The 288,358-nt window shown below is 33.5% G+C and overlaps 1 protein-coding gene and 1 pseudogene across 1 annotated transcript; both read left to right on the top strand.

Moving 5' to 3' along the window:
- The first annotated feature begins 48,179 nt into the window (after window positions 1–48,179).
- LOC139849938 (protein PECTIC ARABINOGALACTAN SYNTHESIS-RELATED-like) lies at window positions 48,180–158,550 on the top strand (annotated as a pseudogene).
- Window positions 158,551–218,588: 60,038 nt separating this feature from the next.
- Window positions 218,589–219,358, top strand: LOC139850734 (sufE-like protein 2, chloroplastic). Its single transcript, XM_071840288.1, has one exon. It carries the CDS (start codon window positions 218,638–218,640, stop codon window positions 219,268–219,270), a length of 633 nt encoding a protein of 210 aa, XP_071696389.1. The 5' UTR covers window positions 218,589–218,637; the 3' UTR covers window positions 219,271–219,358.
- Window positions 219,359–288,358: the final 69,000 nt, after the last annotated feature.

The following is a 288,358-nucleotide window of genomic DNA, read 5'->3' on the forward strand; positions in this document are numbered from 1 at the left end:
TCGAAATTTGTGCAAGAATGATATCAAGGTGTTAAGGAAACACCCAATCTTTCATGAGTTGCCTAATACTGAGCAGACAATTTAGTTTAATCATGCTTTTCGAACTTGCTATGCTTATGATATCCATGCTTAGTGTCTATCTTTCGTTGTTGAAATTCATAACCTGTGGAGTTGAACGTTTTTATTTTCTGGTTTATTTCGATTTGGTTGTAATAACTTGCTCTAAAACATCTTAATTCTCATGTTATTGAATATGTTTGATTGTGTGATTAGTTGTTTTTGCAGGGAAAGTATATTTTGTGATTTAAGATAATGAACTGAGACCAAGGGGGAGTTTGTTGATGCATATTTAGTCCCCGAGTTCATTAAGGTCATGTTAAAATGTTTTATCATTTAAACTTTCTCTATTGGATTGCAACCGCACGGTTGCAGGCATGCAACCGTACGGTTAGACAGGCGATCGCACAGTTGCAAGGAGCAACCGGTTGCACGTTCTGAGTGTATATAATGGGTATAATGAGTTCATTGTTAGGGTTACAAATCCTAATCAATTCTACGCGTACAATCCGATACCCTGGTGTTCTAGCATTCATATTAGTCGATCTTTAACATATCTAAGTCGATTTTGTCATTAAGATCAAAGGTTTTCATTGGATTTTGAGTATAAAACTCAATAACGAGATTTTCCGCACTCGTTATTGAATCTTAGATCGTTTAATCCGGTTTACACGATCCTACAAAAAGGTATAACCTTTCATACTATATATATATATATATATATATATATATATATATATATATATATATATATATATATATATATATATATATATATATATATATAAGACCATAGTTGTTGCCCGTTTGATGATTTCAAAGAAACTATTAAGACCACTGTTGTTTTTTTTAATCCAAATTAATCCTATAATAGGGACAATAGTAGTGTTCTTAGTCTCACGGCACGTCTTATTAATTATTGTTATGACAACTTGCCTAGCACACCCATACCAGCAGAAGCTAGGATATAATTTGTTTGAGACAAACTTGCGAGAAATAATAGAAAGCAAATAAAGTAACTGATTACACGACGATTTAACGTGGTTCGGCAAACCCTGCCTACGTCCACCCCAAGAGTCTCCTTTATTCTTATAATATAAAAGAACCTAGTACAAGAAAAAGTACACTATGAGTTAAACCCAAATCCAAGCCCCATAGATTTTAGTATAAAATTTAAGTTTCCCGTACACTCTTTTACACTCCTTACAAGAATAAAACTCTCAACCTCACAAATAAACACACTCCATTGATATTATCGATCAACTGTGTTTTCTCTCATTTGTGATACTTGATCCTCCCTTGGATCACTTGATCCCACTCTTGGATGATTTCAACAGCTAGATATCCTTGTATTTATAATGTTTCCTTCCTAATGTGAAAACCACATATGAAAACATTTCCAACAAATGTAGCCACACTAGCCTACCATTTTGACTTCACAATTGTCACATGTGAAAAAAAACTTCATCCTTATTTGACTTGTAAATGTGAGCCACAATTAAACATGTCAAAATTCATGTGGTTGGTAACCACCGTTGATAGTGCTCCAAATGAACATATATTTTGTAGCAATATCCTCCTAATATATAAATTATTTAGTTGTAATTGTCCTATTTTAAGTTGTAATCGTTTATATTAAATAAGTGCGAAGACAAAAGGCGAAAACGACGATTTGAAGACGCAAACGTCCAAAAAAGCTCAAATGTACAAGATACAATCCAAGTGGTTCAATTTATTGATAAGAAACGTCTAAAAATGACAAAAGTACAAGTTGCGGAACACAAAGTACAAGATATTAAATTATACGAAAGGACGTTCGAAAATCCGGAACCGGGACCAGAGTCAACTCTCAACGCTCGACGCAACGGACTAAAAATTACAAGTTAACTATGTATATAAATATAATATAATATATAATTAATTATATAAATTATATATATATATTTTATATTTATATATTAAAACCGTCGGCAGACTAGGATCCAAACTTGTGTGAGCTGGATTTACGAACTCCGCGACTCGCAGAGTTTGAAGGGTAAAAGTGCCGCAACTCGCGGAGTTTGAAATTTCAGAAATGTCCTATAAATATCAACGTTTTCTGCCGAGTTTTAATACACAAAAAAATAATAATAATAATAATACTCCCTATGTAATAATAATAATATATATAATATATATATAGTATAGGTTAGTTTTATATTAGATTAGTTTGGGTTAATGTAAAGGTTATTTTACGGGTTTTAAAGTTGGAGCTCTGTCCGTGTAACACTACGCGATAAATAATCAATGTAAGCTATGTTCTCCTTTTTAAATTAATGTCTCGTACTTAAGTTATTATTATGCTTATTTAAGACGAAGTAATCATGATGTTGGGCTAAAAATATTAAAATTGGGTAATTGGGCTTTGTACCATAATTCGGGTTTGGACAAAAGAACGACACGTGAAATTAGACTATGGGCTATTAATGGGCTTTATATTTGTTTAACTGAATGATAGTTTGTTAATTTTAATATAAAGATTTACAATTGGACGTCCCTATAAATAACCATATACACTCGATCGGACACGATGGGCGGGATATTTATATGTACGAATAATCGTTCATTTAACCGGACACGGGAATGGATTAATAGTCACTAGAATTATTAAAACATGGGTGAAATTATGTACAAGGACACTTGGCGTAATTGTTAACAAAGTATTAAACCTTGGATTACACGCAGTCGATATCCTGGTGTAATTATTAAACAAAGTATTAAAACCTTGTTACAGTTTAAGTCCACAATTAGTTGGAATATTTGACTTCGGATATAAGGATAATTTGACGAGGACACTCGCACTTTATATTTATGACTGATGGACTGTTATGGACAAAAACCAGACGGGCGTATTAAATAATCCAGGACAAAGAACAATTAACCCATGGGAATAAACTAAAAATCAACACATCAAACATCATGATTACGGAAGTTTAAATAAGCATAATTATTTTATTTTATATTTCATCGCACCTTTAATTATTCGTCATTTATATTTTTTGTTATTTATTTTATTTTGTTAATTAAATTTACTTTACGCTTCGCTTAAAATATAAAATCGACAAACCGGTCATTAAACGGTAAAACCCCCTTTTATATATTATTAATATAATATATTTTGTACGAATATAATTATTTAAAATATAGTGTGAAATAAGCCAGCTCCCTGTGGAACGAACCGGACTTACTAAAAACTACACTACTCTACGATTAGGTACACTGCCTATAGTGTTGTAGCAAGGTTTAGGTATATCCCATCTGTAAATAAATAAATAACTTGTGTAAAAATGTATCGTATTTAATAGTTTTTCCTAATAAAATATACACTATTTCGTACCCCCACGCTACGACATCAACCGTCCAACAATCTCCACCTTGGCGAACATTTATCTTCTTCGTCACCAAAAATACTAACACCTAGTATTTTCATCATTGGCCTCCGTTATCCCCGCTGCACACACCATGAATCACCTCGGTCCTGAACCTCGATTCAAATAAAACAGCCAATAATCATGTGCAACTAACCCTGTCAACTTACCTAGTTGACACCGAAGAGGAGTCTCGAATCACCTCTTCCACCACAGTAGGATTTTCCTTCTCACCATCGTCTACCTTGGTCAAACATGTTCCAACATGTTCCCGACCTGTTTCCCGCATGCACGCTTTCAAAACCTTCGAGACATGAGTACATCTTGTACTCGCCACCAGACGATATAAACCCTCATAATTCTCTCCCGTCATCAGGACCTCATCTTGAGCAGAAGTAGAACTTTTGGAGATTGTGAGAACATCTCCCACCGGTACATTAACTGCTACCGCAGTCGATGAACCCCCAGATTTACCTTCACCATTCCTCCAGAGTGAACAATACTTCCTGTAGTGACCCCAATCATTACATTTGAAGCACTGGATACCCTTCACGCCGTCTCCTGATCTAGACCTACTGTTATCACTAGATCTCTTCTCGGCAAACCTTCCCCTTCCATGACCAACCATAGCAAACCCATGCTTAAAATGGTCACTGGATCTTCGTCTCTTATCTTCTAATAAGATTGCTAGTACTACATCCACCATCTTTACATTAGCCTTACTATAAAGAACAGTAGTAACCACAATATCATACGAACTGGGAAGAGAGACAAGAAGAATAAGGGTCTTACTTCTTCCTCAATATAAAACTCAACTTTTTCAAGTTGATCCACCAGACCATTAAACACATTCATATGTTCAATAATATTTCAATCGTCACCCGCCATCTCAAATGGCTCCACCTTAAATTGCATACCACCGTTTCTCACCATCTCCAAACAAAAAACATTATCCGAAACACCTGGATGCTCTGATACCACTTGTTATGACAACTTGCCTAGCACACCCATACCAGCGGAAGCTAGGATATAATTTGTTTGAGGCAAACTTGCGAGAAATAATAGAAAGCAAATAAAGTAACTGATTACACGACGATTTAACGTGGTTCGGCAAACCCTGCCTACGTCCACCCCAAGTGTCTCCTTTATTCTTATAATATAAAAGAACCCAGTACAAGAAAAAGTACACTATGAGTTAAACCCAAATCCAAGCCCCTTAGATTTTAGTATAAAATCTAAGTTTCCCGTACACTCTTTTACACTCCTTATAAGAATAAAACTCTCAACCTCACAAATAAACACACTCCGTTGATATTATCGATGAACTGTGTTTTCTCTCATTTGTGATACTTGATTGATAATGCTAAAAACGAACATATATTTCATAGCATTATTCCCCAAGAAAGACAAGCTTTTAGTTGCAATTGTTCTATTTACAAGTGATATTCGTTTAAATATTAAAAGGTGAAGACAAAAGACAGATTCGACGAATTGAAGACGCAAACGACCAAAAAGCTCAAAAGTACAAAATACAATCAAAGAGGTTCCAATTATTGATAAGAAACGTCTCGAAATTACAAGAGTACAAGATTCAAAACGCAAAGTACAAGATATTAAATTGTACGCAAGGACGTTCGAAAATCTGGAACCGGGACATGAGTCAACTCTCAACGCTCGACGCAACGGACTAAAAATTACAAGTCAACTATGCACATAAATATAATATAATATTTAAATAATTCTTATAATTATATATATATTATATAATATATTATAAACCGTCGGCAAGAAAGACTCCAAACTTGTGTGAGCTGTAAAAGCAAACTCCGCGAGTTGCGGAGTTTGCAGTGCAAAAATTACGCGAGTCGCGGAGCCCCAAATTTAGAAACTGCCTATAAAGCTCGCGCATTCTGATCGTAAAAATATAACATATATATCCATCCATCTATCTAAACGTATATATTTATATTTATATTTTAATTTTAATTTTAATTTTAATTTTAATCCTAATAATAAGGGTATGTTAGCGAAAGTTGTAAGGGTGTAAGTCGAAATTCTGTCCGTGTAACGCTACGCTATTTTTAATCATTGTAAGTTATGTTCAACCTTTTTAATTTAATGTCTCGTAGCTAAGTTATTATTATGCTTATTTATACCGAAGTAATCATGATGTTGGGCTAATTACTAAAATTGGGTAATTGGGCTTTGTACCATAATTGGGGTTTGGACAAAAGAAGGACACTTGTGGAAATTAGACTATGGGCTATTAATGGGCTTTATATTTGTTTAACTAAATGATAGTTTGTTAATGTTAATATAAAGATTTACAATTGGGCGTCCCTATAAATTACCATATACACTCGATCGGACACGATGGGCGGGGTATTTATATGTACGAATAATCGTTCATTTAACCGGACACGGGAATGGATTAATAGCCACTAGAATAATTAAAACAGGGGTGAAATTATGTACAAGGACACTTGGTATAATTGATAACAAAATATTAAAACCTTGGGTTACACTCAGTCGACATCCTGGTGTAATTATTAAATAAAGTATTAAAATCTTGTTACAGTTTAAGTCCCCAATTAGTTGGAATATTTAACTTCGGGTATAAGGATAATTTGTCGAGGACACTCGCACTTTATATTTATGACTGATGGACTGTTATGGACAAAAACCAGACGGACATATTAAATAATCCATGATAAAGGACAATTAACCCATGGGCATAAAACTAAAATCCACACGTCAAACATCATGATTACGGAAGTTTAAATAAGCATAATTCTTTTATTTCATATTTAATTTCTTTTATTTTATATTTAATTGCATTTCTAATTATCGCATTTTTATTGTTATTATATTGCACTTTTAATTATCGTACTTTTTAATTATCGCAAGTTTATTTTATCGCACTTTTATTATTCGCAATTTCATTATCGTTATTTACTTTACGCTTTAAATTAAGTCTTGTATTTATTTATTATTTTACATTTGGTTTTAACTGCGACTAAAGTTTTAAAATCGACAAACCGATCATTAAACGGTAAAAACCCCCCTTTATAATAATAATATTACTTATATATATATTTGTATTTTTATAAATTTAAACTAATATAGCGTTAAGCTTTGTGAAAAAAGATTCCCTGTGGAACGAACCGGACTTACTAAAAACTACACTACTGTACGATTAGGTACACTGTCTATAAGTGTTGCAGCAAGGTTTAAGTATATCCATTCTATAAATAAATAAATATCTTGTGTAAAATTGTATCGTATTTAATAGTATTTTCTTGTAAAAGTTAATAGTATTTTATACCCCTTAGCTTTAAACATCAAGTTATTTTTGGCGCCGCTGCCGGGGAATTCTTAACGCCGGAAGCGCAACGCTAATAAAAAAAAAAGATTTTTAGTTTACTTTTATTAAAATTCGTTTTTATAAAAATACGTTTTAAATATTCGAAAATATAAAAAGAAAAACAAAAATATAAGTATTTTTAAGATTTTGTTAAATATTTAAGTTTTATAAAGTTTCTTTATTTTTATATAAGTTTTATTTAAGTATTTTGTTTTTATTTAAAACATAAAAAAAACTGAAAAAAAAATTAATATATATATAAATCTATTTTTAAGATTTTTATTTATTAAATTATAAAGTAGTTCTATTTTTATTCTAGTTTTTAAAATATAAGTTTTTATTATATAAATATTTTAGATTTTAAAACAAAAAAATATAAAACAGAAAATATAAAATAAAAAAAAACGCGTAAAATTTTAAACTGTACCTGAGTTGAAAATTGAAACCCCGCGACTCGCGGAGTTTACAGCTTCTATATACCGCAACTCGCGGAGACACTCTAACACCGACAGAAACCCTAATCTGCATTTAATTACGGAGTAATTATTAATTATTATTATTATTAACCCTAAATACTTATTATTATTATAATTAGTTTTATTTTAAGTTTCTTTTTATTTAATTTATATATTTAGTTAAATTAGTTTAATTAAAATATAAAATTAATAGTTTTATAAAATAAATAATATAAAAATAATATTTTTATAAAATTTGTACTTTTTACAACTTTTAGTATATTTTTATATTTTGTCCCTTTTTAATTGTTTTAGCGTAATATTTATATTTTTAGCTCATATTTAGTTTTAAACTTAGTTTTTGCCATAGTTATTTTTACTTCTTGATTTTTAGGCTTAGCCGTAGAATTCCTTAAGTGCTTTTTCTTTAGATTAAGATTTAGGTGCTTTAGAATTTTGCGACGCCTTTTTAAGTTTTAGTTTCATTTTAAGTTATTTCCATTTGGGATTTAGTTTTTCTTGTAAGCTTTAATATTTTTAGACGACTTTTACCTATGTATCAATTATCATTCCAATTAGTAATCTCAATTTGCGATTATAATTTTAAGTTAGTTGTAGTAATAAGGTTAGGTTAGTCAAGTGTTTTTAAGTTTTATAAGTTTCTTTTATTTTTCCGTCACCTTTTATTTTTCAACCATTTTTCTTTTTCGACCTTTTTCGACGAACCCTTTTTCATTCTTAGTTCTCGCTATTCTAGTTTTTAGGACATAGATTTTTATTCTACTTCTTATCTAAATTTCTTAAAATTACGAAAATTTATTTTAAGTGGTTAAATTGATAGACATCAAAATTTTCTGGTTCGTAGTAATAGTTGGATTTGTACGTGGACCGGGTTATTGGAGCCAAACAGTCCTCAATTATATTGAGACCAAACGAATCCTGCCCCTCTGCTGCATCTTTTGGCTATTCGAAACGTGGGCAAAATCAGAAAAGTCTATTGATTGGATAACTTATTATAATTTTTCTTTCCTTTTAAAAACTAATAGGATATTCAGTGAATGCACCGAGCAAGACGTTCACCACCTTTTGTACGTTCACCACTTGTAACTAGATCAAGACATTTAGCAAATATTACCGCCGTTGATTTTTCTTTAGAATCGTCATCCAGTCGACCAAGTACTCCAGTTCAAATTTCCGATAATCCATTTTTTGAACCCGACCTCACAATTGAGAATCCGTAGAATATTCAGGGACGATTCGTAGATCCTGAACCACTAAACTTTCCTCCGGAACCACCAATCATTCAAATAGAGATTGTTGAGGAACGAACCATTAAATCAGAATCCTCTAGTGATTCCGATTCAACAAATTCAATTATGGAGAATCTGGAACCATTAAGTATGGAAGACCAAATGAGAGCTAAACGCACTGGCCAAGGTCACGCAATTACTCATCCAGACATTAATGCGCCAGATTATGAAATCAAAGGACAAATTCTACACATGGTGACTAATCAATGCCAATTTAGTGGTGCGCCGAAGGAAGATCCAAATGAACATCTACGTACCTTTAATAGGATCTGCACACTATTTAAAATCCGAGAAGTGGAGGATGAACAGATATATCTCATGTTATTTCCCTGGACTTTAAAGGGAGAAGCCAAAGATTGGTTGGAATCGTTACCTGAAGGGGCGATTGATACATGGGACGTTTTAGTTGAAAAATTTCTTAAACAATTCTTTCCTGCATCTAAAGCCGTAAGACTTCAAGGAGAAATTGTTACGTTTACACAGAAGCTGAATGAAACTCTATATGAGGCGTGGACTAGATTTGGAAAGTTGTTAAGAGGATGTCCGTAACATGGTTTAGACACCTGTCAAATAGTACAAATATTCTACCAAGAATGCGACATCACTACAAGGAAAGAAATAGATATAGCAGCTGGCGGTTCTATTATGAAGAAAACTGAAACTGATGCTTACAAAATTATTGATAACACTGCTTCCCACTCACATGAGTGGCACCAAGAAAAAGATATCGTTAGATCATCTAAAGCAGCTAGAGCCGATTCTAGCCATGACTTAGATTCCATTTCCGCAAAGATAGATGCTGTCGAGAGACGAATGGAAAAGATGACTAAGGATATTCACTCAATACGAATTAGTTGTGAGCAGTGTGGAGGACCACATTTGACAAAAGATTGTCTCAGTATTGAATTAACAATGGAACAAAGAGAGAATATTTCATACATAAACCAAAGGCCTGGAAATAATTATCAACCGCCAAGACCGATTTACAATCAAAACCAGAAATATAACAGAAATATTCCATACAACAACCAACAAGGTCCTAGCAATCAAAAGTATCCAATAATACTTACAACCAGCAAAGACCTAATTTTCAAAACAAACCACCACAACAAACCGATGATCAAAAGCCGAATTTAGAAGATATGATGACAAAGCTAGTTGAAACTCAAACGCAGTTTTTCACATCTCAGAAACAAACTAATGAACAAAATGCTCAAGCATTTAGAAATCAACAAGCTTCTATTCAAAATCTGGAACAAGAAGTAAGTAACCTAGCAAGGTTAATAGGTGAAAAAAAATCGGGAAGTCTACCTAGTGATACAAATGCTAACCCCCGGAATGAAACAGCTAAAGCCATTACCACAAGAAGTGGTACAACACTTAAACTACCTGAAATACCTGTAACTTCTGATGAAGCTATTCCTACTCCACAAGAACCACAACCTGATCAAGATAAGGAAAAAGAACCGGTAGTTGAAAAGGTTAATGAAGATGATACAGTTAAGTCTAAACCTTATGTTAAACCATACCAACCACCACTTCCTTACCCGAGTAAAATGAAGAAAGAGAAACTTGAAGCCGAGCAATCCAAATTCTTGGATATGTTTAAACAGATAAATGTAAATCTTCCTTTCATTGATGTGATTTCAGGAATGCCTAGATATGCTAAATTCTTGAAAGATCTAATCTCAAATAGAAAGAAAATGGAAGAACTCTCGGCTGTTACCATGAATGCTAATTGTTCAGCAGTACTGTTGAATAAGATACCAGAAAAATTATCTGATCCAGGAAGTTTCACAATTCCATGTTTTCTGGGTAGTATTAGTTCAATAGAAGCATTGGCAGACTTAGGTGCTAGTATAAATCTAATGCCGTATTTACTATACACTAAACTAGACCTTGAAGAATTGAAACCAACCAGAATAAGCATACAACTAGCCGATAGATCAATAAAATATCCTAGAGGGATAATGGAGAACATGCTAGTTAAAGTTGGTACTTTAGTATTTCCAGTAGATTTTGTTGTTTTGGACATGGAAGAAGATTCTCAAGTTCCTCTCATATTAGGAAGACCATTCTTAAACACGGCTAAAGCAATGATAGACGTGTTCGGTAAGAAATTGACCCTAAGTATAGAGGATGAGAGTGTTACCTTTTTAGTTGATAGAGCAATGCAACAACCACAATCTGCAGATGATACATGTTATTATATTCAAACTATAGATGCACATGCAGAATTATTAGAAGAATTTCCAGAATTACAAGGAACAGGAGAATGTTCTTTAGGAGAAGGTAATGAACCAATTGATGAAGCTGAAATGTTAGCTACACTAATAGCTAATGGATATGAACCAACAACAGAAGAAATTCAAATGCTAAAAGAAGAAGACAGATATCTGAAATGTCCCGTTCTTATTGATTAAAAACGTTCCATATTAATTGATTTCGTTGCGAGGTTTTGACCTCTATATGAGACGTTTTTCAAAGACTGCATTCATTTTAAAACAAACCATAACCTTTATTTCATCAATAAAGGTTTAAAAAGCTTTACGTAGATTATCAAATAATGATAATCTAAAATATCCTGTTTACACACGACCATTACATAATGGTTTACAATACAAATATGTTACAACAAAATAAGTTTCTTGAATGCAGTTTTTACACAATATCATACAAGCATGGACTCCAAATCTTGTCCTTATTTTAGTATGCAACAGCGGAAGCTCTTAATATTCACCTGAGAATAAACATGCTTTAAACGTCAACAAAAATGTTGGTGAGTTATAGGTTTAACCTATATATATCAAATCGTAACAATAGACCACAAGATTTCATATTTCAATACACATCCCATACATAGAGATAAAAATCATTCATATGGTGAACACCTGGTAACCGACATTAACAAGATGCATATATAAGAATATCCCCATCATTCCGGGACACCCTTCGGATATGATATAAATTTCGAAGTACTAAAGCATCCGGTACTTTGGATGGGGTTTGTTAGGCCCAATAGATCTATCTTTAGGATTCGCGTCAATTAGGGTGTCTGTTCCCTAATTCTTAGATTACCAGACTTAATAAAAAGGGGCATATTCGATTTCGATAATTCAACCATAGAATGTAGTTTCACGTACTTGTGTCTATTTTGTAAATTATTTATAAAACCTGCATGTATTCTCATCCCAAAAATATTAGATTTTAAAAGTGGGACTATAACTCACTTTCACAGATTTTTACTTCGTCAGGAAGTAAGACTTGGCCACTGGTTGATTCACGAACCTATAACAATATATACATATATATCAAAATATGTTTAAAATATATTTACAACACTTTTAATATATTTTGATGTTTTAAGTTTATTAAGTCAGCTGTCCTCGTTAGTAACCTATAACTAGTTGTCCACAGTTAGATGTACAGAAATAAATCGATAAATATTATCTTGAATCAATCCACGACCCAGTGTATACGTATCTCAGTATTGATCACAACTCAAACTATATATATTTTGGAATCAACCTCAACCCTGTATAGCTAACTCCAACATTCACATATAGAGTGTCTATGGTTGTTCCGAAATATATATAGATGTGTCGACATGATAGGTCAAAACATTGTATACGTGTCTATGGTATCTCAAGATTACATAATATATAATACAAGTTGATTAAGTTATGGTTGGAATAGATTTGTTACCAATTTTCACGTAGCTAAAATGAGAAAAATTATCCAATCTTGTTTTACCCATAACTTCTTCATTTTAAATCCGTTTTGAGTGAATCAAATTGCTATGATTTCATATTGAACTCTATTTTATGAATCTAAACAAAAAAAGTATAGGTTTCTAGTCGGAAAAATAAGTTACAAGTCGTTTTTGTAAAGGTAGTCATTTCAGTCGAAAGAACGACGTCTAGATGACTATTTTAGAAAACATACTTCCACTTTGAGTTTAACCATAATTTTTGGATATAGTTTCATGTTCATAATAAAAATCATTTTCTCAGAATAACAACTTTTAAATCAAAGTTTATCATAGTTTTTAATTAACTAACCCAAAACAGCCCGCGGTGTTACTACGACGGCGTAAATCCGGTTTTACGGTGTTTTTCGTGTTTCCAGGTTTTAAATCATTAAGTTAGCATATCATATAGATATAGAACATGTGTTTAGTTGATTTTAAAAGTCAAGTTAGAAGGATTAACTTTTGTTTGCGAACAAGTTTAGAATTAACTAAACTATGTTCTAGTGATTACAAGTTTAAACCTTCGAATAAGATAGCTTTATATGTATGAATCGAATGATGTTATGAACATCATTACTACCTTATGTTCCTTGGATGAACCTACTGGAAAAGAGAAAAATGGATCTAGCTTCAATGGATCCTTGGATGGCTCAAAGTTCTTGAAGCAAAATCATGACACGAAAACAAGTTCAAGTAAGATCATCACTTGAAATAAGATTGTTATAGTTATAGAAATTGAACCAAAGTTTGGATATGATTATTACCTTGTATTAGAATGATAACCTACTGTAAGAAACAAAGATTTCTTGAGGTTGGATGATCACCTTACAAGATTGGAAGTGAGCTAGCAAACTTGAAAGTATTCTTGATTTTATGAAACTAGAACTTTTGGAATTTATGAAGAACACTTAGAACTTGAAGATAGAACTTGAGAGAGTTCAATTAGATGAAGAAAATTGAAGAATGAAAGTGTTTGTAGGTGTTTTTGGTCGTTGGTGTATGGATTAGATATAAAGGATATGTAATTTTGTTTTCATGTAAATAAGTCATGAATGATTACTCATATTTTTGTAATCTTATGAGATATTTCATGCTAGTTGCCAAATGATGGTTCCCACATGTGTTAGGTGACTCACATGGGCTGCTAAGAGCTGATCATTGGAGTGTATATACCAATAGTACATACATCTAAAAGCTGTGTATTGTACGAGTACGAATACGGGTGCATACGAGTAGAATTGTTGATGAAACTGAACGAGAATGTAATTGTAAGCATTTTTGTTAAGTAGAAGTATTTTGATAAGTGTATTGAAGTCTTTCAAAAGTGTATAAATACATATTAAAACACTACATGTATATACATTTTAACTGAGTCGTTAAGTCATCGTTAGTCGTTACATGTAAGTGTTGTTTTGAAACCTTTAGGTTAACGATCTTGTTAAATGTTGTTAACCCAATGTTTATAATAACAAAAGAGATTTTAAATTATTATATTATCATGATATTATGATGTACGAATATCTCTTAATATGATATATATACATTAAATGTCGTTACAACGATAAACGTTACATATATGTCTCGTTTCAAAATCATTAAGTTAGTAGTCTTGTTTTTACATATGTAGTTCATTGTTAATATAATTAATGATATGTTTACTTATCATAATATCATGTTAACTATATATATAACCATATATATGTCATCATATAGTTTTTTTACAAGTTTTAACGTTCGTGAATCACCGGTCAACTTGGGTGGTCAATTGTCTATATGAAACCTATTTCAATTAATCAAGTCTTAACAAGTTTGATTGCTTAACATGTTGGAAACATTTAATCATGTAAACATCAATCTCAATTAATATATATAAACATGGAAAAGTTCGGGTCACTACAATATCGATACAAATCATCGATAGAAGAACCTCCGAAATTAGAGTTAAAACCACTTCCAAACCATTTGGAATACGCTTATTTACATGGTGAATCTGAATTACCTGTAATAATATCGTCTTCTCTTACTGAAAATGAGAAATCACAACTCATTTCTGTGTTGAAAGCTCATAAACCAGCCATTGCATGGAAGATTCATGATATTAAAGGAATAAGTCCTTCGTATTGTACACATAAAATCCTTATGGAAGAAGGTCATAAAACGTATGTGCAACGTCAACGAAGACTAAATCCTAATATACAAGATGTAGTTAAGAAAGAGATTATTAAACTGCTAGATGCAGGTTTAATTTATCCAATTTCTGATAGTCCATGGGTAAGCCCAGTTCAATGCGTGCCTAAGAAGGGTGGCATGACTGTCATTACAAATGAGAAAAATGAGCTTATTCCTACTAGGACTGTAACATGATGGCGTGTGTGTATTGATTATAGAAAATTAAATGACGCCACCAGAAAAGATCACTTTCCCTTACTTTTTATAGATCAAATGTTGGAAAGATTAGCCGGAAATAGTTACTATTGTTTTCTAGATGGATTTTCCGGATATTTTCAAATTCCAATAGCACCCGAAGATCAAGAGAAAACCACATTCACGTGCCCTTATGGTACTTTTGCTTACAAACGCATGCCATTTGGACTTTGCAACGCCCCTGCAACCTTTCAAAGGTGTATGATGGCGATTTTTCACGACATGATAGAAGAATGCATGGAAGTTTTCATGTATGACTTTTCAGTCTTCGGTGATACATTTGAAACATGTCTAGCTAATCTTGAACGAATGCTGATTAGATGCGAACAATCAAATCTAGTTCTTAATTGGGAGAAATGCCATTTTATGGTTAAAGAAGGCATCGTTCTTGGTCATAAAATTTCAAAAGAAAGAATTGAAGTGGATAGAGCTAAAGTAGATGTAATTGCTAAACTTCCACATCCCACCAATGTTAGAGGAGTTAGGAGTTTTCTAGGGCATGCCGGTTTTTCCCGACGTTTCATAAAAGATTTTTCTAAAATTGCCACTCCTATGAATAAACTCCTAGAAAAGGATGCTCCATTCATCTTTTCAGATGAATGTATCAAATCTTTAAATATTCTTAAAGAGAAACTCACTAATGCGCCGATCATGATAACACCAAATTGGAATCTACCATTTGAACTAATGTGCGATGCAAGTGATTTTGCAATGGGAGCCGTTTTAGGACAAAGGATTGAAAAACGATTTCAACCTATATATTATGCTAGTAAGATGTTACAAGGAGCTCAAACGAACTATACAACTACTGAAAAAGAACTCCTTGCTATTGTCTTTGCTTTTGACAAATTTCAATCATATCTCGTTCTAGCAAAAACGGTGGTCTATACCGACCATTCTGCTCTTAGATACCTATTTTCGAAACAAGATGCCAAACCAAGACTAATCCGTTGGATCTTACTCTTACAAGAGTTTGATATTGAAATCCGAGATAAAAAGGGAGCAGAAAATCTCGCCGCTGATCATCTTTCTCGTCTTGAAAATCCCGAATTAGAAGTTCTAAATGAATCGGCCATACAAGACAACTTTCCTGATGAATATCTATTGAAGATAGATTATAATGAAATCCCATGGTTTGCAGACTATGTAAACTATTTAGTATGTGGATTCCTTGAAAAAGGATTATCGTACCAAAAACGAAAGAAATTCTTCAGTGATATAAAACACTATTTTTGAGAAGATCCACATCTGTTTAAAAGTTGTCCCGATGGAATAATACGCCGATGTGTATTCGGAGATGAAGCCAGTAAAATATTAAACAATTGTCACACAGGACCAACAGGAGGGCACTATGGGCCTCAACTAACAGCAAGAAAAGTTTATGATGCTGGATTCTATTGGCCTACAATTTACAAAGACTCACACCTTCTTTGCAAATCCTGTGATGCTTGTCAAAGGGCCGGAAAAATAAGTCAACATGATGAAATGCCACAAAATGTCATCCAAGTATGTGAAGTATTTGACATTTGGGGTATTGACTTTATGGGTCCATTTCCAAAATCTCATAATAATCTATATATACTCGTAGCCATTGATTATGTATCTAAATGGGCGGAAGCACAAGCTCTCCCAACTAACGATGCACGAGTTGTAGTCAACTTTTTAAAACGTCTTTTTGCAAGGTTTGGAACACCGAAAGCTTTAATAAGTGATCGGGGTACTCATTTCTGTAATAATCAACTTGAAAAAGTTCTTAAAAGATATGGAGTAACTCATAAAATCTCCACCGCATATCATCCACAAACAAGTGGACAAGTTAAAAATACAAACCGAGCTTTAAAACGTATTCTAGAGAAAACCGTAGGATCAAATCCGAAGGAATGGTCCATTAAATTGGAGGATGCACTCTGGACTTTTAGAACAGCCTACAAAACTCCAATTGGAACCACACCTTTTAGACTTGTTTATGGAAAAGCATGTCATCTTCCAGTAGAAATTGAACACAAAGCATTTTGGGCTTTGAAGACATGTAATCTTGATTTACATGAAGCTGGACGTCTACGATTAAGTCAACTAAATGAATTAGAAGAATTAAGACATGAAGCATACGATAATTCGTTAATCTATAAAGAAAGAACGAAGAAATGGCATGATAAAAGAATCAGAAGTTCAAAAGAATTTAAAGAAGGAGACAGAGTTCTTCTTTTCAATTCACGATTCAAGCTATTTCCTGGAAAATTGAAATCAAGATGGTCTGGACCATTCATAGTCAAAAGAGTTTTCCCATATGGAACGATAGAATTAATAAATTCAAATGGGATTGAATTTAAAGTTAATGGTCACAGAGTTAAACATTATATAGATAGTCCGATGGAAGTCGACAACGAAGTTAATCACAATTTCGACACAATAGCTAACTAAGTGTGGGGAGAATCAAGTCTTTAAATGATAATATGTATTTCTGTTAGAGTTAGATTGTCTGTTTTCGTGTAGTTCTCGAAAATGGAACCTGAATGGTCTTTTCCTAGCAGACCCTAAAGAACTAGTCTTCTCCCCCATTCTGAATTTTTATTTTTTTTTAGGTTTTTACAAAATGAAGACTGCCTGTGAACTAAACCATGGTCTAATGCTACACGCTTTGATCACTAAACGTAATAATGACACACTTCCGAGTGAAATAGTATCAGTAATCAGAGAAAGATTGGACGGAGTTAGAAAAGAATCCAGATGCGAAGATAATAAGTTACAATTTGGTAAAGGAAAATCAAAATCCGCAGCGAAAAGAAGAGCACGACACCTAGAAAGATGTCACAAATGCGGAAAATGGTCACATGGAGGTAAATGTTCAAATAATCAAACCTATTCAAACACCGAATTTGTTACTTTATGCAGAGACGGACCGTTCGTATGTTTAGAAAAAAAAACACTGAATGCTCGAGGTTATGCCTATGTAGCCATGGAAAACTAATTAAACCGACTATCTTATGAATGGGATTGATCATATAACTAAGAAATCTATTTCACAGGTATGTTTGTACAGTTTTAATTTTTTATTTTTATTTTTAACCTTTTGATAATAAACGCTAATTTGTTCGCTATAAAGTATTAAATTGGTATTGAATAAAATTAGGTTTGGCGACCGAAATTATTGATATCATTCAAAAATTTATTACATCACTGCGAAATTTAACGTTTATTCTTAAGGTATAAATATCTTTAATCAATCAACCCAAAATATTTCAAAAATTCGTCATGAGTTAAATTAGGTCTTGGAACCGAAATTACTTTACCGAAAAGAGGGGCGCATATTTTTGATAATATTTGATTGATTAAAGTGGGATAAAAAGCCAACAAGATTTTTAATTTTATTTTTACCATGTTTTTAAAATTAATATATAAATCTTAAATTAATATTGTAAACTTTGTAAAATCAATATATTTAAAATTGTAAATATTTGAAAAATTAATATAAGTTTGGTGTGAATTTATAATATGAAATTTTAAATTAAGTTTGGTGTGAATTTTTAATTTTTAAAATATGAATTTTTAATTTTATGCATTTCAAATTTTAAGTTTGGTGTAAATTTTTAATATTAATTTTGAATTTTATAAGTTGTGTGAATTTAAAAATAAAAAATTTACTTTATCTCATTAAGTTAAAAATATGATTTTTAAAATTCGTCGTAAGTTGAAGACTAGGTCGTTGAACCGAAATTGCTTTACCCGAGGAAGGGACGAGAACTTTTATTATCATTATTTTTAAGCTTATTGAATTAAAGTATGCCAAAAACATTAAAAAACCCCAAAAATCTTAGCTTTTAAAACAATCGCTACAAAAAGACAAATTTTAAAATTTTGTCGAAGGACGGACTAGGACATCGATCTGAAACGACCTCGTCCTAAATAACAAGGGAAACAAAATTTTAAAATTAATTACTTAATTGTTTTAATTAGTATAAGATGTTAAAAAAAAAAAAAAAAAACCGGAGTTTGAAGGTTTAAACCCCGCGACTCGCGGGAGGATCAAAATCCAGAAAAAAAATAAAAGCTGAACGAACAGCTCAGTCCACACAGTCCACACACCACAAAAACAAATACTGCGAAAATAAAACCCGAAAAAACCCGAAAAAGACCTCCCAAAATTACAATTTTTAACCGTTAATCATCAAATCTTTTACTAAAATCATGTTGAGAAGGATGCTATCAAGGAATTACTCAAGAAAAACGGTAAATTTCTACACCTAAACACCATTTAATCCGAAAATTAGTGTTCTCGAGCAATTTTATACTCAATTTGATTTTGATGCTTTTTAGTGTAATTATGCTTAAATTGTTTATGTATTATGCTTGTATAACCTAGATTGATGCTATTTAACATGATTAGAAGCCTTAAACTTCAAATTTTGAGTAATCTAGGGTTTGTGTTCTTGAGCAATTTGAGACTTTTTGATATAAACAGGTTATGGCCGATTTTTGTCATGAATTATTGCTAAATTAAGTAGTGTAACAAGTTTAGGTAGTTAAATGATCCAAACTTTGAGCCTAAACATGATTTTGAGAATTAAAGTGGACTTTTTCAAGTCTAAAAATTCATGAACTTGATTTTTGAGAGATAATGCCATTTGAAACTTGTTTAATTGCTAGTGATGATTATTTTGACATGTTATTTAAGTTGAATGCTTATGAACTTGGCGAACATTTTCGTATATGCTTATTTGAAAAAGTGTAGATTTGATGAAAATATGAAAATGAGCTTAAGTTTGATATAAATTGATCATGTCATTGTAATTATTTTGATTGATGATTTTGCTGACACTAATGCATATTTGGATGCACAAAAATTGTGTTTGATGTGTTTTGCAGACTGAAAGGGGTGAATCTTCATCCCAAGCTCGCAATGCTAGTGCTGAGAATGCGGAACAACAGGAGGTGGATAACTACTACAAACAAGATATACCTCATCCAGTCATGACATTTTCTGATATGCACTTGGAAGATTTGCACCCGAACCTGAGATTTGACAGACTTTGGATAGATTATCCAAAATACCAAAGGGGTTTGCATACTCTTCATTCTAAAGTTGTTGAGGTACCTAGGGTCATAGAATGGGGACCATTAGAAGCTGTAGAATTGGCAGGGCCAATTAGGGAATTACTTGCACATAGGTATGGTAATTCTACTTTTAACGACTGGGTACGTTTATTCACCATGCATAGACCTGTATATAAAGTATGGTGTGAAGAATTGTTGTGTAGTATAGAATTAAATGATCGGGTAGCTAGTTTAACCGATCGATCTTTTATTAGATTTTTGTTAGGAGGTTCGATGCGCCACATGTCTTTACTAGACATGGCTCAGGCTTTACGTATATATACGCCTGAGGAGTTAGCATCTGCCGATTGTAGAGGGTTGATACTAAATGGTAGAAAGATAGATGAAAATTTTGATACACATGGTGTATGGAGTCAAATGACAAGCCATCACCGATTCAAAGGGGGAAATTACTCTTATTTGGATATAGATAGAGCTGAATTAAGAGTAATTCATAGGTTTTTAGCTAATTCGATTACACAAAGAGGTAAGAACAAGGAAAAGGTAAATGAACAGGATTTGTTTTACCATATGTGTATTCGAGACCCACAAAGCGCTGTAAGTATACCTTATTGTGTGGGTTATTATTTATCAGCTATGGTTAGGGGGATGAGACCGCATAGCATAATAGGAGGTGGTATATTTATAACTTTGATTGCTGAATATCTCGGTGTGGATATAAGTCGGGGGCGATTATTAGTCGAAGAACCAGAACCCCGCGATACAATAGGTTTAAATGTATACCATGGTGCGAAAGTTTTGAAAAGGCGAAATAACGCCGCAGTACAATACCATGGTAGACATCCACAGGTTGAGAGAAACCAACAACAAGGTAATGTAGGAGGGGGAAATGAAATGTAAGAAATGCAAAGGTTTATAGCTTCACAGGAGTACGAAAATGGTAGACAGAGAGCATTTGAAGATTGGCAAGTTCATCAAAACCAAATCATAGCTTATTGCCAACATATAGGTAGAAACTATATTCCTACTCCAAAGCCCATATTCCCTCCCTGGTCTATAGAGATTCAACCATCGTATCCTACGTATAACCCAGCCGAAGCATTTTATAGCACCTATGGTTATGCATGGAACCCCTATTAGTATCAGTATCATCCCTAGTCTACTTAGTTTTATTTATTTTGTAATTTGTAATGTTGATAAGTTTAATACTTATGTTAATATTGTAATAGTTGTTATAATTTTCTAACTTTTATTCTTAGATTTTAATAATTTTTGAATGTGGGGTAATATACCAAACTTCAAAAATATGTATATATGTTTGCAGTTTATCTTATGTACACAACAAGGTAAAACAACGCATTTTCAAAGACTGGTATTAAGTTCAGCAAAAGCAACTAATTTTGACGACAAGATGCAAAATATATGTGAAATAACAACAAGACGGAATGAACAAATGATATGCACCATTTATCATTCAGCAAGCAAACACAAATATGTTTGGAAACTTTGGTAAAATTTAATCATTTTCACACAAATCACCCTCAATAATTTAAATTGTTACTGATTTCTTGCAAATGAGGGCATTGCAAGATCTTAAGTGTGGGAAGGGGTTAAATTCTTTCGGATTTTAAAATTTTTATCTTAAACACTTGGTTACCATTAAAAATACTAGTAACGTAGTAGTTGTATTAGAATCTAGTGCTCTCTGATAATAAAGAACAGCCCTAGTCTTATATACTGACTACCCAATTCTAGTAAAATTTTTCAAAATTTTCAACTAAATGAACTCAAAATCATGTTTATACATATTTATGAACGATAAAACTAGGTTTTAACACCGAAATTATTGTTACCTCAGAAAGGACATAAATTGAGAAACAAACCAAAATGTTAAAATTTATTTAAAATGGAATAGAGGACAATAAAAAGGAAAATAAAAGCCAAGTGTGGGAAAATTCTCCAAGTTATTCAAAACATATGTCACATATTTTTGTACAAATAATTGAAAATACTTTTGCTTTGGACCAAACTAAACTGTTTTACCCGATGAAAGAAAAGAAGAGATGGATCTACACGATGAATCAATTCCATCATTAAAAGGAAGTAAAGTCTTCCGAAAAAGAAACGCGCTTCTTGATTTAGGTCATGAAGTTGTCGTCCAGACCAGCTGTAGGTTGACGAAAAACCTAGAAAAGTCATCACTAAAATCAGCAGGAAATCCACGGACCTCAGCATTAAACAGGGTCGTCAAGTGGTCAGATTTATCCTAACCATGAGAAGGATTTATCTCGTACAATGGGGGGGCACCGTGCAAATCAGCTTGATAAAACTAATGAATCAGATTCCCAGAAAGGATAATCTCCTTAAAAGATCAAAAATCAGCTTTTAAGCCTGATATTACTCAATCCTTGAGATTGACCTTAAAGATTGAGAATTCAAACTCATGGAATTCAATGATATCTAAACTCGAGCTTGAACGAGAAAATATTTTGATCAAATTATAAACCGTTTTGTTTTCTGAAAACCCATTTTCAATGCATTCATTACCATTGAACGTAAAATCCTAGGAATTCACCTGGAATTCATTAGGTCACCTGAACTAAATCGGGTGTCAACCGTAAGAACGGTGGTTGCATAGCATGGTCAAAGACAGGACCTTGTGCCAGACCGACAAATTATAAGGGTGAGCTTTACTATTGCTCCTACCAAGGATAGTAATTGCGTCCGACACGTTATAGACCATAATTAAAAGCATGTCAGGGGACATTGCCTTAACAAGTTGCTTGTTCAACGCTTTCCTTTACAACCGGACGGTAGTTTACCGAAAGGTAATATACGGGACAAGTAAACTGGACGTGTTGCTTTCCAAATACAAGGTTAGCAAGTGGGTGACACAAAACCATAAGTTTTGAGCTAAAATTTTCAAATCTGAAACCCACCAAACCCACAAAAATATTTTGCAAACACCGGTGAAGGGTTATTCCGGAAAACTTATCTAGGGTAAAAGCTAGATTTAATTTTCAAAAGATCAAATATTTTCATAAAGATCCAATTTCCTTAATGGATCTAAATTTTATAGTCATGTGGGACTGTAAACCATATCGTTACTACCATTGTTTATACCGCCGTATAGAAATCACTGATGTACAAAGTGTAAAGAATAAAGAAGTGATTCTAGTATTTCAAGACGATATTGCTTGAGGACAAGCAACGCTCAAGTGTGGGAATATTTGATAATGCTAAAAACGAACATATATTTCATAGCATTATTCCCCAAGAAAGAAAAGCTTTTAGTTGCAATTGTTCTATTTACAAGTGATATTCGTTTAAATATTAAAAGGTGAAGACAAAAGACAGATTCGACGAATTGAAGACGCAAACGACCAAAAAGCTCAAAAGTACAAAATACAATTAAAGAGGTTCCAATTATTGATAAGAAACGTCTCGAAATTACAAGAGTACAAGATTCAAAACGCAAAGTACAAGATATTAAATTGTACGCAAGGACGTTCGAAAATCCGGAACCGGGACATGAGTCAACTCTCAACGCTCGACGCAACGGACTAAAAATTACAAGTCAACTATGCACATAAATATAATATAATATTTAAATAATTCTTATAATTATATATATATTATATAATATATTATAAACCGTCGGCAAGAAAGACTCCAAACTTGTGTGAGCTGTAAAAGCAAACTCCGCGAGTTGCGGAGTTTGCAGTGCAAAAATTACGCGAGTCGCGGAGCCCCAAATTTAGAAACTGCCTATAAAGCTCGCGCATTCTGATCGTAAAAATATAACATATATATCCATCCATCTATCTAAACGTATATATTTATATTTATATTTTAATTTTAATTTTAATTTTAATCCTAATAATAAGGGTATGTTAGCGAAAGTTGTAAGGGTGTAAGTCGAAATTCTGTCCGTGTAACGCTACGCTATTTTTAATCATTGTAAGTTATGTTCAACCTTTTTAATTTAATGTCTCGTAGCTAAGTTATTATTATGCTTATTTATACCGAAGTAATCATGATGTTGGGCTAATTACTAAAATTGGGTAATTGGGCTTTGTACCATAATTGGGGTTTGGACAAAAGAATGACACTTGTGGAAATTAGACTATGGGCTATTAATGGGCTTTATATTTGTTTAACTAAATGATAGTCTGTTAATGTTAATATAAAGATTTACAATTGGGCGTCCCTATAAATTACCATATACACTCGATCGGACACGATGGGCGGGGTATTTATATGTACGAATAATCGTTCATTTAACCGGACACGGGAATGGATTAATAGCCACTAGAATAATTAAAACAGGGGTGAAATTATGTACAAGGACACTTGGTATAATTGATAACAAAATATTAAAACCTTGGGTTACACTCAGTCGACATCCTGGTGTAATTATTAAACAAAGTATTAAAATCTTGTTACAGTTTAAGTCCCCAATTAGTTGGAATATTTAACTTCGGGTATAAGGATAATTTGACGAGGACACTCGCACTTTATATTTATGACTGATGGACTGTTATGGACAAAAACCAGACGGACATATTAAAAAATCCATGACAAAGGACAATTAACCCATGGGCATAAAACTAAAATCCACACGTCAAACATCATGATTACGGAAGTTTAAATAAGCATAATTCTTTTATTTCATATTTAATTTCTTTTATTTTATATTTAATTGCACTTCTAATTATCGCATTTTTATTGTTATTATATTGCACTTTTAATTATCGTACTTTTTAATTATCGCAAGTTTATTTTATCGCACTTTTATTATTCGCAATTTCATTATCGTTATTTACTTTACGCTTTAAATTAAGTCTTGTATTTATTTATTATTTTACATTTGGTTTTAACTGCGACTAAAGTTTTAAAATCGACAAACCGGTCATTAAACGGTAAAAACCCCCTTTATAATAATAATATTACTTATATATATATTTGTATTTTTATAAATTTAAACTAATATAGCGTTAAGCTTTGTGAAAAAAGATTCCCTGTGGAACGAACCGGACTTACTAAAAACTACACTACTGTACGATTAGGTACACTGCCTATAAGTGTTGCAGCAAGGTTTAAGTATATCCATTCTATAAATAAATAAATATCTTGTGTAAAATTGTATCGTATTTAATAGTATTTTCTTGTAAAAATTAATAGTATTTTATACCCCTTAGCTTTAAACATCATTGATCCTCCCTTGGATCACTTGATCCCACTCTTGGATGATTTCAACAAGCTAGATATCCTTGTATTTATAATGTTTCCTTCCTAATGTGAAAACCACGAATGAAAACATTTCCAACAAATATAGCCACACTAGCCTACCATTTTGACTTCACAATTGTCACATGTGAAAAACAACTTCATCCTTATTTGACTTGTAAATGTGAGCCACAATTAAACATGTCAAAATTCATGTGGTTGGTAACCACCGTCCAACAATCTCCACCTTGGCAAACATTTATCTTCTTCGTCACCAAAAATACTAACACCTAGTATTTTCATCATTGGCCTCCATTATCCCCGCTGCACACACCATGAATCACCTCGGTCCTGAACCTCGATTCAAATAAAACAGCCAATAATCATGTGCAACTAACCCTGTCAACTTACCTAGTTAACATCGAAGAGGAGTCTCGAATCACCTCTTCCACCACAGTAGGATTTTCCTTCTCACCATCGTCTACCTTGGTCAAACATGTTCCAACATGTTCCCGACCTGTTTCCCGCATGCACGCTTTCAAAACCTTCGAGACATGAGTACATCTTGTACTCGCCACCAGACGATATAAACCCTCATACTTCTCTCCCGTCATCAGGACCTTATCTTGAGCAGAAGTAGAACTTTTGGAGATTGTGAGAACATCTCCCACCGGTACATTAACTGCTACCGCAGTCGATGAACCCCCAGATTTACCTTCACCATTCCTCCAGAGTGAACAATACTTCCTGTAGTGACCCCACTCGTTACATTTGAAGCACTGGATACCCTTCACGCCGTCTCCTGATCTAGACATACTGTTATCACTAGATCTCTTCTCAGCAAACCTTCCCCTTCCATGACCAACCATAGCAAACCCATGCTTAAAACGGTCACTGGATCTTCGTCTCTTATCTTCTAATAAGATTGCTAGTACTACACCCACCATCTTTACAGTAGCCTTACTATAAAGAACAGTAGTAACCACAATATCATACGAACTGGGAAGAGAGACAAGAAGAATAAGGGTCTTCTCTTCTTCCTCAATATAAACCTCAACTTTTTCAAGTTGATCCACCAGACCATTAAACACATTCATATGTTCAATAATATTTCAATCGTCACCCGCCATCTCAAATGGCTCCACCTTAAATTGCATACCACCGTTTCTCGCCATCTCCAAACAAAAACATTATCCGAAACACCTGGATGCTCTGATACCACTTGTTATGACAACTTGCCTAGCACACCCATACCAGCAGAAGCTAGGATATAATTTGTTTGAGACAAACTTGTGAGAAATATTAGAAAGCAAATAAAGTAACTGATTACACGACGATTTAACGTGGTTCGGCAAACCCTGCCTACGTCCACCCCAAGAGTCTCCTTTATTCTCATAATATAAAAGAACCCAGTACAAGAAAAAGTACACTATGAGTTAAACCCAAATCCAAGCACCTTAGATTTTAGTATAAAATCTAAGTTTCCCGTACACTATTTTACACTCCTTACAAGAATAAAACTCTCAACCTTACAAATAAACACACTCCGTTGATATTATCGATCAACTGTGTTTTCTCTCATTTGTGATACTTGATCCTCCCTTGGATCACTTGATCCCACTCTTGGATGATTTCAACAAGCTAGATATCCTTGTATTTATAATGTTTCCTTCCTAATGTGAAAACCACATATGAAAACATTTCCAACAAATGTAGCCACACTAGCCTACCATTTAGACTTCACAATTGTCACATGTGAAAAACAACTTCATCCTTATTTGACTTGTAAATGTGAGCCACAATTAAACATGTCAAAATTCATGTGGTTGGTAACCACCGTCCAACAATCTCCACCTTGGCGAACATTTATCTTCTTCGTCACCGAAAATACTAACACCTAGTATTTTCATCATTGGCCTCCGTTATCCCCGCTGCACACACCATGAATCACCTCGGTCCTGAACCTCGATTCAAATAAAACAGCCAATAATCATGTGCAACTAACCCTGTCAACTTACCTAGTTGACACCGAAGAGGAGTCTCGAATCACCTCTTCCACCACAGTAGGATTTTCCTTCTCACCATCGTCTACCTTGGTCAAACATGTTCCAACATGTTCCCGAACTGTTTCCCGCATGCACGCTTTCAAAACCTTCGAGACATGAGTACATCTTGTACTCGCCACCAGACGATATAAACCCTCATACTTCTCTCCCGTCATCAGGACCTCATCTTGAGCAGAAGTAGAACTTTTGGAGATTGTGAGAACATCTCCCACCGGTACATTAACTGCTACCGCAGTCGATGAACCCCCAGATTTACCTTCACCATTCCTCCAGAGTGAACAATACTTCCTGTAGTGACCCCACTCATTACATTTGAAGCATTGGATACCCTTCACGCCGTCTCCTGATCTAGACCTACTGTTATCACTAGATCTCTTCTCGGCAAACCTTCCCCTTCCATGACCAACCATAGCAAACTCATGCTTAAAACGGTCACTGGATCTTCGTCTCTTATCTTCTAATAAGATTGCTAGTACTACATCCACCATCTTTACAGTAGCCTTACTATAAAGAAAAGTAGTAACCACAATATCATAGGAACTGGGAAAAGAGACAAGAAGAATAAGGGTCTTATCTTCTTCCTCAATATAAACCTCAACTTTTTCAAGTTGATCCACCAGACCATTAAACACATTCATATGTTCAATAATATTTCAATCGTCACCCGCCATCTCAAATGGCTCCACCTTAAATTGCATACCACTGTTTCTCGCCATCTCCAAACAAAAAACATTATCCGAAACACCTGGATGCTCTGATACCACTTGTTATGACAACTTGCCTAGCACACCCATACCAGCGGAAGCTAGGATATAATTTGTTTGAGACAAACTTGCGAGAAATAATAGAAAGCAAATAAAGTAACTGATTACACGATGATTTAACGTGGTTCGGCAAACCCTGCCTACGTCCACCCCAAGAGTCTCCTTTATTCTTATAATATAAAAGAACCCAGTACAAGAAAAAGTACACTATGAGTTAAACCCAAATCCAAGCCCCTTAGATTTTAGTATAAAATCTAAGTATCCCGTACACTCTTTTACACTCCTTACAAGAATAAAACTCTCAACCTCACAAATAAACACACTCCGTTGATATTATCGATCAACTGTGTTTTCTCTCATTTGTGATACTTGATCCTCCCTTGGATCACTTGATCCCACTCTTGGATGATTTCAACAAGCTAGATATCCTTGTATTTATAATGTTTCCTTCCTAATGTGAAAACCACATATGAAAACATTTCCAACAAATGTAGCCACACTAGCCTACCATTTTGACTTCACAATTGTCACATGTGAAAAACAACTTCATCCTTATTTGACTTGTAAATGTGAGCCACAATTAAACATGTCAAAATTCATGTGGTTGGTAACCACCGTCCAACAATCTCCACCTTGGCGAACATTTATCTTCTTCGTCACCGAAAATACTAACACCTAGTATTTTCATCATTGGCCTCTGTTATCCCCGCTGCACACACCATGAATCACCTCGGTCCTAAACCTCGATTCAAATAAAGCAGCCAATAATCATGTGCAACTAACCCTGTCAACTTACCTAGTTGACACCGAAGAGGAGTCTCGAATCACCTCTTCCACCACAGTAGGATTTTCCTTCTCACCATCGTCTACCTTGGTCAAACATGTTCCAACATGTTCCCGACCTGTTTCCCGCATGCACGCTTTCAAAACCTTCGAGACATGAGTACATCTTGTACTCGCCACCAGACGATATAAACCCTCATACTTCTCTCTCGTCATCAGGACCTCATCTTGAGCAGAAGTAGAACTTTTGGAGATTGTGAGAACATCTCCCACCGGTACATTAACTGCTACCGCAGTCGATGAACCCCCAGATTTACCTTCACCATTCCTCCAGAGTGAATAATACTTCCTGTAGTGACCCCACTCATTACATTTGAAGCATTGGATACCCTTCACGCCGTCTCCTGATCTAGACCTACTGTTATCACTAGATCTCTTCTCGACAAACCTTCCCCTTCCATGACCAACCATAGCAAACCGATGCTTAAAACGGTTACTGGATCTTCGTCTCCTATCTTCTAATAAGATTGCTAGTACTACATCCACCATCTTTACAGTAGCCTTACTATAAAGAACAGTAGTAACCACAATATCATACGAACTGGGAAGAGAGACAAGAAGAATAAGGGTCTTACCTTCTTCCTCAATATAAACCTCAACTTTTTCAAGTTGATCCACCAAACCATTAAACACATTCATATGTTCAATAATATTTCAATCGTCACCCGCCATCTCAAATGGCTCCACCTTAAATTGCATACCACCGTTTCTCGCCATCTCCAAACAAAAAACATTATCCGAAACACCTGGATGCTCTGATACCACTTGTTATGACAACTTGCCTAGCACACCCATACCAGCAGAAGCTAGGATATAATTTGTTTGAGACAAACTTGCGAGAAATATTAGAAAGCAAATAAAGTAACTGATTACACGACGATTTAACGTGGTTCGGCAAACCCTGCCTACGTCCACCCCAAGAGTCTCCTTTATTCTTATAATATAAAAGAACCCAGTACAAGAAAAAGTACACTATGAGTTAAACCCAAATCCAAGCACCTTAGATTTTAGTATAAAATCTAAGTTTCCCGTACACTCTTTTACACTCCTTACAAGAATAAAACTCTCAACCTTACAAATAAACACACTCCGTTGATATTATCGATCAACTGTGTTTTCTCTCATTTGTGATACTTGATCCTCCCTTGGATCACTTGATCCCACTCTTGGATGATTTCAACAAGCTAGATATCCTTGTATTTATAATGTTTCCTTCCTAATGTGAAAACCACATATGAAAACATTTCCAACAAATGTAGCCACACTAGCCTACCATTTTGACTTCACAATTGTCACATGTGAAAAACAACTTCATCCTTATTTCACTTGTAAATGTGAGCCAGAATTAAACATGTCAAAATTCATGTGGTTGGTAACCACCGTCCAACAATCTCCACCTTGGCGAACATTTATCTTCTTCGTCACCGAAAATACTAACACCTAGTATTTTCATCATTGGCCTCCGTTATCCCCGCTGCACACACCATGAATCACCTCGGTCCTGAACCTCGATTCAAATAAAACAGCCAATAATCATGTGCAACTAACCCTTTCAACTTACCTAGTTGACACCGAAGAGGAGTCTCGAATCACCTCTTCCACCACAGTAAGATTTTCCTTCTCACCATCGTCTACCTTGGTCAAACATGTTCCAACATGTTCCCGAACTGTTTCCCGCATGCACGCTTTCAAAACCTTCGAGACATGAGTACATCTTGTACTCACCACCAGACGATATAAACCCTCATACTTCTCTCCCGTCATCAGGACCTCATCTTGAGCAGAAGTAGAACTTTTGGAGATTGTGAGAACATCTCCCACCAGTACATTAACTGCTACCGCAGTCGATGAGCCCCCAGATTTACCTTCACCATTCCTCAAGAGTGAACAATGAAATGTCCCGTTCTTATTGATTAAAAACGTTCCATATTAATTGATTTCTTTGCGAGGTTTTGACCTCTATATGAGACGTTTTTCAAAGACTGCATTCATTTTAAAACAAACCATAACCTTTATTTCATCAATAAAGGTTTAAAAAGCTTTACGTAGATTATCAAATAATGATAATCTAAAATATCATGTTTACACACGACCATTACATAATGGTTTACAATACAAATATGTTACAACAAAATAAGTTTCTTGAATGCAGTTTTTACACAATATCATACAAGCATGGACTCCAAATCTCGTCCTTATTTAAGTATGCGACAGCGGAAGCTCTTAATAATCACCTGAGAATAAACATGCTTAAAACGTCAACAAAAATGTTGGTGAGTTATAGGTTTAACCTATATATATCAAATCATAATAATAGACCACAAGATTTCATATTTCAATACACATCCCATACATAGAGATAAAAATCATTCATATGGTGAACACCTGGTAACCGACATTAACAAGATGCATATATAAGAATATCCCCATCATTCCGGGACACCCTTCGGATATGATATAAATTTCGAAGTACTAAAGCATCCGGTACTTTGGATGGGGCTTGTTGGGCCCGATAGATCTATCTTTAGGATTCGCGTCAATTAGGGTGTCTGTTCCCTAATTCTTAGATTACCAGACTTAATAAAAAGGGGCATATTCGATTTCGATAATTCAACCATAGAATGTAGTTTCACGTACTTGTGTCTATTTTGTAAATCATTTATAAAACCTGCATGTATTCTCATCCCAAAAATATTAGATTTTAAAAGTGGGACTATAACTCACTTTCACAGATTTTTACTTCGTCGGGAAGTAAGACTTGGCCACTGGTTGATTACGAACCTATAATAATATATACATATATATCAAAGTATGTTCAAAATATATTTACAACACTTTTAATATATTTTGATGTTTTAAGTTTATTAAGTCAGTTGTCCTCGATAGTAATCTACAACTAGTTGTCCACAGTTAGATGTACAGAAATAAATCGATAAATATTATCTTGAATCAATCCACGACCCAGTGTATACGTATCTCAGTATTGATCACAACTCAAACTATATATATTTTGGAATCAACCTCAACCCTGTATAGCTAACTCCAACATTCACATATAGAGTGTCTATGGTTGTTCCGAAATATATATAGATGTGTCGACATGATAGGTCGAAACATTGTATACGTGTCTATGGTATCTCAAGATTACATAATATACAATACAAGTTGATTAAGTTATGGTTGGAATAGATTTGTTACCAATTTTCACGTAGCTAAAATGAGAAAAATTATTCAATCTTGTTTTACCCATAACTTCTTCATTTTAAATCCGTTTTGAGTGAATCAAATTGCTATGGTTTCATATTGAACTCTATTTTATGAATCTAAACAGAAAAAGTATAGGTTTATAGTAGGAAAAATAAGTTACAAGTCGTTTTTGTAAAGGTAGTCATTTCAGTCGAAAGAACGACGTCTAGATGACCATTTTAGAAAACATACTTCCACTTTGAGTTTAACCATAATTTTTGGATATAGTTTCATGTTCATAATAAAAATCATTTTCTCAGAATAACAACTTTTAAATCAAAGTTTATCATAGTTTTTAATTAACTAACCCAAAACAGCCCGCGGTGTTACTACGACGGCGTAAATCCGATTTTGCGGTGTTTTTCGTGTTTCCAGGTTTTAAATCATTAAGTTAGCATATCATATAGATATAGAACATGTGTTTAGTTGATTTTAAAATTCAAGTTAGAAGGATTAACTTTTGTTTGCGAACAAGTTTAGAATTAACTAAACTATGTTCTAGTGATTACAAGTTTAAACCTTCGAATAAGATAGCTTTATATGTATGAATCGAATGATGTTATGAACATCATTACTACCTTAAGTTCCTTGGATAAACCTACTGGAAAAGATAAAAATGGATCTAGCTTCAACGGATCCTTGGATGGCTCGAAGTTCTTGAAGCAGAATCATGACACGAAAACAAGTTCAAGTAAGATCATCACTTGAAATAAGATTGTTATAGTTATAGAAATTGAACCAAAGTTTGAATATGATTATTACCTTGTATTAGAATGATAACCTACTGTAATAAACAAAGATTTCTTGAGGTTGGATGATCACCTTACAAGATTGGAAGTGAGCTAGCAAACTTGAAAGTATTCTTGATTTATGTAACTAGAACTTGTAGAATTTATGAAGAACACTTAGAACTTGAAGATAGAACTTGAAGATAGAACTTGAGAGAGATCAATTAGATGAAGAAAATTGAAGAATTAAAGTGTTTGTAGGTGTTTTTGGTCGTTGGTGTATGGATTAGATATAAAGGATATGTAATTTTGTTTTCATGTAAATAAGTCATGAATGATTACTCATATTTTTGTAATCTTATGAGATATTTCATGCTAGTTTCCAAATGATGGTTTCCACATGTGTTAGGTGACTCACATGGGCTGCTAAGAGCTGATCATTGGAGTGTATATACCAATAGTACATACATCTAAAAGCTGTGTATTGTACGAGTACGAATACGGGTGCATACGAGTAGAATTGTTGATGAAACTGAACGAGGATGTAATTGTAAGCATTTTTGTTAAGTAGAAGTATTTTGATAAGTGTATTTAAGTCTTTCAAAAGTGTATAAATACATATTAAAACACTACATGTATATACATTTTAACTGAGTCGTTAAGTCATCGTTAGTCGTTACATGTAAGTGTTGTTTTGAAACCTTTAGGTTAACGATCTTGTTAAATGTTGTTAACCCAATGTTTATAATATCAAATGAGATTTTAAATTATTATATTATCATGATATTATCATGTATGAATATCTCTTAATATGATATATATACATTAAATGTCTTTACAACGATAATCGTTACATATATGTCTCGTTTAAAATTCATTAAGTTAGTAGTCTTGTTTTTACATATGTAGTTCATTGTTAATATACTTAATGATATGTTTACTTATCATAGTATCATGTTAAATATATATATATCCATATATATGTCATCATATAGCTTTTACAAGTTTTAACGTTCGTGAATCACCGGTCAACTTGGGTGGTCAATTGTCTATATGAAACATATTTCAATTAATCAAGTCTTAACAAGTTTGATTGCTTAACATGTTGGAAACATTTAATCATGTAAATATCAATCTCAATTAATATATATAAACATGGAAAAGTTCGGGTCACTACAGTACCTACCCGTTAAATAAATTTCGTCCCGAAATTTTAAGCTGTTGAAGGTGTTGACGAATCTTCTGGAAATAGATGCGGGTATTTCTTCTTCATCTGATCTTCACGCTCCCAGGTGAACTCGGGTCCTCTACAAGCATTCCATCGAACCTTAACAATTGGTATCTTGTTTTGCTTAAGTCTTTTAACCTCACGATCCATTATTTCGACGGGTTCTTCGATGAATTGAAGTTTTTCGTTGATTTGGATTTCATCTAACGGAATAGTGAGATCTTCTTTAGCAAAACATTTCTTCAAATTCGAGACGTGGAAAGTGTTATGTACAGCCGCGAGTTGTTGAGGTAACTCAAGTCGGTAAGCTACTGGTCCGACACGATCAATAATCTTGAATGGTCCAATATACCTTGGATTTAATTTCCCTCATTTACCAAATCGAACAACGCCTTTCCAAGGTGCAACTTTAAGCATGACCATCTCTCCAATTTCAAATTCTATATCTTTTCTTTTAATGTCAGCGTAGCTCTTTTGTCGACTTTGGGCGGTTTTCAACCGTTGTTGAATTTGGATGATCTTCTCGGTAGTTTCTTGTATTATCTCTGGACCCGTAATCTGTCTATCCCCCACTTCACTCCAACAAATCGGAGACCTGCACTTTCTACCATAAAGTGCTTCAAACGGCGCCATCTCAATGCTTGAATGGTAGCTGTTGTTGTAGGAAAATTCTGCTAACGGTAGATGTCGATCCCAACTGTTTCCGAAATCAATAACACATGCTCGTAGCATGTCTTCAAGTGTTTGTATCGTCCTTTCGCTCTGCCCATCAGTTTGTGGATGATAGGCAGTACTCATGTCTAGACGAGTTCCTAATGCTTGCTGTAATGTCTGCCAGAATCTTGAAATAAATCTGCCATCCCTATCAGAGATAATAGAGATTGGTATTCCATGTCTGGAGATGACTTCCTTCAAATACAGTCGTGCTAACTTCTCCATCTTGTCATCTTCTCTTATTGGCAGGAAGTGTGCTGATTTGGTGAGACGGTCAACTATTACCCAAATAGTATCAAAACCACTTGCAGTCCTTGGCAATTTAGTGATGAAATCCATGGTAATGTTTTCCCATTTCCATTCCGGGATTTCGGGTTGTTGAAGTAGACCTGATGGTTTCTGATGCTCAGCTTTGACCTTAGAACACGTCAAACATTCTCCTACGTATTTAGTAACATCGGCTTTCATACCCGGCCACCAAAAATGTTTCTTGAGATCCTTGTACATCTTCCCCGTTCCAGGATGTATTGAGTATCTAGCTTTATGAGCTTCTCTAAGTACCATTTCTCTCATATCTCCAAATTTTGGTACCCAAATTCTTTCAGCCCTATACCGGGTTCCGTCTTCCCGAATATTAAGATGCTTCTCCGATCCTTTGGGTATTTCATCCTTTAAATTTCCCTCTTTTAAAACTCCTTGTTGCGCCTCCTTTATTTGAGTAGTAAGGTTATTATGAATCATTATATTCATAGATTTTACTCGAATGGGTTCTCTGTCCTTCCTGCTCAAGGCATCGGCTACCACATTTGCCTTCCCCGGGTGGTAACGAATCTCAAAGTCGTAATCATTCAACAATTCAATCCACCTACGCTGCCTCATATTCAGTTGTTTCTGATTAAATATGTGTTGAAGACTTTTGTGGTCAGTATATATAATACTTTTGACCCCATATAAGTAGTGCCTCCAAGTCTTTAATGCAAAAACAACCGCGCCTAATTCCAAATCATGCGTCGTATAATTTTGCTCGTGAATCTTCAATTGTCTAGATGCATAAGCAATCACCTTCGTTCGTTGCATTAATATACAACCGAGACCTTACTTTGATGCATCACAATAAATCACAAAATCATCATTCCCTTCAGGCAATGACAATATAGGTGCCGTAGTTAGCTTTTTCTTCAATAACTGAAACGCTTTCTCTTGTTCATCATTCCATTCAAATTTCTTCCCTTTATGCGTTAATGCAGTCAAGGGTTTTGCTATTCTGGAAAAGTCTTGGACGAACCTTCTGTAGTAACCAGCTAGTCCTAAAAACTGGCATATGTGTTTCGGAGTTTTCGGAGTTTCCCACTTTTCAACAGTTTCTATCTTTCCCGGATCCACCTTAATACCTTCTTTGTTCACTATGTGACCGAGGAATTGAACTTCTTCCAACCAAAATGCACACTTTGAAAACTTAGCGTACAATTCTTCTTTCCTCAATACTTCTAACACCTTTCTCAAATGTTCACCGTGTTCTTGGTCATTCTTTGAGTAAATAAGTATGTCATCAATGAAAACAATGACAAACTTGTCAAGGTATGGTCCACACACTCGGTTCATAAGGTCCATGAACACAGCTGGTGCATTAGTTAAACCAAACGGCATGACCATAAACTCGTAATGACCATAACGTGTTCTGAAAGCAGTCTTTGGAATATCATCTTCTTTCACCCGCATTTGATGATACCCGGAACGTAAGTCAATCTTTGAATAAACAGACGAGCCTTGTAGTTGATCAAATAAGTCGTCGATTCTCGGTAGTGGGTAGCGGTTCTTGATGGTAAGTTTGTTCAACTCTCGGTAGTCGATACACAACCTGAATGTACCATCTTTCTTCTTGACAAACAAAACAGGAGCTCCTCACGGTGATGTGCTTGGTCGAATGAAACCACGCTCTAAAAGTTCTTGTAATTGGCTTTGCAGTTCTTTCATCTCGCTGGGTGCGAGTCTGTAAGGAGCACGAGCTATTGGTGCAGCTCCTGGTACAAGATCTATTTGAATTTCAACGGATCGATGTGGGGGTAATCCCGGTAATTCTTTCGGAAATACATCGGGAAATTCTTTTGCAATGGGAACATCATTGATGCTCTTTTCTTCAGTTTGTACTTTCTCGGTGTGTGCTAGAACAGCATAGCAACCTTTTCTTATTAGTTTTTGTGCCTTCAAATTACTAATAAGATGTAGCTTCGTGTTGCCCTTTTCTCCGTACACCATTAAGGGTTTTCCTTTTTCTCGTATAATGCGAATTGCATTTTTGTAACAAACGATCTCTGCTTTCACTTCTTTCAACCAGTCCATACCGATTATCACATCAAAACTCCCTAACTCTACTGGTATCAAATCAATCTTAAATGTTTCGCTAACCAGTTTAATTTCTCGATTCCGACATATATTATCTGCTGAAATTAATTTACCATTTGCTAATTCGAGTAAAAATTTACTATCCAAAGGCGTCAATGGACAACTTAATTTTGCACAAAAATCTCTACTCATATAGCTTCTATCCGCACCCGAATCAAATAAAACATAAGCAGATTTATTGTCAATAAGAAACGTACCCGTAACAAGCTCCGGGTCTTCCTGTGCCTCTGCTGCATTAATATTGAAAACTCTTCCGCGGCCTTGTCCATTCGTGTTCTCCTGGTTCGGGAAATTTCTAATAATGTGGCCCGGTTTTCCACATTTATAACAAACTACATTGGCATAACTTGCTCCGACACTACTTGCTCCGCCATTACTTGTTCCGACACCATTTGTTCCTTTCGTTCTATTAACCCCTGGTCCGTAGACCTCACACTTCGCCGCGCTATGACCATTTCTTTTACACTTGTTGCAAAATTTGGTGCAGAACCCCGAGTGATACTTTTCACACCTTTGGCATAGCTGCTTCTGATTGTTATTGTTGTTGCGGTTATTATTGTTGTTGGGATGATTGTTGTAGCTGCTGTTATTGTTGTTGTTGTTGTTGTTGTTGTTGTTGTTGTTGTTGGGCCGTTTGTTGTAGTTGCGATTGTTGGGATAATTGTTGCGATTATTGTTGTAATTACTGTTGTTGTTGTATTGGTGATTCTTATCACCGTTTTCCTCCCACTTTCTTTTGACTTGCTTCACATTGGCCTCTTCAGCAGTCTGTTCTTTAATTCTTTCTTCAATCTGGTTCACTAGTTTGTGAGCCATTCTACATGCCTGTTGTATGGAGGCGGGCTCGTGTGAACTTATATCTTCTTGGATTCTTTCCGGTAATCCTTTCACAAACGCGTCGATCTTCTCTTCCTCATCTTCGAATGCTCCCGGACACAATAGGCACAATTCTGTGAATCGTCTTTCGTACGTGGTAATATCAAATCCTTGGGTTCATAACCCTCTAAGTTCTGTCTTGAGCTTATTGACCTCGGTTCGGGACGGTACTTCTCGTTCATCAAGTGCTTGAATGCTGACCACGGTAGTGCGTACGCATCGTCTTGTCCCACTTGCTCTAGATAGGTATTCCACCATGTTAACGCAGAACCTGTGAAGGTATGCGTAGCGTACTTCACTTTATCCTCTTCAGTACACTTACTTATGGCAAACACCGATTCGACCTTCTCGGTCCACCGTTTCAACCCGATCGGTCCTTCGGTTCCATCAAATTCCAAAGGTTTGCAGGCAGTGAATTCTTTGTAGGTGCATCCTACACGATTTCCTGTACTGCTAGATCCAAGGTTATTGTTGGTATGTAGCGCAGCCTGTACTGCGGCTATGTTTGAAGCTAGAAAAGTACGGAATTCCTCTTCATTCATATTCACGGTGTGTCGAGTAGTCGGTGCCATTTCCTTCAAAATAGTCAAATGGAACAAGTTAATCATACAGAATATTAAGAGTAGTTAATAGTATTTCGTAGCATAATATGAACTCATTTATAAAAGCTTTTTCTTCATATTAGCGTTTTATAAGTTTAAATTCGGGTAGTACCTACCCGTTAAGTTCATACTTAGTAGCTAATATAAAATTCAACTACTACAATTCTATATGAAAAACTGATTATAATAATATTTCGCGTTCAAACTTTTATACAATATTTTACAAACTTACAATACCGCTTATTTTACATAAAGCATGAAATATAGCACACAATAACTTTGATACAAGATAGTTGTGAAGATAATTCTAGCTAGTACACAAGTCGTTCAGCAAAGGCAATAAAGACACGTAATTCATACGTCCAGAAACAAGTCATGCATTCTGGTTTTACTAGGACTACTTCCCATCCTTGGTCTTGTGGAACATAACCGTTATGGCCGTTGATAAGACAGCGTGTTGTAACGTCGTCAAAGGGACGAGGGTTACGTAATGTCCAACAGTCCCGTAACAATCTAAAAACCTCATTTCTTACCCCAATTACCAACTCCGTCACTTGTGAAAACGTTTTGTTTAATAGTTGTAGCCCGATGTTCTTGTTCTCACTTTGGTGAGAAGCGAACATTACTAATCCGTAAGCATAACATGCTTCTTTATGTTGCATGTTAGCCGCTTTTTCTAAATCACGAAGTCCAATATTCGGATATATTGAGTCAAAATAATTTCTTAACCCGTTGCGTAAAATAGCATTTGGGTTCCCCGCAATATATGCGTCAAAGTAAACACATCGTAACTTATGGGTTTCCCAATGTGATATCCCCCATCTTTCAAATGAAAGTCTCTTATAAACCAAGACATTCTTGGAACGTTCTTCGAATGTCTTACAAACTAATCTCGCCTTAAATAGTTGTACCGAAGAATTCTGACCGACTTTAGACAAGATTTCATCAATCATGTCTCCGGGTAGGTCTCTTAAAATATTGGGTTTTCTATCCATTTTGTGTTTTTATACTGTAAAATAGACAAGAGTTAGATTCATAAAAAAAATACTTATTAATACAAGCAATTTTTACATATATCATAAAGCATAAGCACACTATATTATATATATTACACCACACGAATACAACTATATTATTCCGACTCGCTTGTTTCTTCTTCTTCTGTTTTGGTTCGTTTTGCCAAGTTTCTAGGGATATATGATGTTCCCCTAATACGAGCCGTCGTTATCCACATTGGTTTAGAAAAACCTGGTGGTTTAGAGGTTCCCGGGTCATTGTTACAACTTAAGGACTTCGGGGGTTGACGATACATATAAAGTTCATCGGGGTTGGAATTAGATTTCTCTATTTTTATGCCCTTTCCCTTATTATTTTCTTTTGCCTTTTTAAATTCAGTTGGGGTAATTTCTATAACATCATCGGAATTCTCGTCAGAATCCGATTCATCGGAGAATTGGTAATCCTCCCAATATTTTGCTTCCTTAGCGGAAACACCATTGACCATAATTAACCTTGGTCGGTTGGTTGAGGATTTTCTTTTACTTAACCGTTTTATTATTTCCCCCACCGGTTCTATTTCCTCATCCGGTTCCGATTCTTCTTCCGGTTCCGATTCTTCTTCCGGTTCCGACTCTTCTTCTGGTTCCTCTTCGGGAACTTGTGAATCAGTCCACGAATCATTCCAATTTACATTTAACTCTTCATTATTATTAGGTGAGTCAATGGGACTTGTTCTAGAGGTAGACATCTATCACATAATATCAAACGCGTTAAGAGATTAATATATCACATAATATTCACATGTTAAAAATATATAGTTTCCAACAAAATTTGTTAAGCAATCATTTTTCAAGTAAACACGGTCGAAGTCCAGACTCACTAATGCATCCTAACAAACTCGATAAGACACACTAATGCAAAATTCTGGTTCTCTAAGACCAACGCTCGGATACCAACTGAAATGTCCCGTTCTTATTGATTAAAAACGTTCCATATTAATTGATTTCGTTGCGAGGTTTTGACCTCTATATGAGACATTTTTCAAAGACTGCATTCATTTTAAAACAAACCATAACCTTTATTTCATCAATAAAGGTTTAAAAAGCTTTACGTAGATTATCAAATAATGATAATCTAAAATATCCTGTTTACACACGACCATTACATAATGGTTTACAATACAAATATGTTACAACAAAATAAGTTTCTTGAATGCAGTTTTTACACAATATCATACAAGCATGGACTCCAAATCTCGTCCTTATTTAAGTATGCGACAGCGGAAGCTCTTAATAATCACCTGAGAATAAACATGCTTAAAACGTCAACAAAAATGTTGGTGAGTTATAGGTTTAACCTATATATATCAAATCATAATAATAGACCACAAGATTTCATATTTCAATACACATCCCATACATAGAGATAAAAATCATTCATATGGTAAACACCTGGTAACCGACATTAACAAGATGCATATATAAGAATATCCCCATCATTCCGGGACACCCTTCGGATATGATATAAATTTCGAAGTACTAAAGCATCCGGTACTTTGGATGGGGCTTGTTGGGCCCGATAGATCTATCTTTAGGATTCGCGTCAATTAGGGTGTCTGTTCCCTAATTCTTAGATTACCAGACTTAATAAAAAGGGGCATATTCGATTTCGATAATTCAACCATAGAATGTAGTTTCACGTACTTGTGTCTATTTTGTAAATCATTTATAAAACCTGCATGTATTCTCATCCCAAAAATATTAGATTTTAAAAGTGGGACTATAACTCACTTTCACAGATTTTTACTTCGTCGGGAAGTAAGACTTGGCCACTGGTTGATTACGAACCTATAACAATATATACATATATATCAAAGTATGTTCAAAATATATTTACAACACTTTTAATATATTTTGATGTTTTAAGTTTATTAAGTCAGTTGTCCTCGTTAGTAACCTACAACTAGTTGTCCACAGTTAGATGTACAGAAATAAATCGATAAATATTATCTTGAATCAATCCACGACCCAGTGTATACGTATCTCAGTATTGATCACAACTCAAACTATATATATTTTGGAATCAACCTCAACCCTGTATAGCTAACTCCAACATTCACATATAGAGTGTCTATGGTTGTTCCGAAATATATATAGATGTGTCGACATGATAGGTCGAAACATTGTATACGTGTCTATGGTATCTCAAGATTACATAATATACAATACAAGTTGATTAAGTTATGGTTGGAATAGATTTGTTACCAATTTTCACGTAGCTAAAATGAGAAAAATTATTCAATCTTGTTTTACCCATAACTTCTTCATTTTAAATCCGTTTTGAGTGAATCAAATTGCTATGGTTTCATATTGAACTCTATTTTATGAATCTAAACAGAAAAATTATAGGTTTATAGTCGGAAAAATAAGTTACAAGTTGTTTTTGTAAAGGTAGTCATTTCAGCCGAAAGAACGACGTCTAGATGACCATTTTAGAAAACATACTTCCACTTTGAGTTTAACCATAATTTTTGGATATAGTTTCATGTTCATAATAAAAATCATTTTCTCAGAATAACAACTTTTAAATCAAAGTTTATCATAGTTTTTAATTAACTAACCCAAAACAGCCCGCGGTGTTACTACGACGGCGTAAATCCGATTTTACGGTGTTTTTCGTGTTTCCAGGTTTTAAATCATTAAGTTAGCATATCATATAGATATAGAAAATGTGTTTAGTTGATTTTAAAATTCAAGTTAGAAGGATTAACTTTTGTTTGCGAACAAGTTTAGAATTAACTAAACTATGTTCTAGTGATTACAAGTTTAAACCTTCGAATAAGATAGCTTTATATGTATGAATCGAATGATGTTATGAACATCATTACTACCTTAAGTTCCTTGGATAAACCTACTGGAAAAGAGAAAAATGGATCTAGCTTCAACGGATCCTTGGATGGCTCGAAGTTCTTGAAGCAGAATCATGACACGAAAACAAGTTCAAGTAAGATCATCACTTGAAATAAGATTGTTATAGTTATAGAAATTGAACCAAATTTTGAATATGATTATTACCTTGTATTAGAATGATAACCTACTGTAAGAAACAAAGATTTCTTGAGGTTGGATGATCACCTTACAAGATTGGAAGTGAGCTAGCAAACTTGAAAGTATTCTTGATTTATGTAACTAGAACTTGTAGAATTTATGAAGAACACTTAGAACTTGAAGATAGAACTTGAGAGAGATCAATTAGATGAAGAAAATTGAAGAATGAAAGTGTTTGTAGGTGTTTTTGGTCGTTGGTGTATGGATTAGATATAAAGGATATGTAATTTTGTTTTCATGTAAATAAGTCATGAATGATTACTCATATTTTTGTAATCTTATGAGATATTTCATGCTAGTTGCCAAATGATGGTTCCCACATGTGTTAGGTGACTCACATGGGCTGCTAAGAGCTGATCATTGGAGTGTATATACCAATAGTACATACATCTAAAAGCTGTGTATTGTACGAGTACGAATACGGGTGCATACGAGTAGAATTGTTGATGAAACTGAACGAGGATGTAATTGTAAGCATTTTTGTTAAGTAGAAGTATTTTGATAAGTGTATTGAAGTCTTTCAAAAGTGTATAAATACATATTAAAACACTACATGTATATACATTTTAACTGAGTCGTTAAGTCATCGTTAGTCGTTACATGTAAGTGTTGTTTTGAAACCTTTAGGTTAACGATCTTGTTAAATGTTGTTAACCTAATGTTTATAATATCAAATGAGATTTTAAATTATTATATTATCATGATATTATCATGTATGAATATCTCTTAATATGATATATATACATTAAATGTCTTTACAACGATAATCGTTACATATATGTCTCGTTTAAAATTCATTAAGTTAGTAGTCTTGTTTTTACATATGTAGTTCATTGTTAATATACTTAATGATATGTTTACTTATCATAGTATCATGTTAACTATATATATATCCATATATATGTCATCATATAGTTTTTACAAGTTTTAACGTTCGTGAATCACCGGTCAACTTGGGTGGTCAATTGTCTATATGAAACATATTTCAATTAATCAAGTCTTAACAAGTTTGATTGCTTAACATGTTGGAAACATTTAATCATGTAAATATCAATCTCAATTAATATATATAAACATGGAAAAGTTCGGGTCACTACAAACAATACTTGCTGTAGTGACCCCACTCATTACATTTGAAGCACTGGATACCCTTCATGCCGTCTCCTGATCTAGACCTACTGTTATCACTAGATCTCTTCTCGGCAAACCTTCCCCTTCCATGACCAACCATAGCAAACCCATGCTTAAAACGGTCACTGGATCTTCGTCTCTTATCTTCTAATAAGATTGCTAGTACTACATTCACCATCTTTACAGTAGCCTTACTATAAAGAACAGTAGTAACCACAATATCATACGAACTGGGAAAAGAGACAAGAAGAATAAGGGTCTTATCTTCTTCCTCAATATAAACCTCAACTTTTTCAAGTTGATCCACCAGACCATTAAACACATTCATATGTTCAATAATATTTCAATGGTCACCCGCCATCTCAAATGGCTCCACCTTAAATTGCATACCACCGTTTCTCGCCATCTCCAAACAAAAAACATTATCCGAAACACCTGGATGCTCTGATACCACTTGTTATGACAACTTGTCAAGCACACCCATACCAGCGGAAGCTAGGATATAATTTGTTTGAGACAAACTTGCGAGAAATAATAGAAAGCAAATAAAGTAACTGATTACACGACGATTTAACGTGGTTCGGCAAACCCTGCCTACGTCCACCCCAAGAGTCTCCTTTATTCTTATAATATAAAAGAACCCAGTACAAGAAAAAGTACACTATGAGTTAAACCCAAATCCAAGCCCCTTAGATTTTAGTATAAAATCTAAGTTTCCCGTACACTCTTTTACACTCCTTACAAGAATAAAACTCTCAACCTCACAAATAAACACACTCCGTTGATATTATCGATCAACTGTGTTTTCTCTCATTTGTGATACTTGATCCTCCCTTGGATCACTTGATCCCACTCTTGGATGATTTCAACAAGCTAGATATCCTTGTATTTATAATGTTTCCTTCCTAATGTGAAAACCACATATGAAAATATTTTCCAACAAATGTAGCCACACTAGCCTACCATTTTGACTTCACAATTGTCACATGTGAAAAACAACTTCATCCTTATTTGACTTGTAAATGTGAGCCACAATTAAACATGTTAAAATTCATGTGGTTGGTAACCACCGTCCAACAATCTCCACCTTGGCGAACATTTATCTTCTTCGTCACCGAAAATACTAACACCTAGTATTTTCATCATTGGCCTCCGTTATCCCCGCTGCACACACCATGAATCACCTCGGTCCTAAACCTCGATTCAAATAAAGCAGCCAATAATCATGTGCAACTAACCCTGTCAACTTACCTAGTTGACACCGAAGAGGAGTCTCGAATCACCTCTTCCACCACAGTAGGATTTTCCTTCTCACCATCGTCTACCTTGGTCAAACATGTTCCAACATGTTCCCGACCTGTTTCCCGCATGCACACTTTCAAAACCTTCGAGACATGAGTACATCTTGTACTCGCCACCAGACGATATAAACCCTCATACTTCTCTCCCGTCATCAGGACCTCATCTTGAGCAGAAGTAGAACTTTTGGAGATTGTGAGAACATCTCCCACCGGTACATTAACTCCTACCGCAGTCGATGAACCCCCAGATTTACCTTCACCATTCCTCCAGAGTGAATAATATTTCCTGTAGTGACCCCACTCATTACATTTGAAGCATTGGATACCCTTCACACCGTCTCCTGATCTAGACCTACTATTATCACTAGATCTCTTCTCGACAAACCTTCCCCTTCCATGACCAACCATAGCAAACCGATGCTTAAAATGGTCACTTGATCTTCGTCTCTTATCTTCTTATAAGATTGCTAGTACTACATCCACCATCTTTACAGTAGCCTTACTATAAAGAACAGTAGTAACCACAATATCATACGAACTGGGAAGAGAGACAAGAAGAATAAGGGTCTTATCTTCTTCCTCAATATAAACCTCAACTTTTTCAAGTTGATCCACCAGACCATTAAACACATTCATATGTTCAATAATATTTCAATCGTCACCCGCCATCTCAAATGGCTCCACCTTAAATTATATACCACCGTTTCTCGCCATCTCCAAACAAAAAACATTATCCGAAACACCTGGATGCTCTGATACCACTTGTTATGACAACTTGCCTAGCACACCCATACCAGCGGAAGCTAGGATATAATTTGTTTGAGACAAACTTGCGAGAAATATTAGAAAGCAAATAAAGTAACTGATTACACGACGATTTTACGTGGTTCGGCAAACCCTGCCTACGTCCACCCCAAGAGTCTCCTTTATTCTTATAATATAAAAGAACCCAGTACAAGAAAAAGTACACTATGAGTTAAACCCAAATCCAAGAACCTTAGATTTTAGTATAAAATCTAAGTTTCCCGTACACTCTTTTACACTCCTTACAAGAATAAAACTCTCAACCTTACAAATAAACACACTCCATTGATATTATCGATCAACTGTGTTTTCTCTCATCTGTGATACTTGATCCTCCCTTGGATCACTTGATCCCACTCTTGGATGATTTCAACAAGCTAGATATCCTTGTATTTATAATGTTTCCTTCCTAATGTGAAAATCACGTATGAAAACATTTCCAACAAATGTAGCCACACTAGCCTACCATTTTGACTTCACAATTGTCACATGTGAAAAACAACTTCATCCTTATTTGACTTGTAAATGTGAGCCACAATTAAACATGTCAAAATTCATGTGGTTGGTAACCACCGTCCAACAATCTCCACCTTGGCGAACATTTATCTTCTTCGTCACCGAAAATACTAACACCTAGTATTTTCATCATTGGCCTCCGTTATCCCCGCTGCACACACCATGAATCACCTCGGTCCTAAACCTCGATTCAAATAAAACAGCCAATAATCATGTGCAACTAACCCTGTCAACTTACCTAGTTGACACCGAAGAGGAGTCTCGAATCACCTCTTCCACCACAGTAGGATTTTCCTTCTCACCATCGTCTACCTTGGTCAAACATGTTCCAACATGTTCCCGACCTGTTTCCCGCATGCACGCTTTCAAAACCTTCGAGACATGAGTACATCTTGTACTCGCCACCAGACGATATAAACCCTCATACTTCTCTCCCGTCATCAGGACCTCATCTTGAGCAGAAGTAGAACTTTTAGAGATTGTGAGAACATCTCCCACTGGTACATTAACTGCTACCGCAGTCGATGAACCCCCAGATTTACCTTCACCATTCCTCCAGAGTGAACAATACTTCCTGTAGTGACCCCACTCGTTACATTTGAAGCACTGGATACCCTTCACGCCGTCTCCTGATCTAGACCTACTGTTATCACTAGATCTCTTCTAAGCAAACCTTCCCCTTCCATGACCAACCATAGCAAACCCATGCTTAAAACGGTCACTGGATCTTCGTCTCTTATCTTCTAATAAGATTGCTAGTACTACATCCACCATCTTTACAGTAGCCTTACTATAAAGAACAGTAGTAACCACAATATCATACGAACTGGGAAGAGAGACAAGAAGAATAAGGGTCTTATCTTCTTTCTCAATATAAACCTCAACTTTTTCAAGTTGATCCACCAGACCATTAAACACATTCATATGTTCAATAATATTTCAATCGTCACCCGCCATCTCAAATGGCTCCACCTTAAATTGCATACCACCGTTTCTCGCCATCTCCAAACAAAAAACATTATCCGAAACACCTGGATGCTCTGATACCACTTGTTATGACAACTTGCCTAACACACCCATACCAGCGGAAGCTAGGATATAATTTGTTTGAGACAAACTTGCGTGAAATAATAGAAAGCAAATAAAGTAACTGATTACACGATGATTTAACGTGGTTCGGCAAACCCTGCCTACGTCCACCCCAAGAGTCTCCTTTATTCTTATAATATAAAAGAACCCATTACAAGAAAAAGTACACTATGAGTTAAACCCAAACCCAAGCCCCTTAGATTTTAGTATAAAATCTAAGTTTCCCGTACACTCTTTTACACTCCTTACAAGAATAAAACTCTCAACCTCACAAATAAACACACTCCGTTGATATTATCGATCAACTGTGTTTTCTCTCATTTGTGATACTTGATCCTCCCTTGGATCACTTGATCCCACTCTTGGATGATTTCAACAAGCTAGATATCCTTGTATTTATAATGTTTCCTTCCTAATGTGAAAACCACATATGAAAACATTTCCAACAAATGTAGCCACACTAGCCTACCATTTTGACTTCACAATTGTCAAATGTGAAAAACAACTTCATCCTTATTTGACTTGTAAATGTGAGCCACAATTAAACATGTCAAAATTCATGTGGTTGGTAACCACCGTCCAACAATTATACTAAAACTTAAATTCAGATCTGTATGAGCGCGCTGCTATCTGTTGTCCATCTCCAGTCAGACAACAATCATAAATCATACTCGTTAAATATTACACCATTGGAAAATTAAGCAAGTTATAGAATGAGCAACTACAATGCACTTGACAAAAGTGCAAATATTCAAGCCGAAACTTACCAAAATATAGAAGTCGCTTTGTTGGCCCATAGAATGAGCAACCCATCGTTTTGGCTACATGTATATATTGAATTGAATTACTAATAATAAAGCAAACAAATTATAACCTAAAAAAGCAACTAACATAGTTGTTTTTTTTTTTTTTTTTTTTTTTTTTTTTTTTTTTTTTTTTTTTTTGAAAGGCAATGTTAGTGGTTAGAGTTAATTCACGAAAATCCCCCCCCCCTCCCCCCCCGAGACTCGAACCCTTGGTCTCCTCGAACACCATGTTAACATGGTGACCAATGAGGCAAAGCCCCATTGGCAACTAACATAGTTGTTAGGTTCTGTATATATGTTTATATGATGTTTGTTTACTACTTTTCAAAATTAAATGATTTTATGTTACCTGAAGTTATCTGGATCCATAATCTACACAATTATTGGTGAACGTATCAGCTGCAATTTTCCTGGTTGTAAATTTATGTTAGTTATAATTTGAATGATCGTAATTGTATGATCTATTATTCTAAAAGTATTTTAATTTATTTTTGTTTATTGAAAGTAGTGGTTGTATTTTTGTTTATTTACTCGGATGATTTGTAGCATCTTGTATCTTGTATAATTTTGAATTGGAAATGCAAATGTTACCGTAAATTTTATTTACCCTGAGCTAACTGCTAATATCACTGGTTTCTCTAGTCGATCATACTCATCAATTCTGAAGCCTACCTTGTTGATTCCATAAAGTAAGAATGACAACTTCATCACTGCAGTAGTAGCTTGCTCCAGAAAGTAATAGCCCTCAGTTTAAAGATTATACCAAATATTCTATAATGGTTGTTCAATCAAAATTAACTGACGTTGTGATCTTCTTGACGCTCGATCAAACTTCATTATCGTGTATTTCTAAGCAATCATATAATGCTCTTAATAATCTTAGGATATCAAAAACTGTATTTTAAAATTAAAAATTTGAGAAATAATAAATATGACCGTACTTGTTGATGTCGCAATTTCATCATCACAAACGCGACCATGCAAAGCTGCTACATTTCCATGCTTACCTGACAATAGTTGAAATTTTAGATTTTCGCTATGTTTATTAGAATGGGTACTGATGCATTTTTATCAGTTATGTATGAACCTGCATATTATACAAAAACAGAATATGTCTGATGAAAATCAAGTAATGAATATACATATTAACTGCAACGTTATAGACTAAAATGTAGCGCGATAACCTCAACGATCGCAACCCAAAATACCCTTAGAACACATACCTTATAATGATGATCAATAACAGTACAAAATCAAATATCATCTCAAATTCTTTAATATCATCTTGACTTATATCATCCACGAACACCTAATATCTCACATTCACAAAAACTATTTGTTGTTGATTCTAACAAATTATACTTCATAGCAGCCACCATTCCAAGTCGTGTATGATTTTTTGTTGCGATTAGGTGAAGGAGACGCCTTCGTTGTGGGAGAAATCGTTATCTGCTACTACTTCTTGGAAGTCATGTGCTGAAAGACGTATTGGTGCAATCTCAGGTATAACCTTCATTATATATGGAAATCTATCTGGAAAGAGGAATGAGAATTGAGGAATAGAACATAGAAATCACATGAAGAATATAGAGCTGTAGTTGATGTGGATAAGGAACAAGAATGAGGTATTGAATGTATACAAACAAGAAATATAGATCTATGATTGAAATGGAAAGCATATGAGTCGAGGCAGAGATATGAATAACTTAAATACAAGTATAGTTAGGCATGTCGATGGACATAAATTTAACATACATTACCAATGGCTAACATAACTGCATTTGGTAGATATGGTTCTCTTTTTTTTTCCTTCATTTAATAGTCCCGAAGTATAATGATACTTTGGTTGATGTATATAAGAACATTTCTTGTTGCATTTGTATAATTATTAGAGTTGTCTAGATTCAATTGCAACAGCCAATGGATCAATTAGAAACCCCTTCTTGTGAAATAAACCTTTTTATTCTCTGAATTTGAGAAGTTGATATGTTCACCATTTATATCTGGTCTCTCTTTAATTGTTGCACAGTCATTAACCTCAGCGAGCAGAATCTTTACACTGGACTTTAATTTTTGCGATAAAGTGTCAATTGACTTTATCAAAAAGGAGTATTTAGTAAATTGTCAATTTTTTAGGGATCAGCCATGAATTTTATTCTTGGAATCCCATGTAGATTGTATACTGGAAATTTGTATGTGAGTGCCAGATGACTCTTCGCAATGAACTTCTTATACATAGTTGCATATACAATTTCAAAGATAACATACATTTACACATATATTACTTGATATATATAATTTTAGATGGGTTTGTTAGGAATTCGGTAGGCCTTAACAAGACAGGTGATTCTTCAAACCACCAAACCCACAAACGACAAACGATTAATAAAGCTACAACGATAAATAAAAAACGATAAACGACACAGGGTATTTAACGTGGTTATATCCCAACTCAAAAACACGGAGAATGGTTTACTCCACGGGAGCAAACCAGAGATTTTCTACTATTAATTTGTGCACACATTACAATGAGGCTAGGGGTTACAATTTATAGGAAGAGTTAAACTTGTCCATCAAGTTAAACTTGTCCTTCAAGCAAAAGACATTCCATATATCTATTATTTGCTCCATACTCCATTCCTACTAGAAGATTTAATTAAGCAACAAGATCTCTATGACTTATTCACCAAGTCAAGCTCCCTACAACTTGTTCACCAAGTCAAGCTCACTACTACTTGTTCCTTTGATCAAATTCTTCACACCTTCAACAATCTCCCACTTGAAGACTTTGAGCAAACTCTTCACTACTCAACAATCTCCCACTTGAAGATTTTGAACAAACCCGAACATCAATCTCCATTTCAACCAAGAACGTCAAACCACCATTATACCGCCAAACTCCATTTGGGACACGCACACTCATCACATACGTTGAATGAGTAGACTTTCGATACAAGGTCTTCAACACTACTTGTCTAAACTAGAAATCAATAACCGCCTCAATTGTCAATGTTGTTCAAATACCCATAGCAACTCCTGATCTCCTCTCGGCTGCGACTTTTGATACCGCCGGAATCAAACATCCGGGTCACGCCGCTCTTCCACAACAGAGGGAAGGAAGTCTTTCGACATCAAAACCGCTAAGCTTCAACCCATCTCCAGTTACTAACATGGGCCATCTCGGTTTCTTGCACCACCATCTTCTTACACAAGAAGATCAATTGAAGTATGCAACTCTTCAATTATAGGATTCTTCACCGCCTCACTGATCACTCTAGACATGTCCAATCCCAAACCCACATGTCAAGATCACCCTCGTACAGAATTTCCCATCTATCTATGATTTCCTTTTACCAGCAATCAGAAAATTCAACAGACGTCTTTGTAGACTCTTCATCAAGGCTCCAGTGAGAACAACCTCGAAATCTACCATCTTTTCAACTTTCCGCTTTCTCGCTGGTACACTAACCTCCTCATAGCTATGAATATCACAAACCCCATCTTCTCATCCCAAGCACGCTCCCACCGTACGAGTAAGAAATAAAATCGTGGCTATCCGAGAAGAATCTGGTTTATTCCACCGGTCAGTTGCAAATCAATTTGCCATTCGAGGGTATGTATGCAGCATCCAAGTACTGTGATGACCCGGGAATTTCTGACCAAATTTAAACTTTAATCTTTATATGTTGTCAACACGATAAGCAAAGTCTGTAATATTGAGTCTCGAAAGTTTTGAAATCTATGATCATGTAATCAATTACCCTTTGACTATGCCTGACGATTCACGAACAATTGTTTGTAAAATAATATGTATATATATATATATATATATATATATATATATATATATATATATATATATATATATATATATATATATATATATATATATATATATATATATATATATATATATATATATATATATATATATATATATATATAAATATAAGTGTACACATGAAGGTGAATTAATAAAATACAAAATGATCAATTGAATTGAAAGTGTAAAGTAAAATACAAATTAATAAAGCTATTATATATATGTGTATATATATTTATATGTATAAATTCTATAAATATTATTATTATATGAATATTGTAAAATATATATAAGTTATAAATACTATGTGTTAGAAATTTGCAATATCTATTTCTATTATAAAATAACATAATATCCTAAGTAAAAATATGTCCTTATATATAATAAATAATTATTAAAAATTAATACTATGTAATATCAATGTACTAAACTTACTTACAAATTAAAATATGGTTATTATTGTAATAATGTTATTATTACTTTAATTAAAATAAATATTAATATTAATGTCAAAAATTATGAATATTATTATGTTAATATTATATATAGATATAAAACCTAATACATGTAAATTGTTACATTAATGTTGTTATTATTATAAAATCATCATGAAGAAAATAATACAATTTATTATCATCACTAATAATATTATTCTTATCATATTTGTTATTTTTATCATTAAATATTATGAAACTTATTAAAAATCATTATCATTGTTATTATTATTAATATTACTCATGTATCCTTATTAATATTATTATTATTATTATTATTATTATTAATATTTTGGATTAATATTAAATATAATTATAATTATAATTATTAATTATGAATATTATTTATCAAAGAAACCGTAAAATCTGATTTGGAATTAGAATCAATTTCAAGTTCCTTTCAACCTTTATATAATTTTGGATTCTTGTTTAACAATCGATCACTATCAACACAGTAAAAGGGTACGATTTCTGTTAGCCATCCATTTCAGTTTTATTTTTTTTTATATAATTATGTCCTTGAAAATATATTCTGTCGAACAACTTGGATTTAAAATTGATGCAATTCAGTGTTAAGTGTTAACAATAAACAATTAACAACTACAATTGTCTTTTACAGAGTCTAAATTTTCGAAATTACAACAAAAATCGAAGAACACCCAGTAATATACCCTGTTCGTGCGTTTTTAAATCAAACACCTCGAAATCGAGTTACATTTTAAAATAAATTAATGCAGTGTAGTTAGTAGTCTTCCACTTAATCTAACTGCAAAACTTTAGGGTCCAATTTCATCTATCAAGTTCGAATTTGAGAGTCAAATGTTTTATTTTAAAAGTCAACCTATTGTTCTTCGAGAAAATTAGAGTTCGTTTTTATGTTTCTTAGTCAATTGATGATTCAGAAAGATTATATGGTGGATTTAAAACATATTTCGTGTTGAATCCATTATCTAAAACGTTCTCGAATTTAAGATTGATATTTGAGTTTTAAATGTCCTTCGAGTAACAGCAGGCACCCTTTTATTCTTAATTTTTTTTTGTTTTTATTTTTCTGTGAATCGGTTATAACCAGTTAACTTCTGTTTCTATCCCACGTTCCATAACAAATTTGAAGCTGTGTTGATATTACGTGATCCCTGGTCGAGTGAGTTTGTGAAGAAGAAAGAGTAATGATAGTTTGAGCAGAGTGTATATAATACTATTAAATTTTACAAGGAAATACTATTAAATACGATACATTTTTACACAAGATATTTATTTATTTATTTATAGAATGGATATACTTAAACCTTGCTACAACACTTATAGGCAGTGTACCTAATCGTACAGTAGTGTAGTTTTTAGTAAGTCCGGTTCGTTCCACAGGGAAATCTTTAAACAAAGCTTAACGCTATATTAGTTTACTTTTATAAAAATACAAATATATATATAAGTAATATTATTATAAAGGGGGGTTTTTACCGTTTAATGACCGGTTTGTCGATCTTAAAACTTTAGTCGCAGTTAAAACCAAATGTAAAATAATAAATATAAATACAAGACTTAAATTAAAGCGTAAAGTAAATAACGATAATGAAATTGCGAATAATAAAAGTGCGATAAAATAAACTTGCGATAATTAAAAAGTACGATAATTAAAAGTGCAATTAAATAAAATAACAATAAAAATGCGATAATTAGAAGTGCAATTAAATATAAAATAAAGGAAATTAAATATGAAATAAAAGAATTATGCTTATTTAAACTTCCGTAATCATGATGTTTGACGTGTTGATTTTAGTTTTATGCCCATGGGTTAATTGTCCTTTGTCCTGGATTATTTAATATGTCCATACGGATTTTGTCCATAATAGTCCATCAGTCATAAATATAAAGAGCGAAAGCCTTCGTCAAATTATTCTTATTCCCGAAGTCAAATATTCCAACTAATTGGGGATTCGAATTGTAACAAGGTTTTAATACTTTGTTTAATGAATACACCAGGTTATCGACTGCGTGTAAACCAAGGTTTTACTACTTTGTTAACAATTACACCAATTACCCTTGAATGTAATTCACCCCTGTTTCAACAAGTCTATTAACTATTAATCCAGTTCCGTGTCCGGTAAAATGAATAATTATTGGTATTTATAGATATCCCGCCCACCGTACCCAGTCAAGCGTATGTGGTTATATATAAATACGTCGAATTATAAGTTTGTATATTAAATTAACAAGGTATTGTTTAGTTAATATAAAACCCATTAATAACCCATAGTCTAATTTCCACAAGTGTCGTTCTTTTATCCAAACCCAAATTATGGTACAAAGCCCAATTACCCAATTTTAGTAATTAGCCCAACATCATGATTAATTCGGATTAAATAAGCATAATAATAACTTAGCTACGAGACATTAAATTAAAAAGGTTGAACATAAATTACAATGATTAAAAATAGCGTAGCGTTACACGGACAGAATTTCGACTTACACTCTTACAACATTCGCTAACATACCCTTATTATTAGGATTAAAATTAAAATTAAAATTAAAATTAAAATTAAAATATAAATTATATATATATATATATTTTACGTATATAGATAGAGAGAATGATATATGATGATATAAAATGCTCAGAATTCGGTTGCTTTTATAGGGAGTTTCAAAACTTGGGGCTCCGCGACTCGCGGCATTTTTGGCCTTCAAACTCCGCGAGTCGCCGAGATTGAAAATACAGCTCACCAGCTTTTGGAGTCTTTCTTGCCGACGATTTATTTATAAATATAATATATATATATATAATTAATATAATTAATTATATATTATATTATATTTATATACATAGTTAACTTGTAATTTTTAGTCCGTTGCGTCGAGCGTTGAGAGTTGACTCATGTCCCGGTTCCGGATTTTCGAACGTCCTTGCGTACAATTTAATATCTTGTACTTTGCGTTTTGAATCTTGTACTCTTGTAATTTCGAGACGTTTCTTATCAATAATTAGAACCTCTTTGATTGTATTTTGTACTTTTGAGCTTTTTGGTTGTTTGCGTCTTCAATTCGTCGAATCTGTCTTTTGTCTTCACCTTTTATTATTTAAACGAATATCACTTGTAAATAGAACAATTGCAACTAAAAGCTTGTCTTTCTTGAGGAATAATGCTATGAAATATATGTTCGTTTTTAGCATTATCAAGTAACATAAATAACTAACAGGTTATATAGAGTTTAAGGGTGTTTTAAATCAGAAAATGGGCAACAGCCCAACGGTTCGGAGTGTATAAGGGTGAGCGGGAGGTCGCGGGTTCGAGTTCGGCTTGGGAGAACTCTTTTTAAATAAGCTTCTAAGGTAGTTTCTTTTCTTTTTATTATTATTATTATTATTATTATTATTATTATTATTATTATTATTATTATTATTATTATTATTATTATTATTGTTATTAACTTGTTACCATAATCTAATATTGTTATTGTTATTATTGTTATGACAAGTATTAAAATTATTATTATTAGTAATGCTAGAATAAGTGTTAAATATTATTATGAATAAAATTACAAGTATAAATAATATTAATATTATTATCATTTTGTTACCAAGTAACTTAATTAAATATTATTAGTGTTATTATTATTAGTATTAGTAATATTGATAAAAGTATTATTATGATTAGGATATTATCATTATTATCATTAAGTATCAGAATGATTAATTATTATTAAGTATTACAAACATTAGTTATTGCTGTTATTATTACTAATATAAGTATTAGTTACCATTTGTTATTATTATTATAACCGTAGTTACGATTATAATTATTATTATTATTAATAATATTATTATCAAAATAAGTATTATTATTAAGTAATATGATTATCATTATTAATGAGATTTCCATTACTATTATTACAAGTATCAGTATTAACAAAGTCATTATTAGTATTATTATTAGTAAAATTATTATTATCATTATCAGTAAATCGTTATTATTATTATTAAAACTATCTTTTAAACAGATAAATATTTTGTATCTAAAATATATTTGTTACATATACTATAATTATATTAAAATTTCACATAACTATATATATATATATATATATATATATATATATATATATATATATATATATATATATATATATATATATATATATATATATATATATATATCAAACCTATTAACATTATTTATATAAATACATACAAATAACAAACTATCGATTTTTAAATATAACATTTAAACAATTATGTATATAAATATGGATATATTAATATAACTATATAAATATTAACCATTATGAAAATATACACAAATTAAATATACATTATATATAAATTAATGATATAATAAATAAATTTGTTCAGTTACAATTATGTGTATTAATAAATATCCAAATGATATAGGTTCGTGAATCCGAGGCCAACCTTGCATTGCTCTATTGTTCAAAGTCGTCATATGTATTTTTACTACAAAATACAGTATTGTGAGTTTTATTTGATCCCTTTTACTCTTTACATTTTTGGGCTGATTGTGATGACCCGGAAATTTCCGACCAAATTTAAACTTAATCTTTATATGATTTCGACACGATGAGCAAAGTCTGTAATGTTGAGTCTCGAAAAGTTTGAAACTGTGTTTATATATCCAATTACCCTTTGACTGTTTCTGACGATTCACGAACCATTAGTTATTAATAAATACATATGTGTATATATTATAACTTGAAAATGTCAACAAAGTATTTAAACGTATAATGCTTTACATGAACGCATTTGTTTCAATATGTTTATCAACAAAATTAGAAGATAATATATTATATGTAAAAACAAGTTAATGTATAAATGATATATTATGATCATTACTTTCGTTAATGTTGATATTAATATTAATAATTGTATTATTAATATTATTAATTTTAATGTAAATAAGATTGGATATATATAAATTGTTATTATTATTATTACCGTTAATAATATTAATATTATTATAAGTAGTGTAATATTAATAATATTATTGTTATCATTATTATGATTGTTATTATTAAACTTACTAAAATTATCAATTTTATGATTATTAGTATTATTATTATTTTTTTTATTATATATTTATTATTATTAGAAATATTGATATTATTATCATTATTATTAATTTTATTATTATTATTATTATTAGTATTTGTATTATCATTTATAAAATTATCAATATTATTATTACTAATAACATAATTATTAATCTATATAAATATGTAGTTATATACATAAGACTTAAAATCAGCTATAAATCTCTGTCAAACTGTATGTGATTGGTAATAACTATTGCTAATTGATGAAAGTAAAAATCAAAACAATCCAATTCCATTTCATATCACACTCAAACTGTATCAAACTTTTATTTTTGTCTCTAATCAATTACATGAACGAAATCGACATACAGATCAATCCAAAATCAGTTTGAGGTCATTATCTTCTTTTCATTTGTTTCTGTCTTTAATCTGTACAACCTGTCGATCTCAATCTACATTACAATTACAAATTCTGTTAGCCATCGTTGTTGCCTTTATTATTTTTTTATTATTCACTGTACATGATTTAATTGATTGACAAAGTCATTCCAGTAGCTAAGAGATACCATACGGCATTACGCTATCGACTAACAAATTTCATTCACATTTCACAGCCTCCAAATTATTGAATTAAAACCATAAACCCAAGAACACCGTCGGTTATAATCATTACATTCATCACCTTCTATAATCAATCTAAAACTACCACCACTAAAACTTGTAAAACAACCATTACCTTAAGCTTCTTGTCTCCTTGATTGTCGTCCGACTACAAACCTCATCTTTATTTCTTTTGTACATCATTATTATTAAAAACTGCCTGTTTTCTTTTGGGGTTCAGCGAAGATGTTAACTATCATCATCACGTTCGATGATTGAAGAACCATAAGCAACCCACCCATCTAACCTCTATACAATCACACCACCATTGCTACTGCTGTTATCGTTTGTTCCTACTTCTGCTCGTCTGTTTTCTGTTTTAAACCAAACCCAGAAGCCACCCAAGGTTATCTGTTTTAGCAGCTTCGCTGCTACTGCTATTCTTTTCTGTTTTGGGTAAACAAACACCGCCACTACATCTGTTCCTTGCTTCTTTCCAACTACAGCTGCAAATTACAGCTGTTATTCCATTTTCTTCGAACCAAATAAACCCAAACACAATAACATATCACTATGGATGTACCTGCTACGGTTAAACTATTATTCTTTTCTTCTGAGAAATTTAAAACAATGAATCGGACCGTATATAAGCTTGTTCAACTTGGATAAATAATACTCCATCACTAGCGCATTATTTATAATCAAGTGGGAAGAAAATCATCAATCATGGCCGACACTTGGGTCATATAAAAAAAAAAAAAAAAGAGGACGTTCCACTTTGATATCTTTTTTTTAAAGTAATGAATTAAACCGACACTCTTTTGTTTATTGGTTATGATCATGACGTGGTTCAATAGCTGGGAAACGTGGGCATGATGGTTTCTCTTTTCTGTTAAAAACCCTAAACGTAAAAGCAAGTGGGCCGTGATCTATCTTAATTGTTTTGGGCTGAAAGAATGACAAAGGAGGTGTTAGATAATCAGGTTTTATAACTTTGCGTTTATATTAATTTAGAAGAGAACGAATGGACGAGTGGCTAAGGAAGGTTGTGTGTTAGCGAGTGGTCTTGGGTTCGAGTCCCTCTTGAGGCAGTTTCTTTTTTTTAGGCCTTTCTCCTTTGAAGGTAGTTCACTTAATCTTAGTTTTATTCATTTTCATTAATATTATTATTATTATGATCAATATTATTGTTATAATTATTATTATGATTGTTATTGTTAATAATATAGGAATTATTATTAATATTGTAATTACAAGTATTATTATTATTATTATTAATTATTTTGAATATTATTATTATGAATATTATTATTATTATTATTATTATTATTATTATTATTATTATTATTATTATTATTATTATTATTATTATTATTATTATTATTACTATCATTAAGTACTAGAATTATAATTATTATTAGTAATATTACGATTATGTATTACGAACATTAGTTATTAGAATTATCATCATTACTACTACAAGTATTAGTAACATTTATAAATTTTATTATTATTATTAACAAATTTATTATTAATTAAGATTATCACTAGTAATAAGATTGTTATAATAATAATTATTATTATTATCAGGTATTAGGTATTATTCTAAAATTGTAATTTTCATTACCATTACTATTAAATTATTAATTTCATTAAAACTGCTAATATTATATTATTGTAAGATTCATTATAAAAACTATCGTTAATATTATCATTCTTAATATTATTATTATTATTAAATATTAGTACTATAATTATTATTATTGTTATCACTTAAAATATTATCTTAAAATACTACTTTAATAAATGAATTATATTTATATAAATATATCTAATACATATCACATAACAAAGATTTAAATATCTTTTTATGTACAAAATGAATATATGAAACATATATAAATATATACTTAATATAAAAAGGATATAACTAATAAAATTATAAATATATTTGTTCGATTACCATTATGTATATTAATAAATATACAAATGATATAGGTTCGTGAATCCGAGGCCAACGCTATACTTGTTCAATGTCGTTCTATGTATTTTTACTACAAAATACAGTATGGTGAGTTTCATTATCCCCTTTTTAAATGCTTTTGCAGTATATATTTTTGGGACTGAGAATACATGCGTTTTCTTTTATAAATGTTTTACGAAATAGACACAAGTACGTGAAACTACATTCTATGATTGGATTATCTAATCGAATATGCCCTTTTTATTAAGTCTGGTAATCTAAGAATTAGGGAACAGACACCCTAATTGTGTCTAAGAAATAGGGAACGAACTCTAAAGATAGATCTATCGAGCCCAACAAGCCCCATCCAAAGTACCTGATGCTTTAGTACTTCAAAATTTATATCATGTCCGAAGGAGGATCCCGGAATGATAGGGATATTCTTATATACATATTGTGAATGTCGGTTACCAGGTGTTCAATCCATATGAATGATATTTTGTCTCTATGCATGGGACGTATGTTTATGAGAAATGGAAATATGAAATCTTGGGGTCTATTAAAATGATTATTTATGTTAAACTAATGAACTCACCAACCTTTTGGTTGACACTTTAAAGCATGTTTATTCTCAGGTTTGAAAGAAATCTTCCGCTGTGCATTAGCTCATTTTAAGGATATTACTTGAGTCATTCATGACATATTTCAAAAGACGTTGCATTCGAGTCGTTGAGTTCGTCAAGATTATTTTAAGTCAAGTATAGATGGATATATTATGAAATGGTATGCATGCTGTCAACTTTCGATGAAATGAAAGATTGTCTTTTCAAAAACGAATGTAATGTTTGTAAAATGTATCATATAGAGGTCAAGTACCTTGCGATGTAATCAACTATTGTGAATCATTTGTAATCGATATGGACTTCGTCCAGATGGATTAGGACGGGTCCTTTTAGTTGGTATCAGAGTGGTAGTCCTAGCGAACCAGGTCTTGCATTAGTGTGTCTAACTAGTAGTCGTTAGGATGCATTAGTGAGTCTGGACTTCGACCGTGTCTGCATGTCAAAAGTTTTGTTTATCATTTCTAGTCGAAAATTATCTGCTTATCATCATTAGGAAATTTCCTGCTTATCATTCTTAGTCTAGACATGTTTTACTGCATTGACTGCATGAATAGTGTATAGACAAAATTCATATATTAGCGTATCTATTACTGTAGACTTTGCCTGACAGTTTTCGTAGATTCCTCCGTAGCTTATGGGATTTTAGTATTATATATGCATATGTAAATTATGTATTGCAAGATATTAATCTACATCCTATAATCCATTTCTTATCAAAAAATCCTCCATCTGATCGTACGAGATGAATCCCTCAACCAGTTCGAGTCCCTCAGATTCCGATAGCTATTCCGATAGTTATTCTGACAACTATTCCGGCATGGATGTTCACTTAAGCTCCGAAAGCAGTGTCATCAGAATGAATCAACCAATCAGCCATCCCCAATTCATCTGATGGGTTCGTAGTCTACTCAATCATTGGAAAATAGAAGAAGGCGATCCTTTCCACCAACCGAATTCACCTCTTAGCAAAGAACCTGAAGCACTTACCAGCGAACTAGACCGAAACACCATTGTCACCCTCATTTCCTGGATAGCTCACAACAATTACGTAATATCTACTATTTTAAACCTTATTCATCCACTCGTTGTTACCGACAATCATCCCGGAGTAATCGAAGAAGTCAACGAACTTCGCGCTCAAGTAATCAATTTGGAAAACGTGGTGCAAAACCTACCAGCTTCAACAACAGCACCGGCAACACCAGTACCACCAATAACCCAAGTTTCAACATCACACGCCTCAACATCTCATTCTGTACCTCGAGTATAATCATCGTTCTACATGATGTTCTACATCATTTATCTTCGTCCTTCATGGCGATTATGTAATCTCTAATGTTTTAGAGATTATGTACTCTAATTCTAGTCGTAAATCTGCTGAATTTAATATCACATTGACTCATTAAATCCATAATTACGTCTGAAGAAAATATATATGTATATATGTTTTCATAAAGATTGTAATTAAAATTTTTATTGTACAAATTGTTAATGGTGAAAATATTTTAACGGGTAGGTAATACCCGAGGAATATTTAGATTTCGCATTAATAAGTTACACTGTACATTCATCGAATCTGATTTAACAGTAATTTACTATCCTACTTGCAACCACAGCTATACGGATCCGTTCATCACAGAATAACCATTTTCATTCAATTTCATATTTGGATTTTGACCTATCAGAATCCGACAAGTGGCATAATGAAGAAAACATTGGACAAAATAAAATTTGTTAGAAACAAACAAATTAACCATGATAAAATTTTGTTAAGAATCCACGCTAACAAAAATCATAGCTAACTATTCCTAGCTAACTGATTACATTTTGTTTATCGCAATTTAATTATCGCAATTTTATTTATCGTCATTTAATTTCTGTTATTTACTTTACACACTTTATTTATTGTCATTTATTTTCTGTTATTTATTTTACACACTTTAAATATCGGGACACGTATACAAGGTTTTGACATATCATATCGATGCATATATATATATTATTTGGAATCACCATAGACACTCTATATGCAGTAATGACCGAGTTCTCTATACAGGGTTGAGGTTGATTCTATAATAATATATATAGTTTGAGTTGTGATCGAGTCTGAGACGTATACGGGTCACGACACGTATTAATTAATTCGAATATTATATATTAAACTATATATAAATTATTGGACTGTCAACTGTGGACTAATAACATTGGACAATAAAAATGAATTAAAATATTGAATATAACATATGAAACTAAACAATTCTTCAAGTTGCCACTTGATTTCGTCTTAAACATCATTTGTATCTTCACGATTACATTCTGCGTTCAAACCTTTCATGATTCTTGAAAACACCTCAATCGATAGGATGAATCAACCGCACTTCATCTACGAAAGGAAAGATTTATGCATATAGTTATGCACCTGAGAAACTCTCGGCAACTGAGTAAAAGTTTAACACGTAGCCACGTCAGATCTTTTGGCATTTATTAGCAAAAATAACTTTGCGATACCTTTTCAGATTAGCCAATTTTGTCACAGCTCCAACAAGACAACTTCAACTTCCATTCGAATTAGCCTTATTATAACCTCGATATATAAGTTTGCCTGTTGTCATCGTTACCGGAGAACCGTTTATATTTCACCACATTAGCAGTAAAATTACCAGCAACTTCAATGAATTTGGACTTTCCGAAAAATCACTATATTCATTGAAACCCCATCTTGTATTCATCTATACCCTGTAACAATAATTGCCATACCAATTACCGGGAATCAGCAATCAGTATTTCGAATCTTGTAGCATTTCTACATCAATAGTTATATGTATACATATAACAATTATCTCCTAGAATTACGATCTTCAATTCTGAAATTTTGAAAAGGCACCCAGTTTACGAATCGATACTCTAAATATTGAAAAAGCTGAATGAAGCAGCAGAAACTGTAGGCAACCATAAACGACCTTAGTTGTCGAAAGTTTGATGATAAAGAATAATATGTTGAAAAAACTCAGAAACGTTGAAACTGGAAAACGGATAGAGTTAACCATGAAGGAGACCAAGGACAAATACAAGGACCATACCCTATATTCAAAGAATCCAGATAATTCTGGAACTGTTGAAATCTTTAGAGAATATCTTGCTCCGAAGTCATGTTAAAATCTTGCGGAAAATCTTTCTCCATCAACCATCGAACTTAGAAATTCCAAAATATCATCATCAATATATTCGATATTTCTGAGGATATTTTCATAAATATTCTCGTTCGAAATTATATACCTTCTCGTGCTTCCTGTGTATCATTATAGTGGAAACATTCAATAGAAAATTTAGTACCGAAAAGCAGATTATACGAAACTATGAAGAAAGCCGTGGACAAATCACAAAGAATAAGTTTGACTTCAAAGAATCCAAATGATTCTGTTTCTGATGAAATCTTTAGCGAATACCTTGCTTCCGAATCTAAACCCTTACGGATAAATCTTCTTCATCATCCATTGATATTAGAAATTCCAAGATATCATCGTATCTTTCATTATAAATATCCTCCATATTTCTGAAGATATTTTCATAAATATTCTTATCTGAAATCATTAATCTCTTCATGATATCAGTGTTACATCATATAGAAACTGTTAGTTTCTATATTCTCTAAACTGCCGAGCTTAAAATATGAATGTTATTGAAGTAATGTTGGGAACTGATGCATGAGTTAGTATAATATAATGACACTTGATCAACGTGATTATATTACAGTAAGTCATGCTGAGTTTCTAATGAAACATGATGATTCACAGATCATAACGTCATCATGTGCCATGTTACATAACTCTTACATTCTACTTAACTTCTGAACATATCAAGAAAGTATATTCTTGATAGTTCTATTCTCAGTGATTCAGGTAATTTGACAAATCAAATCGTGCTATTACATTCTTTCTTGTTTAGAACATTAGGTTCATTTGAAACTCCATACTTATGAATTCTGGACCGTTACTCGCTTTACTAGAAGTCGGGAGGATAATAAAAAGGCAAAGAGCTCCAAAATATAAGAGAAAATATAAAGCCCAATAACAACACGGAAATTACAAATCGTGGATATTAATACGAATAGCAATATAAAGACACGGTATAATTAAGAATAGTATCACCCCAAGGTAATAGTAGAAGTAAACAGATACTTCTGATGGAAGATTAAAAAGAAGAATGACAGATATGAAGGTTAGGAGTATATCGAGAACCAGAACTGGACGGAGCATATTGACAAATGATTCAAAGTACGAATTAAAGGAGAAAGAATAGAAGGTGTGAGTTGTAAGGAAACGAAGGGGGGTGGATTTATAGTAAAATATCCGACAGAGCAATCAAGACAGATGATCGCATTTAAAGCGGATCCTAATTCCCTTGATTACCGAAGAATCAAATCTTGTTACGGAGATTTTCTCTAAATCTCTTGAACTTGGGAAATCAATCCTATCTAGATCAAAAGATATGACGAATCTATACCTGCTCATTTCACTCTTTGGAGATAGCTTCACTTATGCTCCTTGCGTAATCAAATCGTTTTATCTATATTACTCAATGATGATAAAACTCTATTCACCAACTCATATTCGTCATGAAAACATTTTTATAGTTAGCCATGACGACCTCGATCAAATTTCGGGACGAAATTTCTTTTAACGGGTAGGTACTGTGATGACCCGGAAATTTCTGACCAAATTTAAACTTAATCTTTATATGATTTCGACACGATGAGCAAAGTCTGTAATGTTGAGTCTCGAAAAGTTTGAAACTGTGTTTATATATCCAATTACCCTTTGACTGTTTCTGACGATTCACGAACCATTAGTTATTAATAAATACATATGTGTATATATTATAACTTGAAAATGTCAACAAAGTATTTAAACGTATAATGCTTTACATGAACGCATTTGTTTCAATATGTTTATCAACAAAATTAGAAGATAATATATTATATGTAAAAACAAGTTAATGTATAAATGATATATTATGATCATTACTTTCGTTAATGTTGATATTAATATTAATAATTGTATTATTAATATTATTAATTTTAATGTAAATAAGATTGGATATATATAAATTGTTATTATTATTATTACCGTTAATAATATTAATATTATTATAAGTAGTGTAATATTAATAATATTATTGTTATCATTATTATGATTGTTATTATTAAACTTACTAAAATTATCAATTTTATGATTATTAGTATTATTATTATTTTTTTATTATATATTTATTATTATTAGAAATATTGATATTATTATCATTATTATTAATTTTATTATTATTATTAGTATTTGTATTATCATTTATAAAATTATCAATATTATTATTACTAATAATATAATTATTAATCTATATAAATATGTAGTTATATACATAAGACTTAAAATCAGTTATAAATCTCTGTCAAACTGTATGTGATTGGTAATAACTATTGCTAATTGATGAAAGTAAAAATCAAAACAATCCAATTCCATTTCATATCACACTCAAACTGTATCAAACTTTTATTTTTGTCTCTAATCAATTACATGAACGAAATCGACATACAGATCAATCCAAAATCAGTTTGAGGTCATTATCTTCTTTTCATTTGTTTCTGTCTTTAATCTGTACAACCTGTTGATCTCAATCTACATTACAATTCCAAATTCTGTTAGCCATCGTTGTTGCCTTTATTATTTTTTTATTATTCGCTGTACATGATTTAATTGATTGACAAAGTCATTCCAGTAGCTAAGAGATACCATACGACATTACGCTATCGACTAACAAATTTCATTCACATTTCACAGCCTCCAAATTATTGAATTAAAACCATAAACCCAAGAACACCGTCGGTTATAATCATTACATTCATCACCTTCTATAATCAATCTAAAACTACCACCACTAAAACTTGTAAAACAACCATTACCTTAAGCTTCTTGTCTCCTTGATTGTCGTCCGACTACAAACCTCATCTTTATTTCTTTTGTACATCATTATTATTAAAAACCGCCTGTTTTCTTTTGAGGTTCAGCGAAGACCTTAACTATCATCATCACGTTCGATGATTGAAGAACCATAAGCAACCCACCCATCTAACCTCTATACAATCACACCACCATTGCTACTGCTGCTATCGTTTGTTCCTACTTCTACTCGTCTGTTTTCTGTTTTAAACCAAACCCAGAAGCCACCCAAGGTTATCTGTTTTAGCAGCTTCGCTGCTACTGATATTTTTTTCTATTTTGGGTAAACAAACACCGCCACTACATCTGTTCCTTGCTACTTTCCAACTACAGCTGCAAATTACAGCTGTTATTCCATTTTCTTCGAACCAAATAAACCCAAACACAATAACATATCACTATGGATGTACCTGCTACGGTTAAACTATTATTCTTTTCTTCTGAGAAATTTAAAACAATGAATTGGATCGTATATAAGCTTGTTCAACTTGGATAAATAATACTCCATCACTAGCGCATTATTTATAATCAAGTGGGAAGAAAATCATCAACCATGGCCGACACTTGGGTCATATAAAAAAAAAAGAGGACGTTCCACTTTGATATCTTTTTTTTTTAAACTAATGAATTAAACCGACACTCTTTTGTTTATTGGTTATGATCATGACGTGGTTCAATAGCTGGGAAACGTGGGCATGATGGTTTCTCTTTTCTGTTAAAAACCCTAAACGTAAAAGCAAGTGGGCCGTAATCTATCTTAATTGTTTTGGGCTGAAAGAATGACAAATGAGGTGTTAGATCATCGGGTTTTATAACTTTGCGTTTATATTAATTTAGAAGAGAACGAATGGACGAGTGGCTAAGGAAGGTTGTGTGTTAGCGAGTGGTCTTGGGTTCGAGTCCCTCTTGAGGCCGTTTCTTTTTTTTAGGCCTTTCTCCTTTGAAGGTAGTTCACTTAATCTTAGTTTTATTCATTTTCATTAATATTATTATTATTATGATCAATATTATTGTTATAATTATTATTATGATTGTTATTATTAATAATATAGGAATTATTATTAATATTGTAATTACAAGTATTATTATTATTATTAATTAGTATGAATATTATTATTATTATTATTATTATTATTATTATTATTATTATTATTATTATTATTATTATTATTATTATTATTATTACTATCATTAAGTACTAGAATTATAATTATTATTAGTAATATTACGATTATGTATTACGAACATTAGTTATTAGAATTATCATCATTACTACTACAAGTATTAGTAACATTTATAAATTTTATTATTATTATTAACAAAATTATTATTAATTAAGATTATCACTAGTAATAAGATTGTTATAATAATAATTATTATTATTATCAGGTATTAGGTATTATTCTAAAATTGTAATTTTCATTACCATTACTATTAAATTATTAATTTCATTAAAATTGCTAATATTATATTATTGTGAGATTCATTATAAAAACTATCGTTAATATTATCATTCTTAATATTATTATTATTATTATTATTAAATATTAGTACTATCATTATTATTATTGTTATCACTTAAAATATTATCTTAAAATACTACTTTAATAAATAAATTATATTTATATAAATATATCTAATACATATCACATAACAAAGATTTAAATATCTTTTTATGTACAAAATGAATATATGAAACATATATAAATATATATTTAATATAAAAAGGATATAACTAATAAAATTATAAATATATTTGTTCGATTACCATTATGTATATTAATAAATATACAAATGATATAGGTTCGTGAATCCGAGGCCAACCCTATACTTGTTCAATGTCGTTCTATGTATTTTTACTACAAAATACAGTATGGTGAGTTTCATTATCCCCTTTTTAAATGCTTTTGCAGTATATATTTTTGGGACTGAGAATACATGCGTTTTTTTTATAAATGTTTTACGAAATAGATACAAGTACGTGAAACTACATTCTATGGTTGGATTATCTAATCGAATATGCCCTTTTTATTAAGTCTGGTAATCTAAGAATTAGGGAACAGACACCCTAATTGACGCGAACTCTAAAGATAGATCTATCGGGCCCAACAAGCCCCATCCAAAGTACCGGATGCTTTAGTACTTCGAAATTTATATCATGTCTGAAGGAGGATCCCGGAATGATGGGGATATTCTTATATACATATTGTGAATGTCGGTTACCAGGTGTTCAATCCATATGAATGATATTTTGTCTCTATGCATGGGACGTATGTTTATGAGAAATGGAAATATGAAATCTTGGGGTCTATTAAAATGATGTAAATGATTATTTATGTTAAACTAATGAACTCACCAACCTTTTGGTTGACACTTTAAAGCATGTTTATTCTCAGGTTTGAAAGAAATCTTCCGCTGTGCATTAGCTCATTTTAAGGATATTACTTGGAGTCATTCATGACATATTTCAAAAGACGTTGCATTCGAGTCATTGAGTTCGTCAAGATTATTTTAAGTCAAGTATAGATGGATATATTATGAAATGGTATGCATGCTGTCAACTTTCGATGAAATGAAAGATTGTCTTTTCAAAAACGAATGTAATGTTTGTAAAATGTATCATATAGTGGTCAAGTACCTTGCGATGTAATCAACTATTGTGAATCCTTTGTAATCGATATGGACTTCGTCCAGATGGATTAGGACGGGTCCTTTCACTGATGATACATGCAAGTGCTTTATTAACTGTTTTACAATATTTATATGCGTGAGTTTCATTTGCTCCCTTTTTAAATGCTTTTGCAATATATATTTTTGGGACTGAGAATACATGCGCTACTTTTATAAATGTTTGACGAAATAGACACAAGTAATCGAAACTACATTATATGGTTGAATTATCGAAATCGAATATGCCCCTTTTTATTAAGTCTGGTAATCTAAGAATTAGGGAACAGACACCCTAATTGACGCGAATCCTAAAGATAGATCTATCGGGCCCAACAAGCCCCATCCAAAGTACCAGATGCTTTAGTACTTCAAAATTTATATCATGTCCGAAGGAGGATCCTGAAATGATGGGGATATTCTTATATGCATATTGTGAATGTCGGTTACCAGGTGTTCAATCCATATGAATGATATTTTTGTCTCTATGCATGGGACGTATGTTTATGAGAAATGGAAATATGAAATCTTGTGGTCTATTAAAATTATGAAATAATTATTTATGTTAAACTAATGAACTCACCAACCTTTTGGTTGATAATTTAAAGCATGTTTATTCTCAGGTACGAAAGAAATCTTCCGCTGTGCATTTGCTCATCTTAGAGATATTACTTGGAGTCATTCATGACATATTTCAAAAGATGTTGCATTCAGGTCGTTGAGTTCATCAAGATTATTATTAAGTCAATTATAGTAAGATATATTACGAAATGGTATGCATGTTGTCAACTTTCGATGTAATGAAATATTGTCTTTTCAAAAACGAATGCAATGTTTGTAAAATGTATCATATAGAGGTCAAGTACCTCGCGATGTAATCAACTGTTGTGAATCGTTTATAATCAATATGGACTTCGTGCGGATGGATTAGGACGGGTCCTTTCAAGTACCCTAGTGTTATACGCACTAATCATGTGAATACCAGAGACCTACGTTGCATAACTGTCTCCATAACTCCCACTAGTCGTCAAACTCCCACTAGCTCAGTACTTCCGTCGGTTACCAAACTCCCATCGAATTCCCGACACCCTCTAGAAAGCTCAAGTTCTAGGACTTACAAGATTATCCACTTCTACTATCACCTAAAGATTCCTAATTGGTCACCCCGAAGAAAGCCGCTCGCTTTGTTGTACCAATGTCAACCAAACCCAAAGCGTCAGTCGAATGCGTCATATCCTACAACTTCAAACCAATTCTTCAGTGAGAGAAGCTCTAACCCTAGCCACATATTCCATATACTATAAAATATTCGACTAAATACATTAGTCTACCCGTTCAATAATCCGATGTTGGACTTTGGTTTATCCATTAAACCTCCCCTCAAACCCAAGTTCAACTTGGCATCCCTCCAATGATAGTCAAGATCCAACCTTCTTTAGTACCTGCCGCAACCTCGGAACACAACTTGAATGGGACCACATCAGGTCTACTTACGGTACAAGGCTCCAAGATCAACTCATCCACTGAGGGCACAACCGCGTGTGCCAACCAAGGGGTTAAGCCAACCGCTGACATGCTGCAGACGTCACGTTGTGCTATCCACACATCTAGACTACAACCTGCAAGTATCCAACCTTCTCGATAACTCCCACTGTCGATTTTCAAATGAATGTCCCCCTGTTTATTACTTGGCCGCCCAAAAAACCCGAGAGAAACCAACTCCTGTGCACACAATTGTTTCTTCCCCATACCCTGATGTATGACTATGGTTTGTACCCAAAACAAACCTCCCCTAAAACCCATATCCATATGGGTCTTCCTTCCAACGATAGTTCGGACCCAACCTTTACCGCCGCCAAACGGAATTCTCAAACTGTCTGTGTGCGGACCAGTGAGATTTCGATACAAGACTCAAGGATCAACTCAACGTTACCAGGAGAACGTACACGCACTGAGAGGTGCGCCCACGACGCCGTCCATCACATCTGGAATATATTTGGCTCCCGTAACAAACCTAAATCTCTGGAAAAAAAATCACAGCCTTTATCGCCCGAAGATTTGCAAGACAAAACGTCTCGCCACTCGCAACATAAAAACCGGAACTCTTCCAAAAAAAACTGCCGCCCCTTAAAAAATCGTATCTCAAGATCCAACAGTCCGATCATCACCAAAATTTTACCACTCTTAGATCAATACCCCTGAAACATACAGCCCAAGTTTCAAGTCAATCCAACGGTAGACGAACCTTCTATGAATTCTCTCGTTCAACAGCTCTAAACCCAAACGACTGCAACTTCGAAAAAAACATTACTCAAGATCTAACGGTCAGATCACTGTCCAATTTTTACCATGACTAGATCTATGAGTCTAACATCTATAGTAAAATTTTCAAGGAGATCCAACGGTTAACGAGCCCGTAGTAATTTTTCTTCTCTAACAGCTCTATAACTTAACCTTGAACAAAAGCATTTGAAAAATAATATCTTGAAATTTAACGGTCCGATCTTCCTAAAATTTTTACAGCTACTAGATTTATGCCTCCAGCAACTTCGGTAAAAATGTCAAACCGATCCAACGGTTAACGAACCCGCTATGATTTTTCTCCTCCGGCTGCACAGTAGAATCCGAAGTTTGAAAAGTTCATCATTCCCTCGAACGGGACCGCAAAGAATGATAACTTAGATCCGATACCCGGATCTTCCCGAAAATCTCTTCTAGTATCTTCTGCAACAAGACCTTCTCTAGATCTTGACATAAGTTGCAAGACACACAACCCTGTCGTTTGATCTAACCTTGATGAAAAACCCGAATCATCAAACGAATCGAATATCTTGCTTTCAAATCGCCATCGTGCCCGTCTTCGAACCTTAAAGCTCTGATACCACTTGTTAGGAATTCGTTAGGCCCTAACAAGACAGGTGATTCATCAAACCACTAAACTCACAAACGACAAACGATTAATAAAGCTAGAATGATAAATAAAAAATGATAAACGACACGGGGTATTTAACGTGATTATATCCCAACTCCAAAACACGGAGAAGGGTTTACTCCACGGGCCAAACCCGAGATTTTCTACTATTAATTTTGTGCACACATTACAATGAGGCTAGGGGTTACAATTTATAAGAAGAGTTAAACTTATCCACCAAGTTAAACTTGTCCTTCAAGCAAAAAACATTCCATATATCTATTACTTGCTCCATTCTCCATTCCTACTAGAAGATTTAATTAAGGCAACAAGATCTCTACGACTTGTTCACCAAGTCAAGCTCCCTACAACTTGTTCACCAAGTCAAGCTCCCTACTACTTGTTCCTTTAATCAAATTCTTCACACCTTCAACTGGGTTTACACAGTACATTTGGTTGCTCCAATACCCAAAATGAGAACCTCTAAATATCGTGTCCTATTACATACATGATTAGTTGAAATTAAGAAGATGTTTCTCATTATATGTACTTCCCATATTTCTTGATTTAGCCTAACTCTAATCCATAAGATTCTTATGGCATTCTTGTTAAAATTAGTGCAACATAATCCCTTGATTTATGGGACTTTATAATCCCTTGATTTACGGGATATTTTCAAATTTTTAGATAAATGCATTTATGATAGTAGTGTAGTTGGCATTTAATATTTTCTAGGTGTAGTTGCCATTTAATGTTTCTTAGGTATAGTTGGTTTGCATTTATTATGCATTTAATATTTCTCTTGTATTTAAAGAGGTAGAATGTAACATTTGAAAATAATGTAAACCATTTACAATACACTTCAAAGTTGTACATTCTTTGTTCATATTTTGTTTACTAAACTTCTATTCTAGCAAATTATTAATTGTCATTTGGTATCTAGAGCTTGGTTTTAAAATTAATTTTTGTGTACAAATACTCAAAGTTACAAAGCTAAATTCTTGCTATCAAAAATGGAAGTCTCAAATGTAAACAACTGTGGTATGATCAACGGTATGGAAAGACTTGTAGGCAACAACTACAAGTATTGGAAAATGTGTATAGAAGCTTATCTCCAAGGTCAAGACCTATGGGAACTTGTGGACGGAAGTGATGCCATAATTCCCGTAGAAACTCTTGAGCAAGGCGAGTCACGAAGAAAATGGAAGATCAAGTGTGGGAAGGCTCTCTTTGCGTTGAGGACATCAATTAGCAAAGAGTTCATAGAACACGTTCGTGATCTTAACTCGCCAAAGGAGGTTTGGGTTACTCTTGAGAAACTCTTTACCAAGAATAATACCGCACGGTTGCAATTCTTGGAAAATGAGTTAGCAATCTCAAGACAAGAAGGTATGACAGTTTCTAAATATTTCTTACGGGTGAAAACTCTTTGTTCTGAAATTTCAGAGATTGATACAAACGAGAAAATTAGTGAATCTCGGTTGCGAAGATATTTAATTCGTGGTTTGAAGAAAGAGTATGTTCCGTTTATAACCTCTATACAGGGGTGATCTGTGAAGCCCCGTACAAAATTAACGTGTACGGATCATCAACAACAGGATCATTACAAGGTCAAACACTATATGTTGTTTTAAAATAAGTTTGCATTCATAAGAAAGGTTGACGTCATAACCAACATCAAAAGTTTTACAACCGATAGTAGGATTCTACGAATAGAAGCAATTAACATAAGTATGAGACCCAATGGTCATTAAAAATTCATTGTTTCAAAAGTAATATAGTTGTGAATGCAAGGTAAACGTTTCATGCAGAGACATCTCTAACAAAAGCAGCGGGAGTCTACACAGCAAGACTACTACAGCGAAAGCATCAAACCTCTAAGCACCTGAGAAAACATGCTTAAAAACGTCAACACGAATGTTGGTGAGCTATAGTTTAAATGTAACAGTAATGTAAGGTAGGCCACGAGATTTCAGTGTTTCAAAACAATATGAAAAGTATATGTTCAACCGTGGGCACTTGGTAACTAACTTAACGTAATATCACCCCCTAAAAGTACACTTGGCGAGTGTGTAAGTTTACGAAGTATTAAACACCCGTTAAATGCTAGCGCAACTAGCCCGAGTGGGGATGTCTAACCCTATGGATCCATATCTAAGATTCGTGTTCACCGGTTCAAAGACCAATGACTAAACGTTACCGAGCTAAAGGGAAAGTTTATGCCGTTGTATAACCCATACATATATAAAGTTTAAGTACTCGTGCCTAGTATGTAAAACTTAAAAAGCGCATGTATTCCCAGTTCCCAAAATAGTTAAAGTAAAAAAGGGATGCTATAACTCACAGTGAAAAGTAGTAAAGTCGGTACGAGATAAGTAAGCAAGTAGTTGGTCCGAAAGGTCCTCAACCTAAGTCAAAAGTTACTAAGTCAGTAAATCGTTCCCAAAGGTTTAAAAGTATGTAAATTAGGTCTTAAGTATCATTATCATACATCAACATAAGTAAAAAGTAAAGTAAGTTTTCAATCAAGAATAGAGATCGAAACAAGGGCTGACTTCGTTCAGATGCTACGACCTCTATACAAATCGAAAAGACGCGTAGTCAGTGGCTACTGCTCCGTATGTGAGTCCTCCAACCACTGACCAATTTTCAGAACCAAACTCATCTTCGTTTGACTGTGGCGGCGGTTTAAGTGCGAGTAGGTCAGAAATTTCAGCACAACGTTACAAAGGTGTAGTGACTTTCGGAAGGCTATAAATCCTAAACCATAAATCGGATTAAGACGAGTCCTAAACGAAAAGTCATCTACTCGAACCGAAAAATCTGGAAATCAACTTTTACAGTAGCCCAGGTGAATGATCAGACCTCATAAACAGTAAGCAAAGTGCTCTGGTGGGTTCTTGGTGCTTGATGTTCATCACGGTTCTCATCCTTGATGCTTGTAGCTTCATGTGTACAACTCGTTGATGTGTTTGCATCACCTTAATCAAGTTTTGACCATCATGACACTAATGTATGTCTAAGATAAATAGCACAACTCATTTAATGGTTGTATGAAGGTTGATGAACCAAAGTTACATCAAGATCTTAGATCCGACACATACATGAGTTCTAATAGTAATATTAAGCTATAAACTCGAATGTAAACTAAATAAACAAGATCTTAAGTTGTAGAACTTAGATCTTAGTTAGATCTTGAAGATCCTAGACTAGAAAGACTAGATCTAGTGTTCTTAAGTTAAACCCTAAGTTATGGAACTTGGATCTTTACTTTAATTAAACCATAAGTTATGAAACTTAGATTTTTATCTTGTAAAATGTATATAAGCTTATAAGCTTTTGTTTTAGACAAAATTTGGAAGACCATAAGCTATAGAAACTTAGATCCAACATAAGTGTTTAAAGTTATAACTAGAAAGTTTAACTTCCATGTTCTTGAACTTACAAAGTTTAAACTTTAGTTTCAAGAAAAATGAGATCAAGTTTAACTAGTAATACTTGACCAATATTATACAATCACGAATTTAAAACAAAACAAAAATAAAGAAATAAACTAAAGTTACAAGTAACAAGTTCATGTTTTTTTAAGAAGATTCAAGCCAAAGCTTGGATCTTAAGAAAATAAACCTTAAGTTTACTAAACATGAACACAAGTAAGATCTTAAAGCTTATGAACTTTAGATCTTTATAATATTTCAAGTGTAGAACCATAAGCTAACAAGCTTAGATCCTTGTTCTTGGTTCCTCATCAAACAAAGGATGGAAGAAGCAAGATTACATGAAGATACAAACTATAAAGCTTGATCTTTAACAACAAACACAAACAAGTATGATGATGATGAAACTTGGCGGTTTTAAAGGAAGGAAGAAGAAGAAAAAAAAGAAAAGTTTTACTTACAAGTTAGAGAGAAAAAGTCTAGAGAAAAGAAAGTGTAAGTATGATGTGTGTGTGGAATGGAGTTTACACTTGCATATATGTAACAAAAAAAAGAAAAATTGAACCTCCCTCCCAAGCCTCAAAACCGTCGGCCTTTAGGCTCCAAATGGGGAAGTCAAGGTTCAACTTTCATGTGTGGGAGAGTGGTGTATGCTAGGAAGAGTATAAAGCCAAATACATGGGAAAGGTGGTTATGCATGCTTGCAACATCTTTGTCTCCTCACTTAACTAATTAATCATGTTTTTAACCTTAATGAATCACTAGCAATAATGGGCTAACTAATTAGTCCATTAAGAAATGTAGGGTGGGCTTTGATAGTCCAAGTCCATTAATATAAGCCCATGTATAAGTATGCAACAACTTAGTAACAAGCCCAAGTAATTAACTACTTACATTAGTTAATTAAGAATAATTAATAATAATTAATTATGAACGTAAATAATATTCGAAATATTATTCGTGAAAAGCACGTGTCGAAAAGACGAGTCGGGACATTGAAATGTCAATTATGGTAACAAGTAAAATGTATAAGAATACATTTAGTACAACGCAAGTATTAATAATAAATATTAATAATATAAGTCAGAAAATTCAGGGTCGTTACATTACCCACCTGTTAAAGAAAATTTCGTCCCGAAATTTTAAGCTGAGATAGATGGAGGAGTTGAGAAAAGGTGAGGATACTTCTGTATCATTTGATCCTCTCGTTCTCAGGTAAACTCGGGTCCTTGTTTGGCATTCCATCGGACTCGGACGATCAGAATCTTGTTGCGTTTCAAAGTTTTGACCTCACGGTCCATAATTTCAACAGGTTCTTCCACGATGTGAAGTTTGTCATCAATCGTAAGTTCCTCTAGTGGTATGACAAGTTTCGGTTCAGCAAGACACTTCTTCAAATTCGATACGTGAAAGGTAGGATGAACTGAGCTCAATTGAGTCGGAAGATCCAGACGGTAAGCAACGGGTCCAACACGCTCTAAGATTTCGAAAGGATCAATGTATCGCGGGTTGAGCTTCCCACGTTTTCCAAAACGGATCACACCTTTCCAAGGTGCGACCTTCAACATTACACGGTCACCCACGTTGAATTCGAAGTCTTTACGTTTAAGGTCGGCATAACTCTTTTGGCGATCACGGGCCGTCTTGAGTCTCGCTTGAATTTGGACAATCTTTTTGGTTGTTTCATGGACTAACTCGGGTCCGGTGATTTGCTTTTCGCCTACTTCAGCCCAACAAATAGGAGAACAGAATTTGCGGCCATACAACGCTTCGAAAGGTGCGGCATTAATACTCGAATGATAACTGTTGTTGTAAGAGAATTCGGCTAGCGGCAAACGCCTTTCCCAAGCCTTTCCAAAATCAATAACACAAGCACGCAACATGTCCTCCAAAGTCTGAATCGTTCGCTCACTTTGTCCGTCGGTCTGTGGGTGATATGCAGTACTCATGTCGAGACGGGTCCCTAAGGCTTCTTGCAAAGAACGCCAAAATCTGGAAGCAAAACGGGCATCTCGGTCTAAAATAATCGATAAGGGCACACCATGACGAGATACCATTTCCTGTATGTATAGTTGAGCGAGTTTTTCCATCGTATCCGTTTCTTTCATGGCTAAGAAGTGTGCAGATTTGGTAAGACGGAGAACGATAACCCAGATGGTATCGTATCCGCCCACCGTCTTTGGTAGTTTCATAATGAAGTCCATTGTTATCCTTTCCTACTTCCATTATGGGATTTTCGGTTGCTGAAGTAACCCAGATGGCCTCTGATGTTCGGCCTTAACCTTCGAGCAAGTCAAACACTTCCCAACATAAGTTGCAACATCCTTCTTAAGATTTGGCCACCAATACTGTTCCTTGAGGTCGTGGTACATTTTACCGGCTCCTGGATGAATCGAATATCTTGACTTGTGGGCTTCGTCTAGAATGAGGCTTCGCAAATCCCCATAACTAGGCACCCAAATTCTTCCAGCGAAGTATCGGAGTACAGTCTCCTTAACCTCAAATCGAGAGACGAGAATGTTCAAGTGTTCATGAGAAATATTCTCCTCTTTGAGAGCCTCATCTTGGGCTACTTGGATTTGGCTATTGAGATTTGAATGGATGGTGATGTTCAAGGCGCGGACACGAAGAGGTGCCATCCTCTCCTTTCGGCTCAAAGCGTCGGCTACAACATTAGCCTTGCCAGGATGGTAACGAAGTTCACAATCATAGTCGTTCAGCGTCTCGATCCATCGTCGCTGTCTCATGTTCAGTTGTTTCTGATCGAATATGTGTTGGAGGCTTTTGTGGTCGGTGAAGATAGTACTTTTAGTTCCATAAAGATAGTGTCTCCACAATTTGAGCGCAAAAACAACGGCTCCAAGTTCGAGATCGTGAGTAGTGTAGTTTCGCTCGTGAATCTTCAGTTGACGAGAAGCATAAGCAATGACCTTCATTCTTTGCATCAATATGCAACCAAAACCATTTTTCGAGGCATCACAATATACGATGAAATCGTCACTACCTTCAGGAAGTGATAAGATAGGCGCGGTGGTTAACTTCTGCTTCAAGGTTTGAAATGTTGATTCTTGTTCGGTTTCCCAAACGAACTTCTTCCCTTTGTGAGTCAGCGCTGTCAAAGGACGCGTAATTAGAGAGAAACCTTCAATAAATCTTTGATAGTAACCGGCGAGACTTAAAAATTGGCGGATATGAGTCAGAGTAGTGGGGGTTTCCCACTTGCTGATAGCTTCGATCTTTGCGGGATCAACTTTGATACCTTGATCGCTCACAATATGACCCAGGAATTGGACTTCCTTCAACCAAAACTCACACTTGGAGAATTTGGCATAAAGTTGCTCTTGTCTCAAGAGTTCAAGCACTAGTCGAAGATGTTGCTCATGTTCTTCTTCGCTTTTGGAGTAGATGAGGATATCATCTACGAAGACGATAATGAATTTATCCAGGTATGGCTTGCATACACGATTCATGAGATCCATAAACATGGCAGGTGCGTTGGTTAAACCGAATGGCATCACGAGAAACTTATAGTGACCATAACGAGTTCAGAATGCAGTCTTAAGTACATCGCTATCCTTCACCCTCAGTTGGTGATAACCAGATCGTAAATCGATCTTAGAGTAAACGCTTAATCCTTGTAGCTGATCGAAAAGTTCGTCAATTCTGGGAAGGGGATACCGATTCTTGATCGTCAACTTGTTCAGCTCACGATAATCGATACACATGCGGAAAGATCCATCCTTTTTCTTCACAAATAAAATAGGAGTGCCCCAAGGCGAAGAACTTGGTTGGATAAATACACGGTCTAGCAGTTCTTGTAGTTGGCTCTGCAACTCTTACATTTCGGAAGGTGCGAGTCGATAAGGTGCACGAGCTACAGGTGCAGCTCCTGGCACTAAATCGATCTGAAACTCCACTGCCCTCGTTGGCGGTAATCCAGGCAATTCTTCTGGGAAGACATCAAGAAATTCGTTCACAATTCGTACATCATCCACGCTCTTCACCTCGGTTTCTAATGTTTTCACATGTGCTAAAACAGCAAGACGTCCTTTCTTTATGATCTTTTCTACTTTCATGCAACTAATGAGGTTCAGCTTCGAGTTACATCTCTCTCCATAAATAATCAGTGGCTCACCATCTCCGTGTGGTATACAAATAGCTTTATCTCCACAGATAATGTCGGCCCTTACCTTGGTCAACCAGTCCATACCGACAATCACGTCAAAACTTCCCAATTTGATGGGTATCAAGTCTATCTCGAAATCCACACCAGCTATGTTGATAATACCTCCTCGGCTAATTTGGTCAACTTTCTCAAGTTTTCCATTGGCTACCTCAACAAGCATATTCTCCTTTAAAGGAACTAACGACCAATTTATTTTAGAGCAAAATTGTCTACATACATAACTCCTATCGGAACCAGTATCAAATAGGACAGAAGCTAATAGATTGTTGATAGTGAATATACCTATAACCAAGTCGGGGTTCTCACGGGCATCCCTTGCGTTTACGTTGAAAGCTCTTCTACGCGCTGGCCCGCCGTCCTTTCTCTTGTTGGGATATTCATTCCTGAAGTGGCCCTGTTGTCCACACTCATAGCACTTCCTTGGTCCAGTAGGGTTTGTCTTCACAGTTGGGGTGGTGATCTTGCAGTCTTTGCCAATATGCCCAGTCCTTTTACACTTTTCACAGACCACGTTGCAGTACCCAGTATGATGCTTGTAGCATCTCTTGCACTGCGGGAGACTACCCTTGTAGTTAGGGTTTGAGCTAGGGTTCGGGTTGGGGTTCCTCCCGTCGTTGTTTCCCTTGAAACTTTCATGCCTCTTAGCTGGGTTTTGATCAAAGACCCTTCCCTTGTTGCTGTCCCACTTACGTTTCTCATTACTAGCTCCCGATTCGGATTTCGCCTAGGTCACATTTCCCTGAATGGACTTGGGAAGTCCCCAAAAATACCGTTCCATTTGCTTAAATTCCGGAGTAACCATCGTGGGGCACATCAGAGCTAATTCCGGGTACCTTCAGTTATAACCATCAAGATCGTTTCTCACAACCTTCAACTCCCAAAACTCAGCTTCCATTTTCTGAATCTCTGTTATGGGACAGTACTCCTCGATCATAGCCCCCTTAAATTCCTCCCACGGTGTAGCATAGGCCTCGTCAATTCCCTTAGCCTGAGCAAGTGTGTTCCACCAGGTTAAAGCGTCATCCGACAGTGTACAGGAGGCATACTTAGTTTTGTTCATTTCTGAGCAGTTACTCATGCGGAATACAGCTTCCAATTTCTCAAACCACCTTGTCAGTCCAACTGGCCCCTCAGTACCACTGAAATTGTGGGGCTTGCAGCTTTGAAATTCCTTATAGGTGCACCCGTTATGATTGTGCTGGTTAATAGGTGGAGCTTGGGGGTTGACATTCGCAATTGCTTCGGCTACTCGAGCAGTTATCATTTCCTCAATCTGTGTCGCTGTGGGCATTTCCCGTTAAACTCATCCGTTTGCCATTGTTCTTCTGAACAAAAGTTTTGACTTAAGTCAAAATCCCGCATTCAATAAATAATAATACGGTATATGGTAACCAACATGGAATCAACACATCGCATGTTAATTAAGTAATGCAACTAGATACAGATACCACAAAATCATCATATAGTAACGTAAATAGAACACCGTACATAAATTAAACAACACTAAGTTCCATTCATTAATAAGAAAGTGGCATACATCCGCATAAGGTTCGTACAATACATGAGTGAAACATGAAACTACAAACGAGATTACATAATGAAATATAATACAATAGCCCTATGGTGACTATGGGTAAAGGATGTCCATCATGTGGGACGCCTGGTCCTCGAGCACAGTTACCCGAGCACGGAGGATATGCACTTCCCTCATCAGTTCCTCGACGACGCGGGATGTTGGGTGTCACACCCCTAAATAGGGTCAGGGGTATTTGTGACCATTCATATCATAACACAGTTGTATAAACGAGAACGACTTTAAATGAGACGTTTTGAATAAAACATTTATTAATAAAACAGCGGAAGCATTAAAAGTTTTACATCAAATTCAAACTGAAATAATAATAATAGTCTTAATGCAAAGTAAATGTAATGAAATGAAGACTCCATGTAGCAGCATTCAATTCATCAAGTAGCACTCATGGAAATCATCTTATTCATCACCTGAGACAAAACATGCTTAAAGTATCAACCAAAAAGGTTGAGTGAAATTCATAGGTTTATATAATATGCATTAGACCACAAGATTTAGTTTAAAGTTGATTGATACCAAATATATCAATCTAAAAGTGTTGCTGAAGTTTGTAATATCGCGACTAAACAAAAGTTACCTCGTGACACCTTGTTATTCAGTGTCGTTGAATCATTATTATGTAACCAAAGACCAACGGTCAAATGGTTAGAGACGTTACTCTCAATAGGCCTATTCACAATAATTAAGTTTGCCTTTTATACGCAGCAATTGACGATATTACGGTGAGGATTTGCATGAATCAAAGCATGACAGCATAATAACATTTGAGTACTTGTGTCTAAACGTAAAACAGTTATAAAGCAAGCATGTGTCTCACCCCAAAAGTTATAAACAGTTTAATAAATAGTAAAAGTGGGGCTATGAAAATCACCTTAAATAGCAGTTGAAGCATTCCACGCAAGAAAGGAAAGTAAAGCAAGTAAGTGACCGGGATATCAACCTAGAGGTATAACGTTCGATCAGTAAATGTCTAATAGACCAAGTGTATGTTTATTAATATAATGAATTATATTAATAGTGACAGTCCAAAATAGGAAGGTTTCAACTTATGGAAAGTTTATAAGTTCAGGTTATATTCATTAGTAAGACGTTGTACTACTTTACTCAAACTTCGTTGCTATCAAATAAGTCAGAAATGATCAGATGTAACCGGGGGCCCAGGACTCTTGACCAAAATCTAAGTCATGGCATTCGAGATCCACAAGCTTACCCATAAATGGCAACCTAGACATCATTCACTTACGACTGTAAGTAGCGATGAAGTTTGTATATAGTGCACGTTATCTTTAGAGTATAACCTTCACGTTATGTGCGTATAGAAATATGACACATTGATATAATTTACTTATACAGTAAATATATATTATATTAAGTTTGAATATATTTAATATAATTAATGTATTATCATTATTAATTTATTTTAAAATTAATCTTATAACAAAGTATTATAAGTTTAATTATGTAGATAGGTTAAATATATAATAATTATGTCTTACATATTTATTACAGATCTTAAATTTATATACTATTATTTGATTAATATAAATCTTATATTTATTATATATATTGAAATTTATATATATAAATTATCTAAATTCAAATTTATACATCAATAAATCATCTAATAATTCTAATTAATATTTTATTGACTTCAAATTAGTAGATAATTTGTACAAAATTTTATAAAATAATCTATACAATATTACTATTTGTTTATGTATTAATTATTATTTTCAATAATCGTTTAATACTTAAAATAAAAAAAATAGGTAAATGAGTTTAAAATTATATTTTATATTTTTCTCAGTATCTACTAATCTTAATAAACATACGAAAATTTTATAAAATATTTTTATCACGTTTTAGTATTTATTTCTAATATTGTTCTTAGTTTACATTAAATCAAAATTATTTATGTAATAAATACCAAATCGACTTAAGTAAATTATTTTATAATTTTCTCAGGCTTCTATATGTTTAATAAACTGAAAAAAATTATTTATGTATTTTTATTGCTGATAAACATATTTATTACGAATTTTCTATATCTTTTAATATATAATCAAAATTAATTATAAATAATAATAAATAAATTCTAAAAAATCATTTTTATAACTTTCTTAAGAGTTCCTAACTATTTTCTATTCATTCTTATAGTTCCAAATAGTTTACACCAATTAATTATATTTTTATATACATATATATAATAGTTACCGATAAAAATTTAGAGAATAAATATATAAAATAGTAAATAAATTACAATTTCAATTCTACAATTACTTTTATGTTATATATGACCTGCAAAAATTATCTTTACACATTTTAAGTATCTACAATATTTTCTATTGATTTATTTTGTTATATATATATAATTCGTATATGAGATATATATTCTTAAATTCATTTTTAAATAAAAAAATATTAAATCCATACATATAATTCATGAAAATAATTTTTATATCTAACATAATAGTTAATACTAATTATCAAGTGTTTACTTGATTTTGTTATAATTCTTTCATATTTTCTATAATTAATATCAGCTAGTACAATAAAATAAATAAAAATGTATTAAAAAAAACAAACGTAGAGAACTTACAATATTTCTCCAGAGGATTTTGAAGGTTCTCTAATTTTTTTGTGGCAAAATTTGTGAAGATTGAGTGTAGTATTTATAGTTGAAAAAATGGATAAAGAAATAATAAAAAAATAAAAAGAATTCCTAGTTAATTTGCAAATGGGTTTTAAAAAAAATATACATGTCTAGTCATTTTTGGCATGTTACTAATTAAAATAAGAAAAAGTAATTTTTATCTTTTTTTATTTATTAAAAGTAGATCTAAAAGTTAAAATAAGAAAAAGTAGTTTGTATCTTTGTATTTATTTATTAAAAGTATATCTTAAAAGTTAAAATAAGAAAAAGTAGTTTGTATTTTTATTAAAAGTAAATATTAAAAGTTAAAATAAGAAAAAGTAGTTTGTATCTTTGTATTTATTTATTAAAAGTAGATCTTAAAAGTTAAAATAAGAAAAAGTAGTTTGTATTTTTATTAAAAGTAAATCTTAAAAGTTAAAATAAGAAAAAATAGTTTATATCTTTATTAAAAGTAGATCTTAAAAGTTAAAATAAGAAAAAGTAATTTATATTTTTATTAAAAGTAAATCTTAAAAGTTAAAATAAGAAAAAGTAGTTTGTATCTTTATTAAAAGTATATCTTAAAAGTTAAAATAAGAAAAAGTAGTTTATATTTTTATTAAAAGTAAATCTTAAAAGTTAAAATAAGAAAAAGTAGTTTGTATCTTTATTAAAAGTAGATCTTAAAAGTTAAAATAAGAAAAAGTAGTTTGTATCTTTGTAATTATTTATTAAAAGTAGATCTAGTTTTGATTTTCTTTTTATTTTAAATTCTAAAAAACGTTTAATACATTTCTAAGAACATTTAACATTTTATTTCTATTTTTGTTTAATTATTAAATACGAATTTTATATAAAAATTATTATTATATTCGGTTTTTATAATTAAAATTAAAATTTATGATTATTACTTTATAGTTTTTATTAGTTTTATAAATGTTATAATATTATTTATTATTTAGTTAATTATATATTCTATTAACTAAATAACAAAAGTAATATAAATATTATATATATTCATTGATGTAATTATGTTATATTATATAACATAACCTTATTTATAATATTTATAATTATATTATTTATTTTAAGCATATATTTATTCGGTCAACGTTAAATTTATTCGTATATAACAACTCTAGGTATTTTAGTAAAATCGGAAGTCGAAAAGTGAGGGTTGTTATAGTACCTCCCCGTTATTAAAAACTTCGTCCCGAAGTTTTAGGTAGACTTCTCGGATGCATCAGCGGTTGAGAAGAGATGGGGATATTTTAGTTTCATCTGGTCTTCACGTTCCCAGGTATACTCGGGGCCACGTCGTGAATTCCAACGGATTTTAACAATAGGTATGGTACTTTGTTTTAAGCATTTAGCAGATCGGTCCATGACCTCTATGGGTTCCTCTATGAAGTGCATTTTATCATTAATGCGGAGGTTATCTAAAGGATTAACAAGAGTGTCATTTGACTAGGTTATCTTCAAAAGGGATGATGGTGCTATACCAGCATTTTAGTAAACTGAACACATGAAATGTGTTATTAATAGTATTGAGCTTATTTAAAACTTTGAGTGTTTATGCCACAATATTAAGGTAGACAAAACAGAGAGTAGTTCAAGAAAATTATAGTCATGAAGTTTGATAGAGATCATCATTGTTTACAACAAGAATATTGTAATGATGAATATAAGTTGAAAAAAATAAAGTTTTATCACTACTGAATAATATGGATAAAACGATTTGATTATAGGAAGCGTATAAACGAAGCTATTGTAAAAGAGTGAATGAGAAAATTAAATGTTCGCCTTAACTTTTGACATAGTCACGATTGATTTCCGAAATTCAAGGGATTAAAGGAAATCTTCGTAATCCATAAGATTTGATTCTCCGGTAATTTAGGAATTTTGAGATATCTTTGGTTAAATGCGGTGAATTGCCTCTTTTGCTGTGTCTGGAATTTTGCTATAAATTAGCTTCTTCCGTTTCATTATCTTCACCACTTCTATGCTTTCTTCCTAAAGTCATACTTCTAAAAGATTTATTAATATGCTCAATCCCGTATTGATACTTGTTATTATATTGACCATATATGTAGTCATCCTTCTTTTTCATTTACCACCAGAGGAATCTGTTTACTTCTACTATGCCCTTGGGGTTATAATATTTTTAATTCTCCCGTGTCTTTATGTTGCAATACGTATTGATATGCACGGTTTGTAATTTCAGTATCGTTATTGGATTTTATATTTTCCCTTATATGTCGGAGCTCTTTGCCTTTTTATTTTCTTCTCGACTCTAAGTAAAGCGAGTAATGATCCATAATTTGTAGGTATGAAGTTTCGAATTATCATAATATACAAAGTAGAAAGGAAAGGTAATAGCACGATTTGATTTGTCAAATTACCAGAATATCCGAAAAAGACCGAATCATCAAGAAAAATATTTTCTTGATATGTTTAGAGGTTAAATAGAATGTAAGAGTCGTGTAACATGGCAAATGATGATTATAAAGTCTATGAATCATCATCTTCCATTAAAATTTAGCATGACTTACTGTAATATAATCACGTTGGCCTGACGTCATTACATTATACTAACTCATGCTTCAATTCCCAACACTTCTTCAAAACATTTATAATTTAAACTTGGATTTTACAGAATATAGAAACTAAAACAGTTTTCCTTTATGAAGATATCGTAAAGAGATACTTAATTGCGGACAAGAATAATTATGAAGATATCTTGGGAAATATAGAGGATATTTATGATGATATTTTGAAATTTCTAAGTTCGAAAGTTGATGAAGAAAAATTTTCCGCAAGCTTTTAACATGACTTCGGAGCAAGATATTCTCTAAAGATTTCATCGAATCCAGAATTACCTGGATTCTTTGAATATAAGGTTTAGTCCTTGTATTTGTCCTTGGTCTCCTCCATGGTTAGCTCAATCCGTTTTGCAGTTCCAAATTTTCTTTTGAGCTTTTCCAACGTACCATTCTTTATTATCAAACTTTTGGCCATTAAGACCTTCTACAATTTTGCTGTTTCCTCTGCATTTAATGCAGCCATATTTGAATCATCGGTTATCAATCCGAGATGGTTTCAAGAAATTTCATTTTTAGATGATTAAATGCTGATTGTGATCGTCAACGGATCTAATGGTTGATGAATAGGCGTTGTTGATTTCAAAAGTAATGAATGATAATTTCGGTTGGTTGATGTGATAATTCATCATAGAATATGAATGAATATAATTCATGAATGTAGTGATCTTTAGGAAGATAACATCTGCTAAAGCTTTTCTTGGATTTTGATATGTCAGAATATGTAATTGAATTTGTATGCAAAAGGTGAACGGATACATATGTGGATGTAAGTAGTATAGTTACTGATTATTGAATCAGAATTGGAGAATGTACAATGTAACATATTAAAGTGAGATATAAATATTTCTCGGGTTTTACCTACCCGTTAAAATATTTTCACAATTAACAGTTTGTACAAAAGAATTACAATCTTTATGAAGATATACGTTCATATATATGTTTTTCAGATGTAATCATGGGTTTAATGAGCTAATATATGATTAAACTCGTTTGATTTACGGTTGAAACGAGAATAAATAATCTCCAAAACTTTAGAGATTTCATATTTGTCGCGAAATATTTCACTAATGAAGTTATGAATCAATACTTCATCGTTCATTATTGTTGATATACTTCGGTATATGAAGTTGGTGCTCGTAGAATTCTTGTGAAATTCACAAGACACGAATGATGTTTTCTAAAAAGTTTCGAGTACATCAAAAATGAAAGTATACAATCAAACATGTATTTGAATAATACACTTAGTTTATCATGAAATGGAGTTTATTGTGCTGAAGTAGTGATTAATGATTGTTAAGTCATTAACGAAGGAGGTACATCATAGCATATTAGTGATATGAATTAACCAAGTAGTACATACTAGTTAAGATTCACACGTAATAGCTTAGTATGAAAAGGTTTATTATTGTTTCAAACTATACGTATATAAAGTATACATATATAATTCTTCAGGAAGAATGAGTCAATACATCTTAACTCATTATTACTAATATTCCTTGGTATCTATGGGGCGTATGATGTTGATATCCAAGATACTGAGTGTGATGTTGAGGCGTGAGATGCGGATGTTGTTGTTGGTGAAGCTGATGTTGTTGGTGGTGATGCTGATGGTACTGGTGGTGCTGGTTATGCCGCTGGTGCTGCTGATGCTTGTAGAATTCGCACCATATTCTCCAGAGCCACCACTCGAGCGCGAAGCTCATTGACTTCTTCTACTATTCCGGGATGATTGGCAGTTCGGACAAGGGGATGAATAAGATCTAGAATTTTAGATATTATATATTCGTGACTGGATATCCTGGAAATGAGGGTGAAAATAGTGTTTCGAACGGGTTCGCCGGTAAGTGCTTCAGGTTCTTCACCAAGAGGTGAATTCGGTTGGTGGAAGGGATCACCTTCTTCTTGTCTCCATTGATTAAGTTTACTACAAACCCATCCCCAATTCATCCAAAATAGATGATGGCTGATTGGTTGGTTCATTCCGGTTACGCTGCCATTGGAGCTTGAGGAATCAAATGAGAAATCCATATTATGTGATCGAATAAGGGTTTCGATATGAGATTAGTGTTGAATACTGGATGATATATCTGTCTCCTTGAATACGTGTATATAGCAAAAAGATTTTCGTAATTTAAGGAGGGAATTTAGGAAAAGTGTTAGACAAAGTCTATTGGGATAGATACGATAAGATATAATAAGATATGATGTGTCGAGATCATAAAGTGATAAGTATGTAATCTAATAATCTTTTGATTAAAGACTTTCAATTCGTATACTGTGATAACCCAATGACATTTTCCGGTTCGCAAACCGATGCATAACGGCATAAGGCATATAGGTACATGATATAACAGGGAGTTACATACGTTTGAGTGTGAGTAGTAACAAATATAGGAGTTTTAAAAATCATGGATAATATTTCATGTAATACATATGTAATACACAAAACCATGATAGATGACATAGGAATGTCAAGAATTTCAGAAATCATGGTGTCGCATTTAAATGCTGTGGCGTAATTGGATAGTACTTAGAAAAATTCTTATATTGGCTTGGCATTCTAAGATAAGTAAAGTTTCTAAAGTATAGTGTAGCATTTAACAATTAAAGGCAACAATTAAAGGCACTATGGTCAAGGAAAGTTGTAGTCCTACATTGCTAAGGTACCTGATTGTATAAGGCACACATAAAATGCAATCCTGGTTCTCTACAACAACTCTGCTCTGATACCACTCTGTCACACCCCCAAATAGGGTCAGGGGTATTTGTGACCATTCATATCATAACACAGTTGTATAAACGAGAACGACTTTAAATGAGACGTTTTGAATAAAACATTTATTAATAAAACAGCGAAAGCATTAAAAGTTTTACATCAAATTCAAACTGAAATAATAATAATAATAGTCTTAATGTAAAGTAAATGTAATGAAATGAAGACTCCATGTAGCAGCATTCAATTCATCAAGTAGCACTCATGGAAATCATCTTATTCATCACCTGAGACAAAACATGCTTAAAGTGTCAACCAAAAAGGTTGAGAGAAATTCATAGGTTTATATAATATGCATTAGACCACAAGATTTAGTTTAAAGTTGATTGATACCAAACATATCAATCTAAAAGTGTTGCTGAAGTTTGTAATATCGCGACTAAACAAAAGTTACCTCGTGACACCTTGTTATTCAGTGTCATTGAATCATTATTATGTAACCAAAGACCAACGGTCAAATGGTTAGAGACGTTACTCTCAATAGGCCTATTCACAATAATTAAGTTTGCCTTTTATACGCAGCAATTGACGATATTACGGTGAGGATTTGCATGAATCAAAGCATGACAGCATAATAACATTTGAGTACTTGTGTCTAAACGTAAAACAGTTATAAAGCAAGCATGTGTCTCACCCCAAAAGTTATAAACAGTTTAATAAATAGTAAAAGTGGGGCTATGAAAATCACCTTAAATAGCAGTTGAAGTATTCCACGCAAGAAAGGAAAGTAAAGCAAGTAAGTGACCGGGATATCAACCTAGAGGTATAACATTCGATCAGTAAATGTCTAATAGACCAAGTGTATGTTTATTAATATAATGAATTATATTAATAGTGACAGTCCAAAATAGGAAGGTTTCAACTTATGGAAAGTTTATAAGTTCAGGTTATATTCATTAGTAAGACGTTGTACTACTTTACTCAAACTTCGTTGCTATCAAATAAGTCAGGAATGACCAGATGTAATCGGGGGCCCAGGACTCTTGACCAGAATCTAAGTCATGGCATTCGAGATCCACAAGCTTACCCATAAATGGCAACCTAGACATCATTCACTTACGACTGTAAGTAGCGATGAAGTTTGCATATAGTGCACGTTATCTTTAGAATATAACCTTCACGTTATGTGCGTATAGAAATATGACACATTAATATAATTTACTTATACAGTAAATATATATTATATTAAGTTTAAATATATTTAATATTATTAATGTATTATCATTATTAATTTATTTTAAAATTGATCTTATAACAAAGTATTATAAGTTTAATTATGTAGATAGGTTAAATATATAATAATTATGTCTTACATATTTATTACAGATCTTAAGTTTATATACTATTATTTGATTAATATAAATCTTATATTTATTATATATATCGAAATTTATATATATAAATTATCTAAATTCAAATTTATATATCAATAAATCATCTAATAATTCTAATTAATATTTTATTGACTTCAAATCAGTAGATAATTTGTACAAAATTTTATAAAATAATCTATACAATATTACTATTCGTTTATGTATTAATTATTATTTTCAATAATCGTTTAATACTTAAAATACAAAAAAATAGGTAAATGAGTTTAAAATTATATTTTATATTTTTATCAGTATCTACTAATCTTAATAAACATACGAAAATTTTAAAAAATATTTTTATCATGTTTAGTATTTATTTCTAATATTGTTCATAGTTTACATTAAATCAAAATTAATTATGTAATAAATACCAAATCGACTTAAGTAAATTAGTTTATAATTTTCTCAGGCTTCTATATGTTTAATAAACTGAAAAAAATTATTTATGTATTTTTATTGCTGATAAACATATTTATTACAAATTTTGTATATCTTTTAATATATAATCGAAATTAATTATAAATAATAATCTAAAAATTCTAAAAAATCATTTTTATAACTTTCTTTAGAGTTCCTAACTATTTTCTATTCATTCTTATAGTTCCAAATAGTTTACATCAATTAATTCTATTTTTATATACATATATATAATAGTTACCGATAAAAATTTAGAGAATAAATATATAAAATAGTAAATAAATTACAATTTCGATTCTACAATTACTTTTATGTTATATATGACCTGCAAAAATTATCTTTACACATTTTAAGTATCTACAATATTTTCTATTGATTTATTTTGTTATATATATATATATATATAATCCGTATATGATATATATATTCTTAAATTCATTTTTAAATAAAAAAATATTAAATCCGTACATATAATTCATGAAAATAATTTTTATATCTAACATAATAGTTAATACTAATTATCAAGTGTTTACTTGATTTTGTTATAATTGTTTCATATTTTCTATAATTAATATCGGCTAGTACAATAAAATAAATAAAAATGTATAAAATAAAAAAAAAAAATGTAGAGAACTTACAATATTTCTCCAGAGGATTTTGAAGGTTCTCTAATTTTTTTGTGGCAAAATTTGTGAAGATTGAGTGTAGTATTTATAGTTGAAAAAATGGATAAAGAAATAATAAAAAAAATAAAAAGAATTCCTAGTTAATTTGCAAATGGGTTTTAAAAAAAATATACATGTCTAGTCATTTTTGGCATGTTACTAATTAAAATAAGGAAAAGTAATTTTTATCTTTTTTTTATTTATTAAAAGTAGATCTAAAAGTTAAAATAAGAAAAAGTAGTTTGTATCTTTGTATTTATTTATTAAAAGTAGATCTTAAAAGTTAAAATAAGAAAAAGTAGTTTGTATTTTTATTAAAAGTAAATCTTAAAAGTTAAAATAAGAAAAAGTAGTTTGTATCTTTGTATTTATTTATTAAAAGTAGATCTTAAAAGTTAAAATAAGAAAAAGTAGTTTGTATTTTTATTAAAAGTAAATCTTAAAAGTTAAAATAAGAAAAAGTAGTTTGTATCTTTATTAAAAGTAGATCTTAAAAGTTAAAATAAGAAAAAGTAGTTTGTATTTTTATTAAAAGTAAATCTTAAAAGTTAAAATAAGAAAAAGTAGTTTGTATCTTTATTAAAAGTAGATCTTAAAAGTTAAAATAAGAAAAAGTAGTTTGTATTTTTATTAAAAATAAATCTTAAAAGTTAAAATAAGAAACAGTAGTTTGTATCTTTATTAAAAGTAGATCTTAAAAGTTAAAATAAGAAAAAGTAGTTTGTATCTTTGTATTTATTTATTAAAAGTAGATCTAGTTTTGATTTTCTTTTTCTTTTTTTTAAATTCTAAAAATCGTTTAATACATTTTTAAGAACATTTAACATTTTATTTCTATTTTTGTTTAATTATTAAATACGAATTTTATATAAAAATTATTATTATATTCGGTTTTTATAATTAAAATTAAAATTTATGATTATTACTTTATAGTTTTTATTAGTATTATAAATGTTATAATATTATTTATTATTTAGTTAATTATATATTCTATTAACTAAATAACAAAAGTAATATAAATATTATATATATTAATTGATGTAATTATGTTATATTATATAACATAACCTTATTTATAATATTTATAATTATATTATTTATTTTAAGCGTACATTTATTCGGTCAACGTTAAATTTATTTGTATATAACAACTCTAGGTATTTTAGTAAAATCGGAAGTCGAAAAGTGAGGGTTGTTATACTGGGGCAGGCGGTGCAGATGGTACAGGTGGAGCTGGTGGTGCAGATGATGCTGGTGGAGCTGGTGGTGCAGACGGTCCAGCACCAGAAAGTAGACGGTGTGTAACGAGAAGCCTTACGCAAGAATGGATCGGCAGGGTAAGGCACAACCCGCTTACGGGCGGTAACCCTAACCAACTGTCTGCGTGCGTCCATGAACGGTCTACCTCTGTTAACCCCTGGAATAACAGTACCATCGAAATGATACCGATTCTTCGGTGGGGTAGAGGGCGGCTGCACGGGCGCCTCCTGAAGGTCCTCGTCGGAATCCTCCTCGCTGGAGTCATCGGATGATGAGTCTTCTGAAACATCTGAAGGCGGATGTGCTCGGCCGGTAGTCATAAGTCGGTATCTGCCAGGAGGGATCAGCACGACACGTCCATCAGGAAGGCGTCTAGCCCAATGTCCATGCTCATTACGAAAAGGACCGTCCCCATTTTTCCCAGGAATTACAGCACCACCGAAATAGTGCTGTGGCTCCGAGGGTCCTGGGCTAGGTGGAGATGGAATCTCCTCTGGGTCCTCGTCTCTGTCAGAGATGATCATCAGGTTAGGTGCGTGGCTACTGTCCCTAGAGGATGAATCGCCAGAGTCACTGCAGGGTAGCGATGACGGGATCTGTGAGTCGGCAGCAGTAGCAGGCGAGGTGGCAGATGAATCTGAGTTGCTCTCCAAGTCAATGATGATGGGCGGTATATCCGACATCTGAACAAGGAAAAATAACTTTTTCCATGTCAGTAAGTCATATAGCAAGCACGTATTAGGCAAAGTAACTACGACAGTCTAGATCATCTATAGTAGTAAATAGCATGGCAATAATAACAAATCCTACAGAAGTATCATGCAATCGAAAGCAGATAGTATCATGCAGTAGTGAAAACAAGTAGCAGTATATGACATATTGCAGTAAAAGTAAGCAGCATCATGCAGCAAGTTCTACAGAAACAAGTAAACTAGCAAGTTGTAGATTAGTCCTATTAGTGAATCCTACTCGGTCCGGTCTAGACTCACTAATGCAACCTAATTCCCTACAACCAATGCTCTGATACCAAATGTGACGTCTCGTACAAAATTAACGTGTATGGATCATCAACAACAGGATCATTACAAGGTCAAACACTATATGATGTTTTAAAATAAGTTTGCATTCATAAGAAAGGGTGATGTCATAACCAACATCAAAAGTTTTACAACCGATAGTAGGCTTCTACGAATAGAAGCAATTAACATAAGTACAAGACCCAATGGTCATTACAAATTCATTGTTTCAAAAGTAACATAGTTGTGAATGCAAGGTAAACGTTTCATGTAGAGACATCTCTAACAAAAGCAGCGGGAGTCTACACAGCAAGACTACTACAGCGGAAGCATAAAACCTCTAAGCACCTGAGAAAACATGCTTAAAAACATCAACACGAATGTTGGTAAGCTATAGTTTAAATGTAACAGTAATGTAAGGTAGGCCACGAGATTTCAGTGTTTCAAAATAATATGAAAAGTATATGTTCAACCGTGGGCACTTGGTAACTAACTTAACGTAATATCACCCCCTAAAAGTACACTTGGCGAGTCCGTAAGTTTATGAAGTATTAAACACCCGTTAAATGCTAGCGCGACTAGCCCGAGTGGGGATGTCAAACCCTATGGATCCATATCTAAGATTCGCGTTCACCGGTTCAAAGACCAATGACTAAACGTTACCGAGCTAAGGGGAAAGTTTATGCCGTTGTATAACTCACACATATATAAAGTTTAAGTATTCATGCCTAGTATGTAAAACGTAAAAAGCGCATATATTCTCAGTTCCCAAAATAGTTAAAGTAATAAAGGGATGCTATAACTCACAGTGAAAAGTAGTAAAGTCGGTACGAGATAAGTAAGCAAGTAATTGGTCCGAAAGGTCCTCAACCTAAGTTAAAAGTTACTAAGTTAGTAAATCATTCCCAAAGGTTTAAAAGTATGTAAATTAGGTCTTAAGTATCATTATCATACATCAACATAAGTAAAAAGTAAAGTAAGTTTTCAATCAAGAATAGAGATCGAAACAAGGGCTGACTTCGTTCAGCTGCTACGACCTCTATACAAATTGAAAAGACGCGTAGTCAGTGGATATGGCTCTGTATGTGAGTCCTCCAACCACTGACCAATTTTCAGAACCAAACTCGTCTTCTTTTGACCGTGGAGGCGGTTTAAGTGCGAGTAGGTCAGAAATTTCAGCACAACGTTACAAAGGTGTAGTGACTTACGGAAAGCTATAAATCCTAAACCGTAAATCGGATTAAGATGAGTCCTAAATGAAAAGTCATCTACTCGAACCGAAAAATCTGTAAATCAACTTTTCCAGCAGCCCAGGTGAATGATCAGACCTCAAAAACAGTAAGCAAAGTGCTCCGGTGGGTTCTTGGTGCTTGATGTTCATCACGGTTCTCATCCTTGATGCTTGTAGCTTCAAGTGTACAACTCGTTGATGTGTTTGCATCACCTTAACAAAGTTTTGACCATCATGACACTGATGTATGTCTAAGATAAATAGCACAACTCCTTTAAGGGTTGTATGAAGGTTGATGAACCAAAGTTACATCAAGATCTTAGATCCGACACATACATGAGTTCTAATAGTAATATTAAGCTATAAACTAGAATGTAAACTAAATAAACAAGATCTTAAGTTGTAGAACTTAGATCTTAGTTAGATCTTGAAGATCCTAGACTAGAAAGTCTAGATCTAGTGTTCTTAAGTTAAACCCTAAGTTATGGAACTTGGATCTTTACTTTAATAAAACCATAAGTTATGAAACTTAGACTTTTATCTTGTAAAATGTATATAAGTGATGTGTGCAGGGTAGTATACAAAATAGTTATATTTTTGTTACGAAATACTATTAAATACGATACAATTTTACACAAGTTATTTATTTATTTATAGAGTGAATATACCTAAACCTTGCTATAACACTATAGACAGTGTACCTAATCGTACAGTAGTGTACTTTTTAGTAAGTCCGGTTCGTTCCGCAGGGAGCTAGCCAAGTTTAACGCTATATTTTTAAACTATATTTGTATAAATATATATATATATATATATATATATATATATATATATATATATATATATATATATATATATATATATATATATATATATATATATATATAAGTAATATTATTATTATTATAAAAGGGTATTTTTACTTTTTAATGACCGGTTTGTCGATTTTATGTCTTAAGTCACAATTAAAACCTAATGTAAAATATTAAAAATAAATATAACTTAATTTAAAGCGTAAAGTAAATGATGATAATTAAAGTACGATAAATTAAAGTGCGATAAATAAAATGACGGTAAATAAAATTGCGATAATTAAAAGTACGATAATTAAAAATGCGATAAGATATAAAATAAAGGAATTATGCTTATTTAAACTTCCGTAATCATGATGTTCGACGTGTTGATTTTAATTTATTACCATGGGTTAATTCACCTTTATCCTGGATTATTTGATATGTCCATACGGTTTTGTCCATAATAGTCCATCGGTCATAATTATAAAGTGCGAGGATCTTCGTCAAATTATCTTTATACCCGAAGTCAAATATTCCAACTAATTGGGGATTCGAACTGCAACAAGGTCTTAATACTTTGTTTAATGAATACACCAGGTTATCGACTGCGTGTAGTCCAAGGTTTTAATACTTTGTTAACAATTACACCAATTACCCTTGAATGTAATCCACCCCCATTTCAATGAGTCCATTGACTATTAATCCATCACCGTGTCTGGTAAAATGAACAATTATTGGTATTTATAGATATCCCGCCCACCGTACCCGATTAAGCGTATGTGGTTATTTATAGATACGTCGAATTGTAACCTTTAATATTAAATTAACGAGGTATCGTTTAGTTAATATAAAACCCATTAATAGCCTATAGTCTAATTTCCACAAGTGTCGGTCTTTTGTCCAAACCCCAATTATGGTACAAAGCCCAATTACCCCGTCTTTAATATTTAGCCCAACATCATGATTACTTCGATTTAAATAAGCATAATAATAACTTAGCTACGAGACATTAATTTAAAAAGGTTGAACATAACTTACAATGAGTATTAATAGCGCAGCGTTACACGGACAGAATTTCGACTTACAAACTTAAAACATTCGCCACTATAACCTTATTATTATTAAACTTAAATTAAAATTAAAATTATAAAATATAAATATAAATGTATCGTAGATAGATAGATAGAAAAAGGTGTAAATAAATCGGCCAGAATTCGTGAACTTTATAGGACTTGGACTGCTACAGTAACTCATGCGACCGCATGGTTTTTGTTCTTCCAGGCCATGCGATCGAATGGCCGCCTTCTCCTGGTCACAAAGTGATTAAAACGTGGGCTGCTCGTATTTATTTAATATATAATATAATATATATAATTTTTATATAATTATATATATATTATATTATATTCTTGTGCATAGTTGACTTGTAATTTTAGCTCCGTTGCGTCGCGCGTTGATAGTTGGCTCAGGCCCCAGTTCTGGATTTTCGAACGTCCTTTCGTACGATTTAATATCTTGTACTTTGCGTTTCGCGGCTCGTATTCTTGTAACTTTTAGACGTTTCTCATCAATAAATTGAACCACTTGGATTGTACTTTGTACTTTTTAGCTTTTTGGTCGTTTACGTCTTCAAATCGTCGAATCTGTCTTTTGTCTTCACCTTTTAAAATTTAAACGAATATCACTTGTAAATAGAACAATTGCAACTAAAAGCTTGTCTTTCTTGAAGGATAATGCTATGAAATATATGCTCATTTTTAGCATTATCAAATATTCCCACACTTGAGCGTTGCTTGTCCTCAAGCAATATAGAACTTGAATAAAACTTTACTAGAATCACTTATTTATTTTTCACACTTTGTACATCAGTAATTTCAATACGGAGTTATGAACAATGGTAGTAACAATGTGGTTTACAGTCCCACATGACTATGAAAATTTAGATCCTTTAAGGAAATTGGATCTTTATGAAAACTTTTGATCTTTTGAAAATTCAATCTAGGTTTTACTTGAAATGTCCTGTTCATATTGATTATAAACGTTCCATATTAATTGATTTCATTGCGAGGTTTTGACCTCTATATGAGACGTTTTTCAAAGACTGCATTCATTTTTAAAACAACCATAACCTTTATTTTATCGATAAAGGTTTAAAAAGCATTACGTAGATTATCAAATAATGATAATCTAAAATATACCGTTTACACACGACCATTACATAATGGTTTACAATAAGAATATATTACATCAAAAATAAGTTTCTTGAATGCAGTTTTTACATAATATCATACAAGCATGGACTCCAAATCTTGTCCTTATTTTAGTATACAGCGGAAGCTCTTAATAATCACCTGAGAATAAACATGCTTAAAATGTCAACAAAAAATGTTGGTGAGTTATAAGTTTAACCTATATATTATCAAATCATAATAATAGACCACAAGATTTCATATTTCAATATATATCTCATACATAGAGATAAAATTCATTCATATGGTGAACAACTGGTAACCGACATTAACAAGATGCATATAGAATATCCCCATCATTCCGGGACACCCATCGAATATGATAATTTCAAAGTACTAAAGCATTCCAAATTTCAGAATGGGGCTTGTTGAGCCCGATAGATCTATCTTTAGGATTCGCGTCAATTTGGGGGTCTGTTCCCAAATTCTTAGGCTACCAAGCTAAAAAGGGGCATATTCGGCTTCGATCATTCACCCATATAATGTAGTTTCATTTATTTGTGTCTATTTCGTAAAACATTTATAAAATTGCATGTATTCTCATCCTAAAATATTAGATTTTAAAAGTGGGACTATAACTCACTTTCACAGATTTTTACTTCGTCGGGAAGTAAGACTTGGCCATTGGTCGATTCACGAACCTATAACAAATATGTACATATATATCAAAGTATGTTCAAAATATATTTACAATATTTTTAATACGTTTTACTGTTTTAAGTTTATTAAGTCAGATGTCCTCGTTAGTAACCTACAACTAGTTGTCCATAGTTAGACGTACCGAAATAAATCGATATATATTATCTTGAATCAATTCACGACCCAGTGTATACACGTCTCAAGCTAGATCACAAATCAAAGTATATATATTTTTGGAATCAACCTCAACCCTGTATAGCTAACTCCAACATTACTGCATATAGAGTGTCTATGGTTGTTCCAAATAATATATATAGATGGGTCGATATGATATGTCAAAATATTTGTATACGTGTCTATGGTATCTCAAGATTACATAATATATTATAATACATGTATAATACAATATAAGTTAGCTAGGATATGATTTGTATAGAATTGTTACAATATTTCCCGTAGCTACAACAATCAAAAAATATCCAATCTTGTTTTACCCATAACTTCTTCGTTTTAAATCCGTTTTGAGTGAATCAAATTGCTATGGTTTCATATTGAACTATATTTTATGAATCTAAACAGAAAAAGTATAGGTTTATAGTAAGAAATATAAGTTACAAGTCGTTTTTGTAAGAGGTAGTCATTTCAGTCGAAAGAACGACGTCTAGATGACCATTTTGGAAAACATACTTTCACTTTGAGTTTAACCATGATTTTTGGATATAGTTTCATGTTCATAAGAAAAATAATTTTCTCATAAGAACAACTTTTAAATCAAAGTTTATCATAGTTTTTAATTAACTAACCCAAAACAGCCCGCGGTGTTACTACGACTGCGTATATCCGGTTTTACGGTGTTTTTCGTGTTTTTCGGTTTTAAATCATTAAGTTAGCATATCATATAGATATATAACATGTGTCTAGTTGATTTTAAAAGTCAAGTTAGAAGGATTAACTTTTGTTTGCGAACAAGTTTAGAATTAACTAAACTATGTTCTAGTGATTTCAAGTTTAAACCTTCGAATAAGGTAGTTTTATATATATGAATCGACTGATGTTATAAACATCATTACTACCTCAATTTTTGTGGATAAACCTACTAGAAATGAGAAAAATAGATCTAGCTTCATAGTATCCTTGGATGGCTTGAAAGTTCTTGAAGCAAAATCATGACACGAAAACAAGTTCAAGTAAGATTTCCACTCGAAATAAAATTGTTAAAGTTATAGAAATTGAATCAAAGTTTGAATATGAGTATTACCGTGTATTATAAAGATATCTTACTATAAATAAGAAAGATTTCTTGAGGTTGGATGATCACTTTACAAGAATGGAAGTAAGTTAGCAAACTTGGAAGTATTCTTGATTTTATGAAACTGGAACTTATAGAATTTATGAAGAATACTTAGAACTTGAAGATAGAACTTGAGAGAGATCAATTAGATGAAGAAAATTGAAGAATGAAAGTGTTTGTAGGTGTTTTTAGTCGTTGGTATATGGATTAGATATAAAGGATGTGTAATTTTGTTTACATTTAAATAAGTCATGAATGATTACTAATATTTTTGTAATTTTATGAGATATTTCATGCTAGTTGCCAAATGATGGTTCCCAAATATGTTAGGTGACTCATATGGTCTGCTAAGAGATAATCATTAGAGTGTATATACCAATAGTACATACATCTAAAAGTTGTGTATTGTACGAGTACGAATACGGGTGCATACGAGTAGAATCGTTGATGAAACTGAACGAGGATTTAATTGTAAGCATTTTTGTTAAGTAGAAGTATTTTGATAAGTGTCTTGAAGTCTTTCAAAAATGTATGAATACATATTAAAACACTACATGTATATACATTTTAACTGAGTCGTTAAGTCATCGTTAGTCGTTACATGTAAATGTTGTTTTGAAGCCTTTAGGTTAACGATCCTGTTAAGTGTTGTTAACCCATTGTTTATTATATCAAATGAGATGTTAAATTATTACATTATCATGATATTATGATGTATTAATATATCTTAATATGACATATATACAATTAAATGTCGTTACAACGATAATCGTTACATATATGCCTCGTTTCGAAATCCTTAAGTTAGTAGTCTTGTTTTTACATATGTAGTTCATTGTTAATATACTTAATGATATGTTTACTTATCATAATACCATGTTAACTATATATATATATATATATATATATATATATATATATATATATATATATATATATATATATATATATATATATATATATATATATATATATATATATATATATATATATATATCCATATATATGACATCATATAGTTTTTACAAGTTTTAACGTTCGTGAATCATCGGTCAACTTGGGTGGTCAATTGTCTATATAAAACCTATTTCAATTAATCAAGTCTTAACAAGTTTGATTGCTTAACATGTTGGAAACACTTAATCATGTAAATAACAATTTCATTTAATATATATAAACATGGAAAAGTTCGGGTCACTACAGTACCTACCCGTTAAATAAATTTCGTCCCGAAATTTTAAGCAGTTGGAGGTGTTGACGTATCTTCTGGAAATAAGTGCGAGTATTTCTTCTTCATCTGATCTTCTCATTCCTAGGTGAACTCGGGTCCTCTACGAGCATTCCATCGAACCTTAACAATTAGTCTCTTGTTTTGCTTAAGTCTTTTAACCTCACGATCCATTATTTCGACGGGTTCTTCGATGAATTGAAGTTTTTCGTTGATTTGAATTTTGTCTAACTGAATAGTGAGATCTTCTTTAGCAAAACATTTCTTCAAATTCGAGACGTGGAAAGTGTTATGTACAGCCGCGAGTTGTTGAGGTAACTCAAGTCGGTAAGCTACTGGTCCGACACGATCAATAATCTTGAATGGTCCAATATACCATGGATTTAATTTCCTTCGTTTACCGAATCGAACAACGTCTTTCCATGGTGCAACTTTAAGCATGACCATCTCTCCAATTTCAATTTCTATATCTTTTCTTTTAATGTCAGCGTAGCTCTTTTGTCGACTTTGGGCGGTTTTCAATCGTTGTTGAATTTGGATGATCTTCTCGGTAGTTTCTTGTATTATCTCCGGACCCATAATCTGTCTATCCCCCACTTCACTCCAACAAATCGGAGACCTGCACTTTCTACCATAAAGTGCTTCAAACGGCGCCATCTCAATGCTTGAATGGTAGCTGTTGTTGTAGGAAAATTCTGCTAACAGAAGGTGTCGATCCCAACTGTTTCCGAAATCAATAACACATGCTCGTAGCATGTCTTCAAGTGTTTGTATCATCCTTTCACTCTGCCCATCAGTTTGTGGATGATATGCAGTACTCATGTCTAGACGAGTTCCTAATGCTTGCTGTAATGTCTGCCAGAATTTTGAAATAAATCTGCCATCCCTATCAGAGATAATAGAGATTGGTATTCCATGTCTGGAGACGACTTCCTTCAAATACAGTCGTGCTAACTTCTCCATCTTGTCATCTTCTCTTATTGGCAGGAAGTGTGCTGATTTGGTGAGACGATCAACTATTACCCAAATAGTATCAAAACCACTTGCAGTTCTTGGCAATTTAGTGATGAAATCCATGGTAATGTTTTCCCATTTCTATTTTGGGATTTCGGATTGTTGAAGTAGACCTGATAGTTTCTGATGCTCAGCTTTGACCTTAGAACACGTCAAACATTCTTCTACATATTTAGCAACATCGGCTTTCATACCTGGCCACCAAAAATGTTTCTTAAGATCCTTGTACATCTTTCCCGTTCCAGGATGTATTGAGTATCTGGTTTTATGAGCTTCTCTAAGTACCATTTCTCTCATATCTTCAAATTTTGGAACCCAAATTCTTTCAGCCCTATACCGGGTTCCGTCTTCTCGAATATTAAGATGCTTCTCCGATCCTTTGGGTATTTCATCCCTTAAGTTTCCCTCTTTTAAAACTCCTTGTTGTGCCTCCTTTATTTGAGTAGTAAGGTTAGTGTGAATCATTATATTCATAGCTTTTACTCGAATAGGTTCTATGTCCTTTCTGCTCAAGGCGTCGGCTACCACATTTGCCTTCCCCGGGTGGTAACGAATCTCAAAGTCGTAATCATTCAACAATTCAATCCATCTGCGCTGCCACATGTTCAGTTGTTTTGGATTAAATATGTGTTGAAGACTTTTGTGGTCAGTATATATAATACTTTTGACCCCATATAAATAGTGCCTCCAAGTCTTTAATGCAAAAACAACCGTGCCTAATTCCAAATCATGCGTCGTATAATTCTGCTCATGAATCTTCAATTGTCTAGACGCATAAGCAATTACTTTCATTCGTTGCATTAATACACAACCGAGACCTTGCTTTAAGGCGTCACAATATATCACAAAATCATCATTCCCTTCAGGTAATGACAATATAGGTACCGTAGTTAACTTTTTCTTCAACAATTGAAACGCTTTTTCTTGTTCATCCTTCCATTCAAATTTCCTCCCTTTATGCGTTAATGCAGTCAAGGGTTTTGCTATTTTGGAAAAATCTCGGATGAATCTCCTGTAATAACCAGCTAGTCCTAAAAATTGGCGTATATGTTTCGGAGTTTTCGGAGTTTCTCACTTTTCAACGGTTTCAATCTTTGCTGGATCCACTTGAATACCTTCTTTGTTCACTATATGACCGAGGAATTGAACTTCTTCCAACCAAAATGCACACTTTGAAAACTTAGCGTACAGTTTTTCTTTTCTTAACAACTCTAGCACTTTTCTCAAATGTTCTTCATGCTCTTGGTCATTCTTTGTGTAAATAAGTATGTCATCGATGAAAACAATGACAAACTTGTCAAGGTATGGTCCACACACTCGGTTCATGAGGTCCATGAACACAGGTGGTGCGTTAGTCAACCCAAACGGCATAACCATAAACTCGTAATGACTGTAACGCATCCTAAAAGCAGTCTTTGGAATATCATCCTCCTTCACCCGCATTTGATGATACCCAGAACGTAAATCAATCTTCGAATAAATCGACGAGCCTTGTAGTTGATCAAATAAGTCATCGATTCTCGGTAGTGGGTAATGGTTCTTGATGGTAAGTTTGTTCAACTTTCGGTAGTCGATACACAACCTAAATGTACCATCCTTCTTCTTGACAAACAAAACAGGAGCTCTCCATGGTGATGTGCTTGGTCGAATGAAACCACGCTCTAAAAGTTCCTGTAACTGACTTTGTAATTCTTTCATTTCGCTGGGTGCGAGTCTGTATGGAGCATGAGCTATTGGTGCAGCTCCTGGTATAAGGTCTATTTAAAATTCAACGGATCGATGTTGGGGTAATCCCGGTAATTCTTTCGGAAATACATCGGGAAATTCTTTTGCGACAGGAACATCACTGATGTTCTTTTCTTCAGGTTTAACTTCCTTGATGTGTGCTAGAATGACGTAACAACCTTTTCTTATTAGTTTTTGTGCCTTCAAACTACTAATAAGATTTAATTTTGCATTGTTCTTCTCTCCGTACACCATTAAAGGTTTTCCCTTTTCACGCATAATGCGAATCGCATTTTTGTAACAAACGACCTCTGCTCTCACCTTTTTCAACCAGTCCATACCAATTATTACATCAAAACTCTCTAACTCGACTGGTATTAAATCAATTTTAAACGTTTCATCCCCCAGTTTAATTTCTCTATCCCGACATATATTATCTGCTGAAATTAATTTGCTGTTTGCTAATTCGAGTAAAAATTTACTATCCAAATGCTTCAATGGGAAACTTAACTTAGCACAAAAATCTCTACTCATATAGCTTCTATCCGCACCCGAATCAAATAAAATATAAGCAGATTTATTATCAATAAGAAACATACCCGTAACAAGCTCCAGATCTTCCTGCGCTTCTGCCGTATTAATATTGAAAACTCTTCCGCGGCTCTGCCCATTAGTATTCCCCTGATTCGGACAATTACTTCTAATGTGGCCCGGTTTTCCACATCCATAACAAACAAAGGCGGCATTACTTGTTTCGCCACTATTTGTTCCTTTAGTTTTGTTAAACTTTGGTCCGTAGACCTCACACTTTTTAGCACCATGGCCAGTTCTTTTACACTTGGTGCAAAATGTCATGCAGAACCCATTCTGGTGGTACTCTTCACACCTTTAGCATTTTTGGTTTTTGTTGTCGTTGTTGTTATTAAGGTTGTTGTTGGGATTGTTATTGTTGTTGGAACGGTTGTTGTAGGTGTTGTTGTTGTTGGGACGTTTGTTGTAGTTATTGTTGGGATTGCGGTTATTGTTGTGATTGTTGTTGCGATTATGGTTGTAATTGTTGTTGTTGTTGTTGTATTGGTGACCCTTGTCACTGGTTTCTTCCCACTTTCTCTTGAGTTATTTCGTGTTGACTTCTTCAGTCGCCTGCTCTTTAATTCTTCCCTCAATCTGATTTATGAGTTTATGAGCCATTCGACTTGCCTTTTATATGGAAGCGGGCTCGTGTGAACTCACATCTTCTTGAATCCTTACTGGTAACCCTTTTATAAACGCGTCGATCTTCTCTTCTTCATCTTCGAACATTCCTGGACATAATAGGCACAACTCTGTGAATCGTCGTTCATATGTGGTAATGTCGAACCCTTGTGTTCGTAACTCTCTAAGCTCTACCTTGAGCTTATTGACTTCTTTTCTAGGACGGTACTGCTCGTTCATCAATTGCTTGAATGCCGACCACGGTAGTGCGTAAGCAGCATTTTGTCCTACCTATTCAAGATAGGTGTTCCACCACGTTAGCGCAGTACCTGTAAAGGTATGCGTAGCTTACATAACTTTATCCTCTTCATTACACTTACTTATGGCAAACACCGATTCGACTTTCTCTCGGTCCACCGTTCCAATCCAATTGGTCCTTCAGTTCCATCAAATTCCAATGGTTTGCAGGCAGTGAATTCTTTGTAGGAGCATCCTACACGATTTCTTGTGGAATTAGTTCCACTGCTAGATCCAGAATTATTGTTATTTTGCATCGCAGCTTGTACTGCGGCTATGTTTGCTGCAAGGAAAACACGGAAGTCTTCCTCGCTCATGTTCAAATTCTGACAAGTCGCCGGTGCCATTTCCTTCAAAAATAGCCAAAAGAATTGAGTTAATCATATAGAATTTAAGAGTAGTCAATAGTATTTCGTAGCATAATATGAACTCATTTATAAAAGCTTTTTCTTCATATTAGTGTTTTATAAGTTTAAATTCGGGTACTACCTACCCGTTAAGTTCATACTTAGTAGCTAATATACAATTCAACTACTACAATTCCATATGAAAAACTGATTATAATAATATATCACATATAAATATTCTTCAAACTTACAACATCGCTATATTACATATAACATGAAATATAGTACACTTTGATACAGGACAGTTTTGAAGATAAATCTAGTTAATACGCAAGTTGTTCAGCAAAGGAAATAAAGACACGTAATTCATAAGTCCAGAAACAAGTCATGCATTCTGGTTTTACTAAGACGACTTCCCATCCTTGGTCTTGTGAAAAATAACCGTTATGACCATTGGCTAGGCAGGATGTTGTAATGTCGTCAAAAGGACGAGGGTTTCATAATGTCCAACAGCCCCGTAATGATTTAAAAACCTTGTTTCTCACCCCAACTACTGAATCCGTCACTTGTGGGAAGGTTTTATTTAAAAGCTGCAATCCGATGTTCTTTTTCTCACTTTGGTAAGAAGCGAACATCATTAACCCGTAAGCATAACATGCTTCTTTATGTTGCATGTTAGAAGCTCTTTCTAATTCACGAAATCCTATGTTGGGATATGTTGAGTCAAAATAGGTTCTTAACCCGTAGCGTAAAATTGCATTTGTGTTCCCCGCATTTAACGCTTTAAAGAAAACACGGCGTAACTTACGGTCTCCCCAATGTGATATACCCCACCTATCAAAGGAAAGCCTTTTATAAACTAAGGCATTTTTGGAAAGTCTTTCAAATGTTTGACAAGTTAATTTTGTCATAATTAATTGTGCTGATGAATTCTGACCGACTCTAGACAATATTTCCTCAATCATATCCTCTGGTAGATCTTCTAAAATATTCGGTTGTCTACCCTTAACGTCCATTTTGTTTTTATACTGTAAAATAGACAAGGATTAGATTCGTAAAAGATAATTGACAAACAATACAAGCAATTTTTACATAGAACATAAAAGTACAAGCACACTACAATACATATAATACACAACATGATTACAACCCTCTAATCTGAATCACTGGTTTCTTCTTCTTCGAACTTAGTTCGTTTTTCTAATTTTCTAGGAATATATGGTGTTCCTCTAATACGAGCCATCGTTTTCCACAATGGTTTAGAAAAACCTGGTGGTTTAGAGGTTCCCGGGTCATTATTACATTTTAGGAAATACGGATGTTGCCGATACATATAAAGTTCATCGGGGTTGGAATCGGGTTTCTCTATTTTTATACCTTTTCCCTTATTATTTTCTTTCACTTTATTAAATTGGGTAGAGGTAATTTCTATAACATCATCAAAATCCTCATCGGGATCCGATTCATCGGAAAATTGATAATCTTCCCAATATTTTGCTTCCTCGGGGGAAACACCATTGACCATTATTAACTTTGGTCCGTTGGTTGAGGATTTTCTTTTATTTAATCGATGTACTGTAGGTATCAATATTTCTTCCTCCGGAACATCTTCTTCTTCCGGTTCCTCCTCTTCCGGTTCCTCCTCTTCTGATTCCTCTTCTTCCGGTTCCTCTTCTTCCGGTTCCTCTTCTTCCGGTTCCTCTTCTTTCGGTTCCTCTTCGGGAATTTGTGAATCTTCCCAAATTATATTCGACTCCTCATTATTATTAGGTGAGTCAACGGGATTTGTACTAGTGGTAGACATCTATCACACAATATCGAACACATTAAGAGGTTAATATATCACATAATATTTACATGTTAATAATATATAGTTTCCAACAAAAGTGTTAAGCAATCATTTTTAAAGAAAGCACGGTCGAAGTCCAAACTCACTAATGTATCCTAACAAACTTCGATAAGATACACTAATGCAAATTTCTGGTTCTCTAAGACCAACGCTCGGATACCAACTGAAATGTCCCGTTCATATTGATTATAAACGTTCCATATTAATTGATTTCGTTGCGAGGTTTTGACCTCTATATGAGATGTTTTTCAAAGACTGCATTCATTTTTAAAACATCCATAACCTTTATTTTATCGATAAAGGTTTAAAAAGCATTACGTAGATTATCAAATAATGATAATCTAAAATATACCGTTTACACATGACCATTACATAATGGTTTACAATAAGAATATATTACATCAAAAATAAGTTTCTTGAATGCAGTTTTTACATAATATCATACAAGCATGGACTCCAAATCTTGTCCTTATTTTAGTATGCAACAGCGGAAGCTCTTAATAATCACCTGAGAATAAACATGCTTAAAACGTCAACAAAAAATGTTGGTGAGTTATAGGTTTAACCTATATATTATCAAATCATAATAATAGACCACAAGATTTCATATTTCAATATACATCCCATACATAGAGATAAAATTCATTCATATGGTGAACACCTGGTAACCGACATTAACAAGATGCATATAGAATATCCCCATCATTCCGGGACACCCATCGGATATGATAATTTCAAAGTACTAAAGCATTCCAAATTCCAGAATGGGGCTTGTTGGTCCCGATAAATCTATCTTTAGGATTCGCGTCAATTTGGGGGTCTGTTCCCAAATTCTTAGGCTACCAAGCTAAAAAGGGGCATATTCGGCTCCCATATAATGTAGTTTCATTTACTTGTGTCTATTTCGTAAAACATTTATAAAACTGCATGTATTCTCATCCCAAAATATTAGATTTTAAAAGTGGGACTATAACTCACTTTCACAGATTTTTACTTCGTCGGGAAGTAAGACTTGGCCACTGGTCGATTCACGAACCTATAACAAATAGACATAAGTAAATGAAACTATATTATATGGGTAAACCTATAAGATTGTTAAAGTTATATGTGGATAAACCTACTAGAAATGAGAAAAATAGATCTAACTTCAAAGGATCCTTGGATGGCTTGAAAGTTCTTGAAGCAGAATCATGACAAACAAGTTCAAGTAAGATTTCCACTCGAAATAAGATTGTTAAAGTTATAGAAATTGAATCAAAGTTTAAATATGAGTATTACCTTGTATTAGAAAGATATCTTACTGTAAATGTAATGACCCGTCCTTATCCACCTGGACGAAGTCATCAACATTTGGTCCCATTGCGATGATCGACTCCAAGTAATGTCCTTAAAATGAGCAAATGCACAGCGGAAGACTTAATTCGTACCTGAGAATAAACATGCTTAAAAGTGTCAACCAAAAGGTTGGTGAGTTCATAGGTTTATCATAACAATCATTTCAATATATTAATAGACCACAAGATTTCTATTTACATAAATGTTTTAGTAAAAATATTCTAAGTGGTTGAGCACTTGGTAACCATACTTAACATTTAATCAACGTCGCATATTCCCTTTATTATGAAATCTCACTACACTGTACCAAGAGTAGTCACCGAAACGAAGTACTGTGCAACCGTTGAATACTGGTCGTCCAGTCCGGTTGGGGTTGTCAGGCCCGATAGATCTATCAACAGGATTCGCGTTTACAATACCGCATGTAAATAGTAGTTACCAAGCTACAGGGAAGTATGTCAGTGGTACAACTCAACGTAGAATATATTTTTAAGTACTTGTGTCTATTTCGTAAACATTTATAAAAGCAGCGCATGTTTTCTCAGCCCAAAAATATATATTGCAAAAGCAATTAAAAAGGAGCAAATGAAACTCATCATACTGTATTTTGTAGTAAAAATACATAGGACGATATTGAACAAGTATAGGGTTGGCCTCAGATTCACGAACCTATATCAATCATATATATTAACACATATACTAACAAGTAAACAAGTATATATATTAATATTAATTATTATACTTGTTATAATAATAATTTATTTGTTATTTTAATTAATTGCAACTATTTTAATAACCTATATGTTTCATATATTCATTTTATATATAAAAATATGAATTTTGTTATATTATATGTATTAAATATATTTTTGTATATATATCTATATCGTTTGTTTGCTAAAATTATAATAATACTAAAATAATATTAGTAATGATAAAAATAATAATAATGATAATAGAGTTAAAAATGATACTTTTAATGTAGATGATAAAAATGATAACTTTAATAAAATGATACTTTTTAATAAAAATGTTAATTTTCATAATAATGATTACTAATAATAATAATTATAAAAATAATGATTTTTTTTACTAATAATAATAATGATACTAATTTTTATATTAATAACTATAATGATAAAAATACTAATAATAATATTAATACTTTTGATAATAATAATAATAATAATAATAATTGATAATGATATACTACTGGAGTATACCTAATAAAAAGGGGAAACGGGTTGGTCAAAACAGATCGAGGATATCAACACGCAGGAGAAGGAAAATCACGATCCAAGGGTTCATCAATTCATCAATCAAACAATCGATCAAGCACAGTCATCAAGATTTAGTAGGTTATCGATTCATCACACGATCAAGTAAGTCACCGCTTCATCGTTATCCTCCTAATCCTTAATTCCTCTATATAATTAGTTTACTTATTTGATCCAAAAAGATCATCAATTACTGATGTTTTTGGTGGGTGTGATAATGGTGAGCGGAAGAATATATGATGAGGTTAGTGTGTTCGAATGGTTTGTCAAAATAGGAATGGGACCGTATCAATTATCAAACCCATGTAGCAGTGAAGCTTAGGTTTATTAGGTTGATCAGTTTCATAGTTAAGTAGTGATTTGGGTGTGTTGTGTTGATTTTAGGTTGCAGTTAATGATGGTGGAGTGATGGCCGTACAGGAACAGTAGTTAATCGTGAACAAGCATAGCAGTAGTAGTTAAGGGGTTCGAAGGTTGTTTTTTTTTGGGGGTTTGAACTTGACAGAAACAGGTGCAATAGTAGTTGCAGCTGCAGGTTCGTGGTTTACAAGGTGAAACGGGAAGATGTATAAAGAAAGGCGATTTTGATTCAACGAAAGGGAATAGCAGCAGCTAGTGACAGTTTAATGAAAATGATCGAATGGCAGCTGCACTTAAAGAAGTCGAGTTGGTGATCGGTTTCAGAGACAATTTAAGAGGATGTGATGGTATTTGTGTTTTCTATCCTAGCTGATTATATTCATAACATATCATTGTTGTTTGTTTCCTTGATTGTTATCTTTATATGGTCTTTTTGGGTGGTGTTGACCTGCAACAAAGGGACGAGCAATAGCTACAATAACAGAAGCAGATGTGGCGGGTTCAACAGCGAAACAGCGGTGGTTTGTTGGTTTTATCATGTATCATATATGACATATATAATTAGAGAAGAATATGAGTTCTTCGACAAACAAGAAAAGAAACAGAAAAGTTTATGTGGTGGTGGTTAATAGTTAAATGGGTTGCGGTTTATGGTGGTTGTGGTGATGTAGGTGGTACGTAACGAGTGGTGAATAGTTGTAGTGGTGGTGATGATGATTATGTACGGAAATATACATATACATATATAGAAATAGAAATAGGTGGTGGTTTTGGTGTTGTTGAGTGGTGGTAATGTCGGTCACGAATAAGAAAGGAAGAAGAAAAGTGGCGACTTGTCATTGAGAGTTGTTTGAGATGGTAGCCGAAAGTCCCAAGTGATGGTCGTGTTGTAGTTGCCGATGGGGTGGAAGATGGTGATAGTGAAAGCTCGATAATGGGTTTGTGTGATTCACTAATAAGAGTAGTAAAGGAGCACAATGGTCACTTATTGTTAGTAATGATTGTTAGTGATTTGTTCATTGTAACCAAAACTGGAAGGGTGGTGGTTTTATATCTCTCACACTCAAATATGTAAATATATATAGATAGAGAAGATAATAGACAGGTGGTGGAGCACATACACAACACATCTTCAATAATCAATCTAAAATCACGGATCATTAACTATTTGTCAATCAAAAATAGTAAAGTTCAATTAGTAATTGAATTATTGAATCTTTTGGTTATACGTTCCAAAATTTGTAAAACTCAATAGTTTCTAATAATAATATAATAATTATAATATATTTATAAGTATAACCGTGTGATAAGTTAGCGTCATCATTTACGGACTAGACTTCATACTCCGTTGGTAAATAGTGATGGATAAAAGTCTTCGTAACTATCCTAAACTTTTACCTTAATTATCCTTGTTTATTTTAACCTTTATGGTGTAAAATTTAGTTATTAAGTATTAATTAAAAATTACATTAGTTATTCACTTCCAGTCTCAAGTAAAATATAAAAAGTTTTAAAATTTAATAACTAGGTCCTAATTACATTTTTAGTAAGCCTAAAGTTTATAGAACATATTTTCGGATTACCGTTTATTCTAAAATCATATATGTTCGAATTAAACTTCTCTTAATAATCGAACGTCCAACGAGTATTACAATCATTAAATAATTATATTTAATATACTCTATACATATATTTATATTTTTTTTTATATGTATACTCATTCATTTACAAATAATGGTTCGTGAATCGTCGAGAATTGTCGAAGGTCAATTAAATATAGGAAACAGTTCAAACTTTTTGAGACTCAACCTAACAAACTTTTCTTATCGTGTCAAAAATATTACATCGTATCGAGAGTTTTGTTTAAAATTAGTCGAAATTTTCCGGGTCGTTACAGTACCCACCCGTTAAAGAAATTTCGTCCCCGAAATTTGAGTGAGGTCGTCATGGCTAACAATAAAATTGTTTTTATGACGAATATGAGTTGATAAATAGAGTTTTATCATTATTGATTAATATAGATAAAACAATTCGATCATGTGAAGCGTACGAGTGAAGCTATCACAAAAGAGTGAAATGAGAAATAAAGATTCGTCTTGACTTTTGACGTAGTCACGGTTGTTTTCAAGGATTTTAAGGAAATCTTCTATTCAGAAAGAAAATGAAATAGCATGATTTATTAGCAAACTATTGGAATTACGGAAGAACAGAAATATCAAGGAAATATTTCCGTGATATGCTTAGAAATTAAGTAGAATGAAAGAGTCGTGTAACATGGCACATGATGAGGGTAAGATCTATGAATCATCATCACGTTACATTAGAAATTTAGCATGACTTACTGTAATATAATTACGTTGGCCAAGCGCCATTATATTATACTAATTCATGCTTCAATTCCCAACACTTCTCTAGGAAATCATTCATAATTTAACTTGAATTTTAAAGAATATAGAAACTAAAACAGTTTCTTTTATGATGTAACATAGATAGCACGAAGAGATAGATAATCTCGAACAAGAATATTTATGAATATATCTTCAGAAATATCAAAGATATTTATGACGATATTTTAGAATTTCTAAGATCGAAGGTTGATGAAGAAAATCCTTCTGCAAGGATTTAGAATAAGTAGGAGCAAGATATTCGTTTAAAGGTTTCAGCAGATACTGAATCATCTGGATTTGTTAAGTACAGGCTTAGTCTTTGTGATTTGTTCACAATTTCCTTCATGGTTTGCTTAATTTTTTTTTCAGTACCAAATTTTCTAGCGAGCGTTCCCAACACTCCATTCTTTTATCATCACTTTTGGCCATTAAGACCATTTACTACAAGCTGCTTCGTCAGCATTTTCAAAGTTAACGGATCTGGATCATTGGTTATCAAATCGAGGTGTTTTCAGGAGAATTGCGTTTTTTTAGATGATTAAACGCTGATGGTAGTATGGTGGAATATAAAAGGTTCTCTGGTAATGATGATGAAGGGCAACTTATATATCAAAGTTATAATATGATTTGTTCGAATGAAAAGTCGAAGTTGATTTGATGAAGCTGTGACAAAATTTGGCTACTTTGGAAAAGGGATTGTAAAGTGATTTTCGGTAGTAACATCGCCAAGGAGCTATCGCAGATACGTGTTAAACCTTTACTCAGGTTCCAAGAGTTTTTTCCAGGTGCATAACTATATGCATAAACCTTTTCTTCCGTAGATGAAGTGCGGTTGGTTCATCTTCTCGATTGAGGTGTCTTCAAGAATCATGAAAGATTTGAACATGGATTGGAATCGTCAAGATTTAAATGAGGTTTAAGATGAAAATCAAGTGGCAAACTTGAAGAATTGTTTAGTTTCATATGTTATAGTCAATATTTTAATTCATTTTAATTATCCAATATTATTAGTCCACAGTCGATAGTCCACAGTAATAGTCCAATAATTCATATATAGTTTAATATACAATATTCGAATTAATTAATACGTGTCGTGACCCGTATACGTCTCAGACTTGATCACAACTCAAATTATATATATTATTGTAGAATCAACCTCAACCCTGTATAGAGAACTCGATCATTACTGCATATAGAGTGTCTATGGTTATTTCAAATAATATATATAAATGCGTCGATATGATATGTCAAAACCCTGTATACGTGTCCCGATATTTAAAGTGCGTAAAATAAATACAGAAATTAAATGACGATAAATAAAATGCGTAAAGTAAATAACAGAAATTAAATAACGATAAATAAAATTGCGAGAATATAAATTGCGATAAATAAATTGCGATAAAATAAAATGTGATACAGAGTTAGCTAGGAACAGTTAGCTAGGATCTTGTTAGCATGGTTTCTTAACAAAATTTCAGATTGTTATTTAGTTTGTTTCTAATCAATTTTTATTGTGTCCATTATTTCTTCATTATGCCACTTGTTGGATTCTGATAAATCAAAATCCAAATATGAAATTGGATGAAAATGGTTGTTCTGTTGTGAACGGATTCGTATACCTGTAGATGTAAATAGGATAATAAATGACTGTTGAATCAGATTCGAAGAATGTACAATGTAACTTATTAATGTGAAATCTAAATATTCCTCGGGTATTACCTACCCGTTAAAATATTTTCATCATTAACAGTTTGTACGAAAGAATTTTTAATTACAATCTTTATGAAAATATACTTACATATATATTTTTCTCAGATGTAATCATGGATTTAATGAGTCAATATGATATTAGACTCATTTGATTTACCGTTAGAATAAGAATATATAATCTCTAAAACATTAAAGATTATATAATCGCCATGTCGAACGAAGATAAATAATGTAGAATGATTGGTAGAACGATGATTATACTCGAGGTACAGAATGAGATATTAGGGCGTGTGATGTTGAAACTTGTGTTGTTGGTGGTACTGTTGATGCCGGTGATGTTGCTGAAGTTGATACGTTTTGTACTATATTCTCCAAATTGATTACTCGAGCGCGAAGTTCGTTGACTTCTTGTATTACTCCGGGATGATTGTCAGTTGGAACGAGCAGATGAATAAGGTTTTGAATTTGAGATGGTATATAATTGTGACGAGATACTCTGGAAATGAGAGAGAAAATGGTATTACGAACAGGTTCACCGGTAAGTACTTCAGGTTCTTCGTCAAAAGATGAATTCGGTCGGTGGAAAGGATCGACTTCTTCGCGTCTCCATTGATTAAGTCGACTACGAACCCATCTCTAATTCATCTAGAATAAATGATGGCTAATTGGTTGACTCATTCCGGTTACACTGCTTTCGGAGTTCGAGTGGAAATCCATATCGGAATAGCTGTCGGAATAACTATCAGAATAGCTATCAAAATCTGAGGGACTCAAACTGGTTGATGAATTCATCTCGTACGATCAGATGAAGTATTTTCGATATGAAATAGATAATAGGATGTAGATTAGTACCCTGCAATACATAATTTGCATATGCATATATAATACTAAAATCCCATAAGTTACGGAGGAATCTACAGAAGCTGTCAGGCAAAGGTAACAATAATAGATACGCTAAGATATGAATTTTGTCTATACACTACTCATGCAATCAATGCATTAAGACGTGTCTAGACTAGGAATGATAAGCAGGTAATTTTCAACACTAAGTGATAAGCAAAACTTTTGACATGCAGACACGGTCGAAGTCCAGACTTACTAATGCATCTAAACAACTATCAGTTAGACACACTAATGCAAGACCTGATTCGCTAAGACCACCGCTCTGATACCACCTTTAATAATAGTGGGGACGCATCCCACTCAGTGCCTTCCCAGCTAACCGCCTGGTGACCACTGAGCGTACCTCAGACACTGATTTTACGGCCCGCCTCTTGGCAATGTACAACCAACCCTAATAGGGACCGCGGGGAGTAAGAGCCAATGCTTCGTCATAGGTAACACTGTGAGAACCCCCTCTACAATTAACCCGCTAATAAACAGCATTAAACCATCTCTGATACCACCTGTAACGACTCGTCCTTATCCATCTGGACGAAGTCATCAACATTTGGTCCCATTGCGATGATCGACTCCAAGTAATGTCCTTAAAATGAGCAAATGCACAGCGGAAGACTTAATTCGTACCTGAGAATAAACATGCTTAAAAGTGTCAACCAAAAGGTTGGTGAGTTCATAGGTTTATCATAACAATCATTTCAATATATTAATAGACCACAAGATTTCTATTTACATAAACATTTAAGTAAAAATATTCTAAGTGGTTGAGCACTTGGTAACCATACTTAACATTTAATCAACGTCGCATATTCCCTTTATTATGAAATCTCACTACACTGTACCAAGAGTAGTCACCGAAATGAAGTACTGTGCAACCGTTGAATACTGGTCGTCCAGTTCGATTGGGGTTGTCAGGCCTGATAGATCTATCAACAGGATTCGCGTTTACAATACCGCATGTAAATAGTAGTTACCAAGCTACAAGGAAGTATGCCAGTGGTACAACTCAACATAGAATATATTTTTAAGTACTTGTGTCTATTTCGTAAACATTTATAAAAGCAGCGCATGTTTTCTCAGCCCAAAAATATATATTGCAAAAGCAATTAAAAAGGGAGCAAATGAAACTCACCATACTGTATTTTGTAGTAAAAATACATAGGACGATATTGAACAAGTATAGGGTTGGCCTCAGATTCACGAACCTATATCAATCATATATATTAACACATATACTAACAAGTAAACAAGTATATATATTAATATTAATTATTATACTTGTTATAATAATAATTTATATGTTATTTTAATTAATTGCAACTATTTTAATAACCTATATGTTTCATATATTCATTTTATATATAAAAATATGAATTTTGTTATATTATATGTATTAAATATATTTTTGTATATATATCTATATCGTTTGTTTGCTAAAATTATAATAATACTAAAATAATATTAGTAATGATAAAAATAATAATAATGATAATAGAGTTAAAAATGATACTTTTAATGTAGATGATAAAAATGATAACTTTAATAAAATGATACTTTTTAATAAAAATGTTAATTTTCATAATAATGATTACTAATAATAATAATTATAAAAATAATGATTTTTTTACTAATAATAATAATGATACTAATTTTTATATTAATAACTATAATGATAAAAATACTAATAATAATATTAATACTTTTGATAATAATAATAATAATAATAATAATAATAATAATAATAATAATAATAATAATAATAATAATAATTGATAATGATATACTACTGGAGTATACCTAATAAAAAGGGGAAACGGGTTGGTCAAAACAGATCGAGGATATCAACACGCAGGAGAAGGAAAATCACGATCCAAGGGTTCATCAATTCATCAATCAAACAATCGATCAAGCACAGTCATCAAGATTTAGTAGGTTATCGATTCATCACACGATCAAGTAAGTCACCGCTTCATCGTTATCCTCCTAATCCTTAATTCCTCTATATAATTAGTTTACTTATTTGATCCAAAAAGATCATCAATTACTGATGTTTTTGGTAGGTGTGATAATGGTGATCGGAAGAACATATGATGAGGTTAGTGTGTTCGAATGGTTTGTCAAAATAGGAATGGGACCGTATCAATTATCAAACCCATGTAGCAGTGAAGCTTAGGTTTATTAGGTTGATCAGTTTCATAGTTAAGTAGTGATTTGGGTGTATTGTGTTAATTTTAGGTTGCAGTTAATGATGGTGGAGTGATGGCTGTACAGGAACAGTAGTTAATCGTGAACAAGCATAGCAGTAGTAGTTAAGGGGTTCGAAGGTTGTTTTTTTTTTGGGGTTTGAACTTGACAGAAACATGTGCAATAGTAGTTGCAGCTGCAGGTTCGTGGTTTACAAGGTGAAACGGGAAGAGGTATAAAGAAAGGCGATTGTGATTCAACGAAAGGGAATAGCAGCAGCTAGTGACAGTTTAATGAAAATGATCGAATGGCAGCTGCACTTAAAGAAGTCGAGTTGGTGATCAGTTTCAGAGACAATTTAAGAGGATGTGATGGTATTTGTGTTTTCTATCCTAGCTGATTATATTCATAACATATCATTATTGTTTGTTTCCTTGATTGTTATCTTTATATGGTCTTTTTGGGTGGTGTTGACCTGCAACAAAGGGACGAGCAATAGCTACAATAACAGAAGCAGATGTTGCGGGTTCAACAGCGAAACAGCGGTGGTTTGTTGGGTTTATCATGTATCATATATGACATATATAATTAGAGAAGAATATGAGTGCTTCGACAAACAAGAAAAGAAACAGAAAAGTTTATGTGGTGGTGGTTAATAGTTAAATGGGTTGCGGTTTATGGTGGTTGTGGTGATGTAGGTGGTACGTAACAAGTGGTGAATAGTTGTAGTGGTGGTGATGATTATGTACGGAAATATACATATACATATATAGAAATAGAAATAGGTGGTGGTTTTGGTGTTGTTGAGTGGTGGTAATGTCGGTCATGAATAAGAAAGGAAGAAGAAAAGTGGCGACTTGTCATTGAGAGTTGTTTGAGATGGTAGCCGAAAGTCCCAAGTGATGGTCGTGTTGTAGTTGCCGATGGGGTGGAAGATGGTGATAGTGAAATCTCGATAATGGGTTTGTGTGATTCACTAATAAGAGTAGTAAAGGAGCACAATGGTCACTTATTGTTAGTAATGATTGTTAGTGATTTGTTCATTGTAACCAAAACTGGAAGGGTGGTGGTTTTATATCTCTCACACTCAAATATGTAAATATATATAGATAGAGAAGATAATAGACAGGTGGTGGAGCACATACACAACACATCTTCAATAATCAATCTAAAATCACGGATCATTAACTATTTGTCAATCAAAAATAGTAAAGTTCAATTAGTAATTGAATTATTGAATCTTTTGGTTATACGTTCCAAAATTTGTAAAACTCAATAGTTTCTAATAATAATATAATAATTATAATATATTTATAAGTATAACCGTGTGATAAGTTAGCGTCATCATTTACGGACTAGACTTCATACTCCGTTGGTAAATAGTGATGGATAAAAGTCTTCGTAACTATCCTAAACTTTTACCTTAATTATCCTTGTTTATTTTAACCTTTATGGTATAAAATTTAGTTATTAAGTATTAATTAAAAATTACATTAGTTATTCACTTCCAATCTCAAGTAAAATATAAAAAGTTTTAAAATTTAATAACTAGGTCCTAATTACATTTTTAGTAAGCCTAAAGTTTATAGAACACATTTTCGGATTACCGTTTATTCTAAAATCATATATGTTCGAATTAAAATTCTCTTAATAATCGAACGTCCAACGAGTATTACAATCATTAAATAATTATATTTATTATACTCTATACATATATTTATATTTTTTGTTTTATATGTATACTCATTCATTTACAAATAATGGTTCGTGAATCGTCGAGAATTGTCGAAGGTCAATTAAATATAGGAAACAGTTCAAACTTTTTGAGACTCAACCTAACAAACTTTTCTTATCGTGTCAAAAATATTACATCGTATCGAGAGTTTCGTTTAAAATTAGTCGAAATTTTCCGGGTCGTTACAGTAAATAAGAAAGTTTTTTTTGAGGTTGGATGATCACTTTACAAGATTGGAAGTAAGTTAGCAAACTTGGAATTATTCTTGATTTTATGAAACTAGAACTTATAGAATTTATGAAGAACACTTAGAACTTGAAGATAGAACTTGAGAGAGATCAATTAGATGAAGAAAATTGAAGAATGAAAGTGTTTGTAGGTGTTTTTGGTCGTTGGTATATGGATTAGATATAAAGGATGTGTAATTTTGTTTACATGTAAATAAGTCATGAATGATTACTAATATTTTTGTAATTTTATGAGATATTTCATGCTAGTTGCCAAATGATGGTTCCTACATGTGTTAGGTGACTCACATGGGCTGCTAAGAGCTGATCATTGGAGTGTATATACCAATAGTACATACATCTAAAGATGTGTATTGTACGAATACGAATACGGGTGCATACGAGTAGAATTGTTGATGAAACTGAACGAGGATGTAATTGTAAGCATTTTTGTTAAGTAGAAATATTTTGATAAGTGTCTTGAAGTATTTCAAAAGTGTATGAATACATATTAAAACACTACATGTATATACATTTTAACTGAGTCGTTAAGTCATCGTTAGTCGTTACATGTAAATGTTGTTTTGAAGCCTTTAGGTTAACGATCCTGTTAAGTGTTGTTAATCCATTGTTTATTATATCAAATGAGATGTTAAATTATTACATTATCATGATATTATGATGTATTAATATATCTTAATATGATATATATACAATTAAATGTCGTTACAACGATAATCGTTACATATATGCCTCGTTTCGAAATCCTTAAGTTAGTAGTCTTGTTTTTACATATGTAGTTCATTGTTAATATACTTAATGATATGTTTACTTATCATAATACCATGTTAACTATATATATATATATATCCATATATATGACATCATATAGTTTTTACAAGTTTTAACGTTCGTGAATCACCGGTCAACTTGGGTGGTCAATTGTCTATATAAAACCTATTTCAATTAATCAAGTCTTAACAAGTTTGATTACTTAACATGTTGGAAACACTTAATCATGTAAATAACAATTTCATTTAATATATATAAACATGGAAAATTTCAGGTCACTACATTACTCTAGATAAGTTTTCCGGAATAACCCTTCATTGGTGTTTGTAAAATGTTTTTGTGGGTTTTGTGGGTTTCAGATTTGAAAATTTTAGCTCAAAACTTGTGGTTTTGTGTCATCCACTTGCTAACCTTGTATTAGGAAAGCAACACGTCCAGTTTACTTGCTCCGTATATTACCTTTCGGTAAACTACTGTCCGGTTGTAAAGGAAAGCATTGAACAAGCAACTGTTGAGGCAATGTCCCGTGACATGCTTTTGATTATGGTCTATATCGTGTCGGATGCAATTACTATCCTTTGTAGGAGAAATAGTAAAGATCACCCTATAATTTTTCGGTCTGGCACCAGATCCTGTTGTAGTGACCCGAACTTTTCCATGTTTATATATATTAATTGAGATTGATATTTACATGATTAAATGTTTCCAACATGTTAAGCAATCAAACTTGTTAAGACTTGATTAATTGAAATAGGTTTCATATAGACAATTGACCACCCAAGTTGACCGGTGATTCACAAACGTTAAAAATTGTAAAAACTATATGATGACATATATATGGTTATATATATAGTTAACATGATATTATGATAAGTAAACATATCATTAAGTATATTAACAATGAACTACATATGTAAAAACAAGACTACTAACTTAATGATTTTGAAACGAGACATATATGTAACGATTATCGTTGTAACGACATTTAATGTATATATATCATATTAATAGATATTCGTACATCATAATATCATGATAATATAATAATTTAAAATCTCTTTTGATATTATAAACATTGGGTTAACAACATTTAACAAGATCGTTAACCTAAAGGTTTCAAAACAACATTTACATGTAACGACTAACGATGACTTAACGACTCAGTTAAAATGTATATACATGTAGTGTTTTAATATGTATTCATACACTTTTGAAAGACTTCAAGACACTTATCAAAATACTTCTACTTAACAAAAATGCTTACAATTACATCCTCGTTCAGTTTCATCAACAATTCTACTCGTATGCACCCGTATTCGTACTCGTACAATACACAGCTTTTAGATGTATGTACTATTGGTATATACACTCCAATGATCAGCTCTTAGCAGCCCATGTGAGTCACCAAACACATGTGGGAACCATCATTTGGCAACTAGCATGAAATATCTCATAAAATTACAAAAATATGAGTAATCATTCATGACTTATTTACATGAAAACAAAATTACATATCCTTTATATCTAATCCATACACCAATGACCAAAAACACCTACAAACACTTTCATTCTTCAATTTTCTTCATCTAATTGATCTCTCTCAAGTTCTATCTTCAAGTTCTAAGTGTTCTTCATAAATTCCAAAAGTTCTAGTTTCATAAAATCAAGAATACTTTCAAGTTTGCTAGCTCACTTCCAATCTTGTAAGGTGATCATCCAACCTCAAGAAATATTTGTTTCTTACAGTAGGTTATCATTCTAATACAAGGTAATAATCATATTCAAACTTTGGTTCAATTTCTATAACTATAACAATCTTATTTCTAGTGATGATCTTACTTGAACTTGTTTTCGTGTCATGATTTTGCTTCAAGAACTTCGAGCCATCCAAGGATCCATTGAAGCTAGATCCATTTTTCTCTTTTCCAGTAGGTTTATCCAAGGAACTTAAGGTAGTAATGATGTTCATAACATCATTCGATTCATACATATAAAGCTATCTTATTCGAAGGTTTAAACTTGTAATCACTAGAATATAGTTTAGTTAATTCTAAACTTGTTCGCAAACAAAAGTTAATCCTTCTAACTTGACTTTTAAAATCAACTAAACACATGTTCTATATCTATATGATATGCTAACTTAATGATTTAAAACCTGGAAACACGAAAAACACCGTAAAACTGGATTTACGCCGTCGTAGTAACACCGCGGGCTGTTTTGGGTTAGTTAATTAAAAACTATGATAAACTTTGATTTAAAAGTTGTTATTCTGAGAAAATGATTTTTATTATGAACATGAAACTATATCCAAAAATTATGGTTAAACTCAAAGTGGAAGTATGTTTTCTAAAATGGTCATCTAGACGTCGTTCTTTTGACTGAAATGACTACCTTTACAAAAATGACTTGTAACTTATTTTTCCGACTATAAACCTATACTTTTCTGTTTAGATTCATAAAATAGAGTTCAATATGAAACCATAGCAATTTGATTCACTCAAAACGAATTTAAAATGAAGAAGTTATGGGTAAAACAAGATTGGATAATTTTTCTCATTTTAGCTACGTGAAAATTGGTAACAAATCTATTCCAACCATAACTTAATCAACTTGTATTGTATATTATGTAATCTTGAGATACCATAGAAACGTATACAATGTTTCGACCTATCATGTCGACACATCTATATATATTTCGGAACAACCATAGACACTCTATATGTGAATGTTGGAGTTAGCTATACAGGGTTGAGGTTGATTCCAAAATATATATAGTTTGAGTTGTGATCAATACTGAGATACGTATACACTGGGTCGTGGATTGATTCAAGATAATATTTATCGATTTATTTCTGTACATCTAACTGTGGACAACTAGTTGTAGGTTACTAACAAGGACATCTGACTTAATAAACTTAAAACATCAAAATATATTAAAAGTGTTGTAAATATATTTTGAACATACTTTGATATATATGTATATATTGTTATAGGTTCGTGAATCAACCAGTGGCCAAGTCTTACTTCCCGACGAAGTAAAAATCTGTGAAAGTGAGTTATAGTCCCACTTTTAAAATCTAATATTTTTGGGATGAGAATACATGCAGGTTTTATAAATGATTTACAAAATAGACACAAGTACGTGAAACTACATTCTATGGTTGAATTATCGAAATCGAATATGCCCCTTTTTATTAAGTCTGGTAATCTAAGAATTAGGGAACAGACACCCTAATTGACGCGAATCCTAAAGATAGATCTATCGGGCCCAACAAGCCCCATCCAAAGTACCGGATGCTTTAGTACTTCGAAATTTATATCATATCCGAAGGGTGTCCCGGAATGATGGGGATTTTCTTATATATGCATCTTGTTAATGTCGGTTACCAGGTGTTCACCATATGAATGATTTTTATCTCTATGTATGGGATGTGTATTGAAATATGAAATCTTGTGGTCTATTATTATGATTTGATTTATATAGGTTAAACCTATAACTCACCAACATTTTTGTTGACGTTTTAAGCATGTTTATTCTCAGGTGATTATTAAGAGCTTCCGCTGTCGCATACTTAAATAAGGACGAGATTTGGAGTCCATGCTTGTATGATATTGTGTAAAAACTGCATTCAAGAAACTTATTTTGTTGTAACATATTTGTATTGTAAACCATTATGTAATGGTCGTGTGTAAACAGGATATTTTAGATTATCATTATTTGATAATCTACGTAAAGCTTTTTAAACCTTTATTGATGAAATAAAGGTTTTGGTTTGTTTTAAAATGAATGCAGTCTTTGAAAAACGTCTCATATAGAGGTCAAAACCTCGCAACGAAATCAATTAATATGGAACGTTTTTAATCAATAAGAACGGGACATTTCAGTTGGTATCCGAGCGTTGGTCTTAGAGAACCAGAATTTTGCATTAGTGTGTCTTATCGAGTTTGTTAGGATGCATTAGTGAGTCTGGAGTTCGACCGTGTTTACTTGAAAAATGATTGCTTAACAAATTTTGTTGGAAACTATATATTTTTAACATGTGAATATTATGTGATATATTAATCTCTTAACGCGTTTGATATTATGTGATAGATGTCTACCTCTAGAATAAGTCCCATTGACTCACCTAATAATAATGAAGAGTCAAATGTAAATTGGAATGATTCGTGGACTGATTCACAAGTTCCCGAAGAGGAACCGGAAGAAGAGTCGGAACCGGAAGAAGAATCGGAACCGGAAGAAGAATCGGAACCGGATGAAGAAATAGAACCGGTGGGGGAAATAATAAAACGGTTAAGTAAAAGAAAATCCTCAACCAACCGACCAAGGTTAATTATGGTCAATGGTGTTTCCGCCAAGGAAGCAAAATATTGGGAGGATTACCAATTCTCCGATGAATCGGATTCCGACGAGAATTCCGATGATGTTATAGAAATTACCCCAACTGAATTTAAAAAGGCAAAAGAAAATAATAAGGGAAAGGGCATAAAAATAAAGAAATCTAATTCCAACCCCGATGAACTTTATATGTATCGTCAACCCCCGAAGTCCTTAAGTTGTAACAATGACCCGAGAACCTCTAAACCACCAGGTTTTTCTAAACCAATGTGGACAACGACGGCTCGTATTAGGGGAACATCATATATCCCTAGAAACTTGGCAAAACGATCCAAAACCGAAGAAGAAGAAACAAGCGAGTCGGAATAAGATAGTTGTATTCGTGTGGTGTAATATATGTAATATAGTGTGCTTATGCTTTATGATATATGTAAAAATTGCTTGTATTAATAAGTATTTTTTTTATGAATCTAACTCTTCTCGATTTTACAGTATAAAAACACAAAATGGATAGACAACCCAATATTTTAAGAGACCTACCCGGAGACATGATTGATGAAATCTTGTCTAGAGTCAGTCAGAATTCTTCGGCACAACTATTTAAGGCGAGATCAGTTTGTAAGACATTCGAAGAATGTTCCAAGAATGCCTTGGTTTATAAAAGGCTTTCGTTCGAAAGATGGGGGATATCACATTGGGAAATCCATAAGTTACGATGTGTTTACTTTGACGCATATATTGCGGGGAACCCAAATGCTATTTTACGCAACGGGTTAAGAAATTATTTTGACTCAGTATATCCGAATATAGGACTTCGTGATTTAGAAAAAGCGGCTAACATGCAACATAAAGAAGCATGTTATGCTTACGGATTAGTAATGTTCGCTTCTCACCAAAGTGAGAACAAGAACATCGGGCTACAACTATTAAACAAAACGTTCCCACAAGTGACGGAGTCGATAATTGGAGTAAGAAATGAGGTTTTTAGATTGTTACGGGACTGTTGGACATTACGTAACCCTCGTCCCTTTGACGACGTTACAACACGCTATTTTATCAACAGCCATAACGGTTATGTTCCACAAGACCAAGGATGGGAAGTAATCCTAGTAAAACCAGAATGCATGACTTGTTTCTGGACGTATGAATTACGTGTCTTTATTGCCTTTGCTGAACGACTTGTGTACTAGATAGAATTATCTTCACAACCATCTTGTATCAAATTTATTGTGTTCTATATTTCATGCTATATGTAAAATAAGCGGTATTGTAAGTTTGTAAAATATTGTGTAAAAGTTTGAACGCGAAATATTATTATAATCAGTTTTTCATATAGAATTGTAGTAGTTGAATTGTATATTAGCTACTAAGTATGAACTTAACGGGTAGGTACTACCCGAATTTAAACTTATAAAACGCTAATATGAAGAAAAAGCTTTTATAAATGAGTTCATATTATGCTACAAAATACTATTAACTACTCTTAATATTCTGTATGATTAACTTGTTCCATTTGACTATTTTGAAGGAAATGGCACCGACTACTCGACACACCGTGAATATGAATGAAGAGGAATTCCGTACTTTTCTAGCTTCAAACATAGCCGCAGTACAGGCTGCGCTACATACCAACAATAACCTTGAATCTGGCAGTACAGGAAATCGTGTAGGATGCACCTACAAAGAATTCACTGCCTGCAAACCTTTGGAATTTGATGGAACCGAAGGACCGATCGGATTGAAACGGTGGACCGAGAAGGTCGAATCGGTGTTTGCCATAAGTAAGTGTACTGAAGAGGACAAAGTGAAGTACGCTACGCATACCTTCACAGGTTCTGCGTTAACATGGTGGAATACCTATCTAGAGCAAGTGGGACAAGATGATGCTTACGCACTACCATGGTCAGCATTCAAGCACTTGATGAACGAGAAGTACCGTCCCAGAACCGAGGTCAATAAGCTCAAGACAGAACTTAGAGGGTTACGAACCCAAGGATTTGATATTACCACGTACGAAAGACGATTCACAGAATTGTGCCTATTGTGTCCGGGAGCATTCGAAGATGAGGAAGAGAAGATCGACGCATTTGTGAAAGGATTACCGGAAAGAATCCAAGAAGATATAAGTTCACACGAGCCCGCCTCCATACAACAGGCATGTAGAATGGCTCACAAACTAGTGAACCAGATTGAAGAAAGAATTAAAGAACAGACTGTTGAAGAGGCCAATGTGAAGCAAATCAAAAGAAGGTGGGAGGAAAACGGTGATAAGAATCACCAATACAACAACAACAGCAATTACAACAATAATCGCAACAATTATCCCAACAATCGCAACATCAATCGCAACTACAACAAACGGCCCAACAACAACAACAACAACAATAACAACAACAACAACAACAACAACAACTACAACAATCATCCCAACAATAATAATAACCGCAACAACAACAACAATCAGAAGCAGCTATGTCAAAGGTGTGAAAAGTATCACTCGGGGTTCTGTACCAAATTTTGCAACAAGTGTAAAAGAAATGGTCATAGCGCGGCGAAGTGTGAGGTATACGGACCAGGGGCTAATAGAACGAAAGGATCAAATGGTGTCGGAACGAGTAATGGCGGAGCAAGTAGTGTCGGAGCAAGTTATGCCAATGTAGTTTGTTATAAATGTGGAAAACCGGGCCACATTATTAGAAATTTCCCGAACCAGGAGAACACAAATGGACAAGGCCGCGGAAGAGTTTTCAATATTAATGCGGCAGAGGCACATGAAGACCCGGAGCTTGTTACGGGTACATTTCTTATTGACAATAAATCTGCTTACATTTTATTTGATTCGGGTGCGGATAGAAGCTATATGAGTAGAGATTTTTGTGCTAAATTAAGTTGTCCATTGACGCCTTTGGATAGTAAATTTTTACTCGAATTAGCAAATGGTAAATTAATTTCAGCAGATAATATATGTCGGAATCGAGAAATTAAACTGGTTAGCGAAACATTTAAGATTGATTTGATACCAGTAGAGTTAGGGAGTTTTGATGTGATAATCGCTATGGACTGGTTGAAAGAAGTGAAAGCAGAGATCTTTTGTTACAAAAATGCAATTCGCATTATACGAGAAAAAGGAAAACCCTTAATGGTGTACGGAGAAAAGGGCAACACGAAGCTACATCTTATTAGTAATTTGAAGGCACAAAAACTAATAAGAAAAGGTTGCTATGCTGTTCTAGCACACGTCGAGAAAGTACAAACTGAAGAAAATAGCATCAATGATGTTCCCGTCGCAAAAGAATTTCCCGATGTATTTCCGAAAGAATTACCGGGATTACCCCCACATCGATCCGTTGAATTTCAAATAGATCTTGTACCAGGAGCTGCACCAATAGCTCGTGCTCCTTATAGACTCGCACCCAACGAAATGAAAGAACTGCAAAGCCAATTACAAGAACTTTTAGAGCGTGGTTTCATTCGACCAAGCACATCACCGTGGGGAGCTCCTGTTTTGTTTGTCAAGAATAAAGATGGTACATTCAGGTTGTGTATCGACTACCGAGAGTTGAACAAACTTACCATCAAGAACCGCTACCCACTACCGAGAATCGACGACTTATTTGATCAACTACAAGGCTCGTCTGTTTATTCAAAGATTGACTTACGTTCCGGGTATCATCAAATGCGGGTGAAAGAAGATGATATTCCAAAGACTGCTTTCAGAACACGTTACGGTCATTACGAGTTTATGGTCATGCCGTTTGGTTTAACTAATGCACCAGCTGTGTTCATGGACCTTATGAACCGAGTGTGTGGACCATACCTTGACAAGTTTGTCATTGTTTTCATTGATGACATACTTATTTACTCAAAGAATGACCAAGAACACGGTGAACATTTGAGAAAGGTGTTAGAAGTATTGAGGAAGGAAGAATTGTATGCTAAGTTTTCAAAGTGTGCATTTTGGTTGGAAGAAGTTCAATTCCTCGGTCACATAGTGAACAAAGAAGGTATTAAGGTGGATCCGGCAAAGATAGAAACTGTTGAAAAGTGGGAAACCCCGAAAACTCCGAAACACATACGCCAGTTTTTAGGACTAGCTGGTTACTACAGAAGGTTCATCCAAGACTTTTCCAGAATAGCAAAACCCTTGACTGCATTAATGCATAAAGGGAAGAAATTTGAATGGAATGATGAACAAGAGAAAGCGTTTCAGTTATTGAAGAAAAAGCTAACTACGGCACCTATATTGTCATTGCCTGAAGGGAATGATGATTTTGTGATTTATTGTGACGCATCAAAGCAAGGTCTCGGTTGTGTATTAATGCAACGAACGAAGGTGATTGCTTATGCGTCTAGACAATTGAAGATTCACGAACAAAATTATACGACGCATGATTTGGAATTAGGCGCGGTTGTTTTTGCATTAAAGACTTGGAGGCACTACTTATATGGGGTCAAAAGTATTATATATACCGACCACAAAAGTCTTCAACACATATTTAATCAGAAACAACTGAATATGAGGCAGCGTAGGTGGATTGAATTATTGAATGATTACGACTTTGAGATTCGTTACCACCCGGGGAAGGCAAATGTGGTAGCCGATGCCTTGAGCAGGAAGGACAGAGAACCCATTCGAGTAAAATCTATGAATATAATGATTCATAATAACCTTACTACTCAAATAAAGGAGGCGCAACAAGGAGTTTTAAAAGAGGGAAATTTAAAGGATGAAATACCCAAAGGATCGGAGAAACATCTTAATATTCGGGAAGACGGAACCCGGTATAGGGCTGAAAGGATTTGGGTACCAAAATTTGGAGATATGAGAGAAATGGTACTTAGAGAAGCTCATAAAACCAGATACTCAATACATCCTGGAACGGGGAAGATGTACAAGGATCTCAAGAAACATTTTTGGTGGCCGGGTATGAAAGCCGATGTTGCTAATTACGTAGGAGAATGTTTGACGTGTTCTAAGGTCAAAGCTGAGCATCAGAAACCATCAGGTCTACTTCAACAACCCGAAATCCCGGAATGGAAATGGGAAAACATTACCATGGATTTCATCACTAAATTGCCAAGGACTGCAAGTGGTTTTGATACTATTTGGGTAATAGTTGATCGTCTCACCAAATCAGCACACTTCTTTCCAATAAGAGAAGATGACAAGATGGAGAAGTTAGCACGACTGTATTTGAAGGAAGTCATCTCCAGACATGGAATACCAATCTCTATTATCTCTGATAGGGATGGCAGATTTATTTCAAGATTCTGGCAGACATTACAGCAAGCATTAGGAACTCGTCTAGACATGAGTACTGCCTATCATCCACAAACTGATGGGCAGAGTGAAAGGACGATACAAACGCTTGAAGACATGCTACGAGCATGTGTTATTGATTTCGGAAACAGTTGGGATCGACATCTACCATTAGCAGAATTTTCCTACAACAGCTACCATTCAAGCATTGAGATGGCGCCGTTTGAAGCACTTTATGGTAGAAAGTTCAGGTCTCCGATTTGTTGGAGTGAAGTGGGGGATAGACAGATTACGGGTCCGGAGATTATACAAGAAACTACCGAGAAGATCATCCAAATTCAACAACGGTTGAAAACCGCCCAAAGTCGACAAAAGAGCTACGCTGACATTAAAAGAAAAGATATAGAATTTGAAATTGGAGAGATGGTCATGCTTAAAGTTGCACCTTGGAAAGGCGTTGTTCGATTTGGTAAACGAGGGAAATTAAATCCAAGGTATATTGGACCATTCAAGATTATTGATCGTGTCGGACCAGTAGCTTACCGACTTGAGTTACCTCAACAACTCGCGGCTGTACATAACACTTTCCACGTCTCGAATTTGAAGAAATTTTTTGCTAAAGAAGATCTCACTATTCCGTTAGATGAAATCCAAATCAACGAAAAACTTCAATTCATCGAAGAACCCGTCGAAATAATGGATCGTGAGGTTAAAAGACTTAAGCAAAACAAGATACCAATTGTTAAGGTTCGATGGAATGCTCGTAGAGGACCCGAGTTCACCTGGGAGCGTGAAGATCAGATGAAGAAGAAATACCCGCATCTATTTCCAGAAGATTCGTCAACACCTTCAACAGCTTAAAATTTCGGGACGAAATTTATTTAACGGGTAGGTACTGTAGTGACCCGAACTTTTCCATGTTTATATATATTAATTGAGATTGATATTTACATGATTAAATGTTTCCAACATGTTAAGCAATCAAACTTGTTAAGACTTGATTAATTGAAATAGGTTTCATATAGACAATTGACCACCCAAGTTGACCGGTGATTCGAGAACGTTAAAACTTGTAAAAACTATATGATGACATATATATGGTTATATATATAGTTAACATGATATTATGATAAGTAAACATATCATTAAGTATATTAACAATGAACTACATATGTAAAAACAAGACTACTAACTTAATGATTTTGAAACGAGACATATATGTAACGATTATCGTTGTAACGACATTTAATGTATATATATCATATTAAGAGATATTCGTACATCATAATATCATGATAATATAATAATTTAAAATCTCTTTTGATATTATAAACATTGGGTTAACAACATTTAACAAGATCGTTAACCTAAAGGTTTCAAAACAACATTTACATGTAACGACTAACGATGACTTAACGACTCAGTTAAAATGTATATACATGTAGTGTTTTAATATGTATTCATACACTTTTGAAAGACTTCAAGACACTTATCAAAATACTTCTACTTAACAAAAATGCTTACAATTACATCCTCGTTCAGTTTCATCAACAATTCTACTCGTATGCACCCGTATTCGTACTCGTACAATACACAGCTTTTAGATGTATGTACTATTGGTATATACACTCCAATGATCAGCTCTTAGCAGCCCATGTGAATCACCAAACACATGTGGGAACCATCATTTGGCAACTAGCATGAAATATCTCATAAAATTACAAAAATATGAGTAATCATTCATGACTTATTTACATGAAAACAAAATTACATATCCTTTATATCTAATCCATACACCAACGACCAAAAACACCTACAAACACTTTCATTCTTCAATTTTCTTCATCTAATTGATCTCTCTCAAGTTCTATCTTCAAGTTCTAAGTGTTCTTCATAAATTCCAAAAGTTCTAGTTTCATAAAATCAAGAATACTTTCAAGTTTGCTAGCTCACTTCCAATCTTGTAAGGTGATCATCCAACCTCAAGAAATCTTTGTTTCTTACAGTAGGTTATCATTCTAATACAAGGTAATAATCATATTCAAACTTTGGTTCAATTTCTATAACTATAACAATCTTATTTCTAGTGATGATCTTACTTGAACTTGTTTTCGTGTCATGATTTTGCTTCAAGAACTTCGAGCCATCCAAGGATCCATTGAAGCTAGATCCATTTTTCTCTTTTTTAGTAGGTTTATCCAAGGAACTTAAGGTAGTAATGATGTTCATAACATCATTCGATTCATACATATAAAGCTATCTTATTCGAAGGTTTAAACTTGTAATCACTAGAATATAGTTTAGTTAATTCTAAACTTGTTCGCAAACAAAAGTTAATCCTTCTAACTTGACTTTTAAAATCAACTAAACACATGTTCTATATCTATATGATATGCTAACTTAATGATTTAAAACCTGGAAACACGAAAAACACCGTAAAACTGGATTTACGCCGTCGTAGTAACACCGCGGGCTGTTTTGGGTTAGTTAATTAAAAACTATGATAAACTTTGATTTAAAAGTTGTTATTCTGAGAAAATGATTTTTATTATGAACATGAAACTATATCCAAAAATTATGGTTAAACTCAAAGTGGAAGTATGTTTTCTAAAATGGTCATCTAGACGTCGTTCTTTTGACTGAAATGACTACCTTTACAAAAACGACTTGTAACTTATTTTTCCGACTATAAACCTATACTTTTCTGTTTAGATTCATAAAATAGAGTTCAATATGAAACCATAGCAATTTGATTAACTCAAAACGGATTTAAAATGAAGAAGTTATGGGTAAAACAAGATTGGATAATTTTTCTCATTTTAGCTACGTGAAAATTGGTAACAAATCTATTCCAACCATAACTTAATCAACTTGTATTGTATATTATGTAATCTTGAGATACCATAGACACGTATACAATGTTTCGACCTATCATGTCGACACATCTATATATATTTCGGAACAACCATAGACACTCTATATGTGAATGTTGGAGTTAGCTATACAGGATTGAGGTTGATTCCAAAATATATATAGTTTGAGTTGTGATCAATACTGAGATACGTATACACTGGGTCGTGGATTGATTCAAGATAATATTTATCGATTTATTTCTGTACATCTAACTGTGGACAACTAGTTGTAGGTTACTAACGAGGACATCTGACTTAATAAACTTAAAACATCAAAATATATTAAAAGTGTTGTAAATATATTTTGAACATACTTTGATATATATGTATATATTGTTATAGGTTCGTGAATCAACCAGTGGCCAAGTCTTACTTCCCGACGAAGTAAAAATCTGTGAAAGTGAGTTATAGTCCCACTTTTAAAATCTAATATTTTTGGGATGAGAATACATGCAGGTTTTATAAATGATTTACAAAATAGACACAAGTACGTGAAACTACATTCTATGGTTGAATTATCGAAATCGAATATGCCCCTTTTTATTAAGTCTGGTAATCTAAGAATTAGGGAACAGACACCCTAATTGACGTGAATCCTAAAGATAGATCTATCGGGCCCAACAAGCCCCATCCAAAGTACCGGATGCTTTAGTACTTCGAAATTTATATCATATCCGAAGGGTGTCCCGGAATGATGGGGATATTCTTATATATGCATCTTGTTAATGTCGGTTACCAGGTGTTCACCATATGAATGATTTTTATCTCTATGTATGGGATGTGTATTGAAATATGAAATCTTGTGGTCTATTATTATGATTTGATATATATAGGTTAAACCTATAACTCACCAACATTTTTGTTGACGTTTTAAGCATGTTTATTCTCAGGTGATTATTAAGAGCTTCCGCTGTCGCATACTTAAATAAGGACGAGATTTGGAGTCCATGCTTGTATGATATTGTGTAAAAACTGCATTCAAGAAACTTATTTTGTTGTAACATATTTGTATTGTAAACCATTATGTAATGGTCGTGTGTAAACAGGATATTTTAGATTATCATTATTTGATAATCTACATAAAGCTTTTTAAACCTTTATTGATGAAATAAAGGTTATGGTTTGTTTTAAAATGAATGCAGTCTTTGAAAACCGTCTCATATAGAGGTCAAAACCTCGCAACGAAATCAATTAATATGGAACGTTTTTAATCAATAAGAACGGGACATTTCACCTGTCTTCGACCATGCTATGCAACCACCGTTCTTACGGTTGACACCCGATTTGGTTCAGGTGACCTAATAAATTCCGGTGAATTCTTAGGATTTTACGTTCAATGGTAATGAACGCATTGAAAATAGGGTTTTCAGAAAACAAATCGGTTTGTAATTTGATCAAAATATTTTCTCGTTCAAGCTCGAGTTTAGATATCATCGAATTCCATGAGTTTGTAATTCTCAATCTTTAAGGTCAATCCCAAGGATTGAGTAATATCAGTCTTAAAAGCTGATTTTTGATCTTTTAAGGAGATTATCCTTTCTGGAGATCTGATTCATTAGTCTTATAAGCTAATTTGCACGGTGCCCCCCATTGTACGAGACAAATCCTCTTATGGTTAGGATAAGTCTGACTACTTGGCGACCCTGTTTGATGCTGAGGTCCGTGGATTTCCAGCTGATTTTCGAGAAAACTTTTCAAGGTTTTTTGTAGACTCTACAACTGGTCTGGACGACAACTTCCTGACCTAAATCAAGAAGCACGTGTCTTTTTCTCGAAAGACTTTACTTCCTTTTAAATTCCATTTATATTACAATAAACTGGGTAAAAGTGATTAAAATCGTTCAAAACAAAAGTATCTTCAATTATTTGTACAAAAATATGTGACATGTTCTAAATAACTTGGTAAATTTTTCCCACACTTGACTTTTATTTTTCTTTCTTTGCCTTTTTATTCTCCTCTATTCCAATTTAAATGAATTCAAGCGTTTTGGGTTGTTTCTCAATTTATGTCCTTTCCGAGGTAACAATAATTTCGGTGTTAACACCTAGTTTTATCGTTCATAAATATGTATAAACATAATTTTGAATTCATTTATTTGAAAAAAAAATTTAAAAATTTTACTAGAATTGGGTAGTCGGTATATAAGACTAGGGCTGTTCTTTATTATCAGAGAGCACTAGATTCTAATACAACTACTGTGTTACTAGTATTTTTAATGGTAACCAAGTGTTGAAATTAAAAATTTTAAAACCCGAAAGAATTTAACCCCTTCCCACACTTAAGATCCTGCAATGCCCTCATTTGCAAGAAATCAGTAACAATTTAAATTATTGAGGGTGATTAGCGTAGAAAAATGATTAAATTTTACCAAAGTCTCCAAACATATTGTTGTTTGTGTTGAATGAAAAATGGTGCACATCATTTGTTCATTCCGTCTGTTGTTACATCACACTTGTTTTTCGTTTTATCGTCAAAATTAATAGCTTTTGCTGAACTTAATGACAGTCTTTGAAAATGCGTTGTTTTACCCTGTTGTGTACATGAGATAAAATACATACAATACAAATATAAACATGCATGGTATTTTAAAATGGGACTTGATATCCCACTTTGAAATTATAAAAATGAAATATTAATACAAAATAATAAACATATTAAACATTACATAAAAGTATCACAATGTTAAATGTTTAGCATAAATAGATAAAAATAATAAAAGAGAAGACATCACCAATGGAACACTATTGATTTGGATAAGGGTTCCAGTTCATATCATCGTTCAGGTTCCATGGTTGGTGATATGTGTTCTGGTAGGCTTGATTGTGGTCGTACAGGTCATAGGGTGGTCGCATGTCGGGCTGATGTGGTGGATAGTAAGCAGGTCGAGTCGGGATGTAGTTATTTGGTACCTGATATGATAGTTGGCTCATGATTTGGTGTTGATGAACTTGCCAGCTATCATGTTGGCGTTGCCTGGAAGTCTCATACTCATTCGCGGCTTACCACTGCTCATACCGACGATGCCTATCCTCATTAGTCATTTTTACCTCATCTATACGCTGGAAAACGTCAGTAGCACTATCCCTAATGACATCCCTAATGTCATCCGCCTCCTCCATTTCCTCATCCAAACCCCTCTCTACCTGTGGATGGCGGCCATGATATTGTACTGCCTGATTGCGTCTCCTAGTCAATACCTTTGCACCTTGATAGACTTGCAAACCTAAAGTCTCGTCCTGTTCCCTACATACCATCATTGGACCCCCTTGATCCCTATCTACACTTAAATACTCTCCAATGAGAGTAACAAAAATACCTCCTCCTATTATTCCCCCTTCCTGTATCCCTTCCACCATTTTGGACAGATAAAAACCAACACAGTAGGGGATATTAACAAAGCTTCTAGTGTTTCGAATGCACTTAAGGTAAAATAAATCGTGTAAGGTCATTTTCTCCTTGTTGTTACCTCTTTGTGTAATCGAGTTTGCTAAGAATCTATGTATTATACGAAGCTCGGCTTTATTAATATCTAAATAGGAGTGTCTTCCTCCCCGCGTAAACACATTAAAATTTGACATACGCCTCCAGATGGTGTTAGCGTCAAAATTTCTATCTACCCACTCACCATGATAAATCAAATTTGTACAATTAGGTGATAGTAATTCAGCGGGAGTGTAAATCTGTAAAGCTCTGGCCATGTCCAGCATGGACATCCTGTACATCCTACGGCCAAGTAAAAATCTAAAAAAACTCTTATCGTCTAACCTATCTACATCCTTATTAAAAGTTATAGTACTCATTAGCTCAACACACCACTCTTTATATACAGGCCTACGAGTGGTAAATAAACGTTCCTAATCAGTAAAAGAAGAGCTGCCATACCTTTAGATTAGATGCTGCCTAACTGGGTTAGCTAGGTGGACCCTTTCCAAAGGCTCCCAATCTATTACCCTTGGTACTTCTACATTTTTGGTCCAAAGCTTAAATTTGTTACTTTGGTACGTCGGGTAATCTCTCCAACTTCTATCAATCCTTAAATTGGGATGCAACTGTTCTTCATGAATTGTTGGGTGTTCTATTATATAATGAACGGGAAATACTACGTAGGCAATAAAAAATTGTGGTTCTGGTTCATAGTATGGTACGTGTTGATCATAATGTTGTTGTTGTTCCTGTTGTTGCTCCGGTTCGTGATATTGCATCTCTGGATGTGGTTCCGGAGCAGGTTGCCTAGATGATGATGATGCTCCATCAGTATCGGTATTTCTCTGCAAAACACATTAAACACAAAATTTGTGCATCCAAATATGCATTAGTGTTAGCAAAATAACAAATTAAAATAATTACAATAACATGTTTAATCCATATTAAACTTATACTCATTTTCATATTTTTATCAATTCTACACTTTTTCAAATAAGCATATATGAAAATGTTTACAAAGTTCATAAGCATTCAACTCAAATAACATGTCAAAATAATCATTACTAGCAATTAAACAAGTTTCAAATGGCATTTATATCAAATTAATCAAATTCATGAATTTTAGACTTAAAAGTCCACTTTAATTCTCAAAAATCATGTTTAGGATCAAAGTTTGGATCATTTAGCTACTTAAACATGTTACACTACTTAATTTAGCAATAATTCATGACAAAAATCGGCCATAACCTGTTTATATCAAAAAGCCTCAAATTGCTCAAGAACACAAACCCTAGATTTCTAAAAATTTTGAAGTTTAAGGCTTCAAATCATGACAAATAGCATCAATCTAGGTTATACATGCATAATATACTAACAATTAAACTCTAATTACACTAGAAATCATAAAAATTAAATTAGGTAAAATTTAGCTCAAGAACACTTAAAATTCGAATTTAAAGAGTTTTAGGGGTGAAATCTTTACCTTCCTGCTTCCCCATCTGAGAAAAGACATGATTAGAGCAAGAAATTTGATGGATTTTGGTTGAAAAATGCGAATTTTTGAGAGTGTTTGTGTGTGTTTTCGTTTGTGTATGTGTGTGTTTGTGGGAAAGACAGAGAGCTCGCTGGAATTTTGTTTCTGCCCAGCTTTTTGATGCCATGCGATCGCATGGCTTGACAGTTCAAACCCCATGTGATCGCATGGGGTCCAGGTATTTTTATTTTTTTATATAAAAACCTTTTACTTGTTAAACTAAATAATAGATTAATTTTAAAAATTTGTTTCTTTTAAGAATGAGGGAGTTTCGGATCGTTGTCCTAGTTCGTCTCTCGACAAAATTTTAAAATTTGTCACTTTAAAGCGTTGTTTTAAAAGCAAAGATTTTTGGGTTTTTAAATGTTTTTGGCAGACTTTAGATCAATAAAATTAAAAATAATGATAATAAAATTTCTTGTCCCTCCCCTGGTAAAGCAATTTCGGTTCCACGACCTAGTCTTTAACTCACGACGAATTTTTAGAAATCACATTTTTAACTTAATGAAATAAAGTACATTTTTTTTTAATTCACACCAAACTTAAATTTAAAATGCATAAAATTAAAAATTCATATAAATATCATTAATATTTTTATACATTAATTTTACAAACTTATATTGAAAAATATTAATTTTTAAAATATTTAAAAACTTAAATATATTGATTTAAAAAGATTTACAATATTAATTTAATATTTAAAAACAAGGTAAAAATAAAATTAAAAATCTTTTTGATCTTTTATCCCACTTTAATCAATCAAGTATTATCAAAAATATACGCTCCTCTTTTGGGTAAAGTAATTTTGATTATTTTACCTAGTTTTACTCCTGACGAATTTCTGAAATATTTTGGATTGATTGATTAAAGATATTTATACCTTATGAATAAACGGTAAATTTCGCAGTGATGCATTAAATTTTTGTATGATATAAATAATTTCGGTTTCGCATACCTAATTTTATTGAATATCAATTTAATACTTTATAGCGAATGATTCAGCGTTTATTATCAAAAGATTAAAATAAATAAAAACAAATAAAAACTGTACATACTTACCTGTGAGATAGAATTCTCAGAGACCTGCTTTAGCTGACTCATAGGAGAGTCGTGTGATTTGGTTTTCCATAGCTACATAAGCGTAACCTCGATTCTTCAATAACTTTTCTTCTAAACATATGAACGGTCATTCTCTGCATAGAGTAACAAATTCGGTATTTGAATATGTTTGATTGTTTGAACATTTACCTTCTTGTGACCATTTTCCGCATTTATGACATCTTTCAAGGTGTCGTGCTATTCTTTTTGTTGCGGATTTTGATTTTCCTTTACCAAAATGTATCTTATGATGATTCTTCCTGAGTTCTTTCCTCACTTCATCCATTTTTTCTCTTATGGATGATACTAGTTCACTCGGGAAGATGTTATTATTAAGTTTAGTAATCATAGCGTGTAGTAGTAGACCATGGTTCAGATCAAAGGAATTCTTCATCTCGTAAAACCTAAAAGAAATAAAAATTCAGAATGGAGGGAGAAGACTAGTTCTTTAGGGTCTGCTATGGAAAGACCATTCGGATTCCATTCTCGAGAACTACACAAAAACAGAAAATCTAACTCTAACAGAAATATATATTATCCTTAATAGATTTGATTCTCCCCACACTTAGTTAGCTGTGGTGTCGAAATTGTGATTAACTTCGTTTTCAATTGGACTATCAACAACTTGTATATCTCTGACTTTTGCTTCAAGCCAATTGTTGATTTCCTCTGTAACTTTCACAAATTCAACTAACATTGCTTTTTCTTTAGGCGACAATTTGGATACTAATCGGTTACATAACTTAAAGTTCCCCTTAATCCTAGCATCTTGAATCCGTTTATAAAGTTTCTTCGTTGAACTGTTGAAAACGGGTTCATCTAATTTCGTATCAATAATGGGGTTCTTTGTTATCGGGTTATCATTAGGTGTTTCTTCATCTTCCCCATACTTAGGCATTTTTATTGGTTCAACAGTTTTGGTTGGTGGAGATCTAAACTTTCGGTTCACAAAGGTAACCGATTTGTCACCATTCCTAAGTGTCATTCTACCTTCTCTTACATCAATGAACGCCTCGGTGGTTGCTAAAAATGGGCGACCTAAAATTAGAGGAATATCAAGGTCTTCCTCTATATTAATAACTATGAAGTTTGCAACAAAGGTCAAACTTCCCACTTTAACAAGTAAATTATTGGCTATTCCAATCGGGTGTTTAATGGTTTGATCAAATAATTGAACACCTATTCTGGTTGGTCTTAATTTACCCATACCTAATCTTTTATATAAGGAAAGAGGCATAACGTTTGCACTTACTCCTAAATCTGTGAGTCTATTATACATAGCACCATCATTAAGCAAGCAAGAAATGATAAATTCACCTGGGTCTCCTACTTTAGTAATTAGAGTTGGTTTGTTAACCTTTTCCGGGTGATCTTTTCTTGGTTCTTTCACTTCTACTTGAACTTCTTCTTTACAATTTTCTTCGTTTCTTGGAATGGGAGGTTTGTATATGAATTCTTCTTCATCACTCCAATTTGAAGCTTCCCCGTCTTCCAATTTTGGTTTTTCATATGTTATTGAAAACATATTTATGTTTTCATTCTGAGGGTTTTCTTGAGTGGTGAAATTATGATTGACTTCATTGTCAACTTCCATCGGACCATGTATGTAATGTTTAACTCTGTGACCATTAACTTTAAATTCAATCCCATTTGAATTTATTAACTCTATTGTTTCGTATGGGAAAACTCTTTTGACTATGAATGGTCCAGACCATCTTGATTTCAATTTTCCAGGAAATAGCTTGAATCGTGAATTGAAAAGAAGAACTTTGTCTCCTTCTTTAAATTCTTTTGAACTTCTGATTCTTTTATCATGCCATTTCTTTGTTCTTTCTTTATAGATTAATGAATTTTCGTATGCTTCATGTCTTAATTCTTCTAATTCGTTTAATTGACTTAACCGTAGATGTCCAGCTTCATGAAAATCAAGATTACATGTCTTCAAAGCCCAAAATGCTTTGTGCTCAATTTCTACTGGAAGATGACATGCTTTTTCGTAAACAAGTTTAAAAGGTGTGGTGCCAATTGGAGTTTTGTAGGCTGTTCTAAAAGCCCAGAGTGCATCCTCCAATTTCATGGACCATTCCTTCGGATTTGATCCTACGGTTTTCTCTAGAATACGTTTTAAAGCTCGGTTGGTATTTTCAACTTGTCCACTTGTTTGTGGATGATAAGCAGTGGAGATTTTATGAGTTACTCCATATCTTTTGAGAACTTTCTCAAGTTGATTGTTACAAAAATGAGTACCCCGATCACTTATTAAAGCTTTCGGTGTTCCAAACCTTGTAAAAATACGTTTTAAGAAGTTGACTACAACTCGTGCATCGTTAGTTGGGATAGCTTGTGCTTCCGCCCATTTAGATACATAATCAATGGCAACGAGAATGTAGAGATTATTATGAGATTTTGGAAATGGACCCATAAAGTCAATACCCCAAACGTCAAATACTTCACATACTTGAATGACATTTTGTGGCATTTCATCACGTTGACTTATTTTTCCGGCCCTTTGACAAGCATCACAGGATTTACAGAGAAGGTGTGCGTCTTTGAAAATTGTAGGCCAATAGAATCCAGTATCGTAAACTTTTCTCGCCGTAAGTTGAGGCCCATAATGCCCTCCTGTTGGTCCTGTGTGACAATGGTTTAAGATTTAACTAGCTTCATCTCCGAATACACATCGGCGTATTATTCCATCGGGACAACTTTTAAACAAATGTGGATCTTCCCAAAAATAGTGTTTTATATCACTAAAGAATTTCTTTCGTTTTTGGTACGACAACTCTTTTTCAAGGAATCCACATACTAAGTAGTTTGCATAGTCTGCAAACCATGGAATTTCACTATAATCGATTCTCAATAGATATTCATCAGGAAAGTTATCTTGTATGGCCGATTCATTTAGAACTTCTAATTCAGGATTTTCAAGACGAGAAAGATGATCAGCTGCGACATTTTTCGCTCTCTTTTTGTCTCGGATTTCAATATCGAACTCTTGTAAGAGTAAGATCCAACAGATTAATCGTGGTTTAGCATCTTGTTTTGAAAATAGGTATCTAAGAGCAGAATGGTCGGTATAGACCACCGTTTTAGCTAGAACGAGATATGAACGAAATTTGTCAAAAGCAAAGACAATAGCAAGGAGTTCTTTTTCAGTAGTTGTGTAATTTGTTTATGCTCCTTGTAACGTCTTACTAGCGTAATAAATAGGTTGAATCGTTTTTAATCATTTGTCCTAAAACGGCTCCCATTGCAAAATCACTTGCATCGCACATGAGTTCAAATGGTAGATTCCAATTTGAAGTTATCATGATCGGCGCATTAGTGAGTTTTTCTTTAAGAATATTAAAAGATTTGATGCATTCATCCGAAAAGATGAATGGAGCATCCTTTTCTAGGAGTTTATTCATAGGAATGGCAATTTTAGAAAAATCTTTTATGAAACGTCGGTAAAAACCGGCATGCCCTAAAAAACTCCTAACTCCTCTAACATTGGTGGGATGTGGAAGTTTAGCAATTACATCTACTTTAGCTCAATCCACTTCAATTCCTTCCTTTGAAATTTTATGACCAAGAACGATGTCTTCTCTAACCATGAAATGGCATTTCTCCCAATTAAGAACTAGATTTGATTGTTCGCATCTAATAAGCATTCGTTCAAGATTAACTAGACATGTTTCAAAAGTATCACCGAAGACTGAAAATTCATCCATGAAAACTTCCATGCATTCTTCTATCATGTCGTGAAAAATCGCCATCATGTACCTTTGAAAGGTTGCAGGGGCGTTGCAAAGTCCAAATGGCATGCGTTTGTAAGCAAAAGTATCATAAGGGCACGTGAACGTGGTTTGCTCTTGGTCCTCGGGTGCTATTGGAATTTGAAAATATCAGGAAAAACCGTCAAGAAAACAATAGTAACTATTCCCGGCTAACCTTTCCAACATTTGATCAATGAAAGGTAAGGGAAAGTGATCTTTTCTGGTGGCGTCATTTAATTTTCTATAATCTATACAGACACGCCATCCTGTTACAGTCCTAGTAGGAATAAGCTCATTTTTTTATTTGTGATGACAGTCATGCCACCCTTCTTAGGTACGCATTGAACTGGGCTTACCCATGGACTATCAGAGATTGGATAAATTAAACCTGCATCATGTAGTTTAATAATTTCTTTCTTAACAACATCTTGCATATTTGGATTTAGTCTTCGTTAGCGTTGCACATACGTTTTATGACCTTCTTCCATAAGGATTTTATGTGTGCAATACGAAGGACTTATGCCTTTAATGTCATGAATCTTCCATGCAATAGCTGGTTTATGAGCTTTAGCACAGAAATGAGTTGAGATTTTTCATTTTCCGTAAGAGAAGACGATATTATTACAAGTAATTCAGATTCACCATGTAAATAAGCATATTCCAAATGGTTTGGAAGTGGCTTTAACTCTAATGTCGGTGGTTCTTCTATCGATGATTTGTATCGATATCTGTCTTCTTCTTTTAGCATTTAAAGTTCTTCTATTGTTGGTTCATATTCAGTGGCCATAAGTGTGGCTAACATTTCAGCTTCATCAATTAATTCAGTTCCTTCTCCTAAAGAACATTCTCCTGTTCCTTGTAATTCTAGAAATTCTTCTAACAATTCTGCATGTGAATCTATAGTTTGAATATAATAACATGTATCATCTGCAGATTGCGGTTGTTGCATGGCTCTATCAACAGAAAAGGTAACACTCTTGTCCTCTATACTTAGGGTCAGTTTCTTACCGAACACGTCTATTATTGCTTTAGCCGTGTTTAAGAATGGTCTTCCTAATATGAGAGGAACTCGAGAATCTTCTTCCATGTCCAGAATAACAAAATCTACTGGAAATACTAAAGTACCAACTTTAACTAGCATGTTCTCTATTATCCCTCTAGGATATTTTACAGATCGATCGGCTAGTTGTATGCTTATTCGTGTTGGTTTCAATTCTCCGAGGTCTAGTTTAGTTTATAGTGAATACGGCATTAAATTTATACTAGCACCTAAGTCTGCCAATGCTTCTATTGAACTAAGACTACCCAGAAAACATGGAATTGTGAAACTTCCTGGATCTGATAATTTTTCTGGTATCTTATTCAATAACACACTGCAGAACAATTAGCATTCATTGTAACAGTCAAAAGTTCTTCCATTTTCTTTCTATTTGTGATTAGATCTTTCAAGAATTTGGCATACCTAGGCATTCCTGATATCACATCAATGAAAGGAAGATTGACATTTTTTTGTTTAAACATATCCAAGAATTTGGATTGCTCGGCTTCAAGTCTTTCTTTTCTCATTTTACTCGGGTAAGGAAGCGGTGGTTGGTATGGTTTAACATAAGGCTTTGCCTTAACTATGTTATCTTCATTAACCTTTTCAACTACCGGTTCTGATTCCTTCTCTTATTCAGATTGTGGTTCTTGTGGAGTAGGAATAGAGTCATCAGAAATTACAGACATTTCAGGTGGTTTAAGTATAATACCACTTCTCGTGGTAATGGCTTTAGCTGTTTCATTCCGGGGGTTAGCATTTATATCGCTAGGTAGACTTCCCGGTTTTCTTTCACCTATTAACCTTGCTAGGTTACTTACTTCTTGTTCCAGATTTTGAATAGAAGCTTGTTGATTTCTAAATGCTTGAGCATTTTGTTCATTTGTTTGTTTCTGAGATGTGAAAAACTGCGTTTGAGATTCAACTAGCTTCGACATCATATCTTCTAAATTTGGCTTTTTATCATCAGTTTGTGGTGGTTTATTTGGAAAATTAGGTCTTTGCTGGTTGTAAGTATTGTTAGATACTTGTTGATTGCTAAGACCTTATTGGTTGTTGTATGGAACATTTCGGTTATAATTCTGATTTTGATTGTAATTTGGTCTTGGCGGTTGATAATTATTCTGATAATTATTTCCAGGCCTTTGGTTCATGTATGAAACATTCTCTCTTTGTTCCATTGTTTGTTCAATACTGAGACAATCTTTTGTTAAATGTGGTCCTCCACACTGCTCACAACTAATTCGTATTGCGTGAATATCTTTAGTCATCTTTTCCATTCGTCTCTCGAAATCATCTAACTTTGCGGAAATGGAATCAAAGTCATGGCTAGAATCGGCTCTAGCCGCTTTAGATGATCTAACGATATCTTTTTCTTGATGCCACTCATGTGAGTGGGAAGCAGTGTTATCAATAATTTTGTAAGCTTCAGTTGCGGTTTTCTTCATAATGGAACCACCGGCTGCTATGTCGATGTCTTTTCGTGTAGTAATATCGCATCCTTGGTAGAATATTTGTACTATTTGATAAGTGTCTAAACCATGTTGAGGACATCCTTTCAATAACTTTCCGAATCTTGTCCAAGCCTCATATAGAGTTTCATTTGGCTTTTGCATGAACGTAACAATTTCTCCTTGAAGTCTTACGGCTTTAGATGCTGGAAAGAATTGTTTAAGAAATTTTTCAACTAAAACATCCCATGTATCAATTGCCCCTTCAGGTAACGATTCTAACCAATCTTTGGCTTCTCTCTTTAAAGTCCAGGGAAATAACATGAGATAGATCTGTTCATCCTCCACTTTTCGGATTTTAAATAGAGTACAGATCCTATTAAAGGTTCGAAGATGTTCATTTGGATCTTCCTTTGGCGCACCACTAAATTGGCATTGATTAGTTACCATGTGTAGGATTTGTCCTTTAATTTCATAATCTGGTGCATTAATGTCTGGTTGAGTAATTGCATGACCTTGGCCAGTGCGTTTAGCCCTCATTCGGTCTTCCATACTTAGAGGTTCCAGATTTTCCATGATTGAATTTGTTGAATCTGAATCACTAGAGGATTCTGATTTAATGGTTTCTTCCTCGACAATCTCTGGATGAGTGATTTGTGGTTCAGGAGGAATGATTAGTGGTTCAAGATCTCTGAATTGTTCCTGAATATCCTCCGGATTCTCAATTGTGAGGTCGGGTTCAAAACATGGATTATCGAAAATTTGAATTGGAGTACTTGGTCGACTAGATGACGATTCTAAAGAAAAAGCAACGGTGACAATATTGGCTAGATGTCTTGATCGAGTTACAGGTGGTAAACGTATAAAAGGTGGTGAACGTTTTGGTCGGTGCATTCACTGAATATCCTATTAGTTATAAAAGATAAAAATTATATAAGTTATCAAATTAATAGAGTTTTCTGATTTTGCCCATGTTTCAAATAGCTAATAGATGCAGCAGGTAGCCAGGACCCTTTAAATCGAAAGCCCACAACTCGCCACTAACAAATCCAACTATTACTACGAACCCAAATATTTTGGATGTCTATCAATTTAACCGCTTAAAATAATTTTTCGTCGAAATTTAAAGAAAATAAAAAAAAATCTATGTCCTAAAAACTAGAGCGCCGAGAAATAAGAAAGAAAAAGAGTGCGTCGAAAAACATCGAAAAATAAAAGGTCGAAAAATAAGCGTCGAAAAATAAAAGTCGAAAAATAATAATAATAAAATGCAGCGTCGAAACTTAAAAGTCTAAAAACTAAATATTAAAAGTTGCGTCTAAAGGTATTAAAGCTTAAAAGGAATTCTATATCCAAAACGGTAATAACTTAAAAGGCACTAAAATTTTAAAACAGCGTCGCAAAATTCTAAAGCACCTAAATCTTAGTCTAAAGAAAAAGCACTTAAGGGATTTTACGGCAAAGCCTAAGAATTTAGAAATAGAAATAATTATGGCAAAATACTAGACTTAAAACCAATTACGAACGAAAAATACAAATTACGAATTAAACTAATAAAAAGATATGAAATATAAAAATAAAACTTAAAGTTATAAAGATAAAATTTTTATAAAAATATTATTTTTATATTATTTATTTTATAAAAGTATTAACAAAAACTTAATTAAAACTTAAAAACACAATTTAAATTAAAACTAAAACTAATTATTATTTAAACTAAAACCCTAATTAATATTAATTAATAATAATAACCTAACCCTAATCGTACCAGTTTAAGGATCAGAGCTGTCTTTTCAACTCATGCGATCGCATGAGTTGTATGTTATATGTCCATGCGGTCACATGGATCCGGACACCAGGCCAGTTCTTGGGCTGCTACAGTACCTTGGCCCGATTACTATTAATTAATTAAATTTTTTTCTGTTTTATATTTTATAGAAAATAAAATGTAATAAAAACTAAAAAAAATTTACTTATTAGTTTTAATTTTTAATAAAAGAAATAAAAAATATAAACTTTTTAATTTAAACACTTAAAAATATAGAAATATATTTTTCTTTTTATGTTTTTAAATTTTTATATTTAAAACTTTTATATTTTTACAAAAAGTTTAAAAAACTTAATAATTTTTTTTTTATAGCGTTTCGCTTTCGGCGTTGTTGAAGTCCCCGGCAGCGGCGCCAAAAATACTTGATGTGTGCAAGGTAGTATACGAAATAGTTATATTTTTGTTACGAAATACAATTAAATATAATACAATTTTACACAAGTTATTTATTTATTTATAGAGTGGATATACCTAAACCTTGCTACAACACTATAGACAGTGTACCTAATCGTACAGTAGTGTAGTTTTTAGTAAGTCCGGTTCGTTCCGCGGGGAGCTAGCTAAGTTTAACGCTATATTTTTAAACTATATTTGTATAAATATATATATATATATATATATATATATATATATATATATATATATATATATATATATATATATATATATATATATATATATATATATCTATATATATATATAAGTAATATTATTATTATTATTATAAAAGGGGATTTTTACCGTTTAATGACCGGTTTGTCGATTTTATGTCTTAAGTCACAATTAAAACCTAATGTAAAATATTAAAAATAAATATAACTTAATTTAAAGCGTAAAGTAAATGACGATAATTAAAGTACGATAAATTAAAGTGCGATAAATAAAATGACGGTAAATAAAATTGCGATAATTAAAAGTACGATAATTAAAAGTACGATAATTAAAAGTACGATAATAAAAAATGCGATAAGATATAAAATAAAGGAATTATGCTTATTTAAACTTCCGTAATCATGATGTTCGACGTGTTGATTTTAATTTATTACCATGGGTTAATTGTCCTTTGTCCTAGATTATTCGATATGTCCATACGGTTTTGTCCATAATAGTCCATCGGTCATAATTATAAAGTGCGAGGATCTTCGTCAAATTATCCTTATACCCGAAGTCAAATATTCCAACTAATTGGGCATTCGAACTATAACAAGGTCTTAATACTTTGTTTAATGAATACACCAGGTTATCGACTACGTGTAGTCCAAGGTTTTAATACTTTGTTAACAATTACACCAATTACCCTTGAATGTAATCCACCCCTGTTTCAACGAGTCCATTGACTATTAATCCATCCCCGTGTCCGGTAAAATGAACAATTATTGGTATTTATAGATATCCCGCCCACCGTACCCGATTAAGCGTATGTGGTTATTTATAGATACGTCGAATTGTAACCTTTAATATTAAATTAACGAGATATCGTTTAGTTAATATAAAACCCATTAATAGCCCATAGTCTAATTTCCACAAGTGTCGGTCTTTTGTCCAAACCCCAATTATGGTACAAAGCCCAATTACCCCGTCTTTAATATTTAGCCCAACATCATGATTACTTCGATTTAAATAAGCATAATAATAACTTAGCTACGAGACATTAATTTAAAAAGGTTGAACATAACTTACAATGAGTATTAATAGCGTAACGTTACACGGACAGAATTTCAACTTATAAACTTAAAACATTCGCCACTATAACCTTATTATTATTAAACTTAAATTAAAATTAAAATTATAAAATATAAATATAAATATATCGTAGATAGATAGATAGAAAAGGGTGTAAATAAATTGGCCAGAATTCGTGAACTTTATAGGACTTGGCCTGCTACAGTAACTCATGCGACCGCATGGTTTTTGTTCTTCCAGGCCATGCGATCGCATGGCCGCCTTCTACTGGTCACAAAGTGATTAAAACGTGGGCTGCTCGTATTTATTTAATATATAATATAATATATATAATTTTTATATAATTATATATATATTATATTATATTCTTGTGCATAGTTGACTTGTAATTTTAACTCCGTTGCGTCGCGCGTTGATAGTTGGCTCAGGCCCCGATTCTGGATTTTCGAACTTCCTTTCGTACGATTTAATATCTTGTACTTTGCGTTTCGCGGCTTGTACTCTTGTAACTTTTAGACGTTTCTCATCAATAAATTGAACCACTTGGATTGTACTTTGTACTTTTTAGCTTTTTGGTCGTTTACGTCTTCAAATCGTCGAATCTGTCTTTTGTCTTCACCTTTTAATATTTAAACGAATATCACTTGTAAATAGAACAATTGCAACTAAAAGCTTATCTTTCTTGAAAGATAATGCTATGAAATATATGTTCATTTTTTGCATTATCAATAAGCTTATAAGCTTTTATTTTAGACAAAATTTGGAAGACCATAAGCTATAGAAACTTAGATCCAACATAAGTGTTTAAAGTTATAACTAGAAAGTTTAACTTCCATGTTCTTGAACTTACAAAGTTTAAACTTTAGTTTCAAAAAAATGAGATCAAGTTTAACTAGTAATATTTGACCAATATTATACAATCACGAATTTAAAACAAAAAAAATAAAGAAATAAACTAAAGTTACAAGTAACAAGTTCATATTTGTTTAAGAAGATTCAAGCCAAAGCTTGGATCTTAAGAAAATAAACCTTAAGTTTACTAAACATGAACACAAGTAAGATCTTAAAGCTTATGAACTTTAGATCTTTATAATATTTCAAGTGTAGAACCATAAGCTAACAAGCTTAGATCCTTGTTCTTGGTTCCTCATCAAACAAAGGATGGAAGAAGCAAGATTACATGAAGATACAAACTATAAAGCTTGATCTTTAACAACAAACACAAACAAGTATGATGATGATGAAACTTGGCGGTTTTAAAGGAAGGAAGAAGAAGAAGAAAAAAAGAAAGGTTTTACTTACAAGTTAGAGAGAAAAAGTCTAGAGAAAAGAAAGTGTAAGTATGATGTGTGTGTGGAATGGAGTTTACACTTGCATATATGTAACAAAAAAAAAAATTGAACCTCCCTCCCAAGCCTCAAAACCGTCGGCCTTTAGGCTCCAAATGGGGAAGTCAAGGTTCAACTTTCATGTGTGGGAGAGTGGTGTATGCTAGGAAGAGTATAAAGCCAAATACATGGGGAAGGTGGTCATGCATGCTTGCAACATCTTTGTCTCCTCACTTAACTAATTAATCTTGTTTTTAACCTTAATGAATCACTAGCAATAATGGGCTCACTAATTAGTCCATTAAGAAATGTAGGGTGGGCTTTGATAGTCCAAGTCCATTAATATAAGCCCATGTATAAGCATGCAACAACTTAGTAACAAGCCCAAGTAATTAACTACTTACATTAGTTAATTAAGAATAATTAATAATAATTAATTATGAACGTAAATAATATTCGAAATATTATTCGTAAAAAGCACGTGTCGAAAAGACGAGTCGGGACATTGAAATGTCAATTATGGTAACAAGTAAAATGTATAAGAATACATTTAGTACAACGCAAGTATTAATAATAAATATTAATGATATAAGTCGGAAAATTCAGGGTCGTTACATGGTCTACTCAACCTTCGGTTGAAGAATTAGAGAATTTGCTCTCTAATCAATAAGCTTTGGCCAAGCAAATGGCTAAAGGATTTGAAAATGATGGGGTATTATTTTCAAAAGGTAAGAACTTCAAGAAAGGTTCTTCTAGCAAAGAAAAAGAATAAGAGCAAACTAGTTACAAAAGTAACTATGAAAAGAAACCTCCCACATGTTACAAGTGCGGGAAGGTTGGTCACATCAAGAAATATTGTCGTTCTAAAGTCACAAAAGCAAACGTGGCTTGTTCAAGCAACGATGATGATGAAGTCAAATGGGAGCAATGTTTTACCGTTGATACGGTTGTTAAGAAGAATCAATAGATTATTGATTCGGGTTGCTATCATCATGTGACCGGTGATGAAACTCTTCTTCATGACGTTAGAGATCACAATCAAAATCGATTTGTAATCACGACCGACAACTCAACTCATCCGGTTAAAAAGGAAGGTAATGCTATTATTGATGTTAATAATAATACTTTTACTTTGGAAGATGTTTATGTTGTTCCTAAATTGACCAAGAATCTAGTTTCGGTACTTCAAATTACCGAATCTGGAAAATATGTTCTTTTTGGTCCAACGGATGTGAAAGTACTTGAGAATGTCAAGGAGATTGTGGGTGATGTTCTCTTCACGGGAGAAAAGAAAGGTTCTTTGTTTATGTTGTCCGCAGGTGAGGCTTACGTGAAGAAAACAAGTCAAACCGACAACGGAGCTATTTGGCATGCTAGACTAGGCCATGTGGGATATCAAATGTTGCAAAAGATATTCTCACATAAACTAGTTGATGGAATTCCTCAATTAAAGAATGTTCGTGAGGAAGTAATATGTCAAGGATGTCAATATGGAAAGTCACACCGACTTCCATATAAGAAGTCAACAAATCGAAAACAAGGTTTGCTTGACTTGATTCATACGGACTTGATGGGGCCAACAAAAACACCAAGTTATAGCGGTCATTGCTATGTCATGGTATTAATTGATGACTATTCTCGGTTTACTTGGGTGAAATTCCTAAAGGAGAAAAGTGAAGCCTTATCAAAGTTCATAGAATTCAAAGAAGCGGTAGAATCAGAATTTGGGAGAAAGGTAAAAGCTCTTAGGAGTGACAATGGTGGAGAATTCATGTCAAATGATTTCTTTACTTATTGTAAAACAAATGGTATTTCTCACCAAATGACTTGTCCGGATACTCCACAACAAAATGGGGTTTCAGAAAGAAAAATTGCTTACCTTGTTTCAATATGCTTATCTTGGTTACATGACAAAGGGTTGCCTAGGGAGCTATGGGCAGAAGCACTTCAATGTGCTTGTCATGTGTCTAATCGGTTACCATCTTGGCCAGGTACACAAAAATCATCTTTTGAGCTAGCTTATGGTCAAAAGCCAAATGTAAGCTATTTTAGGGTGTTTGGTTCTATTTGTTATGTTCATGTTCCAAAAGCTAACCGAACCAAACTTGACCCAAAAGCTCGAAAGTGTATTTTTGTTGGTTATGATTCTCACAGGAAAGGTTGGAGGTGTATGGATCAAGAAACAAAGAAGTTTACCACTTCAAGAGATGTGGTATTTGATGAAGTGTCTTCTCAATTTTCTGAATCAAGCAAAAATGGTGAAGAAAATAGAGATTGCAAATTTATGTTTCCTAGCTTCGACACTCAAGAAGAAAGTGAGAATGATGGTGTTTCTCAAACTCAAGAAGAGACACCTAGTGAAGAAGTACCAACTCAAGTTAGAAGGTCAACAAGAGAAAAGAGACAACCAAGACATCTAAGTGACTATGAGGTGAACACAGTCACAACTTATTTCTTTTCAGGTGGCTTAACCGAAGAACCAACATGTTATGAAGAAGCTAAAGATTCTCCAGATTGGAGAAAAGCAATGCAAGAGGAGATTGATGCATTGGAAAAGAATGAAACTTGGGAGCTTGTCAAGAAACCAGAAGCATGTAAACCGGTTACTTACAAATGGGTCTACCGTTTGAAGAAGAACTCGGATGGAACCATTAATAGGTTCAAGGCTCGGTTGGTGGCTCGTGGCTTTTGTCAAAGTTATGGGCTTGATTATGAGGAAACTTTTAGCCCCGTGGCTAAAATGGTAACGGTGAGAACAATGATCTCACTAGCGGCTTACAAAAGGTGAAAATTGTGGCAACTTGATGTGAAGAATGCTTTTCTATATGGAGAGCTTGATCGTGAGGTGTTCATGGAACAACCTATTGGGTTCATTTCAAATCAATTTCCAAAATATGAGTGCCGATTGAAGAAAGCTCTTTATGGCTTGAAACAAGCTCCAAGAGCTTGGTATGGTAAGGTTGCACAATACCTTGTCTTTTGTGGTTTTAAGATTTCTGATGCGGATTCTAGTTTGTTTGTAAAGAAAGAATCAGGTTTCCATGTTTTGGTGTTATTATATGTTGATGACATGATTATCACCGGAGGAAACGAGTCAGAAATCTCTCGTTTAAGTGATGATCTTTCGGCTCGTTTTGAAATGAAGAATCTGGGAGAGATTGGATGTTTTCTTGGCTTAGAAGTTGATAAATTAGAAAACGGATACTTTATCTCTCAAAGGGGTTATGCAAGAAGTCTCTTGGAACATTTCAACATGGGGGAGTCAAAGCCTATGACTACTCCAATGGAACCAAACCTCAAAATGAAGAAAGATCAAGGAAAAGAGCTCAAGGATGTGAAGTTATTCCGATAAATGGTTGGAAGTTTCATCTATCTTACCATCACAAGGCCGGAAATTGCTTACTCGGTTGGCATTGTTTCACAATTTATGCAATGTCCAACTAATGTTCATATTGATGCAGCAAAGAGGATTCTTCGTTATGTAAAAGGATCAATAGGCCACGACTTATGGTATAAGAAGTGTGATAATGTTTTGTTAAAAGGTTTCGTGGATGCAGATTGGATGGGAGATGCAAATGATCGCCATTCAACTTCGGGTTACTGTTTTAACATGGGTTACGCTGTTATTTCATGGTGTAGCAAGAAGCAAGATGTTGTTGCTTTGTCTAGCACGGAAGCGGAATACATAGCTGCAACAATGGCGGCTCAAGAATGTATTTGGTTAAGAAGATTGTTTGGTGACATACTTGAAAAAGTAGATTATGTTGTCAAATTGAAATGTGACAACGAAAGTGCAATCAAGCTTGCTTCGAATCCTGTGTTTCATGCCCGTATTAAGCATATAGAAATGAGATATCATTTTATTCGTGAAAAGGTTCTTAGCGGGGAGATCGAGCTAGCAAACGTAAGGACAAATGCTCAAGTAGCCGACATCTTTATTAAAGCTCTAATGAAAATTAAGTTCATGGAATTTCGAGAAGCGTTGGGGATTTTTGATCGAGAGTTTGCACCAAGGGGGAGTGTTAAAATTAGTGCAACATAATCCCTTGATTTATGAGATTTTATAATCCCTTGATTTATGGGATGTTTCCAAATTTTTAGATAAATGCATTTATGATAGTAGTGTAGTTGGCATTTAATATTTTCTAGGTGTAGTTGCCATTTAATGTTTCTTAGGTATAGTTGGTTTGCATTTATTATGCATTAAATATTTCTCTTATATATATATATATATATATATATATATATATATATATATATATATATATATATATATATATATATATATATATATATATAACATTTGAAAATAAGGTAAACCATTTACAATAAACTTCAAAGTTGTACATTCTTTGTTCATATTTTGTTTATTAAACTTCCATTCTAGCAAGTTATTAATTGTCATAATTCTTAGTGATCATTATTCACATTATATTTGCTTATTGGTTCCGTGCAGATCTTCCTGAGGCAAATGAAACAAATGGATACATATTTATTCATGCTGAGGGCGGGCTAAATCAGCAAAGAATTGCTGTATGCTTTCATTCTTTTAAACTTTTCAGTTTAAAGGCTATCAATTGCATATGTTACATATACCTGTCTTTTCAGATGCTGACTGTTACAGTACACTTACCTGTCTTTTCATGTAGATATGCAACGCCGTTGCTGTCGCCAAAATCATGAATGCCACTCTTATTCTGCCAGTGTTAAAACAAGACCTGGAAGGACCAAACGTGAGTTATCTTTACCAGAAACTATATGATGTGTGTGGCTACAATAAACATTTAAGCAACCATAGTCAGTGTTAAAAATGCTTAGCTTTTTCTGGAAGCAAGGTTAAATACATTTATAATGTCTCTATTTATTTATCATCAACATGTGTCATATTCATCTGTTTGTGTTTCAACACTCCAAATATTTAACCTATTCTTGATTCATTTACTTCCTTATTTATGTATATTTGATGTGGATCATTTCATCGACTACTTGAAGGATGATGTGCAGATTGTACGTGATATTCCATCATGGTTTACTGACAAGTCAGAGCTGTTCACAAGCATAAGGTTCTTTCTCTTACTGCAAACACTTAAAACTTGCACTTGAGAGGAATACATAGTTAACATTTCTTTTAAACTGATAGAGTTGAAATAACTGTGCACAATCTGAACATAATAGTTTAGGTTGATATTTACTTTCTAAACTCCAGGGCTATAATTACAAAGTGTTTGCTATAGGATTTCGATTGTGTTTAAACTTTTTCAAATTGCAGTTTCTACCCATTTTTCTTGTAAATGGTCGATTCGGGTATGTTTTATCTATAACGGGTAAAGAAATTACTTTTGAAAGGAAATTGGTCAAATGTATCAAAAGTCTCCCCAAGTGTATTCTTATTGGTTAAAATTTATTTAAAAATCATTGTTGAAATACTCCAATTGTTGCGATCATTTTTTACGAACTAGTGGTTTTTATTAGCACTTAAATTGGGTAAAAGATGTTCTTTGGCAATCCATACAAGAATATAATTTATTTCGAACCGGACCCATTACCCAACCCACCCAATTCACCACCTATGGACACGGCGATGTTGATGCGTATCTAATTCGGTTTACTAAAAAAATCTTGTGTTATTGCATGATAGACGGACAGTAAAGAACTTTCCCAAGTATGCGCCCGCACAATTCTACATTGATAATGTCTTGCCCCGGATCAAAGAGAAGAAGATAATGGCCTTATAGCCGTTTGTAGATCGACTTGGGTATGTATTAGGAGAGTTCATTTTTCATGAATTGTAGTTCATTTGTTTATTCTTAACCTTATATGTGTTTGTTCTTGTCTAGCTATGATAATGTCCCTCAAGAAATAAACAGGCTCAGGTGCAGAGTTAACTATCATGCACTCAAGTTTCTTCCTGAGATTGATGAAATGGCTAATCAGCTTGTAGCAAGGATGAAAAATCGCTCCGGCAGTCCAAGTCCTTTTATGTAAGTGTTTTCAAGTAGTGGCGATTACAACCCATTTTCTTCATTACTTGTGTATGAATTATGTAAGCGTTTTCAAGTTTCTTCAAACATGTTTTTTTCTGTGTAAAGGGTCACGAAGCACCTGCTAAATATTATAACTCGTAGAAACAGTTTATGTACAACAAACGTGGATGAATTACACATTTAAGCCAGAATGGCAAAACTGCAAAACAAGCAAATAAGCTATCCAGATTGATCAAATGTGTTCTAAGTCTCCCAAAATTTATTTGTAATGGATAGTTTAGATTATTGTTGTGTTAAATAGTGTATTGGTTTCTGCAATCCTAAATATGGCACTCATATATTATTAACAATTAAAAATGGTCAAAAGAGTGTTAGTGGTGTGATTGAAATTATGTGCATCGTTATTTTGTAACTTTAAATAACTATAAACTTCAACAGGGCTCTTCATCTTAGATTTGAGAAAGGGATGGTAGGACTATCATTTTGTGACTTTGTGGGGACAAGGGCAGAGAAAGCTTTGATGGGACTGTACAGGTTAAAAGAATGGCCTAGGCGCTTCAAGGTAAGCTGTAAATTGTAGTAAATTTTTGTAATTATAATGTAATTGTATTAATTTCTGGTACTTTTACAATCTAGGGTTCCATATATTGTTGCATATATGCATAAAATTTACCCATTGTAACATTCATTGTTATGATGCAGGATGGCTCACATTTATGGCCACTTGCCCTACAAAAAAGGAAAGAAGGACGATGTCCTCTCGAGCCTGGGGAAGTGGCAGTTATGCTTCGGGCCATGGGTTACCCAAAAGAAACTCAAATATATGTAGCTTCTGGACAGGTCTACGGCGGACAAAACCGAATGGCTCCACTTAGGAACATGTTTCCTAATCTTGTATGGACATCTTTCAATCTTTTAATTGACAGCTTTGTTCAATTTTAACACTTGAGGTGGTAAACTGGGTGGGGTTGGCAGGTTGGGTAACGGGTCATACGGGTACTACGCTGTGCTAGTCAAAAAGGGGGTGACCTGGTTAGGTTGACCCTGAAACACTATTAGTCCAAACTTTCTTTGCTTTATAGAAAGTTATAAACTAATTGAAGTGCTCATAGAGTAATATTTTCGCACAAACTGTTGATTTAATAGTAGTAATAGTTTAGCTTCTTGAATGTATTGATTTTACATATTGTACACATTTAAAAATAAAAATAAAAAATGCAATTTATGCAACTTTAAACCTCTTTGATCTGTTTCTCTCTGAAATTAATGTTTTATTTTACCCATTTGAGGTTAGAGATAAAACATAAACAAAATGACCCATTAATGAGAAATGGGTTCGATTTGCTACTATGATTTTAAAGCAATGCATGATCTTTTGAAAATTAAACTGAACATTATAAGTTTATATTTCAATACATCTGATTGTTAAGGGGTGTTAACAAAGGAGGAATTAACAACAAAAGATGAATTAGACGGTTTTAGAAAACACGTCACAAGCTTGGCTGCTTTAGATTTCTTGGTTTGCTTGAAATCAGATGTATTTGTGTTGACACACGGGGGCAACTTTGCGAAACTAATTATCGGTGCAAGAAGACGGTACATGGGTCACCGACAAAAATCCATAAAACCTGATAAATGCCTGCTTTCCAAATCTTTAGGTGATCCCTACATGGGCTGGGCCACCTTTGTTGAAGATGTTGTCATGACCCATCAGACCCGCACTGGGCTTCCAGAGGCAACGTTCCCCAACTATGACATTTGGGAGAACCCTTTAACACCTTGCATGTGCAAAGCTTGATGCGAATGCCGGGTTCATTTTATAGGTAAGATTATGATCTTTATTGGGTATTCGTTCATCTTCAAGTTCTTAACTACAACCTGAATGCAATATGATAATATATGATAGAACAAGGATAAGAATGGTTGGTAGACGTACGGAGATGCTAATGGCAGGCAAAATAGATAAATTGTGTTATTCTTATTATGTTTCCAGCTCGTTAATTGTGGATTAGTGATGTTTGTGTAAATTAAGATAGGAAATGTAAAAAAGAGATTAGCCTTAAAGTCATCTTTTATTTGAGAGGATTAACTTTGTTGCACCTTTTTATTTGTACTTTGTCCGCAAATACCCTTTTTGTAAGAATGTTAAGATGCTACTATTTGCAAAACGCAAATGATTTTGGACGACTTATGCAAGCATAAAAAACCACCATGCCTTGCATAATCGTTCAAGATCATTCGTTATTGTAAAATACAGTGTTATTTTGCTTTTTTATATGAACTTGTTATTTGTTTATAATGGGTAAACAAATATGATAGCTTAAAGATCAATCACCTGTATTCGTTGTATCTTGACTTTGTTATTTGTTTCTAATGTTGTTGTTCTATGAAAGTAGTTCTATTATGTCAAATTTTGTTGTTCTATGAATGTTTTCAATTTTGTTGGCCTATAATATGTGTCAGTCATTTCGATGTGTACTATTTACTCATTAGTATTAGTATATTAGGAAGAAAAAATATAGTTAATGTGCTGCTTGTACTCTGACCAAGCCAAATTTGACTCGAGTACAAACTAATGGCCCTCACCTTCGATCTAACGATCTCGGTAAGATTTGTGGGGTGGAAGGGGTTGTTGTCGTTGTCTATCTTTTTCTGAGCCTCCAAATAATGATTGTAGATGGGTGAAGTTCGTGAGAACCGAATGTTGATTACCTTCAAATGAAACTCAAGCGCGGTATCTATATTGGTGTGCAATTGGCGGTTACCAATTGCCTACTAACCCATAACTGCCACTTATAGGAATATTTCAGAATCAGGGCAGTTAGGATCCTACGTGTACAATCCACGTACTAGTCCATGTTTGCTTACGTGGACCGAATTTGATGGGAGATTGATGAAGGCCTTTGCATGTGGATATGTCACGCTATGTCTAGCGTAGCGTTACATAAGATTATTAAAGACATTTTCCTTTATACAAATCATCCTTGTGTGACAAGTGTTAGTGTTGTAAAACGCCTCATAAACATATGAACCTAGTAAACTAAATGTCATGTAAAACATGTGACGTACTCTGCTAGACGCATGTCATTATACTATGTACCTTCAAGGCTTCTAGTAAAATAAAATGTTACAGCATTAGCTCACCATCCCCCTAAATACCACAACCGTTATTTTTCAAGAACTCGACTTTGTGCTTTTCCGTTGGACATCTCATCTCCTCCGTCCACAGGCATCTCGCTGATGGTCCGGTGACCCCATCACTTTCTCCTTTTTTGTTTTTTTGGTCCTTATTTCATTTTCATCCCCAGGCCGGTGGCTTCTATGTGGAGCCTCACTTCTCTCTCCTCGGCCATTGTTGCAGGTGACGAATGTGGTGGATCTACCATTTGTGTTCTATTTTGGTGGTTGGTTCAATTGTTTGGGTGTTTTTGCTTCCATGTGAGTCACCGGGTGTTTGGAAGTTTGTTTTCCAACCGACGATGTTGATCGTCGAAGGTTTGCTGGAGTGGTCGATTGTTCACGGTTTGCTGTTTGTATAAGTCAAAGGTTTACGAGGGTTTGTGTTTGGATAGGTTTGGTTCCCCGTCAATTCTGTGCATTTGTTTGTAGTTTGCAACTTAATTGAAAATAGGCTTTTAGATTGACACATTAAGAGTATAGTTTAAAAAGATTGGCACAGTAAAATGTCATAAGTCTTCGCCTTCAATTGGTCAGCGTCGTTTATATTTGGTGGATAGATGTATCAGTGGGTTGTTGGTTAGATTGAATATGTTTCAATGATGGTATTATATATGTATAAAAGATATCAAAGCATGTTTCAGTTGTTGTAACAATCAGGTTGTTTCAGGTAGATTGTAAGATATGTTAGACAATGTTTAAGGTGTAATGTAATCTATAGATAGTGATCGATGTAATCAATAAGCATCACGAGGTTTCATTGTCTAACAAGATCTAGCATTTGTAGCTCAATTAATCCTCGGATCATTTCAATTTATTCAAAGAGAAAAAAAAAAAAAAAACTTCAAATCGAATGGTTGCTTTTCTACCTTTTTCCAAAGATGAAACGAATGTGGTTCATACTTGTTCACGTATTCATCTTCTCTTTGGTAATTGGGGAAAAAAATACGTGAGTAATATTTTGAAAACTCTTTCATGTTTTGAAAAAGCTTCCGGTTACGGGTTAATATGGCCAAAAGTGTACTTTATGGCGTGGGTGTTCCTGTTGAAGAAGTCGAAAAAATGGCAGTGAAATTCGGGTGTGGTGTAGGCAGACTCCCCTTTAGCTATTTAGGAATGTCTATTGGTGACAAAATGCAAAAAACAGAAGCATGGGAAGTGTTGATTGAAAAATTTAATAAAAGGTTATCGGGTTGGAAAACTAGAACGACGTCATTCAGTGGAAGGCTAACGCTCATCAAATCGGTCCTTAGTAGTTTACTCTTGTATTTCTTCTCGTTGTTTCGTGCACCCTCCAACATCATCAATCTTCTTGAAGGTATGCGTCGTAAGTTTTTTTGGGGAGGGGCGGGGGATGATCATAAACTTGCATGGGTTAAATGGAATTTTATTCTTCAATCGTATGGGAAGGGCGGGTTAAACATTGGGTCGTTAAATGCAAAAAACCTCTCTCTTGGGTAAATGGTGGTGGAGATTCAAAGTTGAAAATAATACATTATGGGTAAAGGTAATTAAAAGTATTTATGGGCGGGATGGGGGGTTGGGGGATAACACTAATGTTTCTCATGTTAAGCATCATTCAGTGTGGTGGAACATTATTAAGATCAGGAGCGACTTTCATAAGTTAGGCATCAATGTGGTTAATCTGTTCGAACGAAGAATAGGGGATGGAAGAGACGTCAATTTCTGGGATGAGGTTTGGGTTGGTGAATCGACATTAAAGCAAGATTTTCCGAGGTTATACCGTCTAGAATGTGATGCAAGTGTGCATGTAAATGAAAGAATAAAGGAGGATGATAACGTATGGCATTTTACGTGAAACTGGTCAAGGGAGCTTACGGGTCGACTTCATGGGGCATTATCCAATCTTGAAGCTAGAATTAGAACAATCGGAGGTATGAATGAGGAAGAAAGCACTTGGATCTTCAAACCAAGCGGCAAGGGAATATACTCTTCAAAGTTGGTAGCTTCGTCTATTGATGAACTACTTCTAAAAGGTAATGCATCCTAACCCGAAACGCTACGAAATAACCTTATACCCCAAAAAGTAGGTATTTTCGTGTGGAGGGTTTTGAAAAATAGATTACCGGTTAGAGTAGAGATAGAGAAGCGAGGCATCATCCTTGAATCTTCTCTTTGTCCATTGTGTAACAAGGATAATGAAACAGTGGAACATGCAATCTTCTCATGTGAACAAGCCAAATTGGTTTGGGAGGGGGTATTTAAATGGTGGGAAGTTAACTTGGGGACTAATATGGGGATGGATAACGCTTTTCGTGGTACAAGTATTGGAGGGATATCAAAGTATTCAAAGAAGTTATGGCAAACAATTGAATGAGTGACGGGATATACCATTTGGAAAAATAGAAATTTAAAAGTGTTTTCAAACGACAATTGGGCCACAATCACTAAATGAAGGCCATAGCACACACATCCTCAACTATGTACCATTATCACTAATAGCATGCATAACATCAAATCACATTTAACAAAAATGGTATCACAGTTTCTAAAATATGTCCAGCAATATAAGACAAACAACACATACTAATATGTTATTTTAGAAGAATTAAAATCATAACCTAACATACAAACTTGATTTTTACAATCAATTGTGATTCCCATACACAAAGATAAATGAAAAGATAATCAAAATTTCGAAACTAACACTTCCTAACCTTTATCATGCCTTTTAGTCTTCAGATTTACTGTTGCTTGGATCCAAGAAAATCCCTCCTCATGCTCTCAATAGCATAGTTGTGGCATGCTTTCCTTCAAAGTTAGAAAAAGTCACACTTTCTCAGTCACTCGTTTCAATTTCAAAATTGTAAAAAGAAACTTCGAAGTCAATAGTTAACTCAATTACCAAACCTTCAAATTATATTTTACTAACCCCTGATTTAAGAATTATAGAAAAATCTTTGACAAAGTATGATTACTGTGAGCGAAAGTCAAAAGCATCATCTCCACATGTAATGTCACTTCTTTTAGGTTCTGTAAAACTCACAACAAAGCTACCAATCTGAAATTCAACCAAACGCAATCCTATCAAAATTCAGTTTTATTTCAAGCATTTCGTCAAACAGATAATATGCAAGAATATAAGAGTAAATGAATACTAAATCTCAGTTGACCATTCAATATTTCAATCTTATTCTATGAAGGATGATGTAAAATATATAGAAGAAAACTCATAAACAATAATTATCTGTTTTTAAAGCTTCCCAAGATGCAAAGTCGACAAAGAATGATTTATTTCATTCAACAAAGCCAAAAATAAGTTATTCACATTTAATATGCAGATTGTTCCTATAAGCTCTATGAAATAAACAAATTAAAGTTAATATCTCAAGCTCTATGAAATAAACAAATTAAAGTTAAAATCTTATCAAATGAGTCTATCATCATCTATAGTTTAAAATTTCACGCACATTCACATTGAAAGTAAATGTTACAGTGTGAATTATCATAAAATAAGTATTGGTTTTATACATAAAATCAAATTGAAAACTATGAAACTGCGACACAATCAAAATTACAACTAAATGCAACACGTAACACAATCAAACTCAGTTAATCATAAATGAATATACATACTGCGTTTCTTAATAAAATGAACAGAGACGAAAGTAAAAGTTAACCTTTTTAGGCTTTTAACAAACAGAAAAGCATACCACCATCATGGGACCTTACCATGATACATACTTAATCAACCAAGAAAAATGCAAGTGAAGACATATCATATACGAAAATTATTGAGTTCATTGAGACATAACCACAAACACCTAGTGTGCAAAACCAGCTTAAGAAATTTTCAAACTACCAACACAATCATCATCATAAATATCACTCTACAAATTTAAATCATCTCTTTAAACCTCATGTTAATATAAAAGAAGTTTTCTAATGACAACCCTTAGGGTTGTCTTTAAGAAAAAATTTATGCATTAACTTGTGATACATTTGTTGACTTAGTGGTGGTTATTTCTAGAGAATGAGTAGTTACATTGAATGTACAAACATAATTAACATGTCCAAATATCTTAATAACCCCTAATCAACATCTACCTATAGATTTCCTGGGAAAAGAAATTTGAAAACCAAAAACATGAAATACTAACCTTTATTAAGCGAGAACCTGTTGATGCGAAAGATCCCTAATACACATATATAGACACGGAATCAAGAAGAGAAATACAGAGCGGTAGAATAGAATGGAGAAGATGGAACACTATACAGTCTAGATTTGAAAGATTTAGGGTTTTTTGAGATTTGAAAGCATGCTTACATAGGGTTTATCTAATTTTATTTTATCACGAGTGTATTTTTTTTCCTTTTTTTTTTTTTTTTTTTTTTACTGATTTTGATTTATTTGATAATTAATTAATGTTTTTTTAATTAAATATTATAATGACATCACCAAGATGTCTTGAATTTTTTTCTTTTTTTTTTTTAATTTTTTTTAAAGAAGGAAAAAGGTTATTTATGATGTTATCATTTTAGAAATTTAATAGAAACTATAGAATAGATAGATTCATTCGAGTGGATTAAAAACTGTTCAAATTTGCTAAACATTGAATGGCAACAATGGATACTTCACCCGAGCAATCTAAGCTTTCCTCAAGTCAACGATCTTGATCCGGGTTGAAACATTGTGTATTCGAAATTTTTCAGATTATTCGTATATATATCGAGCTGTATGTAAAGCTTAAAGCTTCAAAACAATGTAAATAATTTATATTTATATATATACTAACAGACAAAATACTATTTCACTATTTACCAATAGTAACCAAGTGTATTTTCATCATTTCACTTTTTTTTTTATTTGTTTTGGTCACAAACGATAAAATAAGCAATTTTCGTAAAAGAACCAACACTTCAATGTTATCAAAAGATGTCGAAAAAAAAAAACTTTTTTACAAAAAAATCAACTAACTTTTTTTTTTCTCTCTTTTCTTCCTCAACGATAAAAGAGGTAATTTTCATAAAATTGACAACCTTTCAATGCTACCAAAAAATGTCGAAAAAGATATTTTCATCATTTCACTTTTTTTTTTTTTTTGGTCCCCAACGATAAAATAATCAATTTTCGTAAAAGAACCAACCCTTCAATGTTACCAAAAGATGTCGAAAAAAAAACTTATTACAAAAAAATCAACTAACTTTTTTTTCTCTCTTTTCTTCCTCAACGATAAAAGAGGCAACTTTCATAAAATGAACAACACTTCAATGCTACCAAAAGATGTCAAAAAATATTTTTTTTTACAATTTTTTTTTTTTTTGTCCCCAACGATAAAATAAGCAACTTTCGTAGAAGAACCAACCCTTTCAATGTTACCAAAAGATGTCGAAAAAAAATAGTTTTTTACAAAAAAATCAACTAACTTTTTTTCTCTTTTCTTCGTCAACGATAAAAGAAGCAACTTTCACAGAAGGAACAACCCTTCAATGTTAGATGTCGAAAAAAAAATTTATAAAATAGATCAAGATTTTTTTTTTAACTCGCATTCAAAACGGAGCACCCGGCGCGAAGCGAGGGCTCCACAACTAGTTGTGATTATTATAATACATAACTTGCTTTCAAAAAAAAAAAATAATAATAATATATGCACTTTGGACTTATTAGAAACTAACCCACTTTAAGAACTATACATAGGTGATTTGTTTAATTGCAGCTAGGGATGGCAATGGATACCCGATCCAGTGGATATCCATCCAATTCACCCGATTATTCGTGGATATGGACGATCTAAATGGATATGGATATGGATGTGGATGAAAAAATTTCATCCATGGATGAAACCGCTTTCACCCGAAATAACTAAATATATAAATTTATCACTCAAATTAGTATTATTTACTCAAATTAGTATCATTTATGTAGTGATATTTCATTAATTATATTCATATTCATCTTTCTTTATATTTTCTCTAAAAACATAACTTTCTTCTTATATTTTATTTTGTTTAAATAATCAAATGTATTTATGGTACTTTGGTGGTTTAAATGTGATTCCATGTAACTAAAAGTAAGCAACTTACATGTCGATATCTTTACACGTTTAATAGGTTATCTATTGAATATTTGTTATATAGATTAGTAAAATGTGACTTTCGGTCGCATAAACTATTAAAATTTTTACTTTTGATCGTATATAGTGAACCACCGCTTATAATTGTTAAAAATAAAATAAATTTAAACGGATATGGATAATTATCCATTAACCCGCTTCACCCGACGGATATGGATATGGATGGATGAAAAGTAAAAAAAATAAATGGATATGGATATGGATACGACCTCACCCGATCCATATCCGATCCATTGCCATCCCTAATTGCAGCAACAACAATAATACTCCGTACTATTTATTTTGATGGATGACGGAATGTGAGGGAGGTAATATTTAGACAGACATAAGACTACCTTACACGTAGGGATGACAATGGATTGGATATGGAATGGGTGATGTCGTATCCACATCCATATTTATTTAGTTTTTGTTCATTCATATCCATATCCGTTTAGTTTCAGGTCATTCATCCATATCCATATCCAGTGAATTAACCGGGTTAATGGATATCCAATTGATATTAAAAAAATGTTATGATATTTTATAATATGCGATTAAAATAAAAATGTAGTATAGCAGAAATAAATATAACACGAAATATTTAAAATTTACCCATAAAAATGTGTAATCTTTGTCAAAAATATAACAAAATTTGTTAAATGTTACTATAACACATGAATTATGAAAAATTAAATATGAAATTTGTAAGTTTATTTTATTAGATATGCGTGTTTTATTGTAATATATTATAGTTATTTCATTATAATGTTGAAAGCAAAATATAAATCTAACGGTAAATGAACTTGTAATAATAAATATGTAAACATATATCTATATTTATGTATTTGTATATGTATTTCTGGTGGTAATGGATATATCCATCCATATCTATATCCATTTATGTTCATCCATATCAGTATCCATATTCATTTAGGTTCGTCCATATCCATTACGTAGCGGGTGGATTGGGTAGATATCCACCGGATCGGATGGTCATTGCCATCCCTACTTACACGAAATAGGGAGACATAAATTGCAAGACTTTAGATGATGTTCCTTGAATCTAATGTCTGATTTGATCAGCAATTGTGTTATCTACATAATTTGCTTTAAGTCAAAGAGTTGTCCTGTAAATTACAATTAACTCAATTATGGAGTAGTACTCATCTTAAGTCAAATATGTCCATCACTCAATTTCACAGTATTAGTTTTACATTAATAATTTAGTTACTCCGTAATAGTTTAATTTAATATTTCTTTTCGTCTCAAAACAAAATTCACATTACAGTTTATACTCGTTTCAAAATAATAATTTTTTCCTTAAAATAATTAAACTAAAAATCCATTTAAGTTTCATTATTCCCTTTCAATAAATGGAAAGTTAGAATTACATTACATAAGAATTGATAAACAGTAAAAGTTACGTAACTTGAATATGTATATATATTAGTTTATTAAATAAAGGGTTCGATAGACATTTTACGAACATATAATAAACTAAAAAAAATATTCTTAGAAAACTTTTTTTTTGGACTGAGGAACTATGATCGGTGTTGAAGGGCCGGTCAAAAATAGCCTAATTACTCTTTGATCGGTGTCGAAGGGTCGGTCAAAAATAGCCTAATTACTCTACTTTAGATAGGGTAAGCAGGATTCGTTCCACGGGAAGTTATGATTAATTAGCAAGCAATTTCAAGATTGGTTTGTTTGTGATTAACTAAAATTAACTAAAGTAAAGACTAGATTAACAATTACTAAGCAAATGTAAACTTTGAGTATTTAAGAGCATAAACAATGAACTAAACGAAAAGGTTGTAATCAATTGAATGAAAGCCTTTATTCCTTAGCAATCCCAATTATGCATGTACTAGTTCAACAATTTCTTATGCTATCAAATTATCAACTAAATCTCATAGACAAGACTTCTTCAGTTTTCCAATGTATAATTATCTTGGGCGCAAGCAATGCTACTTACACACGTTGTCTTTTTCCCTATACTAAATTGTAACTAGGTTGGATTAAGCACAAGATGTTAAATATCAATCACTTGTCTTGCAACAATCAATAACTTTCAAACTTGCATTAAATGATAATTCAAAAGATTCAATGAAATTATAAACCAAAAGACATAAGGATTACAAAATCAAGAATCACATAAGTAAATGAAGAACTAAACATACAATAATTGTTCATGCAAGGAATAAAGTAAAAGAAACTAGCCAAGCATGTTGGTGATGATGATCAAGGTTGCTTCTTGAAGTTGCATGAAGAACACTCCTTGAAACCTAGCTTGAATCTTGATTTGATGATGATTAATGGTGTGTTTTTGTGTGTTTGATGCTCTAAAAACTGATGGAAGATACCTCCAATTCGTAGCCTAGGGTTTCTATTATATAGGGGTGAAGTAGGGTAACCCTCAAGCATTAAATCCCTCAAATCCGGCTCTAAATTCTATCCAAAAATACGCCCAGCCGCAATTTACGCCCAGCCGCAATTTACGCCCAGCCGCAAAAACCAAGCGCCTCCTTATGCCCGTTTCTGACCTGACCAAACTTTTAATTTCAGGCCAGCCGCAATTTACTCTCACCAGCCGCAATTTGCGGCTGGGTACTTTTTTCGCGCCTTTTTCTCGTTTTAATCCTCGTTTTCGTTTTTCGTCTTGACTCATTACCCTTTATAAAAACCTTTTAAAAGAGCCTTTTCAACCTCAAATGCACACATAAAATTCATCTTTTAATATCAAAACACAATCGGTATTTATGAACCGATCAACTCCCCCACACTTATCATTGTTTGTCCTCAAACAATCTCAAACTCAAATCTTCGACTCGAACCTTTAATTGATCTTTTAACAACTGATAAATCTTCGAAAGATTGTATAAAACCGCAACGTCTTGAACTCAATGTGGAACATAAATTCTTGTGACATGGCTCTCACTTAATCAACTTTAACTTCTCGATTATGTGAACATCTCGTCTCGAGCAAATTCTTCAAAAATCTAACAAAACTTTAAACTTGGTGATCTTCAAATAAAACATAAGTCAAGTGAGAGCCATCCGCCATATGAACTAGATAAGAGAACCATATACCGTCAATTCCATATTTTGTTTTAAAGGTTGGTGTGCCAGAGTGTCCGAAGACACCCTTTTTGGTTCTCCCGGTGTTTTAGGATCACGACACTCATCTCATGCCCCAACAACTCCTCCGGTGACTCTCGGAGCAGGGTGGACAATCGACGAAGGGTCGTGGAATTTAAGTCCCACGTGACTTATAATGAGAAATAATTTTTGTGGATTTAGCCCCATCTAGTCTATTTTTAGCGGTATTATACGCCCCAACAAGGCTCTCGTGTAGGAATATTTATCCAGCCCCTATACTGGCTGTTTTATGGATTTGGCTCCATCGAGCTCTCGTTTTGTGGTTTTAGCCCCAAGCATGGCTCTCGTGTAGGAATATTTATCCAGCCCCTATACTGGCTGTTTTACAGCGAACTGCGGGTATGGCTAGTGTCATCCACAGCTAATCCTGGTTTTGAATAGCGACACAGAACAAGTCCAAGCACTAGCATTTGTTCCCGATATCGAAACAAGATGTGTATGAACAGGAAATGACATTTTGTACCTTTCAATTTCGTCAATTCATGGGTAAAAAACTGCACTAAAAGCGCTTTTGAAACATAAATCGGAAGACTTTACTTCCTTTTTGAAAACATCTTGATAACTCAACTAAGAAGACTTTACTTCTTAACTTGACCGCTTTGAAACTTTTTGTTTAATTTAGATGTTTACAACCAACTTTTTCTTAATACCCATTAATACCATGCCACTTCACTTATTCTTTCAACTCTTTTTCACAAGAATCACACTTGGTTTGTTAGAAAATTATGATTAAAAATTTTGTTCAATCGCAATAATCATAATGTTTTAAGCTTCAAACTCAAGTAATGTATCTCAAAAAAGAAAATTTTAATTTTCCCCTCTCCCCCACACTTGAATCATGCTACGCCCTCGTACGCATATGTAGAGTATTATAATATTTATGTGAAAAATAAAAAGGGAAAATCTAACACATTACCGAGATACTCGCAAGTTCACCATCCAATAGTAACCATCGCACATCATTTTGATTCATCATCACACATTCCATTCGATTACGTTTATCCTTCCATTACAACTTAGAAAAGAAAAACAAAAGAAAAACGTAAAATCTAACTAGCCCACTTTCGGAGGGATCCGCTTTAAATCACCCGATTCCCTCGGGTGGACGAGTTTTGTCTCGTGAGGGCTTGCAGTGAACATACCCACAAAGTTCATTTATTTATCTAAAAATAAAAATAAAATAGAAATAAACTAAAAATAAAATAAAGAAAACTTACAAACTCTACACATAGTTTGTGCAGTTTTTATATTCGAGTCGTGCACACGACTCTTTTGTCACTTCAGCTAATTCCAGGACTGTAGAAGGTTCCTCCTTCCCTTACTTTGTGAGAACCTTCACTATCTCTAACTTTCCTCAACTTAGAATCCAACCACACATCATTCTCCTTAGCCACATGCATTAACTCAAACAATTTATCTTTTTCTTTAGGAGACAAGTTAAACACAAGACGGTTGCTCAAACTTTCATCCCCCCTACTCCTAGCATCATGGACCCGTCTATGTAATTTTCTCATGGAACGATCAAGCACCGAGTCATCCACATATTCCTTACACTCACTATCATGCCTCAAAGAACTATGTGGCGGGTTTTCACTATCTCCCCCACACTTAGGCCCTTCAAGATCCTCTAAATTGAAAATCACCTCATAATCAACTCGAGAATTCACCTTTTCATTCTTATTCACTTTGATCTTGTGACCTCCAAACCTCTCAACAAGTTGTTCTACGTTTCTCCCCATTACTTTGACTACTTTTGTATCGGATTCTTCAGACTTTTCAAGTGTATCAACAGACACATTCCCAATACACATAGTCTCCATTTTGTTATCACTGGATACCTGCTCATTTGATTTTCTCATTAATGGTGGTCGGGAAGGCCTAATCGTCTTTGGGGTTACCAAATGTTCATCCTCTTCACATTTAGAAACTTTTTCATCTGCCCCAACAAATGTGGATACTGCCATCACAGTTTCTTTAATCGGTAATGAACAAGTGGTGCTAATTAATGAACTCAGCTTGGTTTCAAGAACTTGACTCAGATTTTTCAATTTCCGCTCAAGATTTTGTATCAACTCTTGTTGACTCATCAAAATTTCTGTATTAGTTCTTATTTGAGATTCCATGAATTCACTTGTCATACCCTCTTCACTAGATTTTCTTACCTCCTCTTTCTCTTTCACATCCGGTGCATACTTTTGAACCTGTTCGTGGTTAGTATCCAACAAAAAACAATCCTGGACATCCGGTGTATGTAATGAATTAAAAATATTAATCCGTGATCTCTTATTACCAAAAGAAATGTCCATAACCCCGGTTCTACAATTGATAAGAGCATCAATTGTGACCAAAAATGGACGACCAAGAATGATCGTCGGTTGGGTCTCCCTAAAAGTGGTCTCCGTGTCCATAACTATAAAATCTACTGGGTAATAAAAGTCTTCCACTTTCACAATCACATTTTCCAACATACCCCGTGGAGTTCTCATTGACCGATCCGCAAGTTGGACGAGAATATCTATATGTTTTAAAGTTCCCAAATCGTATCGGTCAACAAGGTTCGATGGAAGTATGTTAATACTAGCCCCTAAGTCCAACAAAGCCTTTTTGACATTAACATTACCCACCGTAACCGAAATTAATGGTGTCCCCGGGTCCTTAAACTTAGGTGAAAGTGAATCCGAAATTACAGCACTCACTTTTTCAGTTAATTTTACCTTTTTGGGCAATGATGCGTTGAGTTTACGCTTTTGAACACACAAATCTTTTAAAAACTTAGCATATGCTAGAATTTGTTTGATTGAATCAATAAGTGGAATATTGATTTTTACTTGTTTAAATGTTTCCCACATATCATCCGTTTTCGGTCCCTTTTTCCCATAAGGGAATTGGTTCGGGGACTCTAAGGCCTTGGGGAATGGAATGGTATTAGTCTACATGTCTGATTTCTCAATTTTGTTAAAGAGGGGTCCTTTATTTTCCACCCCCTTCCCATGGTCAATATTTTCACTTACCTCATCCTCCTCATCAAGAACGATAGGAGACTTACTTGCATCGCGTTGAGCTACCTCTTTCTCACCAACCTTTTTGTCATACTTCTTTCCACTACGCAAGGTGCCTACCATGTTTACACTATGTCCTTTTCCCGAGTCCTTATGATTTAGATTTAACACCGTATAACTCGGTATGGTACCCGGCTCCCTATTTCCCTTACTTTCCGCTACATTACCGATCTCCTTAGCCAATGCACCAATCGACTTATTTTGCACTTCTATCATTTTTCGCATTTCGGAGATGAACGCATCCATCTTAGCATCCGAGCTCAATGGTTGATTGGGTGGAGCATTGTTTTGATTTTGGTTTTGGTTTTGATAATTGTTTTGATTTTGGTAATTGTTTTGGTTTTAGTTTTGGTTTCGGTTATTGGGATAAGGGTTTTGGTAGTTTCCTTGGTTTTGAAAGTTGTTTTAGTTTTGGAAGTTATTTTGAGGTCTTGGTTGAGTTCCTTGATTGTTAGCATTTAGAGCGTTGTTGTTGCTCCAACTAAAGTTTGGATGATTTCTACATCCCGAATTATATGTGTTGAAGTATGGATCAAACCTCCTTCCCTGAACCTCATGAACCTGTTCTTCCATTATTTGTTGATTCACCGGTGGAATCCCATTCCTACACCCGTGTGCGAAATGAGAAGGATCTCCACATATCTCACAAACTTTCTGAACCTGCGAAACATTACAAGCAAGATCCTGGTTTGGGTTGTTAAATATAAGCATTTTCAAATCATCTAATTCTTTCTCTAAGTTCCTAGATGAACCACCCAAATCGGAAACATGATTCACCCGGGAGGTACTAGGTTGTTTACGATTAACCGAAGCTTGGGTTTTTGAACCCTTGCTTAACTGTTCGAAGAACGTCCATTCATCATCACTAGACCGAGTTAAAAATGCCCCACCACTAGCCGCCAAAAGAAACTGCCTGTTTTGGGAATCTAAACTATCATAGAAAACTTTAACCAATTCCCACTTGGGTATCTCATGGTGTGGGCATGCCCTAAGTAACTGTAGCGACCCCGACAAATCGTCAAGTGACGGCGTCGTCTACGTAGGTCCCATTGCATGGTTATAAGTCTTTAAGACAAAGTTTGACCAAAATATGTCGCCTTCATTTCAAAATAAAGATTGTTTCCAAAGTTTACAAGAATTGTTCAACCAAAAGTTAAGTTACAAGGTTATAAGTACATTTGAAATCTAGGCGACACGGTTTAAAATAAAGTCAAAAGACGCTCCAAGTAATGCATGTATACTCGACATCCAATGCAAGTATCAAATAGTGAGCGGAAGCATGTATCACATATCGTGCAAGACCTGAGAAAAACATAGAAATCTGTCAACGAAAACGTTGGTGAAATCATAGGTTTAAGTAAGTATTAAACGTTGTTTTTGAACCACAAGATTTTGTATTTCCATAACGTAGATTATCCAAATCATTTGCATTCCAAAAGTGTTGTTATACGCGAGCACTCAATTATCAAAACTTAACCAACGTTACCCCATCACACAGTGCTAGAACCCGCACTAAAACACAAAAATATATTTCATCCGCATAACGGTAGCGAACCGTCCGAATGAGGGTTTGTTAAACCCGTATGGCCACACAATATAAGTTCTCGCTTACACCCTGCAAGTGTAACTAATGATAATCGAATTGAGGCATTTTTGTTCTAACTCGCACGTGGAATGTTTGTTTTCACACTTGTGTTCAAAACATAAAAGTAAGTAGTACAAGATGTAACAAAGTATATGTTTTCTCAGCCCACGATTTAAAAGTATAAAAGTTGTTGAAATGGTGGGACTATGATCTCACCTTGAGCGCGAGAGTTAATAAAGTACTTCAACAAGTAGACGCGTGCAAAGACAAAGCTAGTCTTGACCTAAACATATAGGTTGTATCAATAACGGTAAACACAAACGGTCAAAGATGTTCAATTAGTCCTATGGCTCGACACGACTCGATTATGTAGCATGTGAGGCAAATTGTCAATTTTCATGCAAGATACAAGTATAGAATCATGTTAGAAAGATTGCATAATTAATTGGTTAAGTTTGACAAAAAGTCAAACTTGGTCGGGTCAAAGTCAACGAAAAAGTCAACATGTTCGGGTCGGGTCCCAAACTATTTTTCTATGCTAATTATTCATATACAAGTGTATTAAAACAAGTTTCATGTGAATCGGAGGTCCGTAGGTCATCAAACATTTCACGTGAAATGGGACGAGGAGGTCAGAATCTGACCAGGCACATCTGCGCGCCGCGCGGGGATGGGGCGCGCCGCGCCACCATCTGTGCAGGTCTGTTTCTGTTTTTCCACAAGCATGCACGAGCCGAAATCAATTCTAACACCACAATTGACCCGCAAACACTTATAATGCCTATCATATATCGTTGGAAAGGTATTTTGACGAGGAATACAACTAACTACCTTTCACAAGCAAAAACATCAATTACAATAATTGAAAACTCGTCAATTGATCAAGAAAGGTTTATTTTCAAAGTTTCAAGTTCGTAAAACGTATTTTATGATTCGGGAATCCAATTTACACATACGATATGCCGTTTCGAAGGTAATTAAGCATACATTGCATCTAAACACTTACTAACAACATTAACAAGCATTCAACGCATCAAAAGTTCATTTCAAAGTCTAACAAACCCTAACCAAAATTTACAAAAATCAATAATCGGGTTTTTGAAGTTTTCTTAATCAACCTACGCATCAAAACGAAGCTAGTGATACTAGTAACACAATTAAAACATGAACTTGAACAATCAAACAACATTTAATCTTCCAAAATGCAAGATTAAGCAAACCCATTTCAAATGTTCAAACTAGTTACTCAAAACAACAAATCGAGCAAGTAAATCATATATTCATGCTAGACACGAGCCATAGACACTAACTAACACCATTTCAAATCAAAAACACGAATTTAGAGAAATCTAGAGTTTTAGAAATGTTACCCAAACGAGATGAAGTTGGTATCAAATTGTAGAGGATGAAGAGAGGATTCCAAATATGTAATTTGTTTTGTTGTAAGCCTCCTAGATCGAATTTAGATGATGAATGATTGAATTGGGTGTTTGTGTGTGTGTTCTTGCTAGAGAGAAAGAGAGAGAGATGGAGGTGATTGAATGGTGGTGATTGGGGTGGACTAGTTGACCTAGTCAACTAGTTTGCCCCGTGTCAATTTTAGTCCCTCGAGTTTAGAAGCGGGTGCGGGATTTAACCGATCGAATATTTTAAATTTCACGGGAGTACGGGAGATATTAAAATCCGATAACGAGAATATTTAAAATGTTACTTAACAAAGGATACGAATCTAGATACGAAGGGTATTATTTAAAAAGAAAAAGACGGGCGTTAAAATAATTTAACGGAAAAATGCGGGATGTTACATTATCCACACCTCAAAAGAAATTTCGTCCCGAAATTTAGTTGGAAGTAGTAGTCGATATCTCTTACTCGAGACTTTACATTGTTCATGATATGAATAAGTGTAGGTACGTCCCTGAGTGTTCTCATGAATTTGGATAGTCAGGGTTTTACGTTGTATTAAGGTTTGGTTTTACGATCCCCGGTTTCAACTGGTTTTCCTATGAAGAGAAGTTTGTCATCGATAGTTGGTGTATCTAGCAGGATTGCACGTTCCTGTTCCGCAGGACACGTTTCTAAGTTTGTTACACGAAATGTAGGGTAAACAGAAACTTAATTTAGTCGGAAGTTCTAAACGGTAGGAAGCGGTTCCAATACGCCCCAAGGTTTCAAAAGGGTTAACATGTTGCGGGTTTAACTTTCCCTGATTCCCGAAACGGATTACACCCTTCCAAGGTGCAGGTTCTCAATATTACGTGGTTACACACTGGGATTTGTGAGGTTTTCATCTAAGTTTGGTATAACTCTTCTGGCGACTACGGGTCATCTCGAGCCCTTCTCGGACTTGAACGATCTCAATTGTTGTTTCTTGATGGGGTTCGGATTCGGTGATTTGCTTGCCACATGCTTTGGTTAAATGAACAGGGGTATGACATTAGCGGTCATATAGGGTTTCGGAAAGTGCTGCGTTAATATACGAGTGATAGCTGTCGTTGTAAGAGGAACTACTGAAGGTGACAATACCAGTCTGTAACATGTCTTTCCAAGATTGAATCGTACGTTTGCTCGGTTCGTCGGTTGTGGGCGATACGCGGTACATGTGTCTAAGCGGGTTCCCAAGGTTTCTTGTAACACTAGAAGTGAAACGAGTATTTCGATACAGGATAAATGACGAAGATTCACCGTGTTGGTGTAGAATCTCTTAAGATATGTTTGAACGAGTCAGTTAGGGTTCGAAAAATGTTCGTTAGGACTATTCACCCTCGTGGCGAATACTAATGTAATATGAGGAATTTCTCTATCCATGGAGGAATGTTACAAGGAGTTTCTTTAAACGGAAATGCGAGCGATAAAGATAGGAGTGAAATGAGGACTTAGAATAGGATGAGCTTGCATCTCGAGGTTGCCATAACGCGCCTCTAGTTGTCGAAAATTGAAGTCTGGAAGAGAAACAAGATAGTACACGTAATTGTATAGTTCGGGGTTGAATAGTAGTTGGCCGATTATCAGAAACACAAGGACGTTATGTCAAATAAGAGTGATGTATCGTTGGATTGTGTGTTATCTTAAATTCCAGTAATATCAGACGGTAACGGTGAAATAACATAGGTATGTAGTGTGGTACGTGATGACGAGAAAATTGATCGGATCCACAATTTAGTATTCGAATTTTTCGTGCAAAATAACGAATTTCAGTTCCGTTGATTTCGAGTCGAGAGAGTATGCCTTTCGGGCGTTTAAGTAGAATTATTTCCATATTGAGTTCCGTTATGTGCTATACGAATTTAGCTAGAAATGTTTGCATGCAAAATTACGTTCAAGGTTCGAACACGGAGAGGTTTAAAGTTTTCCTTAGTGAGTTAACGAGTTTAAAAGTCGTGTGACACCGTGTGATACTATTCCGTAACACCCCAGCTTAACATAACCACAATATTGTCCGCTTTGCCCGCAGGCGCACGGCTTTTTCTTGGCGATAACACACGAGAAAAGTCAGAAATGAATCTTCGGTAACAACCGGTGAGATCTAATATTTTTACGAATATAAGTCTGAGTTGGGAGAGTTTCCTGATTACATGTGGCTTGATTTCGAGATTGATTGTAATGCCTTGACCATTAACATCATGGTCTAGAAAATTGGACTTCGTTCAACGGAAATTCTCACTCGGAGAATTTGGTATAGAGTTGCTCTTTTCTCAAAAGTTTGAGCTTAAGATGGTGATGTTGTTCGTTTTCCTTCTTTACTTGAATAAGTTAAGATGTCATCTATAAATACGATAACAGATTTGTCTAGATAAGTTGCATACGTGATTTAGGAGGTTCATGAATACGGACGGAGTCCTAAATAAATCAAACGGTACTAAGAGAGATTTACAACTAACGTTGCGAGTTCGGAAATGGCTTAGGAGACATCGTCTCACTTAACCCCCAATTGATGATAACCGGAACGGAGGTCGATTTGGAACATACGGGATTCGTGCAAATAATCATGAGGTCATGGATGTGAGGGAGAGGGTATCGGTTTTCAACCGAAAATTTCTTAGTTCACAATAATCTATACATAAATGTAGGGCAACAATTTCTCCTTAATGAATAGGTTTTGAGTTCCTTAGTTCTATTGGTGTCGAGTTCAATTTCTTAACGTATATCCTCCGATAATATTATAGGCACACAATATTTTTCCGTTGGTCGCTTAAATCGCCTAAATAGTATCTAGGGGAAAAAGATGGAAGGTAATGAGTACAAGTCAAAGTCTTGGTTGTAAAATGTCTAGCGGAAATCGAATCGAACAAGTATGAAGTATACGGTTTGTTGTGAAGAAACGTACCCGTGACTAGTCCATCGTCGTCTCGGGCATCCTAGGTGTCGATGTTGAAAGTTCAATGGCGTGCGTTGGGGTTGATTTCTTCTTTGGGCACACATTCCTAAAATGACCCAGTTGACCACCTTCGAAGCAAGCACCCGTCCTGTGTGCGTTGGGTACCCTTCGAGCGACGGTAACGGTACCCTTACAGACATGGGCCACATGGCCACTTCTTTGACACTTGACGCAAAATGGTTTGCCACATTCACCAAAATGATGTTTGCGACACTTGTTACAGTGAGGTAGGGTTCCGGCATACCCCTTCTTGCCGCCGGGGGTGAAAGGCTTCTTGGAGATGTTGTTATTGTTGTGGTTGCTTGGTTGCGAGGCTTCCCATTTTCTTTTGTTGTTACCCGGGTGGTTCTCGACCATTCGTACCGGTGCTTCCATTTCATTCACCGTTTCTAAAGTTTGATGGGCCTTTGTTAAAGCCTCTTGTAGGTTAGTGGGTTGGGATGCCATTACTCCGTGTTGAATGCTCTTAGGGAGGCCATCCGTGTAAAGTTCGACTCTTAGGGATTCGGGAGTCATGAGATTTGGACACATCGAGACTAGTTCGGTAAACCGTTGATTATAAGCTTCGAGGTCATTTCCGACCGTTTTTAAATTCCTTAGACCCTGTTCGAGCCTTCGAGTCTCGTCGCGCGGGAAGTATTCGGTGATCATTCTTTCTCTTAATTCGGTCCAAGAGAGTGTGTGGGCTTCATCGCTTCCCACTAATTGTACATACGTGTTCCACCATGAGAGAGCAATACCGGTGAAAGTGAGGGTGGAAAACTTGACCTTATCTTGGTCTCGACAACCGCTTGTGTTAAAAACGGTCTCCATTTGTTCAAACCATCGGGTGAGAGTAACCGGTCCCCCGGTTCCATCGAAAGTGGGAGGATTGTACTTCATGAAGTTCTTGTAGGAGCAACCTTCGATTGAATTACCGGCTCCATGATTGTTGTTGTTAGAAAAGTGATCGGCCACGGCCGTACCCACGGCGGTGGTTATCATTCGTTGAAGAGCTTGTTCTAGAGTTTCGAGAGGAGTATTGTGTTGACCTTGGTGAGCCATTGTTCCTTCATGACACAAGAATATGGTTGGTTAGTATTTTCAACAATACTAACCGGAGTATGGAATAAGGATAGAGAGGAAATTTTTCCTTGACTCGCCTTAAATTCTTTACGTCATAATGTCGGAACGTCCATGTGAATCACCGTAATATAATCCCGGAAATTATATTACCCTGATTTACATGTGCATTTATCATTACTTTATAAAGTCAAGGTGGTGCGTCAACAAAATTTATCAACGTAAGATCAAGATCGAATTCGAGTTAGATATGATAGAAGAGTTCGAGTATAAATGCACAAATAGTCAAGTAATTCCTACTTCAGTCTATATGCCGGTTGTAGTCTAGATTCACCTATGTACCCTATGACTCGGGGTGGACACAAATGAACTCTAAATCCCTACAACCAAGGCTCTGATACCACTTGTAGCGACCCCGACAAATCGTCAAGTGACGGCGTCGTCTACGTAGGTCCCATTGCATGGTCATAAGTCTTTAAGACAAAGTTTGACCAAAATATGTCGCCTTCATTTCAAAATAAAGATTGTTTCCAAAGTTTACAAGAATTGTTCAACCAAAAGTTAAGTTACAAGGTTATAAGTACATTTGAAATCTAGGCGACACGGTTTAAAATAAAGTCAAAAGACGCTCCAAGTAATGCATGTATACTCGACATCCAATGCAAGTATCAAATAGTGAGCGGAAGCATGTATCACATATCGTGCAAGACCTGAGAAAAACATAGAAATCTGTCAACGAAAACGTTGGTGAAATCATAGGTTTAAGTAAGTATTAAACGTTGTTTTTGAACCACAAGATTTTGTATTTCCATAACGTAGATTATCCAAATCATTTGCATTCCAAAAGTGTTGTTATACGCGAGCACTCAATTATCAAAACTTAACCAACGTTACCCCATCACACAGTGCTAGAACCCGCACTAAAACACAAAAATATATTTCATTCGCATAACGGTAGCGAACCGTCCGAATGAGGGTTTGTTAAACCCGTATGGCCACACAATATAAGTTCTCGCTTACACCCTGCAAGTGTAACTAATGATAATCGAATTGAGGCATTTTTGTTCTAACTCGCACGTGGAATGTTTGTTTTCACACTTGTGTTCAAAACATAAAAGTAAGTAGTACAAGATGTAACAAAGTATATGTTTTCTCAGCCCACGATTTAAAAGTATAAAAGTTGTTGAAATGGTGGGACTATGATCTCACCTTGAGCGCGAGAGTTAATAAAGTACTTCAACAAGTAGACGCGTGCAAAGACAAAGCTAGTCTTGACCTAAACATATAGGTTGTATCAATAACGGTAAACACAAACGGTCAAAGATGTTCAATTAGTCCTATGGCTCGACACGACTCGATTATGTAGCATGTGAGGCAAATTGTCAAGTTTCATGCAAGATACAAGTATAGAATCATGTTAGAAAGATTGCATAATTAATTGGTTAAGTTTGACAAAAAGTCAAACTTGGTCGGGTCAAAGTCAACGAAAAAGTCAACATGTTCGGGTCGGGTCCCGGACTATTTTTCTATGCTAATTATTCATATACAAGTGTATTAAAACAAGTTTCATGTGAATCGGAGGTCCGTAGGTCATCAAACATTTCACGTGAAATGGGACGAGGAGGTCAGAATCTGACCAAGCACATCTGCGCGCCGCGCGGGGATGGGGCGCGCCGCGCCACCATCTGTGCAGGTCTGTTTCTGTTTTTCCACAAGTATGCACGAGCCGAAATCAATTCTAACACCACAATTGACCCGCAAACACTTATAATGCCTATCATATATCGTTGGAAAGGTATTTTGACGAGGAATACAACTAACTACCTTTCACAAGCAAAAACATCAATTACAATAATTGAAAACTCGTCAATTGATCAAGAAAGGTTTATTTTCAAAGTTTCAAGTTCGTAAAATGTATTTTATGATTCGGGAATCCAATTTACACATACGATATGCCGTTTCGAAGGTAATTAAGCATACATTGCATCTAAACACTTACTAATAACATTAACAAGCATTCAACGCATCAAAAGTTCATTTCAAAGTCTAACAAACCCTAACCAAAATTTACAAAAATCAATAATCGGGTTTTTGAAGTTTTCTTAATCAACCTACGCATCAAAACGAAGCTAGTGATACTAGTAACACAATTAAAACATGAACTTGAACAATCAAACAACATTTAATCTTCCAAAATGCAAGATTAAGCAAACCCATTTCAAATGTTCAAACTAGTTACTCAAAACAAAAAATCGAGCAAGTAAATCATATATTCATGCTAGACACGAGCCATAGACACTAACTAACACCATTTCAAATCAAAAACACGAATTTAGAGAAATCTAGAGTTTTAGAAATGTTACCCAAACGAGATGAAGTTGGTATCAAATTGTAGAGGATGAAGAGAGGATTCCAAATATGTAATTTGTTTTGTTGTAAGCCTCCTAGATCGAATTTAGATGATGAATGATTGAATTGGGTGTTTGTGTGTGTGTTCTTGCTAGAGAGAAAGAGAGAGAGATGGAGGTGATTGAATGGTGGTGATTGGGGTGGACTAGTTGACCTAGTCAACTAGTTTGCCCCGTGTCAATTTTAGTCCCTCGAGTTTAGAAGCGGGTGCGGGATTTAACCGATCGAATATTTTAAATTTCACGGGAGTACGGGAGATATTAAAATCCGATAACGAGAATATTTAAAATGTTACTTAACAAAGGATACGAATCTAGATACGAAGGGTATTATTTAAAAAGAAAAAGACGGGCGTTAAAATAATTTAACGGAAAAATGCGGGATGTTACAGTAACTCCTTCAGACGTTCATACGCTTCATGAAATAATTCACCCGGTAATTGTTTAAAAGATTTTATTTGCGTACGCATGTCTGAAGTTTTACTTATGGGGTAAAATTCCTCTAAAAATCGTTTTTTCATTTCCGCCCAAGTATTAATACTCCGGGCGGGCAAGGAGAGAAACCATCTTTTTGCCTTATCCTTAAGTGAATAAGGAAATAATCGAAGACGTACCTCATCATCAGTGAAACCGTTTACCTGATTAGTAGCACATATCCCATTAAATTCAGTGATGTGTTCATATGGTTCCTCATTAGCCATACCTTGGAAGGTTGGCAAGATCGAAATGAGTTGAGGCCGGACCTCAAATCGTCGGTTGTTTCCTCCTGCCGGTGCAGGATAAACAATGGGTGAATGATCCTCAAAATCACCCGGTTGGTAGTAGGTGTCTACTCCTCTTGGTCGTTCGGCCATCTCGTCTCGTTGATCAAAAACTTCCTCTTCCGTGTCAGACTCTGACTTAGGAGAGTTTGGTGGAACAATCGGATGTGTCTCTAACTGTGGTTGAGTGGATGCTGAAGCCACTGTCGAACCCTTTAAGATTCTTGTAGTTTTTCGATTAGCTTTTGCAGATTTCTCAATTTCCGGGTCTAAAGGCTTAAGATTTTGATCTCCCAAACTCCGAGTTTGCATACACTATCCTGCACTTCAACAAAAACAAGAACACCGAGCGTAAAACTGACAAAAACAAAATAAACAAAACACTATTTTTGAATTTTTATTGGTTTTATAATTTTTTTTTGTTTTTCTAATTTAACACGAAAGCAATAAAATAAGAGCTTGCAATCAAGCGCACACTTCCCCGGCAGCGGCGCCAAAATTTGATCGGTGTCGAAGGGCCGGTAAAAAATAGCCTAATTACTCTACTTTAGATAGGGTAAGCAGGATTCGTTCCACGGGAAGTTATGGTTAATTAGCAAGCAATTTCAAGATTGGTTTGTTTGTGATTAACTAAAATTAACTAAAGTAAAGACTAGATTAACAATTACTAAGCAAATGTAAACTTTGAGTATTTAAGAGCATAAACAATGAACTAAACGAAAAGGTTGTAATCAATTGAATGAAAGCCTTTATTCCTTAGCAATCCCAATTATGCATGTACTAGTTCAACAATTTCTTATGCTATCAAATTATCAACTAAATCTCATAGACAAGACTTCTTCAGTTTTCCAATGTATAATTATCTTGGGCGCAAGCAATGCTACTTACACACGTTGTCTTTTTCCCTATACTAAATTGTAACTAGGTTGGATTTGAAGGTTTTTCGTATGCCCGAGAGACATATTAAATTAATGTGGCGAATATGTTGTGATCCAAGTCGGGTCATACCCAATAACAAGCTTACCGACACCTTATTAGTATTTGATTGTAACGATTGGTTCATTGATCAAATACGCGACACTTGAACTTTAAAGAAAATTGGTTTTCTTAAATTTTACTTGATGTGTACATATATATATATAAATTATGGAATAATTTATATAATATGGATTTAATTATTTATTGGTTAAATGATTAATTAATTTATGTTGCATTTTTATATAAATTGGTTTTATATAAAATGGAATGTGCATAAAATTTAAATTGCAAGTTTATAAAATGAGCAAGTTTTATAAAAATTGTCATGTTTTATAAAACCATTTTATAAAAATACTAGTGGCATTGGAGTCCATCCAAGCATGCATTTGACTAGCCACATGAGTGGTTACTTCATATATTCATGTGGCATAAGTACCAAGGTTTTTAGGGAATCACTAGTACATGCAAACACACCAAGTAAACTTCAAAAAAAACTGCACAAAACACTCCTTTGGAGCTGCTGTCTGCCGTGAGTTTTGTGAGGGAGAAAGGGTTCTCAAACTTTTTTTTGCAAGCTAATTTCAAGTGATAATAAATCCTAACCAAAGTACAAGGTGTTGGTGATAAGCTTGGGGTATAACAACTTGAGGTTTCATAGTTTTGGAGCTCTATTCATCATCATCATCTTCATCATTCATTACCTAGCTTGGAATAGGTATAACCTCCTTACTATCTTGTAGTTTGTAAGCATATATCACAACTTGATCCTAATTGGGTTTTAACTTTAAAAGGTTAAAGGAATACAAGTTTTAAATGGTAATACTTACATGCTTCCGCTTTAATTTGTTTCTTAAAATGTTCTAAGTATTATGAAACTTGTTAAAACCCAACAATGGTATCTAGAGCCGAAGTTGATGAAATATGCTTCGAGATGATATGTTAAACCCACTATATTTTGCATTTTATGAACATGCATGCAAGTAAAATGCAAAAATTTAAGGGTTTGGGTGGGTTTGGTATTTAGGCCGAATTTAAGGAGACCCAAAATGGGTTTTTGGGTTCTTCCATTTGGTCTAATTTTGGTTGTATGTAATGTTCACAATCCTAGCCTTGACCTTGTGTTGCATGCATGTGTGTTTGGTTGATTTATGATTCATTTGGTATGTATTATCATTCATTCAAAAGGCATGTAATAATTATTCAATTGGTTTGTAATAATATTCATTTGGTTATGTAATTTATTTTATATTTGGTATGTAAAATAGATTAGGTTGTATTTCATTTTCTAGACAAAATGTATTAGGATATATTTTGTAAAATGATGAAGATGATGAAGACTTGAAGAACACATGAAGAAGCATTTGGATGCAAGATTAAGTGGGAGATTTTAAAATCTCCTACTTTGTGTTATTACCCTTAACCGGTGGCATTTGTTTTCGGCTAAACAAATGTCTACCTAAAATGGCTTGATTGTGAACATATGATTTTGCATGCGTGGTTGTTTTGTATGATTATGTGGATTGTATGTTTGTATGCTACAAGTTAATCACACAAGTTAACAACAAACTAAAATGGCAATTTAAATTGGTTAAAATTGACATTATTAACGACATGCAAAACGTCAATTTAAATGGTTAAATTAAAACGGCTAAAAGGACATTAATAATCGGTTATTAAGAACATGATAAAATGGTTTATATCAATGTAATAAAATTGGCTTTATTACATAACATGAAAATGGATTTTCAAATAAACCATACACTAAATGCATGTTGGTGTATGGTGCAAAAGTTTTCTCAAACTAGAATTAACGAAAACTCAAAATCCCTATCACTAACAAGGTAAACAAGTTTAACGCCATCCTATTGTGTGACACTTAAAAGTATTAGGGAACTCATGATGGGATAAAGGTCACCTAACCGTTATGAGCAAACTAATATGATTAAGGTAAATTTCGCATGCTTGTGGGATAAAGGTCACCTAACCACATGTATGTTAAATTTACAAGTCTATACAAGTAGGACGACTTGATTTGGGAATCATGAACTTAGGGTCACCGAAGCATGAAGAACAAATAGGCGTTGATGGGATAAATATGACATGCAAAAGGATTGCATGATCCCATACTCTAGAAGTTGCAAATGGATTGCAATTGTCATTTATTGACTACCTAGCTAAATCAAATTGCGGGATAAAGGTCACCTAACCGAAATTTGGTTTACCGTTAGATTCTAGAATTTAATAATTCAATTTGATTTAAAGGGTATTGAATGTTAAATTAAAATCGATACTTAAACGAACTTTGTTAATTTTGTAGATGGCCGCCAATAACAACAACAACATTCCAAACGCACCACTTAATCTAAACCACCTATCATTAAGGTCTCTCTTAGAGAAAGACAAACTCAACCATACAAACTTTATGGATTGGTTCCGCAATCTTCGGATTGTCCTCAAACAAGAGGATAAAATGTATGTGCTTGAGGACCCCATTCCCGATCAACCGGATGAGAATGATGTGGAGGCAATGGCCTCTTACGATAAGTATTGCCACGACTCCCTTCAAGTCTCATGCTTAATGCTTGGGACTATGATACCCGAACTCCAAAAGGATTTCGAGCATCATAGTGCATACGACATGATAACGCAATTGAAGGAGATGTTCCTTCAACAAGCGCGTGTCGAGCGATTCGAAACGGTTCGGTCGCTACATGCTTGTCGTATGGACGATACCCAATCAGTTTCATCTTATGTACTTAAGATGAAAAGCCTTATCGATCGTGCTAACCGTCTTAACCTAAACATATCTAATGAGTTAGCCACCGATCTTATCCTTAACTCCCTATCAAAAAGGTTTGATCAATTTGTAATTAATTACAATATGAATGGGATGGATAAGAGCATAGGTGAGCTTCACGGTATGCTTAGAACGGCGGAAACTAGCATGGGTAAAAGGGCTTTACCCGTGTTAGCAATCGATCAAGGTAGATCCAAAGGTAACACCTCTAAGCCAAAGGTGGCTAAGAGAAAAGGACCTGCCCATCAAGGCAAAGGGAAGGGGAAGATGGTTACCCCAATCATCAACAAGGCTAAGAAGCAAAAGGTAGCCGAGAAGGAAAACCCCAAGGAAGACCCATGTTTCGGTTGCGGTGAGATGGGTCATTGGAAACGAAACTGTTCGGTCTATCTTAAGGAGTTGAAGGACAAGAGGGATGCAGGGCAAACCTCAGGTAATGTATATATGGTATATATAGAGCTTAGTATTACTTCTTCTAATACATGGGTATTAGACACTGGATGTGGAACTCACATTTGCAATTCATTGCAGGGGTTCAAAAGAAGTAGCAAGCAAACGGGAACATCAAGTCTCTACATGGGTAATGGAGCCAAAGTGCAAGTTAAGGCTCAAGGAGACTTTGTGATAAAGCTTCCAAGTGGTTTGGAACTTATTTTGAATGATGTTTTGTATGCACCCGACTTATGTCGAAACATTATTTCCATTTCCCGCTTGAAACAATGTGGTTTTTATCTTAATTTTGTTAATGATGATATCCATATTTATTTAGATAATGTATTCTATTTCAAGGCTTCACCTTCAAATGGAATTTATGAATTGGTTCATGATGACACATCATCTAGTAGCTCAATGTACCATACAAGCACCAAGAAACTCAAAAGGGATTTGAGTGATTCCTACTTATGGCATTGTCGCCTTGGTCACATAAACAAGAACCGAATACATACACTTCAAAAGAATGGACTTTTGAAATCAAATGAAATGGATTCGTTTGAAGTATGTGAATCTTGTTTACAAGGCAAGATGACTAAAGCACCTTTCAAAGGGACCAATGAAAGGGCTAAAGATTTATTGGGATTAATACATTCGGATGTATGTGGACCCTTTAAACCCATGACTAGGAATGGTGAAAGATACTTTGTTACTTTCATTGATGACTTTAGTCGTTTCGGATATGTCTACTTATTAAGACACAAGGACGAAACGTTTGAAGCATTCAAAGAATATCAAAACGAAGTACAAAATCAACTCAATAGGACAATTAAGGTACTTCGTACCGATAGAGGAGGTGAATACCTAAGCGATGCCTTCCAAGATCATCTTAGGAGTTGTGGGATTATCTCACAACTTACCCCACCCGGAACACCCCAACTTAATGGAGTTTCCGAAAGGAGGATCCGAACCCTAATGGATATGGTTCGATCTATGATGGCAAGAAGCTCGTTACCTCTATCATTTTGGGGTTATTGTCTAAGCTCCGCGGCTCGTATTTTAAATATGGCCCCAACCAAGAAAGTGGAACGAACTCCTCACGAGATGTGGTTTGGTAAACCTCCATCTCTATCATACTTAAAGGTATGGGGATGTGAAGCTTATCCTAAGCGTTACGTCCCTAATAAGTTGAATGCTCGATCCACGAAGTGTATCTTCATAGGATATCCCAAGGATGATATGGGATACTATTTCTATGATCCATCCGAGCAGAATGTATTTGTTGCTCGGAAGGCGGAATTCCTTGAAACTAAGTTCCTAATGGAAGGAAATAGTGAAAGGAAGATAGATCTTGAAGAGGTTCAAGATCAAGTAGATGATACACAATTGGTTGACACTAGCACTCAACATGAAAATGTTGATGGTGATCAAATGGATGATCAAAATACACAAGACATTCGTAGATCTGGTAGGATTAGCAATCCTCCTGAGAGATATGGGTTTCTCATAGATGGTTGCTATACGGTTGATTTGGATGAACCAACAAACTACCAAGATGCTTTATCAAGGATTGATAAAGATAAATGGCAGGAAGCCATGAACGCCGAGATGCAATCCATGTATGAAAACCAAGTGTGGGAACTTGTTGAGCAACCTCCTAGCTCTAAGCTAGTTGATTGCAAATGGCTTTTCAAGAAGAAAACCGACATACATGGAAACTTGGATACATATAAAGCTAGACTTGTAGCAAAAGGTTTCACTCAAACTCAAGGGGTTGATTATGATGAAACTTTCTCGCCAGTGGCAATGCTAAAGTCTATTAGGATATTATTTGCCATTGCTGCTCACTACGACTATGAAATATGGCAAATGGATGTCAAAACCGCTTTCCTAAATGGATATCTTATGGAAGATGTCTATATGGTCCAGCCTGAAGGTTTTGTTGATCCAAAATATCCTAAAAGTGTATGCAAGTTAAAGAAGTCAATCTACGGATTGAAACAAGCATCTAGAATGTGGAATCATCGTTTTAATGAGGAAGCCGAGAAATTTGGCTTCATTAAAAATGGTGATGAAGCTTGTGTATATAAGAAAGCTAGTGGGAGCACTATCATGTTCCTTGTACTATATGTGGATGATATATTATTATTTGGGAATGATATTACCACAATGCAAGGAGTCAAAACTTGGCTAAAGAGTTGCTTCTCCATTAAGGATCTTGGAGATGCACAATACATATTGGGGATAGGGATCTATAGGAATAGATCCAAGAGATTGATAGGTTTAAGTCAAAGTACATACATTGATAAAATCTTGAAAAGGTTCAAGATGGAAAACTCTAAGAGAGGTTTGGTACCTATTCAAAAGGGAACCGTTCTCAGTTCATCTCAGTGTCCTACCACGAAAGATGAACAAGAGAGAATGAAGAAAGTCCCATACGCATCTGCTATTGGGTCTATCATGTATGCAATGATATGTACTAGACCGGATGTGTCATGCGCTCTAAGCTTGACAAGTAGATACCAGAATAACCCAGGAAATAGTCATTGGATTGCTGTTAAAAGCATATTGAAATACCTTAGGAGGACTAAGGATATGTTTCTAATATATGGGTCTGGTGAGGAGGAACTCGCTGTAAAAGGTTACGTGGACGCGAGCTTCCAAACTGATCGAGATGATTCTCGATCACAATCCGGTTATGTATTTACATTAAATGGAGGTGCGGTCTCTTGGAAGAGTTCGAAACAGGAGGTTGTTGCGTTATCCACTACAGAGTCGGAGTACATTGCCGCCTCATTGGCAGCACAGGAAGCTGCATGGATGAAGAAATTCATCGACGACTTAGGAGTGGTCCCTTCCATTCAGGACCCTCTTGAGATCTTTTGTGACAACGAGGGTGCGATTGCTCAAATCAAGGAACCTCGTGCCCATCAAAAGACTCGTCACATTGAGCGGAGATTCAACTACATAAGGGATGAAGTTGAAAAAGGAAAGATATGTATTCGCAAAGTTCATACAGATCATAATGTTGCGGATCCACTCACGAAGCTTTTACATGGGCCAAAACATGAGGGACATGTTTGTGCATTAGGGCTTCGATATTCTAGTGATTGGATATGATCTATTTTATGTATTGTACCGGAATGAAATTATTCAAACTCATTAATATAACTATGGTGTTAATTTATTTGAGTTATGTTCCTATTTTGCATATTTCATCCATGAATAAGCAATTATTCTAAATTTCCGTAGTCGATCACATTTGTGGGAACAAGTGTGAGGTTTAGACTATTATGAACTCGGATTGGTATACATTCATAGGTTGAATGTGGGGCAAGGTTGCAACCAAGGTTCATAGATATTTGTGGGAAACAAATATTGGAAGACCCGCTCTCAAGAATTACTGTATAGAGCCTTTGTGGTTGATCACATGTAATCTTGAGTAAAGGCGAATATCATTGTATCCTCTGACCTGAGATACATATTGGGTTCGGATATTCACCAAGTACTGTGTCTTGATTCTTTCCTTCGCTATTCTGAAACATGGTAGTACATAAGGAAGAACTCAGGTATATTACAAGGTGTATATCTAGGACGTATGTAGTCAAGATGGAATTTGTCCCTCTTATTCGTTGAGAGTCAGATGTCTAAGGCCTGAAAAGTTAAATCTATAAGAGAGTGATCACTCTGTATCTCTTGGATTTAACATGACATCTAAGACGAAAGGAAATAATGAAAGATTCACCTATTCATATTCGAGATGGGAACTCGAAAGGGATGATGTTATTGAATGGCACAAAGTCATAACATATTAGGGGTGATGGACGGTGTGTTAGGCTGTATCCATCACTTGCATTAATTTCTTATGTTTCTCGTGCAAGTGGGAGATTGAAGGTTTTTCGTATGCCCGAGAGACATATTAAATTAATGTGGCGAATATGTTGTGATCCAAGTCGGGTCATACCCAATAACAAGCTTACCGACACCTTATTAGTATTTGATTGTAACGATTGGTTCATTGATCAAATACGCGACACTTGAACTTTAAAGAAAATTGGTTTTCTTAAATTTTACTTGATGTGTATATATATATATATAAATTATGGAATAATTTATATAATATGGATTTAATTATTTATTGGTTAAATGATTAATTAATTTATGTTGCATTTTTATATAAATTGGTTTTATATAAAATGGAATGTGCATAAAATTTAAATTGCAAGTTTATAAAATGAGCAAGTTTTATAAAAATTGTCATGTTTTATAAAACCATTTTATAAAAATATAGTGGCATTGGAGTCCATCCAAGCATGCATTTGACTAGCCACATGAGTGGTTACTTCATATATTCATGTGGCATAAGTACCAAGGTTTTTAGGGAATCACTAGTACATGCAAACACACCAAGTAAACTTCAAAAAAAACTGCACAAAACACTCCTTTGGAGCTGCTGTCTGCCGTGAGTTTTGTGAGGGAGAAAGGGTTCTCAAACTTTTTTTTGCAAGCTAATTTCAAGTGATAATAAATCCTAACCAAAGTACAAGGTGTTGGTGATAAGCTTGGGGTATAACAACTTGAGGTTTCATAGTTTTGGAGCTCTATTCATCATCATCATCTTCATCATTCATTACCTAGCTTGGAATAGGTATAACCTCCTTACTATCTTGTAGTTTGTAAGCATATATCACAACTTGATCCTAATTGGGTTTTAACTTTAAAAGGTTAAAGGAATACAAGTTTTAAATGGTAATACTTACATGCTTCCGCTTTAATTTGTTTCTTAAAATGTTCTAAGTATTATGAAACTTGTTAAAACCCAACAGGATTAAGCACAAGATGTTAAATATCAATCACTTGTCTTGCAACAATCAATAACTTTCAAACTTGCATTAAATGATAATTCAAATGATTCAATGAAATTATAAACCAAAAGACATAAGGATTACAAAATCAAGAATCACATAAGTAAATGAAGAACTAAACATACAATAATTGTTCATGCAAGGAATAAAGTAAAAGAAACTAGCCACGCATGTTGGTGATGATGATCATGGTTGCTTCTGGAAGTTGCATGAAGAACACTCCTTGAAACCTAGCTTGAATCTTGATTTGATGATGATTAATGGTGTGTTTTTGTGTGTTTGATGCTCTAAAAACTGATGGAAGATACCTCCAATTCGTAGCCTAGGGTTTCTATTATATAGGGGTGAAGTAGGGTAACCCCAAAGCATTAAATCCCTCAAATCCGGCTCTAAATTCTATTCAAAAATACGCCCAGCCGCAATTTACGCCCAGCCGCAAAAACCAAGCGCCTCCTTATGCCGTTTCTGACCTGACCAAACTTTTAATTTCAGGCCAGCCGCAATTTACTCTCACCAGCCGCAATTTGCGGCTGGGTACTTTTTTCGCGCCTTTTTCTCGTTTTAATCCTCGTTTTCGTTTTTCGTCTTGACTCGTTACCCATTATAAAAACTTTTTAAAAGAGCCTTTTCAACCTCAAATGCACACATAAAATTCATCTTTTAATATCAAAACACAATCAGTATTTATGAACCGATCAAACTACCACTTTCTCACCTCTAAAATTTAGTAAAATAAAATAAAATCAAGTAATGACAATTTTTTTTTTGGCAAAAATATTAATATGTATACATATATATAATAGAATCGAGGTTCCGGTGGAACAACATTAAGCAGATCAAAACGATCTGTAACGGGAGTAGTTGGTCACAGACGACCAAAACTCCATGACACTCACTTTATTCGTTCTAAACACAATGAACGACTACACTAAATACAGAGCGAGTATATTAGAACTACACTTGAAATGCCAAACAACAAACACCACATTACCTAAGCCTAAAACAAACCTATAAACCCGACCCCGTATTCAATTCCGCATCATCACCCTCCGAAGCCTTCAATCCAAACCATTCACCGGGAGTAATGACTAATGATTGACAAAAAAAACTTAACAATTAAGGCTCACGTTTGTTTATTATCCTTATTGAAAATTATATAAGCAAACACGGAATGAAAAACAGAATTACTCCATACAACACACAACGTGCATTATGACAACAACGATACCATTCAACAACCCCTATGATAACTGAAATGTTGAGCTGCGCAATAACCTGTGATGCATATTAATCATATTCTAGATTTATCAAAAAAGATGGTAAAAAAATATATCAAAAAGATGGTAAAAACATATATTAAATGAGATAAGCTAAAGTCTTTTTCAAGACTCGTTAAAACTGTTTCACGAATTTATTTATTTATTTATTTATTTATTTGAAAAGCAAAATAATATTGATATAAACCAATGTTTTACAAGCGAGCATATAAGGATGCTCTAGAACATAAAAACACGAATACACGACATGAGGTTTGCGAGAGTGGCAAACCACTACATGAAACAAAATTTATACAATATTAAGATATACACTCGGGTCGTTGATCCACGTGAGCCAATCGAGCCTCCTTTTCTTCACTCTTTTGGAGATCCATTCGTAAGACTTGACTTGAATTTCATTCAACGCGACCGGTGGATTCCAACTTTTGTCTCGAACTACTTTCTCGTTCCTATTTCTCCAAATTAAGTAAGCACACACTCATTCAACCGCTTACCAAATTTTGTTTCCAAAAGCCGTTGATGAAGATGGTCCTCTTCCACGCAATAATTCACCAATGCTAAGGTTTGTCATATTACCAAGACCCCACCACGCAATAATTCACCAATGCTAAGGTTTCACGAATTTATTTAAGCATGAATTGTAGTATAATGACCCTATTATATTACTGGCGTAAAAAAGGGTGCTCAAAATAAGTTGGTAAATGGAAATTTTTTGCTTGTAGGTATTTTCATTCATAAGTGCCTTTCTTGGACTTGCACGTTTGTAATAGGGAGACTTGTACTCAATCGTAGCGTGTCCTCAAACGTGTTACTATCTTTACTTTTCCGATTTATTGATAGCACTAATTAAAGCATTTTTGTTCATATTAATTGCATGTCATTTGTTACTGTGATTTCAATTTTGATTGTCATAGTTCAATTTGATCATAAGATCTATTTGATATAGTCATAGGATGTATTCGATACAAACTAACTAGAGTTTGTAATTATACCAAAATTTACATTACATGTTACTGGTTTAACTTATTGATTTCAAGTAACGAATCTGCTAGCAAGTCAATGAACTATATGCTAAAATTGTAGTCTATGGTGTCTTTTAATCTAATATAAGTAAAGTACGTATATATTGTTAATTTATAATTATTATTATTATAATTATTATAATAACTTTTAAAATAAAGTAGCAATAAAAAAGAAAACGACCTTTGAATAGTGTGATAAAATGTAAGCAATGACGACTTAATGGGGACAAACTCCCCCTCGCTCATACACTTTCGTGAATTACTTTTGTTTACAAACTTACCTTTTTGATACGCTCTCATTTCCTTTACGGTGCTCCTGACACCAATTTCTAATCAGGACTAGTCACCACATTAGCGTCACATTAACATTTTTTTTATCAGAACTAATTCATAATTAAACACTATAAATCATGACACACTTATTCATAAAAATTGAGACCTACTGTATTAATTTATTATTACATGGTACATATATTTAAAAAAGTGTACAAGTCAATTTACACTTTTTTGTTTCCAACTCCTCTTTTTGGCCATCCACTCTCGTCCACAAAAATCCTGGGACAAGAAACACATTAAGGCGAAAAGTAGGGCGGCAAGGAGGGCGGCAGGCAGAGCGCTTTGCTGCCAACGGCGCCCTGTTGGGCGGCCCCGATGACCCAACTGTTGGGACCTCTCTTATGATGTCTAAAATTTTCAAAGTCTTTATTTTTCAATTTTAGCTGTAAATATTTTTAGAGCAAATTGTCCAAAAAGTAACACACAAGTCAATATTTTCCAATAAAAAGGTATATGATTTTTTTTCTTCTTTACTCAAAAGGGTGTCTGATTTGAATTTGGTGCGTAAAAGGGATTTTGATATGAAAAAAAAAATTCAATAAAGGTAATATTCATCTACATATGCTTCCACATAGACGTCACTTTGAAAGGACTCGTTCATATACATTATAAACGATTCACAATAGTTGATTACATCGCGAGGTATTTGACCTCTAAATGATACATTTTACAAACATTGCATTTGTTTTTAAAAGACAAACTTTATTCACATCAAAAGTTGACGGTATACATACCATGTCATAATATCCAACTATAAATGATCTAATCTGTCATTTACTTTGTCATAATCTTTATTGAACTCAATGACTTGAATGCAACGTCTTTTGAAATATGCCATGAATGACTCCAAGTAATATCTCTAAAATGAACAAATGCACAGCGAAAGATTTCTTTCATACCTGAGAATAAACATGCTTTCAAGTGTCAACCAAAAGGTTGGTGAGTTCATTAGTTTATCATAAACGATCATTTTCATCATTTTAATAGACCACAAGATTTTTATTTCTCATAAATACACATCTCATATCAGGCATTTCGCAAACTGCATAGAGTTAAAAATCATTCATATGGATTGAGCACCTGGTAACCGACGTTAACTTAATGCATAGAATATCCCCAAAACAGAACCTCTCGTCTGTATAATAATCTCGAAGTACTAAATCATTCGTACCCCGAATGGGACTTGTCAAGGTCCATAGATCTATCTTTAGGATTCGCGTCAATCAGGGGTCATTTCCCTAAATTCTTAGGTTACCAGACTTGAAGGGCGATATTCGGTTTAATAATCCAACCATAGAATGTAATTTTAAGTACTTGTGTCTATTTCGTAAAGCATTTGTAAAAGCAGCGCATGTATTCTCAGTCCCAAAAATATATATTGCAAAAGCATTTAAAAGGGGAGCAAATGAAACTCACAATACTGTATTTTGTAGTAAAAATACATATGACGTCATTGAACAAGTGCAATGTTGGCCTTGGATTCACGAACCTATATTAATTATATATATTTATATGTTTGATCAATATCTGGCTAACAATTTAGGTCAAGTCGTAGTGCATCACAATCCTAATGCTCGAGACTAAATATGCAAAAGTCAACAAAATCATATTGACCAAAATGTCTTCCAAAATTTATACATGATTATTATATAGTTTAAATATAGTCGTTTTATTTATTTAAATATTTTTAATAGATTTTATTAAAGTAAATAATATAGTTCTTTTATTAATAAATAAAATTTTATATTAAAATTTATAAAATAAAAATATACTTTTATATATCTTAAGTAATAAAATTTATAAAGTTCATTTAATATCATAGAAATAATATAATATGTATTATTAATGTAATTATATTATACGTAGTAAAATATCTTTGTATCACATATTTATTTGATAAAATAATATTGATAATAATAATAATAATAATAATAATAATAATAATAATAATAATAATAATAATAATAATAAGTAAAAGTTGTATTATTTTGTAATTATTATTATTATTCTACTAATAAAAATAAAAATAATTATATTTTCTAAAAATGATAAAATGATATTTTTTATTAAGAATAGTACTAAAATGATAATAATAATGATGTTTCATATTAATAATGATATTTTTATTAAAAATAATAATTTTAGTAAAAATGATAGTTTTAATATTAATAATACTTTTAATAATGATAATAGTAAAATAATGAAAATGATATTTTTCCTTTAAATCAATATCTTACAATATCCTAATTTCATCATGATACTCATACTCATTATTTCCTAATCGCTTCGTTTAATAGCTTTTAGTCGTCTTTTATATCGCGTTCATATTAATAATAATAATAGTAATCATAATAATTAGATGTTACTAATATTAGTTTTAATTATAATAATACTAATAATAATAATATGAATGATATTACTAATAACTATTTAAATGATAATAATAATAATAATAATAATAATAATAATAATAATAATTATTATTATTATTATTATTATTATTATTATTATTATTATTATTATTATTATTATTATTATTATTATTATTATAACCTTAACGATAATAACGATAGTAATAATAATAAAAATAACAATAATATCTTTTATTAATAACGACAATGATAATAATAATAATAATAATAATAATAATAATAATAATAATAATAATAATAATAATAATAATAATAATAATAATAATAATAATAATAATAATAATAATAATAATAAGATTATAACGACGATAATAACGACGATAATAATAATCATTTTTAATAATAATACAAAAATTCAATTGACTTTAACTTCTAAACCGTTCATCGAAACCATTCGATATCTAAATGAAAAGTTCTCAATTTTTCGCTAGCTTTCCAATGACATGCATATCATATACCTTATCTTAATAGCATATGTATTTAATTCAAGATTCGACATAACATATCAAAAGACAATACCGAACGTATAAGCATGCATAATCCTATATACTCGAGCACTAGTCAGGGATACACTAATAATATATAAAAGTTAAGTTATGAGTGCTCACGTATCAATATTGAGATTCAATATTGCAGGAAAAGTACGTAGACGCAATGAAGATGATAAACACTAGTTTGACTCACGAGCAATACTCCCGAACCATACCCATAACCTCCATAGTTATAACCCATAATTTTCTTATCTCTATCCCGCTCGAAAAACAAGTTCGAAATCACTCGGACAGCACTCCGTCGTAATATTTTATGTATACTAATAATATCTTGAAATAATACGGAGTAAATATATATATGTAAATCGATTGAGAGAGTTTAGAGAAAAATATTTTCAAGTTTCTATGAAATAATGAAACCTATTGAATTCTATTTATAATAGATTTTTGAATTATTAAAGTGAATTATTAAAGTATGAATTATTAAAATGAATTATTAAAGTATGAATTATTAAAGTGAATTATTAAAGTATGAATTATTAAAGTGAATTATTAAAGTTAAAGTAAAGTAAAAATAAAGTAAAGGTAAAGTTTAAGTATAGTAAAAGTATAAAACTATGTACGTATAATACGCGTATAAATATGTATAATATTAATTTAAATCATTATATATATTTAATATAAATATCGTTATCTTTATCTTTATCATACTGGTTAAGTAATGAGTTGTCAAAAGTGGTTCTAGATATTTATAAAAGTTATATATGTTTTAATAATAATGTTCTTTTTAAACTGAAAACGTTTTTGTATGTTTGAAACTAAATCAAATAAATATGATAATTTTGTTTTCCAAAACTAAATATATTTAAGAATCATTTTGTTTAAAGGTTAAAATAATGGAAATCGTTATATCATAAAACGTTTTAGAAAAGTAGAATCATACATATTCATAATAGGTTTCAAGTTTTTAAATTACAGTCTGTTGGTGAAGCATGCTGTAACGACCCGTCAAAATCGCTATTGACGCAGCACGTTAATCATTGATTCCACAGTGAGGTTTTGACCTCTATATGATACGTTTTGATAAAATATTGCATTCATTAAAATAAGTGACTTTCTAAACATAGAAAGTTATAAACATGTGGGCGAGTGCTTAGGTATAAGCAAAACCCCGAAATACATAAGTCTTTAATTTACAGGTTGACATCACAGTCCAATTATTTATTACACAACGCAGTTTTATTTTGAATGCAATAAACTTTGTACAAAGCATGAGAGACTCCATGCAGGCAACAAGCACATCACAGCGGAAGCATTCTAAGGACCTGAGAATAAAACATGCTAAAAAGTCAACACGAATGTTGGTGAGTTATAGGTTTAATTGCTCGAGTCATAAACATATATAAAGATAGACCACAAGATTTCATCAAAAGTTTATCAATAGATTCTACGTAACAGAGCACCCTGGTAACTAAACTTAATGCTATAGTGATAATTACCCCATTCGTTTTAATACACGCAAACCAACGTGTCTTAAACTCAAATAACATACGTCCGTTAAAAGGCTAGCGCTCTAGCTCGGACGGGGATGTCAAGCCCTATGGATCCATATACAATTATTCGCGCCCACCAGTCCATATCCTATGTACTGGCAGCTACTAGTTACCAAAGCTAAGGGATTTTCGGTTTAACTCAGTGTAGACTTTTGTATGTACTTGTGTCTTATTGCGTTTAAAATAAATTGCATGTATTCTCAGCCCAAAAATATTTAAAGTATTTAAAAAGGGAGACTATAACTCACAGTTCAATATTGAGACTCAATATTGTAGGCAAATTGCATAAACGTAATGATGGTAGACGACTGTATGGTTGACCTTGGATTCAAGAACAATACCCCGAACAATAACCAATATTTCCTTAGCTTAAAACGGTTTGAAACCCGAATTAAAAATACCCTTGAATATACCTTATTATTATTAAACTTAAATTTAAAATTATAATTATAATATAAATATAAATATTCAATATAGAAGAAGAAAAATATGTGAGAATCCGTCGAGCAAACTGGCATTTTTATAGTACCATTTCATTTACTGTAGCTCATGCGATCGCATGAGTTTTCAGTGTTTTTGCCATTCGATCGCATGGCCGCCTTTTCCGATTTTGTTTGCTAGTTCGTCGACATCAAATAGTGTTTACTGTAGAAAATAGTGTTACTATTTGATACAGTAGCAAATAGTGTTTAATGTAGCAAATAGTGTGTTACTGTAGCAAATAGTGTTTACTGTAGCAAATCACGGTAGCAAAGTCGTTTTCACTGTAGCACTGTAGCAAAATACGGGTTCACTGTATCAAATAGTGTTTTACTGTATCAAATAGTGTTTTACTGTAGCAAAGTCGTTTTTACAGTAGCAATTAGTGTTCTACTTGTACATCTTATAATATATATATATATATATATATATATATATATATATATATATATATATATATATATATATATATATATATATATATATAGAGAGAATTGGTTTAAATCATAATATTATAATATGTATATTTACATAATATTAAATCATATAGAGAATTGGTTTAAATTAGTCAAAATTTTCCGGGTCATCACATAACCTCCCCGTTAAATAAAATTTCGTCCCGAAATTTTGAGTAGTACCTGTTTTATGAGCGATATCAGTGAAAAAATATGGATACTTTTGCTTCATTTGATCCTCACGTTCCCAAGTAAACTCGGGTCCTCGTCTAGCGTTTCAACGAACCCTAACTATCGGTATTTTGCTTTGTTTTAATTGTTTGACCTCACGGTCCATGATTTCAACAGGTTCTTCGATAAAATGGAGTTTATCATTGATTCGTATTTCGTCAAGAGGAATTACGACATCCTCTTCAGCTAAACATTTCTTCAAATTTGACACGTGAAATGTGTCATGAACACTACTAAGTTCTTGTGGTAGCCTTAATCGATAAGCAACTGCTCCAATTCTTTCAGTGATTTCAAAGGGTCCTACGTACCTAGGACTTAGCTTTTCTCGTTTACCGAATCGTACAACGCCTTTCCAGGGTGACACTTTCAACATGACTTTGTCGCCCACTTGAAATTCTAGCAGTTTTCTTCTTACATCAACATAACTCTTTTGGCGACTCATGGCCGTTTTCAATTGCTGTTGTATTTGAATGATCTTTTCGGTGGTTTCGTGAATAATTTCTGGTCCAGTAAGTTGTCTTTCTCCTACTTCACTCCAACAGATAGGAGATCTGCACTTTCTACTGTAAAGTGCTTCAAATGGCGCTGCGTTGATGCTCGTATGATAGCTGTTATTGTATGAAAATTCTGCCAACGGTAAGTGTCGATCCCAACTGGTTCCAAAGTCAATCACGCATACCCGTAACATATCTTCCAATGTTTGTATTGTTCTTTCACTTTGACCATCTGTCTGTGGGTGATAAACGGTGCTTATATCTAATCGAGTTCCCAATGCTTTTTGTAATGACTGCCAGAAACGTGATGTGAATCGGGTGTCGCGATCAGATATGATGGAGATAGGTACACCATGCCTGGAAACTACTTCCTTCAAATATAGGCGTGCTAATTTCTCCATACTGTCTGTCTCCTTTATTGGTAGAAAGTGAGCTGATTTAGTTAGACGATCAACTATCACCCAAATAGTATCATGACTACTTGTAGTCCTTGGCAGTTTCGTAATGAAATCCATGGTTATTCTTTTCCATTTCCACTGCGGAATTTCTGGTTGTTGCAGTAATCCTGACGGCTTTTGGTGCTCAGCTTTGACCTTTGTACACGTCAAACATTTGCTTACATAAGTAGCAATTTCTGTCTTCATATTAGGCCACCAATAAAACTTCTTGAGATCGTGGTACATTTTCCCATTTCCTGGGTGAATTGAGTACCTCGTTTTGCGTGTTTACTGTAGCAAATAGTGTTTACTGTAGCAAATAGTGTTTACTGTAGCAAATCACTGTAGCAAAGTCGTTTTCACTGTAGCACTGTAGCAAAATACGGTTTCACTGTAGCAAATAGTGTTTTACTGTAGTGACCCGAACTTTTCCATGTTTATATATATTAATTAAGATTGATATTTACATGATTAAATGTTTCCAACATGTTAAGCAATCAAACTTGTTAAGACTTGATTAATTGAAATATGTTTCATATAGACAATTGACCACCCAAGTTGACCGGTGATTCACGAACGTTAAAACTTGTAAAAACTATATGATGACATATATATGGATATATATATAGTTAACATGATACTATGATAAGTAAACATATCATTAAGTATATTAATAATGAACTACATATGTAAAAACAAGACTACTAACTTAATGATTTTTAAATGAGACATATATGTAACGATTATCGTTGTAAAGACATTTAATGTATATATATCATATTAAGAGATATTCATACATGATAATATCATGATAATATAATAATTTAAAATCTCATTTGATATTATAAACATTGGGTTAAAAACATTTAACAAGATCGTTAACCTAAAGGTTTCAAAACAACACTTACATGTAAGGACTAACGATGACTTAACGACTCAGTTAAAATGTATATACATGTAGTGTTTTAATATGTATTTATACACTTTTGAAAGACTTCAATACACTTATCAAAATACTTCTACTTAACAAAAATGCTTACAATTACATCCTAATTCAGTTTCATCAACAATTCTACTCGTATGCACCCGTATTCGTACTCGTACAATACACAGCTTTTAGATGTATGTACTATTGGTATATACACTCCAATGATCAGCTCTTAGCAGCCCATGTGAGTCACCTAACACATGTGGGAACCATCATTTGGCAACTAGCATGAAATATCTCATAAAATTACAAAAATATGAGTAATCATTCATGACTTATTTACATGAAAACAAAATTACATATCCTTTATATCTAATCCATACACCAACGACCAAAAACACCTACAAACACTTTCATTCTTCAATTTTATTCATCTAATTGATCTCTCTCAAGTTCTATCTTCAAGTTCTAAGTGTTCTTCATATATTCTACAAGTTCTAGTTACATAAAATCAAGAATACTTTCAAGTTTGCTAGCTCACTTCCAATCTTGTAAGGTGATCATCCAACCTCAAGAAATCTTTGTTTCTTACAGTAGGTTATCATTCTAATACAAGGTAATAATCATATTCAAACTTTGGTTCAATTTCTTTAACTATAACAATCTTATTTCAAGTGATGATCTTACTTGAACTTGTTTTCGTGTCATGATTCTGCTTCAAGAACTTCGAGCCATCCAAGGATCCGTTGAAGCTAGATCCATTTTTATATTTTCCAGTAGGTTTATCCAAGGAACTTAAGGTAGTAATGATGTTCATAACATCATTCGATTCATACATATAAAGCTATCTTATTCGAAGGTTTAAACTTGTAATCACTAGAACAAAGTTTAGTTAATTCTAAACTTGTTCGCAAACAAAAGTTAATCCTTCTAACTTGACTTTTAAAATCAACTAAACACATGTTCTATATCTATATGATATGCTAACTTAATGATTTAAAACCTGGAAACACGAAAAATACCGTAAAACCGGATTTACGCCGTCGTAGTAACACCGCGGGCTGTTTTGGGTTAGTTAATTAAAAACTATGATAAACTTTGATTTAAAAGTTGTTATTCTGAGAAAATGATTTTTATTATGAACATGAAACTATATCCAAAAATTATGGTTAAACTCAAAGTGGAAGTATGTTTTCTAAAATGGTCATCTAGACGTCGTTCTTTCGACTGAAATGACTACCTTTACAAAAATGACTTGTAACTTATTTTTCCGACTATAAACCTATACTTTTTCTGTTTAGATTCATAAAATAGAGTTCAATATGAAACCATAGCAATTTGATTCACTCAAAACGGATTTAAAATGAAGAAGTTATGGGTAAAACAAGATTGGATAATTTTTCTCATTTTAGCTACGTGAAAATTGGTAACAAATCTATTCCAACCATAACTTAATCAACTTGTATTGTATATTATGTAATCTTGAGATACCATAGACACGTATACATTGTTTCGACCTATCATGTCGACACATCTATATATATTTCGGAACAACCATAGACACTCTATATGTGAATGTTGGAGTTAGCTATACAGGGTTGAGGTTGATTCCAAAATATATATAGTTTGAGTTGTGATCAATACTGAGATACGTATACACTGGGTCGTGGATTGATTCAAGATAATATTTATCGATTTATTTCTGTACATCTAACTGTGGACAACTAGTTGTAGGTTACTAACGAGGACAGCTGACTTAATAAACTTAAAACATCAAAATATATTAAAAGTGTTGTAAATATATTTTGAACATACTTTGATATATATGTATATATTGTTATAGGTTCGTGAATCAACCAGTGGCCAAGTCTTACTTCCCGACGAAGTAAAAATCTGTGAAAGTGAGTTATAGCCCCACTTTTAAAATCTAATATTTTTGGGATGAGAATACATGCAGGTTTTATAAATGATTTACAAAATAGACACAAGTACGTGAAACTACATTCTATGATTGAATTATCGAAATCGAATATGCTCCTTTTTATTAAGTCTGGTAATCTAAGAATTGGGGAACAGACACCCTAATTGACGCGAATCCTAAAGATAGATCTATTGGGTCTAACAAACCCCATCCAAAGTACCGGATGCTTTAGTACTTCGAAATTTATATCATATCCGAAGGGTGTCTCGGAATGATGGGGATATTCTTATATATGCATCTTGTTAATGTCGGTTACCAGGTGTTCACCATATGAATGATTTTTATCTCTATGTATGGGATGTGTATTGAAATATGAAATCTTGTGGTCTATTGTTACGATTTGATATATATAGGTTAAACCTATAACTCACCAACATTTTTGTTGACGTTTAAAGCATGTTTATTCTCAGGTGAATATTAAGAGCTTCCGCTGTTGCATACTAAAATAAAGACAAGATTTGGAGTCCATGTTTGTATGATATTGTGTAAAAACTGCATTCAAGAAACTGATTTCGATGTAACATATTTGTATTGTAAACCATTATGTAATGGTCGTGTGTAAACTGGATATTTTAGATTATCATTATTTGATAATCTACGTAAAGCTTTTTAAACCTTTATTTATGAAATAAAGGTTATGGTTTGTTTTAAAAATGAATGCAGTCTTTGAAAAACGTCTCATATAGAGGTCAAAACCTCGCAACGAAATCAATTAATATGGAACGTTTTTAATCAATAAGAACGGGACATTTCAGTTGGTATCCGAGCGTTGGTCTTAGAGAACCAGAATTTTGCATTAGTGTGTCTTATTGAGTTTGTTAGGATGCATTAGTGAGTCTGGACTTCGACCGTGTTTACTTGAAAAATGATTGCTTAACAAATTTTGTTGGAAACTATATATTTTTAACATGTGAATATTATGTGATATATTAATCTCTTAACGCGTTTGATATTATGTGATAGATGTCTACCTCTAGAACAAGTCCCATTGACTCACCTAATAATAATGAAGAGTCAAATGTAAATTGGAATGATTCGTGGACTGATTCACAAGTTCTCGAAGAGGAACCGGAAGAAGAGTCAGAACCGGAAGAAGAATCGGAACCGGAAGAAGAATCGGAACCGGAAGAAGAATCAGAACCGGATGAAGAAATAGAACCGGTGGGGGAAATAATAAAACGGTTAAGTAAAAGAAAATCCTCAACCAACCGACCAAGGTTAATTATGGTCAATGGTGTTTCCGCCAAGGAAGCAAAATATTGGGAGGATTACCAATTCTCCGATGAATCGGATTCCGACGAGAATTCCGATGATGTTATAGAAATTACCCCAACTGAATTTAAAAAGGCAAAAGAAAATAATAAGGGAAAGGGCATAAAAATTGAGAAATCTAATTCCAACCCCGATGAACTTTATATATATCGTCAACCCCCGAAGTCCTTAAGTTGTAACAATGACCCGGGAACCTCTAAACCACCAGGTTTTTCTAAACCAATGTGGAAAACGACGGCTCGTATTAGGGGAACATCATATATCCCTAGAAACTTGGCAAAACGAACCAAAACCGAAGAAGAAGAAGAAGCAAGCGAGTCGGAATAAGATAGTTGTATTCGTGTGGTGTAATATATGTAATATAGCGTGCTTATGCTTTATGATATATGGAAAAATTGCTTGTATTAATAAGTATTTTTTTTATGAATCTAACTCTTGTCTATTTTACAGTATAAAAACACAAAATGGATAGACAACCCAATATTTTAAGAGACCTACCCGGAGACATGATTGATGAAATCTTGTCTAGAGTCGGTCAGAATTCTTCGGCACAACTATTTAAGGCGTGATCAGTTTGTAAGACATTCGAAGAACGTTCCAAGAATGCCTTGGTTTATAAAAGGCTTTCGTTCGAAAGATGGGGGATATCACATTGGGAAATTCATAAGTTACGATGTGTTTACTTTGACGCATATATTGCGGGGAACCCAAATGCTATTTTACGCAATGGGTTAAGAAATTATTTTGACTCAATATATCCGAATATTGGACTTCGTGATTTAGAAAAAGCGGCTAACATGCAACATAAAGAAGCATGTTATGCTTACGGATTAGTAATGTCCGCTTCTCACCAAAGTGAGAACAAGAACATTGGGCTACAACTATTAAACAAAACGTTCCCACAAGTGACAGAGTCGGTAATTGGGGTAAGAAATGAGGTTTTTAGATTGTTACGGGACTGTTGGACATTACGTAACCCTCGTCCCTTTGACGACGTTACAACACGCTGTCTTATCAACGGCCATAACGGTTATGTTCCACAAGACCAAGGATGGGAAGTAATCCTAGTAAAACCAGAATGCATGACTTGTTTCTGGACGTATGAATTACGTGTCTTTATTGCCTTTGCTGAACGACTTGTGTACTAGCTAGAATTATCTTCACAACCATCTTGTATCAAATTTATTGTGTGCTATATTTCATGCTATATGTAAAATAAGCGGTATTGTAAGTTTGTAAAATATTGTGTAAAAGTTTGAACGCGAAATATTATTATAATCAGTTTTTCATATAGAATTGTAGTAGTTGAATTGTATATTAGCTACTAAGTATGAACTTAACGGGTAGGTACTACCCGAATTTAAACTTATAAAACGCTAATATGAAGAAAAAGCTTTTATAAATGAGTTCATATTATGCTACAAAATACTATTAACTACTCTTAATATTCTGTATGATTAACTTGTTCCATTTGACTATTTTGAAGGAAATGGCACCGACTACTCGACACACCGTGAATATGAATGAAGAGGAATTCCGTACTTTTCTAGCTTCAAACATAGCCGCAGTACAGGCTGCGCTACATACCAACAATAACCTTGGATCTAGCAGTACAGGAAATCGTGTAGGATGCACCTACAAAGAATTCACTGCCTGCAAACCTTTGGAATTTGATGGAACCGAAGGACCGATCGGATTGAAACGGTGGACCGAGAAGGTCGAATCGATGTTTGCCATAAGTAAGTGTACTGAAGAGGACAAAGTAAAGTACGCTACGCATACCTTCACAGGTTCTGCGTTAACATGGTGGAATACCTATCTAGAGCAAGTGGGACAAGACGATGCGTACGCACTACCGTGGTCAGCATTCAAGCACTTGATGAACGAGAAGTACCGTCCCAGAACCGAGGTCAATAAGCTCAAGACAGAACTTAGAGGGTTACGAACCCAAGGATTTGATATTACCACGTACGAAAGACGATTCACAGAATTATGCCTATTGTGTCCGGGAGCATTTGAAGATGAGGAAGAGAAGATCGACGCGTTTTTGAAAGGATTACCGGAAAGAATCCAAGAAGATATAAGTTCACACGAGCCCACCTCCATACAACAGGCATGTAGAATGGCTCACAAACTAGTGAACCAGATTGAAGAAAGAATTAAAGAACAGACTGCTGAAGAGGCCAATGTGAAGCAAGTCAAAAGAAAGTGGGAGGAAAACGGTGATAAGAATCACCAATACAACAACAACAGCAATTACAACAATAATCGCAACAATTATCCCAACAATCGTAACATCAATCGCAACTACAACAAACGGCCCAACAACAACAACAACAACAACAACTATAACAATCATCCCAACAACAATAATAACCGCAACAACAACAACAATCAGAAGCAGCTATGCCAAAGGTGTGAAAAGTATCACTCGGGGCTCTGCACCAAATTTTGCAACAAGTGTAAAAGAAATGGTCATAGCGCGGCGAAGTGTGAGGTCTACGGACCAGGGGTTAATAGAACGAAAGGAACAAATGGTGTCGGAACGAGTAATGGCGGAGCAAGTAGTGTCGGAGCAAGTTATGCCAATGTAGTTGGTTATAAATGTGGAAAACCGGGCCACATTATTAGAAATTGCCCGAACCAGGAGAACATGAATGGACAAGGCCGCGGAAGAGTTTTCAATATTAATACGGCAGAGGCACAGGAAGACCCGGAGCTTGTTACGGGTACGTTTCTTATTGACAATAAATCTGCTTACGTTTTATTTGATTCGGGTGCGGATAGAAGCTATATGAGTAGAGATTTTTGTGCTAAATTAAGTTGTCCATTGACGCCTTTGGATAGTAAATTTTTACTCGAATTAGCAAATGGTAAATTAATTTCAGCAGATAATATATGTCAGAATCGAGAAATTAAACTGGTTAGCGAAACATTTAAGATTGATTTGATACCAGTAGAGTTAGGGAGTTTTGATGTGATAATCGGTATGGACTGGTTGAAAGAAGTGAAAGCAGAGATCGTTTGTTACAAAAATGCAATTCGCATTATACGAGAAAAAGGAAAACCCTTAATGGTGTACGGAGAAAAGGGCAACACGAAGCTACATCTTATTAGTAATTTGAAGGCACAAAAACTAATAAGAAAAGGTTGCTATACTGTTCTAGCACACGTCGAGAAAGTACAAACTGAAGAAAAGAGCAGCAATGATGTTCCCGTCGCAAAAGAATTTCCCGATGTATTTCCCAAAGAATTACCGGGATTACCCCCACATCGATCCGTTGAATTTCAAATAGATCTTGTACCAGGAGCTGCACCAATAGCTCGTGCTCCTTACAGACTCGCACCCAGCGAGATGAAAGAACTGCAAAGCCAATTACAAGAACTTTTAGAGCGTGGTTTCATTCGACCAAGCACATCACCGTGGGGAGCTCCTGTTTTGTTTGTCAAGAAGAAAGATGGTACATTCAGGTTGTGTATCGACTACCGAGAGTTGAACAAACTTACCATCAAGAACCGCTACCCACTACCGAGAATCGACGACTTATTTGATCAACTACAAGGCTCGTCTGTTTATTCAAAGATTGACTTACGTTCCGGGTATCATCAAATGCGGGTGAAAGAAGATGATATTCCAAAGACTGCTTTCAGAACACGTTACGGTCATTACGAGTTTATGGTCATGCCGTTTGGTTTAACTAATGCACCAGCTGTGTTCATGGACCTTATGAACCGAGTGTGTGGACTATACCTTGACAAGTTTGTCATTGTTTTCATTGATGACATACTTATTTACTCAAAGAATGACCAAGAACACGGTGAACATTTGAGAAAGGTGTTAGAAGTATTGAGGAAGGAAGAATTGTACGCTAAGTTTTCAAAGTGTGCATTTTGGTTGGAAGAAGTTCAATTCCTCGGTCACATAGTGAACAAAGAAGGTATTAAGGTGGATTCGGCAAAGATAGAAACTGTTGAAAAGTGGGAAACCCCGAAAACTCCGAAAACTCCGAAACACATACGCCAGTTTTTAGGATTAGCTGGTTACTACAGAAGGTTCATCCAAGACTTTTCCAGAATAGCAAAACCCTTGACTGCATTAACGCATAAAGGGAAGAAATTTGAATGGAATGATGAACAAGAGAAAGCGTTTCAGTTATTGAAGAAAAAGCTAACTACGGCACCTATATTGTCATTGCCTGAAGGGAATGATGATTTTGTGATTTATTGTGACGCATCAAAGCAAGGTCTCGGTTGTGTATTAATGCAACGAACGAAGGTGATTGCTTATGAGTCTAGACAATTGAAGATTCACGAGCAAAATTATACGACGCATGATTTGGAATTAGGCGCGGTTGTTTTTGCATTAAAGACTTGGAGGCACTACTTATATGGGGTTAAAAGTATTATATATACCAACCACAAAAGTCTTCAACACATATTTAATCAGAAACAACTGAATATGAGGCAGCGTAGGTGGATTGAATTGTTGAATGATTATGACTTTGAGATTCGTTACCACCCGGGGAAGGCAAATGTGGTAGCCGATGCCTTGAGCAGGAAGGACAGAGAACCCATTCGAGTAAAATCTATGAATATAATGATTCATAATAACCTTACTACTCAAATAAAGGAGGCGCAACAAGGAGTTTTAAAAGAGGGAAATTTAAAGGATGAAATACCCAAAGGATCGGAGAAGCATCTTAATATTCGGGAAGACGGAACCCGGTATAGGGCTGAAAGGATTTGGGTACCAAAATTTGGAGATATGAGAGAAATGGTACTTAGAGAAGCTCATAAAACCAGATACTCAATACATCCTGGAACGGGAAAGATGTACAAGGATCTCAAGAAACATTTTTGGTGGCCGGGTATGAAAGCCGATGTTGCTAAATACGTAGGAGAATGTTTGACGTGTTCTAAGGTCAAAGCTGAGCATCAGAAACCATCAGGTCTACTTCAACAACCCAAAATCCCGGAATGGAAATGGGAAAACATTACCATGGATTTCATCACTAAATTGCCAAGGACTGCAAGTGGTTTTGATACTATTTGGGTAATAGTTGATCGTCTCACCAAATCAGCACATTTCCTGCCAATAAGAGAAGATGACAAGATGGAGAAGTTAGCACGACTGTATTTGAAGGAAGTCATCTCCAGACATGGAATACCAATCTCTATTATCTCTGATAGGGATGGCAGATTTATTTCAAGATTCTGGCAGACATTACAGCAAGCATTAGGAACTCGTCTAGACATGAGTACTGCCTATCATCCACAAACTGATGGGCAGAGCGAAAGGACGATACAAACGCTTGAAGACATGCTACGAGCATGTGTTATTGATTTCGGAAACAGTTGGGATCGACATCTACCGTTAGCAGAATTTTCCTACAACAACAGCTACCATTCAAGCATTGAGATGGCGCTGTTTGAAGCACTTTATGGTAGAAAGTGCAGGTCTCCGATTTGTTGGAGTGAAGTGGGGGATAGACAGATTACGGATCCGGAGATTATACAAGAAACTACCGAGAAGATCATCCAAATTCAACAACGGTTGAAAACCGCCCAAAGTCGACAAAAGAGCTACGCTGACATTAAAAGAAAAGATATAGAATTTGAAATTGGAGAGATGGTCATGCTTAAAGTTGCACCTTAGAAAGGCGTTGTTCGATTTGGTAAACGAGGGAAATTAAATCCAAGGTATATTGGACCATTCAAGATTATTGATCGTGTCGGACCAGTAGCTTACCGACTTGAGTTACCTCAACAACTCGCGGCTGTACATAACACTTTCCACGTCTCGAATTTGAAGAAATTTTTTGCTAAAGAAGATCTCACTATTCCGTTAGATGAAATCCAAATCAACGAAAAACTCCAATTCATCGAAGAACCCGTCGAAATAATGGATCGTGAGGTTAAAAGACTTAAGCAAAACAAGATACCAATTGTTAAGGTTCGATGGAATGCTCGTAGAGGACCCAAGTTCACCTGGGAGCGTGAAGATCAGATGAAGAAGAAATACCCACATCTATTTCCAGAAGATTCGTCAACACCTTCAACAGCTTAAAATTTCGGGACGAAATTTATTTAACGGGTAGGTACTGTAGTGACGCGAACTTTTCCATGTTTATATATATTAATTGAGATTGATATTTACATGATTAAATGTTTCCAACATGTTAAGCAATCAAACTTGTTAAGACTTGATTAATTGAAATATGTTTCATATAGACAATTGACCACCCAAGTTGACCGGTGATTCACGAACGTTAAAACTTATAAAAACTATATGATGACATATATATGGATATATATATATAGTTAACATGATACTATGATAAGTAAACATATCATTAAGTATATTAATAATGAACTACATATGTAAAAACAAGACTACTAACTTAATGATTTTTAAACGAGACATATATGTAACGATTATCGTTGTAAAGACATTTAATGTATATATATCATATTAAGAGATATTCATACATGATAATATCATGATAATATAATAATTTAAAATCTCATTTGATATTATAAACATTGGGTTAAAAACATTTAACAAGATCGTTAACCTAAAGGTTTCAAAACAACACTTACATGTAACGACTAACGATGACTTAACGACTCAGTTAAAATGTATATACATGTAGTGTTTTAATATGTATTTATACACTTTTGAAAGACTTCAATACACTTATCAAAATACTTCTACTTAACAAAAATGCTTACAATTACATCCTCGTTCAGTTTCATCAACAATTCTACTCGTATGCACCCGTATTCGTACTCGTACAATACACAACTTTTAGATGTATGTACTATTGGTATATACACTCCAATGATCAGCTCTTAGCAGCCCGTGTGAGTCACCTAACACATGTGGGAACCATCATTTGGCAACTAGCATGAAATATCTCATAAAATTACAAAAATATGAGTAATCATTCATGACTTATTTACATGAAAACAAAATTACATATCCTTTATATCTAATCCATACACCAATGACCAAAAACACCTACAAACACTTTCATTCTTCAATTTTATTCATCTAATTGATCTCTCTCAAGTTCTATCTTCAAGTTCTAAGCGTTCTTCATATATTCTACAAGTTCTAGTTACATAAAATCAAGAATACTTTCAAGTTTGCTAGCTCACTTCCAATCTTGTAAGGTGATCATCCAACCTCAAGAAATCTTTGTTTATTAAAGTAGGTTATCATTCTAATACAAGGTAATAATCATATTCAAACTTTGGTTCAATTTCTATAACTATAACAATCTTATTTCAAGTGATGATCTTACTTGAACTTGTTTTCGTGTCATGATTCTGCTTCAAGAACTTCGAGCCATCCAAGGATCCGTTGAAGCTAGATCCATTTTTCTATTTTCCAGTAGGTTTATCCAAGGAACTTAAGGTAGTAATGATGTTCATAACATCATTCGATTCATACATATAAAGCTATCTTATTCGAAGGTTTAAACTTGTAATCATTAGAACAAAGTTTAGTTAATTCTAAACTTGTTCGCAAACAAAAGTTAATCCTTCTAACTTGACTTTTAAAATCAACTAAACACATGTTCTATATCTATATGATATGCTAACTTAATGATTTAAAACCTGGAAACACGAAAAACACCGTAAAACCGGATTTACGCCGTCGTAGTAACACCGCGGGCTGTTTTGGGTTAGTTAATTAAAAACTATGATAAACTTTGATTTAAAAGTTGTTATTCTGAGAAAATGATTTTTATTATGAACATGAAACTATATCCAAAAATTATGGTTAAACTCAAAGTGGAAGTATGTTTTCTAAAATGGTCATCTAGACGTCGTTCTTTCGACTGAAATGACTACCTTTAAAAAAACGACTTGTAACTTATTTTTCCGACTATAAACCTATACTTTTTCTGTTTAGATTCATAAAATAGAGTTCAATATGAAACCATAGCAATTTGATTCACTCAAAACGGATTTAAAATGAAGAAGTTATGGTTAAAACAAGATTGGATAATTTTTCTCATTTTAGCTACGTGAAAATTGGTAACAAATCTATTCCAACCATAACTTAATCAACTTGTATTGTATATTATGTAATCTTGAGATACCATAGACACGTATACAATGTTTCGACCTATCATGTCGACACATCTATATATATTTCGGAACAACCATAGACACTCTATATGTGAATGTTGGAGTTAGCTATACAGGGTTGAGGTTGATTCCAAAATATATATAGTTTGAGTTGTGATCAATACTGAGATACGTATACACTGGGTCGTGGATTGATTCAAGATAATATTTATCGATTTATTTCTGTACATCTAACTATGGACAACTAGTTGTAGGTTACTAACGAGGACAGCTGACTTAATAAACTTAAAACATCAAAATATATTAAAAGTGTTGTAAATATATTTTGAACATACTTTGATATATATGTATATATTGTTATAGGTTCGTGAATCAACCAGTGGCCAAGTCTTACTTCCCGACGAAGTAAAAATCTGTGAAAGTGAGTTATAGTCCCACTTTTAAAATCTAATATTTTTGGGATGAGAATACATGCAGGTTTTATAAATGATTTACAAAATAGACACAAGTACGTGAAACTACATTCTATGGTTGAATTATCGAAATCGAATATGCCCCTTTTTATTAAGTCTGGTAATCTAAGAATTGGGGAACAGACACCCTAATTGACGCGAATCCTAAAGATAGATCTATTGGGCCTAACAAACCCCATCCAAAGTACCGGATGCTTTAGTACTTCGAAATTTATATCATATCCGAAGGGTGTCCCGGAATGATGGGGATATTCTTATATATGCATCTTGTTAATGTCGGTTACCAGGTGTTCACCATATGAATGATTTTTATCTCTATGTATGGGATGTGTATTGAAATATGAAATCTTGTGGTCTATTGTTACGATTTGATATATATAGGTTAAACCTATAACTCACCAACATTTTTGTTGACGTTTAAAGCATGTTTATTCTCAGGTGAATATTAAGAGCTTCCACTGTTGCATACTAAAATAAAGACAAGATTTGGAGTCCATGTTTGTATGATATTGTGTAAAAACTGCATTCAAGAAACTGATTTCGATGTAACATATTTGTATTGTAAACCATTATGTAATGGTCGTGTGTAAACAGGATATTTTAGATTATCATTATTTGATAATCTACGTAAAGCTTTTTAAACCTTTATTTATGAAATAAAGGTTATAGTTTGTTTTAAAAATGAATGCAGTCTTTGAAAAACGTCTCATATAGAGGTCAAAACCTCGCAACGAAATCAATTAATATGGAACGTTTTTAATCAATAAGAACGGGACATTTCATTTACTGTATCAAATAGTGTTTTACTGTAGCAAAGTCGTTTTTACAGTAGCAATTAGTGTTCTACTTGTACATCTTATAATATATATATATATGTATATTTACATAATATTAAATCATATAGAGAATTGGTTTAAATTAGTCAAAAATTTTCGGGTCATCACACATGCGATAAAGTTCAAAGGTTAAATAAACGTATGAAATCATCTTAATGAAAAATGTCGAGTTAGTTAACTTGTCGATATCCAACATCTAAGTTATTTACACTCCACGTTCTTACTTATAAATCACTTTACCATTTTCCGAATGTTGTCAAAAAGAATAGATTTCTTAAATCACAGTGGACCTCATAACATAGACCCGTAATCATATCACAATGTATCTGATAAATCAATCATTTGATATTATCTTCTAATTCCATCGATAAACATATTGAAACAAATACATTCATATAAAGTATTATACGTTTAATACTTTATTAATATTCTCAAGTTATAATATATATATATATATATATATACACACATATATATACATATTTATTTATATAAAACGGTTCGTGAATCGTTGAAATTTGGCCGAGGTTATAATGAATGTATGAACACAATTTAAAATTTTTGAGATTTAACCTAACAAACTTTGCTTATCGTGTCGGAATAATATAAAGATAAAGTTTAAATTTGGTTGAAAATTTCCGGGTTGTCACACACTTCATCGAATCTGATGAGGTGGCGCCACATCATCATCTTCTCCGAATATTTTAATTTAGATAAAATAATATACCCATTACAGTTTATTATGAGTTATTTACGGACTATCAAAAATGCTTAAATTTTATCCCTACGTCGTTTGTAGGTGTGATGTTTCAAAGCGTCGTTTATAGGCGTGATGTTTTAAAACGACGCAGTCATTCAAATATTCAGAAGGAAAAGCAGAAAAACTAAAATCCTACAAAGTCCTTAAGTTTCGAGGTTTTGTCTTACGCTTCATTTGATGAGTCTCACTGTGAGCTTTTCGAAAGAACATAATGCTGAACTCAATTTTTTCCATGCTCACACGTTAATTGTCGTAACATGATCGTGCAACCTGTGATGACCCGGAAATTTCTGACCAAATTTAAACTTAATCTTTAACGTTTCCGACACGATAAGCAAAGTTTATGAAGTTGAATCTCAAAATTTTAGAACTGTTTCATTACATTTGACTGCTCTCGACGATTCATGAACAATTATATGTATGTATATATATATATGTACAAGTAAAAACGACTTTCCTACAGTAAAACACTATTTGCTACAGTAAAATGACTTTGCTACAGTAAAATACTATTTGCTACAGTGAAGCCGTATTTTGCTACAGTAAACACTATTTGATGTCGACGAACTAGCAAACAAAAACAGGATAAGGCGGCCATGCGATCGCATGGCAAAAACACTGAAAACTAATGCGATCGCATGAGGTACTGTAGCAGCCACATACTATAAAAGCTCGATTCATTCCTTCGTATTATTATTTTTTTTATATTATTATTATTATTATTATTATTATTATTATTATTATTATTATTATTATTATTATTATTATTATTAAGATTAATATTATTATTATTAATCTTATTATAATATTATTATTAGTAGTATATATACCTAAAATACTACGACGAGGTTATGAGCGTGTCACTTTCAAAAATGGGTTTTTGAGCGGGATAAAGTTAAGGAAATTATGGGTTATAGCTATGGAGGTTATGGGTAATGTTCATGGGTATTATTTACAAGTCAAACCTACTGTTATCATCTATGTTGCGTCTACATACTTTTCTGCAATATTGAATCACAATATTGATACGTAAGCATTTATGTTTTATCTTTTATACATTAATTGTGTATCCATGTCTAGTGCTCGAGTATATATATTTATACATGTTTGTATGCTAAATTTCGTCGTTAAACAGTTTATAATGAATCACGAATTAAATAAATATATTACTGGTAAAAGGTATATGATATACATGTTTTCGGAAAGCTGGCGAAAAATCAATAACTTTTCATTTAGACACCGAATAGTTTCGATGAACGGATTAAAAGATATGATCAACTGAATTATGATTTACGTTAATTGAAATTGCTTTTGAATCTGCAATTAAGATTTAAACAACTTGTTTACGAGATTGATAAAGTGAACTTTTAAATATTACCAACCGAGTAAATGACTCCTTATATAAGGTATGTCTCGTTTTATTGAACTATTGTCAAAATTGACTTTTTGAAACGACTTTGGATAACTTTTGTATGTCGATCTCGAGCATTAGGATTGTGATACACTATGACCTAACCTAGCTTGATAGACATTTATTGACCAACATATGTTCTCTAGGTTAAGATCTACGGTTATTTGGTAATCCGAGTTTCGATCACATTTTGGTGAACGACTTTATATGCTGCTAAGGTGAGTTTCATTTGCTCCCTTTTTAATTGCTTTTGAAATCTATATTTTTGGGCTGAGAATACATGCACTTTATTTTAAAAACAATGGATACAAGTACATACTAAATTCTACACTGGGTTTGAACTGAAAATCCCTTAGCTTTGGTAACTAGTAACTGCCAGTTATAAGAACTGGTGGGCGCGAGTAGTAGTATATGGATCCATAGGGCTTGATATCCCCGTCCGAGCTAGAGCACTAGTCTTTTAACGGACGTATGCTATTTGAGAAGCGTACACGTTGGTTTGCGTGTATTATTAAGATGATTATACAAAGGGTACAAATTATATATACGTTAAGTTTAGTTACCAGGGTGCTCAATTTCGTAGAATATTTTGATAAACGTTTCTGGATGAAACAACTGAAATCTTGTGATCCATCTTTATATACAGATTATGCAAAACATACAAACTATGAATTCACCAACCTTTGTGTTGACACTTGTTAGCATGTTTATTCTCAGGTTCCCTAGAAGTCTTCCGCTGTTTGCTTACATGTTATACAAGCTATGTACATGGAGTCTTGCATGCTTTATTCAAGAAAACGTTGCATTCACCAAATCATCACCATGTATCTTATTTTGACTGCATTGTCAACGGAATTACTATTGTAAACTATTATTTACGGTGATTGCCTATATATAGAAATCATCAGATGTCGAGAACCTTTGATTTAAATATTCATTGATGGTGTGCCTTTTCAAAAGAATGCAATGTTTACAAAACGTATCATATAGATGTCAAATACCTCGCAATGAAATCAATGAATGACTTGTTCGTCCATATGAATTTGGAGCGATCGTCACACAACCAGAATAGAGAAAGATTCTAGAAAGGGTTAGGTGAAACTTTGGCTCGGATCGAGAGAGAAAACCAGTTAAAGAGACAATTATCTAAGACTATATAAATATTTTCCGAAGCACTTTTAGTTTTTTTTTAATCTCCTAAACTATTGTCTACTTATATATTTAAGACTTGCAATATGTAGTTTTATTTTAGTGAATGCATGTAAAGTTAACTTTATTTAATTACTCCGTATTTTTTTAGTTGAACTCTTTAAATTATTTAAATATCTAAAAGAGAAGAAAGAAAGAAAAAAGATTTCGAAACACCGTAAAAACATTACATTTGTTATACTTTGTTAGACAATGATGTTTCTAGTGTCACCGTTTTTACCGTTTTTAGGGTGCATTTGTTTACCTCTTAATGAAATGGTTCAGCACTGAATGCTGAACTATTCAGCATTCAGTGCATTTGTTTCTGACATTTGAATGACATATGGTGCTGAATGGTTCAGCATTCAGTGCTGAACAATTCAGAGATGAAACACTCTCTTAACCATTAAGAGACTAAATTTTATGTAATATTGTTCTTAAATCGTATCCAGAACATTTATCAAGTAAATATATTGAAGTTTTTTTGTTAATGTTAAACGATAACAAGTTGATTTAATTCATTCATATTGATTATTTAAAATGATTATCAAATAAATTATTGTCATTCAGAACTAAATTCATTCAGAACCTCTGAATCATTCAGATTATGAATCATTCAGTTCTTATCATTCTGATTTATCAAACACACTCTTAGTTTAGAATATTCAAAGTTTCATCCTTCGATTCCCAATTAATCGAAGATTCTACCAATAGAAAAACAGTAATTAATTATTAATTAATAAATTCTAATACTTTATAGTTTACAAGTTTAAGTTTATTTATTTATATTCGTATACGTAGTATTCTTCTAACTTATATTTCAGCTTAGTTATAATTTAATATTAATATAATATAATCTTAAATTTAAATTTAAATTAATTCTTAAAATGTTTGCATAAAATCCACTCATTTCACACACAATCTCCACACTTCAAGGATCTCTCTCCTTCTCCTCCGTCGTGCAACCGCTGTCACTAACTGCCATCCGAAATGAACTCCACCACCGCCAACTCCACCGTCGCATCCGTCTTCAAACCACCACAATCACACTCAATTCCACCGCTAAATTCCTCAAATCGTAGCCCTACTCACATTCAATTCAAACCAGATCACTCAAATCTCCGTGCAATCTCCACCACCTCACTCCAAACACCACATCCAATCACACCACCACAACCTCCATACTTTCCGGCGAACCTCACCGTTTCCGAAAAACTCCAAATCCTCATCTCGGAATTCAAATCATTACCGGAGCCAATCGACAGAGTAAAACGATTACTTCATTACGCGAATCTGTTACCGCCGTTCGATGAATCACGTAAAATTGAATCCAACAGAGTCACCGGATGTACGGCACAGGTTTGGTTGGATGTAATGATGGATGATAACGGAAAAATGAGATTTATAGTTGATAGTGATTCTGAAATCACGAAAGGATTCTGTTACTGTTTGATTTGGTTATTGGATGGAGGTAGTGCAATTGAGGTGATTGAAATTAGGGTTGATGATTTAAGGGAAATGAATGTGGGAATATTGCCAATTAGGGCTAGTTCTAGGGTTAATACATGGCATAATGTTTTAATTAGTATGCAAAGAAGAACTAGGGATTTGATTTTACAGTAGGTTTAGAACTTAAATTAATTTTACTTATTTAAAAACATTGAAAGTACATTAGAACTAAATAGATAAATGAGTAGATGATTAAAAAATGTTGGGTTTGTAATAGATTTGATGTTTAACGTGTGTATAGTTATGGTATTAATTTAATTTATGTGAATATTTATATTTTATATTTATATTTATATTTATATTTATATTTATATTTAGATATTTATATTTATATTGGTTTGGTTGATGGTTGAATTTGATTTTGTTAACCGTTTCATGAAATCTCTAGTAAAGGTCATAAAACTTACCTTCTTGAAGAAAATGAGTGACCCGAACATCGAATTATGTTTTAGACAATCATTAATTAACTATAAAGGTTTTAACTAGACTTTATGTAGGGATGGCGCGGACTCGGGGGTACATGTGCTTATGACGAGCGGATATTTTTGAAAAAAGTGTACCTGCGAGCATGGATCGGATAAAATTTTGTGCCTGTTGGCGGGTCGCTGGTGTAGGTATTTTATATCGGTCGCGGGTAAAACTCAACCTGTCAATAAATGATTCTCATTTGAGCTACCCGCAAGTACACCCGTTTACCCGCATACATATACTTAATTATATTTTATATAATTTAATTTTTTAATATATTTTCATAATTATTCGCAAGTTTACCCACGATAAGTGGCTATCCGTGACTACAAATTAGTTAAAAATGTACATTTTGTAAACCCGTGAGTTTACCTGTGACGATCGCTCCAAATCCATATGGACGAACACGTCATTCATTGATTTCATTGCGAGGTATTTGACCTCTATATGATACGTTTTGTAAACATTGCATTCTTTTCAAAAGGTACACAATAAATGAATATCAATTTCTAAGGTTTTCAACGTTTGATGATTTCTACATATAGACAATCACCATAAATAATAGTTTACCATAATACATCCGTTGACAATGAAGTCAAAATAAGATACACGGTGATGATTTTGTGAATGCAAAGTTTTCTTGAATAAAGCATGTATGACTCCATGCACATAGCTTGTATCACATATAAGCAAACAGCGGAAGACTTCTAGAAACCCGAGAATAAACATGCTTAAAAGTGTCAACACAAAGGTTGGTGAGTTCATAGTTTTACTGTTGCGCATAATCTGTATATAAAGGTGAATCACAAGTTTTCAGTTGTTTCATCCAGAAACGTTTATCAAAATATTCTACGAAATTGAGCACCCTGGTAACTAAACTTAACGTATATATAATTTGTACACTTTGTATAATCATCTTAATAATACACGCAAACCAACGTGTACGCTTCTCAAATAGCATACGTCCGTTAAAAGGCTAGTGCTCTAGCTCGGACGGGGATATCAAGCCCTATGGATCCATATACTACTACTCGCGCCCACCAGTTCTTATAACTGGCAGTTAACAGTTACCAAAGCTAAGGGATTTTTGGTTCAAACTCAGTGTAGAATTTAGTATGTACTTGTATCCATTGCGTTTAAAATAAAGTGCATGTATTCTCAGCCCAAAAATACAGATTGCAAAAGCAATTAAAAAGGGAGCAAATGAAACTCACCTTAGCAGCACATAAGGTCATTCATCAAAAAGTGACCGTAACTCGGAATGCAAGATTAACCGTAGATCTCAACCTAGAGAACATATGTTGGTCAATACATGTCTAATAAACTAGGTTGGGTTATAGTGTATCACAATCCTAATGCTCGAGATCGACATACAAAAGTTATCAAAAGTCATTTCAAAAAGTCAATTTTGACAATTGTTCAACAAAACGAGACGTGCCTTATATAAGGATTCATTTACTTGGCTAGTAGTATTTTATCAATATCATAAACAGGTTGTTTAAATATTAATTGCAGATTTAAAAGCAATTCCAATTAACGTCAATTATAATTCAGTTGACCATATCTTTTGATTCGTTCATCGAAATTACGCGATTTCTAAATGAAAAGTTATTGATTTTTCGCCAGCTTTCCGAAAACATGTATATCATATACCTTTTACCAGTAATATATGTATTTAATTCGTGATTCATTATAAACTGTTTAACGACGAAATTTAGCATACAAGCATGTATAAATATATACTCGATCACTAGACATGTATACACTATTAATATATAAAAGATAAGATATGAATGCTCACGTATCAATATTGAGATTCAATATTGCAGGAAAGTACGTAGACGCAACAGAGATGATAAATACTAGGTTTGACTTGCGAACAATACCCATGAACATTACCCATAACCTCCATAGCTATAACCCATAATTTCCTTAGTTCTATCCCGTTTGAAGCTTGTTTTGAAAGTGACACGCTCATGACCTCGTCGTAATATTTTATGTATAATATTACTAAAAATATTAAGATTAATAATAATAATAATCTTAATAATATAATAATAATAATAATAATAATAATAATAATAATAATAATAATAATAATAATAATAAATAAATAAATAAATAAATACTTAGGGAGTAATATAAGTGTAAAAAAAACTCGAGCAGAAACCTGGTATTTATAGCCATAATTCCTGATTCTGATGCCCATGCGAGTGCATGTGATTTTAGTGCAAATCTCATGCACTTGCATGAGTTCATGCACTCGCATGGGTTTTATGCCTATTTCCCATGCGATCGCATGGCCGTCAGATCCAGCTCACATATTTTTTTGTTTTCTTGTTTGTCGACATAATTATATATAATATATATATAATATATATAATTTAAATAATTAATTATATATTATATTAAATTCATGTGCATAGTTGACTTGTAATTTTCGTTCCGATGACTCGTACGTTGTCACTCGACTTATGTCCCGGTTTCTCGAACGCATTTTCGTACGCTTAGAAAACTCGCAATTTACGTTTCGTGACTCGTACCTTTGTCAAAATATAGTCTTAAATTATCAATAAACTATATCATTCAAAGTGTATCTTAAACTTTCGAGTGTTTTGGTCATTTACTTCTATAAATCATTGTCTCGCTATTTGTTGATATATATATAATAACAAATCGTTTTATGACCAAGTTAATATATATTTTCAACATTCATAAACACGTTTTAAATATACGTCGCAAGTTATTCATACAATTAATATTCCAACTTATCATATATATTCAAATACATATTTAAACCAATAAGTTTAATGTACGGTATTAAACAATTAATACATTGTTACGTTTTCAAGTTATAGTATATATATATATATATATGTATCTATATACATATAATTGTTCGCGAATCGTCGAGAACAACCGAAAGGTATTTGAATAGTTCAAAAATTTTGAGATTCAGTTTTACAGACTTTGCTTATCGTGTCAGAAATGTTAATCATACAAAGATTAAGTTTAAATTTGGTCAGAAATTTCTGGGTAGTCACAGTACCTACCCGTTAAAGAAATTTCGTCCCGAAATTTGAGTGAGGTCGTCATGACTAACAATAAAAATGTTTTCATGCCGTATATGTGTTGATAAATAGAGTTTTATCACCGTTAAATAATATGGATAAAACAATCCGATTATTCGAAGCGTATGAGAGAAGTTATCGTAAAAGAGTGAAATGAAGAATAGAGATTCGTCTTAACTCTTGACGTATTAACGATTGATTTCCGCAATTTAAGGAATAGAAAATCTTCATAATCTAAATAAGATTTGATTCTTCGGAATTTAAGGAAATTAAGATTTCTTTTGATTAAATGCGTAATTTGCCTCGATTGCTATGTCTGATATTTCGCTATAAATTGACCTCTTCCGTTTCATTATTTTCATCACTCTTACATCTTCTTCCTCATTTCCTATTTTCAAAAGATTGTAAAAATGCTTCATCCAGTTCTGATTTTTGATATACTCCTAACTTTCATATCTGTCATTCTTCTTTTTTATCTACCACCGGAGGAAGTTATTTTCTTCTACCATTACCTTGGGGTTATAGTGTTTTTCATTCTCCCGTGTCTTTATATTGCTATACGCATTGATATACACGGTTTGTAATTTCTGGGTGGTTGTTGGGTTTTATATCTTCCCTTATATTTCGATGTCTCTGCTTCTGTCTTTCCATAATCATTGACATCCACAGTTAATACTCTCTCTAATTTACTGTGATTTATATATACTTCCATTGATATTTTGAAGCTTCATGCTTTTGTTTTATCTTCCCGACTTTAAATCAAGCGAATAATGGTCAAGAATTCGTAGGTACGAATTTCAGAATGAACATAATTAATGTTCTAAAAAAACGGTAATAGCACAATCTGACTTGTCAAATTACCAGAATACCTCGAAAAAGACCGAATCATTAAGAATATTTTCTTGATAGTTTAGAGGTTAAATAGAATGAAAGAGTTATGTAACATGGTTTATAATGAGGGTATGATCTGTGAACCTTTATCACGTTCCATTAGAAACTCAGCATGACTTACTGTAATATAATCACGTTGATCAAGTGTCATTATATTATACTAACTCATGCTTCAGTTCCCAACACCTCTTCAAAAATATTCATATTTTAAACTCGAAGGTTTTAGAATTTAGAAGCTAAAATAGTTTCTTTTATGATGTTACACAGATATCGCAAGGAGAAAATTTGATTTTCGATAAGAATGATTATGGAATTATCTCCAGAAATATGGAGGATATTTATAATGAAAGATACGATGATATCTTAGAATTTATAATATCAGAGGATGATGAAGAATATTGTCCGCAAGGGTTTAGATTCGGAAGCAAGGTATTCGTTAATGGCTTCAGCAGATACTGAATAATTTGGATTCTTTGAATTCATGTTTAGTCTTTGTGATTTATCCACAGCCTCCTTTATACTTTGCTCAATCCGTTTTCCAGTTCCAGACCTTCCCTTTTTCTGAGCTTTGCCAACACACTATTCTTTATCATCAAACTTTTGGCTGTTAAGGTCCTTTATAGTTTTTGCTGCTTCATCAGCATTCAAAGTTATCATAACCGAATCGTTGATTATCAATCCGAGGTGTTTTTAAAAGTTTGAAGGGTTTGCATGAAGATTGTAATTGTCAAGATACATATGATGTTCTAGAATTTTGAACGATACAAATTTTTTTTTTCTTTTTTTTTCAGGGTTAATGAATAGAAGTGATGTTCTAGCACAGTTTTAAAGTCAAAGTATGGCATTTGAAAGATGTAAGAATCTAAGAGTGATGTTTTCTGTTAAATCTTGGCTTGGATTCTGATTTTTCAAAATCAGAATATGTAATTGAATTTGTATGGAAATGATTGTATATCGCTGTGAGCATAGTTAATAATTTTTGAATCAAAGTTGAAGAATGTACAGTATAACATATTAATTGTGAACTTATATATTTCCCGAGTATTACCTACCCGTTAAAGATTTCACAATTAATACTTTGTACAAAAGAATTTTTTTTTATTACCGTCTTTATGAAAATATATGTATGTATATCTTCTTTAGATGTAATACAGATTTGATGAGTTAATATCATATTAAGCTCATTTGATTTTTGAATTGAATGAATAATCTCTAAAACATTAAGGATTACATAATCTTCGCGGAGTATTTCACTAATGAAATCAATACTTCATTATTTATTCTTATTCATCGGTGAAGGATGTTGATGCTCGTGGAATTCTTATGAACTTCATAAGATATAAATGATGTTTTCTAGAAAGTTTCGAGTACATTAAAGATAAAAGTGTAAAATCAAACATGTAATTGATTAATACACTAAGTTCATTATGAAATGGAATTCATTGAGTTGAAACAGATATTTGTAGTTAACGATGGTTAAGTTGTTAACGAAGGATGTACATCATAGCATATTAGTAATATGAATTAACCGAGTAGTATCTACCCCTTAAAATTCACACGTAATAGCTTAGTATGAAAAGATTCATGATGATTTTAAAATTTATATATATAAGATATACATATAAATTCTTTAGATGAATAGAGTTATTACTTCATAACTCATTGATACAATATACTCGTTGTTGACTCGTAATGATGTCCACGGTGCTTTCTTGAACCGACGGAGCTTGTGATGTTAGAGGTGCTGCTGATTCTGACGATGTTGACAGCACTGACTGTGCTGGTGAGGCTAAGGGTACTGTTGATGCTGTTGGTAAAACAAGTCTAGCTTGTATCTTACACCATTCGGATAAGGGTTTCTACTCTATCTGATTTAGGGTTAAGGCTAGAATAGATAATCTCTAAACTTTAGAAATTACATAATCGCCGTAGAATGTTTCTCCGATGAAGTTATGAATCTATACTTCATCGTTTGTCATTGCTGGTACTTCTTGGTACCTATGGTGCATATGATGTTGATATCCGAGGTACAGATTGTGATGTTGAGGCTTGTGATGCGGATGTGGTTGTTGGTGGTGGTAATGATCCTGTTGGTGTGGATGATGGTGGTACCGGTTATGCTGCGGGTGCTTCTGCTGGTGTTCGTAACCCTTGCACCATATTCTCCAAAGCCACTACCCGAGCACGAAGCTCGTTGACTTCTTCTATTATACCGGGATGATCGGTGGTTTGGACGATCGGATAAATAAGATTTATAATATGGGATAGTATATAATCATGATGAGATACTCTGGAAATGAGAGAGAAAATAGTATTACGAATAGGTTAGCTGGTAAGTGCTTCAGGTTCTTCGCCAAAAGGTGAATGTGGTGAATGGAAGGGATCACCTTCTTCTTGTTTCCAATGATTAAGTAGGCTACGAACCTATCCCCAATTCATCCAGAATAGGTGATGGCTGATTGGTTGATCCATTCCGGTTACACTTTCTTCAGAGTTCAGGTGAATATCCATATCGGAATAGCTGTCAGAATTTAAGGAATTTGAACTAGATACAGGATCCATCTTGTATAATTAGAGAGATGATTTTTGATATGAAATAGATTATAGAATTTAGATTGGTACTCTTCAATACATAATTTACATATGTATATATAATACCAAAATCCCGTAAATTACGGAGAAATTTTCGGAAGATGGCAGTCAAAGTTTATTGTAATAGATATGCCAAGATATGAATTTTGTCTATACACTATCTATGCAATCAATGCAATAAGACGCGTTTAGACTTAAGATGATAGACAGGTAATTTCTGACAAGAAATGATAAGCAAAACTTTTGACATGCAGACACAGTCGAAGTCCAGACTTACTAATGCATCCTAACAACTATCAGTTAGACACACTTATGCAAGACCTGGTTCACTAGGACAAACGGTCTGATACCAACTGTGACGATCGCTCCAAATCTATATGGACGAATACGTCATTCATTGATTTCATTGCGAGGTATTTGACCTCTATATGACACGTTTTGTAAACATTGCATTCTTTTCAAAAGGTACACAATAAATGAATATTAATTTCTAAGGTTTTCAACGTTTGATGATTTCTACATATAGACAATCACCATAAATAATAGTTTACCATAATACATCCGTTGACAATGAAGTCAAAATAAGATACACGGTGATGATTTTGTGAATGCAAAGTTTTCTTGAATAAAGCATGTATGACTCCATGCACATAGCTTGTATCACATATAAGCAAACAGTGGAAGACTTCTAGAAACCTGAGAATAAACATGCTTAAAAGTGTCAACACAAAGGTTGGTGAGTTCATAGTTTTAATGTTGCGCATAATCTGTATATAAAGGTGAATCACAAGTTTTCAGTTGTTTCATCCAGAAACGTTTATCAAAATATTCTACGAAATTGAGCACCATGGTAACTAAACTTAACGTATATATAATTTGTACCCTTTGTATAATCATCTTAATAATACACGCAAACCAATGTGTACGCTTCTCAAATAGCATACGTCTGTTAAAAGGCTAGTGCTCTAGCTCGAACGGGGATATCAAGCCCTATGGATCCATATACTACTACTCGCGCCCACCAGTTCTTATAACTGACAGTTAACAGTTACCAAAGCTAAGGGATTTTCGGTTCAAACTCAGTGTAGAATTTAGTATGTACTTGTATCCATTGTGTTTGAAATAAAGTGCATGTATTCTCAGCCCAAAAATATAGATTGCAAAAGCAATTAAAAAGGGAGCAAATGAAACTCACCTTAGCAGCACATAAGGTCATTCATCAAAAAGTGACCGTAACTCGAAATGCAAGATTAACCATAGATCTCAACCTAGAGAACATATGTTGGTCAATACATGTCTAATAAACTAGGTTGGGTTATAGTGTATCACAATCCTAATGCTCGAGATCGACATACAAAAGTTATCAAAAGTCATTTCAAAAAGTTAATTTTGACAATTGTTCAACAAAATGAGACGTGCCTTATATAAGGATTCATTTACTTAGCTAGTAGTATTTTATCAATCTCATAAACAGGTTGTTTAAATATTAATTGCAGATTCAAAAGCAATTCCAATTAACGTCATTTATAATTCAGTTGACCATATCTTTTGATTCGTTCATCGAAATTACGCGATTTCTAAATGAAAAGTTATTGATTTTTCGCTAGCTTTCCGAAAACATGTATATCATATACCTTTTACCAGTAATATATGTATTTAATTCGTGATTCATTATAAACTGTTTAACAACGAAATTTAGCATAAAAGCATGTATAAATATATACTCGAGCACTAGACATGTATACACTATTAATATATAAAAGATAAGATATGAATGCTCACGTATCAATATTGAGATTCAATATTGCAGAAAAGTTCGTAGACGCAACAGAGATGATAAATACTAGGTTTGACTTGCGAACAATACCCATGAACATTACCCATAACCTCCATAGCTATTGTAGTGACCCGAACTTTTCCATGTTTATATATATTAATTGAGATTGATATTTACATGATTAAATGTTTCCAACATGTTAAGCAATCAAACTTGTTAAGACTTGATTAATTAAAATATGTTTCATATAGACAATTGACCACCCAAGTTGACCGGTGATTCACGAACGTTAAAACTTGTAAAAACTTTATGATGACATATATATGGATATATATATATAGTTAACATGATACTATGATAAGTAAACATATCATTAAGTATATTAACAATGAACTGCATATGTAAAAACAAGACTACTAACTTAATGATTTTTAAACGAGACATATATGTAACGATTATCGTTGTAAAGACATTTAAGGTATATATACGATATTAAGAGATATTCATACATGATAATATCATGATAATATAATAATTTAAAATCTCATTTGATATTATAAACATTGGGTTAACAACATTTAACAAGATCGTTAACCTAAAGGTTTCAAAACAACACTTACATGTAACGACTAACGATGACTTAACGACTCAGTTAAAATGTATATACATGTAGTGTTTTAATATGTATTTATACACTTTTGAAAGACTTCAATACACTTATCAAAATACTTCTACTTAACAAAAATGCTTACAATTACATCCTCGTTCAGTTTCATCAACAATTCTACTCGTATGCACCCGTATTCGTACTCGTACAATACACAGCTTTTAGATGTATGTACTATTGGTATATACACTCCAATGATCAGATCTTAGCAGCCCATGTGAGTCACCTAACACATGTGGGAACCATCATTTGGAAACTAGCATGAAATATCTCATAAAATTACAAAAATATGAGTAATCATTCATGACTTATTTACATGAAAACAAAATTACATATCCTTTATATCTAATCCATACACCAACGACTAAAAACACCTATAAACACTTTCATTCTTCAATTTTCTTCATCTAATTGATCTCTCTCAAGTTCTATCTTCAAGTTCTAAGTGTTCTTCATAAATTCTACAAGTTCTAGTTACATAAAATCAAGAATACTTTCAAGTTTGATAGCTCACTTCCAATCTTGTAAGGTGATCATCCAACCTCAAGAAATCTTTGTTTCTTACAGTAGGTTATCATTATAATACAAGGTAATAATCATATTCAAACTTTGGTTCAATTTCTATAACTATAACAATCTTATTTCAAGTGATGATCTTACTTGAACTTGTTTTCGTGTCATGATTCTGCTTCAAGAACTTCGAGCCATCCAAGGATCTGTTGAAGCTAGATCCATTTTTCTATTTTACAGTAGGTTTATCCAAGGAACTTAAGGTAGTAATGATGTTCATAACATCATTCGATTCATACATATAAAGCTATCTTATTCGAAGGTTTAAACTTGTAATCACTAGAACATAGTTTAGTTAATTCTAAACTTGTTCGCAAACAAAAGTTAATCCTTCTAACTTGACTTTTAAAATCAACTAAACACATGTTCTATATCTATATGATATGCTAACTTAATGATTTAAAACCTGGAAACACGAAAAACACCTTAAAACCGGATTTACGCCGTCGTAGTAACACCGCGGGCTGTTTTGGGTTAGTTAATTAAAAACTATGATAAACTTTGATTTAAAAGTTGTTATTCCGAGAAAATGATTTTTATTATGAACATGAAACTATATCCAAAAATTATGGTTAAACTCAAAGTGGAAGTATGTTTTCTAAAATGGTCATCTAGACGTCGTTCTTTCGACTGAAATGACTACCTTTACAAAAACGACTTGTAACTTATTTTTCCGACTATAAATCTATACTTTTTCTGTTTAGATTCATAAAATAGAGTTCAATATGAAACCATAGCAATTTGATTCACTCAAAACGGATTTAAAATGAAGAAGTTATGGGTAAAACAAGATTGGATAATTTTTCTCATTTTAGCTACGTTAAAATTGGTAACAAATCTATTCCAACCATAACTTAATCAACTTGTATTGTATATTATGTAATCTTGAGATACCATAGACACGTATACAATGTTTCGACCTATCATGTCGACACATCTATATATATTTTGGAACAACCATAGACACTCTATATGTGAATGTTGGAGTTAGCTATACAGGGTTGAGGTTGATTCCAATATATATATAGTTTGAGTTGTGATCAATACTGAGATACGTATACACTGGGTCGTGGATTGATTCAAGAAAATATTTATCGATTTATTTCTGTACATCTAACTGTGGACAGCTAGTTGTAGGTTACTAACGAGGACAGCTGACTTAATAAACTTAAAACATCAAAATATATTAAAAGTGTTGTAAATATATTTTGAACATACTTTGATATATATGTATATATTGTTATAGGTTCGTGAATCAACCAGTGGCCAAGTCTTACTTCCCGACGAAGTAAAAATCTGTGAAACTTTTAAAATCTAATATTTTTGGGATGAGAATACATGCAGGTTTTATAAATGATTTACAAAATAGACACAAGTACGTGAAACTACATTCTATGGTTGAATTATCGAAATCGAATATGCCCCTTTTTATTAAGTCTGGTAATCTAAGAATTAGGGAACAGACACCCTAATTGACGCGAATCCTAAAGATAGATCTATTGGGCCCAACAAGCCCCATCCAAAGTACCGGATGCTTTAGTACTTCGAAATTTATATCATATCTGAAGGGTGTCCCGGAATGATGGGGATATTCTTATATATGCATCTTGTTAATGTCGGTTACCAGGTGTTCACCATATGAATGATTTTTATATCTATGTATGGAATGTGTATTGAAATATGAAATCTTGTGGTCTATTGTTACGATTTGATATATATAGGTTAAACCTATAACTCACCAACATTTTTGTTGACGTTTTAAGCATGTTTATTCTCAGGTGATTATTAAGAGCTTTCGCTGTCGCATACTTAAATAAGGAAGAGATTTGGAGTCCATGCTTGTATGATATTGTGTAAAAACTGCATTCAAGAAACTTATTTTGTTGTAACATATTTGTATTGTAAACCATTATGTAATGGTCGTGTGCAAACAGGATATTTTAGATTATCATTATTTGATAATCTACATAAAGCTTTTTAAACCTTTATTGATGAAATAAAGGTTATGGTTTGTTTTAAAATGAATGCAGTCTTTGAAAAACGTCTCATATAGAGGTCAAAACCTCGCAACGAAATCAATTAATATGGAACGTTTTTAATCAATAAGAACGGGACATTTCAGTTGGTATCCGAGCATTGGTCTTAGAGAACCAGAATTTTACATTAGTGTGTCTTATCGAGTTTGTTAGGATGCATTAGTGAGTCTGGACTTCGACCGTGTTTACTTGAAAAATGATTGCTTAACAAATTTTGTTGGAAACTATATATTTTTAACATGTGAATATTATGTGATATATTAATCTCTTAACGCGTTTGATATTATGTGATAGATGTCTACCTCTAGAACAAGTCCCATTGACTCACCTAATAATAATGAAGAGTCAAATGTAAATTGGAATGATTCGTGGACTGATTCACAAGTTCCCGAAGAGGAACCAGAAGAAGAGTCGGAACCGGAAGAAGAATCGGAACCGGAAGAAGAATCGGAACCGGATGAAGAAATAGAACCGGTGGGGGAAATAATAAAACGGTTAAGTAAAAGAAAATCCTCAACCAACCGACCAAGGTTAATTATGGTCAATGGTGTTTCCGCCAAGGAAGCAAAATATTGGGAGGATTACCAATTCTCCGATGAATCGGATTCCGACGAGAATTCCGATGATGTTATAGAAATTACCCCAACTGAATTTAAAAAGGCAAAAGAAAATAATAAGGGAAAGGGCATAAAAATAGAGAAATCTAATTCCAACCCCGATGAACTTTATATGTATCGTCAACCCCCGAAGTCCTTAAGTTGTAACAATGACCCGGGAACCTCTAAACCACCAGGTTTTTCTAAACCAATGTGGATAACGACGGCTCGTATTAGGGGAACATCATATATCCCTAGAAACTTGGCAAAACGAACCAAAACCGAAGAAGAAGAAACAAGCGAGTCGGAATAAGATAGTTGTATTCGTGTGGTGTAATCTAAGTAATATAGTGTGCTTATGCTTTATGATATATGTAAAAATTGCTTGTATTAATAAGTATTTTTTTTATGAATCTAACTCTTGTCTATTTTACAGTATAAAAACACAAAATGGATAGACAACCCAATATTTTAAGAGACCTACCCGGAGACATGATTGATGAAATCTTGTCTAGAGTCGGTCAGAATTCTTCGGCACAACTATTTAAGGCGAGATCAGTTTGTAAGACATTCGAAGAACGTTCCAAGAATGCCTTGGTTTATAAAAGGCTTTCGTTTGAAAGATGGGGGATATCACATTGGGAAATTCATAAGTTACGATGTGTTTACTTTGACGCATATATTGCGGGGAACCCAAATGCTATTTTACGCAATGGGTTAAGAAATTATTTTGACTCAATATATCCGAATATTGGACTTCGTGATTTAGAAAAAGCGGCTAACATGCAACATAAAGAAGCATGTTATGCTTACGGATTAGTAATGTTCACTTCTCACCAAAGTGAGAACAAGTACATCGGCCTACAACTATTAAACAAAACATTCCCACAAGTGACGGAGTCGGTAATTGGGGTAAGAAATGAGGTTTTTAGATTGTTACGGGACTGTTGGACATTACGTAACCCTCGTCCCTTTGACGACGTTACAGCACGCTGTCTTATCAACGGCCATAACGGTTATGTTCCACAAGACCAAGGATGGGAAGTAGTCCTAGTAAAACCAGAATGCATGACTTATTTCTGGATGTATGAATTACGTGTCTTTATTGCCTTTGCTGAACGACTTGTGTACTAGCTAGAATTATCTTCACAACTATCTTGTATCAAAGTTATTGTGTGCTATATTTCATGCTTTATGTAAAATAAGCGTTATTGTAAGTTTGTAAAATATTGTATAAAAGTTTGAACACGAAATATTATTATAATCAGTTTTTCATATAGAATTGTAGTAGTTGAATTGTATATTAGCAACTAAGTATGAACTTAACGGGTAGGTACTACCCGAATTTAAACTTATAAAACGCTAATATGAAGAAAAAGCTTTTATAAATGAGTTCATATTATGCTACGAAATACTATTAACTACTCTTAATATTCTGTATGATTAACTTGTTCCATTTGACTATTTTGAAGGAAATGGCACCGACTACTCGACACACCGTGAATATGAATGAAGAGGAATTCCGTACTTTTCTAGCTTCAAACATAGCCGCAGTACAGGCTGCGCTACATACCAACAATAACCTTGGATCTAGCAGTACAGGAAATCGTGTAGGATGCACCTACAAAGAATTCACTGCCTGCAAACCTTTGGAATTTGATGGAACCGAAGGACCGATCGGATTGAAACGGTGGACCGAGAAGGTCGAATCGGTGTTTGCCATAAGTAAGTGTACTGAAGAGGACAAAGTGAAGTATGCTACGCATACCTTCACAGGTTCTGCGTTAACATGGTGGAATACCTATCTAGAGCAAGTGGGACAAGACGATGCGTACGCACTACCGTGGTCAGCATTCAAGCATTTGATGAACGAGAAGTACCGTCCCAGAACCGAGGTCAATAAGCTCAAGACAGAACTTAGAGGGTTACGAACCCAAGGATTTGATATTACCACGTACGAAAGACGATTCACAGAATTGTGCCTATTGTGTCCGGGAGCATTCGAAGATGAGGAAGAGAAGATCGACGCGTTTGTGAAAGGATTACCGGAAAGAATCCAAGAAGATATAAGTTCACACGAGCCCGCCTCCATACAACAGGCATGTAGAATGGCTCACAAACTAGTGAACCAGATTGAAGAAAGAATTAAAGAACAGACTGCTGAAGAGGCCAATGTGAAGCAAGTCAAAAGAAAGTGGGAGGAAAACGGTGATAAGAATCACCAATACAACAACAACAGCAATTACAACAATAATCGCAACAATTATCCCAACAATCGTAACTACAACAAACGGCCCAACAACAACAACAACAACAACAACAACAGCAGCAACTACAACAATCATCCCCACAACAATAATAACCGCAACAAAAACAACAATCAGAAGCAGCTATGCCAAAGGTGTGAAAAGTATCACTCGGGGTTCTGCACCAAATTTTGCAACAAGTGTAAAAGAAATGGTCATAGCGCGGCGAAGTGTGAGGTCTACGGACCAGGGGTTAATAGAATGAAAGGAACAAATGGTGTCGGAACGAGTAATGGCGGAGGAAGTAGTGTCGGAGCAAGTTATGCCAATGTAGTTTGTTATAAATGTGGAAAACCGGGCCACATTATTAGAAATTGCCCGAACCAGGAGAACACGAATGGACAAGGCCGCGGAAGAGTTTTCAATATTAATGCGGCAGAGGCACAGGAAGACCCAGAGCTTGTTACGGGTACGTTTCTTATTGACAATAAATCTGCTTACGTTTTATTTGATTCGGGTGCGGATAGAAGCTATATGAGTAGAGATTTTTGTGCTAAATTAAGTTGTCCATTGACACCTTTGGATAGTAAATTTTTACTCGAATTAGCAAATGGTAAATTAATTTCAGCAGATAATATATGTCGGAATCGAGAAATTAAACTGGTTAGCGAAACATTTAAGATTGATTTGATACCAGTAGAGTTAGGGAGTTTTGATGTGATAATCGGTATGGACTGGTTGAAAGAAGTGAAAGCAGAGATCGTTTGTTACAAAAATGCAATTCGCATTATACGAGAAAAAGGAAAACCCTTAATGGTGTACGGAGAAAAGGGCAACACGAAGCTACATCTTATTAGTAATTTGAAGGCACAAAAACTAATAAGAAAAGGTTGCTATGCTGTTCTAGCACACGTCGAAAAAGTACAAACTGAAGAAAAGAGCATCAATGATGTTCCCATTGCAAAAGAATTTCCCGATGTATTTCTGAAAGAATTACCGGGATTACCCCCACATCGATCCGTTGAATTTCAAATAGATCTTGTACCAGGAGCTGCACCAATAGTTCGTGCTCCTTACAGACTCGCACCCAGCGAGATGAAAGAACTGCAAAGCCAATTACAAGAACTTTTAGAGCGTGGTTTCATTCGACCAAGAACATCACCGTGGGGAGCTCCTGTTTTGTTTGTCAAGAAGAAAGATGGTACATTCAGGTTGTGTATCGACTACCGAGAGTTGAACAAACTTACCATCAAGAACCGCTACCCACTACCGAGAATTGACGACTTATTTGATCAACTACAAGGCTCGTCTGTTTATTCAAAGATTGACTTACATTCCGGGTATCATCAAATGCGGGTGAAAGAAGACGATATTCCAAAGACTGCTTTCAGAACACGTTACGGTCATTACAAGTTTATGGTCATGCCGTTTGGTTTAACTAATGCACCAGCTGTGTTCATGGACCTTATGAACCGGGTGTGTGGACCATACCTTGACAAGTTTGTCATTGTTTTCATTGATGACATACTTATTTACTCAAAGAATGACCAAGAACACGGTGAACATTTGAGAAAGGTGTTAGAAGTATTGAGGAAGGAAGAATTGTACGCTAAGTTTTCAAAGTGTGCATTTTGGTTGGAAGAAGTTCAATTCCTCGGTCACATAGTGAACAAAGAAGGTATTAAGGTGGATCCGGCAAAGATAGAAACTGTTAAAAAGTGGGAAACCCCGAAAACTCCGAAACACATACGCCAGTTTTTAGGACTAGCTGGTTACTACAGAAGGTTCATCCAAGACTTTTCCAGAATAGCAAAACCCTTGACCGCATTAACGCATAAAGGGAAGAAATTTGAATGGAATGATGAACAAGAGAAAGCGTTTCAGTTATTGAAGAAAAAGCTAACTACGGCACCTATATTGTCATTGCCTGAAGGGAATGATGATTTTGTGATTTATTGTGATGCATCAAAGCAAGGTCTCGGTTGTGTATTAATGCAACGAACGAAGGTGATTGCTTATGCGTCTAGACAATTGAAGATTCACGAACAAAATTATACGACGCATGATTTGGAATTAGGCGCGGTTGTTTTTGCATTAAAGACTTGGAGGCACTACTTATATGGGGTCAAAAGTATTATATATACCGACCACAAAAGTCTTCAACACATATTTAATCAGAAACAACTGAATATGAGGCAGCGTATGTGGATTGAATTATTGAATGATTACGACTTTGAGATTCGTTACCACCCGGAGAAGGCAAATGTGGTAGCCGATGCCTTGAGCAGGAAGGACAGAGAACCCATTCGAGTAAAATCTATGAATATAATGATTCATAATAACATTACTACTCAAATAAAGGAGGCGCAACAAGGAGTTTTAAAAGAGGGAAATTTAAAGGATGAAATACCTAAAGGATCGGAGAAGCATCTTAATATTCGGGAAGACGGAACCCGGTATAGGGCTGAAAGGATTTGGGTACCAAAATTTGGAGATATGAGAGAAATGGTACTTAGAGAAGCTCATAAAACCAGATACTCAATACATCCTGGAACGGGGAAGATGTACAAGGATCTCAAGAAACATTTTTGGTGGCCGGGTATGAAAGCCGATGTTGCTAAATACATAGGAGAATGTTTGACATGTTCTAAGGTCAAAGCTGAGCATCAGAAACCATTAGGTCTACTTCAACAACCCGAAATCCCGGAATGGAAATGGGAAAACATTACCATGGATTTCATCACTAAATTGCCAAGGACTGCAAGTGGTTTTGATACTATTTGGGTAATAGTTGATCGTCTCACCAAATCAGCACACTTCCTACCAATAAGAGAAGATGACAAGATGGAGAAGTTAGCACGACTGTATTTGAAGGAAGTCGTCTCCAGACATGGAATACCAATCTCTATTATCTCTGATAGGGATGGCAGATTTATTTCAAGATTCTGACAGACATTACAGCAAGCATTAGGAACTCGTCCAGACATGAGTACTGCCTATCATCCACAAACTGATGGGCAGAGTGAAAGGACGATACAAACGCTTGAAGATATGCTACGAGCATGTGTTATTGATTTCGGAAACAGTTGGGATCGACATCTACCGTTAGCAGAATTTTCCTACAACAACAGCTACTATTCAAGCATTGAGATGGTGCCGTTTAAAGCACTTTATGGTAGAAAGTGCAGGTCTCCGATTTGTTGGAGTGAAGTGGGGGATAGACAGATTACGGGTCCGGAGATTATACAAGAAACTACCGAGAAGATCATCCAAATTCAACAACGGTTGAAAACCGCCCAAAGTCGACAAAAGAGCTACGCTGACATTAAAAGAAAAGATATAGAATTTGAAATTGGAGAGATGGTCATGCTTAAAGTTGCACCTTGGAAAGGCGTTGTTCGATTTGGTAAACGAGGGAAATTAAATCCAAGGTATATTGGACCATTCAAGATTATTGATCGTGTCGGACCAGTAGCTTACCGACTTGAGTTACCTCAACAACTCGCGGCTGTACTTAACACTTTCCACGTCTCGAATTTGAAGAAATGTTTTGCTAAAGAAGATCTCACTATTCCGTTAGATGAAATCCAAATCAACGAAAAACTTCAATTCATCGAAGAACCCGTCGAAATAATGGATCGTGAGGTTAAAAGACTTAAGCAAAACAAGATACCAATTGTTAAGGTTCGATGGAATGCTCGTAGAGGATCCGAGTTCACCTGGGAGCGTGAAGATCAGATGAAGAAGAAATACCCGCATCTATTTCCAGAAGATTCGTCAACACCTTCAACAGCTTAAAATTTCGGGACGAAATTTATTTAACGTGTAGGTACTGTAGTGACCCGAACTTTTCCATGTTTATATATATTAATTGAGATTGATATTTACATGATTAAATGTTTCCAACATGTTAAGCAATCAAACTTGTTAAGACTTGATTAATTAAAATATGTTTCATATAGACAATTGACCACCCAAGTTGACCGGTGATTCACGAACGTTAAAACTTGTAAAAACTTTATGATGACATATATATGGATATATATATATAGTTAACATGATACTATGATAAGTAAACATATCATTAAGTATATTAACAATGAACTACATATGTAAAAACAAGACTACTAACTTAATGATTTTTAAACGAGACATATATGTAACGATTATCGTTGTAAAGACATTTAAGGTATATATATCATATTAAGAGATATTCATACATGATAATATCATGATAATATAATAATTTAAAATATCATTTGATATTATAAACATTGGGTTAACAACATTTAACAAGATCGTTAACCTAAAGGTTTCAAAACAACACTTACATGTAACGACTAACGATGACTTAACGACTCAGTTAAAATGTATATACATGTAGTGTTTTAATATGTATTTATACACTTTTGAAAGACTTCAATACACTTATCAAAATACTTCTACTTAACAAAAATGCTTACAATTACATCCTCGTTCAGTTTCATCAACAATTCTACTCGTATGCACCCGTATTCGTACTCGTACAATACACAGCTTTTAGATGTATGTACTATTGGTATATATACTCTAATGATCAGCTCTTAGCAGCCCATGTGAGTCACCTAACACATGTGAGAACCATCATTTGGCAACTAGCATGAAATATCTCATAAAATTACAAAAATATGAGTAATCATTCAAGACTTATTTACATGAAAACAAAATTACATATCCTTTATATCTAATCCATACACCAACGACCAAAAACACCTACAAACACTTTCATTCTTCAATTTTCTTCATCTAATTGATCTCTCTCAAGTTCTATCTTCAAGTTCTAAGTGTTCTTCATAAATTCTACAAGTTCTAGTTACATAAAATCAAGAATACTTTCAAGTTTGATAGCTCACTTCCAATCTTGTAAGGTGATCATCCAACCTCAAGAAATCTTTGTTTCTTACAGTAGGTTATCATTCTAATACAAGGTAATAATCATATTCAAACTTTGGTTCAATTTCTATAACTATAACAATCTTATTTCAAGTGATGATCTTACTTGAACTTGTTTTCGTGTCATGATTCTGCTTCAAGAACTTCGAGCCATCCAAGGATCTGTTGAAGCTAGATCCATTTTTCTCTTTTCCAGTAGGTTTATCCAAGGAACTTAAGGTAGTAATGATGTTCATAACATCATTCGATTCATACATATAAAGCTATCTTATTCGAAGGTTTAAACTTGTAATCACTAGAACATAGTTTAGTTAATTCTAAACTTGTTCGCAAACAAAAGTTAATCCTTCTAAATTGACTTTTAAAATCAACTAAACACATGTTCTATATCTATATGATATGCTAACTTAATGATTTAAAACCTGGAAACACGAAAAACACCGTAAAACCGGATTTACGCCGTCGTAGTAACACCGCGGGCTGTTTTGGGTTAGTTAATTAAAAACTATGATAAACTTTGATTTAAAAGTTGTTATTATGAGAAAATGATTTTTATTATGAACATGAAACTATATCCAAAAATTATGGTTAAACTCAAAGTGGAAGTATGTTTTCTAAAATGGTCATCTAGACGTCGTTCTTTCGACTGAAATGACTACCTTTACAAAAACGACTTGTAACTTATTTTTCTGACTATAAACCTATACTTTTTCTGTTTATATTCATAAAATAGAGTTCAATATGAAACCATAGCAATTTGATTCACTCAAAACGGATTTAAAATGAAGAAGTTATGGGTAAAACAAGATTGGATAATTTTTCTCATTTTAGCTACGTTAAAATTGGTAACAAATCTATTCCAACCATAACTTAATCAACTTGTATTGTATATTATGTAATCTTGAGATACCATAGACACGTATACAATGTTTCGACCTATCATGTCGACACATCTATATATATTTCGGAACAACCATAAACACTCTATATGTGAATGTTGGAGTTAGCTATACAAGGTTGAGGTTGATTCCAAAATATATATAGTTTGAGTTATGATCAATACTGAGATACGTATACACTGGGTCGTGGATTGATTCAAGATAATATTTATCGATTTATTTCTGTACATCTAACTGTGGACAGCTAGTTGTAGGTTACTAACGAGGACAGCTGACTTAATAAACTTAAAACATCAAAATATATTAAAAGTGTTGTAAATATATTTTGAACATACTTTGATATATATGTATATATTGTTATAGGTTCGTGAATCAACCAGTGGCCAAGTCTTACTTCCCGACGAAGTAAAAATCTGTGAAAGTGAGTTATAGTCCCACTTTTAAAATCTAATATTTTTGGGATGAGAATACATGCAGGTTTTATAAATGATTTACAAAATAGACACAAGTACGTGAAACTACATTCTATGGTTGAATTATCGAAATTGAATATGCCCCTTTTTATTAAGTCTGGTAATCTAAGAATTAGGGAACAGACACCCTAATTGACGCGAATCCTAAAGATAGATCTATTGGGCCCAACAAGCCCCATCCAAAGTACCGGATGCTTTAGTACTTCGAAATTTATATCATATCCGAAGGGTGTCCCGGAATGATGGGGATATTCTTATATATGCATCTTGTTAATGTCGATTACCAGGTGTTCACCATATGAATGATTTTTATCTCTATGTATGGGATGTGTATTGAAATATGAAATCTTGTGGTCTATTGTTACGATTTGATATATATAGGTTAAACCTATAACTCACCAACATTTTTGTTGACGTTTTAAGCATGTTTATTCTCAGGTGATTATTAAGAGCTTCCGCTGTCGCATACTTAAATAAGGACGAGATTTGGAGTCCATGCTTGTATGATATTGTGTAAAAACTGCATTCAAGAAACTTATTTTGTTGTAACATATTTGTATTGTAAACCATTATGTAATGGTCGTGTGTAAACAGGATATTTTAGATTATCATTATTTGATAATCTACGTAAAGCTTTTTAAACCTTTATTGATGAAATAAAGGTTATGGTTTGTTTTAAAATGAATGCAGTCTTTGAAAAACGTCTCATATAGAGGTCAAAACCTCGCAACGAAATCAATTAATATGGAACGTTTTTAATCAATAAGAACGGGACATTTCAGCTATAACCCATAATTTCCTTAGTTCTATCCCGTTTGAAGCTTGTTTTGAAAGTGACACGCTCATGACCTCGTCGTAATATTTTATGTATAATATTACTAAAAATATTAAGATTAATAATAATAATAATAATCTTAATAATATAATAATAATAATAATAATAATAATAATAATAATAATAATAATAATAATAATAATAATAATAATAATAATAATAATAATAATAAATAAATACTTAGAGAGTAATATAAGTGTAAAAAAAACTCGAGCAGAAACCTGGTATTTATAGCCATAATTCCTGATTCTGATGCCCATGCGAGTGCATGGGATTTTAGTGCAAATATCATGCACTTGCATGAGCTCATGCACTCGCATGGGTTTTATGCCTATTTCCCATGCGATCGCATGGCCGTCAGATCCAGCTCACATATTTTTTTATTTATCGACATAATTATATATAATATATATATAATATATATAATTTAAATAATTAATTATATATTATATTAAATTCATGTGCATAGTTGACTTGTAATTTTCGTTCCGATGACTCGTACGTTGTCACTCGACTTATGTCCCGGTTCCGGTTTCTCGAACGCATTTTCGTACGCTTAGAAAACTCGCAATTTACGTTTCGTGACTCGTACCTTTGTCAAAATATAGTCTTAAATTATCAATAAACTATATCATTCAAAGTGTATCTTAAACTTTCGAGTGTTTTGGTCATTTACTTCTATAAATCATTGTCTCGCTATTTGTTGATATATATATAATAACAAATCGTTTTATGACCAAGTTAATATATATTTTCAACATTCATAAACACGTTTTAAATATACGTCGCAAGTTATTCATACAATTAATATTCCAACTTATCATATATATTCAAATACATATTTAAACCAATAAGTTTAATGTACGGTATTAAACAATTACTTACGTTTTCAAGTTATAGTATATATATATATATATATGTATCTATATACATATAATTGTTCGCAAATTGTCGAGAACAACCGAAAGGTATTTGAATAGTTCAAAAATTTTGAGATTCAGTTTTACAGACTTTGCTTATCGTGTCAGAAATGTTAATCATACAAAGATTAAGTTTAAATTTGGTCAGAAATTTTTGGGTCGTCACATTACCCGTGCGTTGCAGGTATCTGCGGGTCGTAGACACTGGCATGAAAATTTACTCGTTGGCGGGTAAACGGGTACCCACGAGTATAGAAAAATCTTGGCGGACGGGTCGAACCATATGTACAAACAGATACAAACGAACTAACATCAGAATGGGTAACCGAAAATATACAATTAAAACATATAAGGCCCAAAACAGCGCAATTATAAAATGATTGAAACGAAACGAGAAAAGAGTAAGCATATAAATGAATTAACCGGCCCTTGTTCTATTATTCGAAGGAGCAACACAGAAATCCTAATTGAGCATCCATTGGAGCAACTAAACTTTATGACATTTTTTTTAATTCGTCAAAGTATATTTTTGAATTGGCACTAAAAAAATAGGTTAACGACGTTCAAACGGTTTATATTTTACAATGGTCAGAAACTTGAAAGAAACTATGTTAGACATAATAATTGAACTTTTTTAAAATTAAAAGTAATTCATAAATTCAACCTCAAACATCCTACATATACACATATATTTACAACTCTTATTCACGAATATTACTCGCAATATAATTTTTGTAATGTACAACAAATAATTTACTTGCAAGGACTCTCAAAATGCCAAATGTCACTAAAGAGCCATTATCTAGTTTCCCTTTGACCTTGAGGTCACGTGTTCAAGTTATGAGGGTGGACAATATGTATTTATTCGTGTAAAAATTGTGTTGAGTGTAAATATAATAGTTAGAATCTGAAACTTTGCGGATAGATTCACGAGACGAATCCTAACATATCTGCGTTTTTTTATTTTGGTCATTACTTGATTTTTGTGAGATGCATCTACCATATGCACCTAATTTAACTACGTCTTCTTCCGTAAGTTCATATGGTAGATGGACTCAATCTGCCCATCACATTTTGGTTTGTATAATATCAAAGGTTGCAACTCTTCGGTTGCACATTTCGACTATTATAAATAGAATATACCATTTTCTGAAGAAAGATTATAGATTTTGTGACGACCCGGAAATTTCCGACCAAATTTAAACTTTAATCTTTATATGTTTCCAACACGATAAGCAAAGTTTGTTAAATTGAATATCAAGAATTTTAAACTGTGTTCATACATTCATTTAACATCGACCATATTCCAATGATTCACGAACCATTATATGAACGGATATGATTATATATGTATATGTATATATATATTATAACTTGAAAACGTTAACAAAGTATTAGACGTATAATACTTTACATAAACGTATTTGTTTCAAAATATATTTAGAATAATTAACGATGGAATTAAAAGATAATATCAAAAGATTGAAATATCAAATACATTGAATTATGATTTCGAGTCTCTATTGAGAGGTCCACTTTGATTTAGAAAAACCTTTCCTTTTTAACGATATTCAGAATAAATGGTAAAGTGATCTTCGAGCAAGGACAAAGTGTCAAGTAGTGAGAGCAAGTCAGATTGGTGGAAATTTCTGTTAAATTCCAATATATGCCTTACAATAATTGCCTCGTGACTTTTGATAAGATAAATTAATTAACCTTCATATTAGGTATTGTGAAAGTGAAATTAGGGATTATAGGTAAATTAGAGAATAGATATTGACAAGTTAAATAGATCGACATTTTACATTAAGATGATTCCTTACGTTTAATTTTCCTTTATACTTAATCCTACGAGTCATGATTAAACTGGAAGTTAAAACCTTAAAACCTGATATGATTTATATATGATTTTTACTTTCATAAACGAAAACGTCATTTCGATATAATAGACTTTTTAAGAACGTCTTATGACATAACAACTTCTACTATTATAACCTTTGTGATAAAATGATTTGGAATATAAAGTAATTGGAATATTAAAATGTCTTTGTAAACGTTTTATATAAATAAAGTTTATCAATTTTAAACTTTAAAAATACAAATATTACGAAATAGTAATTCTTGATATTTAAACAATTCCTAAATACATAAATTTTGAATATCATTAGTTTTGAAAAACTATATATTAAGTAAAGAGTTCAAACTTATATTTTGAAATGAAAATATATATTTTAACTTAGTCATAAAACGTCATGATTTAAAATAATATATTTTGACAAATAAAGAGTCACTGATTTATAGAAGCAAATGACCACAACACTCAATTTTACAAGTTACATGTAACGACCCGGCTTTTTCGACTTGCTTTCGTGCTTTGTGCTTTCACGAAACTGCGTATTTATGCGGACTGAGCTAGCTTATGCTCTGGGATCTTTAATCATGATTAATTACTCTCGTTAATGTCTTACTACGTGTTATTAAGTGTGTAATCACTTAACTTGATCCCCGAATGCTTTTACGACCGTTAGTGTCACTTATCGTTTTAAACGAGATACGTACTTGGTACATGTTAAACTTTTGTCGTAATTGATATATTATGACTGCGTAAACTTGATTGTTATTTATTATAACAATTACTTGGCTTAAGAGCTTATTTAATTAAGCTTAGTGTTTACTCATGATTACTAGTTACCTTAATGGACTTAACACCGTAATTAACTTCCCATGGCCCGACTCGTCTTTGTGACACACGTACTTTTCACGAATAATATTTAGAATATTATTTACGTTCATGATTAATTATTATTAATCATTTTTAATTAACTAATGTTACTAGTTACTTACTTGGGTTTTAATTATTTAATTGTTGCATACTTACATGGACTCATGTTAATGGACTTGGAAGCCCACCATACTTTTCTTAATGGACTACTAGTTAGCCCAACATTATGCTAATGACTTATTAAGGATTAAACTTAGATTAATTAGTGAATGAAGAGACTTGTCACAAGCATGCTTGCACCAAGCTCCCATGCAATTTAACTTTAAACCATTTTGAGCTTACACCATCTCCCCATGCATGAAAGTTGAATTTTTGACTTCCCTATTTGTTGCTAAAACCGTAGGCCTTTACATGGGTGGGAGGGAGTTCATTTTTTCATTTTTATTTGTTACTTATACACTAGTTTGAACCTCACTTTTACACACACATACTTACACTCATTTTCTCTCAACTTTCTCTCCAAAAATTGTAAGCATTATATCTTTTCTTTCTTCCTTTTTCCTTTGAAGAAAACCAAAATTCATCATCATCATTTACTAGTTTGTAGTTACTTGTTGTTTGTTGTTGTTAAAGATCAAGTTCTATAACTTGCATATTCATGTAATCTTGCTTTCTTCCATCTTTTGTTTGATGAAGAACCAAGAACAAGAATCTAAACTTGTTAGTTTATGGTTCTACACTTAAATGTGTTAAAGATTTAAAGTTCATAAGTTTCATTTTCATACTTGTGTTCATGTTTTGTAGACTTAAATCCTAAGATCCAAACCTTGATTTGAATCTTCTTAAGTATGAAACAAACATGAACATAATACTTGTAACTTTAATTTATTTCTTCATTTTATTTATTTAAAGTTGCGACGTTGTTATTTTGGTCAAGTATTACTAGTTAATCTTGATCTCATATTTCTTGAAACTACTTTTGTAAGTTCAAGAACATGAAAGTAAAACTTTTTAATTATAACTTTGTACACTTATGTTAGATCTAGACTTTTGGGTCAAGGATCTTCAAGATCTAACTAAGAACTATGTTCTACAACTTAAGATCTTGTTTATTTAAGTTTACTTTCAAGTTTGTAGCTTAATATTTCTTTTATAACTCATGTGTGTGTCAGATCTAAGATCTCGATGTAACTTTGGTTCATCAAACTACTTACAACTCTTAAGTGAGTTGTGCTACATATCTTAGACTTACACTAGTGTCATGATGGTCAAAACTTGGTAAAGATGATGCAAACACATCAACGAGTTGTACACTTGAAGCTATACGCATCAAGGATGAGAACCGTGATGAGCATTAAGCACCAAGAACCCACCGGAACACTGTGTTTACTATTTTCTGGGTCTGACCAGACTACCTGGGCTACTAAAAAGTTTATTTTCAGCTAGATCAGTTCGAGTAGATGATTTTCCGTTTAGACCTCGTCTTAATCCGAGTTAGGGTTTAGGATCTATGGCCTCCCGAAAGTCACTACACCCTATTAACGTTGTGCTGAAATTTCTGACCTACTCGCACTTAAACCGTCACCACGGTCAAACGAAGACGAGTTTGGTTCTGGAAATTGGTCAGCACCTAGGGGACTCATATACGAGTTTGATGATGAATGATGATGATACTTAAGACCTAATTTACATAATTTTAAACCTTTGAGACGATTTACTGACTTAGTAACTTTTGACTTAGGTTGAGGACCTTTCGGACCAACTACTTGCTTACTTATCTCGAATCAACTTAACTACTTTACACTGTGAGTTATAGCATCCCTTTTTTACTTTAACTATTTTGGGAACTGAGAATACATGCGCATTTTACGTTTTACATACTAGGCACGAGTACTTAAACTTTATATATGTGTGGGTTATACAACATCATAAACTTTCCCCTTAGCTCGGTAACGTTTAGTCATTGGTCTTTGAACCGGTGAACGCGAATCTTAGATATGGATCCATAGGGTTTGACATCCCCACTCGGGCTAGTCGCGCTAGCATTTAACGGGTGTTTAATACTTCGTGAACATACGCACACGCCAAGTGCACTTTTAGGGGGTATTGTTATTACGTTAAGTTAGTTACCGGGTGTGATGACCTGAAAATTTCCGATCAAATTTAAACTTTAATCTTTATATATTTCCGACACGATAAGCAAAATCTGTAATGTTGAGTCTCGAAAGTTTTGAACTGTTTCATATATTCAATTGACCTTCGACTGTTCTCGACGATTCACGAATAATTAATTGTAATTAGATATGTGTGTATATATATAAATAATAATGTGAAATATAATTTGATGCATTACATGTTGTTGTTAAAAAAAATTTAATTATGTAAATAATATACGAGGTAATGAAAACTATTATTATAATTACATATAGAAAATCTTGATACGTGTGTTGCTATATTATTATGATTATCATCATTATTATTATTATTTTTATATTATTATTATAAATATTATTACTGTTATAATTATTAATACCATTAACATCAAAAATTATAAGTATAGCTATAGTTATCATTATTAATATTTATATAAAAATAATAGAGTATGTTATTATTATCATTTTTATATATATCATTATTATTATTATTATTATTTATTTTTATTATCCTTAAAATAATAATTATTAGTATTATTATTAATATTAATATATTTATTATTAATATTTATTTAATATAAACTAAACACGGATACTACAAGAATCAGTTTCAAATCACTATCTGCCCTGTTTAATTTGTCTACCCTGATTGATATCCAGTAGAATTAAATCTCATATACATACAAAATCTGTTATTGATCAACATCAAAATTCTATTTTTTTTATTTTGTTTCCTACTTCCCTGTAATATTCTTGTCTACTCCAATCACTCATCACCAACCCATAAATCAATCATTTAAGATTATTCAAATTCATTTTTATGACCATCCACTATACTGCATAACTTCGAGTTCTACAAATTAAGTTACTAAACCAAACTCAAACCCAGTAGTTCATGTTGCTACTGTCTACAAGCAAGACCACACATGTACACCATTATTGAACAACCCTTACTAGAAGTTGCTGCATCTATTAGATGCTACTATTTTTCGTCTCTTGTTCAGTTCAAACAAACAACATTCAACAACTAGTGTTAGTTCTTGTTCGAATAACAACACCACGACCACCTTTGGACACCCACTTCATCTTGACGAAACCACCACCTGCAATACAACCAAAACTACCATGAACCTCAATCATCAAACCCACCACAACCGATCCTTGTTGCAACTGTAAACCCACTTCTCGTTTCCTTTTTCTCTTGTACGCAACCTATCACCAAGAACCAATCGCCACCCTCATCACCCTTCACCGCCACCACAGTTCACCCTCCATCACCACCTTGTCTCTCTCTATCCACCTCTCTCTCTCTCTCTCTCCCTCACTATCTTAATTCTTCGTGAACTTAAAAATCACCACATCACAGCTACTTTCTGTTTTCTAGTGTCTCAATCGAACCACCATAACCATATCTTTTCCTCGTCTTATCTCTCTACTCTAGTTTGAAGAACCCTTTATTTTTTTTTTCTCTTCTTTCGGTCACTACTATACCACACATGGGTTGTCAACTTAATTAGAAAGAATATTATATTCTTTTACAAATTTTTTTTTTACTTTTAATACGCATGGGAAGCAAGTGGAGCTTAAAGGCCGACCACTTTACTTGTAAGGGACCGGAGGCATTTTTTTTATGTTCTCTTGTTTTGTGACCATGAATTAGAAGGTGGAATAATGATGATGTTTACAAATTAAGAAGTTGATGATGATGTGTTGGTATCATGATGAAACAAGATGATATTATACATTTGTTTCCTTTCTTCTCTCTTTTTGACCACCACCCACTAAATAAAAAGACCCACTTGTTTTTGCAAAAGCTAGACAATAAAGCATTGGACTTGAATATAATAAAAGCCTACTTGCTTACTCATTGAAAATGATACGTAGAAGATGAATGATATGATTATGATAGGCGATTAAATGAATTCTGTGATGATGAGGTATGCGTGAAATATCATGAGAATAGTGAGGATGATGATAAAGAGAATTAAGTGGGTTTTGAAGAAGATGAAACAGAAATATTAGGATTTAATAGATTAAGGATTCCAGTTATTACAGAAAGAAATATATGGAGGAGTGTTTTAAACGGTGGTTGTTTGAACAGGAGGTCCTAAGTTCAATCCTAGCTTGCAGCAGTTTTATTTTTTCATTTAATGGTTGGGCTGTCTGGATTTGATTGGGCCGTGTCACAAGGTTCTGTTGTTGGGCTGAATATAATTTGTGTAGTTGGGCCGTGTAATTAATTAGTTGGGTCGAGTAATTAAATAAATTGTTACTTGGGCCGAGAACAAGATACATGGTTACGCTTGATTTAAATTGATTGGGTCTAAGGGAAAAATTTACGGGTTAACTAAATTAGGATGGGATTATATTCAGAAAATTAAAAATGGACAAGTAGATGTGTGTTGTTCGGGTAATCGCGAGGTTTTATGTTCGATTCCTGCTGGTGCCATTCCTTTCTTTTTTAAAGCCTGCTATATATGAGGTAGTCTTTCTTTTATTATTATCATTAATATTAATAGGATTATCAAGATTATTATTACTAATATTTTTTTATTTTTATTTTTATTTTTATTTTTATTATTATTATTATTATTATTATTATTATTATTATTATTATTATTATTATTATTATTATTATTATTATTATTATTATTATTATTATTATTATTATTATTATTATTATTATTATTTTTATTACTAGTATTATCATTATTATTTTTACAACAAATAAATATTATGTATATAAAATTATACTTATAATAATATTACATATTATAAACATATTTTTTATATAAATATTTATATATAACAAAAGATGTATTTATAATATAATATAACTCATATATAAATATTAATATAACTATATAAATATTTGTCATTTTTAAAGATACATACAAATTAAATATATAATATACAATTTAAGATATAATCAATTTGTTAGATTACTAATATACGTGTTAATATATATAAATGATATAGGTTCGTGAATCCGAGGCCAATCTTGCATTGTTTAGTTGTTCAATGTCGTCATATGTATTTTTAATACAAAATACATTAGGTGAGTTTCATTTGCCTTTTTACCCTTTATATTTTTCGGCTGAGAATACATGCGCATTTTTTATAAATGTTTTACGAAATAGACACAAGTAATCGAACTGCATTATATGGTTGAATGATCGAAATCGAATATGCCCCTTTTTATTAAGTCTGGTAATCTAAGAATTAGGGAACAGACACCCTAATTGACGCGAACTCTAAAGATAGATCTATCGGGCCCAACAAACCCCATCCAAAGTACCGGATGCTTTAGTACTTCAAAATTTATATCATGTCCGATGGAGGATCCCGGAATGATGGGGATATTCTTATATGCAAATTGTGAATGTCGATTACTAGGTGTTCACCATATGAATGATTTTTGTCTCTATGCATGGGACGTATGTTTATGAGAAATGGAAATATGAAATCTTGTGGTCTATTTAAATTATGAAATGATTATTTATGTTAAACTAATGAACTCACCAACCTTTTGGTTGACACTTTAAAGGATGTTCATTCTCAGGTACGAAAGAAATCTTCCGCTGTGCATTTGCTCATCTTAGAGATATTACTTGGAGTCATTTATGACATATTTCAAAAGACGTTGCATTCGAGTCGTTGAGTTCATCAAGATTATTATTAAGTCAATTATAGTTAGATATGTTATGAAATAGTATGCATGCGGTTAACTTTTGATGTAATGAAAGATTGTCTTTTCAAAAATGAATGCAATGTTTGTAAAATGTATCATATAGAGGTCAAGTACCTCGCGATAAAATCAACTGTTGTGAATCGTTTATAATCGATATGGACTTCGTCCGGATGGATTAGGACGGGTCTCTACAGTTGGTATCAGAGCGGTGGTCGTAGCGAACCAGGTCTTGCATTAGTGTGTCTAACTAGTAGTCGTTAGGATGCATTAGTGAGTCTGGACTTCGACCAGGTCTGCATGTCAAAAATTTTTGCTTACCATTTTGTGTCAAAAATTATCTGCTTATCATTCTTAGTCTAGACACGTCTTGCTGCATTGATTGCATGAATAGTGTATAGACAAAATTCATATCTTAGCGTATCTGTTACTGTAAACCTTATTTGGCGTATCCCGTAAATTTCTCCGTAATCTACGAAACCTTTTGTTTTATATATATGGATATTCTATGTAATTAGAATACCATCTGTTAGCCAGAAAATCATTTCATATCTAAAAATTCCTTATTCAATCGTACAAAATGGAATTCGTCATTAGTTCAAGTCACTCGGATTCCGAAATGGAATCCCACTCAAGCTCCGAAAGCAGTGTGACCGGAATGGATCAACCAATAAGTCATCATCTATTCTGGATGAATTGGAGATGGGTTCGTAGCCTCCTCAATCATTGGAGACAAGAAGAAGGTGATCCTTTCCATCCGCCACATTGCCCTATTGGCAAAGAACCTGAAGCACTTACCGGTGAACCTGTTCGAAACACCATCATTTCTCTCATTTCCAGAGTATCTCGCTACGATTATATACTATACCAAATTCTAGATTATATTTATCCGCTAGTCCGAACCAAAAATCACCCCGGTGTAATAGAAGAAGTCAACGAGCTTCGCGCTCGGGTAGTGGCTTTAGAGAATATGGTGCGAAGGTTACAAACACCAGCAGCAGCACTAGCAGCATGACCAGTACCACCTCCAACGCCAACAGTACCATTACCACCACCAAAAACAACTGCATCGCAAACCTCAGCTTCACAATCTGTCACGCGAACATCAACGTCATACGCACCATGGATACCAAGGAGTACCAACAACAATGAACGATGAAGTATTAATTCATAACTTCATTGAAGAAATATTCTGCGAAGAATATGTGGTTTCTAAAAGTTTTAGAGATTATTTATCTTAGCTCAAACCGAAAATTAAATAAGTTTAATATCATATTGACTCATTAAATCCATAATTACATCTGAAGAAAATATATATGTATATATATTTTCATAAAGATTATAATTAAAATTTCTTTCGTACAAACTGTTAATGGTGAAAATATTTTAACGGGTAGGTAATACCAGAGGAATATTTAGATTTCACATTAATAAGTTATACTGTACATTCTTCGAATCTGATTCAATAGTCATTTACTATCTAACTTATAACCACCGATATACGTATCCGTTCACCGCAGAATAACCATTTTTATTCAATTTCATATTCGGATTTTGACCTATCTGAAATGTCCCGTTCTTATTGATTAAAAACGTTCCATATTAATTGATTTCGTTGCGAGGTTTTGACCTCTATATGAGACGTTTTTCAAAGACTGCATTCATTTTTAAAACAAACCATAACCTTTATTTCATAAATAAAGGTTTAAAAAGCTTTACGTAGATTATCAAATAATGATAATCTAAAATATCCTGTTTACACACGACCATTACATAATGGTTTACAATACAAATATGTTACATCGAAATCAGTTTCTTGAATGCAGTTTTTACACAATATCATACAAACATGGACTCCAAATCTTGTCCTTATTTTAGTATGCAACAACGGAAGCTCTTAGTATTCACCTGAGAATAAACATGCTTTAAACGTCAACAAAAATGTTGGTGAGTTATAGGTTTAACCTATATATATCAAATCGTAACAATAGACCACAAGATTTCATATTTCAATACACATCCCATACATAGAGATAAAAATCATTCATATGGTGAACACCTGGTAACCGACATTAACAAGATGCATATATAAGAATATCCCCATCATTCCGGGACACCCTTCGGATATGATATAAATTTCGAAGTACTAAAGCATCTAGTACTTTGGATGGGGTTTGTTAGGCCCAATAGATCTATCTTTAGGATTCGCGTCAATTAGGGTGTCTGTTCCCTAATTCTTAGATTACCAGACTTAATAAAAAGGGGCATATTCAATTTCGATAATTCAACCATAGAATGTAGTTTCACGTACTTGTGTCTATTTTGTAAATCATTTATAAAACCTGCATTTATTCTCATCCCAAAAATATTAGATTTTAAAAGTGGGACTATAACTCACTTTCACAGATTTTTACTTCGTCGGGAAGTAAGACTTGGCCACTGGTTGATTCACGAACCTATAACAATATATACATATATATCAAAGTATATTCAAAATATATTTACAATACTTTTAATATATTTTGATGTTTTAAGTTTATTAAGTCAGCTGTCCTCGTTAGTAACCTACAACTAGTTGTCCACAGTTAGATGTACAGAAATAAATCGATAAATATTATCTTGAATCAATCCACGACCCAGTGTATACGTATCTCAGTATTGATCACAACTCAAACTATATATATTTTGGAATCAACCTCCACCCTGTATAGCTAACTCCAATATTCACATATAGAGTGTCTATGGTTGTTCCGAAATATATATAGATGTGTCGACATGATAGGTCGAAACATTGTATATGTGTCTATGGTATCTCAAGATTACATAATATACAATACAAGTTGATTAAGTTATGGTTGGAATAGATTTGTTACCAATTTTCACGTAGCTAAAATGAGAAAAATTATCCAATCTTGTTTTACCCATAACTTCTTCATTTTAAATCCGTTTTGAGTGAATCAAATTGCTATGGTTTCATATTGAACTCTATTTTATGAATATAAATAGAAAAATTATAGGTTTATAGTCGGAAAAATAAGTTACAAGTCGTTTTTGTAAAGGTAGTCATTTCAGTCGAAAGAACGACGTCTAGATGACCATTTTAGAAAACATACTTCCACTTTGAGTTTAACCATAATTTTTGGATATAGTTTCATGTTCATAATAAAAATAATTTTCCCAGAATGACAACTTTTAAATCAAAGTTTATCATAGTTTTTAATTAACTAACCCAAAACAGCCCGCGGTGTTACTACGACGGCGTAAATCCGGTTTTACGGTGTTTTTCGTGTTTCCAGGTTTTAAATCATTAAGTTAGCATATCATATAGATATAGAACATGTGTTTAGTTGATTTCAAAAGTCAAGTTAGAAGGATTAACTTTTATTTGCGAACAAGTTTAGAATTAACTAAACTATGTTCTAGTGATTACAAGTTTAAACCTTCGAATAAGATAGCTTTATATGTATGAATCGAATGATGTTATGAACATCATTACTACCTCAAGTTCCTTGGATAAACCTACTGGAAATGAGAAAAATAGATCTAGCTTCAAAGGATCCTTGGATGGCTTGAAAGTTCTTGAAGCAGAATCATGACACGAAAACAATTTCAAGTAAGATTTCCACTCGAAATAAGATTGTTATAGTTATAGAAATTGAATTAAAGTTTGAATATGATTATTACCTTGTATTAGAAAGATAACCTACTGTAAGTAACAAAGGTTTCTTGATCTTGGATGATTACTTGGAATGGATTTAGAAAACTTGGAAGTAAACTTGCAATCTTGGAAGTATTCTTGATTTTATGAAACTAGAACTTTTGGAATTTATGAAGAACACTTAGAACTTGAAGATATAACTTGAGAGAGATCAATTAGATGAATAAAATTGAAGAATGAAAGTGTTTGTAGGTGTTTTTGGTCGTTGGTGTACGGATTAGATATAAAGGATATGTAATTTTGTTTTCATGTAAATAAGTCATGAATGATTACTCATATTTTTGTAATTTTATGAGATATTTCATGCTAGTTGCCAAATGATGGTTCCCACATGTGTTAGGTGACTCACATGGGCTGCTAAGAGCTGATCATTGGAATGTATATACCAATAGTACATACATCTAAAAGCTGTGTATTGTACGAGTACGAATACGGTTGCATACGAGTAGAATTGTTGATGAAACTGAACGAGTATGTAATTGTAAGCATTTTTGTTAAGTAGAAGTATTTTGATAAGTGTCTTGAAGTCTTTCAAAAGTGTATGAATACATATTAAAACACTACATGTATATACATTTTAACTGAGTCGTTAAGTCATCGTTAGTCGTTACATGTAAGTGTTGTTTTGAAACCTTTAGGTTAACGATCTTGTTAAGTGTTGTTAACCCAATGTTTATAATATCAAATGAGATTTTAAATTATTATATTATCATGATATTATGATGTATAAATATCTCTTAATATGATATATATACTTTAAATGTCGTTACAACGATAATCGTTACATATATGTCTCGTTTCAAAATCATTAAGTTAGTAGTCTTGTTTTTACATATGTAGTTCATTGTTAATATACTTAATGATATGTTTACTTATCATAATATCATGTTAACTATATATATATATATCCATATATATGTCATCATATAGTTTTTACAAGTTTTAACGTTCGTGAATCACCGGTTAACTTGGGTGGTCAATTGTCCATATGAAACCTATTTCAATTAATCAAGTCTTAACAAGTTTGATTGCTTAACATGTTGGAAACACTTAATCATGTAAATAACAATTTCATTTAATATATATATAAATATGGAAAAGTTCGGGTCACTACAGTACCTACCCGTTAAATAAATTTCGTCCCGAAATTTTAAGCAGTTGGAGGTGTTGACGTATCTTCTGGAAATAAACGCCGGTATTTCTTTTTCATCTGATCTTCACGCTCCCAGGTGAACTCGGGTCCTCTACGAGCATTCCATCGAACCTTAACAATCGGTATCTTGTTTTGTTTAAGTCTCTTAACCTCACGATCCATTATTTCGACGGGTTCTTCAATGAATTGAAGTTTTTCATTGATTTGGATTTCGTCCAACGGAATAGTGAGATCTTCTTTAGCAAAACATTTCTTCAAATTTGAGACGTGGAAAGTGTTATGTACAGCCACGAGTTGTTGAGGTAGCTCCAGTTGGTAAGCTACTGGTCCGACACGATCTATAATCTTGAATGGTCCAATGTACCTTGGATTTAGTTTCCCCCGTTTACCAAATCGAACAACGCCTTTCCAAGGTGAAACCTTAAGCATGACCATTTCTCCAATTTCAAACTCTATATCTTTTCTTTTACTGTCCGCGTAGCTCTTTTGTCGACTCTGGGTGGTTTTCAATCTTTGTTGAATTTGGATGATTTTCTCGGTAGTTTCTTGTATTATCTCCGGACCAGTAATCTGTCTATCCCCCACTTCACTCTAACAAATCGGAGACCTGCACTTTCTACCATAAAGTGCTTCAAACGGCGCCATCTCAATGCTTGAATGGTAGCTGTTGTTGTAGGAAAATTCTGCTAACGGTAGATGTCGATCCCAACTGTTTCCGAAATCAATAACACAAGCTCGTAGCATGTCTTCAAGCATTTGTATCGTCCTTTCGCTCTGCCCATCAGTTTGTGGATGATAGGCAGTACTCATGTCTAGACGAGTTCCCAATGCTTGCTGTAATGTCTGCCAGAATCTTGAAATAAATCTGCCATCCCTATCAGAGATAATAGAGATTGGTATTCCATGTCTGGAGACGACTTCCTTCAAATACAGTCGTGCTAACTTCTCCATCTTGTCATCTTCTCTTATTGGCAGGAAGTGTGCTAACTTGGTGAGACGATCAACTATTACCCAAATAGTATCATAACCACTTGCAGTCCTTGACAATTTATTAATGAAATCCATGGTAATGTTTTCCCATATCCATTCCGGGATTTCAGGTTGTTGTAGTAGACCTGATGGTTTCTGATGTTCAACTTTGACCTTAGAACACGCCAAACATTCTCCTACATATTTAGCAATGTCGGCTTTCATACCTGGTCACCAAAAATGTTTCTTAAGATCCTTGTACATCTTCCCCGTTCCAGGATGTATTGAGTATCTGGTTTTATGAGCTTCTCTAAGTACCATTTCTCTCATATCTCCAAATTTTGGTACCCAAATTCTTTCAGCCCTATACCGGGTTCCGACTTCCCGAATATTAAGATGTTTCTTCGATCCTTTGGGTATTTCATCCTTTAAATTTTCCTCTTTTAAAACTCCTTGTTGCGCCTCCTTTATTTGAGTAGTAAGGTTAGTGTGAATCATTATATTCATAGATTTTACTCGAATGGGTTCTCTGTCCTTTCTGCTCAAGGCGTCGGCTACCACATTTGCCTTCCCCGGGTGGTAACAAATCTCAAAGTAGTAATCATTCAACAATTCAATCCACCTACGCTGCCTCATATTCAGTTGTTTCTGATTAAATATATGTTGAAGACTTTTGTGGTCGGTATATATAATACTTTTGACCCCATTTAAGTAGTGCCTCCAAGTCTTTAATGCAAAAACAACCGCGCCTAATTCCAAATCATGCGTCGTATAATTTTGCTCGTGAATCTTCAATTGTCTAGAAGCATTAGCAATCACCTTCGTCCGTTGCATTAATACACAACCGAGACCTTGCTTTGATGCATCACAATAAATCACAAAATCATCATTCCCTTCAGGCAATGACAATATAGGTGCCGTAGTTAGCTTTTTCTTCAATAATTGAAACGCATTCTCTTGTTCATCCTTCCATTCAAATTTCTTCCCTTTATGCGTTAATACAGTCAAGGGTTTTGCTATTTTGGAGAAATCTTGGATGAATCTTCTGTAGTAACCAGCCAATCCTAAAAATTGACGTATATGCTTCGGAGTTTTTGGGGTTTCCCACTTTTCAACGGTTTCGATCTTTGCCGAGTCCACCTGGATACCTTCTTTGTTCACTATGTAACCGAGGAATTGAACTTCTTCCAACCAAAATGCACAGTTTGAAAACTTAGCGTACAGTTTTTCTTTCCTCAATACTTCTAGCACTTTTCTCAAATGTTCTTCGTGCTCTTGATCATTCTTTGAGTAAATAAGTATGTTATCGATGAAAACAATGACAAACTTGTCAAGATATGGCCCACACACTCGGTTCATAAGGTCCATGAACACAGCTGGTGCGTTAGTCAATCCAAACGGCATAACCATAAACTCGTAATGACCATAACGCGTCCTAAAAGCAGTTTTTGGAATATCATCCTCCTTTACTCGCATTTGATGATATCCAGAACGTAAATCGATCTTCGAATAAACCGACGAGCCTTGTAGTTGATCAAATAAGTCGTCAATTCTCGGCAGTGGATAACAGTTTTTGATGGTAAGTTTGTTCAACTCTCTGTAGTCAATACACAACCTAAATGTACCATCCTTCTTCTTGACAAACAAAACAGGAGCTCCCCATGGTGATGTGCTTGGTTGAATGAAACCACGTTCTAATAGTTCTTGCAGTTGGCTTTGCAGTTCTTTCATCTCGCTGGGTGCGAGTCTATAAGGAGCACGAACTATTGGTGCAGCTCCTGGTACAAGATCTATTTGAAATTCAACAGATCGATGTGGAGGTAGTCATGGTAATTCTTTTGGAAATACATCGGGAAATTCTTTTGCGACGGGAACATCATTGATGCTCTTTTCTTCAGTTTGTACTTTCTCGACGTGTGCTAGAACAGCATAGCAACCTTTTCTTATTAGTTTTTGTACCTTCAAATTACTAATAAGATGTAGCTTCATGTTGCCCTTTTCTCCGTACACCATTAAGGGTTCTCCTTCTTCTCGTACAATGCGAATTGCATTTTTATAACATACGATCTCTGCTTTCACCTTCTTCAGCCAGTCCATGCCAACTATTACATCAAAACTCCCTAACTCTACTGGTATCAAATCAATCTTAAATATTTCGCTACCCAGTTTGATTTCTCGATTCCGGCATATATTATATGCTGAAATTAATTTACCGTTTGCTAATTCGAGTAAAAATTTACTATCGAACGGCGTCAATGGACAACTTAATTTAGCACAAAATCTCTACTCATATAGCTTCTATTCGCACCCGAATCAAATAAAACGTAAGCAGATTTATTGTCAATAAGAAACGTACCCGTAACAAGCTCCGGGTCTTCCTGTGCCTCTGCCGCATTAATATTGAAAACTCTTCCGCGGCCTTGTCCATTCGTGTTCTCCTGGTTCGGGAAATTTCTAATAATGTGGCCCGGTTTTCCACATTTATAACAAACTACATTGGCATAACTTGCTCCGACACTACTTGCTCCGCCATTACTCGTTCCGACACCATTTGTTCCTTTCGTTCTGTTAACCCCTGGTCCGTAGACCTCACACTTCACCGCACTATGAACATTTCTTTTACACTTGTTGCAAAATTTGGTGCAGAACCCCGAGTGATACTTTTCACACCTTTGGCATAGCTGCTTCTGATTGTTGTTGTTGTTGCGGTTGTTATTGTTGTTGAGATGATTGTTGTAGTTGCTGTTGTTGTTGTTGTTGTTGTTTTTGTTGTTGGGCCGTTTGTTGTGGTTGCGATTGATGTTGCGATTGTTGGGATAATTGTTGCGATTATTATTGTAATTGCTGTTGTTGTTGTATTGGTGATTCTTATCACCGTTTTCCTCCCACTTTCTTTTAACTTGCTTCACATTGGCCTCTTCAGCCGTCTGTTCTTTAATTCTTTCCTCAATCTGGTTCACTAGTTTGTGAGCCATTCTACATGCATGTTGTATGGAGGCGGGCTCGTGTGAACTTATATCTTCTTGGATTCTTTTCGATAATCCTTTCACAAACGCGTCGATCTTCTCTTCCTCATCTTCGAACGCTCCCGGACACAATAGGCACAATTCTGTGAATCGTCTTTCGTACGTGGTAATATCAAATCCTTGGGTTCGTAACCCTCTAAGTTCTGTCTTGAGCTTATTGACCTCGGTTCTGGGACGGTACTTCTCGTTCATCAAGTGCTTGAATGCTGACCACGGTAGTGCGTACGCATCATCTTGTCCCACTTGCTCTAGATAGGTATTCCACCATGTTAACGCAGAACCTGTGAAGGTATGCGTAGCGTACTTCACTTTGTCCTCTTCAGTACACTTACTTATGGCAAACACCGATTCGACCTTCTCGGTCCACCGTTTCAATCCGATCGGTCCTTCGATTCCATCAAATTCTAAAGGTTTGTAGGCAGTGAATTCTTTGTAGGTGCATCCTACACGATTTCCTGTACTGCTAGATCCAAGGTTATTGTTGGTATGTAGCGCAGCCTGTACTGCGGCTATGTTTGAAGCTAGAAAAGTATGGAATTCCTCTTCATTCATATTCACGGTGTGTCGAGTAGTCGGTGCCATTTCCTTCAAAATAGTCAAATGGAACAAGTTAATCATACAGAATATTAAGAGTAGTTAATAGTATTTCGTAGCATAATATGAACTCATTTATAAAAGCTTTTTTTCATATTAGCGTTTTATAAGTTTAAATTCGGGTAGTACCTACCCGTTAAGTTCATACTTAGTAGCTAATATACAATTCAACTACTACAATTCTATATGAAAAACTGATTATAATAATATTTCGCGTTCAAACTTTTATACAATATTTTACAAACTTACAATACCGCTTATTTTACATAAAGCATGAAATATAGCACACAATAACTTTGATACAAGATAGTTGTGAAGATAATTCTAGCTAGTACACAAGTCGTTCAGCAAAGGCAATAAAGACACGTAATTCATACGTCCAGAAACAAGTCATGCATTCTGGTTTTACTAGGACTACTTCCCATCCTTGGTCTTGTGGAACATAACCGTTATGGCCGTTGATAAGACAGCGTGTTGTAACGTCGTCAAAGGGACGAGGGTTACGTAATGACCAACAGTCTCGTAATAACCTAAAAACCTCATTTCTTACCCCAATTACCGACTCCGTCACTTGTGGGAACGTTTTGTTTAATAGTTGTAGCCCGATGTTCTTTTTCTCACTTTGGTGAGAAGCGAACATTACTAACCCGTAAGCATAGCATGCTTCTTTATGTTGCATGTTAGCCGCTTTTTCTAAATCATGAAGTCCTATATTCGGATACATTGAGTCAAAATAATTTCTTAACCCTTTGCGTAAAATAGCATTTGGGTTCCCCGCAATATATGCGTCAAAGTAAACACATCGTAACTTATGGGTTTCCTAATGTGATATCCCCCATCTTTCAAACGAAAGTCTCTTATAAACCAAGACATTCTTGGAACGTTCTTCGAATGTCTTACAAACTGATTTCGCCGTAAATAGTTGTGCCGAAGAATTCTGACCGACTCTAGACAAGATTTCATCAATCATGTCTCCGGGTAGGTCTCTTAAAATATTGAGTTGTCTATCCATTTTGTGTTTTTATACTGTAAAATAGACAAGAGTTAGATTCATAAAAAAAATACTTATTAATACAAGCAATTTTTACATATATCATAAAGTATAAGCACACTATATTACATATATTACACCACACGAATACAACTATATTATTCCGACTCGCTCGTTTCTTCTTCTTTGGTTTTGGTTCGTTTTGCCAAGTTTCTAGGGATATATGATGTTCCCCTAATACGAGCTGTCGTTTTCCACAACGGTTTAGAAAAACCTGGTGGTTTAGAGGTTCCCGGGTCATTGTTACAACTTAAGGGCTTCGGGGGTTGACGATACATATAAAGTTCATCGGGGTTGGAATTAGATTTCTCTATTTTTATGCCCTTTCCCTTATTATTTTCTTTTGCCTTTTTAAATTCAGTTGGAGTAATTTCTATAACATCATCGGAATTCTCGTCGGAATCCGATTCATCGGAGAATTGGTAATCCTCCCAATATTTTACTTCCTTGGCGGAAACACCAATGACCATAATTAACCTTGGTCGGTTGGTTGAGGATTTTCTTTTACTTAACCGTTTTATTATTTCCCCCACCGGTTCTATTTCCTCCTCCGGTTCCTCCTCTTCCGGTTCTGATTCTTCTTCCGGTTCTGATTCTTCTTCCGGTTCTTCTTCGGGAACTTGTGAATCAGTCCAATATATATTCGACTCTTCGTTATTATTAGGTGAGTCAATGGGATTTGTGCTAGAGGTAGACATCTATCACACAATATCAAACATGTTAAGAGATTAATATATCACATAATATATACATGTTAATAATATATAGTTTCCAACAAAAATGTTAAGCAATCATTTTTTAAAGAAAACACAGTCGAAGTCCAGACTCACTAATGCATCTTAACAAACTCGATAAGACACACTAATGCAAATTTTCTGGTTTTCTAAGACCAACGCTCGGATACCAACTGAAATGTCCCGTTCTTATTGATTAAAAATGTTCCATATTAATTGATTTCGTTGCGAGGTTTTGACCTCTATATGAGACGTTTTTCAAAGACTGTATTCATTTTTAAAACAAACCATAACCTTTATTTCATAAATAAAGGTTTAAAAAGCTTTACGTAGATTATCAAATAATGATAATCTAAAATATCCTGTTTACACACGACCATTACATAATGGTTTACAATACAAATATGTTACATCGAAATCAGTTTCTTGAATGCAGTTTTTACACAATATCATACAAACATGGACTCCAAATTTTGTCCTTATTTTAGTATGCAACAGCGGAAGCTCTTAGTATTCACCTGAGAATAAACATGCTTTAAACGTCAACAAAAATGTTGGTGAGTTATAGGTTTAACCTATATATATCAAATCATAACAATAGACCACAAGATTTCATATTTCAATACACATCCCATACATAGAGATAAAAATCATTCATATGGTGAACACCTGGTAACCGACATTAACAAGATGCATATATAAGAATATCCCCATCATTCCGGGACACCCTTCGGATATGATATAAATTTCGAAGTACTAAAGCATCTGGTACTTTGGATGGGGTTTGTTAGGCCCAATAGATCTATCTTTAGGATTCGCGTCAATTAGGGTGTCTGTTCCCTAATTCTTAGATTACCAGACTTAATAAAAAGGGGCATATTCGATTTCGATAATTCAACCATAGAATGTAGTTTCACGTACTTGTGTCTATTTTGTAAATCATTTATAAAACCTGCATTTATTCTCATCCCAAAAATATTAGATTTTAAAAGTGGGACTGTAACTCACTTTCACAGATTTTTACTTCGTCGGGAAGTAAGACTTGGCCACTGGTTGATTCACGAACCTATAACAATATATACATATATATCAAAGTATGTTCAAAATATATTTACAATACTTTTAATATATTTTGATGTTTTAAGTTTATTAAGTCAGCTGTCCTCGTTAGTAACCTACAACTAGTTGTCCACAGTTAGATGTACAGAAATAAATCGATAAATATTATCTTGAATCAATCCACGACCCAGTGTATACGTATCTCAGTATTGATCACAACTCAAACTATATATATTTTGGAATCAACCTCAACCCTGTATAGCTAACTCCAACATTCACATATAGAGTGTCTATGGTTGCTCCGAAATATATATAGATGTGTCGACATGATAGGTCGAAACATTGTATACGTGTCTATGGTATCTCAAGATTACATAATATATAATACAAGTTGATTAAGTTATGGTTGGAATAGATTTGTTACCAATTTTCACGTAGCTAAAATGAGAAAAATTATCCAATCTTGTTTTACCCATAACTTCTTCATTTTAAATCCGTTTTGAGTGAACCAAATTGCTATGGTTTCATATTGAACTCTATTTTATGAATCTAAACAGAAAAAGTATAGGTTTATGGTCCGAAAAATAAGTTACAAGTCATTTTTGTAAAGGTAGTCATTTCAGTCGAAAGAACGACGTCTAGATGACCATTTTAGAAAACATACTTCCACTTTGAGTTTAACCATAATTTTTGAATATAGTTTCATGTTCATAATAAAAATAATTTTCCCAGAATAACAACTTTTAAATCAAAGTTTATCATAGTTTTTAATTAACTAACCCAAAACAGCCTGCAGTGTTACTACGACGGCGTAAATCCGATTTTACGGTGTTTTTCGTGTTTCCAGGTTTTAAATCATTAAGTTAGCATATCATATAGATATAGAACATGTGTTTAGTTGATTTTAAAAGTCAAGTTAGAAGGATTAACTTTTATTTGCGAACAAGTTTAGAATTAACTAAACTATGTTCTAGTGATTACAAGTTTAAACCTTCGAATAAGATAGCTTTATATGTATGAATCGAATGATGTTATGAACATCATTACTACCTCAAGTTCCTTGGATAAACCTAGTGGAAATGAGAAAAATATATCTAGCTTCAAAGGATCCTTGGATGGCTTGAAAGTTCTTGAAGCAGAATCATGACACGAAAACAATTTCAAGTAAGATTTCCACTCGAAATAAGATTGTTATAGTTATAGAAATTGAATTAAAGTTTAAATATGATTATTACCTTGTATTAGAAAGATATCCTACTATAAGTAACAATGGTTTCTTGATCTTGGATGATTACTTGGAATGGATTTAGAAAACTTGGAAGTAAACTTGCAATCTTGGAAGTATTCTTGATTTTATGAAACTAGAACTTTTGGAATTTATGAAGAACACTTAGAACTTGAAGATAGAACTTGAGAGATATAAATTAGATGAAGAAAATTGAAGAATTAAAGTGTTTGTAGGTGTTTTTGGTCATTGGTGTATGGATTAGATATAAAGGATATGTAATTTTGTTTTCATGTAAATAAGTCATGAATGATTACTCATATTTTTGTAATTTTATGAGATATTTCATGCTAGTTGCCAAATGATGGTTCCCACATGTGTTAGGTGACTCACATGGGCTGCTAAGAGCTGATCATTGGAGTGTATATACCAATAGTACATTGTGATGACCCGGAAAATTTCAACTTATTTAAACCAATTCTCTATACGATTTATTATTTTGACACGTTAAACAAAGTCTGTTAGATTGAGTCTCAAAAATTTTAGAACTGTTACCTTTGACTACTCTCGACGATTCATGAACAATTATATGTATGTATATATATATGTACAAGTAAAAACGACTTTCCTACAGTAAAACACTATTTGCTACAGTAAAACACTATTTGCTACAGTGAAAACGTATTTTGCTACAGTGCTACAGTGAAAACGACTTTGCTACAGTGATTTGCTACAGTAAACACTATTTGCTACAGTAAACACTATTTGCTACAGTAAAACACTATTTGCTACAGTAAACACTATTTGCTACAGTAAACACTATTTGCTACAGTGAATACTATTTGATGTCGACGAACTAGCAAACAAAACGGGAAAGGCGGCCATGCGATCGCATGGCAAAAACACTGAAAACTCATGCGATCGCATGAGCTACAGTAAATCGAAAAATACTATAAAAAGGCCAGTTTGTTCGACGATATACTTACAACATATTTTCTTATGTAAATTGAATTTTAATTTATAATTATAATTATAATTTTAATTTAAGTTAATAATAATAAAGTATATTCGAGGGTGTTTTAATTCGGGTTTCAAACCGCTTTAAGCTAAGGAAATATTGGGTATTGTTTGGGGTATTGTTCTTGAATCCAAGGCCAACCATACAGTCGTCTACCGTCATTACGTCTACGCAATTTGCCTACAATATTGAGTCTCAATATTGAACTGTGAGTTATAGTCTACCTTTTTAAATGCTTTAAATATTTTTGGGCTGAGAATACATGCAATTTATTTTAAACGCAATAAGACACAAGTACATACAAAATTCTACACTGAGTTAAACCGAAAATCCCTTAGCTTTGGTAACTAGTAGCTGCCAGTACATAGGATATGGACTGGTGGGCGCGAATAATTGTATATGGATCCATAGGGCTTGACATCCCCGTCCGAGCTAGAGCGCTAGCCTTTTAACGGACGTATGTTATTTGAGTTTAAGACACGTTGGTTTGCGTGTATTAAAACGAATGGGGTAATTATCACTATAGCGTTAAGTTTAGTTACCAGGGTGCTCTGTTACGTAGAATCTATTGATAAACTTTTGATGAAATCTTGTGGTCTATCTTTATACATGTTTATGACTCGAGCAATTAAACCTATAACTCACCAACATTCGTGTTGACTTTTTAGCATGTTTTATTCTCAGGTCCTTAGAATGCTTCCGCTGTGATGTGCTTGTTGCCTGCATGGAGTCTCTCATGCTTTGTACAAAGTTTATTGCATTCAAAATAAAACTGCGTTGTGTAATAAATAATTGGACTGTGATGTCAACCTGTAAATTAAAGACTTATGTATTTCGGGGTTTTGCTTATACCTAAGCACTTGCCCACATGTTTATAACTTTCTATGTTTAGAAAGTCACTTATTTTAATGAATGCAATATTTTATCAAAACGTATCATATAGAGGTCAAAACCTCACTGTGGAATCAATGATTAACGTGCCGCGTCAATAGCGATTTTGACGGGTCGTTACAGTTGGTATCAGAGCTTGAGGTCATAGGGAACCAGAAATTACATTAGTGTGTTTAACTGGTAATTGTTAGGATGCATTAGTGAGTCTGGACTATGACCATATTTGTTTTTACTGATTTTTGCATATCATTTGGTCAAAAACATTATATGTAATATATTTATATGCTAACGTAATTGTTGTTTCAATTATGTGATAGATGACTTCCTCTAATCCTATCATTTTGTACGACTCGGAATCGGACACTGAATCTATTCTATCCACAACTGAAAAGGGCGTTCCAATACCTATTAAAGAAGAAATTGTGTTAGCCGGGGAATCTCAACTCCCGGTAAACCCAGAGGAGGTTCCAGCTCCACCCAACTCTAGTTTTCCGGAGCCACAGTATCGTTGGCATGGACCCATGATCCCTGGAGTAAACAAGGATCGTCCATTTCTAAACAAATATGGACATTGGTCCAGATATACCGCCGACGGGCGGGTTGTGCCGATTACGCCTGGCAGATTTCGGTTCATGACTACCGGTACATATTCTTGCAGTTCGTCATCATATTCTCCTACACATGACTCAGACAGTTCGTCATCAGACGAGATCAGTAAGGAGGAGGATTTCGCTAATGAAATAAAAGAGATCACTAAGGAGAAATTCCAACTTGCTATAGATAATAAAAACAACCACAATAATAAAATGTCCTTAATTATTAAAAAAGAACAGGACCATTCGATCCGTAACCACCCTTATTGTATTAAACCCACTGAGGTAACGGGTACCTCAAAACCCCAACTAAAAATAAAATACACTGTCAGAATGTCTGTCGGACCATGTGCACACAAACAATTGGCAGAGAGAACCAAATGGGAAGAAGTTTCTGATAGTTCTGAATGAACGACCTCGCAACCATAAATCTTCCATGCGCTATTTTATTGCTTATGTGTGCTACTCTATCTTGTTATGTAAAATAAGCATATGTAAAATATCAGTATTGTATGGTATTGTATTATTTTGGTTTATTAATAATAAATGCATGGAATGATTATTTGTATTATTACTACTTCTTATTATTATTATTACATAATAATGTAGTAACTCACTATAATTTTCATAGTGGAATATTATTAGGATTTTAGTAGTTAATTCCTTGTACTAGCTATTATGTATGAACTTAACGGGTAGGTAATACCCTAGAAATAATTATAAAATGCTAATAAGAAGAAAAGGCTTTTATAATAATCGGTTCATATTATTAATATGCTATGATTAAATATTGACAACTCATTTTACCTATAATATTCTATATGATTAAATTATATCTGTTGTGTTTATTGAAGAAACATGTCTCAAATGTCGGATGCTGAGTTTGAGCAACTAGTCGAGAAACGTGTGAATGAAAGAATTGCTGCAGCCGAGGCAGCAAAAGCAACAGCCGAAGCAGCAGCCAAAGCAGCAGCCGTAAACACAAACTCACGAAACGGATGCTCATATAAAACTTTTCAAGGATGCAAACCACAGACGTTTAGTGGAACTGAGGGACCAGTCGGTCTAACCCGATGGTTTGAAAAGATGGAGTCCGTTTTCAAAATCAGTAATTGTGCGAACGGAGACAAGTCAAAGTATGCTTCGTGTACGTTGCAAGACGGTGCACTTACTTGGTGGAACAATTATGCTAAAGCAGAAGGAATAGATACGGCATATGATATCTCTTGGGAAGAACTGAAAAAGATGCTAATCGAGGAGTACTGTCCTCGAAACGAGATCAGAAAAATGGAATCTGAGTTACGTAATCTGAAGGTTATCGGCGCGAATCTCAATAACTATGAAAAGCGTTTCATGGAACTAGCCTTGTTGTGTCCCGAATTGGTGCCAAACGAGAAACGAAAGATAGAAATGTATATTGACGGTTTATCGATCAATATCAAAGGAAATGTTACATCGTCCAAACCAAATACGATGCAGGAAGCCATGACAATGGCACACCAACTCATGGACCAGATCACAGAGAGTTCGATTAAGGCACCAATTACCGAAGTCAAGACAACTGAAGGAAAGAGGAAATGGGAAGACTATAAGGGTAAAAGTACTCACCTGAAGAAACAAGAAACTTTTAAAGGTAAACAAGATGGGGCAACTGCAAGTCCAAACTATAAGGGACCTCACCCGTTCTGCAAAAGGTGTTACACACATCATGCAGGCTATTGCCAAGTGGTCTGTGATAAGTGCAACAAGAAAGGACATGTCGCGAAAGATTGTTATGCCACCGTTTCTGAAGTAAAGACAAAATTGACCGATGTCAAGAAATGTTATGGATGCGGGAAGTCTGGTCACTTTATAAATCAATGCCCTGATAAGGAGAAGAACAAAGAACCCGCACGTGGGAGGGCATTTAATGTTAGTGCCAGTAAAGCACGTGAGGATCCTAATCTTGTCACGGGTACGTTTACCGTTAATAATCAACTAGCTTCTATTATGTTTGATACGGGTGCTGATAGAAGTTATATGTGTAAATACTTTAGTTTTAAACTAAAATGTGCATCATTACCTCTAGACGATAAATATACTATTGAATTAGCTAATGGTAAACTGATAAAAGCCGATAAAATTTGCCATGGTTGCGAAATGAATCTCGCTGGTGAAACCTTCAAAATCGATTTGATACCCGTAGAACTAGGAAGTTTTGACGTAATCGTTGGCATGGACTGGATGTCCAAAACAAGAGCGGAAGTTGTTTGCGCTGAGAAAGCAATCCGCATCCCTCGTAAGGATGAAACGTCATTAATGATTTATGGGGAGAAGAGCAACTCAAAGCTGAACTTTATCAGCTGTATGAAGGCCCAGAAACTTATAAGAAAAGGTTGTTATGCTATTCTGGCACATGTAAAGAAGATCGATACTGAAGAAAGAAGCATTAATGACATGCCGGTTGTAAGAGAATATCCCGGAGTATTTCCAGAAGAATTACCGGGGCTACCTCCACACAGATGTGTAGAATTCCAGATTGATCTCATACCAGGAGCTGCACCTGTAGCCCGATCTCCATATAGACTTGCACCTTCAGAAATGCAAGAATTACAAGACCAGTTGCAAGAATTATCGGACCGTGGATTTATTCGTCCTAGTTTTTCACCTTGGGGTGCTCCTATTCTGTTCGTCAAGAAGAAGGATGGATCTATGAGAATGTGCATAGATTACCGAGAATTAAACAAATTAACGATCAAGAATCGGTACCCATTACCGAGGATTGATGATTTGTTTGATCAATTGCAAGGATCAAGTGTTTATTCTAAGATTGATCTACGCTCCGGATATCATCAGCTGAGAGTGAAGGAAGAAGATGTTCCTAAAACAGCGTTCAGAACCCGTTACGGTCACTATGAATTTTTAGTCATGCCTTTTGGATTGACTAATGCTCCAGCAGTATTCATGGATCTAATGAATCGCATCTGTAGACCGTATTTAGACAAATTTGTCATTGTTTTTATCGACGACATATTGATTTACTCGAAGAACAAGGAAGAACATGAGCAACACTTAAGACTGGTACTGGAGATACTCAAGAAAGAAGAATTGTAAGCAAAATTTTCGAAGTGTGATTTCTGGTTACAAGAAGTACAATTTTTAGGCCATGTTGTCAGTAAACATGGAATTAAAGTTGATCCCGCCAAGATCGAAGCCATTAGTAAATGGGAAACCCCGAAGACTCCAACACAAATTCGCCAATTCTTAGGTCTTGCTGGTTACTACCGAAGATTCATTCAAGATTTCTCTAGAATCGCCAAACCCTTAACTGCATTGACTCAAAAGGGAAAGAAGTATGATTGGTCCACGGAACAGGAATCCTCATTCCAGTTATTAAAGAAGAAGTTAACGTCTGCACCCATTTTGTCATTACCAGAAGGAAATGATGATTTCGTGATCTATTGTGATGCTTCACGCCAAGGTTTAGGATGTGTATTAATGCAACGCACAAAAGTCATCGCATATGCCTCACGACAACTAAAAATTCATGAAAAGAACTATACGACGCACGATTTAGAACTTGGAGCAGTAGTTTTTGCACTCAAAATATGGAGACACTATCTATATGGCACCAAGTGTACAGTGTACACCGACCATAAGAGTCTTCAGCATATTTTTGATCAAAAACAACTCAATATGAGGCAACGTCGCTGGGTAGAGTTGTTAAACGATTACGACTGTGAAATCCGTTACCACCCCGGAAAGGCTAATGTTGTAGCTGATGCCCTAAGTCGAAAAGAAAGAGTAAAACCTCTTAGGGTCCGAGCTTTGAATATTACAATTCGTACTGATCTCACAAAACAAATTCAAGCAGCACAGTTAGAGGCTTTAAAAGAAGAAAACAGAAAAGGCGAAATAAGCAAAGGGTTAGAAAAACAACTTGAAGAAAAAGCCGATGGAACCCTGTATTTTGCTGGTAGGATATGGGTACCAAAACATGGTAACCTAAGGCAACTAGTACTGGATGAAGCACACAAAACGAGGTACTCAATTCACCCAGGAAACGGAAAAATGTACCACGATCTCAAGAAGTTTTATTGGTGGCCTAATATGAAAACAGAAATTGCTACTTATGTAAGCAAATGTTTAACGTGTGCAAAGGTCAAAGCTGAGCACCAAAAGCCGTCAGGATTACTGCAACAACCAGAAATTCCGCAGTGGAAATGGGAAAGAATAACCATGGATTTCATTACGAAATTGCCAAGGACTGCAAGTAGTCATGATACTATTTGGGTGATAGTTGATCGTCTAACTAAATCAGCTCACTTTCTACCAATAAAGGAGACAGACAGTATGGAGAAATTAGCACGCCTATATTTGAAGGAAGTAGTTTCCAGGCATGGTGTACCCATCTCTATCATATCTGATCGCGACACCCGATTCACATCACGTTTCTGGCAGTCATTACAAAAAGCATTGGGAACTCGATTAGATATGAGCACCGCTTATCACCCACAGACAGATGGTCAAAGTGAAAGAACAATACAAACATTGGAAGACATGTTACGGGCATGCGTGATTGACTTTGGAACCAGTTGGGATCGACACTTACCGTTGGCAGAATTTTCATACAATAACAGCTATCATACGAGCATCAATGCAGCACCATTTGAAGCACTTTACGGTAGAAAGTGCAGATCTCCTATCTGTTGGAGTGAAGTAGGAGAAAGACAACTTACTGGACCAGAAATTATTCATGAAACCACCGAAAAGATCATACAAATACAACAGCGATTGAAAACGGCCATGAGTCGCCAAAAGAGTTATGCTGATGTAAGAAGAAAACCGCTAGAATTTCAAGTGGGCGACAAAGTCATGTTGAAAGTGTCACCCTGGAAAGGTGTTGTGCGATTCGGTAAATGAGGAAAGCTAAGTCCTAGGTACGTAGGACCCTTTGAAATCACCGAAAGAATTGGAGCAGTTGCTTATCGATTAAATCTACCGCAAGAACTTAGTAGTGTTCATGACACATTTCACGTGTCAAATTTGAAGAAATGTTTAGCTGAAGAGGATGTCGTAATTCCTCTTGACGAAATACGAATCAATGATAAACTCCATTTTGTCGAAGAACCTGTTGAAATCATGGACCGTGAGGTCAAACAATTAAAAAAAAGCAAAATACCGATAGTTAGAGTTCGTTGGAACGCTAGACGAGGACCCGAGTTTACTTGGGAACGTGAGGATCAAATGAAGCAAAAGTATCCACATTTGTTCACTGATATCGCTCATAAAACAGGTACTACTCAAAATTTCGGGACGAAATTTTCTTTAACGGGGAGGTTATGTGATGACCCGGAAAATTTCAACTTATTTAAACCAATTCTCTATACGATTTATTATTTTGACACGTTAAACAAAGTCTGTTAGATTGAGTCTCAAAAATTTTAGAACTGTTACCTTTGACTACTCTCGACGATTCATGAACAATTATATGTATGTATATATATATGTACAAGTAAAAACGACTTTCCTACAGTAAAACACTATTTGCTACAGTAAAACACTATTTGCTACAGTGAAAACGTATTTTGCTACAGTGCTACAGTGAAAACGACTTTGCTACAGTGATTTGCTACAGTAAACACTATTTGCTACAGTAAACACTATTTGCTACAGTAAACACTATTTGCTACAGTAAACACTATTTGCTACAGTAAACACTATTTGCTACAGTGAATACTATTTGATGTCGACGAACTAGCAAACAAAACGGGAAAGGCGGCCATGCGATCGCATGGCAAAAACACTGAAAACTCATGCGATCGCATGAGCTACAGTAAATCGAAAAATACTATAAAAAGGCCAGTTTGTTCGACGATATACTTACAACATATTTTCACGTACTTGTGTCTATTTTGTAAATCATTTATAAAACCTGCATTTATTCTCATCCCAAAAATATTAGATTTTAAAAGTGGGACTGTAACTCACTTTCACAGATTTTTACTTCGTCGGGAAGTAAGACTTGGCCACTGGTTGATTCACGAACCTATAACAATATATACATATATATCAAAGTATGTTCAAAATATATTTACAATACTTTTAATATATTTTGATGTTTTAAGTTTATTAAGTCAGCTGTCCTCGTTAGTAACCTACAACTAGTTGTCCACAGTTAGATGTACAGAAATAAATCGATAAATATTATCTTGAATCAATCCACGACCCAGTGTATACGTATCTCAGTATTGATCACAACTCAAACTATATATATTTTGGAATCAACCTCAACCCTGTATAGCTAACTCCAACATTCACATATAGAGTGTCTATGGTTGCTCCGAAATATATATAGATGTGTCGACATGATAGGTCGAAACATTGTATACGTGTCTATGGTATCTCAAGATTACATAATATATAATACAAGTTGATTAAGTTATGGTTGGAATAGATTTGTTACCAATTTTCACGTAGCTAAAATGAGAAAAATTATCCAATCTTGTTTTACCCATAACTTCTTCATTTTAAATCCGTTTTGAGTGAACCAAATTGCTATGGTTTCATATTGAACTCTATTTTATGAATCTAAACAGAAAAAGTATAGGTTTATGGTCCGAAAAATAAGTTACAAGTCATTTTTGTAAAGGTAGTCATTTCAGTCGAAAGAACGACGTCTAGATGACCATTTTAGAAAACATACTTCCACTTTGAGTTTAACCATAATTTTTGAATATAGTTTCATGTTCATAATAAAAATAATTTTCCCAGAATAACAACTTTTAAATCAAAGTTTATCATAGTTTTTAATTAACTAACCCAAAACAGCCTGCAGTGTTACTACGACGGCGTAAATCCGATTTTACGGTGTTTTTCGTGTTTCCAGGTTTTAAATCATTAAGTTAGCATATCATATAGATATAGAACATGTGTTTAGTTGATTTTAAAAGTCAAGTTAGAAGGATTAACTTTTATTTGCGAACAAGTTTAGAATTAACTAAACTATGTTCTAGTGATTACAAGTTTAAACCTTCGAATAAGATAGCTTTATATGTATGAATCGAATGATGTTATGAACATCATTACTACCTCAAGTTCCTTGGATAAACCTAGTGGAAATGAGAAAAATAGATCTAGCTTCAAAGGATCCTTGGATGGCTTGAAAGTTCTTGAAGCAGAATCATGACACGAAAACAATTTCAAGTAAGATTTCCACTCGAAATAAGATTGTTATAGTTATAGAAATTGAATTAAAGTTTAAATATGATTATTACCTTGTATTAGAAAGATATCCTACTATAAGTAACAATGGTTTCTTGATCTTGGATGATTACTTGGAATGGATTTAGAAAACTTGGAAGTAAACTTGCAATCTTGGAAGTATTCTTGATTTTATGAAACTAGAACTTTTGGAATTTATGAAGAACACTTAGAACTTGAAGATAGAACTTGAGAGATATAAATTAGATGAAGAAAATTGAAGAATTAAAGTGTTTGTAGGTGTTTTTGGTCATTGGTGTATGGATTAGATATAAAGGATATGTAATTTTGTTTTCATGTAAATAAGTCATGAATGATTACTCATATTTTTGTAATTTTATGAGATATTTCATGCTAGTTGCCAAATGATGGTTCCCACATGTGTTAGGTGACTCACATGGGCTGCTAAGAGCTGATCATTGGAGTGTATATACCAATAGTACATTGTGATGACCCGGAAAATTTCAACTTATTTAAACCAATTCTCTATACGATTTATTATTTTGACACGTTAAACAAAGTCTGTTAGATTGAGTCTCAAAAATTTTAGAACTGTTACCTTTGACTACTCTCGACGATTCATGAACAATTATATGTATGTATATATATATGTACAAGTAAAAACGACTTTCCTACAGTAAAACACTATTTGCTACAGTAAAACACTATTTGCTACAGTGAAAACGTATTTTGCTACAGTGCTACAGTGAAAACGACTTTGCTACAGTGATTTGCTACAGTAAACACTATTTGCTACAGTAAACACTATTTGCTACAGTAAACACTATTTGCTACAGTAAACACTATTTGCTACAGTAAACACTATTTGCTACAGTGAATACTATTTGATGTCGACGAACTAGCAAACAAAACGGGAAAGGCGGCCATGCGATCGCATGGCAAAAACACTGAAAACTCATGCGATCGCATGAGCTACAGTAAATCGAAAAATACTATAAAAAGGCCAGTTTGTTCGACGATATACTTACAACATATTTTCTTATGTAAATTGAATTTTAATTTATAATTATAATTATAATTTTAATTTAAGTTAATAATAATAAAGTATATTCGAGGGTGTTTTAATTCGGGTTTCAAACCGCTTTAAGCTAAGGAAATATTGGGTATTGTTTGGGGTATTGTTCTTGAATCCAAGGCCAACCATACAGTCGTCTACCGTCATTACGTCTACGCAATTTGCCTACAATATTGAGTCTCAATATTGAACTGTGAGTTATAGTCTCCCTTTTTAAATGCTTTAAATATTTTTGGGCTGAGAATACATGCAATTTATTTTAAACGCAATAAGACACAAGTACATACAAAATTCTACACTGAGTTAAACCGAAAATCCCTTAGCTTTGGTAACTAGTAGCTGCCAGTACATAGGATATGGACTGGTGGGCGCGAATAATTGTATATGGATCCATAGGGCTTGACATCCCCGTCCGAGCTAGAGCGCTAGCCTTTTAACGGACGTATGTTATTTGAGTTTAAGACACGTTGGTTTGCGTGTATTAAAACGAATGGGGTAATTATCACTATAGCGTTAAGTTTAGTTACCAGGGTGCTCTGTTACGTAGAATCTATTGATAAACTTTTGATGAAATCTTGTGGTCTATCTTTATACATGTTTATGACTCGAGCAATTAAACCTATAACTCACCAACATTCGTGTTGACTTTTTAGCATGTTTTATTCTCAGGTCCTTAGAATGCTTCCGCTGTGATGTGCTTGTTGCCTGCATGGAGTCTCTCATGCTTTGTACAAAGTTTATTGCATTCAAAATAAAACTGCGTTGTGTAATAAATAATTGGACTGTGATGTCAACCTGTAAATTAAAGACTTATGTATTTCGGGGTTTTGCTTATACCTAAGCACTTGCCCACATGTTTATAACTTTCTATGTTTAGAAAGTCACTTATTTTAATGAATGCAATATTTTATCAAAACGTATCATATAGAGGTCAAAACCTCACTGTGGAATCAATGATTAACGTGCCGCGTCAATAGCGATTTTGACGGGTCGTTACATACATACATCTAAAAGCTGTGTATTGTATGAGTACGAATACGGTTGCATACGAGTAGAATTGTTGATGAAACTGAACGAGGATGTAATTGTAAGCATTTTTGTTAAGTAGAAGTATTTTGATAAGTGTCTTGAAGTCTTTCAAAAGTGTATGAATACATATTAAAACACTACATGTATATACATTTTAACTGAGTCGTTAAGTCATCGTTAGTCGTTACATGTAAGTGTTGTTTTAAAACCTTTAGGTTAACGATCTTGTTAAGTGTTGTTAACCCAATGTTTATAATATCAAATGAGATTTTAAATTATTATATTATCATGATATTATGATGTATAAATATCTCTTAATATGATATATATATACATTAAATGTCGTTACAACGATAATCGTTACATATATGTCTCGTTTCAAAATCATTAAGTTAGTAGTCTTGTTTTTACATATGTAGTTCATTGTTAATATACTTAATGATATGTTTACTTATCATAATATCATGTTAACTATATATATATATCCATATATATGTCATCATATAGTTTTTACAAGTTTTAACGTTCGTGAATCACCGGTTAACTTGGGTGATCAATTGTCTATATGAAACCTATTTCAATTAATCAAGTCTTAACAAGTTTGATTGCTTAACATGTTGGAAACACTTAATCATGTAAATAACAATTTCATTTAATATATATATAAATATGGAAAAGTTCGGGTCACTACACTATCAGAATCCAACAAGTGGCATAATGAAGAAAACATATGACAAAATAAAATTTGGTGGAAACAGACTAATTAACTATGAGAAGTTGTGTTAAGAATCCACGCTAACTGTTCCTAGCTAACTGTTCCTAGCTAACTGATTACCTTTTATTTATAGCAATTTATTTATCGCAATTTAATTATCGCAATTTACATTCTCGCAATTTTATTTATCGTCATTTAATTTCTGTTATTTACTTTACGCACTTTATTTATCGTTATTTAATTTCTGTTATTTATTTTACGCACTTTAAATATCGGGACACGTATACAAGGTTTTGACATATCATATCGACGCATTTATATATATTATTTGGAACCACCATACACACTCTATATGCAGTAATGATCGAGTTCTCTATACAGGGTTGAGGTTGATTCTATAATAATATATATACTTTGAGTTGTGATCGAGTCTGAGACGTATACGGGTCACGACACGTATTAATTAATTCGAATATTATATTAAACTATATATGAATTATTGGACTATCGACTGTGGACTAATAACATTGGATAATCAAAATGAATTAAAATATTGATTATAACATATGAAACTAAACAATTCTTCAAGTTTGCCATTTGATTTCGTCTTAAACCACATTTGTATCTTCACGATTACATTCCGCGTTCAAACCTTTCATGATTCTTGAAAACACCTCAATCGATAGGATGAATCAACCGCACTTCATCTACGGAAGGAAAGATTTATGCATATAGTTATGCACCTGAGAAACTCTCGGTAACTGAGTAAAAGTTTAACACGTAGCCGCGTCAGATCCTTTGGCATTTATTAGCTAAAATAACTTTGCGATCCCTTTTCAAGGTAGCCAATTTTGTCACAGCTTCAACAAGTCAACTTCGACTTTTCATTCGAAGTAGCCTTACTATAATCCTGATATATACGATTACCCTTTTGATACCGGAGAATTCTTTTATATTCCACCATATTACCAGCAGACATACCAGCAACCTCGTTACTTCTTGGCATAAATCTCTCTGACAAATTATTATATTTATTCATTGAAACCCTATCATATACTCATTCGCATCTTGTAACGAGAACTGCCATACTAATTACCGGGAATCAGCAATTAGTATTTTGAAAACTCACATCATATCTACATCAACAGTTATATGTATGACATTTATCTCTTAGAATTATGATCTCTCATTATGAAATTCTGAAAAGTACTCAGTCATAAATCAATACTATGAATGTTGAAAAAGTTAAATGAAGCAGCAGAAACCATAGACAACCGTAAACGACCTTAATCATCGGAAGTTCGATGATAAAGAATAGTATGTTGGAAAAGCTCTGAAAAGTTGGAACAGGAAAATGGATTGAGCTAACCACGAAGGAGACCAAGGACAAATACAAGGACCAAACCCTATATTCAAAGAATCCAGGTAATTCTGAATCCGATGAAATCTTTAGAGAATATCTTGCTCCGAAGTCATGTTAAAATCTTGCGGAAAATCTTTCTCCATCAACTATCAAACTTAGAAATTCCAAAATATCATCATCAATATCTTCGATATTTCTGAGGATATTTTCAAAAATATTCTCGTCCGAAATTATATACCTCTTAGTGCTTCCTGTGTATCATTATATTGGAAACATTCAAGAGAAAATTTAGTACCGAAAAGCAGATTATGCGAAACTATGAAGAAAGCCGTGGACAAATCACAAAGAATAAGTTTGACTTCAAAGAATCCAAATGATTCAATGCCTGCTGAAGTCTTTAGCGAATATCTTGCTCTTTACTCTAAACCCTTGCGGAAAATAGTTTCTATCATCCTCTGATCTTAGATATTCCGAGATATTATCGTATCTTTCATTATAAATATCCTCGATATTTCTGAATATATTTTCATAACTAATCTTATCTGAAATTATTAATATCTTCATGATATCAGTGTTACATCATATAGAAACTGTTAGTTTCTATATTCTGTAAACTTTCGAGCTTAAAGATATGAATGTTATTCAAGTAATGTTGGGAACTGATGCATGAGTTAGTATAATATAATGACACTTGATCAACGTGATTATATTATAGTAAGTCATGCTGAGTTTCTAATGGAACGTGATGATTCACAGATCATAACGTCATCATGTGCCATGTTACATAACTCTTTCATTCTACTTAACTTTTGAACATATCAAGAAAATGTATTCTTGATAATTATATCTTCTATAATTTTGATAAATTTGAAAATCAAATCGTGCTATTACGTTCCACCCTGCTTAGAACATTATAATCGTTCGAAACTCTATATCTACGAATTCTAGACCATTATTCGCTTGACTTGAAGTCGGGAAGAGAAAACAAGAGCATGGAGCTCCGGAAAATAAAGGAAAATAGAAAGCCGATCACAAACACATAAATTACAAACCGTGTATATCAATGTTTATCGCAACATAAAGACACGGGAGAATTAAAAACACTATAACCCCAAGGGCGAAGTAGAAGAAAGCAGATTCCTCTGGTGGAAGTTGAAAAAGGAGAAGGATTGTTGTGATAGTAAGGATGAGGACAAGGATCAGAACTGGATTAAGCATTTTCACAATCGTTTGAAAGTATGAATCAAGAAAGGAAGAATTTGAGTGGTGGAAAATAATGGAACGGAAGAAGTTCATTTATAGTGGAAATACCAGACAAAGCAATTGAGACAGATGGTCGCATTTAATTATAGAGATTTTTATTTCCTTATCCGCCGAAGGATCAAATCTTTTGGATTTCGAAGATTTTATCTAAATCCCTTGAATTCCGAAATTCAACCAAGGCAACGTCAAAATTTAAGACGCGCCTTATTTTCTAAATTCAACCCTCCATGTCAAAAGTTAAAAAGCATCTTATTTTCTAAATTCAAACGTGACTACATCAAAAGTTAAATCTCTATCTTTTGTGACAGCTTCATTAGTACTCTTCGAATAATCGAATTATTTTATCTACATTACTCAATGATGATAAAACTCTTTTTATCAACTCATATTCGTCATGAAAACATTTTTATTGTTAGCCATGACCACCTCACTCAAATTTCGGGACGAAATTTCTTCAACGGGTAGGTACTGTGATGACCCGAAAATTTCCGATCAAATTTAAACTTTAATCTTTATATGTTTCCGACACGATAAGCAAAATCTGTAATGTTGAGTCTCGAAAGTTTTGAACTGTTTCATATATTCAATTGACCTTCGACTGTTCTCGACGATTCATGAACAATTAATTGTAATTAGATATGTGTGTATATATATAAATAATAATGTGAAATATAATTTGATGCATTACATGTTGTTGTTAAAAAAAAAATTAATTATGTAAATAATATACGAGGTAATGAAAACTATTATTATAATTACATATAGAAAATCTTGATACGTGTGTTGCTATATTATTATGATTATCATCATTATTATTATTATTTTTATATTATTATTATAAATATTATTACTGTTATAATTATTAATACCATTAACATCAAAAATTATAAGTATAGCTATAGTTATCATTATTAATATTTATATAAAAATAATAGAGTATGTTATTATTATCATTTTTATATATATCATTATTATTATTATTATTTATTTTTATTATCCTTAAAATAATAATTATTAGTATTATTATTAATATTAATATATTTATTATTAATATTTATTTAATATAAACTAAACACGGATACTACAAGAATCAGTTTCAAATCACTATCTGCCCTGTTTAATTTGTCTACCTTGATTGATATCCAGTAGAATTAAATCTCATATACATACAAAAGCTGTTATTGATCAACATCAAAATTCTATTTTTTTTATTTTGTTTCCTACTTCCTTGTAATATTCTTGTCTACTCCAATCACTCATCACCAACCCATAAATCAATCATTTAAGATTATTCAAAATTCATTTTTATGACCATCTACTATACTGCACAACTTCGAGTTCTACAAATTAAGTTACTAAACCAAACTCAAACCCAGTAGTTCATGTTGCTACTGTCTACAAGCAAGACCACACATGTACACCATTATTGAACAACCCTTACTAGAAGTTGCTGCATCTATTAGATGCTACTATTTTTCGTCTCTTGTTCGGTTCAAACAAACAACATTCAACAACTAGTGTTAGTTCTTGTTCTAATAACAACACCACGACCACCTTTGGACACCCACTTCTTCTTGACAAAACCACCACCTGCAATACAACCAAAACTACCATGAACCTCAATCATCAAACCCACCATAACCGATACTTGTTGCAACTGTAAACCCACTTCTCGTTTCCTTTTTCTGTTATACGCAACCTATCACCAAGAACCAATCGCCACCCTCATCACCCTTCACCGCCACCACAGTTCACCCTCCATCACCACTTTGTCTCTCTCTATCCACCCCTCTCTCTCTCTCTCTCTCTCTCCCTCACTACCTTAATTCTTCGTGCACTTAAAAATCACCACATCACAGCTACTTTCTGTTTTCTAGTGTGTCAATCGAACCACCATAACCATCTCTTTTCCTCATCTTATCTCTCTACTCTAGTTTGAAGAACCCTTTATTTTTTTTTTCTCTTCTTTCGATCACTACTATACCACACATGGGTTGTCAACTTAATTAGAAAGAATATTATATTCTTTTACAAATTTTTTTTTGTTACTTTTAATACGCATGGGAAGCAAGTGGAGCTTAAAGGCCGACCACTTTACTTGTAAGGGACCGGAGGCCTTTTTTTTATGTTCTCTTGTTTTGTGACCATGAATTAGAAGGTGGAATAATGATGATGTTTACAAATTAAGAAGTTGATGATGATGTGTTGGTTACACGATCATGATGAAACAAGATGATATTGTACGTTTGTTTCCTTTCTTCTCTCTTTTTGACCACCACCTACTAAATAAAAAGACCCACTTGTTTTTGCAAAAGCTAGACAATAAAGCATTGGACTTGAATATAATAAAAGCCTACTTGCTTACTCATTGAAAATGATACGTAGAAGATGAATGATATGATTATGATAGGCGATTAAATGAATTCTGTGATGATGAGGTATGCGTGAAATATCATGAGAATAGTGAGGATGATGATAAAGAGAATTAAGTGGGTTTTGAAGAAGATGAAATAGAAATATTAGGATTTAATAGATTAAGGATTCCAGTTATTACAGAAAGAAATATATGGAGGAGTGGTTTAAAGGGTGGTTGTTTGAACAGGAGGTCCTAAGTTCAATCCTAGCTTGCAGCAGTTTTATTTTTTCATTTAATGGTTGGGCTGTCAGGATTTGATTGGGCCGTGTCACAATGTTCTGTTGTTGGGCCGAATATAATTTGTGTAGTTGGGCCGTGTAATTAATTAGTTGGGTCGAGTAATTAAATAAATTGTTACTTGGGCCGAGAACAAGATACATGGTTAGGCTTGATTTAAATTGATTGGGTCTAAGGGAAAAATTTACGGGTTAACTAAATTAGGATGGGATTATATTCAGAAAATTAAAAATGGACAAGTGGTTGTGTGTTGTTCGGGTAATCGCGAGGTTTTAGGTTCGATTCCTGCTGGTGCCATTCCTTTCTTTTTTAAAGCCTGCTATATATGAGGTAGTCTTTCTTTTATTATTATCATTAATATTAATAGGATTATCAAGATTATTATTACTAATATTTTATTATTATTATTATTATTATTATTATTATTATTATTATTTTTATTACTAGTATTATCATTATTATTTTTACAACAAATAAATATTATGTATATAAAATTATACTTATAATAATATTACATATTATAAACATATTTTTTATATAAATATTTATATATAACAAAAGATGTATTTATAATATAATATAACTCATATATAAATATTAATATAACTATATAAATATTTGTCATTTTTAAAGATACATACAAATTAAATATATAATATACAATTTAAGATATAATCAATTTGTTAGATTACAAATATACGTGTTAATATATATAAATGATATAGGTTCGTGAATTCGAGGCCAATCTTGCATTGTTTAGTTGTTCAATGTCGTCATATGTATTTTTAATACAAAATACATTAGGTGAGTTTCATTTGCCTTTTTACCCTTTATATTTTTGGGCTGAGAATACATGCGCATTTTTTATAAATGTTTTACGAAATAGACACAAGTAATCGAACTGCATTATATGGTTGAATGATCGAAATCGAATATGCCCCTTTTTATTAAGTCTGGTAATCTAAGAATTAGGGAACAGACACCCTAATTGACGCGAACTCTAAAGATAGATCTATCGGGCCCAACAAGCCCCATCCAAAGTACCGGATGCTTTAGTACTTCGAAATTTATATCATGTCCGATGGAGGATCCCAGAATGATGGGGATATTCTTATATGCAAATTATGAATGTCGATTACCAGGTGTTCACCATATGAATGATTTTTGTCTCTATGCATGGGACGTATGTTTTTGAGAAATAGAAATATGAAATCTTGTGGTCTATTTAAATTATAAAATGATTATTTATGTTAAACTAATGAACTCACCAACCTTTTGGTTGACACTTTAAAGCATGTTCATTCTCAGGTACGAAAGAAATCTTCCGCTGTGCATTTGCTCATCTTACAGATATTACTTGGAGTCATTTATGACATATTTCAAAAGACATTGCATTCGAGTCGTTGAGTTCATCAAGATTATTATTAAGTCAATTATAGTTAGATATGTTATGAAATAGTATGCATGCCGTTAACTTTTGATGTAATGAAAGATTGTCTTTTCAAAAACGAATGCAATGTTTGTAAAATGTATCATATAGAGTTCAAGTACCTCGCTATGAAATCAACTGTTGTGAATCATTTATAATCGATATGGACTTCGTCCGGATGGATTAGGACAGGTCTCTACACCGGGTGCCCACGGATAAACATATACTTTATCATACTGATTTGAATTACTGATTTAAACTGCTGGTTGAAGCACTGAAATCTCGTGGCCTACATTACATTACTGATTACGAACAACTATAGCTCACCAACATTCGTGTTGACTTTTTAAGCATGTATTTCTCAGGTGCTTAGACGTTGTTGCTTTCGCTGTTAGACTTGATGTCTTGGTGTTACAGACTTGATGTGTTAGACTTCAGCTGCATTACTTAGAGATGTCTCAATCATGGAACTTTTATTTTGCATTCGTAACTTACGTTATTTTCAAACAAGGGCTTTGTAACGACCTTTGGGTCACGTACTTATGTTTATGCTTCTATTCATAGGAAGCACGTTATCTTTTGTAAAACGCTATATTTTCATGAACGCTAAACTGGTTTTCAAACAGCATATAGTGTTTGACCTTGTAATGATCCTGTTGTTGATGATCCGTACACGATGGTTTTGTACGGGGCGTCACATTACATTTATCACAAAATAATTTATTGATGAGTAAGTCAAATTATTAATAAGGGTACACGTCACGGTACGTAAAAGGCTAGTTTTCTTAGCGTACGAAACGTCGTTTGAAAAACCAAAACCAAGACATGAGTCGAGTGACAACGTCCATGTCATTTGAATAAAAATTACATTTTTACCATGAACGTAAATATAATATAATATAATATATAAGTAATTATATAAATTAAATATAATATATATATATATATATATAATAATAATATAAAAGTGTCGGCATAAGAACTAATGCGATTGAGCTGTAAAATAAGATTCATGCGATTGCATGAGCATAACACATATGAAATGTCCCGTTTATATTGATTATAAACGTTCCATATTAATTGATTTCGTCGCGAGGTTTTGACCTCTATATGAGACGTTTTTCAAAGACTGCATTCATTTTTAAAACAACCATAACCTTTATTTTATCGATAAAGGTTTAAAAAGCATTACGTAGATTATCAAATAATGATAATCTAAAATATACTTTTTACACACGACCATTACATAATGGTTTACAATAAGAATATATTACATCAAAAATATGTTTCTTGAATGCAGTTTTTACATAATATCATACAAGCATGGACTCCAAATCTTGTCCTTATTTTAGTATGCAACAGCGAAAGCTCTTAATAATCACATGAGAATAAACATGCTTAAAACGTCAACAAAAATGTTGGTGAGTTATAGGTTTAACCTATATATTATCAAATCATAATAATAAACCACAAGATTTCATATTTCAATATACATCCCATACATAGAGATAAAATTCATTTATATGGTGAACACCTGGTAACCGACATTAAAAAATTGCATATAAGAATATCCCCTATCATTCCGGGAAATCCTTCGGACATGATAAAAATGAATTCGAAGTACTAAAGCATTCGGTACTTTGGATGGGGTTCGTTAAGCCCAATATATCTATCTTTAGGATTTGCGTCAATTAGTAGATCGGTTTACTAATTCTTAGGTTACCAAGCAAAAGGGGCATATTCGGCTTCGATCATTCACCCATATAATGTAGTTTCATTTACTTGTGTCTATTTCGTAAAATATTTATAAAACTGCATGTATTCTCATCCCAAAATATTAGATTTTAAAAGTGGACTATAACTCACTTTCACAGATTTTTACTTCGTCGGGAAGTAAGACTTGGCCACTGGTCGATTCACGAACCTATAAAAAATATGTACATATATATCAAAGTATGTTCAAAATATATTTACAACACTTTTAATATATTTTGATGTTTTAAGTTTATTAAGTCAGCTATCCTCGTTAGTAACCTACAACTAGTTGTCCACAGTTAGATGTACAGAAATAAATCGATATATATTATCTTGAATCAATCCACGACCCAGTGTATACACGTCTCAGGCTAGATCACAACTCAAAGTATATATATTTTTGGAATCAACCTCAACCCTGTATAGCTAACTCCAACATTACTGCATATAGAGTGTCTATGGTTGTTCCAAATAATATATATACATGGGTCGATATGATATGTCAAAACAATTGCATACGTGTCTATGGTATCCCAAGATTATATAATATATTAGAATACATATATAATACAATATAAGTTAGCTAGGATATGATTTGTATAGAATTCTTAATATTTCCCGTAGCTACAAAAATAAAAAAAATATCCAATCTTGTTTTACCCATAACTTCTTCATTTTAAATCCGTTTTGAGTGAATCAAATTGCTATGGTTTCATATTGAACTCTATTTTATGAATCTAAACAGAAAAAGTATAGTTTTATAGTCGGAAATATAAGTTACAAGTCATTTTTGTAAGAGGTAGTCATTTCAGTCGAAAAAACGACGTCTTGATGACCATTTTGAAAAACATACTTCCACTTTGAGGTTAACCATGATTTTTGGATATAGTTTCATGTTCATAAGAAAAATAATTTTCCCAAAAGAAAAACTTTTAAATCAAAGTTTATCATAGTTTTTAATTATCAAACCCAAAACAACCCGCGGTGTTACTACGACGGCGTATGTCCAGTTTTACGGTGTTTTTCGTGTTTCCAGGTTTTAAATCATTAAGTTAGCATATCATATAGGTATAGAACATGTGTTTAGTTGATTTTAAAAGTCAAGTTAGAAGGATTAACTTTTATTTGCGAACACGTTTAGAATTAAGTAAACTATGTTCTAGTGATTTTAAGTTTAAACCTTCGAATAAGATAGCTTTATATGTATGAATCGAATGATGTTATGAACATCATTACTACCTCAAGTTTTATGGATAAACCTACTGGAAAAGATACAAATGGATCTAGCTTCAAAGGATCTTGGATGGCTTGAAAGTTCTTGAAGTAGAATCATGACACGAAAACAAGTTCAAGTAAGATTTTCACTCGAAATAAGATTGTGATAGTTATAGAAATTGAATCAAAGTTTGAATATGAGTATTACCTTGTATTAGAAAGATATCTTACTGTAAATAAGAAAGATTTCTTGAGGTTGGATGATCACTCTACAAGATTGGAAGTAAGCTAGCAAACTTGGAAGTATTCTTGATTTTATGAAACTAGAACTTGTAGAATTTATGAAGAACACTTAGAACTTGAAGATAGAACTTGAGAGAGATCAATTAGATGAAAAAAATTTAAGAATGAAAGTGTTTGTAGGTGTTTTTAGTCGTTGGTATATGGATTAGATATAAAGGATGTGTAATTTTGTTTACATGTAAATAAGTCATGAATGATTACTCATATCTTTGTAATTTTATGAGATATTTCATGCTAGTTGCCAAATGACGGTTCCCACATGTGTTAGGTGACTCACATGTGCTGCTAAAAGCTAATCATTGGAGTATATATACCAATAGTACATACATATAAAAGCTATGTATTGTACGAGTACGAATACGGGTGCATACGAGTAGAATTGTTGATGAAACTGAACGATCATGTAATTGTAAGCATTTTTGTTAAGTAGAAGTATTGTGATAAGTGTCTTGAAGTCTTTCAAAAGTGTATGAATACATATTAAAACACTACATGTATATACATTTTAACTGAGTCGTTAAGTCATCGTTAGTCGTTACATGTAAATGTTGATTTGAAACCTTTAAGTTAGCGATCTTGTTAAATGTTGTTAACCCAATTTTTATTATATCTAATGAGATGTTAAATTATTATATTATAATTATATTATGATATAATAATATATCTTAATATGATATATATATATATATATACATTTAAATGTCGTTACAACGATAATCGTTACATATATGTCTCGTTTCGAAATCATTAAGTTAGTAGTCTTGTTTTTATATATGTAGTTCATTGTTAATACACTTAATGACATGTTTACTTATAATTTATCATGATTAAACATAGTGTATCAATATCTTAATATGATTCATATGTATTTAGTAAGACGTTGTTATAACGATAATCGTTATATATATCGTTTCGAGTTTCTTAATTCAAAAAACTCAATTTTATGTATATAACTCATTGTTAAAATACCTAATGAGATACTTACTTATCATAATATCATTTTAACTATATATATAATCATATATATGTCATCATATAGTTTTTACAAGTTTTAACGTTCGTGAATCACCGGTCAACTTGGGTGGTCAAATGTCTATATGAAACCTATTTCAATTAATCAAGTCTTAACAAGTTTGATTGCTTAACATGTTAGAAACACTTAATCATGTAAATAACAATTTCATTAATATATATATAAACATGGAAAATGAAATGTCCCGTTCATATTGATTATAAACGTTCCATATTAATTGATTTCGTCGCGAGGTTTTGACCTCTATATGAGACGTTTTTCAAAGACTGCATTCATTTTTAAAACAACCATAACCTTTATTTTATCGATAAAGGTTTAAAAAGCATTACGTAGATTATCAAATAATGATAATCTAAAATATACCGTTTACACACGACCATTACATAATGGTTTACAATAAGAATATATTACATCAAAAATATGTTTCTTGAATGCAGTTTTTACATAATATCATACAAGCATGGACTCCAAATCTTGTCCTTATTTTAGTATGCAACAGCAAAAGCTCTTAATAATCACCTAAGAATAAACATGCTTAAAACGTCAACAAAAATGTTGGTGAGTTATAGGTTTAACCTATATATTATTAAATCATAATA

This window comes from Rutidosis leptorrhynchoides, chromosome 5 (assembly GCF_046630445.1).
Source record: "Rutidosis leptorrhynchoides isolate AG116_Rl617_1_P2 chromosome 5, CSIRO_AGI_Rlap_v1, whole genome shotgun sequence".
Taxonomy (NCBI): domain Eukaryota; kingdom Viridiplantae; phylum Streptophyta; class Magnoliopsida; order Asterales; family Asteraceae; genus Rutidosis; species Rutidosis leptorrhynchoides.

Bases quoted from the DNA above. Each gene is read 5' to 3' on its own strand.
- LOC139850734 (XM_071840288.1), top strand. From the start codon at position 218,638: ATGAACTCCACCACCGCCAACTCCACCGTCGCATCCGTCTTCAAACCA.